Raw genomic sequence first — 243793 nt, 5'->3', positions numbered from 1 at the left:
TAGCATGAGGAGCACTGTCTTTTCCTGAGAAGAAAGTGCTCTGATTTAATCCCACAAATTCGTTTTCATATTACCAAGAGTGAGCACAGCGCACAGTCCAGGCAAGGTAAGCGCTAAATGTTATCGATACGCATGAGTGAGTGGGGCCCGTCCACCAGAACGCAGAGCTTATTTAATAATAATAATAATTAATAATAATAATAATAATAATAATAATAATAATAATAATAATAATAATAATAAATGTGATATATTGTTATTTGTTCTTATAATAAATTAAATTAATATAGGCTATTGAAATGAATTTGACGTCTATTTTATGCTCATTTTAACAGCAGACCTGGAGCCTTCAGAACTATTTATTATGTTCTTCAATATAGCCCTTCTCTGCTGCTTTTTATGTACATTTATAATTACGCACAACGGGTAAAAAGGTACGAGAACAAACCACTTAAACGCACAATTTACTCAACAAGTCCTGTTAGATAGCTGTAATTGCTTAGCTGAATATTCGCCATTCTCTCATTTCACTTGTCGATTCGCTGCCCTTGGGAAAGTCCTTTGAAGTAAACGTTTTAAAAAAGCGAAGAAGAAGAAAAGGGGGGAGCATTTCTGCAAAGTAATTAATTTGAACCGAGCGCGATTAGAAACACTCGAGACCTCCCTAACGTGAGACTATTTACGACAAATGCATGCGGCTAATGTCAAAAAATCTCCCTTTGCTTGTCGCCTCTGCTGTTAGTGATTGGGGAGTGACAGGCTGGGACTGACATGAGAGACACGTTAGATAAGGCAACTGTGAAAATAAAAAAGCCTAATCAAAATAAAATAAATAATAATGATGTCAATAATGCGGAAAAGTATGATAGTCTAACGAATAAAAATAAAGACTTTATGCAAATGTTTAATAAGCCATGCGTAAAATGTTTTTCCGTTATGAGCAGGCAGGCTGGCAGTTGCATTGAAGGCCTAAAATTAGAACAATGGGCCCAAACAATACAATACAATAAGGACACTTAAAGGATGGCCTTTCTTAACGTCACGGTAACAACAGCAAGATCATCGCGTTGTGCGTAAAAGAACTTTGACAGATAATGACGAGCCCAGAGCGCGGACAAGGAGCGCTTCAGCATCAACCTCCAACGGGGTGGGATTTGGAGAGGGAAAAGTCCCGACAGCTTGTCAGCCCTCACTGCGCATGCGTCAGTAGCACTTTCACTACCTGACACTGAATCGTGTATTTCACATGGGGCACGCCGGAGCGCTCATCCACTCGCGTAAACGACACTGTTGCTGCCAGTGCTCCGCGTCTGCGCCTGCTTGATGACAGTCCCGAGTGACAGCAAGGAAGGCAACGCGGCTTTTATTCTTCTCTTTTTTTCGATTTCTGTCATAAAACTATTGGACGTCACAATGAAGCTGAAAACATAAGTTCAGGACGCACGCGGAGACAAACGTTTGTTTTTTTTAGCAGATAAGCATCGCCGGGATGCAGAATTGAAGTCTTGAGAGTAAGTAAATAGATTTTCTTTGTTTTTTGTATGTGAATTTACATTTAGTCTTGTTGCTTTACGTGTATCTTTTTGACTTTTAACATCATCCGTGTTCTTTCTGGTTGTGTTTTATAGTTTGTCATCGCCATGTCAAAGCCAATGGATCACGTAAAACGTCCTATGAATGCCTTTATGGTGTGGTCCCGAGCCCAAAGAAGGAAAATGGCTCAAGAAAATCCCAAAATGCACAACTCTGAAATCAGCAAGCGGCTGGGAGCGGAGTGGAAACTTCTGACAGAGTCTGAGAAGAGGCCGTTTATAGACGAGGCTAAAAGACTTCGCGCCATGCATATGAAGGAGCACCCCGACTACAAGTACAGACCGAGGAGGAAGCCAAAGACACTCATGAAGAAAGACAAGTTTTCCTTCCCGGTGCCCTATAACCTCGGGGAGCACGAGGCGCTCAAGGTGAGCGGCCTTTCAGCTGGAGCTCTTTCGGACTCTGTCATTGGAAACCCAGATAAAGCCGCGGCCGCAGCTGCTGCCGCTGCAGCGCGTGTTTTCTTCAATCCGTCCATGTCCACGAACCCTTACTCCTTTTTCGATCTGGGATCCAAAATGACTGAACTTACGCCACCTTCTTTCCCGTACGCCTCCCCATTAGGGTACCCACCTGGAAGCGCTACAGCCGCTGCGTTCGCCGGGGCAGGTGGCGTGGGCGGAGGCACGCACACTCACACGCACTCGCACCCATCACCTGGGAACCCGGGCTACATGATCCCGTGTAACTGTACGGCGTGGCCCTCAGCGGGTCTCCAGCCGCCTTTAGCCTACATTCTGCTGCCTGGCATGGGCAAACCTCAACTTGAACCTTACCCTGCGTATGCAGCAGCGTTATGATAGGACACCTTCAATAATGTGAACTTACTACGAAGAAGAGAAAAGTTTTATTATGCATGCACAAACTTGTACATGTGATGAAGTTCTCGTGGTCTCACATATCACATGTGTTCTGTATATGATTATACCTTTATCTATAAGGTTATTAAGACACTCTCTGGACAATAAGAGCTCTTTTTATGTTTGGAAGCACTGGCTCAAAATGGAAGAGTTTTGAAAATGACTGTAAATGTGTACACAAGGAAACAATCGCCTCTTGATTTGCCACTCAAGGCTTGTGTTTTACATAGGGCCTGTTTCACTTCTCCGTTTTAGTGTATATACCTACTTTGAGTTTTACCCCCAAAAACCTGTTTATAGATGTCTGTAATATTTATTTGTTTTAGTGGAATTTATGGTGACGAAAGCTACACTGGATATGTCTTATTTGCACATGAGGGTGTAAGTTATTTCTCTCGTCCAACACACTGGCTTTATTACGATTATAGGCAACTTTTTACCCCCTCGCTCTTATTGCTCTTATCTTGTGCTACAGACAAAACAGCGTTTTAACTAACTCTTATGGACTTTGTATGTTTTGTGTTTTCTTTCAAACATCCCTTCTGTATTTCAATCTATTGCTACTTGTTGAGCGTAAAAAAGGACTCAAAATAAAAGCGGATGAAACGGAAAGCAATACACTTCTCGATGAGATGAACAAGATTGTTATCTATTTGTCCTTTTTTTCTTCTCCTCTCTCCCTTCTGGCTTCGGTCTAGTCCAGGTGAAGTGTAAGGTATCCTCTAAAGGCCGCTTTTGTCTGCGCTTTGAATGCCATTACTACGGTGTGTGTGCGTAAAAGTGAATCTAAATCAGGCCATTGTTATCCAGAGCCAAAGTCGTATTTATCACAATTTTAATCGTGAATGGGGAGGAAGATAACACCGTTAGCTTTTCTTTTTCCCACATGCAGAGACAAAAAACGTATTTGGAACGGGGAACAAGTGCGCCTTTCAAAACGAGCCGAGCGCGTAATATTGTAGAGGAAATGACAAGTGGAAAGAAAGTACAGGTGTGTGTGTGTGCGTGCGTGTGTGTGTATTTTAACTGTTGGTAGCTATTAGATCTATAACATGTAACCCGAGTGACTGAGACGGACTGAAAGAGGGAGAGACGCGGATTCATAGGGATCAGAGCGATTATGCAAAAACTAATTTGGACAGTCCAGGGATAATTACCTCCGTCACGCTTAATTAAACCCTTTCAGCGCTGTGTTCACCATAGTGACACCCCCGGCCTAGAACCTAACCTCCCCTCTCCTCACCGCCCCCACCCACCCTCCACTGCCATCCAGACATCCCAACTTCCAAGATCACTTTGCCTCTGAAAAAGAAAAAAAACTTTTTTTCTTGTGCGTAAAACCAATGCTTAAAATCCGTTATAAGCAGGTGCATCGTGGAGGAATTTACACTTGTAAAAACAGATTACAGCTTAATACATTTTGCCACTTAAAATTACTATGTAAGAATAGATGTCCTAAAAATATGTGCGTAATCTAAAAATAGCAAATTACGCGAAGCTACAGTGGGAATTTTCTCCTTTTTTAGAATCATTCTCGGGGGTGAAAAGGGGTTCCAAGAATTTGAAAGACTTTTTTCAACTATGGGAGCGTTTAGACGGTCGAGGAGGTTTTGTGTGGGAACAAAACGCGGGGTTGGGAGCTTTTTGTGCGAGTGTTGTTTGTTGAAGTGGAGCTCTGCAAAAGCGGCTGCCTTTCCCTCATTGTGATGAAAGCAATCAGTGGTATTTGGAAAACTGTTAGCATTGTGCACTTCTTCTGTGTCCATTGTGCGGGATTTCTTTTCACCAGGTTTTTTTTTTCAGCCGATCCAGCTGGCCGGAGTGAATAGCAGCGCAATGTGTACACGCTTTGTCCCTCCAAGCCCTTCAAGTAGCCCTCCGTGAATAGAGTGAGTTGACACTGCATGACAGTGAAACAACATAATAAAAAATACATGAGCGCGTGAATAGACGCAGGCGCATAAATAAATAAAATGGGTGGCCAAAACTGGATAAACCGAGTGACAAAACGGTGAAAGGGGGAACAAAAAGATATTTAACACGCTAGATTAGCATGAGAATGCAATCTACAAACCAGAACAATTGATGAATGGGTTTACCGGCCAAGAAAGAAATGGACTAAATGCCTTTTGAATAGATGGCCTATGTTTTTCCTGTCAAAGAGTGAGGCTGAATAGGGACAAGGTGGAGATGGGACACGGGAAGAAGCGGGAGAAAAGTTTGGTCCACTCCAAAGGTGCTTACAAGAAGGCAAGGTGCATGCGTCATTTAAAATCACAGTCAAAGCAGTACAGGCTATGATCACAATTTCAAATTCATAAAATCTTACAATCATTATAAACTGTCTTCGTCAGTCTCTTTTCTTGTACATTTATTCACAAAATGCCACATTTACCCTTAACCTTTCCTTAAATTTAAAACCGAGTGTGGAGTGAATGAATCACTGTAAAGCGCTTTGGGTCTCTTGAAAGGCGCTATATAAATCCAAGGATTAAAAACCACTATTGCAATACACTAGTTTATTACTTCTTTTATTTAACTATATCCATAGATACCTTTTGCACTTGCACCTAAATAGGTTTATTTTGTACATTTTAAGATAAAATAAAGGTGTAAACAGTGAGCACAAGAGTTGTGTCTTGTATGAATTTTTATGCCATCATTTACTATTTTAACGCAATAAGAACTTTCTAATATGACTAGTAATCACACATTTCCTTCAATAAATGTGTATTCATTTCCAAATTACACCAAGGCCTTGAAAGTCATTACAGCCTCTTTTATAAAGTATCTAATTAAAACAACACTTATTCCTTTGTTAAATAATCAAACAATTTGATGAGGGGAATAATATTAAGTTTGAAATCCTTGACAACTCTTGTCTGGCTGTATTCATCCACTCTGACATTTCCAAAGGTGAGAGATTTTGGGGCATGGCAGCCGGGTGATATTCTCTAAGCCCCCCTCCGATGCCCTGATACCATTATGTCTTAGTGTTAAACCCGTTATGTGCCTGTAAGACATTTGTCGGCGTGAGATTAGGCAAATGAACACACTACATATGTATCTGCAGTTCAAGCGTGTTTGACCTCAGAGCCATGTACAATAGTTCCCTCATCCTTAATTTGCTTAAGGCTGGCCTACGAGCAACCAGATTATCAGCTTGCCTCAATAGCAAAAGATGGTATTTTTACTGACATGAATAATACATCAATATAGTCTTTGAGGATATTTTTTTTCTATTTGTTTGCAGGAGAATTTACCTGGGATGGCTACACCTGGATCCAGTGTTGTAAACCTCAAAGAGCTATCACCGCTCACCTCTTCCATCTCATTTTGAACCAAATCAAAGTGTGCAAAAGTCTCTCCTCCAGCAATCTCTCCCATCTCAGGTTCAGGTCAGGAATGTTTATGAAGGCACACATATTACCTGTAATCTGTCCGAGTGGGAATCGCTGTATTTTTTGGACTTTTCTATGCTCCCAGGAGGGGGGTATAAAATGGGGGAGAAAAAATTATCTTGCATTGCACCTTTGCGGCAACAGCTGAAAACGTGGCAAATCAAAGGCGGAAAAAAGGGTAGGTGTGTCACTGTGCCCAGGGTCAGTCAGAGAGATGAGGAACTAAACAGGGACCCTCTGAAGTCCAACTTTGGATATTAGGAGTTAATGCTACAGACTGGGTTGAAGCAGGAAGCAGGCAGGTGGGATGTGAATTGAGAACAAAGTGAGATGCTCCATGTGTTTCTATAAAATGGCACAGTTCCCCTACTATATATATATATGTATTGCATAAACATTTCCTTAGAGATGTATGCAGTTACTTGTGATTTTGATAGTTCATTTAGGTTCAAGTTTAAATAACAAATAAGGATGCCTGGTTAGTATTGGTCACCCATTATATCTAGCCTTATAACTTGTAAGTAAATAGATAAAGTCTCCTTATATTTTGGCTTAACACACAGTGAGAGTCCATGCATACATAGCATATTAGAAAATTAACTTAAAAAAAAAACTAACTAACTTATACCAGACATATAATTAATGGCTGTGATATAATTATATTTGCCCTGTGAGGTCATATCAACTATGTACTCGAGATGGTCCACCGGCTACAGATAGGCTATAGAGAGATTATTTATTTAAAATTTTGTTATTATTTTATATTATGTTTGTTCTAGATTCAGTGTTTAAGCAAAACTATTATTAAACATTTATTTTAATAAGAAAAGGTTTAACATTACATATCTTGAAAGAAGAGAAAACATGCAGATATTGTTGAAATTTTTCAATAAATATTTAGTTTGCCCCATAAATTAATCCTAGTTTTTAATTTTGGCCCTCTGTGAATTTGAGTTTGACACCCTTGAACTAGACTAACAATTAGAAAATTCCCATGCATATTACATTACATTTACAATATAAAAACACATCATGTTAAATTATTGTACCTTATAACCTTACTTCAATCCTGTCCAGTCAGATACAGAAAGTTAATGAAGGCTTGTTTGAGTTTGTATACTAAATATTTACTTGTCATCTTGGCCTTAGTTGATAAAAAATAATTATTTATTAAATTAAATGTACAATTTTTGAATGACTAGACTCTATTTAAGAGTGTCTGCTTTGAAACAGTGTTGAGCTCAGTCTGACTCTAAAGCTCCCACTACTGTCTAAAACCACCCACTGCAACCTTTTTAAATTATAGGAATCAGTTCAAGTGGCATTTACTAGTCAAACATAATTTACAGAAGTGTAATTTAAGATGAATAAAACATCTATGGTGACAGAAGATTAGACTTTCTGTAAATAGTTTATGAAGCATTTAACCCAAAATCATGAAGCAGGATTACACTCAGGATACGTCAATAAATTGGAATAATGTCAGTGTGTGTAGCCCTTTAAAAATATTCTTTAACAACTGACATGACATTTTTTGTTCCTTTTCCAAATGACCGCTGGCAGAGATTGGCTGGTTCTCATATTAATTCCCAGGTTTTTCAAGGAGGGGAGAAAAATATATCTATCATAATGAAGTTGAAGAGCCGATGCCCTGAGGTACAGTCACAAAGAAGTCTATCTTACTATAACACAGGAGACACAGGCTACAGATAAGTACCTGTCAGCTTGGCACAGTCTACATGCTCTGCCTATCAATAAAAAGAGATTATTTTTCCCACTTATTACAACAAAGATCTGGAGGGCTCGGAGATTGCACCTTTAATGAGTAGGAATCATTTGCAGACATACTCGAACACACCCCTCCCCTCCCCTCTTCCTCTTCTCTCAATTTTTATAAGAACTTATTAAAATGAACTATTGCCAACATTAATTCTCCTGGATTATTTATTACATTTTAACAGGATTAGGGAGAGCAGAGCACGATTTGGGATTCACAGCCCGTTGTTGTCGATAGGGAGGGTTTTAAGCGCTGAAATTCTCGACTTGTTGAAAGTAACATAGGCAAAATAGATCATTGTCAAAATGGGATGTGACTCCGTAACTAATCTTTGGAATTATGTCAGGTGAATAGGAATTAGTTTTCTTCTGTCAGTGAGAAGTGTATATCATTATGCCAGCTATACATTTCATTATGTTTACACGCTTGAATATTAAAGGTGGTATTATGGACAAAATTGGGTTATGTACAGTATATCCGAATATGATGAGGTGTTCAATCTGAAATACAATGCCAGTGAAATGCAGTATATTTGGCATATGTTTTACACCATCCTGACTCAGCCCTCATCCATCCTTCTGACTGCTAGGTCTGTCACGATAATGCCTATATCGACTTATCGTTCCGTATATGAAAGATGGAACAATATTTTTTGGGGTCAGTATTTTTTGTGTTCACTTTTTCTTTGCACTAGAGGGAGATTTTTGGTTATTGTTTGGTAATATGATAAGATTTACGACGTAAAAGAATTGAATTAATGACTCATTACAGATGCAAACTTAGTACTAAAGTGTTTTATTTTGCTATTTATTTATTTAATTTAAAATTTAAAATTGTATATTCTACATTTAGAATCATTTTTATGGTTTAAATCTGCTCTTGGATTTTTGTGTCAGTGGCATAAATTAGTTGCAATATTATCATTTATCGCCTATATTTACTTCAGCAATATCACACTTCAAAATGTGCTGTTATAATTGCTCAGATGTAAGTACAAGAATGTTGTGAGATTTAAAACCAGACAGACATGTGGTCACTTTTTATTATGAATAATTCAGGGGAGAAATTTATCAAAAATATTTATGGTATTTAGGGCTGGGTGATATGGGGATAAAAATCAAAAGATGATTTCATTCTTGTGACTGTGATCTGCTTTAGTCATATCGTCATTGTGATAGTCAGTTCTCTATTTAATAATGAAGACACTTTTTCCCTCCCACTTCTCCTATTGGTTAGCCTCTATATGGCTCTGAGTGAGTGACAGCTTGATTTGACCAATCACAGTGAACTTTCAGACCAAGCAGACAGCTTAATGGCAATAGAAAATAGAACGTTTACATAAATCTAAAATCTAAAATTGAAATTGTGATTTGGCACCTAATTAATTAAACCTTTTTCTTTCTTTCTTTCTTTCTTTCTATTTTTTCTCATCCCAAATTAATTTTTAAATATGGCTTGGATTTGTATAAGGGTTTACTGTGTTTTGTAGTTTGGCTTTTGCAGTTCAATAGAAAAAATCATATAGTACTAATAAATAAATTTGACCATTGTGAGAAACTGCTACATTGACAGAAGTTTTGCGTGTATATTATTGTAAAAATGTATTACAAAGATTTTCTCCTTTTTTCCCTTCTTTTCTTATGCAAGTTACTCTCCTTTCACAATCCCAGGCTTCTATCCTACACTCTGTATCCATGCTACCGTATAATACACTGGAACAACCATTTACACGTATAGACAGGCACTGACATCCCAGCCATAATTCAACCAGATACCTTATCATATTCAGCAGAACATCTAACAATGGCTGTATAATCTGCCAACATGGCCGACTGGCGAATTGACTTCCCCTGATGAAGAGCCATGACTTCATACCTTAATTGTGGCGTATTGCGGAGAGGTCGTCAGAACAAATCTATTAGCAATGGTCCCACTGTACATCACACGCAGGGGGCCATTCACTTTCCACACAAGAGTCTTTAGCCTCGCCTCGTCATATTGTGTTGTGTGTGGCAAATTTTCTCGTCCTTTTGTCGAATAGCGAATAGGGGCTACATTCAAGGTAATAGCTTTTGAACGTTTGCATTTGTGAGCGCTTTGTTAGACGGCACGTGGAGAGAAAAGGTATCTCAGGGAAAAAATGGGAAAAGGGGAAAGCATAAAAAGCAAAACCAAAAGTCTGGCCTTCACTGCTGCCAACAAAATGCTGCAAGGCTAGGCATGGCTCAAGTACCTGCTCCCACACAGCCATCCGAGGGCTTCTCCAATATGCATTTTCAGTCCATTTTATACAGGAAAGCAGATTGAGTGGAGCAATACATGGAGTAAAATTGACTTCCATACTTTATGTACACAAAATGGGTCAAGTGGATTGTGATCTATGTCGTGTATTTATATGATAATGAACTGAGTATTAAATCTGTCTTGAATAGCGTCACATCTAAAGCATCATTCTATTACTGATAATGATGATTATTATAATATAGACCTAAAGGTGCACTGTGCAACTTTTCTAGTAGAGGGTCTGTCACTTACTTGTCTCCATGGGGATGTTATTGCTTTGTCTAGAATGTTGCATGGTATGACATTAAACACATCTATCTAGCATTTATTCATCATGGGTGTTTCTATTGCTCAAAAATACAATAATTCTCTCTGTGAATGGGGTTGCGTCTCCATGGATCTGACCTGTAATGTAGCCTATAGTTTTTTTTCTCGTAAAATAGATTAAATAGATTTACATCTCTACAGTGGAACATTCTAGACAAAGCAATAAAATCTCCATGGAGGCAAAAAAGTGATGGATGCTCCACCAGTAAAGTTGCACAATGCACCTTAAATATTTGGACATATTTTTATACGTTATACCTACTTTATATTTTGGACGTTAAGGGAGACTGATTTTTGGTCAGTGGTCTCCTACCTGCTTGCCTTCATGGAGATTGTAATCTGGAATGTTCCACAATATGGCATTAAACCTATCTAGCCCATCTATCTGTCATTCATTTCATTAGAGATGTTTAACGGCTAAAATAAATGTCCTGAAAATATATTTTGACTATGAGCAGGGTCACCTCTCACAGATCTTAACTTGGTCTGATGGTGTCTCGTACTCGTCTCATGCACATAGATGCATTTAATACAATACTGCGGAACATTCTAGAGAAAGTAATACCAATATCTCCATAGAAACGTGAGTAGTGGAGTAGCGAACCATTCAGCATGAAAGGTACTGTGACAAAGTTAAGGTAGTAGCCATATTTTAGGAAATAGGGTAGGCTTAACTTTTTTTTTTTTTTTTTAAATAAAGAATGAACAAATACTTAATTCATAGTAAACAAATTGCTAACTAAGAATGATTCAGCCTTAGTAACTACTACCACTACTACTACTACTACTACTATTACTACTGCTACTACTACTCTAACTCATAACCCTAACCCCTGATTTAAGTAAGCCTGTATCATTCTTAATAAACTTTTTGTTCATTATTAATCAGTTGTTCATGGTTTATTAAGGAGTAATTAAACTGTATTTGTATTAATAAATGTTGCCAAATGTGTAATATCAGGTAATTAATACAAAATATAGTAGACAGTTGATCCCATATGCAACAGTAATAGACACAGCAATTGTTATAACAGTATATGAATTCAAAAAATATACAAAAAGTATTAAAATGTTGTTAAAAGTGATGTAGGGAAAATGTTCTTAAATGAGGACAGAATAGTTGTGGACCTAGCAACAGGTGATGCATAATCCAGTGAGTAAACTACTGCAGCTTTATTTGCTCTAATTCTTGCTCGTTTCATTCACAGTTTGTTGTGTTTCTGCCTGTGTGTAGACATTTGGTCAGGATCGGTTTTGGGAAGTAGCGATATTTCTTCTATATTTTGGGATGGACTCCACTTCCCTCTCCTCCTCGGTTGCTAGTCTTATCGTCATGTCTGTACTGTGTTTTTGTTGTATGTGCTGATGTTGTGGAGGGGTTTCTTTTTCCTTTGTGTCCCAGATTCCAGATAGTTAGTTGTAAAAAAGATAGTTATGTTACAGATAGTAATCTCAAGACCCACCTGTTTGGAAATGTGGGATTGTTTTTCATCACTGGAAAGCACTTTGTGTTGCATTTTTTGTACAAATAGCACTCTATAAATAAAGTTTGATTGATTGATTTATCTCATGCATGTACAGAGAATACGTTTTCAGAATACTAATTTTGAGTGACTGTATTGTGGTACAGTTACTTTTTCATTCGGTAGTTTTCAGAATAGTTACTTTTCTAAAATCAAAGAATTACATGACAGTATTTGATGAAACAATTTAGGCTTCAAACTGCACCAAATTAGTGAGAGAAATATAAAACACTTTTGTGGTGGTGCTAGTGTGATTTTTCCTCCTCTGATCTGTAAAATAAATGCATAACAAATTGTGAAACAAACAAGTGTTTTTTAATCCTATATTATGTTTTTACACTATAATTTAAATACAACTTGATGTAAAAGTATTCAAAGTATTCAGCATACAGTACTCTGATTGGACCATGTATATGTATATGTGACAAAACACATTTTAATTCTGGTATTCAGTATTCTCTAACTAAATACACTTTCAAAGTATTCTTTCCATCACTGGTCGTAAGGTCAAAGAAATTAGAGGGTGAATTTGAAATCCCCTAAACTGACTATTTGTGTTACTGTTAACTATTTTTGACATCAACATTCATCAATTCATAAACCAATACCATGCCCCATTAAAAAGCACAAGTTGGCGCTACTTTTTATCAGAAAGAACTTCACATTTTCTCCAAACGTCCTTTACCAACAGACACAAATGAACATCTACAACGCTAGCCTGCTATTTCAATGTTAGCACAGACAGGTGTAAAAATATACATAGGCTTACAGGGAGCGCGAATAACAGATTTATGTATGTGGGGTGCTCCTGTCAGCTCGCTTTTCCTGTTGCGTCATTCACCTGCCTCGTGAGCTCCGTCGCCAAATCTGTCAGGGTGTCGTGTTTTTCCCAACCACGTGTGATTCCCAAATGAGTAAACAACGAAATTCTCCCTTAATTTGATGTACAATATACACTGACAGTTGTAAGACAGGAAATCCAGACTTAAATGTCTCGCTGTTTCTGTGCGTATAAATAAGTAAGTGTAATGTATAAAAGCTAATGATACCATGTCAGTACTCAACAAAGATTTTCTGTTGTGCTGAGAAAGTGTGATCCAGGGAAAAGTTGGGATATTGTAAATGCACCTTTACCAAAACACACGTGTTGTTGGTTGTGGGTGAAGTGCCTTGCCCAAGAACACAACAGTTCATGCAATGGCTTAGGCTCAAACTGTAGTAGATCTTCTTATTTAGGGTGTACAGCTTTTACTGAAAAATTATCCGATGTAAAAAGCTGCAAGTTGTTTGAAATTTGTTAAATCAACGTAAGAGTATACACAGCACTTCATGTATTGAAGAAGTGATATTTTTATTTCCGTGGTAACAATAAAATTAGGAATGAATATCAAATGTACTGTAATATGACTAGCATATATTATTTGTATACATCATGTTCTTGTTTTCCCTCAAACCAAGAGAAACTAAGAATAATGCAGATCTTTTTTAATATATTTTGGGCAAATCCAAACACACACGTTGTTGGTTGACAATACTGAAAAATGATTCAATATATGAAAAAAAAAGTTGCAAGTTGTTTAAGATGTGTTACTTGAGATACTTTTTTGTTATATTGCCTGTTTTATACTTAATTGTGAAAAAAAATATACTAAGGGTTTTCTGAGATGATCAAATCACTGCCATCTTTGTGTTGCATTACAACAGTGTCTTAGCTTTGTTTGAAAGCCACTGTAAATATAGTGGGATAATAATAACAAAAAAAACAATGAATAGATGTCAGAGCTCAATAGTGTCTTTCTTTTGTGGTGTAAGATTAGCAGCATGTTTTGACCTGGTCTGGCCTCTGTACCTGCACAGCCCATTCACTGCCAGGTGATAAAAGCCTATATTTGAATAGTGTGTGTAATGTTGCAGCCTGCAGCGTTTACACAGGTAACATAAGACTTGGACAGCAAACTGAGACAAAGCTCTCTGTGCTTCCAAAATTGCTGGACAGCTCCGGGGCTGACATTTAACACATAACATCCCCAAACAAAAACACATTAGCCGAGAAAAGCCAAGCGCTAGGCCTTTGAGCTAAAACTGGAAATTCAAGTTTTGGCAAAAGGCGACTGACCCAAATTTTCCTTGGCCCTCCTCGTGTCTGACATGCTTGTGCGAGCAGGGCCCCGGGGTGACGTATCCCTTACACGCAGATTGCCAGTGCATTTACATAGCATGCTTAATGAGAGATCAACACCAGCACAGAGCCGCGGATAGAAAGCTTTCTTGTCCAAATAATGAGCGAGCGATTGATCCATACTCAAACAAGCCGGTGTGCCGACTTAATACCAAAGGCAGATTATAGCTGCTGCCAAAAGTGCCCTGGCGTGCGACGTCTTTTTGCTTAGAGGGTCCCCCAAACTTGTCATCACATTAGCACATGGTCAAGGAGTACATCCCAGCCCTCTCATAATCTGCTTTCCTGCACAATTAGCCTTCTATAATAAGGCAGACGCCTGACAGCCGCCAGCCACACAGCCAATTCACTGGCTCTCTCAGGATGGAGCGTTTAGTGCCCTGACATGTATCCCGCTCTGGCTCCTCAGCTCCTGCTCCTATAGCACCAGGGAACACTGCTTCAGAAGAAGACAGCAGAAGAAAACAGCAGAAGAAGACAGCAGAAGAAGACAGCAGGCTGTTGGTCTATGGCAGCAGAGCTTCACCATGGTAAAGTCAGATAGACTGAGTCTGAACACAGACAGAGGACACCCAGGGCTCAAGACGTGTTTCAGCCCCAAAATCTGTGCAAATCTGATGCGAGAGCGGCTAGAATGGCAAGGGGATGGCAAGTTTTCTGAATAAAATAATAGATAATTTCATTGTGACAAAGGCGAGGAAACTATGGAAAAGAAGAAAAAAGGCAGAAGGCTGGAGAAGGCTGGGGTTTGAAAAGAATAAGAAGAATTGTGAGCTGCTTCTTGCGAGGCAAAAGAAAAAAAACACTGATGACACCCGGTTCCATTCTTCCGCTCTCCCCTTTTTCTGCTCTGCGCCTCGCAGCACGGCGGGCTAAGCTGGGAGCTGTAATGTCATTAAATTGCAAATGCTTTTTTTTCATTTCCGACACACACTGTTTACTTATCTGGCAAAAACATATGTTGGAAGGAATCCGTTAAATTCTGCCCATTGCCTTGGGTGAAAGTGCAATAGAAACGGGCCCACTGAGCTCCTTCTGTCGTCTCCTTTTAGCACTTTGCCTTATCTACAAGGCTGCTTAGCAGCAAACTGGCGAGTTCAATGAAAAATGAAGATACAGTGTGAGATTAGGGAAGAACAGTGAGGGGAGAAATGCTTGGAGAGAGGGTCATCCCATTGCAAATGATTTGACTCCTCTCCATCTGCATAAATGACTATTTTTAAGGCATCTCCAGCGTCTGTATATTTTTCTCACTCTGCCACACATTTAATTTCACGCCCCGTGTTCTGAATATGCTTAAATGCATATCTCTGATGCACCTTTAAGCCAGAGGAAAGAGGATGGGGGGAGGTGGGGAGGGCACGAAAGCAAAATTAAAGATAAAATGGTGTGATTTGCACTACAAGTCTATTACTTTATGGCATTTACATATAGTTTACCTCTGCAATTCCAAGATTTTTCCCTTGCACCTTCCTATCAGTATTTGGGCTTGTATAAATATGTATAAATCTTTGTTGAGAAAAAATAGAATTCTTAGCTGCACTGGAAAGTTTGAAGGGTGCACTTTCTTGCTTCAACTTCTGCTGCTCCCATGAGACTGTCAGCAGATCTGCACCAACAAAGGAGCAGGATTCAAGCACCCCCCTACCCCCTCTGCCCCCTCCCTTACCCCCTCTGCCCCCTCCCTCACCCCTCTCTGCCCCTCCCTTACTCCCTTCTATCCCTTCTTACCCATCCTCTGACGGGACAGGGTGCCCCTCCTTTACCCCTCCTCTGATGGGACGGGGGGCTCAGGGTCAGGGCCGTACAGGACAGACCTGAGATCAGCTCCCTCCTGCTCTTGATCCTTGTGTTCTTCTTCTTCTGCTCGGCGAACACTGATCACTGACAGATGCTGGGCTGTAGTTGTCCTGCTGCATACAGAAGTTTGAGTTGTCACGGAAACCCGCCCTTCGTGCTGGAGAAGACGCAGCCTGTGTGGATTGGCCTGGGAATGAAAAGAGCGCAGCTATTCAGAGCACGATTCCTCTCCTTCATTGTCTGCCTTTTTCAGATTTGAATGCGCTCACTCAAAGCACACGAGAAAACTGCTTCAGCTTCCTGCATTGTACGCGTCCTCCCTCTTTCTTTTCTATTTGCAATTAAATGCATTTCAAATGGAACAACTGTACAGAAAGCGTTGGTGATAAGGACGAATTCCATTGCCTTTCACCTCCTTTGTAGTGGCTTTGCAATTTCTGAGTGCTCTTATTATGAGGGCTGCACAATCCAAACATATCTCTGAATGGAAAATGCCATACAAACTTAAGTATTGCTTCATTGAAAATTAAATTGAAAGTGTTTGTAGTCTTGTGTTGCTTATGTATTCAGACAGGCGGATGTTTGCAGGTTTAGAGCTTTGACAGTGCTGTTGTTGGAGAATACTTTGCGTTGATCACAAACATAGAAAGAAATCAATCAATCAGAATTAGCGTCATCTGGTCATTTAGGTCCAACTCTCCACCATAAGCATTGTGTTTTGGCTTTGTGTGCACGGCGTCAACCGCAAAACCAATCTCATCCCACAGACATGAATTTTGTTGAAGGATTTGAACGCTGTAAATAACTCCAAACCCGCTCTTACGAGGTTTACCCCTGGAGCACTTTGTAACTTATCAGGGCCTGTGCCTTGTGCCTCCTCTAATGCCTGCATTATGCTCAAATGTAAATGGGTACGCTGCCAGAGAGGTGGGCGGGGATCACCCAAGAAAGAATCACTCACGGGGTCTAGGCTGTCTTCTGATTGGGGCATGGCAAAGTAAACAGTATACACTTTTGTTGTATGGGAACAGTTGGACATAAAGGAGTATTTTGTGGTTTTATATTTAAGACAATTGTCACATGTTTCATGAGCTATTGCATTACTTAATAGGTTACATGATATTTTGATTTTTATTATAAAAGGACTGCTCTATCCTAGTGCTTTTATACTCACAGTCATGAACCACTGGCCACTGTTTTAGGCTTATTTTAGGATAAAGTCCTGCTCTTATCTCCACTTACTGGCCTTTCACTATTAACCTTTCTGAAAGTTTTCTTTAAATCAGGGGTAAAGTAGGCAATAGAATATTATGTGATATAAAACCAAACATTGCTGTGACCCATTGACAGTGATTGTAATATTGTGATTTCTTTTTTGTTTTTTTTCTCAAACAGACTCATCTACTTTTTGAGTGAGAGAGTGATTGACAGGCAGATTTAACCAATCACAGTAAAGTCTCTAAAAAATAGAATTAAAAAAGTAAGCCAGTATAAAGCTGTATAATATGAAGTGTACATGAATCATGATTTCATAATAAACCATAGGCTCTCGTTCTGTCACCCCTCTTCTGAAGTAATATAAAAATAAATTAATGAAATATGTCCTTACAAAACAGGTTATATATAAATGGTAGCATTTTATTTTAGGGAACACTTATTAACATCTAACTAGCTGCTAACTAACATAATTGTAAATGTAAATTAGTATTTATTTAGCCTTTATTAATGTCTAATTCCCCATAAGCTTATTCTGCTATTAGTCAGATATTTACAAACACTTTCCTATTAATACACTCCTTATTACTGTTTATTAATATGATACTAGGCCATTTTTGCATATTTATGATTCTATTAAGCTTTTGGTAAAAAGGGTGTTGTTAAGGACTAGTAGCACAAGAAATGTCATTTTTACTTATTTGCGCCAAAAGCTTATTAGAATCGTAATTCATGGACAAAAATGGCCTAGTATCATATTAATAAGCAGTAATAAGAAATATATTAATAGGAAAGGGTTAGTAAATGTCTAATTAATAGCAGAATAAGCTTATGGGAATTTGGACATTAATAAAGGCTGACTAAATACTAATTAATGACAAATTAATCATTTACAACTATCCTAATTAGTGGGTAGTTAGATGTTAATAAGTGCACCTTAAAATGAAGTGTTACCATATAAATTACATCTAAACCTGGTGTATACATGCTCAAAAGTGGTGTGTTTGATGCAGACACATAGAGACACAGGCAATTACTCTTAAAGGACAATTACCTAGTTAAAGTTAAAATATTCTATAAATCTCAAACAATTATTAAGTCATGAGTAATTTTTTTTTAATGTTTGCCCTTCCTGGTTTCTTCTAATTGTTCATTAGTCTATCATTTATGCATGGGCTTAACACATTTGTTTACATAATTCAGAAAGCTATACAAAATATCAAAAGGCCATAGCTGGTGTTAAGAACTCTCATATATAGTAATGAGCAGGGCCGCCCCAGGCTCTGTTTTGTAGTTCTAATTTCCATCTCTAATGATACAAGAGTTTAATTACTAATTAGAACGACCTATTTAAATTGATGTAATGATGAACGGTCTCTCCCTTATATGGTGTGTACTTCACAGTGCTTCCGGATAGCATCTCTGGGTATTTGCTCACATGTTGACCTGTAATGCCAATTAATCTGTAACACATGAAACTGCACACTGCTCGTCCTTGGATTGCCTTTATAGTTTAATGAGTATATCAACAAAATCTCCCCCAATAGTTGACCTCAAGCATGTTTTCCAGCACAATTATTAATCGTATTTTCCAGTGAATAATTTGACGGTGTTGCCAGGAGAGGTAGCCTGTGTACAAACTAACTACGTGGCCTCTAGATATTCATTTAGCGATGGATAGGAGCCTTAAAGAGGATTAGAACTCTATGCAAGCCAGTCATTTCACAGGAGCGCATACCACCCAGTCTACACTATATTCTGTCACTCACTTCTTGGCATGCCTCAGATTTGAAATGGTGACAGTTAAAGTACAAAGATAGCCAATCCCAGACTATTTCATGGCGTATTTGGAGGGGCAAATGCAAACCCGGGTAAAGGCAGGACGACCGGGAACAGCAACACTGCCCTCTTGCTATGCTCCGCGGTACTGCATCGACCTATAGAGTTGTGTAGTAAAATGACAGTTTCATAGACGTGCCTGTAGTATTCTGAATGTCCAGGATAATATGTGTGAAATAAATAGCAGTTTTGATAAATAAATAGCAATTTTTCTGTTCTGTCTGAGAGTTTTTGGACCATAAGTTGTAGTATTGTCACAATATAAACATTTCAAAATTGACTTTATTACTACATGGCTCCATTTTTCATTTGTTGTTCATACAATAGACTTCAACTGCAAGGGAAGGTCCACCTTTGTTCTATAATAAAATTTTTCTTTAATTTCTGTAATTTTTATTCAGTAGCAATACTCCAATCCTTTAAAAATTTCAATAATTTTCAACAATTTTCCTTATGGATCTATAAAGTTTGTCTAAGTTTAAGTCTATCAGTTAGTATCTGGGTATTTTTATTTATTTTTATTTTATTTTTTGCCTCTTCTTAGAGTGCTATGCCAAAAGCTGATTTCAACCCAATACTCAGTTACAATAGCCTAACTCAGCAAAACATCTTTATTTGTTATAAGGAATCAGTCTCTTAAAAATATATAAAATTTTATATTATAAACTAATATTTTCATCTGCTTAATGCTATAAACAGTTCCACAAAATGATACTAATGTCAAAAGGAATATAGTGAAAAGACTTGTTTACAAACCATACATTAACTATTGTATTTACATTTTATCCATATTACTTATTTGAAGTTGACTATTGTTAAAAGAAAATTAAGACCTTCATCAAACCAATCTGATTTCTCACTCATACCCTGACAGCACCGCTATAGCTACACACATTCACTATAACAACACTCTCAATGAAATAGCATCATTTTATGGCAGGCGTGATTCATTCTTATATGATGTGAAGTGCTTTGGATGTTGCAGTAATCCTAAATGCTCAGTGTGTCTTATTGAGGGCCTTTTTAACCCAACCTATTCTCAAACAAGCAAAGGACGTATCTGAATACAGTCTATTTTCCTGTTTTGAGGCTATGGCACTCCTGGCTCTACTCACCAGTCTTCTCTAAAAGTACCTCAAGTGGTCTCTATTGAAATTTTTAAAAGGCTTCCTATTATTTCTCAGAATTGTATCGTCCCAAATGTATTTTGAAGTATGCCTCTAAAGCTTTGGGAGGAAATAGCTGTATGCTGTTGTATCTACATAGCAACAAATAGATTGCATTGGAACTGAATAATGACAAGATTGTATTGAAAGACTATTAGCAGAAGAATAGTGCTTCTGTGCCACTTCAAAGATGCATTATGGTCCATTATGTGGGAGCTGAGAGGAGCTCTGTAGTGAAAAGATGGAGTTTTGTGTTCAAGTAATATGTAAATGAACATATTCACAGTCTGCTCCATCTGGTCTGTCAAATCTAACAATATTGTCTTCAAAGGAATACCCCAATTAATATTAGGATTCTCAAACTGATCCTAAATTTGAGGTTATAGTGCACAGCTTAATGTTTACTTAAAATGTATTCCTATAATACTTGTTTTATATTCTACAGGTCTTATACTCTGCTCCTTTATGGCTCTCTGGCACCCTCCTGTGTTTCAGTGGGACACATACAAAACCAATGGATAGGTAGGATAATACTGCATGTTTTCTTAACAAGTATCAAGGATCGGTTAGTAAAGCTCAAATTATCCAACCAGTTCAAGTTCTGACCAAATCAGTAAAAATGAATATGTTAAAATGCCTTGTTACTGTACAATAAATCAATGAAAAACAGAATTATTATCATCAAAAATATTTAGAAATGATTATGTATTATTACTGTTTAAAGCGCCTCTGTTTCACCTTGTGATGCCATGTGGTGATACAGGAAGTGCTCCACTGTGTTTTTAAAACTCCATAAACTGCCACATGTGTGAATGAAATAATGCACAACTCCAAGTATATTTTTGAGGAGGTAACAACATTCTAACATGGCTAAAAGCTCACAAGAGTCAATTTTTGTGTAATGTAGGACCTTTATATAGGAGAAGTTATTCTGCATAGTTACTACAGGGCTACTGTATATTGAGAATTGAAGCAATATACAGTACTGTGTGGGCTATATTATAGAATTAAGTTGGATAGACTTTCTGTACTTTCTGACAGTACTTTCATTATTACTTTAAAGATAGACTATGTAACTTTTCTGGTGGAGGGCCTGCCATCTGCCTATCTCCATGGAAATGTTATTGCCACATTACAGATATTTTTTAGCAACAAAACACTTAATATAACACACACCATACTGTGGAACATTCCACAAACAGGCCCCTAAAGACAGGCTTAGCAAAATTAAATAGTGCTTCTTTGCGTAGCATCTTACGCAGGCCTATTTTAAAAAACAAACAAACAAAAAAACAAAAACAAATGATTAGATTAAAAAAAAGAATGATTAGATAAAATATTTTTGCTCATTTAGATTTAAAAATGATCATTGGCCCTTGGTCCTCGCCACTAACAACGTTAGAGGCGAGGACTACTGTTCTTCGTCGGTTTCTTTATTATTATTCTTTTTCCGACCAAACGATCGCATTTTTGACCCCCTGAATGTCGACGAAAAGTCCCCAAACCGGGGTTCAAATCGATTGGCCCAGCGAAAAATTTGATAAAATGGGCATCAAGACAATGACCAAAGTGACCCGACTCAACAGCGCCACCTAGAATTCGACCCCTATGGGAGTGGGGACAAGCAAACTTTGTCGCAGGGAAATGAAATTCGGAACAGTGATAGAGAACAATGAGACAAGCCAAAAGATGAATTGGAGCATGACCCTATGACGAACAGGAAGTCGGCCATATTGGATCAAACATTCGCCGCCGTTTTGACATGGGGGTCTACAAAAAGATTCAAGTCCCCGGGGTTTGGTCCAAATGAGCTCAAATTTGACATGTCACATCATACACAAGAAACGTCAACATTATCGGATTAGTACCAAATTCGGGGCATAAATTCTATGCATGATTACAAGCTAAAAAGTCTATTACGGACATGGTGTATTTTCCACCATTGGCCAGCAGGGGCGCAAAGACTCCCCCAAAAAATAGTTAAAAAATTATTACACCCACAGGCTTAGTCCGATTGTGCTGACATTTGAATCACTAATGCCTGATCACGGCCTAAACATAATACACTATAAAACATATGAAAAGTGAACTCTATAGCGCCCCCTACCATAGACATGAAACGTAAACATTATCGAATGTGTACCAAATTTGGGGATTAAATTCTGTGCATGAATACAAGCCAAAAAGTCCATTACGGACATGATGCATTTTCCACCACTGGCCAGCAGGGGCGCACAGACTCCCCCAACAAATAGTTAAGAAATGATTACAGACACAGGTTTAGTCCGATCGTGCTGAAATTTGAATCACTAATGCCTGATCACGGCCTAAACATAATACACTATGAAGTATATGAAAAGTGAACTCTATAGCGCCCCCTACCATAGACATGACATGTCAACATTATTGGATTTGTACCAAATTCAGGGAATAAGTTCTATGCATGACTATGAGCAAAAAAATAAATAACGGACATGGTGCATTTTCCACAGTTGGCCAGCAGGGGCGCAATGACTCCTAAAAATATTTAAAGGTGCATTATGTAATGTGTCTAATGGACGAGCTGTCGGCCTGGGCGGATGTCGGGAAGAGAGAGTGATGTGCCGGGGCGGTCGCGAGTCCCCGGAGGTCGCGTGGGGGGGCGGTGCGCGCCGGGGCGAGGGCCGCCATCGCCGCGCGCGGCTTTAATATTAAATTTGTTTTTAATGTTGCTTATCTCTGTGAAAACTATGTCCCATCTTTTCCAGGAAGCCAGTGTATTTTGCTGACATTGCCAGCTGAGGACATGCAGAACAGTAGCCAACTGCAGTTTTTATCCCTTGACAGCGTCATCACTGACACTGAAACAAATGTGCTTTTTGTTGATACATTTCCTGTTTCTTTTTAATATGAATTCTTTTTCCAGGAGCTAGCTTTTATAATCCTGTTGGGAGCACTGAAGCTTGGCGGCAATGCTGTGTAACTGCTCAAGAATATTACGTCCAGTCACTCCACACCTCCACACACCAATCAAAATACTTTCCTTCTATTTTGTTTATCTATTGTCTTTAAGGCAGGTTGTGCTTGGGGTAAAGAGGTGTAGATGCGATAAAAGCTTATGGACTGTTCAATTTTACAGATCAGCAAGACCATGTCCTCTGTCCGAAAGCTTTTGATAGCAGTAGTAGACTAGAAATGCTTTAGACAGAATTTGCCATTACACTCTTAATGACATAAAACCTGTGATAAAGTAGGTAGCATATACTATTTCAGTCACAGTACTCGCAATTATAGTAGTAGAAATAGCCATAAAAGTGGTAGTAGTGAGACATTTGTAGTAGTAGTTTATGTACGAGTATATGGGTTACTCATGGTGATGGGAAGAATACTTTGAAAGTGTATTTGGTTATAGAATACTGAATACCTTAAAATGTATTTTGTAACATATTCTGATACATAGTCCAATTAGAGTACTGTATTCTGAATACAGAGTATACTTTTACATCAAGTTAGATCTAGTCTAAAAACACAATGCAGGATTGAAAACAGCTTTGGCTGTTTTTTACACTTTTATCACTAATTGAAGAAGGAAACATTGAAATCTAATTTGTCAAGTACATCAATCAAGTACTACCAAATGAAAAAAGTAACAATACCACCAAATGAAAAAGTAACTGTATCAAAATACAATTACTCAAAATCTATATTCTGAATACATATTCTTGGTACATGTGTTCAGTTACTTCCCAAACCTTTTATATATTATGATAACCACACCTTAACACCCAGAACCCCTTAATTAAGTTAATAAGTCTGACTCATTCTTGCTAAACTTTTTGTTCATTTGGAATTAAGTCTTCATTCACTCAAACATTATTGTTCACTTAAAACAATCATCTGTTAGCATTATGTTTTCCTCTGAATGCTACACTTTTCCTTTTCATACAGGATATAAACCAGATTGAGGCGTGCATACCTGTGTGTTGACTCCAGTGCTCTTAAGTCAGCGGTCACATGTTGAACTCCAGGAATGTGAGGTCAGACCCACTGATCCACTGGTCCTGTAGCTTGGACCTCATGAGGAGTAAAACAAAGGATTCATAAACTAACAGAAGAGACGAGATTGTTTCTTCAGGGCAAAACCAAACAATCAGTCTCAAACAGCTCTCTCCAGAGGTTTATCACAAGAGCAGACGTCATGTAAAGGCCCTGTGCCGTTTGTGATTTATGGTTAAGATAGTTCAACAAAATAGTCATTCAGCTTCCAGTTAAGATTTCATTGTATTATTGATCTCTTTATTGACCTGTAGAGTCCTGCATGTGATGAAGAGTCAGTCAGTGCAGTGAGGTCACTGTCTTCGCTCACACTGCGACCAGTGTTAATAGTGTGTAATAGTGTGTGCTGATCATTAACACAAAGTGTTTAGCTTTGGGCCCTTCTGCGGTTCAGGATTAAAAGATTGTTTTCCCTTTGTGCTTAGCCTTATTTTTTTCACTTCTTAGTGCACATAATGTACAATTATATTGGCTATAGCTAATGTAGGGCACTGATCAGCATATGTGCTGGAAGCATATACAATGATCTTGTGCTAGTTTTATGTATTTTCATGTGTGATTGTCTGGTGGTCAGACTACAAGCAGTCCCAGTCTGGCATTTTTCAAAGAATGTAATTGTAAAGAAAAGAGCAGAGTTTATGTATGGCACATAATTAGTACTTTCTTAGTGACAGCATGGGCTTCCAGTTGTAGCAGTAATAAGTATCTAAAAGCGGAGCAGTAACAGTAACAGGTAGTAATATTAATAGAAGTAGCTACAATATCTAATTGTTCTAAATAAAACAGAATACAGCCACTTATGTCATAACACTCAAGAACTTTATTTTACTCTATTAAAATATAATAACATTGCAATAAGATTTGCAATCCAAGAAGTGTCTGGATTATAGATCTTCTAATTATGTTTTCACAGATGCAGTGACCGTAAGACTCATCTGGGGACACCTTTTTCATTAATCAAAGTTACCCACATATTTGTCTTATCGCCACACATTTGGCCATAATCTAACTATCATTCAAATATCTTTCCTAATCTAATATCACTTTGACACAGCTGTGAAACAAATAGTGTTTTGTACAGTGCTTGGTTTCCCTCTGGCTGTTCCTTGCTGCAGATTCTTACTGCAGCTCACATAGTCTTGCAGTCAGGTGATGATCACAAGACGACTGGTCTAATCCTCTTCACTACAAAAGCACACTCCAAATCACTTTCTTTCTTAATGTGCATAAAGCCCACTGGAACACAACATGATCCGCCTCTAATTTTCTGATTTCCAACTATTGCTGTAACTAATTTGAAAGATACACAAGGGAGAAAGCGTGGCAAACTGCTTTTACACCTCTCTCACAGGAACTAATTTAGTAAAAACAAGAAAATGATGAAGCTTCTGTGTGTTGGATTGTTCTGTTTGCTGGTGGGCACAGACCTCGCAGGTGCACAGTTTCCTCGTGCTTGCTGTACAGTGGACGGTATACAGACCAAGCAGTGCTGTCCTGCCTTGGGGTCAGATCCAGCGAACATCTGTGGAGCACTGGATGGGAGAGGGAGCTGCGTGGCCGTGCGAGTGGACACCAAACCCTGGGGGGGACCCTACAGCCTCAGGAATGTGGACGATCGGGAGAGATGGCCCACCAAGTTCTTCAACCAGACCTGCAGATGTAATGGTAAGAACAAAACAACAAAACATACCTGCATAACAACTAAATATATATAGCTCATGGAGTCAGATGATGTTTTGGAAGTCGCATAAAATATAATAAGGTTTGGGTTCATAATATTTAAAAAGTAGTTCAAAATATTCCTAAAAATGAAAAGAAAAGGAAAGAAACTGTAGGAACGTCATGTACCTGTAGCTGTTTGGATTCAGCTGTTTGGATTAAGTCAATCACAGTAACTTACAATTACAAGCTAAAATAGTTTTGGAGTTTTGATACTTTAAAATTAAACAGAATTATTTTCATTGGGATATTAAATTGATAAACTACTTCCAATTACATTTCTAGACATACTTTGTTCTAGTACTTCATTGAATCCCTGACTGCTAATAACTGATCATTGACACTGATAATTGTAATTGTAATGTTAGATTTTTTTTTACTACTTTGAACATGAAGAGTTAAAAGTACTTTTATTGTCATGGAGATTAGGTTTCATTTCATATACATTTACAATACTTTTCCACTTGAAATGCCACACACCAATGCATTTAGTCCCTGTTATGTTTGCTTTGTAGGTAACTTTGCTGGTTTCAACTGCGGTCAGTGTAAATTTGGCTGGACAGGGCCTAACTGTGACCAGAGGAAAGCTCCCGTGGTGAGGAGAGACATTCACACCTTGACCCCCGGTGAGCTCGTGGAGTTCTTGGACATCCTGGACCTGGCCAAGAGCACGGTGCACCCGGACTACATGATCGCCACACAGCACTGGTTAGGCCTGCTGGGACCCAACGGCACAGAGCCACAGTTCACCAACATCTCCATCTACGACTTCTTTGTGTGGCAGCATTACTACTCTGTACGGGACACACTGCTGGGTAAGGAAGGACTTAGACTTTTATAGAAAACTGTGGTTCTAGTTTATTGTCTTCTAAAATATGTACAGCTGAATTGTGTTTGTGTTTTGAGGACTGTGGTGCCACAAGCAATCCAAATTTGAATAATTTTCTTTAATACAGAATTTTGGTGTATAAATATCACTTATTGTCTTTACTCATCAAAAAACACTGATTACAGATGTAAAATGGTTAGTTCTATATATATTAACAATAACACTGCAAGCATAAAATTGTAATTTGATTTACCAAGTTTTTACTCAAAAAGGTTTTAGACAATGGAGGTGAAAATTTGACTATGGGGGACCACTATAGTCTCCTGTATTAATGGGAAACACTACAAACGGACTGTAAACGATTAAAAAACAGTAGTGTTATTTTGCTAGAAATACTCAGGTCCTCTTCAGTTATTTTTTGTAGTATGCCAGAAACATTTTAAACACCATACTCTTAAGGTTAATACTATTAAAAAACTTTGAAATAAAACAACTTTGGCATGAATTAATTCACTATCCATAAATGTATGTGTCTTTTTGTGGAGAAACATCAAACCGTTTTTCTCCATAGGTCCTGGTCGCCCATTCAAAGCCATTGACTTCTCCCACAAAGGACCAGCCTTCATCACATGGCACAGATACCACCTGCTCAGTCTGGAGAGAGATCTACAAGTAAGATATTCTCAGTTTTTCTCTCATTTTCACACACTTGTACAGTATTATAGTATGTTTGAAATATTTATGTTTGTTTGTACAGCGGTTGAGTGGTAATGAGAACTTTGCCATCCCGTACTGGAACTTCGCCACGGGCCGGAATGAGTGTGACGTGTGCAGAGACGATATGCTGGGAGCTCGGGACCCCGCCAACCCCTCCGTCATCAGCAGGCAGTCCCGCTTCTCTAGATGGGGTGTGGTCTGTAACAGGTAATGCGCAAATTTAGTCTGTGGTGAAAAGGAACTAGATCATCACTGGTTAATTGTCAAGTGTACATGTGTTTATATGTGGACTTGCAGTATTGAAGTATGACCCAAATACTCCAGTGCGTTTACTGTATAACTAGTTTTAACTAGACTGAGCAAAGTAGTGGCAAAAAACAACAACAATCAAGTTTGTAATAAACTTCACATTTTTACCAGCAGAATACTGGTAAAACTTAACTTTTACTCAACTTAACTTTCAATCCAGTACATTTTGCACTTTCACTCACTTTGGATAAATATTTTTCCTCCATATGAGTATTTCTCACATGTGTCACATCACACAGGTGCACCATATGACTTTTTACATAGTTTTTCCTGGACAATTCTAAAGTGTGGCATTTAACTTATCAACCTTACATACTTACTTACTTACTTAAATTACAGGGATTTTTATTGCTAAACTATATTGGAAAAATATATATTCCTATACCTGTAACTTAGCATTGTGGTCAGTTGCTTCTCTCCAGGAAGATGGAAAAGTTCACTGCACTGTCTGTGCAATATTACAGGCTCAAATAACATCTCTGACTGATGGTAGTCCCTCCATCAAAAATGTACATAGTGCACATTAAAAGGTGCACTGAGTAACTTTTTGGTTGGGGGTCCATCACCTGTTTGTTTCCATGGATATACCATTGCTCTTTCTGTAATGTTCCACTTATATTTATTTAATTACAGATGGTTTTATAGCTTAAAAATACCTAGAAAACCAGGCAAAGACTGTGAATATGGTTGCCTTTCCACAGATCTGTCTGGGTTTGGTCTCCATGAAGATAGAAAGGTTTAATAAAATACTGTGAAATATTCCAGACAAAGCAATAACATCTCCATGGAGAAAAATATTTGATGAACCCTCCACAAGAAAAGTTTACCTATAACTTGACCTATCTCTGGCCGACATTTGCTTAATAAAAATAAAATAAAGTAGAGTCTTCACAATTTTTTTTTCTCCAGTTTAGACGACTACAACCGCCTGGTGACTCTGTGTAATGGCACTAATGAAGGTTTCATTCAGAGAGGAGCCATGGAAAGCACTAACATGTCCCTGCCAACCATGAGTGATGTGCGCAGCTGCCTGGGCATCAGAGACTTTGACAGTCCCCCCTACTTCACCAACTCCTCCTTCAGTTTCAGGTACAACAAAAACACTTAACGCTAACTGTAGATTTGAAGTTGTCACAATTCTCACTCGATATTTCTCTTTGTATGTGGCAGAAATGCTCTTGAGGGATATGAAAGGCCAGATGGTGAACTGGATGAAACAGTTACCAACCTTCACAATCTTGTTCACTCTATGCTCAATGGCACAAGCGCTTTGTCCCATTCTGCCGCCAACGATCCTATTTTTGTGGTAAGAATCACACTTCACAGCTCATTCTGAAGTACTTGATGCATCCGAATACATCTGTCACATTCATTCAGTGGTGGAAAGAGTACTAAAAATGTGTACTGAAGTAAAAGTACAGTTACATGACTAAAATTGTACTCAGTTACAAGTATAAGTACTGCTGGCAAAATTAATCTGTACCACACTATTTTGGTTTATGTTATAATGTTTTCCACATCAAAAACATACCTGGTTGTGTTTTGGTTCATTCACACATGTTTCATGCACAAATTCTTTAAGAAAAAAAAACGCTCTTCCACCTTGTGATGTCATGTGGTCATACAGGAAGTGATACACTGTGCTTTTAAACTCCATACAACTTCACATGAATAATTTGGATAATTTCATCCCTGGAATTGCCAATCTCTATTGAACTAAAGGTAAAATGTTGTTGTTAACATGAAAAGTACCACTTCATGACATCACAAGGTGGAACAGAGCATTTTGATTTTGGAGATGTAGTAGATAGATTAATAATAAAGGATTACTGAAATGTGTGAATGAAACAAAACACAGCTCCAGGTATGAGTTGCATAATGACTAAAAGTTCACATGAGTCAGTTTTGTGTAATATTGGACCTTCAAATGAAAGTTAAACGTATGCATCAAAAAATGCTCAATGTACCATTTTGTACAAAATTTTAGGGGCATTTTAGATCACACCTTTGAATGAGATGAATTAAAATGGCCAATCAGAGCAGGTAGTGCTGTGCTGTAATATGTTTTTGTAGGTGTTTTAAAGAGCAAGAGAAGATTTGCATTAGACAATACTCATTAACTTCTGTGATTTGGAATGTAACTAATTAAATGCACATGTTACAATTATACTCAATTACCCAAGTACATGTTTAAAAATCTACACAGTTAGTAATGTGAGTATTAATAATTCTTTCATTTTACCTTCAGGTGCTTCATGCTTTCACCGATGCTATTTTTGATGAGTGGATGAGGAGGTTTGTCCCGTCCAATGCCACGTTCCCAGATGAGATGGCCCCTATTGGACACAACAGGGATTACAACATGGTGCCCTTCTTCCCTCCCATCACCAACGAGGAGATCTATGTGGCGTCTGAACAACTGGGGTACTCCTACGCCATTGCCCTGGGTAAGATGAGTTACATATGAAGACAGCATATTATCTTGAAAGTGCATTTTGTAAATTTTTGGGTGGAGGGTCCATCAAATGCTTTTCTCCATGGAGATGTTATTGCTTTGTGCGGAATGTTTCACAGTATGGCATTAACCCTTTCTATCTTCATGGTGATCAAACCAGACCAAGTTACCAAGATTGAAATGTCTGGAAAACGTATGAGGATGAACCAGATGGATTTCAAGTGAATGGGAAATTCTTTAACATACTTCATGAACAAAAAGAACTATGTGTTTTTGTACTTCCTGTTTTAGTGAGTACTGTACAATATGGTCAATTCTGTCTTTCACTGTGAGTTTATTAGCCACCTGAGCTCCACACATTATTTGTGCCATTTTAATACAGGCTGGTTTGATGAGGGTTTCTGCAACATTGTATGTTTTTTTGGTCTTTGCTATGAGGAGAGAGCACTCAAACAAACCAATACTGGCTTTGGTCACTTCCAGCCCAGGCAAAACTTTCCCTTACATTGTGCGGTCTATGAGATGATCTTGATTTTCCAAAGCTTCCATGAAACCAAACAATGAAAGACATATTCTTCTTTTTTATATATATTTTATATAATGTGGACACTTAACTCAGAAAATATAAATTGATATTTTATTTATTTTTGGCCTCTTTGTTGAGAGGTCTTGCGACCCCCTGTAAAATCTCCTGAGTTGGGAAAGACCGACCTAGAAAGAACATGCAAACTCCTCACAGAACTGAGGTTTTAGGCTCTAAGCTACCTCACAGTCATTATATCATTACTATCACTTTGTTATTACGGGCATCCTGGTAAAACGCAACAAGCACTTCCAACTGAAGTTGGCACCTCTAGGTGAAAGTTGTACTTAATGTGCAATGGTAAAATGAAACATTGTATTACATTTAAATGATTTGAATAATGTATATATATATATATTTTTTAAACTCCACCAAAACACTTTGGCAATTTGCAGATGCAGTGTGCTTATTTTGTGACAAAGTGACAACATGGAGCTAGTAGTTGAAGGATCTTCTCTGATTCCAACCATTCTTCTCCTTCCTGAGTCTCCAGATATTGCCCTGTTTAGGACTGCTGCACCAGTTCTCTCTTCTCCAGGTGGTGCTTATGGAAGGTCCTTTGCTCAAACAAGCCCCTGGTCCACTTCTCACTTCTCTGGGACCATGAGAATTATTTTCATATGTGGGCTGGACTCTCACTTTCTTGTTCTGCTGGCTCTGAATCTAGACCTGGATCACAAGATCTTTGAGCTCCACAGGTCTCTGTTGGACCGGTCTTTGTTTGGTCTTCAGCTGCTGGACAGGTCTTTGCTGAGGGTGAGACCTCCACAGTGACCCAGTCTGCCCTGGATTTGTCCTTTGAGGCTGAACCAGTCTCTGCTGTGAGTCCATCAGTTTGGGTTTGGTTCTTTGCTGCAGGACAGGTTGGTGCTTATATTGGCTCACCATCATGTCCTTTTGAAGCACTTTTCTGGTGCTTCTTGTTTCCTCATTTTGCCCTCTTACCAAGGTGTTTTTTAATATATCTGTAGTTGACTGGGGCTTGCATGACCCAGCTCTGTGTGTGTACTGGTGGTTTCTGCTCCATCTTGGGGCACATCAGTACATGCCGATAACTTCTGATGCTGCTCTTGTGTGTTTTGTGAACAAGTTGTAAACAAGTCTCTTTTGAGCTTCTCTATTAGGGGAATCAACGGGGGGACAAAAGGGTCTGTTGTCCCAGGCCCCAGGGTCTTAGGAGCCCAGAATTTTTGCCTCTTCCTATTCTTTTATATTAGAGGTGGACCATGTGAGGTGTTTTGCCCTGGGTCCCCAAATATCTGTGGATGGGCCTAGTCAATACTTTAAGGCCTTTTCACCATTCAAAGGATAGGATATATTGTTTTAAATCGTTACCTGCTATGGTAACAGTCAATTTTACATCATTCTGGAACACATGGATAAATACCCCTTTTTTCCTGCAAACAATTCAACCTGCTAACAAGCCAGACATTGCCTTCATGTTTGACTTTTATGTGCAAATAATAATATTGTAACATGTCTTCATATTGGTTTCTTAATTCACATGTTTTTAGTTTTTACTTCATACATGTTATTTCCTCCTCCTCCTCAGCAGTAGCGCTCCTGACTGTCCCTTGTGTTTGCAGAGGCGGACAGTGGTTCTCCCGTGGTGGTGCTGGGCTCCACTCTGGGGGGAGTGTTCATCGGGCTGCTGGTGCTGCTGCTTATCTTGGTTCTGTACATGCGTCAGCGCAGAAAGACGGGCTTTGAACCTCTGATAAAGGCCGACTTCACCAACAGGAAGTACACAGAGGAGGCCTAGAGTCACCCCCACCACACCAGGGCAGCTTGTGTCACACGACTTCACTGTAAAACAACGTCTGTGTTGATTATGTAAATGAATGAACGTCTAAAATGTATAGAGAATCATGTTTATCTGCTTGAAATATCCAGGCAAAATGTTCATATTTTTGTCAGATTTTATCTTACACTCAAACTGTGATTCTGGGTTATAACTTTAAATCAAATTATTATATTTTTAAATGATGTAAAACCATAATTTCACAATCATGTTCTTCACACATATGCACTGATTCTTTGTTAAGAATATAACACAATTCCTCAGCAGTATTTTCCTCATTTTATTGCAAAAATATTAGCATTAAAAGTTCAATGATACAAAACATAAAAAGGGCATCTTTTCAGATTACTATTCATAATAAAGAATCTTTTCAGTGACACTTGTGACATAAGATCTGTTCTGTCAATGGAAACAAAAAATGCTGGAGTTGAGCTGTGGATCATACAACGCATTAGAATAGAAAGAATCCAGTAGATCTTTTCAAAAAGTGAATATAACTTTGTATATCTGTTTTTCAAGCCTTGATTATTATTGAACGATCATAATTATAATAGTACTATTTTATGCTTTGTACCAGGCTGGATAAAAGAGAACATGTTAAAAGAATATGCAAAACACTGAAAAACAGACAGAATAATTGCTGTAATTACACAGTAAAATTTACACAGTACAATGTTTTTAACAAATTCTCAAATTATCTTAAATTCTGAACCATAATTTAAAAATTGTTTGAAATATTACTGGAAGTACTATATCAAAGTATTTCATTTTGAACAGAACTACAGAATCCATTGTACCTTTCCCTAATACTTTTCTAATTAGTTGATATCCTAGACTGATAGATGGACATTGTTTAGCTGGACAGTGCATGGTCACATGACTCTCTGCCCTCTGTGACTGGTCTCTCTCTCTCTCTCTCCCCCCGTCCCTCCCCCGTATCCCGCTCGCTGCTGTGAGGGTTTCATCGGAGCGTTCAGCCCTGACCACCGCACACACATTCTCATTTCACAGGTGACTGTAGTCCGCTCCGAGCCTGTCCACGGACATGACCATTCAGGCTGCACAGATACATTTAGGGACCCTTTCTTTGCATTTCCAGAAAGCACTGCATATTATTTTTTCTTTTCCATACTCTCTATTTTGTGTTACCTGTTGTACGTTGAGGAAATACATTGTTCTAAGCCAAATTTTGGAAGACAGCAGTGCAAGACATCTTCAGTAATAGTGATTCTGTATGGAATAAACATGCACTTTCACTGACAGTGGTTTTGGAATAACTGAATCATATTGATTAGTGTAATTTTGATACTACAACAGTATGGCAGAGTTAAATAATTCAGCATAAATATTTTGTAGTTCAATATGACCGGCATATGTGATAATTATTGGACTGTTACCATGAATTGTTTTGTATTACAGGTCACCTCAACGTTTTGTACTAAAAATAGCATTGGATGAGAATATATATATACTTTTGTAAATAATGAACTAGTGGCAAGGCAAGAGGAAATGAAGTTAAGACGTCAGCCATTAAGTGTTGCTTTGCTAAACAGTTTGAGAGGACAGACAGGAGCAAGGCAGATCCAGTAAGATTATATACTATTGAAATTTGACATGAATATGGAGTAACATTTCAGCATAAATGAAAAATTGGCACATGGTATAAGATAACCCTAAAAAAAATCACATGTTCCTGTATTTGTTATATAATTTCCCTATGATATTTTAAAATATATTAGAACATATTGTAAACTTTTTGTGCCTTCATTGGGTGCATCAAAACAAAACCCCTTTCTCAAGAACACACCACTTTTGCATTTAAAAAATCAAAGTGCGTAACATTTTCCACATGGACACCAACAATATGACCAGCCCTAAGTGCAAGACTTTCTCTTTAGTCTCTGTAGCAGCAGAGTCCTTCAGGTGGACATCAGCTCATATGATGAAGTGATGCCATAAAGTCCAAATTATGGCACAGCTCAATCTTTGGGAAATTGGGATCTCATTCCTCCTTTTTCAGAGCAGACAAGCCCAAGGCTCCACTGTCGCTCCAAAATGCCGCCTTATAAAACTGCAAAAAGAAGAAAGCTGTCCGCGTGAGGCCATATACTCCAGCATTATCTCCATTGTCGCTGAAGTGTCAGGGCCAACAGCACCAGGGCGGTTGTCATGGCGACAGGAGGCGTGTGGAGCGGGACAGAGGCACCCACGGGCTCGCTGCGGTCTGCCTCCACCACGGGCGCTTCAGACGCAGGGCTCTCTGACTCTGTGGGGCAGTCCTCTGTGCAGCCACTGCCCGAGCCTGAGCCACTGCCCTCGTCACCTGCACCAGAGAGAAAGAGGTCAAATAATCACATGTAGTGTCAGGCTGAATCTGAAACTATATCTACATCCTAAACTGACATTGACTCTCACAGTTTGGTATTAACAGCATCAGCCTCATGGTACCACATTTATTGTAATACTGTTGATGTCCTGACAAGCAGATACCCACACATGTATAATGCCTACATATTTATGCAACAAAAAGCACATACAGAACTTAGTTTGCAAATAAGAGAATGAAAAGAATATTAACTAGATATGGACTGTGCTGTGAGTGTTTACTTTACAAAGTTCAAACATTGCAAATTTAGTGCATTTACAGCATTACTTTTAACAAAGGAAAATGAAATTCAATAGTTTTGCATCAACAATGGATATGCCTGAAGCTGCAGCCAAACCTGCGGCAGAAAAAGCTTGTGGTGTGGAGCAGACTGAGGTCAGGCTTTGGAGGACTGGAATATTTTTGTGTAGAATTCCACTGACTAAATTATACTAAAGGTCTCACTATTTATACTTTTTAAAGGGTCCATATTACAGTATTTTCTGATCTATGTCATAATTTCCTCATCACAAACATACCCGGAGTTTTGTTGTGTTTCACTCAAGCATGTTTAACACACAAACCCTACATATTTACACTGAGTTCTTCTCTCAGACTGAAAACACACCACCTTGTGATGTCATTTAGTGGTAGTTTTCAAGTTTTTTCAGTAGAGATTGGCAGTTCGACATCTGAAATTATCCAAATTATTCTAGTGAAGACACACAGAGTTTGAAAACACAATAGAGCACTTCATGACCTCACAACATAAATGGCCCACAAATAACGCCATTTGGACAAACAGCGTGTCAAAAAAGTCCAATGTATATAAATATTAATAAACTATGTAGGTCTAGGTCTCTCTAATTTGACTCCAAAACTGCTCAGTGTTTATGCATTTAATGTGTCAATAAAATAAATATACTAATTTGCAATGTAATAAGTATAAAAAGCAGCGTTATTGAATTGTTATAGACTAAATATGAATGTCCAAAAGTCACCGCATGCTACTGAGATGTACTATCCTAGTCTTGTCTCATCACCCCCGCTTGTGTCTGCTCCTCAGCACTAAATGAGTACCTGATGACATTATTATCTGGAGCACTGCCTCTGTCTCCCCCAGTGCCTCTTGTGGGCTGCTACCGTTCATTACCTTAGCCTCAAGGTTAGACACCATTTCAAAGTAGACAGCTTATCAAGATGAGTGACAAATTGGTGCGTAGCGCGGCTGGAAGGAGGACTAAAAATAGGCCGGTCTTAATAAAACGCCTACATATATCACTTACCCGAGTCCTGGAAGTAGATGTCATTCCCATTGTAGGCGTTCTTCAGTTTATTCGTCATTACTCTCAAAGCCATGATCTGCTGCCTTATATTAGTGTCAGGACGCGTGATGTCCACCTCCACCTCTGGATTGCTCACCTGGTTGGTCAGTCCGTCTTTCTGTACCTCTGGGAAATACCTTCAAAGGAAACAAAATGGGATGTTATTTTGATGTTTTTGTTGTTGCTACTGTTTTGGTGTAATTCCCTTGTGAGTGAGAACAAACCAGGCCTGCTCAGTGTTTGACCTGATCATAACCGCTGTTTGGTATTTCTCAGGGGAAAGATTTCAGCTGAACACATTCCTGTTTGACAAAGAGGATATTCAACAGATAATGTCATGGAGGGCTCATTGTAACTCTGGGTCACTGGAGGTTTAATGATCATAAAATTCATTAATAAAAAATATCTGACAATAATTTAAAATAAATCTAGAAGTAGGGCTGTAAAAAGTATCCAGATATCAGTCATATCCAGACACAAGTTGATACGAAAACTACTACTAGTGTTAGTGTTACTTTGTTAATGTTACTTTGTTAGTGTTGATACTGAGTATGGACACTAACAAAATCACATACATTCAGTTGAACATTTCCTTATCAGTTTTAGAATTGCTTCCATCATCTGAACTTGTATAAAACAATATTGTGCAAAATAGTTATTTATTTATTTTATTATGTCTTTAAGATGTAAATCAGTCAACTTCTTCTAAAAGTTCCCACTTCACTGTGATTGGTTAAAACCAGCATTCAGAAACACAAGTGGCTAACTTGTTGGAGAAGTGTGGGGAAACATGTCAGAATCTGAGTCATAAACTCTATATAAATAGACAAAACTGACCTGCTAGCTGCTACGTTCCAAATAGGAAGTGAGCATGGAGGTGCTTCCGGCTCCATCGACACTGAGTTTACATTGAGAAAGTGTCACCCTCGCTGTGTGACTGCTGCAGTGAGCCTTGTCATTTTGGTCTTAAAATGTTTGTATTAACCTGCTCTGCATGAGAGTGTTTTTATTTTGCTATTTTGTACATTAATAAATTCCTATTCCTAAAATGGAGCTTGGCTCCAAGTTTACCTCTATATCTGCTAGCATCATGAGCTTCATTTGACTGGAGCAGAACGGTATGGTTGATGTCACACTCACTTAGTCCACTTCTTTATAGTCTATGGTTTGAGTAGATGGCTTTGTTACAGCCTCAGGCCTCCACTTCTGACTTGTTTTGTGTGTTTTAATTTCTTTTGCTGTCTGTCCTGATTCCTGCTGTAGGAGCCCTGGTCCGTGATTTGTGGAGTTCGTCTACGCCCACCTCACCTGCAGCCCCCGCCCCCATTTAAGGAGATTGTCAGCCCCTGTTCAGAGCTGCTGGTCTTTGTGGCCAGTCTGACATTTTGTGTTTGTCTGTATCTCTTTAGTCACTTGTTTTGTACTAGTACGTGTCTGACATTGTGTTGAGACACTTGGTTAGTTTAGTTCTGTTTTGTGCCTTTTTGTTTTGTCACTCGATTCTGTCTGTGGGTTTATTTGGTTTTAATTTGGGGCACTTGTGATTTAGTTTTGTTGTGTCTCCCTTAGTTTAATCACTCATTTTTGTATAAACCTCCATGACCTGTTTTTGGCACAAAACATGTTGTATGTTAATCCTGTTATTTTATTTCTTAGTTTAGGTTATTTTCTGTACATATTTTAGCCTGTTTTGTTAAGTTACCCTTTTACATTACTGTTAATTAAACATTACTTAATTTGTTTTTTTGTTACTTCCCTGACCCTAGCGAGCTGGGTCGAAACAGGCTTTATTAAATGGAAAAATAGTGAATCATGATTTGACTATATGAGCAAAATAGCAGATGGTCACAGAAATAAGATCACAATTAGATTTTTATCACCAGTCCCACAAAACAACTCTATTTGACATTTTGTTTTTCCATTTAGGTCAGCCAATAAGTACACAATAACAGTCTTAATAAACGAGCAAGCAAATGTCAACGCTCACAAATAAAGCTGCTGTTTTTGGAGAGACTGTAGCTCATCCATCTTATGTGTTAAAGGGTCGAATTCTTTACAAAAATACCTCTGCTTCTTTTTCCTTACTGCAGCTCCTTGCTCCATGCTAACAAAGATCCTGTCTTAGAATCCTTTAAATTAGTTTGAGATATAAAAAACTCACAAAGACAACAGCAAAAAATAGACAGCAATTTGAATAGGTTCTAACATCTGCACCCTTCTGGAAACATTAGCCCCATACATGTTCAAATTAAAGCATTTCCTGCCCCTGACTGAAGCCACCCACAATAAATACATTCTTTTGAGGCAGCAATTCTCCTCAGTAAATTGTCTCTTTTATGCTTTAAGAATAGCATTGAGTGTCTCCTTTTGATAGTATAGTAGAAATGAATAAAAATGGCATAAACCTATTAAGTGTAACCCCCGTATTGGCTGTGGGCACGTATAACAGTTGTGGAAATATTTCTTTAAAATAAGATCAGATCAGGCGTGTAAAACCATGCTGACTGCACATCTGAACATGAAGACTACATAAAACATGAGATTAATGGAGAGAGACGTGTTGTGTTGTGTAGGCCGTCTATGATTTAAAACAACGTGTCAGAAGAGTTTATGGACTGTAAAATGTGAATTATGTGAGTAATCATTCCGATCCTAAACTTTCAAGCAAGTCTGAAAAAAATGTTACTTCAAATTAGAACTTGTAACTTCTACACGTTTTGGAGCTTTGTAACTTTTTTCAAAACAGGTCTAAACCAGGACTAAACTAGGTCTAAACCAGGTCTAAACCAGGTCTAAACCAGAACTAAACCAGGACTAAACCAGGACTAAATCAGAACTGAACCAGTACTAAACCAGAACTAAACCAGGACTAAATCAGAACTGAACCAGGACTAAACCAGATCTAAACCAGGTCTAAACCAGCACTGAACCAGAGCTGAACCAGGACTGAACAAGGACTAAACCAGGTCTAAACCAGAACTAAACCACAGCTGAACCAGGACTGAACCAGGACTAAACCAGAGCTGAACCAGGACTGAACCAGGACTAAATCAGAACTGAACTAGTACTAAACCAGATCTAAACCAGGACTAAACCAGGTCTAAACCAGCACTGAACCAGAGCTGAACCAGGACTGAACAAGGAATAAACCAGGTCTAAACCGGGTCTAAACCAGAACTAAACCAGGTCTAAACCAGAACTAAAGCTAGGACTAAAGCCAGGACTAAAGCCAGGACTAAAACCAGAACTAAACCTGAAATAAACCAGAACTAAAACCAGGACGAAACTAGGTCTAAACCAGGTCTAAACCACATCTAAAACCAGGACAAAACAGGACTAAAACAGGATTTAACCAGGACTAAACCATGCTGCACGGACCATGCACCACGCCTCCTCTAGTACGCCGCCGGTCTGTAAAAAATATTGTCCCTGATCGCCCTGGACATAAAACCAGTTCGCGGTGCAAAAAAGGTTGGGGACCACTGCTTAAAACCATTTTTGTTTTGGTTATTTTACTTAATTTTTTGTTGTAAGCGTTTTTTGAAAGACAACTGAAACATATCACAGTAAAAGTTTCCTTCAGAACTGGAACCAGTGAAAAGTGAAATCCTTTAATCCTTGAATCAGACTGAAGGATTGCAGGGTTTTGGACAGAGTAACCTTTTGTCCTGGCCTTGTTTGACTCCGAGTGTTAGCTGATAGCTGTGAGCGTTTAGCTGTACCTGCCCTTGGAGTGTCCGTTCCAACAGTCTTCATCGGTGGAGTTGCCTTGTGTCACTCTGTCTCCGTCACACAGCATGTCGGGGAGACCAGACCAGAACTTCTTTGAGGTCTTCAGCTTCTCTTTTATGTCAGCCACCTGTGAAATAACAATAGGTTTAAACGCTTGAGAAATACGATATTAAAGATGCACTGTGTGACTTTTCTGGAGAGGGTCCGTAACCTGGAGTCTTACATTTTTCATAGTATGGCTTTAAACTAATCTGTCTTGCTTTTATTCAACTATAAGTGGTATTAATGCTCAAAAATGTCTTTAAAAACAATAATTCTCACAAATCTAACCAGTAATTTGGCTTAGAAGTCTCCTCGGAGATACATTCTCTTCACATTTCCACAGAGACAAGCAGGTGACGGACCCTCCCCCTGGAAAAGTTACACAGCGAAGTTTTACGCACGAATATCATCAATAATACAGATGCAAGGACAAAGTATGAAGATTCAAAAGTTTAAAAAGAAAAAAGAAAATATTAAAATACAACTCGATCAACTCCCTTTGGCAAAGAATCAATAATAAATCATTTTGGCAAACCTTGAAAAGAAATTTGAATGATCATAAAAAGGTAAAAATGTAAAATACAATTCAATTATGTTTTGTGCTAGTCATTTAGTAAAATATATAATAAAATATAATAATAAATTTATAGTAAAAGTAGACAACAGGGCTGAATGATTTGGGAAAAATATCTACTTTTGTGATTAGTTTTGCAATTTTTTTTTTATTAACAGGGTTCTGTTCAAAGTTCTAAACGTGTCCAAAAGAACTGAGAAAAAGACTAATTAAAGCTAATACAAGAATCACATTTCAGAACATGTTTGTACAGATTTTAACGACAGGGACAGCAGTTTTTATGCAGAATAAAACTGGATATTTTGTTGTTTGGGAAAGAATTTATGGCTTGCAAATTGGATCCATTGATATTGCGATTTCGATTCGACTGTGACTGCGATCTTGGAGCTCTAGTTGACCATTTACTTTCATGTAGGATTATTATTAACCAGTGTTGCACTACAGTTTACATTTCTGTTACTGTACCAATATCACTAGCTCCCAGACCTGATAGGAACCCGTCCACTTCCCTGTGTAGTGTATCATGGAAAACTATGCCCCCACCTGCCCCAGACCACATTTCAAAGCTGAATGTCGGACTTTAAGAGCCCTTTACATCTTGACCATGTGACACAGGCAGATATCGTTTCCGGACTTTGAGCCTGTTGAACTCCAATCTTTCATCAAACGCGCCTAAATTTTTGACATATTCCAGAGAGGCTGAGGGGAAAGGCCGATAGACATTATCTTGTACCGTGTGAGTAGCTGTTGGCTTATGTGAAATTGTGGTGAACCTGAGCAGAACATGAAAGGTGGTGTGGTGAGAGTGCGACGCTGCTGTAGGCCCTGACACTGCTTTTGATGTGTTAATCCTGTCACAGCGATGCCCAGGCGGAGGCAGCCGGGGCTCTGATACTGCCCCCGGGGTCAGCGAGGGAGACTTACCCATTCTCAAACTCATAACAGTGAGGATGGACTACCAGCTCACATTAACTTTACTCTGAGCACAAACACTGTCTACAGCAAGTCCACAGTCCATCATGAGGGAATACAGCTAGAGCAGAAATGATTTTCAGTAACCGACTGTTACACCAAACCTCCAAAAACTACAGAGCCTAGAAAAACATTTAATAAAATAAAACCAAATAAAATGAATAAATACACTTACACACACACATATACATACATACATAGAATTATTTTAAAATATTTTACATTAGATTTTTCTAGGTAAGTAAATCACTCCATGCAATCAAGTATTTTGTTGCTTTAGTCAGAACTCACAATGTTTTAACACAATCTTTTAACACATAGTCTAAACTTTATTATAGTATTAATCTATATCATTTGAAATTTAATAACCTAAGTCATGTTACAACATTCACAAATATCCAATGGACGTTTTAACTAGGCAACTCTTTACAGTGCAATTACCCAAATAGGCCACTAGATGCTGCTGTGCTCCCGAGTATATCCAGCTGATGGTGCAGGTGTTTATGGCGCTGTCACAACAATAGATCAAATTCAGTAATCACGTGACACACGGACACATCTGGGAGTTAGAAAAGTCTTTGCACGAGATTGTAACTCACAGAGAGACGTTATCGCTGACATAATTACACATAATACATACTATCACATCTGAACTCACATCCTCCTGACACTGAAGCTGTGGGATGAAGGTGAGTAACAAGAGCGCACAGAATCTACAATGTGTTAAGAATAATTATTACCTTTGCTGGCTTTTGGTTCATATGTCTCATTGTTATTCAGTGTGAAGTAATGCTAAATACATCTATTTAATTCAGCACAATATACAACGTGCTAATACAGCCTGTACAATACAGTGAATTACAATTACAACCATGATTATTGTTAGAATCAGTTGAACTGATTGTTAATATCAAATCTTGAGTATGTTCAATTAGCGCATACATGGTTCCTTGAGGTAAAAGTAGCTCACAGATTGTACTTTTCTACTTGTACAGTACTGTTGCATGTTTCATTTTGAGACCTCACTCTCTCTCTAAGCAAATATTTGTTTAAATGATCTGGATTTCAATTATAATCTCAATTATCGTTATTATTATGATTATGTTTTCCATAACTGAGCAGCCCTAGACATGCTTTTGTGTTTTCTCATTTGAAGCGTGTGTTGTGTGCAATTAAACTCTTCTTAAATATTTGAATGTTTACATTGATACTTCGCAGTGGCATCGCGCTGGGGGTGATCTACGTGCATCTCTATTGGTGGAATGTTTAGAAGTTACCATGGTGATGCAATACACACATTAGCAAACATGGACAAAAAAGGTTTAAGTTTGGGTGAAAATTTAAGAAAATTGATTTTAACAACTTTTCAGATTTTCAGGAGACTGTGATCAATATGACTGTTCATGGTCTTGTTTAGGAGTTAGATTTTCAACAAAAAGGAGAGAGAGACAAACTGAAAAACTAACTGACTAACAGATTGTGTTAAAGTAAAGATCAGATTAACGACGCTTCTAACACAGTAGTGCTTTCAGTTAGCTTTGTACCCCCAGGAAATGTTCATGACACCAGCTGCATCAATAAAGAAAAGATGGAGTGTCAAGACCGTCAATACAATGTTTCTAATAAAATACTGTGATATTTTCCCCACTAGATGGAGTTGCCAGGTTGTGCAACACATTTCAAAAACAGCATTTCCTCATATAATCATTTTACAACATGTTTTACAAGTCTAAATCCAGTCAGATCCACACTTCAAAAACCTGAAGAAAAAGATCAAACTACATACTGGAGACCTGATGGTTTTGGGTCTTGTTTGACTGGGAATAAATAAGAAAAATGACTTGGATTTATATTGTTTGACCAGCTTCTCACAGGCGCCATTGAGACATGTATTAATTCATTCTCCATGTTGGGTCACATACCAAACCACTCTGACCACCACTTCCTCACAGACAAAGTGGTGAAATGTCTTGCGCAGCGACAGTAAACACTGATGGGAAGGCATGTTACAGGTGTGGCTGTAATAGATAAAGTACACTGTTACTGTATGTTGTATGTTTTTCTTGATATTAGACAGCAAAAAAATACTTTGTGTAATATGAAGAAGCAGCAGACCAAGGTGCAGGCAAAGAAGTGGAAATGGCTGTGTTCTTTTTGCTGTGTCCCGGGCTGTATTTTTCCTCATTTGCCCTCAGCGCGTCTGCTTCCTGTCATGAACCATATATTACTTCATTGTACTCCCCTCCCTCTCTGCACCCCCTCCTCCTCCTCCATCGGCCCCCCCCTCGTGCCCCCCTACCGCACGACTCAGACCTGACTCTCTCTCTCTTTTTGCTCTTGCTTTCTCAAAGTGAAAGTGGAGATTTTGTGGCTGGCGCTGACCTGCGATCTGGGAGCTTGCCTCATGTTCTGGGGGCTTTGTGAATAAAACCTTTCTCTGCTGTGATATTTGGATGTCCCATTTTTACCTGTATATTCTCTACTTAAAATGTCTAGAGATGTGAAGTGAAATTCCAGTGTAATTGATTATTCTTCAGTGGCTTATAATTTTGGCTTTATAATATTGTTGTAAAAAGCCATCAGAAAGCATTATTAGTGTAATATAAAGTGAATTAATATGGCGCAGTTTGGTTTTTGAACCTCACATTATATAGCAATGGTCACATTTTTATATAGAGTATTTCCATCTTCAAGGCACTCAACGTGCTCTACCTCAAGGGACCACTCACACATTCACACACCAATGTACACAGACACTGGCGGTGAGGTGGGTTAAGTGTCTTCAGGAGCCTCAGAGGAACCTCAAAGTGCTGGAATTGCACTGCCAACCTGTGGGTTAGTGGACTTGATCGCTCTCCCAATGATGTTTGTGTCGAGAGTGGGATTTGAACCACTAACCTTTGGATCAGTGGACAAACACCCTCCCAACTGACACTAAATTGAAATTTTATTTTGACACTAAGGAATACACTCTGTCCTCAATACAGTTTCTGATAACTCACAGATAATTAAAAAAAAGACTTTATTCAAACAGTAGAATGTGATTTTCAACAGTGAATATGATTTTTTTATTATCAATACTTGATAATGTGTATCGAATATTATGTGGTATCTGATTTTCAATACTTCTGACAACCCTAATAGTGTCGGTCTGGCATACCAACTACCTGAGTACATTGCTGACTTGTCGACATAAGTTACAGAGTGATGACCTCCAGAGCTTTTTGTATAGAAACTCCATTTGACAAATGTTAGTGTCATGTTCATGTCAGAAAATAAAACAACTTTGACTAAGCAAAACTTCAAATAAAAAAAAAAAAAAATCTCATACTTACGTTAAGTATTTTACAATTAGAATTGCACTGATACTTAAATTAGCATTTAGAAAGGGGAGATATCATTTCTGTGCAAACAATAAAAATATCGTTCAGGTACAAGTGGATGTCCAGCTACTGAAGTTTGACCCATTTCTTCTCGTCATTTATGTTCTCACTTGCTTTTAACTCATACATGTCATTAAGATGTATCGCACTCACTAATGTTCACTTAGCATCATATCTTATTTTATCACACGGTGATGAACTGTTTTAGTGCTGACAAAATTGTTCTGAATGACTGATTATCACATGTCACTTCACTGACACCTTTCAGAGGCGTTAAAATGTGAGATTTTCATATTCAACAACATACAACAACATAACATACAACAACATAGACCATTTATTAAACGCATGTACTTTTCTGATAGAGGGTCCACCACCTGCTTGTCTCCATGGATGTTATAGCTTTGCCTTGTATATTCCAAAGTGGCCTTAAATTTATCTTTCCCCATAGAGACAAGCAGGTAACACTATCAGATCATAAGTCAGATTTAGTGGTTATGTGACCTTGCTCAACCGCAGCAACAAATAATATAGTGCACCTTTAATCTACTTAGATTCAACCACTAGTTTACAGTTATCTTCTCAAAACCATGCAAAGTTAGCCAACGAGCACACAGTGACTCAACCCAAACAAGGCCCCAGTATCTTGTCATTTCAGTAACAACAACACAATGGATTCAACCAACACATCATACCAACATTGTTTATCATCTGTAATTACAATCGATAAATCCTTACTTTGTTTGGCCTTTTTCAGAACACAAATGAATCCTTGACAATGTGGACATGATACGGCTCCCTCTGTTGACAGTCTGTATGGAGACACGGTGGTGGCTCTATTGACAGATATGCAGACTTGTTTACAGGAGACTATGAGACAATGCTGTTAGCAGAGTTAAGACTGTGTACATTGTTTATTTATTTGGCCTGTGTCTGGTCTGTGCCCGCTCTGCATTCTGATGTGGGTGCTCAGGACTGGCCGGTGAGCCTGGACGCCCTTGCCTCTCCCCAGATCAAACGCTGACGTGTCACTGGCTTTTGAAGTCACATTCACTCACAGGGAGTAGGCAACATGCATTCTTATCTTCTGATAGGCTGCAGCTCTTCACAATAATGGAGCTTTTTTACTTTTCTTTTCAGGGGAGCTTTGTAATGACACTGCAAACTTGCTTTTTGGCTTGGGGGGAGGTCTTGGAGGGTATACGTTTAAGTATAATTATAGGATCCATGTCAATATTAAGTTTGCTTCAAAGGTCCTATATTACGCAGAATTGACTCTTGTGAGCTTTAAGCCATGTTATAGTTTTGTTACCTCCTCAAAAAATACCTGAACTTCTGTTTTGTTTCATTCACACATGTTTGAGTAATCCTTTATTATTAGTCTGTCTACATCTCCAGTGCTCAAAATGCTTGTTGTTGCACCTTGTGACGTCATGACGTGGTAGTTTTCACGTTAACATCTTTTGTTCAGTAGAAAATGGCAATTCCAGATCTGAAATCATCTAAATCATTCTAGTGAAGGTGAATGGAGTATAAAAAAGCCCTAGGGTTTCAAAATGGCTGCCCATTCAAGTCAATGGGCTGAGCTCAATGACGAATGATTCCAGATTAGCCTGGCTAGATACTTCCGGTGGCTCTGGGCCGACTGAGCATGCACAGAAAGCACGGCGAAGGCATGCACGGAGCACGGTCTTGTTATCACGTGATCACTTTGACCAATCAGAGCAAGAAGAGCTAGAGCAGAGCAGAGCCGGAGCTAATGATTATAAAGCATTTTTTTTAAGACAACTGAAGGATTTTGAGCTGAGAAAAAGTTTATGATCTAAAAATATGTAAAAATTACCACAAAATCCAACATTTTTGAAAACTGTTGGTGCCCTGTCAGCCGAACACGAGCAGTTTGTGATTACATTGCACTCTATGAGAAAAATCCTCTCTCAGTCCATGGGATTTTTTCCACTGTAGTACCAGTGAGTGACCACTACATCAGCTAGAGGCAGCTACAAGCAGTAATACCCTATCCAGTTATTTTAATAGATCCATGAGCATATAAACTCAATGGAGCACTTCCTGTATTACCACATGACATCACAAGGAGGAACAGTGTTTTCTGTTTGTGTGTTAAACTTGTGTAAATGAAACAAAACACAGCTCCAGGAAAACAGTGTAAAACAGGCCCTTTGCGTTTACTTTTACTTTATAGTTAGCCTTGAAAACATTGACTGTTAGCCTTGACCATGATTTCATCTTGTAATCTTATGTTAGTTTTGTACAAGGTGGTATATAGTGTGAATTTGCAAACCTATACATTTTTAACTAAATTGAGCCTGAAAAATGACAGCATATTGTTTTCTACATTCTTCGACTATTTTAGAAGTCCTTTATGATAAAAAGAGAGAGAGATAGACATATATGCAGTCATCTTATACTTAATTACACCCAAAATGACAGTCTGCTCTTAAAAAATATTCAAGTCCAAACCTTGGTCTAAAAGTGCTCTTTTACTGACACTTAAGACTGGAACATCCAATTTACCCCTTAAAGAAACACAAACACGGCTCTCTCCAGCATTTTACACTCCACCCACACATTCTCACCACCTAATGTTACTACATTATAAAGTAATGCCATTTTCCTCCTAACACTCCGACTCCACTGGGTTACCAAATTAGCAATTAGCCTTCGTTTTTTCCCAGCAACTATCGGTGCCTGACACTGTGCACATATCCCTGCACTGCGAGCACGAGCTAAATTAGTCCATGTTCAATCTAATCATAGTCCATAGAGCGGGTCTTCCCACTTAACCACAAGGGCGCAGACAACTTCACCATCAACTTGTTTTCCCTGGCAACCGCTCCTCCAGTCTGTGTTAAAATAGTTTTTTTTCTTCATTTGATACGAACGCCGTATATATTCTCTGCTGCGTCTCAATTACAGAGGTCAGCGAGTTGACGGTCACCCTTCATACCAGACTGTCGTACTCCCCCCTCTTTCCCTTCTGCTGACCAGTGACCACGGCTCTGACAGGCAAAATACTTTCTCACAACGGAACGAGAATATCTGGGTAACACGGCCTCCATGTAGCTGGATGCCTGTTGGATTTACAAGATGTCTGAACTGGCCAAAACCCATAAACAGTTGCAAGGGTCAAATGTCAGGAAGCTACAGTTTGTGCACATCCCCAGGACTCCACGGTTATTCTAGTGATTAGCAGCTCGTAAATCCATTCTCATTGGTCATAAAACACAGATTCCCTCAACCAAGACCTACCATCTGGCTGTCAGACTGTTGCGGCGAATTGGAAATCTGTGGAGTAGAAATAATATTAGCAAATGAGTAAGTGACCTCTGGGGTAATGTTTTGTGTTTAGTGCTTTCTCCGCTTTGTTTGTCCTTGTGTCTGGGAAGCAAAGGTGACTTCCAGTTGCTACTACACCACAGGGTTATTTGGAATTGAACTTCTATGGGTAGTTTTATTTATTTATTTAAAATTTAACCTGAGTTTGTTTTATGTTGGGAATTTAAAGTGACCTGTTTGGATTCTCTGAACCACACCGATGCCAACACACGTAGTGCAGCACCAGTTGCTTATTGGTGAGGTTAAGGTGAGTTTATTTGCCATTTGTAGTTAAAAAGCACATTGCAAAAACATGTGCAAAAAGCTCAAAGTGCACCATGAGACATTAAAAACAACCACATGTGAAATAAACAAGCTACAAACATTAAGGAACCAAAATCTTTAAGTGCTACATCAACTTCAGAAGTTCAGAGTTTATCGTACAAGCTTTTAACAGCTCATGGGAGGAACAGGAATTAGCATAGCAAGAATTCATACATTTAAAAGTACACTGTGTAACTTTTCTGGTGGAGGGTTCTGAAGGAGATGTTGTTGCTTTGTCTCAAATGTTCCGGTATGACATTAAACGTATCCATCTTGCATGTTTTTTATTGACTTAAAACCTGGCATGTTTTACCATTAGTGTGCTCTTTTCTCCACAGATGTCACCTGCTGTCTCCGTAGAAATAAAAAAGAAAAAGAAAAACTGTAATGACATACTGTAGAAGAGGGATCTCCAACCTGTAGCTTGGGAGCTACCAGTGGCTCTCCAACCCATTCAGAGTAGCTTGCCAAGGGATTTCTGGATTCTATGTATTGTATTCTATGTATTCTATGTATGTATATGTATCATCTTCATGCCTATTTTTGTGCACTGACAAATGGATAATGGTTTATGTTTTATAAGCACCTGTTCCGTGTCTAAGGCATGCCGTGGCACTATACTCAGTTTCTTTGCGACTGCTGAAACAGGTAGCTCTCTGGCATTTTTGTAGCTCACTGGAGGAAAAACATTGGAGAACATTCCAGGCAACATCTCCATGGAGCGAAGCTGGGTACGGACCCTCCACCAAATGTTACACAGTGCACACGATGGCCAAAGAGTCGTGTATGATCTGAAGAGCTTGGTTTAAAAGTCTATATTTGCCAAGAACCTTGAAGACATGCAGGTCACAGTTCCCAGTTTTTGCGCAGCCTTCCGTCACTCTATATTTAAAGTTAACTTTCTTTCACTGTTAAATTTGCTTTTTAATAACAATACAAAAAAACTGCTCTCCTGCAAATAGAGTTCCCCTTGTGTGACTTCATGCAGAAAGCCCAGCTGTTTCTGTGGCACCAGAGCTGGGACCAGGGGAGCCAAAGGGAGACTGGTTTGAAGTGACGGTGCAGTGGTGGTTGCAGCTGCCAGGCCCAGAGCCATGTGTTCATGACAAATCCCATTTTTAGCCCTAGATTGTGTGGGACTTTGTTGAACGTTGAGCCCGGAGACGCCCTTCTTGTTTTGCCCATGCTCACAGCTGATTATGTCGCCGTGTAAAGCTGCCACGCTACACGACTGTCACATGATTTAACACGGAGGTCTCCATTAAGGCCCAACCACCGCAGGAACGCGCTCTATCACTGTTATGTGTGCAGCTGACAGCTCTGTCGGGGACAATCCTACTACGCTGCTTACACCAATGGGTACTTGACACAGACGTAACAACTATTGGCGTTTTCATTTTTTACTCAGCTGAGAATGTTATGATTTTCAGCTTGCGTTTTTTTTTCTGTGGAAAGCTCAAGGTGACGTCAAATTTGGATGACATTTTCAGGGATAGTCAGAAAAGATGAGGAATCTAAAGTGTCTGTGTGGAGTGTATACTAAAATTACAGCAATTGAGGGGAAATGTGTGCTATCTAGATTTTAATAAAGCCTGAATCAAACTATGAAACAAACTTTTTGCAATGGTTTTAATACGCAACATTGTTGGTTGGTGTTGATTACCCTTCTCGTTTGTGATCCAGGTCTAGGACTTAATTTTCCAAATCCTGATGTAGTCATAGTCTAGGCCCTGTTTAGTTCAGGTTAAGCTAAGGTAAACTTTACCCATAGGGAAATTTGTAGAGCAAACTGTCAGGAGCAGAGGCCGCCATGGTGCCACGCCTGGGGACCCATCTCCAGTTCTTGAGTTTGGCTTGGTCAGGATTACAGTAGGATTACAGGTGCCCAAAGGGAACCCACACAGACATGGGGGGAAACAAGTCCACACAGAAAGGCCTGGATGAACTGGGGATCAAACCCAGAACTGTCTGCACAACATCCTGCTAAGAAACCAGAGCTAAGAGAGTACTTTTCCTGTCAAAAATTATGTCTGAACCAAGTTTAGAACCAAGACAGTGGCTCTAGTAAAAGTAACAGCTCCCCAAATTTAAGCAACGGTGAGGTGACGCCTCACACATGAAATTACACTGTATAGCAGGTACAAAGTGATTTAATTTCCTGTCCTGTCACCTCTGCTGTTGACTCTAGGCTTCACTGACATCTTGTTCAATATTAAATGCAATCACTTTGTTGCGCGACGCCCCAGAGGCATAACTTTCTTCATTACAAACTTGCAGCAGTCTTTATGAGTGCTCAGAAATAATTCATCACACATTTAATTGAAAGTGACATTGAATGCTTGTGTATTGTTGAAACTTGCACATCCACACAAATAAATCTGTCCAAAAATAGAGCTATTGTTGCAGGAACAGCATAATTACTGACTTTCAGGAGCAATTTAAGAAGGTTTGATCAGTGTACACTCAAAACCACCGTCTTGGAGTCAATAATGGTTGAAGTCTCTGCCACATTTATTCAAGGCTTTTATAAATAGCTTGTGACACTGGCATGCTATTGGTGTTAATGCATGTGGCTACATATTCAGGGAACCATTTAGCATATTGCCTCTAACCACTCTCTGAGTCCCACGGTTACTACGCGTTTAGGCAATATGCTTTGTCAAAATGATCCCACGGTGAGGCCAAATGACACAATATGGATGAAACAGTGGTGAGTTTGCGAGCAGAGTTGGCCCACGGCAACCGCGACACAACTTTGAAACAAGAAATGATTAAAGCGCGCCTCTGCTCAGGAGAACAGAGCAATCATGGCCGACCAGCTCTCCCGGTGCCACGGGTCTCCTGGGACCAGCGGGGCCCACAGTGTAATGGGACCGATGTTCCTCATTAATATATTGACAGATATGAAAAGTAGCCCGCGCTGAATACGAGCAGCAGTGCCAAAGAAAGTCAAGGCTATGGATGAAAAACCTGGATGGTCTTCTATGGTCTGGGGGCATGCAATGTGGTTTGGGTATACATTTTATGAGTCCAGAGAAAATATAACATTTTGCTTATCCTCTTGCTAAAATTTTCAAAACAGTCATGAAAATGCAGCTATTTAAGGTAATTGCTAATATGCACAGTGCGATTGTCAAAAAGAGAAGATGATGCCAGAGCCAGGTGAGGTGAGGAGACTTTGGGAGTGTGTCATGTGTAATTTCAGCATTTGGATCTACAGTATATCAGAACTAGTAGTTCACTTGGTAATATTAAAAAAAATATGTTGTGTTTGAGTGTTTTTGTATTGTTATTGCAGTATCAAAATTGAACATGGAGTCTATTTCTTAGTATCAAAATCAAGTTTGCATATTAGTGACACAGTGATGGCAGATCAGAGATGTTGTATAAAAAGAGTGTGAAGAAATGTTTGATATTTCATGATAATGTTTGATAATCATTCAGTTGTGGATGTTTCATTGTATTTTAATCCATGTTTGAATCAAATACATTTAATCCAAGGTGTGTAAATGTAATTTTTGTATTTTATTGTTTTAATGCACAGCAATAATGTTCAATTTTCAATGTATTCATAAGGTGAAGGCTTTAATATAAGCCTCTTTTTGGTTTTTTGCCTCTTCCAGCACCTACTTTTTTGTCTAGTGTGTGTGTGTGTGTGTGTGTGTTTTTTTTAAATAAATAAATAAAGTATTGAAATTTTAGTATTTTGACAAGACCACAATAAACAGTAAAAAATAAGTAACACATCCAGCCAAGAGTTTGTCTTTATTCATGCCCTTACTAGTCCACCCCATGGATTATTTGTTTATTGTATATTTTAGGAGAACCATTATCATTTATCTCACAATGGGGGAATTTCAATGTTGCGATACAAAGCACCCGACCAGAAGCAGACCATTTTATTACTGTAGACTAGCTTCACAATGGAGTAATTTACTACCCATCAGCAGTTTACCAGTACCTCTTTGGTGACCGCGCTCCTTTTATTGTCCAGTGGGTGTGTGCCTGTAGAAAGTGTTTGACTCAGGCCTGTTTTACTGTGACTTTTTAACTTGCAGCTCATGTGATTTAATGAATATGTTTGGAGTGTGTGCATACGCCCACCTGTGGTCACTCAGCCCATTATTTGCTGTGTGCACTCAGAAAAACAACATAGCAACATTGCGCTCATGGAAAGGGCCTATGGCAGACCGTGCATAGATTTATCCAATTATATTTATGTAGGCACCAACAGAAGTGGAAATTACTGTGTAGGTCTTGCACAGCTTTCAATTTAGTTTATATTTGGTTTAGTCATTGCATTATAATAAGAACAGTCCACTTTGAAATCACTTAAGGTGCACTATGTAACTTTCTGTTTGGGGGTCTATCACCTGCTTGTTTCTATGGATATGTCATTGCTCTACCTGGAATGTTCCACAGTACGACATTAAACAGCTCTACCTTACATTTATTCAATTACAGGTGGTTTTATGGTTCAAAAATATCTAGAAAAACAGGCATTCTAGCTGAGAGCGAGATTGTCTATCCCACAGATCTGGTTTGGTCTCCATGAAGATAGAAATGCAGTTACATTTGAGTAAGATTATCTGATTGTGGACTCTGCATGGGTGCCCTTCTGTAAATGAATGTTAGGTGAATGCTAGTTAATCTGCCTGTGCGTTATTTACTGACTTCACTGTTTGATTTTCTAACTTTCCGTTGGTTAAACAATTTTGTTAAGCCCCATGAGGTGACTGATGTTGTGATTTTTAAGCTATACAAAAGTATGTCTGAAATGAAGTGATAAAAATGTGCAGTGGTCTTCAGTTATGTGGTTAATAGTCCAAGGCTAGCCCGATTTTCCTCCATGATAATGTAGTTTCACGCTGATAAACGAGACATCTGTGAGGATAAGGCATACAGATATTGGTTGGAGGAGTCTTGGACTAGTTGCTATGACAACATTTAAACATGAAAGTGTAATTGGGGTTCTTGACTTTTGGCTTCATTTGTTGCACTGTATGTTGCTCCATCCCCAGATTTCCCTTGTGTTGCCATGGGATACGCCTCTTGAAATAAGCATCAAATTATGACTAAAGTTAGAAGGAAACACAGCAGAAAAGAGTGTGCGTGATTGTTCTCCTAGACTTTTTTTTTTACAAACGCCAGAGAACCTATAGACGTTAAAGCTTGCCAAGTCTAACATTACTGCTTGGTTCACCTTTATTCACATTCATTAAGTGTGAATGCTCATTTCAGGAAAAGTCCCAAAATGCTACACAATTAATTTACTTTTTGTTTGTCAAGGGCCATGCACAAACAAATTAATCTCATAGGAGTGAGTACTGCGGCAGATGGAGACTAAGGAGCCAATTTCCATCTGCGGGCAGGTATAGGCATTATATACCTAATGACTGGATAAAGCCCAAAAGAATAGGGACAGGCCCAGTATAATTAAATAGTGATCGTGTGTGGCTCCAATACAGCGCTCCTGCCAGAGGGATTAGCCCACAGTAGCAGTGATGCTAAACTAACGGGGTAAAGCGCTGTGCCAGCTCTTGGGTAAGGCTCACAACAGAGATACAGCAATATTAGTTTGGAAGAAATGGTATTTACATAGGGGTCGACAATATTATAAAATGAATATGTATATCTTGTTGATATTTTATCTTAAAGGGACAGACAGAAATTTTGGACCTCATTTCCTAGTTAGCCAGAGTGTTGGAGACGTGTGGAGACACTTTTTAAAATATTTCATCCAGTCCTTGTATTTGCAGAGGTCACTGGTGCTAGGCTAGTGCATGTCAATAGCCATAGTTAACTTGCCACTAAAACCAGTCTTACCCACTCCACAAAACACCAGAAGCAAATCTGTTATTACACCAGACTGTCGATGTAAATGTCTGTGTCGATAGAATAATTTTAGAAGTAAAACCAACATTGTCTTTTAAGGATTTATGTCTGAGCAGTAGCAGCAAGTTGCATTTCTTGATAGAAAGCTTGGCAGCGGCGGACTGATATCACCTAGCACCTCCACTGCTGGTGAGAAAATAGTCCCTCAACATGTGACGATTCATGTGATGCAAGATAAGTTTTATTTAAAACATTATTCTATCATCACAGACATTTATATTGATAGTCTGGTGTAATAACAGATTTGCTTCAGGTGCTTTGTGGAGTGGGTAAGACTGTTTTTAGTGGCAGGATAACTATGGCCATTGACATGCACTAGCCTAGCACCAGTGACCTCTGCAAATACAAGGACTGGATGGAATATTTAAAAAAGTGTCTCCACACATCTCCAACACTCTGGGTAACAGAAATGAGGTCCTATGTCCAAAATTCCAGACTGTCCCTTTAAAGGTGCACTGTGTAACTTTTCTCTAGAGGGTCTGTAACCTGTTTGTCCCCATGGAGATGTTAATGCTTGGGTTTAAACTGTCCACAGTATGTCATTAAACTAATCTGTAATGCATTTATTTAACTACAGGTGTTATTTATTGCTCAAAAATATCTAAAAACATCACTGTGAGTGGGGTTGCCTCTCCACAAATCTAACCAGTAATTCGGTTTAAAAGTCAGAGATTGGAGATGGAGATTCTTAAATTTATGGCTATACTGTAGAACATTCTAGGCACATCTCCATGGATACAAGCAGGAGACGGACCCTCTACCCAACAAGTTACACAGTGCACCTTTAACATGCTTGAAAAGGCATGTAAATATTATTATGGTGCAAGTGTAGTAATGGACTGTAAAATTTACTTCTGCAGAAATATCAATTTATACTGATTATAATTTAGCTCTATTTTCAGCTTTATTTATTTTTAGACAATATTACACATTTTCTAATTTGGCTAATCTCCAAAACATCAATTACATTATTATATTTTTTGTTTTATCTTTGACCTCTATTTACAGTTTCTAGTTTCTACTTTGTATTGATCAGCAGGATACAGCTGTGAAACTGTTGTTGGTTGATAGAAACAAGCAAAAGGGAAACAAATTTGGTTTATTTACCATGTGAACTGTTAAACTTTTAATGATTCTTGTGGACATCATGACCTGGTGCACTTTTGAGACATTTTTAAATGCTGCCAAATACAGACTTGGAACATGTCAAAGTGGAATGGAATATCATATGAATACATTTTACATGTAGTTGTGTAGTACCTGAAGAAAAGGAGAGGAGGCATGAAATTAGCAAAAGCTCTCAAAACTACCGCTATGATCCAACCATATACTTGACCAACTGCACTGACAAAACAAGAAAAGAACTCGTAAATTGTAAATTTGTACATAAAAAGGCAAACTAAACTTACAGTTCACTCCTGAATTTCAAGCTTGCTCACTCCATGCTTTCTTCTTTCTGTTAAGAACCATAAAAAGCTTTCACAGTCCCAATGCAATCGTTAATTTTGCTGACTATAAGACAACATTTTAAGGCAAGAAACTGCAGGTAAATAGGAAAAAAATTAGAGAAACATTTCCTGCAGCTTAAATACATAAATGTAAGGAAAAAATGTGTTACAAGTTTTTCACCATGGAATGTTTTTCATATAAAAACTGCCAAAACTGACGACCATTTATAGGCCATTTAAAACAGAAACAAGAAAACATCCAGGTTTAAATAAAAATGGATTTCATTTAATATTTGAGTAAAGTACATCTGACTGAAAATTTCCCCCCCAAAATCATATTTTGTCTCATACAACTCTATGGCTGCAAGTGAATTAAATTCAATATCAAGAATTGTGTTGTGTCCTCCTGAAATCTTGTATGCTACCTGACGAAAAAAATAAAAATAAAAATGTTTTGTGTCTCCCCTTAACTTGATTAAAACCCAACACTGCTACAATTGTGGTGTTTTTATAAAAGTACAACAAAGTAGTTGTAATGTTGAAATGGTATTTAAACCACATCCCACTGTATGGAGCAGAGTGTGTGCATGTGTGTGTGAATGGTCCACTGCGTACTGTACATTTTAATTGCCCTGCTGGGGATGACTGTGTAGATTTGAATAGCGCTGGCTACTAAAAGCCTCTCCTCTCTCTCACCTCATTAACACTTGTTTAACTAAAGAACTGGTGCCTTGACATGGTGTCCACTTTGGAGAGCACTTACACTTTAATCCCACTGAACAACATTGTGGAACGAGCACATTTACTATTGTTGTTAGCAGCTTTCATACATCTGTGTCTATAAATTAAACAAACACAAAACAAAACAAGCACTCAGTTTGTCCTGAATTCGAAGGATATTCAAATATGAATGCAGTCAGCCACCACCAGCTTAGTTAAATTTAGTGCCATATTAAACAATGCCCTGAAGTATCTCGCCACATGGGCATTTTCGAGTTATTTTTATGTGGTTTGCGAAAAATATGCCTGAACCTTAAGGAATCTTTATAATTGTATGTTTCGGGATGAGTTGGCCAATACAAGTGTATAGAGAATGGCACTGTGGATAGGCTCACTTAGCTCCCATTAAGCTGTATCCAAAACAAAACAGTCCCAGCGGCTTGACATGTTCCTGGACGGTGCCCGGATAATGCCAGGGTCACAGTTTTTGGGAAAAGGGAGTGGTTGTGTGCTACTGACTTTGCAGGGAAACCACTGGGGGATGATTCAGACAGTGTTTCAGACGGATCCCTTCTAAGAATACAGAGAGATGTGAGCATGAATATTCAATTTGGATAAATGTTGTCCTGTCTGCTTGGGCTGGGTAAACTCTTCAAGCCAACATTAGACTAAAAACAATTGGGGCTTAAAGGTCCTATATTACTCAAAATGACTCTGAAGCTTTAAGTTATGTTATAATGTTACCTCCTCAAAAACATACCTGGAGTTGTGTTTTGTTTCATTCACACATGTTTGAGTAATCTTTTATTAGTCTGTATAAATCTCCAAAGCTCAAAATGCTCTTTTCCACCTTGTGATGTCATTTAGTGGTAGTTTTCAAGCTTCCTTTTACCTTTAGCTCAGTAGGGATTGGCAATTCCAAGGCTGATTCCAAATCCAAATATCTCTAGTGAAGGTGAATAGGGTGTAAAAACAGAGTGGAGCAAATCCTGTATGACAACATGACATCACAAGGTGGAACAGAGTGTTACCTGTTTGAAAGGAGAGCTCAGCCTAAATGCAGGCTTTGTGTGTTAAATGTTTGTGAATGAAACTAAACACAACTCTTGGTATGTTTTGGATGAGGAGATAACACTGTAACATAGATCAGAAAATAGCATGATATGGGACCTTTAAAAAGTCAGGGCAAATCGTCATTAAAACATAGTCACTGAAACTAATTTACTGAAACATAGCATGTGTTTCAGTATATTTGATAAAATTAAACAACAATTATACATACAAAAATATATCAACTTGTGTTGGTAGTTATAGAAGAAATGGGGATAAGGCAATATTGTATGTTTGTACCTTTATCCAGTATTAAGATCTATATTACATCATATTTTCGACCAGAACACAAATAAAGAAACTCTAACCTTGGTGAGACAAAGTGGCATTTGTAAGGAAGCAGCATTTGCAGCGTTAATTTAAAACATTGGTAGTATTCTACACAGTATTCTACTGCATTAAACATGAACAGACCCAGCACACACTGTGGCAACTTGACAAATGGAGCGACATCTCCTTTAAATGTAAATGTAGGTGAAATTAAAGCCAAACAGAGCCTGCGAACATTTCAACAGACAGAACAAATGTGTCTCTGTGAAATCCACAGAACATAATGGTGGCAAGCTGGCTGATTGGCTAGCCCTCTTGATTCACAGTGTAAAGGTTCCTGGTTCAAATCCCAGTGGTGTCAAATGAAGAGAATTAAGTTCTTCCACGAGGAATTGATTAAATAATTGCTTGGATTGTTTCATTTAATAAAGAAACACGTGTCTGGTCATTAATAAAATTATATGTCATAAGCACACAGCTTCCTTTTTGTTTGCGCTACATGTGTGGACCAGTACAAGATGAACTGAGTGTTTAGTTTCAAACAAAGGTTTTGAACTGGCTAACACGGCCTTTGTCTGGCTCTGAAGGTGTGTATCTTATAAAGTATTCTGAGTGCTTTTCACCAGGCTCAAGAGGCCCAATAAAACAACACTCAGTTCAACAGCAGCAAACTGGTTACAAATGTCAAATGAAAAGCAGCACCTCTTATCTATAATGTGCCAATGAGCCTGTCAGTCTGCGCCTCTTTGGACTTTCAAATCTCCATTTCTCACTGCTCCGAGGGTGTGTGCTCCGACAGAATGTCAGGCAATTAAACAGTCATGGCTCATTGAGCTGGGGGTGGGCCGCCCCTCCGAACTCCTCATTCAAAACACAAGAAATCTCACGGCGTGGGAACGCTCTGCTCACAAACTTAGGCAGTAAATTCAGACAACAAGTTCTTATCAAAGGACACTTAAAGCCATAGTCGACTTTCTCCTAGCTGAGCAGTGTCACTGTCACGGCCAATTATCTCTGTGAACGAACACAGTTAACGCAACAACAGAGACGTGGTCTCAAAGGAAGGCAGCGGTGCCCCACTGCAGCATAAACCTGCTTCATTCTTATGATTCACTAAGCAGCATGATACAAGTCTACAGCTACAACAGTCTGCACCAAGAAGGTGAACCGAACAAAGCCTTCAAGCCACATGTTGTTAAGAGTGAAAGTATTTTTTTTGAGTACTTTAAAAATGGACTAAAGCTTTCACACAGCTGTTTCCTCCATCAATAAAAGCTCTGTAATATCATCTTAAAAACTGGCACATAAACTCATAAACACACTGCAGTAGATATAATGTAAGAATAAGAATCAATATCTAAAAACATCTTTTAAACAAGGTCTCCCCAACAATGCCTATTAAATAGATTTTCTTTAAAAGCATTTGTACCTGTTCAAAAGTCATTCTTGCAGTTCAATGGGGCCGTTTGTCACGTCCAGCTGGATGCTATAATTGTGAGTCAGACTGAGCCTAAAGATAAAACAAGCGTTTTATTCCTCTCGCCAGGAGCCCGCCATAGCAGCACATTACTGAAATGTCACCACGTGCGCCTTCTGCAGCCTCTCTGATCAGTCCTGAAATCTCACAAAGGACTTTTTGTAGTCAGGTAGCTCCCTGGCAGTTATCATACGTCAGTAATATAAGTTGTTTGTTGAGACTGTGCAGGCAGACTAATTATCGTGTTATTCATGAAGCGTCTGGAGCCTTCACTGCTCCACAACACCAACACCAGCTGCATCCCTCAGCATCACAGACTGCTTCTACGCCACCTCTGACTGGACGGCTTCCTGCAGGACCTGACTCTATTAGCAATGGCAATGAGGCTCTATAACAGGATGTGTCAAGAATAGATGTGTTGAAGACGCCTTGTGTTGACTCTCCTGGGGACCTCGCGTAGCAGCCCAGAACATCGTGGCATGTGTTGAACAATCCCTGTGGTGTTAGCAGCTTCACTTTAGTGTCAAACATTTGATAAAGCCACTTATTTTACACTTAGGTCAGCATTAGAATCTGGAGATTTATCTTGTGAGACCTAATTATTTAAGACAATACAAATAAACTGATGGTGATCATAAGTAAAACAATAGGTAGGCCTGTCTCAATAATTACTATATCGACTTTAACATGAGAGCTGAAACAATATATTTTGGGGCTCAATATTTATTGTGTGTGCAATTTACTTGCAAAAGTGGAGAAATTTGGGGTATGTTTGTTGAAATATTTTATTTTATATATTATTGTTGCTTTCTTCCAGCTGTTTATTTCTTCCAGCTCATGCCTTTTGAATGACACTGTCTAAAGTAAAGCAGTTTCAGTATTGTCACTTATCGCATTATGTCTGTAGCTTTAAAAATTGCTATGCTTTCAAGCCGAACAGCAGGTCATGTGCTTAATACTTGTGTTGATGATAATACCAACGCAATCAATCAATATCACTCTACTCAAATTTATGTAGTAATTCAATTCTATCAAGACAGGTCACTAATACTACTAGAGAAGCCACATTCTTTAGTCGTTCTATTATAAATGGTTCAGATTAAACTCTAAATACTATTTTCGGCAAAGACACTGCCAAGTCCTGCAACTGGCAAAGTGAATTTACAATGACAAAAACTTTATTCACTATTTTTTCTCCGTACTTCGTAACCGTACCTCGCAATGGGAAATAATATTACATTCATAAAGCATGCCAACACCAATGTGAAAAAAAAAAAAAAAAGCAGCTAATTTCAGTTATCTTTGCCCCACCCCAGTCTATCCCGCCAGTGTAGGCAGATAAGAACACATTCACGTAACACACAATACATAAACAAGGAATTCAAAGCATAAAAAATGACGAGGAAGAAAATGTTGAACCTTACACTGTGTTGCATCTCATTCCAAACACTCCTCTGGTTTGCAGCAGAAAAGCAGAGAAACAAACTCAATTAATTCACAGTAGGTGGAAGCAGGAGCTGATGGACATGCATGACTACAGAGCACACACAGTACTGTTGTATAAGGGACATCAATAACCAGTGCAATATGAATGGGAAAGAGCGGAAATGCAATTAGTATTGAATAAAACAAATAACCCACGCTTTTATTTGTGCATTCTAAGAGCCAGATGGGGGAAAAAGAACTGCTTTTCAAATTGAGTTTTTACGCTGGATAAATAGCATATTATTAACCTGACAAAAAGCATTTAGAGAGTGAATCGAGCTTGTTTTCAAACTCCGTGGAGGAAATGACAGCTCAACTAAACAGTGAATACGTTTTGTTGCGAAGGAGTTACGGACAAGTTTGGATAAAGGCTGTGAAACGTACATATTAAAAGTGAATAATAAGAGGATATTAAGGACATTCAACTTAAAAAACCTATATTACTCTAAATTGCCTTTTCTAAGCTTTTATATTGGAATGTTGTTACCTCATCAAAAACACACCTGGAGTTGTGTTTTGTGGACTGTAAAATGTAAATTATGTGAGTATATTGACTGGTGAAGGTCCTAGGTCCTAAAGTTGTGTTTTTTTTTTTTTATTTTTTTTAAAGGTCCTATCACACAAGTTGAGTTTTGTTTCATTCACACATGTTTGAGTACTCGACATCACCAAAGCACAAAATGTTGTGTTCCACCTCGTGATGTCATGTCTACCTTTTACCTTTTGTTAAGTGGAGACTGGAAATTCCAAGACTGGATTTATCCAAATTATTCTAGTGAACATGTATGGGGTTTAAAAACACAGTGGGGCTCTTCCTGTATTACCACATGACATCACAGAGTGGGACAGAGTCTGTTTGAGAGAAGAACTCAGCCTAAATATGAAGGGTTAGTGTGTTAAACATGTGTGATTGAAACAAAACACAACTCTTGGCATGTTTTTGAGGAAAAAACATGATAACATAAATCAGAAAATAGCACAATATGGGTCCTTTAAGTATCAGTAATTCAAGAGTAATTGCTCCATGACAAATATTGTACCAAACAATATAAATCATTTTTTATCAGTGAAAAATATATCTCTGGTATGTGTCAGCATAGTAGAAGCAATGTTAAGGCTAAGACTATATTTTAAACCAATTTCAGAAAGTGCCAAAAACTTTTTTCAGTCTTATAATTTTCTAATAAAACTCTTCAACAGTAACTTAAGAGGGTTCACTGTGACAGGAGAGGGTCAGAGTGTGGAAAGCTAATCCATGCTGAGTACTGTCTCTCAGCTCAATGGAACTGCCAGCTTTGTGTTAACCTTTAGCCCACGGCGGCATTTTAACTCTCAAGGTTGTTGGAAATGGAAATCCATATATCAAGATCCAATCCCACTAACATGTGCTTAATCTGATGGAAAATAAAGACCCGCGTTACAGAAAACAATTGATAGCGCCACTCTTCGAAAACCATCCATCTCCACCTCCATGCCTTCTATTCTCTGTTGTTTGAAACGTACAAACAGGGATGAGAAGGGCAGAGGAGGTGTGGCTGCTCTCCCGCCACGGAGCTGTTGATTCGTTAACACAAGCACAAATCGATAGAGATGGGGGACCTGAATAGTTCACGGGTACAAAGAATTAATTTCCGGCTGTGGGGGGCTTACTGTGGCAAATCACTAGCTTTAATCAGCAGTGTCAAGTCAAGAAAGACAAACGATGTTTACGCCCAAAAATGCTGTGTCTCTGCGTACTTGAAAACCAGTGGTGGAAGAAGTACTCAATTTTGTTTCTTAAGTAAAAGTACAGATACAGGGGCAAACGTTTACTCATAATCTTGCTCATATGAAAAAATCTAAACTATTGAAATACCTGTTTAAAAATTTAGTTTAAGAGAAAATAATTTTGTAGAGAGAATTTTGCAATTAAAGCATGAAATGTAGTGAACGTTAGTGCAATCAAGCTGATTTTAAGTGATTCAACTGATGATGATGATTTTTGTAGCTGTTTTTGTGCTTTTGGTTTGTTCTTAGTTCTAAATTAACTCAAATTAAAGGTGTACTATGTAACGGTTTGTTTGGGGGTCCATCTCCTGCTTGTTTCTATGGATATACCATTGCTCTGTTTAGAATGTTCCACAGTATGACATTAAACAGCTCTACCTTACATTTATTCAATTACAGGTGGTTTTATAGCTCAAAAATACCTTGAAAAACAGGTATTCTGACTGTGAGCGGGGTTGCCTCTCCGTAGATATGACTTGTAACTTAGTCTGGTTTGATCTCCGTGAAAATAAAAAAGGTTTAATGCCATACTGTGAAACATTCCAGACAAAGCAATGACATCTCCATGGAGAAAAGCATCAGTTTTGATTTTGATTTTGGTTTTGATTTGATTTTCCATCCAGATCTAAAATTTTGTGGAGCTGAAAGTACAGATACCTGCTCTCAAATCTAGTAAAGTAAAAGTAAAAAGTATCCACTGTAAAATTGACTCAAGTAAAATACAGATACCTAAAAATTGTACTTGAGATGTTATTGTTTTGTCTGGAATGTTTCACTGTTTGGTATTAAACCTTTCTATCTTCAGAGACCAAACCAGACCAAGTTACAGGTCAGATCTGTGGACAGACAACCCCGCTCAGAGTCAGAGTGCCTGTTTCAGAGTGCCTGTTTTTCGAGATATCTGTAGTGGAATAGATGTAAAGTAGATCTGTTTAATGTCATACTGTGGAACATTCCAGGCAGAGCAATGACATAGCCATAGAAAGAATCAGGAGACAGACCCAACTAAAAAGTTACATAGTGCACCTTAAAAAACTGTACTTTTACTTTTGTACTTTGTTACCTTCCACCACAGATGAAAACAGTGGATTCCTCACCAGTCTGTCGAGGCTAGTGCCAGCTGCAGTGGTGGGGCGCTCCTCGGGGCTGTAGGGCTTGAAGCGGGCGGTAAACACGTCCGAAACACCACGTGCGGATCTGCTCATTCCTGCGGGTTTGGGCTGGCCACAACCTTGGAAAACCTGCAATTACATGGACACGGGTGAACCCATAGTCACCGTCTGAAATTACCCCCGGAGGCAGGAAAAAATAGGGCGAACATGTTTGCTTAAGGCCAAAAGACATTCACCCCGCGTTACCGTACATGACAGCGCGCTGCATCAATCTGAGGGGAGCTGTTCTGATAGATGCTTTGACAATGACTATTTATAATGACAGGGGGAAGATTTTTATGGGATTTGGGGGAAAGCACCACATATACTTAAGCCATAAACAAAAATGCATCTGTTGCATGGGAAAACCAACAGGGCATTTAACTGAACAGGAGCTGGCATCTAAAAGTGTGTAGGCAGTCGGATATCTTCACAACCACCTACATTTTTTTGACGTTCTGACTACAATTTTGTGGGCAAAGGAGAATGCAGTAAAGCACAGGAAACACATTAACTACTGTTAGTTGAACTAAGATTATCTGACCAAAGCCTAACGTATAATTCAAATTCAAACCTAAACTTGGACATAATTAGCATGTGTTGTTCGGTGCACACCTTACAGCGCACAGTGTGACTTAGTAGTTCCACTTTGACTAACTTTAGCTGTGATGTGAAGCTTCTAAGTCAATGCTATGTGGAATAAAGCTAATTGACGTACCCTGTAGGAAACCTGGGCGCTGTTATCCTGCATATTCATGATGGCCTCTGAAATCTTCACATCAATAGGCTCCATGACAGATTCAATGTTGAAAGGTCCCTCTAGCCTCTGCGCGACCAGCAGCATAGCATCTGTCAAAACAAAGGTAAAGGTTAGAGAGGAGAAGCAGAGAGGAGGGCGCCAGGATAACACTCCGTGGACAGCTCACAAATACAATACAATTGACTTTAACATTTAAACTGTTAAATCACTCTACAGATTACTAAGAGACACTTTTATGTGAACACTGAATCAGTTGTGTCCCCATCTGGCACAATTCACCATTCAAAACCATTTTGTTTCCTGAAAGTGTACTTTCTGAAAATAAAACTTGACTTTAAATCATGACTTCACAATATTTTATTTTACTTCAGTAATTGTAATGTTGTTAAAAGAGTATTTTCAGACTTGTATTGCAAAGTGGAAGAGTGTTCCCCTATAATCTAAAGGTCAAGGGATGGAATTTTGTTTGTTCAGCAGCATTCTAGCTGTGGTCGCAATAAAACTATGGTAAAATGGTATTTGCTACTCTATTATCAACTGTATTATCACTCCCACATAGATCATAAATGTCATTTTTGTTTTTGTTGTACACGTAAAAGTGATATTACTTGACTACTAATTAAGTCTAAGGTCAAGATATACTTAACTGATGCTTTATAAGGGATTTTTTTTTTTCTTTGCACTTGAACGATTCTTTGACCAGAGCTGCTGTGGCAAACTGTCAGACCAGTGAGATACACCCACATAGCGCTGGGAGACCCATCTCTAGATTTTAAACTAGGCTGGAGGATTGCCTATTGTGCATCTTTTGATAAGGAAGGACCTGAGTGCCTGGAGGAAAGCCACCCATGCACAGGAAGAAACATGCAAACTCCACACAGAAAGACTCATACTGCCCGGGAGACGAACTTGGAACCTTGCTGTGAAGAGTATGTGCAATGTGCCACCAAGCACACTAAGTATTATGCTGGATTTATACTGATTACATGTTGGGTTTGGTAATTACTTTGAGAGGGTTACTTGCAACGTGGTTTTAAATCTTGTGGGACCTGCCTGAGTCCTGAACCGCACCACACTTGCACAGTCAGTGTACACCTAGAGCTACACTGTTACAGCACTTCAAAACCGCAGTATCTAATATTTGGTCAGTTTCCCTCCAAAATCCACACCACAGTTCTCAGAAAACACAGCAACAGTCTGTTCTTGAACTCCTGCTCTTAAATGATCTCTGGACACCTGTTCTATACAGTGGATTTCCTGAGCTGTTCTTTTCCTCTGAAATAGGTCTCTAGTGTGAGCATGTACTGAGATAGACAGTGTGAAGTTGGTCTACAGGTCCATTAATACGATGTTTTTGCAGGAGGCCATATAGTCTATAGGATTCTGACTTTTGAGATTCTAAGTTCATCTAAGCCATGACAATATTTTAAAATTAAACAAAGATGAATTTTTAGTTTCACATGTTTTTAATGATTTATTCCAAAACATTTTTTTAAGTCTCAACTATAGCAAAAAACAAAAACAGAATAATTCATTAACTGAAATCCAAATCACTCCATTCCCAAAAGGTCATGTACTGCATTGTAGCTCTGTGATTTCCTGTTCTGTCATGGTCCGTGCAGCCTCCACCACACTCCTTATGAAGCATGAATCCATCTCGGGGCAAATTCAATTTTTATGTAGATCAGCTCAATCAAGTCAAGCAAATTAAGTTATGCCGTGTGCAACAAATAGTGCTGATGAGTCATTGATTTAATAGAACTTTTGAAAGCCAAGCAGTTATTTACATTCGCTGCGGGCTATCAATGCTGTAAGGTCAACGGCTCATTAAGATCACCGTATGGACACAAACTCCAAGGACCGGCTGCAACAAAAGACTTGACATGAATGCCTCTCGCCTTGGAAAATAAATACTCAAAATTAAACACTGAGATCTAACAAGCATCTACTCCCTTTGAAAACAAGAAAGAAAGAACCAGTCCAAGGGCTCTTCACATGAGAAGGGAACGAATCCAACCCGTATAATCTGAATGTGTCTGTATAGTGTGCGTCACTAGCCTGGACATCTGCACATCACACCAAGTTACATTATACATGAGTAGATCCAGATAGGGCTCTTAAGGATGTCTGAAGAGTTCGCATTCAGACCTCCCAGGACAAGACCTCACCAGTGGCCTGTAATAATAACCACTCTCCAATTACACGCTATTAGTATATAAGGTCATGCTGTCATCACTTATTTCATCTGGACAAAAATGGAAATGCGGTATAGACAGGAAGCTGGATAAGTGAATGAATTTGCTCAATGAAGTTGTTGGTTTATGTAAAACAGTAGAATTACAGGCTTCAATAATACACTGTGCATTACGTGAGACACTGAGGCGCTTTCCTGTCCTGCTATATTTCCAGTTCATAGAAAACATTTTGGATTCTGCTGATTTGAGTGGGTTGACCTGGAGGTGGATAAACCAACACTTTCCAAATATAGGCAAAGACGCCAGACTTGGAGAGCGTAAAATTGAGAGAAAAATGATATTGAACATAATATGGTGTTTGACTACGTTATTAATATATGTAATAGGATTAGATATATTGCCTCCCTTGAGAAATTTATTCATTGCATTTGACCAGTTCTCAAATACTACCATGGCAACCTCCGTGCATCGCCCAGGAAACCAGCTCCAGATCTTGAGACAGGCTTGGTCAGGACTACCTTCGCTGGAGGATTTTGCCTATTGTGCATGTTTGAGATTGATGGAGGAAAGTAAGTCTCTGGAGGAAACTCACCCATCGGGAGTGTATGCAACCTCTGCATAGCTAGACTTCTCAGGACTAACAATGATCTCATTATTTGAGCTACAGAAACCCCCCACATGAATCACCTACAGATTATCTTAAACTTGTCATTATTCTTGTTAAAAAAATATTCTCTGCTTGCCTTACTCACCAGAATTTCAAATCTGTGCTATTCACTTCATGTCAGTGGTTACAGGTTTATGCTTAATTGCTATCTTCCTATGAGGTAAGCATCAGGTAGAAAGACTAAAAAGTACATAATAAATGTTGGAAAAGAGGCTATGGTGTTTGCGGATTTGAGAGCAGTGCAAGACAGAGCTAAATGGAGGAAGATGACTTGGTTTTGGACCCCTGAAGGGAAGAGCCAAGAAAAAAGAATAGCTTTTTCATGTTGTTTCTTTTTGCTCAAGGCCAAAGGACAGTTTTGTTTATCTACTTAGACATTTTTTTCTAATCTTGATACTTCCATTATCAGCCCACTTTAAAAAACAGCTACAAAAAGAGGCGATCTATGAATCAAAAACACACCTAGAATATGTTATATAATACAGTTCAAAACAGAAATTAGGTGCTGGTGGTGTGAACGTAGACCTGTCCACTCCTCATTCTTCTGGGACCGGCCGATCACTAATGGCAAAAAGCATTACTGCGCGCTCCGGCTCCATTTCCTTTCCAATTATGTCAAAGCCTGGCCCTTTGAAGAGCCCTCTGTTTGTTTACACTGTGGATAGCGAGCTGCCTGTGATGCTCGCTGCGATTTCAATACACAAAGCCCTCCGCCAAATGTGTTTTTCTTCTTTTTTTTTTTTTCATTTTTACTTTTGCACTTCAATCTCAAACACTGACAATATGCAAGCCACTGTATACAGCATCAGAAATTCGGCACCTAATCAAACACAGAATTGAGATTTCGCTGTCACTTGCCTATTAGCGATCTCCCGTCACAATAAGTTTCTTTGTCTTTGGTAGTCATTTAAAATTCAGAAATGTCACTCAAAGCTATTATAATGTAAATACGCGGCGCCTCAGGTACGCTGCCTGCTTACCGACCCAATATGAATAAAAAAACAAACACGCTTGAAATTTAACTGTCAAGAGAACCAAACTGCAAATTTAGGTCAGGGGAGCCACATGGGAGAGCTACATATTCCATAATAAAAGAGCTAAAAAAAATGCTGCTAGCGTTTGTAATGACGGCAATCTTTCTCCACGGCTTATCAGATGCAAATGCACAAAACTGGCAACTTCATATAAATTTGAAAGCAGAAGATGGCGATGTAGGAGGAATGAGAATGGGCTGAGTGGAGCCGGTGCAGTGTTGAGTCCCCAAAGGGAAGGCGGGGTGCTGCGCTGCATGTAGAAAACTAGCTACCTACATGGAGAATTAATGAGTCTCATTTATGAGGGGGGCAGAGTCCGGTCCACTGTGGTGCGACTGCTGCTGCTCCTAGCCAAATGTTCCCCCAGCATCTCCTTTGCAAAGCACAGATAGGCCAGTGTCCAGCCAGTGGAAGGAAGTCTTGGTATTATCAGCCCATAGCCATGCAAACAGAATCAAGTATTTCGTGGTGAAGTGGGAAAGGAGTTGGTGCTTGTTGAAATTGTGGGTTATTTGGTTAGTGTTTGTTGATGCTAGACTGGGACTGTGAAAAGGATACAGACAGCCAGGGTGGAGGCCTTTACTAACAGGAAAATAACTTCCAAACAGAATTGCAGAATTTCTCCAGCGGGTAAAATGAAAGGTGCATTGTGTAACTTTTCTGGTGGGGAGTCCGTCACATGCTTTTCTTCATGGAGATGTTATGGCTTTGTCTGGAATGTTTTCACAGTATAGTCTTAAACCTTTCTATATTCATGGAGAACAAACCAGACCAATTTACAGGTAAGATCTGTGGAGAGAGAACCCCTTTCACAGTCAGATTTTTGAGCTATGAAACCACTTATAATTTGATAAATGCAAGGTAGATCTATATAATGTCATATTGTGGAACATTCTAAGCAGAGCAATGACATACCTATACAAACAAGAAGGCAACCGACCACCAATCAACAAGTTACACAGAACACCTTTAATATAAACCATGTTAAATAAAGATAATTTGTGATTAATTAAACTAAAACTCTTCTGATTGGAAAGAGAAGGATGTCTGTGGCCGTCTTTTTAAATGTTTAATGTTTCAACCTGCCTTAGGACCATGAAAGAAATAGAGCTCATGTGCTAACTCGTTTATGTTTATGTTAAAGCTGCTTGCTGATACTGTCCTATTTTAAATTAATAAATAAAAATATAATAAAAATCAGTAGTTCTGTTTGTCTGAGGAATAATAGAGGAATATAACAGAACATTACATATTAATAGAGATGTAGTAATAAACGAAATATCGTATCGGCAAAAGTCTCACAATAACATTGTGGGACATCACAGTATATTAAATTACAAGTCTCTTTGCTTAAATTAATAGTGGTGATGATTTTAATGTCTTTCATTGTGATTTTAATGTGATTTCTTATTTTGTAAAACTCTTTGAATTATTTGTGTATGAATTGTGTCATACAAATAAACTTGCCTTCCCTTGTTATGGTGCAGCAACAGCTAAAAACAGAGGGAACTACATAGACCATGATTCTTTGGTGTTGTTAGTGCAAACTGCATGAATAAATAATGTTATGAAGCACTTAATAATCTTAATATTTATCTTAATCTTCATATTATAACAGTACCAAAGATTTTTCAAGGATTTTTTCCATATTTTTAAATGGAAAATTGGCTTATTCACACTTTTGTTTGTCTCCACAAAATATCGTAATAAACATCGTGAGATGCATATCGTGACAATATCGTATCAAGGGATTTTGATATTGTTATATCCCTACATACTAATTATACAATTTAACAATCAATACATTTTAATCAATATTTTTATTATAGCAACAATGTAAAATGTTTTGCACAGTTCACAGCCTTGAACCATTGTTAAATGATGAGGTTCTTTACAAATATCTATTCGTCTCCACAGTGTAGTATGGAGATCATCATGACATTTCTCAGAGTTAGTTAGTGTTTTCACAGCATCTTTACTGCTGTAAAGTTCGTTCACCAAATCTGCAGAGACTGTTCCCACTGAGAGCTAATGCAATAACTGGGCACAACTACCAGAAATGCTTGAACAAAAACATGAAATAGGAAGCCAATGACTTCAGCTTCAAATTGAGTCTAATGGTCCTGTTTGTAGCATGAAATATGCTTATTTCCATTTCCAGTGTCTCACAAAACCAAAAATCCAAGTTGGGAATATTACGCGGGGCAGTGCCTCTTTATCGAGATTGATGTCCACTTAAATTCAGGCTATGTCAGCCAGCAGCAACCTCGGCCAGACAAGGACAAATAAGGAACGTGAACGGGCCCATCTACGGCTGTTTGCCTGTGAAGAGCTTCACAGGATGAAAAATGGCTTCAGTGTAATTGTGATTCTGTAAAGCATAGCTCATCTGTGGTTCAGTCAAGCAGCTAATGGCACCACAGCAAACAGCGCAGAAATGGAACGGCAAAAACAGACCCAAAAGAGGCATCCCCAGGTTCCACTTTGTCCTGATGAAAACAAGGTCTTAAAACTCACTGCAAATACACTTACAGATACCTTCCCATACAAACCTCTACGAGATGCAGAAAAATAAGAGACATTGCATTTAATGACATATCCAACCTCATACCATTTTGTCAATTATCTCAGTGCACCGAATGGGAAGATATTTCAATGTTCTTTCAGGTAGTCATTGCTGAGAAAAGAGGGTTTCTGCCAGATCTCCATTGTATGTTATACTTGTCTCCCAAACACTTGTGTAGTGTCTTTTTGAGAGCCTCCAGCGCCTTGTTGAGAGCTGTCAAATAACAGGTCATCTAACTGCAGCTGGAAATATCCACAGTGCAGCAGAATACAAAGGGCACATCACCACAAATGCACAGAGCAACAGAGGAAGCTTTCAGGCACACAACACTTGAAAAAGTTAGAAGCATATCATGTACAAGGACATCTTAAAAAAATAAATATTAAAGCAGTCATTCATAAAAATGCAATGAAAATACATCAGGGCAAAGCATTGTGTTGTATTTAAAGCCACAGTTTGTAACTTTTTAGGGTCCTATATTATGTGAAATTGAATCTTGTGAGCTTTAAGACATGGTAGAATGTTGTTACCTCCTCATACATTCCTGGAGATGTGTTTTGTTTCATTCACAAATGTTCCATTTTGTAATGTCATGTAGGGGTAGTTTTCAAGTTAACAGCTACCTTTTACATTTTGTTCAGTAGAGATTGTAAATTCCATGTCTCAGATTATCCAAATGATTCTAATTTAGATTTTGATAGATTTTATAACGTAAGATTTAAACACACATTTTTAAAACACAATGAAGCACCACATTTCCACTCATTTGGATAAATTCAGTCCTGGAATTGCCAATCTCTACTGAACAAAAGATAAAAGGTACCTGTTAAAAAGAAAACTACTGTTTCATCACAAGGTAGAAAGAAGCATTTTGAACTTTGGAGACATATAGGACATTACAATATAGGAGCTTTAACAAGTAGAAGGTCTATGGGACAATGACTTTCTAATCTAGGCATTGTAGTCTCTCTGCCCTGACTCTTCTATAAATAGTGAGTTATTGTGACACAGATTTGCGAAGAGATGTATCTGCCTGGTTGGTTTAGTTTGAACTTAGAGCTGCCACATGTTCCAGAGGAGCACCCCTAAAGACTGTGCAGTGGACACCAATGGTCTCTATATTCTGTATGGCTCAGAGCAAAGACAAGGACACGCCTGGCTGAACCCACATCACCAGAGACAATGCACATCTCTGTTTGCACCAAAACAGAGCGAGAATTCTGGAGGTTGTAATGGCAAAATGTATGATGGGTCTAAGCCTGTCACATTAATTATTATATCAACTTCTATATATGAAAGCTGTAACAATATATTTTGAGACTCAAAAGAATTGGGTAGATTTTTGTTATTTCTGTTGTAATATGTTAAGTTTTGAGCTGTAGAGGGTTGAATAAGTAACTTCTATGGCTAATTATTGCTTCATTCGGCTATTTATTTGTTGTAGCTCAGGCCTATCAGTATAAAGATTCTGTATACTTAAAAAAAAAGTATAAGTAGCATAAATTAGTTTCAGTATTATTGTTTATCGCAGTATATCTCTATAGCAATATATCATACTTCAAAATGTGTTATTGTGACATGCCTAGATGAGTTTCTATAATTATTTATAAGTTGTGATTCATTATCTGGTTTAGGGCTGTACAATTAATCAAAAATTTCAAGATCAATTAGTTCTTATACTTAATGATCATCTTTTTAATCGCAAGGTCCACAGCTAGTCCTCTGTCTGCGAACACAGAGTGCAGACTTTGGAAAAAGAACAATGAATAGTTTTAGTGTTAAATGGCTCTGATAAATAGTCAGTCTTGTTAATTTTTAGGAAATTAAAAGTGAGGGCCATTTGTATAACAAGACAAAATAAAATAATGTTTAAAATCAATACAAAGGAACCAAACGTTATTAATTTCTTTGCGATGTAAGTCAGCCTTAAAGGGCCCATATTACGCTATTTTCTGATCTATGTTAAAATGTGACCTGGAGTTGGGTTTTGTTTCATTCACACAAGTTTAACACACAAAACCTGCATATTTAGGCTGAGTTCTTCTCTCAAACAGAAGATACCCTGTTCCACCTTGAGATGTCATGCAGTAAAAAAGAAAGTGCTCCACTGTGCTTTCAAAGTCACTACTATCATTTGGATAATTTCAGCACTGGAATTGCCCATCTCTACTGAAAAAGGTAAAGGGTAGCTAACTTGAAACCTGCCACTACATGACATCACAAGGTGGAACAGAGCATTTTGAGTCTTAATAAGGATGAAGAATTACTCAGACATGTGAGAATGAAACAAAAGACAACTGTGGGTATGTTTTTGATGAGGTGACAATATTCTACCATGACTAAAAGCTCAATACTGCATAATATAGGACCTTTAATATTTACATTTGGCAACAAGTGTGAAAAGCAATAATTGACATTGTGATTATTGAGAGATAATATATAGTAGACTAACTGCTACTGGCTGCAGTAGCTTCTCCTAAATTGGCATATTAACTTGAAAATTTCACAAATTTCACCAAAATTGTTATTAACTAACAATTTTACAAAGCACCACATTCGCAATGGAGTCAAAGGTAAAATAATAAGAAACTATTTTGAAATACAAAAGACATTATAAAAGATGGCAGTGTGACCTACCATGTAATATCTTGATAATGAACTGTTTTTATGCTCATTTCTACCTTGCTCCAGACATTCTATTTCAGAGTGCGAAAATACTTAGATTGAAGCAAACAAAGTAACAAAAAAATCCTTGGTTGAAATAAAAATAGTATAATCTAAATTGAAAGTGCTTAGAAAGACGTCACCACTTCAAACTAAACTAAGCCTACATAAGAAAATGTCCATACACCTGCTTCTGCACTTAAGCAACGCACTTCCTTAACCTTTAGGCCACAGGTGGTGAAACAAGCTGCACAGATTAGACAGTAAAAACAGCCATTATAAAGCCATTTAACTCTGTGTGTGTCGAGGAATAGCTTTTAGAGGCTGGACTAAATCACCACTCTTCAAACCTATCTGTCTATGCAAACGTCTCACAGTATGGTAAAAAACAGGAGGTAATTTGAAAACCCAAGTTCATTTTCTTCACAATCCTGTCTCCTGTTGTTCGGCTGCTGTATTTCAAATGTTAAATGATGAAAATATGTTGTGGAATGACAAATGAGAAGCAGGGGCACTGGAGGGGCACTGGAGTATGGGTCATTAAGAAAGTCCTTACCATATAATTGAAATCTGTGACAGTGCCCTACTAGGTGATTCATTTAGCACAGAGGGAGTCAAATCAAAGACTATTCCGTGATAAAAACACATAGACTTTATGGGTAGAAGTTACTGTGTGGACATAATGGTCAAATATATCAATAATATTTAGGGGTGTCAAATTATCGCGTTAATTGTGATTAATTAATTACAGTCATATTTAGCGCGTTATGTTTTTTAATCGCGTTAATCTCATTTTTAATCTCTAACTTTAGTGTTTCTGTATGTGAGTTTCTTTATTATAAAACCTGTTTTTATATGTTGTTGGGACAACAACACACACACACACACACACAAAACACATTTATACATTTGCTGGAAACCCACACAAAACGCGCGCAGTAACAGCGTAAGTAAACGTCATGTTAACGTTGGCGGCGTCAGTCGCACAATGGACGAGGTGGAAGAGCCAGTAGAACAGAGGCAGCAGTGCACAGGTAAAAACACATTCGTGTCTTGGAAATTATTCTCCCGACGTGAAATATAAAAGAAAATAACAAATATAATATCGCCTACAACTTAAATGTCACTGGTGAAAACAACCTGCATAGGCTCATGATGTCTGCACTACTGTCCTATAGTGACCTGCCACATGAGGGGACACGCACACAAACACACACACAAACACAAACACACACAAACACACACCTTCATCATCGTCATTAACCTGAGAATGCGCGGACCACGTTTCCTTCCGTAGACACTGCGCGGACATCGCTGTCCTCCCGTGAGCCGCGTGTGGATCGTGTTTTCTCGCGTACGCTGCGTAAACCGAGCTTCCTCCTGTGCGCCTCTAAACCAGAACTAACACCAAGACTAAAACCAGGTCTAAACCAGGACTAAACCAGGACTAAACCAGGACTAAACCAGGACTAAAACCAGAACTAAAACCAGGTCTAAACCAGGTCTAAACCAGGACTAAACCAGGACTAAACCAGGACTAAACCAGAACTAAAACCAGAACTAAAACCAGGACTAACACCAGGACTAACACCAGGACTAAAACCAGGACTTAAAGGACTAAACTAGGACTAAAACCAGTGATCTCATATATAAAGCATTTCTCTATCAATAATATTTTTAATATGGTTAAGGAAAGACTGGACTTTTTATTGTCTTTAAGTAGACAAAAGTTATTATGTTCAGATTTTCTCGTCTTTGCTACTTTACAACAAACAGTTTCTTATTCATGGAGACTTGGGCTCAACAGCCAATTTGGAGAGATTTGTTAAACAATAAATGACTTTATAAAGTCACTTTTTTAAATCTATATTAGTCTTTTGATCTGCCACAATAATGTAATAATGAATTTAAATGAAAATACCTCAAATTGAAGCTTTTCTCAGCAATTTTTAGGTGAGATTAAAATGAGATTAATTAGATTAATTAATTACAGATCATAATTAATTAATCTCTCATTTTTTTTAATCGCATGACAGCACTAATAATATTATAACAAATAAACAAAGAATTCCTTTGTACTGAACATATAGTTTATTAAGAACGATTCAGGCTTAGTAACTCCTTAATCAATGTCCTAACTTCTAACCCTAACCTCTTAAATTAGTCACTAAGCCTGAATCATTCTTAAAGCAAATCTATTATGCAAAATTGACTTTTTGGAGATTTTAACAATGTTATAGTTGTTTTTCCTTCTCATTTCCCCTCTCAAAGCTGTATATGGAGTGACTCGTGCATGTTTGAACAATCTTTAGTCACTTATTTTCAAGACGTCATACCGCCAATCAATCCCTGCTCATCGCCACTGGCACACGCCCACTGCTCTGTACTTACTTGATTTTCTTCATCGATGATACGCGTAGGATTCGGCTGTGTTGTTTAGGCATTTTGTTACAAATAAAAAAATTCTGCTTCTCGCTAACGTGATGCAGCTATCCATTGGAGGTGGAGACAACTTCACAGCCCCTTGTTGTGATGACATTTGCAGTGATGTCTCTTCCGATTGTACACTGAACTTGCTTTTAGATGAATATTGAGATTTATTCATGTTCAAATTATAACATAATAATCCCTGGGTGTCGTAGATTAGAGCTATACAGCAGGCTCGAACACAATATGCCCTCTTTAAGAAACATTTTTATATGAATTACGTTTGTTTACTCTTCATTAAGGCCAATTAAGGTATAGTTATAAAGTGGCATAAAAATCTGTTCCTTTTCAACACAATAACTATGATATTTTAACATGCTCCTTGACAATACAAACAAACAAATAAATGTCATGAATGAAAAGTTATGTGAAAAAAAACGCATCCATAATGACAAAAACTTGAAAGAAATCAGTTAAATCACGGCTTTTTGTTCTATATCAAGTGTCAAATCAAATATAAACTGCATTAAGTTTTTAAGATGTCAGCATAGTGACTGAGATTGTGTCTTATATTACAGATGGTGTCATTAAAAACTTCAAATACAATCCTTTATTCCAACATTTTTTAAAATAACAGTCATTTTGAGAATAATTCGTTTTTGTGGCTGCTCGAGGCTAAATCAATACTGGTCATTATTCTCGGAGTGATGGCTGTTGGATGGAAGTTGTCTCATACACTATTACATTACATTAGTAGCTCAGAGACGTACGCATGTTAGTTTCCATTTGAACTCCCCAAGCTGCCCACTCATGAGCTGTGTGTCTGCTTTAGTCTTTGTCAAACTGTTGGAAAGTACTGCAAGCTATTTTAAACCTTCACATTTAATTCTATTGGGATACTTTATAAAGAAATGTGGTCACTGGAGCAGCTGTTTCTGTGAAGTCCCATAGTATCTTTATGTCAGGCATGTGATAAAAGGGGGATTTTTTTGTTAGTCTATCCATGGGTTTCAGAATGATAAAAAATAAGGAGCGTTGCCATAGTGATTAACTATGGAGCAGAGTTCAGACTTTGAAGGAAGAAATGTGTGTTTTTGATGTCATTGATTTAAAGTCTTTCTTATGTGCGTGAAATGAAGATTGAAATCCAAAAGTTGTTTTTTTTTCTTTTTTTTTAGATAAATCAAAATGAAACAATCATTATTATTGATACATGACAGATTTTCTGCTAGAATCCCATCTGACAAGGATGAACAGAAGGCAAATGCAGGTTTGATAAATGTGGGCCATTAAGTGTATTCAATCTTATTATCGCAGCAAAACCAACCAACCTGAAAGCTGTAATTGGAACAGGGCCATGATCTTAGTAGACTTCAGTAAGAACAATTTTAATTGTAGTTTTGGTATGAGTAGATATATTTTCACTGGCTTTTAACAGATCAGATGTGGATTTCTTGTTAAAAGTCCTATATTAGACAAAACTGGCCCTTGTGAGCTATAAGACATTAATAAAATGTTATGTTGTTACTTCCTCAAAAAAAGACAACTTGTTTTTAAGCCTGTCTACATCTCCAAAGCTCAAAATGCTCTATTACACCTTGTGATATCATGTAGTAGTAGTTTTCAAGTTAGAAGCTATATTTTACCTTTTTTCAGTAAAGACAAGGCAATTCCAGGGCTAATTATCCAAATAATTCTGCTGAAGGTGTATGGAGTTTTAAAACACAATGGAGCACTTCCTGTATTACCACATGACATCACAAGTTGGAACAGAGTGTTTTCTGTTTGAGAGAAGAACCCAGCCTAAATATATTGGGTTTGTGTAGGAATGTGCATGTGCGAATGAAACAAAACACAACCCCAGGTATGATTGTGATGAGGAAACACCATTATAACATAGATCAGAATGTACCATAATCTGGGCCATAATGTGAGTGACTTGTGCGTTGTTTTCTATATTTTTAATAATTGTATTGCGACTTTGATTGTGATTGCTTTGTCTGTTCAATGTTTGTGCACAGCACTGTAAAGTTTTTAAAGTGCTTTATAAATAGTTGGTCATGAAAATCAATCATGGATAAGAAACATCAAGTCTTTCACCTCAGTGATTTTTTTCTTAGCGGCAAATAACTGTTGAGTGGTAGCTGTCAATCAAAAAAAGGCAACTGTGTGGAAAACTGTGAATGGTTTCTTACATTTTCTGATATTATGCACTCACTGACTAACAGCACATTCCAGCCTCATTTATTTTTTCAGATTTGCAATCGGACCTGGAATAGCACTGCATTAAGTGAACAAACATACACCTATTAAAATGGATAAGGTGGATAGGGTCCTCCGAGGTCACTACTGACATTTAAAATGCATAATATAGACAGAACAGATTGACTGACAGGTAAAATTGGATTTATGGAATTTTACTTCCATCAAGAATGAACCGTTGTAAGGGGGTCAGTGGATATGCTGGTGCTGGTGATAAAACATAGGGCAAATATGAAAAAATAAGAAGGTGCCAATTACCAAGAAAAACAATGATCTCATTAGCAGAAATGCTGTGCAGTACGCCAAATTTACATGTACGAGAGTGAAGAGAAGTGTTTTTATGTGGAAAAAAACAACATGAAAAAGAAAGGACACCAGAGGTAGACAGAGAGGCCAATCTCCCTCATTTTACATTTAAAAGTACGTTAGGTGAAGTGTTAATCTGTCACCATGCAGGTTTTTTTTGCTTTGGATAAAATGCTCCACCGTATGACATAAAACATATCTATCCATATGGAGAAAGTTTTATGAGTTTAATTTTCTATTTAGTTTTCATACAAAAACAGTTTGGACACACTTTTTCATTTTTGGTTCTTTTTTTTTTTTTTTTTTTTTTTGCATTGTAGATTCTCACTAAGGCCTGAAGTATGACTGAACACAGATGTCACATAATAAACTCAAAATAACTTTTTTTTTTTTTTTTTTAATGGCCACCCTTTGCTTTGACCACTGCCTTGCAATCTAAGCAATTTTTGATGCTGACAAGTCACACCAGTGAAGTGAAAACCAGGAGACTTTATCATGAAGCTCAGTGAGAAAGGCCAAAGGTTTACACTGGATCAGATGGTCCAAACGTTTGACTGGTAGTGTATATCTTTGCTTTCAACTTGTGCTGTAGCAGATTTTTACAGTCTAAAAAAATATGAAAAACAAAAGTAGTTAATTTTAAACATTTTACAGTGGTTCAAAGTTATTCTTTACTTACCTTATGGATTCCGAACATCCTAATTATTCGCTGCAATTAATTGATAAGGGCTTTTCACAGCTCTTCGAGATAGTGTGGACTCTTGCTGTGACAGTGAAACTAACAACAACTAGCACAATAACACACAGTTCCTGAAATATCTTGACCTAAAAATATGCTTACACAATATATCTGTACTTGGGCCAAGACAAATTTGGCTACAGGCTCTTTAACTTGATTTTAAAATATTGTCTGATTTTTTAAAATCTGTTTTATATTTTTACATGTTTTTCTCGACATAGGTTTGTACAAGTGGATATAATTCAACGGTGAGACGCAAAGATAAATGAAGGTTCCATCTTAGGTGTCAACTTCCTGTCAACTAAAAAGAAATGATAACAATATGTTGGGTGTAAAATTGCACTGGACAATATTCATCTTGGTTGTGTGACTGTCATTCAAGCTACATGAGCGGAAAAAAATGACAGCCCAATATATAACATCAAACCTGGTGGAAAAAAATAAATAAAATCATACAGCATCAAAAAACATTCTTTATTGTGAGCGTTTCAGATGATTTAGAGTAAACATTGAACCTTATCCTTCAAAGAGGAGATTTATACAAAAAATAAACACTGAGCATCCCAGTAGATAGACAGGTGGAAAAAAATCTTACACTAATTAAAACCTAATCACGACCCTAATATCGTCATGTACCGTTTGTTTTTAATTGCAAGTGCCCAAAGACTAAGTAGCAACCAAATGATTGAAATTCTAGCGTGTAATTTGTTAGCGGTTAAATAAAACATAATGTGATGGGGTGTGGGTTGTAATTGAATGCAGTGAGCCCAGGCTGCGTGCACAAACAGGCCGAGGTCAGCAAAGATGGAGGCATCCAATGGGAGCGCGCGGATTACGAGGCAGCTACTTAGCATGGCCATTTAATCAACTGTATGATTTATTCAGAATGGGTTGAGTTTGTGTAGTGTTTAGCCAGATCGGGTTGTGACGTTTGATCTTTCTGAAACTAATCAGTGTTGGGAGTAACGCGGAACAAAAGTAACAAATGAATGTAATGGAATGATTTTTGCTGTTACGCAGTAATGTACGGCATTAAAGAAAAAAAAGGTATTATTTTACTCGGTATAAATGCCATGTAATGCACGCTACACTGCATTTTTAACTTGGATTAAAGTGGTGTTTTTTTTTTTCTTCATACAAATTCGCTAAAATCACCCCGAGATCAGCAGCAGTGAAATGTCCAACCAGATCAGAACAGATACATAACATCATTGTGAAACCATGTGTGAATCCTCGTGTGTGCGGTGTCAGTGTGACTCTGAGCTGCTCCGTCAGATCAGAACCACCAAACATCAGCAACGCTACAGCAACAGCCAATAAAACAGAGCGTCGGGGGCAGACGGTGCGACGGACCCAAAAGCGCAAGATACGAAAGTGAAAATAATTATTACTCACCCCCTGTAGTTGTGATACCACATCACCTTCCACTGGATGTGTGGTAATGTGTGAAGAGCTAACTGAGCGTCATGAGCTACATTTAGAATTCAAGCCAAACCCATATTTCCAGTTATTTAGGTGAGAGTAATTTAAGTTAAAGTAATGCAATAGTACTGTAATGCCTTAAATTTTACATACAGTAATATTGTAATGTAACGAATTACTTTGAAATGGCAGTAACAAGTAATAAATAACACATTACAGTTTTGAAGTAACTTGTCCAACACTGGAAGTAACAGGGTGATGATAGTTTACATACATGCGTACCATATGTGAGAGGATGAAACTGGGTGATTTGTTACTAATAATCTGGTTGTCATTGATGTTTGAAAGACTAAATAACCATCATAAAGTTATTTAAAGCGGACCTCTAATGTAAAATTTACTTTTCAGAATTTTTAAGCTTGTATAGTTGTTTACCCTCCCTATTTACTCACCCGGAGTTGTATTAGAAGCGATTCGCTCAGTTTTCAAGACGCCATTTTGCCGATCAACTCCCATTTAAATACATTTAAAAACACATCTGAATGGTTGCCCCCCCCCGACCCTGATGTCCCTGTTCTTTTGGTTGTTTTGTTGTGATTTGTTGATATGCCCCTTTGCTGCTGCACTAATATAACTAGTTCTGTATTCTAGTGTTCACATAGTGGGTGTAATGTTTACGTGGTGGTTGTCATAGGGTGGGTGATCTACACTATTATGCCCTTTTAAAATACTATGCTGTTTGTATGATGCTCTAAAGTAATTTTGTTGTTATTTTATATGACAATGACGATAAAGGAACTGAACTGAATTGAATTTTCTCATACACCCACTCCTAATGTGCAGTTACTTTGTTCTCCTTTTTTTTTTTGGCACGAATGAACAATGAAAAAAAATCTGTAACTCGCTAGTGTGACGTGCAGCTATCCAAAAACTTCACTGCTTCTTTATGGCATCAGCTCCCATTGAGCACCACTGTTTGTTAACACAGACGTCAGTGGCCTTGACTCTTTATTAAGTTGCTTTAGATGAATATTTGGATTTAAAATGTTCAAATCATAACATAATGATCCATGGGTGTCAAAGATTATAACTATATAGCAGAAACAAGCACAACGGAAAACTATGTAGACTCCAGATTTGATTTTGGCTTGACAAAATTCAGCCATCAGTAACTTTATTCACATGGAAAAATCTAAAAAATATTGTAAACTCTTGTGTTTTTGTTTGTTTAATTGGTTATTTCAATTAAAAGAAACCAGTTGGGTACATTTGCACACATACAAAAATTATGCTATGTCTTGTTCAAACATATTAATATGCAATTGGCTAAAATCTCAAGTATCATTCAGTCCAAGTACAACATTGATTAAAACTATTGAAGCCAGTGCTATCAGGTGATTAGTCAGTTTTATGCTTTGCCTTTCAAAACCCGGGGCTCTGGAATAAAGAATGACAGTACAAAAGAAGAAATGTGATAATCAAGTCAATAAATTGACAAAAGAGACACCCAAGGCAAATCAGTCCCGGTGAGCATGTTTCATTAGTTCCTTCCAGGACATTTTAAATCTGTTTTAGTGGAAAGTCACATAATATTGCAGCAGCTTTCTCCACAAACATCTGTCCACTCTCCTGCATCACTGGTAAATGAAGGTGAGGCCTTGATATTTTTTGTGATCTGAGCGCATTTTCTTTTTTTGGCGGGAGCTCTTTAATCAGAGGGTGTGACTTCCTGTGAGTGGAAGTACAGCGGGTGCTCTCTGAGAGGGACTTGTGGGGAAAATCGTTACTATCAAGGCCACAGACTCCAGCTTTAAAGGATTTCTCTCTCCATGCCTGAATCACTTTTTGTCACCAATATCTCACCGCCTCTGGTCAGTGGAGCAGTCACATGACCAAATGAATCCAGAGTAGAAAAGTCCTGAGAGCTATTTATAGATGATGACACTTGAGCGCGATGGTTTCCGTCTAGCACTCATTTACAGTTTGTATGCGATAAACACATTAGTGCAATAAGCCATGATTCATATCTGGATAATAGCCTCCACAGAGCCACACATTACACTAATCTTCCCCTGCAGAACATAAAAGAGCTCTTGTGACAATTTAACACAGCCAACAGAGTCAATACCTTTTCTGTGCTTAGACCTTAAGCTAATTGAAAATCTTTCTTCTCATAATGAGCGGGAAATGTCACATGCCCACAGATATAGAAATGGCATTTAATCTGCACCCAGGGACAATCCAATTGACAAGAGCAATGAAGACAGAGGAGAGGCTGAAGCCAGATTAATAGGGAAATGAGCACAGGAGCCCAATTTATGATAATCCACAATATACAAAGGCTATGGTACGATATGTTACAGAACAGTGCCGTCCCCTACCTCACAATATAACCACCACATTAGGCCATAAAAATAGACCGCAGTTTATTGTAACAACAACCAAAATATTGTGATATCGTATCATCAAAAGTCTCACAATAACATCATGGGTCATCACAATACTTAACTTGAAGTAATAGTTATGGTGCTGCAATTAAAAAAAGGTAAAAAGGCAGAGGGAACTACTTAGACCATGATGCTTTGGTCTGTTTTTGTGCTCACTACATGGAGAGATAACTGTTATAAGCACTATTATATCTTTGTTCTTTGGAGTATGATTAAAACCAAAGTCTTGTGAAGACATTTTAAAAGGAAAAATAAATATACCGAGAGATGCATAATGTGAAATTATCGTACCGAGAGATTTTGCTATCATTACGCACCCACAATTTATTTCTGTATGTAGAGTCTTCACCAGCAGAGCAAAATCCCTGTCTTTTCACTCCCAAATGTTTTCTAGCAAGTCAAAACAGCAAATCAAAATAAAATAAAAGTCAGAATGAAAAGTCAGATGTTTTATTGAGGGTACAAGTACTTTTGATCTTGAAAATGATACTCAAAGTTCTTCACAGTGGGGCTGTCGGCTCTTACTCTTAGTTATCGGTCAATGGAGTTTTAGGCAACCACAATTTGTATTAGCTCATTTATTTTATTTTGATTAAGGACTTATATTAAACAACAGCAAGAAAGGAAATGCATGAAGTGAACTATTTGAAGATTTGGTAGTGAAAGCTTTAATCTGCCTTTTTACATACAACTATAAATACACTGTCTTAGTACTTTACTGTAAATAGTTGTTTTTTTCATTTTTTTTTTGCATGAACTCCTGTGCAGTTGTAGTCTTGTAAATGGTCTAGGTCAGACACATGGTCAGGCACTTTTCTAGCCAACTAACAGCTCTACTTCTAGGATGGAGTTACTGTATCAGCTTAGACAAACAGTTTTGGATTTCTTAGCAGGGATTCTGTGACCCCAGTAGTTAGTGAGGACTCCGTGGAGAGACATTATAATATTACAAAGTGATGCATATTCAGATGTGACTCTAACTATTGAATAAACAGAGTGAACATTGTAACAGCAGGGCTCTTAATTGACTTTGTTGATTAAACGTTGAGCAAAGGATTTGACATGTGCTGTTTTGCTCCCCATTAACACAAAGCCTTGTAATGTAAAAGAACAACAGGGTTCGTTTTTACAGTTGACAATGTTGAGGGGCATTAACACGGTTGTAATTATCATTTAAACCTGATCAGATTAAGCTATTGCTAGACAGTTCACTAAATATTCATTCTCCATCATATCCTTCACTGACCTCTCCGAATGAAGCTTCTGTATTAGTGTGGGTGGGAATTTTTTGCAGAATTCTTCAAAGATCATTGCTCATCATTATGTGTATTTATGATAACGGTCTAACAAATAAGTCAACCATCTATGATATGGTTTCTAGCAGGTTAGCTTTGCCTCCATTTTGAGAATCTCCTGTGGAGTTGAGAAAAAGACTTTTAGGTGAATACTTTCAGCTGATAAAAGTTTCAGAATATTTTGAGTTATTGTGCAGAGAGAAACATGTTTTGCTGAAAAAGTATGTGAGGTGAATGGAGCGCTGTTTACTATTGTTTGACACCTGGGGTTAAGCTCCCAATTGCAAAATACAAGCGTGGAATATGAAAACAAGCAACAACTGTGTAAAGTGTTGAGTGTATGAGGAGTGGAGTATTCTGAGGTGACTGAAGTTCACTAATGCGTGTTTACATGGCCCAACTGTGCGCTTTTAAGGGAAAGTGCTTCTATGTACAACATGCTGACACCGGTCAGTCTTGCCCTTTCTCTTGCCGCAGTGCAGCTTGTATGCCCTCCAAGAGCCGGCCCTGCCGCCATGACGTCTCCACTTCAGACAAAAACCTAAAAATGTATGATTCACCAGCCAAACAGGCATGATTAATATGCAGTCTTTATGATTACATGGTTACAGTTGTTATTAGCATAACAAAACATACCAAAACACTGAAACAAGGAATATATTTCTTTGCTTTTCCTGTATTTGTAAAAAAAAAAAAAAATCAATCATTTGTTTTTTTTTCCACGTGCGAGTCCCTGTTTTTACCACAGAGACTCAACAGTGCAGCCCAAAGCCGTTTGCTGATTTTTACCCCCTTTAAGCTCTTTGTTTTGGTTCGCTGGTCCATTTGGTCCCATTGGTCTGAGCCGCCCAGCCCTGAGCCCACCCTCTTCCAGCAAAAAATACTTTTTATGACTTGCTGAAGGACAAAAAGGTCACTATATATTACTAATGCCAAAAAAGTTGTCCAACGGGGGCCCATTAGCGTTTGGTAATGTAATTTTATTAGGCTTTGGAAAATGACTGAAGCAGTTCTGTTTGAGTGCTCGGAGGTCAGTGGGGGTGGTGAAAAAGTGACAATTCAGGTAAATTTTTCAACTGTATAATAACGGTTTCTTGGCATTTGATTCACAAGTCTGGTAGTTAGCACAAAGTTTGCAGGTTTAACACCAAGTACTGTGTACGTGTCAACTTAAGCTTTTCCTAAAGTGATGGAGAAGAGACATGTTTGCCACACCTGCGAAGTAGCTCCAGTTATGATCAACACTATTCAGGAAGTTTAGGTAAAAATAGACTGAATCTGAGAGAATGAAGTGCAGGGCTGTTGCAGTACTCCACAGTAAGGATGCACAGATCTGATACTGGTATCCGATATTGGCGCCAGTACTAAAAAAATAGCTGGACTGGATATCAGCTTCCAAATATTAGCTCAGCTGATATCCTGGTTGAACATATAAATTGATGTAATAAAACTATTTACTGGTTGTATAGTCTGCCCAGAAAGTCTCATAATGTTTGAATTTTTATTTACACAAAACTGTTCTGTGGTTACTGGAGGGATAAATACAGCTCCAGCACATTTGGATCTGTTTTGCTTTATTTTATTTTTGTTTTAAAGGAAATAAATGCTTTTCTCAGTCTTTGCACTGGACTCACATTAGGTATCGACAGATACTTAATGCTATAGTATCAGAATTGGTGTTGGAACTGAAAAAGCATCTCTTCTCCACAGTTGTATCAGCATGTTGATACCTGAGCACAGGGAGTGAGAGCTGCCTCCAAGTAATAAAGCATAAAGTTCATTTTACAGCCAGATTATTTTCTGTCTCAAACTTTTCATATGGAATTATATTCATTACACCACTATTATCACCCCTCAATTATTTTTAAAAGGTCACCGAGAAGTAGGGCTGGGCAATATGGTCATAAAAATGCACTTTTGTTTAATGTCCCGTGCGATCAAATACAGATACTTTTCCCCATCCGCACCTCCTCTTGGTCAACTATCCGGATATTTTTAGTGTCTTCAAAACATAAAAAATAATTTTAAATCATAAAAATACTGTTGTCCCAAAGTTATTCCTCACTTACCTTATGAATTACGAACATCCTAATTATTCATCACAATGAGTTTTCACATTTCACACATTTCACAACTCTCAGACACCAGAACAGAGTTTTGCTGTTACCGTAAAGCTACCAATAACTAGAATGCCAACATGCACTTCCTGAATATCAGACAAAACAGTTTTGGATTTGATGCAGACAGCACGAAGAGGACTTATTCTGACCACAAGAGAAGTTTATTCAATATCTGTACAAACTGAACACATTTTACTCAAACTTTTCTGGTGGAGAGTCCATCAATGCATTTCTTCTTGGAGATGTTATTGCTTCATCTGGAATATTTCATAGTATAACATGAGTCCTTTCTATCTTCATGGAGACCAAACCAGACCAAGTTACAGGTCAGATCTGTGGAGGGACGACCTTGCTTACAGTCACTCTGAGCGGGGATGCCTGTTTTCCTGAGTATTTTTGAGCTATAAAATCACCTGTAATTTAATAAATGCACAGTAGAGATGTTTAAACATTCCAGGCAGAGCGACGTCATATATGTCATAAAAGTCATAAACAGATGACGAACCCTACTCCAGAAGAGTTACACAATATACTTTTAAATCTATGAATCATGATGAAGTCGATATCATGATCTGACTCCAAGAAATTATTATGATTATTATTTTGCATATTTCCCATGACTACCATGATATATAATCAGCAGCCAAGAAATGGAGCTTGTGTTATTACAGCAGCCTGGTCACGCTCTCTCTGTCTACACACATAAAAGACAACCATTTGTATTTAGCAGCAGGAGCTAAGCATGTAGAATCATAATAAAACATTTTTAAACATCTTTAAATCTCGCTTTCATTTGCACTCTTTTGTGTCAGCTCCCGACGCACTCTACACATGTGGCGCCCCCTGCAGCGTTCTTTTGCCCCATTACAAGTCTCCATTTAGCACAGCGGGAGAGCATCGTCCCATGAATAAACTCACGCTGAGAACCGCTCGGCACAAGAACGACAGATAAAACCTGCACTCATCCCCGAGCCCTGGAGAGTGTCAATGGGACTCATGTTGTCAAAATATGAGAAGAGAATCTGAGTCTAAACGCAGCTTTGAAATCCACTCGACACATGCAAGGTAAACATTTTGACCCTACTTCGTTTTCATTTGTCACAACAATCAGCGGCAAACAAAAAAGCAACATGCCAGCGGAGGAATGAACTTCAATGCGTCCTAAATGTCGGAAATGCAATGCTAAACAGACTGCAAATGTAAATGAGGGGAGATGTGAATGTATTTAGGTGCTGTCAGCTATTACCGTTGTCACCCACTCAACACCGACTCTCAGTCTGTCCTTTAAAACCTCTTGTGTCACTTGATATATGGTTGTTAATGCAGAATTTGTACACATTTTGAGTCATCTCAAAGGGCTTTTTACTTGCCTTCACATTTTCACAGCACAGATGAATGCACCAATAAAATTATTACACAGTGCATCTTTAAATTTAACACTAGATGATGCTTTGCCAACCAATTGTACTGCCCTGGATATATTTTAACTGAATTTATTTTTCTCAGCATTAAAATGTAAAACTCACCAACACTTCTACACAGGAGAGAAAGTGCTCATGCTGTATATATTGAAGACAGTTTAAGATATCTACAACTTTAAAGGTACAGTGTATAACTTGGACATGGAAATAGAAAGTGAAAACCATATTTCGGAACATTCTCCATGGAGACAGATGTTTTATGCCATAGTGTGGAATATTATAACTAAAGGAACAAGATTTCCACTGAAACAAGCAGGAGGCGGCCCTCATTGTGGCCAGATAAGAGTCAGTGGAGTTTGTGGAGTATGGACGCCTGTTTTAGTTTTGGTGCAATAAACAAAATGAAAACAAAACTTCTGGTGAGTCTAACTTCTTGTAAGTCTTACCAATGTACTGATTCCACTCTGGGTCGAGGTCGGCCTGATTGGCCAGGCAGCCCTTCATGACGTTGAGGCAGTAGTTCTTACAGGGCTTCACTGAGGGCATGCCCTGACAGAAGGGGCAGTACATGAGCCTGGTCAGAGCTCGGATACAGGACGCTGTGCTGCTCACCTGAAACATAACAGTAGCAGATATTAGCTTGGCCACAGGATGTATTGCTTTTTCAACACGTTTAATCTAATATAGAAGAGTATACATAAAGGATCTTTGCTCTTGTAGGCCTCTGACCCACTGATTCATGTTCATTTTCATAAGTCTATATAATTTGCGTAACCTTTTCACTAGCTGTGATATGTTTTCAGTGTATAGTACCTCGACTCAACTCCATCACTGAGCCAATGAATTCCCCAGACGCACCATAGCTCACGTATTTATATAGAGCTCAATAATCAAGATCTTGAACTGTGGTTCAGTGATGAGAAGGCATGGCCATGAAAATCCACAGCCTGCACTAACACTACTTGAATAAAGATCTCTCAAAAACAACTTCTCTGAGAATCCACAGATTCATAGTCGTCATAATAGAATGTCTCAATTCTCTACATAAATAACAAAACCAAAAACCCAGGGCGTGCACAAACACTGAATGAGTGGTTTCTTTGCTTGGAATAACATTGGAAGACACAAAAGTAACAGCAATGGTTGACCACAGTAAACAAAATTGCAATGTGAGGGAAATTTAACTTCACCTCTTCAAAGTTTTTGTGGTAATATTTGAAGCAACTCAGCAGACAACCTTCCATTTTTTTCAGTTACTAAGCAACAAAGTTTAGACAGGTTCAAAGTACTTTTTTAATCAAGTGAAGAAAATCTTGCAGGCCAAGAAACATAAAGTACTATTGATAATGTACTCACAAAGAAAGCAATAGCGGCACATAATACAAATGTCAAAGGTATAAACTTTTAGCAGTTTAGCAAACAGGCTCATATTGGCTTATGGACATTTTTGGTGGATCTCAGGAGGTTGACCAAGCAGAGCTATAAAGATGGGCAATAAAAGTTTCAAATTGAACTGTATAAAATGCACAGTTGGCTCATGGAGTGTTTACTGAGGTGATTTCTGGCAGAGTAAACCTTTGAAAGTGGAATTTAAGACAACCTGACCTTCTATAAGTTTGAAGCTTACCTTGATGATGTACGTTAGAGCAATACCAGCAGCTACTTTTTCATCTGAACAATAACAAAGTCTTGGAGGAGCACAAAGGGAGCCTACTGCGACATCAATATGCATAAATCTTGGGTTTGTGAAGAACGCTGTGAAAAAGCTCCTGCCAGCATTTTCAGACGGCATTATTAATAGATGAATATATTGGCAGACCAACAAGGCAGAAAACTAAGTGGAGTATCTATTAGCACCCAGCTGTAAATAGGCATATGGCGTTGTGGATTTATTCAGCCCATTCATGTGTGTTAAAAAATGTGGTCTTTTGAACAGTGCCAAACCCTAATCTGAGCTGATATGATTTTATGGGCTTTTAAATTGACCTTGGGGGTATTTGGAAGTCAAGACATTGAACAGGAAAAAAATGGGTAATAACTTGGGTTGTAGCAGCACTGGTCAGTTTTAAAGCGCCTATGACAGATTGGATTACTCAGTTTACTAAAACACAGTTAAAGGGACAGTTCTGAATTTTGGACGTAGGACCTCGTTTCATAATTATCCAGAGTGCTGGAGACGTGTAGAGACACTTTTTAAAAATATTCCATCCAGTTCTTGTATATGCACAGGTCGCTGGTGCTATGTCAATGGCCATAGTTAGCCTGTCTCTAAAAACAGTCTTACCCACTCCACAAAACATCCGAAACAAATCTATTATTACACCAGACTATTGATGTGAATGTCTGTGTCGATAGAATGTTTGAAATAAAACTAACCTTGCATTGTATGAATCGTCATATGTTGAGGGACTATTTTCTCATATATCAGTCCGCCGCTGCCAAGCTTTCTATCAGGAAGTACATCTCGCTACTGCTGCTCAGACATAAATCCTTCAAATGTAAGGTTGGTTTTACTTCTAAAATGATTCTATTGACAAAGACATTCATATCAACAGTTTGGCATAATATTAGATTTGCTTCGGGTGTTTTGTGGAGTGGGTAAGACTGTTTTTAGTGGCAGGATAACTATGGCCAATGACATGCACTAGCCTAGCACCAGTGACGTCTACAAATACAAGGACTGGATGGAATATTTAAAAAAGTGTCTCCACACGTCTCCAACACTCTGGTTCACTAGGAAATGAGGCCCTATGTCAAAAATTCCAAATTGTCTCTTTAAGTTCAATATATTTAAAATGTAAATTGATAACTGACTCCTAGAAACCATAATGTCCACTGGTCATAAACTCCCCTAATCTACACAAAAATTATTATTTGACAAATACAAATATAAGAAAATATGTTTAATTTGTTGAAAAGTTTTTTGAATAGAACTCTTTCAGTGTGATATGCAATATGGAACTCTCTATAATAAAACTCTACTTCCTGTAATAAAAAAAAAAAAAAAAATCAACCTTACTTCAAAAATTGCTTCTTGGTTGGTGTAAAACCTTTATTTGCAACAGGTAGAGAATTAGAGAATCATCAAAACCTGTCATGTGCACTTAAAGCTTTTTTGTTGAAGTAAAAGCATTAAAAGAGACATGTTATAATCATCAATCAAAGCACAAAAGTATTAATAATCTCAGGTAAAAGAAGTTATATATTTTGTTCTGAATGTTATGAGAATTTTCGAGAGGAGCCATCTTCCACATTTGAGAGACATGTGAGACAAATTGTGTTTGGACAGAGGATTTTCATGCTCTGTGGTCTGGTTCCAGCCCCTTCTGGATCCAAACAGAATGTAGAAGGGACTGGCTGGTCAGGCAAATTGTGATGTGTGAGCTACTGTGTCCAAATAATTTTTCTTGTTGATCAATGAAGTTTGCCTAAGTCTTTTTTTTGCACAACATATTCAGGTAGCACATACACTGTCAACTCTCACCCCATCACATCCGTTACACCACTGATACCTACACGCTCACACCTCATCCCTTATTTTTGGTAAATCTTATTCTTCGTTAACTCCTTATTTGTAAATTAAATCTTTTTGAAATTGTTAACTCCGGTGTTGTCTCCATCTTTGTTATGGCATTGAGCCAGTCATAGCAACAGATACAGGTGCCTAGAAAGGTGTTTTTAAAAAGGCATTTCAAGTTTCTTTTTTAGGTTAAGCTAGTTCATATTAAGTTGGAGGAATCTTTATAATTAATCCCAGAGAGTGTGTACTTGTTATCTGAGCTTCCCCAACATCACAATAAATAGATAAGTGTTAAATCATGGAGTGCTTGAAATGTAGCTTTTGTATTGTGTTTCCAAATCTGGGTTCTTGCTGACAGCACATAGTGAATAAATTAGATATCCGCATTAATAGTAGCTAACATGTACATGAATTAAAATACTCCATTTAATTTTTCACATTTTAATCTTTTCTTCTCGGAACATCTCCCGAGGCAGAAGCAATTCATGACCAGGTTGAAATACAAAATTGTAAAATGTAAAATGAATAACATGATGCCATACTGAATACACAACCACTGCATGGATCTAAAAGTGCAATTTGCCTGATCGATTTGACTTTTATTTCCTCACGGTGATGCTTAAAGACAATGACAACATACTGTGCCTTAATCCATTTTAAATCCCCACACATGCTGTTGCTTCTTTATCACACACGTATTATCCTAATGTGTCTAATTCCCCGCCATCTGATATTCAAATTGAACTTAATGTGCGCGATTATAAGATTGTCAGCGCAGATACAGGTGCGGAGATAAGCCTCTTCTTACTCAAAGCCTGCTGTTGTGATGTCTTACAAGCTGTGAAAAGGAATAAAAACCTCTCCATCGTCTGCTTTAATTCTCTATAGATCCTAATGGGGATCTGGGACCTGGGGCATCTCAGGGGCATCTCTACCTCGGGGTGTCCTGCTGCATTATGCTCACACTAGAGATAGGCTGATTTATACTGGTTGGCTGATTTCCATACCCATGTTACTCTATTTTCTGATCTACTGTATGTTAAAATGATGTTTCCTCATCACTAACATACCTGGAGTTGTGTTTTGTTTTATTCACGTATGTTTGACACACATACCCTGCACATTCTCTGTTCCAGCTTGTGATTTGGATTATCATGTGTTAATACAGAAAGTGCTGTGTTTTTAAACTCCCACCTTCACTAGAATCAATTGGATAATTTCATCTCTGAAAGTGCCGATCTCTACTGAACAAAAGGTAAAAGGCAGCTGTTAACTTGAAGACGACATTACCGTTACATGACATCACAAGGTGGAACAGAGCATTTTGAGCTTTGGAGATGCAGACTAGTGATGTAACATTAACCAAAATATTGTGGTATTGTATCGTCAAAAGTCTCACAATAATATCTTGGGCTGTCACAATATATCGAATTACAAGTTCCTTTGATTAAATGCATGGTTTTACAGTAGCAGCAGCTTATGAACACAGGGAACTACATATCCCATGATTCATTTCAGTGCAGACAACATGAAGATATATGTTTTTTACTTGAATTCTTGGGATTATGATGGAAATAATTCACACCGAAATCCTGTCAAGGTATTTTAAAAGCAGAAACGTGTCCTATCGACAATTACATTAGCCTCTCCAAAATATCGCAATAAATATCGTACCGTGAGATGAATATTGTGCTAATATCATATTGAGAGATTTGAATATCGTTACATTCCTATTGCAGACAGACTAATAATAGAGGATTGCGCAAACATGTGTGAATGAAACAAAACAGTATTCCAGGTATTTTTTGAGGAGCTAACAAAATTATAACATGGTTTAAAGCTCAAAAGAGTCAATTTTGTGTAATATAGGGCCTTTAAATCTCCAGCACTGGCCGATATTTTGCTTTGGTTAATCTGCTACCTAAAAAATACACACAAAGCACAAAACATGACTCCACAGATGTCTTAAAGGTTTGTGGTAAAAAAGGGGCTGTGGGTGAGTTCATATTAAATTGAAATGACATAATTTGGGGAAAATAATCAAAATTGGTGTTACATATCAGCCCAAAGCAGTTAGCAGAGCACTGTATTCTAAACAATTATTATGAAAAAAAAAACACATTGGTTGATCTCATGCTTACACCCACTCCCCTCTGAGATGAATTTACAGGTCCAGGGGGGGATCAAAGGCCTGCAGTCCCAGACACATGACCTGAATCTGGGGTCCTGCTGAAATGTCAAAGGGTTGCACTGGGACACGCTGGCTTGTAAGCAATGCACCGTGTAACTCAGTAAACACATACTAACAACACATCCTCTATGCCAGACTATAAATGACCCACCCTGCATGAGATAGGACGCAACAAGTTCAACAAGTACAAGATCACGAAGAGGACTGAAGTGGGTCGAAGTGAAAGTTGCATCACTTGATTAGGTCTAATTCTATATTTGAGCAGGTCTACATGCAGGAGGGAGCATTTCCAATTCTGTGTGTTTTGAGGCTACATGAAAGCTACTGATGCAAATTAATTAACTGACTGTGCGAGAACAATTAAGCCAGGAAAAAATGTCTAACTTATAAACCTGCTAACACTACTTTCCCTCTCTTGAGCAAGCATCCTTACTAGACCCTGCATGTAAGATGGTAAAGAAAGATGTTACTGTAATATTTAGCAAGTTTTACTGATCAGAGGTGGCGCGACCATTAGGCAAAAGTAGGCGGCTGCTTAGGGCCCCCAACCAATTGCCCTCAGTGCCACTAATGGCCGAGACCTCAGAGCAATTTGATTTTCTCTCAATATGACATTAAATGAGAGTAGTTTACTTTTAAACAATAATCATAAGAAAAATGATAATAATGTAATGGATGTAAACAAAAATTTTATTGTATTAGCAAAAAAATAAAACTACTTCCAGTTCTGGTTATCTTATAGGTGACTTAACTAATAAGACAAGTTTCCAATCCACCATAATTCAAATAAATAAATGTGCATGACTCAAGAACAATGGGGAAAAATAGACAATAAATATATATACATAAAACTAAACTAAAAACAAAAACAAAAAAAACCTGTGCATGAGGGCCCCAAACTCAAGTTCACCTAGAGCCCCCAAATTGCTAACTCCACCACTGGGTGAAATGTGTTTAAGGTTTTAAGGTGGAGGGTACACCACATGGAGAAGAATGTTTTCCTGGAATGTACGGCTTTGCAACTTATTAGAGGTGACCCTACACCTCACAGTAAGAAAAAAACACCTATAATTTAATTAAGTTAAGGGTGCACTGTATGACTTTTTAGGTAGAAGACACCTGCTTGTCTCTATGAAGATGTTATTGTTTCGTCTGAACTGTCCCGGTATGGCATTAGACATCCATCCATTCTGCATTTACTCAATAAAACTTGCATTCTTACTGTGAGTGGGCTCGCCTCTTCTCAGATCTGAAGTGTAACTTGGCCCTGTGGTGTCACCTGCTATCTCCCTGAAGATAAATAAGTGCACTGTGGAAAATTCCACGCAATATCTCCATGAAGAGAAGCAGGTGACGGACCTCCACCAGAAAAGTTACACAGCTTTAATGCAAGATCAATATGTATAATAGCATACTGTGGAATATTCCAGGCAATAACATATTTATGGAGACGAGCATATAGTGTAATCTGAAAAATTAAAAGGTGAATACAGAAATACTCCTGGTTTTATTTCTTTATATTATTTTAGACTTACTGTATGGCTGCTTTTATTGTGCTTTCATTTGCTTGTTGTTGTGTACAGTGCACTGGCTCCATAAATATTTATAATAGGGCAGATAATCCAATCTTACTGATAGCAATGTGGTAATAGCACAAAGGAGCTCTGGTGACTACAGGGATTTGAAGCTTATCGCCTCCACTAAAAGCATGGATAACCCGGAGCTACTGTCTCTTAAATACAAGCCTTTCTGCAGTCTACAAAACTTCATAGGCTCAAGTGCACTGTAAAATACTGCACCAAGATCGTATACTATCAAAGTCTATACATCTGAGCCAGTTCAATGTGATTAATGGCCTTTCTTGAGTGGGTGAACAAATATTAGGCGGTAGAGCAATAACCTGTGATGTAGAAAGTACTTTTTTATCCTAAGTCATCTATAATCATTTTAGCTCTATGCTGAGAAAAGACCTTGAGTTCATACACTTGCACCAAGAGACAGAAAAAAGCAGTGAGGAGATAAAATAGTAAAAATAAAACACTGAATAGACCTTGAGCAAGCTGAACATGATTAAGAAAACATCGTAAGAAATAGTTTGTTGATCTGCTTCTATCTTGGAAAACCAGTTCATGGAGGGTAGATTTGAAATGCTTGCTACTGAAATAATTTTTGGTATGAATATAAACATGAAAAGAACTAGTTTTGATCTTTACTTTAGTGTTTAGCTTACTATCATTACTGTATTTGTTTTTCCAGGATTTGGGATGTCAATTTATCTGGTTAATCATTATTTGTTATTATTCAGGTATGTGGGAAAGATGGACTGGCGTGGGTAGTGTTGTGTTTTAGTTTTAGTTTTTCCTCGAGTAAAGCAGAAAATAGAGAGCCACTGTCTGTGCGAATGTTCATGTATGTTATATGAATATGAAAGTAAAGACAAAAGGCAAAGCAAAGCAAAGTAATTTAAAGCTACAATCTGTGGTTTTCTGTTCAACCTGGTCCTGTTGTATTCTCATGTACCACCACAGATGCTATTTTACTGCAGTCTGATAGTGTGATAGCTTAGCCCTGACAGAAGACCAGAGACCACAGGTGAGCCAGGGGCCAGGCGAGGGGAGAGTGGGCAGGTTTCACATCTGTCATCTACTGGTTAAAAAAAAAAAAAATCTATCAAACTTACCGATAGTAGCTTTAGACGTCCTGTTTGACTCTTGTGAGCTTTAAGCCATGTTATGTTGTTACCTCATCAACCCAGAGTTATGTTTTGTTTCATTTACACATGTTCCTTTATTATTAGTGTGTAGGGGTGTGACGATATCCAAGTCTCACCATACAATATTGTCATGGTATGAACCTCACGGTACAATATTTATTGCGATATTGTGTGAAAGCTCACAATATGGTGGGGAGGCTCACGATTAGAGATGTAACAATGGCCAAATCTCTCTGTGCAATATTTTCACAATACACATCTCACGGTACAATATTTACTGCAGTATTTTGTGAAGGCTAACAAAACTGTTAAAATGCTAATTTTCCTCTTAAAATGCCTTGACAAGACTAAATTCAAAGAAATAAGACTTAAAAATGCTTACAACTGTTATTTCTTCTTGTAGTCTGCACTAAAATGGAGCAAAGGATCATGGTCTATACAGTTCCCTCTGTCTTTTTTTTTAACTATTGCTGCACCGTAACTCTTAATTTTAACAGAGACTTGTAATTCAATATATTGTGATGGTCCACGATATTAGTGTGAAAAATTTGACAATACGATATCACCATATTTCAGTTATTGTTACATCCCTATTAGTCTGTCTACATTTCCAAAGCTCAAAATGCTCTGTTCCACCTTGTGATGCAATCAAGTGGTAGTTTTCAAGTTAACAGTTCCTTTTACTTTTAGTTCAGTAGAGTTTGGCAATTCCAGGGCTGAAATTACCCAAATGATTCTAGTGAAGGTGTATGGAGTTTAAAAACACAGTGGAGCACTTCCTGTATTATTATCACAGAACACCACAAGGTGGAACAGCATGTTTTTTGTGTGTGTTTATATGTTTTTAACTATTCTAAATGTATAATTATATATAAACAGCAGAAGAAAACCATTAATTCTGTCTTTATAATAAGTTACATATTCAACCCTCTACAACTCAAATCGAATTGTAGTATGAAAAAAATATAAAAGGTCCCCCACGACTACAAAGAAAAAGTGCCTATGATATCTATCGACCCCTAAAAACTATAAAATAGTAATTACCGTGACAGGCCTAATAGCTGGATTTCAGTTGACATCACAGCTTTCTATAGGTCAATATTTATGAATACAGATAAATGAATACATTAATACTGAAAAATTATGTTGTAATTCAATGAGTTCTTGGGTTTAGTTAATATTTGAAAATACCAGGATTAACATTTGTGAATTCACCTTTTGGATATTTCATGGTAAAGATTAGAGCCCGACCGATATATCGGTTGGCCGATATTATCGGCCGATATGGGCAACTGGAGCCATATCGGCTATCAGCCGATATGCTTGCTGATAGGGGCCGATATTTCACGTGGGCATGTGATACGTCGTTAAAAATCTTAGACTCTCTACATTCTGTTCATTTAATCCAATTTACAGACAGATAAATGTCCTAATATGTGGCTCCACATCAGTATTTATCTGCGGAGTCATTTGTCTGTGTGTGAGTCCGTACTGTCTCTGAACACACCCCCAGAGTCACGTACTGTCCCTGAACACCCCCCCCGAGTCGCGTCACTCACGTGTGTTTGTTTACACCTGCAGACACAGATCCAAACACTGAGATTATATTATTTTTACGGACAATCGGTTTGAGTCTGGATTAAAAGGACATTTATTAGTGCAGATTTGTGATGTGGGAGGAGCCTGTATGAGTGGTGAGTGTTGGAAATATGTCGACTTTGAAGCTAGTTTTGGTCATTTGTTAGCGGTTAGCTGCTGTAGCTCCCGCACATAAACAGGCTGTTTTCTATTGGCCGATTGTAAATTGACTACATTGGCCGTATATTTGTTACTGGACCTGCATTGATATGTAAATGAGCTGTGAATAGACGTGTGAATGATGAAATTTGCGCATATAATTAATTACCGCGGCGCGCAGCATTTACGGCTAAAGGCTAATAGCGCTAGCTTCTTTACTAGTGATGGGTCGGTCGCGGACGAAATGGCTTTTAGAGCCGGCTCTTTGAAGCGAACGACGGGAGCCTGATCCTTATTGGGAGTCGTGCTTTCTCTTTCTCTCACTTTTTTTCTCTTTACGCTACATGCAGACTCGTGGTAGTTTGACAGCGGCAGCGGCGAAAAGTGAAACTTTGAGAAATTTGCGTGTACATAGGATAAAAAAAACATGCATATTTGGCTGTAGTTTAGCATAAAATAAATAAACCAGGACTAATCTTGGGCACGAGATACAGACCTAGTCCTGACTGGTTCAGTTTTGGTTTAGTCCTGTTTTACACGTGGTCTAGATCTGTTTTAGTCCTTTTTCAGTCCTGGTTTAGACCTGGTTCAGGCCTGATTCAGTCCTGAAGAGCCGCTTGGGAGCCAAAAGAACCAGCAGCTTTTAGTGAGTCAAGCCAAAAGAGCCGGTTCTCTAAAAAGAACTGGAAAACCCATCACTAGTGTCTAGAATGTGATGCAAAAATGCCATTAAGCCAACCTACTGTCTGTAAATATGATGTAAAGAGGCAGAATAACAATAAATGTTGCCTAATTAAACCCAATTTAAAATCCAACAAAGCCAAACCTAAGTTTTTTAAACAATTCAACATTTACAGTGAATTTTTACATCACTAAATATATCGGCGATTATATCGGCTATCGGCAGCGCCAACTTGCATTATATCGGTTTCATATCGGCCACAGCAAAATCTATATCGGTCGGGCTCTAGTAAAGATCAATGTAATCAACAGGAAAAACAGGCCCTTACCCCCTGTTTGGAAGTATGGAAGTATCACATTTTAGAATCTGAAAACTACCAATAGGTACTACTATAAAAAATGAAAGCCTAACAAGTGGTATTCCCTATATTTGGCAGTAGTGTTGTACAAATTACCTTGGCCACTCTCTGTGCCACCTCTCGCCCCACAGAGAGCCCCTGAACAAATGTGCGTGCGGCGATGAATGCGCGCGTAACCTGAGCCTTCAGCTTCCTGGGCACGTCTCCAAAGGGTTTGAGCTCGTCCGTGTACTTGCTGATACACTCCAGATAGTCCTCCGTGATGACATACTGTGAGTTGAGCAGAGTGAACATGCGCTCCAGCAGTCGGGACCAGAAGTCATTAAGCATCTCCTCCAGGTTTACATTCCCCCCGGTGTAATATCGCTTCAATTCAGCGAAAAGGTTCTCAAACACCTCTGAGTTCTGCATGTAAGGCTTGCCGTAGGTCTTGACAAACATCTCATTGAGGGAGCGCTCCGTGTTCTCCAGCAGCTCCAAGAAGAACTCTGTTGGGAGAAGAGGAGAATAAACAGTGAGAGAAATGAACTGCGCTATTTGCATTGTAGCTCACAATTCTAAGCATGATCCCAAATGTGATGATTAAAATGGGAATGCAGTGTGTTTGCTGCGATTGTGCAAAAGACAAACAAGATCTAGGTAGAAAAGAAAGTCAATTTGGCAGTACCAGATTTTAATATCTTGATTATTGTGTACACAGCAGATGGAAATGAACAATATATCTTTTTTTGGAACGCGATGAAATTATTGCGAGCAGTTTATGCAGTGAAGATGGTCTGGGTTTCAGCTTTGTGTTATACGCAACAGTTTGAGGACTTTTTACCTTTCAAAATATACAGATTTCAATTGTTAATCACTATGGCAATTGTCCTAATCTTCTATAATTTTGAAATGTATAGATTTATAGAATATATCAAACAGTATGTGATATATATACCCCTCATAATCCCAAATGAGAATGGAGAACATAAAGTACAGTAATGTTAAACAAAATATCCTATATTACGCAAAATGTATTTGTTTGAGTTTTAAGCCATGTTAGAATGTGGCTACCTCCTCAGAAACATACCTGGAGTTGAGTTTTGTTTCATTCATATATGTTTGAGTAATCCTTTATTATCTTTTACCTTTTGTTAAATAGAGAAATTCCATTACCACATGACATCACAAGGTGGAACAGAGTGTTTTTCATTTGAGAGAAGAACTCAGCGTTAATATACAGGGTATGCGTGTTAAACATGTGACAAAACACAACTCCAGGTATGTTTGTGACAAGGAAACAACATTATAACATAGATCAGAAAACAGCATCATCTGAGCCGTTTAACTCATTTATAAAAGTTTTCCTCCAGCTCCGAACGAGCTAATGATTATGATGACTGATGGTGTAAAAAGCATTCAACAAGTGACTGAAATTCTGCAACGTGAGGCATCCCTTTAAATAATTTCAGGATTTTGGCTCTAATATAACTCCTAGCTTTCCTTAAAGGCATCAAGCATTCAGTTTGTAATGCATTGTCTTTCACTGTGTGCATAATAAAGATTCATTATGACAGACTTTGTTTGCCAAGTTTCCAGCTGTTTTGCATATCCACTTTAGGCAAGTTTCATTTGCTTGGTGACCCCTGTGACTCACCATAAATTTGCAGAAGATAATACTGCATATCACACCATCTGCTATCCATAATGATAGCCCGATCTCTCAAGGACCAATATTAAAATTAAATAGCCTTTCAAAAAACCTGCACATCCAAGAATAAAGTGTAATAGTTCGGGACTATCTGTGGAGTTTCTGAAGGGTACCAAAGATTATGGGATGATTATGTGATAAGTCAGAGCCCACTAATTGAAAGAACAGTGACCACAGAGGCAAAGCCATACTCATAAGAGACTTGAAAAGTGGCAATAATTAAAAATAATGAGCTTTGAGGTTGTAACAGCATGTCAGCTATTAATACCTTGAACGTCATAGCTAGTGGCGAGGTCTCCAGTCCCTCGGGCACATATTGTTAACACTGCCCAAGACATTATAGACTTAATAGGCTGCATGCCCAGTTTTAGCTGCGTCAAGGGGAGCCATTTGCGCGAGGGTCACGTGATACGCCACCGCCTCGTCTCCGGTAAAAGATCCATCACAGCGTGCTCAGAGCTGTGCACATTAAAGCCACTTATGAGAATGGCACGCAACGAATGTAATGGATTCTAAGTGGTCATTAGCGCAGGTGAAATTACAGATGACAGAAAGGGAAACAAAATGGCAAATGTCTGATCTGGTACCTGACCGCCAACATCTATGAAGTTACACAGAAATACATTCAAGCTGAAAATACCAAGCACTACTACATATTCTTTAGGGGTAGAGCTGGAGCTTTGCAAAGTTGGGATGACACTTCTGCCACAACAGATGGAGAATGTTATGCTACATTTCAGAGGTGCTAAGTTTAACTCAAACTTGTTGTTGTGAGAAGGAACGGTAAACATGACAGCTTGACATATCAGATCCTTTGACTTCATTTTTGCGCTATTGGAATTCATAGTGGCAGTCTTATAGGAGTATATTTAGCTTCAGATGCAATATTACAAAAATTATGATTATTATATGTTCAGACAATATTTATGTTTCTATTTATTTATATGCTCAATTTTCAGAAGAACAGCTCGATGCTCCATCCTACTTACTGTATCTCAGACTGCAATGTTCCCTTGCCAAATAAATTAAACAGTGTCAGACTACGTGCTATTAGTATCATTTATCATTCATTAATTTTTTTTCTATCAATTGTTGGTGTGTAGAAGTAGAATGGATCATGATATCATCTTTGAAGTGAGTCCAATGTACTACAATGATTCCACTAATGCACTGACATCAACTTAAAAGTACTAAATCAATGAATAAATAAGCAGCCCACATTAGGGCCAAAACTATGAGGTAATTATGACTCACACACTGAATATTGCATTACTGTCAGACAATGAAGTACCATATATAGTGTAGTATACGTCAAATGGCGGTACTGGCAGTAGACAGGGCTCAGGAGAGAGGAGTCCCATTAGGTCACATTAAAGACACTTTTGTATGATTACATTTTTTTCTTCTTCTGATCATTTCAATAGCTTGCATTCATGTAACATCATTACCTGGCCAGACAGAACCACACGCTTTGAAATAATTTTACAAAGACGAGTGAATCTGGAGCTGTATCCTGTCTCCCTGATTTCAGAGGGAGTGACTGACAGGCAGATTAGCCAATCAGAGAGAGGCATCAAAAACAAACAGGCTGCTTACACACAAAAAAAAGGAGAAAAATCTACATAAAGGACTGAGAAACTGTGGATTTTTTACCCAATACTAAATTAACTAGAGTTTAAAATTGAGCTGTCAGAATTCGATGATGTAATTTGCTATTAAACTGTCAGAGTGCAGATTTTTTGATAAAGTTTAAAATCTTCTCTGTCAATATAAATAGACAAAAGTATAATTATTTTTGTTTACAATAGCCTCAGAAAGGGGTATCATTTTTCAACGCTAAAATCGGGATTGTTGTCAGTTGAAAAGACTTCATTTTTGGACCCAATTCCTAACAAATAATGATAAGTTTCTACATTTGGAGATTTCTTTCTTTGGACATTTCATTCAAAAACAGCAAATCTCCCCTAGAGCTGTCCATCATCTGAAATGTTGACTTAATCAAATTGTAAAACATGAATGCAATGTACATTAAGTCAAATAATGCATACATAAATAGCAGGTACATTTTTATTTTGATATGGCATTCATGCGATGTAATATAATTCATGTGTGACTAATTTTAACTTTAAATATTTGATACACTCTTGTATTTGTCATTTATCATTTCATGTTTATACATTTCTCAACATGACACTGATGTCAGCCTTTAATTGCAATGATAATTTGATGTGTTTAAATGACCATTTTTTTTTGTTTCCATTCGTTTTTCAATTTGACAATGATCTATTTTTTAAATCAATTCCAGTGTTTTTTATTTAATTGCTCACTGTTTCAATTAAAATAGAATTAATTAACAGCATAAGTGGAAAAGCAATCAGTTGTTAATGTATATGTATTTGACACTTATTAAAACATGGTTCATTAAATTAATTAAACAGAGAAAAGACCATGACTACTTATGAGTGCAGTAATTACTCCAACACCAGGCTCCAAGACACAGTGGAAGGGAATATTTAGTGAAATATTTGACAGTGGGAATAATTGAGGGAGCTGGTATAAATATTTAATAGAATTACTAATTAAGACGTCTGTCCGATTGAATGTCTATGAGGGCTTAAGAGCTAAAGTAATAATGCAGGAAGGAGCTATTCCACTAGGGCTGCAAGATTAATCGCTGTCAAATCGAAATTGAAATTTGCGTGGACGTAGCAAGCAAATCTCTAAGACTGTAATTTTTTTATTAAATGATCCCATATGACGCTGTTTTCTGATTTACGTAATAATTTCCTCCTTGCAAACGTACATGGAGTTGTGTTTTGATTCATTCACACATTTAACACAAATTCAGCATTAGAATAAGTTGGATAATTTCAGTCCTGGAAGTGCCAAAAGGTAAAAGGAGCTATTAATTAGAAAACTACTACTTGATGACATCACAAGGTGCAACAGCATTTTGAGCTTTGGAGGTGCAGAAAGACTGATAATAATGGGCTACTCAAACATGTGAATGAAACAAAACACAATTCCAGGCATAATACATGACCTTTAAGTGCCATGATTTCCTTCACAAACAGCAAAATCTGTATGTTTCATTCTGTATAAAAACTACAAACCCTGCAGTTTAGATCTGTATAAACATGTTTTGAAATTCATGAATGAGTCAGTTCATATTTCAGTCTTCTTCTGGATGCGTGTAAAATAAGAACTCTGAAGAGAATCCTATTATTAAAACATAAATCGCAAATTGAATCGCTTGTCAGTTTTCCCAAATCGTTCAGCCTTAAATTACATTAGTCTAACTTGCACAGACTTTAATGATAGATGGAAGTAGGTAGTAGCCCTCTTTGTGTGCTGAGGTTACCACACATGCTGGTGATAAAAAAACAAATGGTGTGTTTTTGAGGCTGTACAGCTGTACGTGCTCACAGAACAGGCACTGATGGATGCTCTGTAGGTGTCACACGTGTCAGTAGTCTCTCTCCTTCACATGTCTCAGAATGCCAAGCTCCTATTTTAAATCATTGAGCACACTGATGGGAAAAAGGCAGACTGCGTGCTTTACATTTAGAATGGGAGCTGTCTACTGTGTGAGTACATTCACTGTACTTGAAACACCTTCGGAGGATACCTGAATGAAGACAGTGGAATTCATTATTGATGCGACCAGAGACTTGACAAGCCCTTAGCACTGGATCTCCGCCAAGTTATTAGTACTACTTGCAATAGACTTATAGCATCTAGACAAAATCCATTTGTTGAACATTACACTTATATTGTAGATTTGTCAGAAGTGCGAATGCTCAGAGACAGACACAGAAACTAGTCGTGAAACCAGATGCTCATTTCAACAAGTAACGATACTAAAAAAGAATATCATTAACAGGACAGACCTGGACCTTTCCTGGAAGAGACTTGACCACAGAAATATTAACGGTACTACCATATTATGTGCTCAAAATAACAGTCTATTGCCTAAAAGAGGACATTTTAATTGAGACATTAATTAATCACTATGGTACCAAAATTGGTATTTCAAATTTGACATTTTAGAAATTTATAGTAAGAGTCATGCAATTGTGGAGGCAAGGTGTAATGGGAATGTGGGGCTGTTTTTAATGACTGTTAAGAAATTTGAGTTCGATTTTTGTATGAAAAGCACTTTATAAATAAAGTTTGATTTGATTTAAAGTTATCAGCTGAATATAAACCACTAATTCTAACGCAGACGTCGTTAAGGGACCCAACTACTGAAATTTGTATTACAACTTGAATATAATTCAATTGACAGATCAATATGCCGCCTGTTTGTTTTTTTACTGAACCGAACTGAGTAAAATCAAGGTATCACAAGGTATCAAGGTACTTCAAAAATGTCCACAGTGCTGAAAATGGTGAAATGCAGATTTGTTCAGTACTCTTAATAGAAAATTTTTAAGTAGAATATACTTTGTAAAGAGAGATTATATTTGAAACTCTATACAAGTGAAGGCATCTGGAGTGGTCTCAAACAGGGCTGGAGCATGGTTAGTGCAGACTGTGCTGTGAACCTGAGCTGACCTTAAACACCAGCCGAGGTGCGGAGATGTGACTGGAATGACATCAACAGCAAGGACCCAAATGGAAGTTGGCAAGGCAGAATTAATTACTGAGGTCCTGTGAACTGTGAACAGCTGTAACTTAGAAGGACGTGGAAACCTGGAGTGGCTCTTATTAAAAGTTCGCTACATGTTAAGACACAGCGAGTCTTTTTCGCAGAGTTTAATTATCTTTTGGATTGGATGATAAACCTGTTTGAGAAAATAGCAGAGGCCTTAAATTATGTTATTGTAGGCAACCAAAAAGAACGAGTCACGCCAGGACAATTGTAAACTTAAGTTGTACAAACAGGGCTGGGTCAGCTGATCGACATCAATGTTTATTAAAAAAAAACATCCAGTGAGATACACTGGGCATTTTTTTGTAAACAGTAGAGGATTTTCATTTCTAAAATTGTGTCTTTGTTCAAAAATGGCTCTGATATCTGATTGCACAGTGTGTGCAGTGTGTGGTACATGTGGTAACACACTGCCTGGCTCCAGCCTGTACACTCATAGCATTCATTGCAGAGGACCACTTCAAACTCTGTGTGTCCATCAGCAGCTCGCCTCATTGATTGTTCTAACAGGAAGTGTGTGTCCACAGAGGGCTGGGCCAATGGGGGAACATGACAGGCTCACATCTTATGTCTCCTTTTCCCACTATTGTTTTATATAAGCTTCACACCGGAAACAAATATGTTCAGGCGTCAACGCCCTGGACCCCAGAAGATGAAAAAGCTGAACTTTTGGCGTCAGACGTGCCACATCAACCAAACAGGGACGTCATTATAAGAAGAAGAAGAAAGAGAAAGACCCAGGAGCCACAAACACCATAACAAGAAATCTACGCCATGTCATCAGCAAAGTATAAATACATATACACCATAGCAGCCGAGCCGATCGCCTCCACTGGTGGGTTTTATGTAATAAATACACTAAAGCCACTCTGTCCACCAGGAAAGCAAGGCAGTCGCAGACCGCTGCGGGCGCCCTGGACGCGTGTCAAGTATTTTTCTCACGTTCGTCCACGGTGTCCAAGACGCACATCGGGGGTGTCTGAACTCAAATGCAAAGGCGTCTAACTAGAGGTGTCCAGCGCATTTTTTTATGCCGCGGTCTGAACACAGCTTAATACACACAGAGAAGTCACTTAGATGCACAACAAAACAATGATTAATTTATCATTTATTTAAGAACATTTCAAAATCACTTTTTAAGCACAGCACACTGGAGTGAACTGACGAGCTGCAACTGAAAATAGGATAGAAATCCTTGATGCATTTTTAAGGCCAGACACTGCTGGAGAGTAGGAAAAATCTTAAATTTAAAGATATCAATTTGAAACTTCTTCTGTAGTTTACTTCCATAAATGTAAAGAAAAAATTTATTACAAGTTTTCATCATGTAATGTTTTTGGTTAAAATTTGCATTTTATGTGTGAAAACTGCCAAAATGTACCATTCTTCTTCAGTTAGTCACATTAGATATTAGATTTTAGATTTCTTATTTAGTATTTGTGTAAACTGGCTCTGACTGAACATTTGCATTTCACAGTTAAAACTTGAATAAATCAGACTTGGCAAAATCCTTCAGTACATTTTCTCAAAATCTTGTTAAATACAGGATTGTAAAGGTTGGTGGAGGTAGGTGCTACTTTAAAAGGTGATCATTGTGTCCCTATGGGGGGATGATGCATTTTGAGATAACGGCCTTTGAAGTTACAATGGCCCATATAACATTATTGCTGCAATTTTGTTGTTTCCACATGGAAACTTGTATGCTAACTGACAAAAACACAAACAACTTTAGCTTTGCCTTTGTGGTCTCTCCTTAAATGTATTACTAAGATTATATTTCAAAGATCCATTGATACCTGTATGTTACAGTCTCCTAAAAGTCCCCAGTATGCTGATAAAACTCCTCCCTCCGCCCAGCCATACATTTATGCACTTGTACATCCACACTTGGCAGCTGGAAAGTGCTCTATAGCCTTTTATGGCTGGCCGCTCCTCTGGGTAAGTGCTTTGCTCAAGGGCAAAGTTGTGACAGCAGCTGGCAGATGTTCTCTAGTATTTTTTCTACTGTACATACATTAACAGTGCTCTTGACCAACACAATTTAAAAGTAACACCAACTCAGGTAAAGCTTCTGAAATGCTTTTGTAATTGTGTCTAGCCAGAAATTCCAGGTTAAGTGAAGAGTATATTTTTACAATGTTATGCAACCTAGAATTATAAACAATATTTGCAGAGTCTAACAGCGCTCAGGGCACAGTTAGCATTTCAGATCAATTGGACACGGTGCACCACTTGTTATTCTGTTTGTTTCCCCGCACCATGCTGTTCTGGGTCAGAGAAGGGCTAACTATTGATTAGCAATTAGGACAAAGAAGGGAAGAAACAGCCATTAACATTCATTTGTCTAATCTTTTCCAGCTTCCCTGTTGTATAAAAACAAACTTTACTGAAGGTTACACGAGCTACTTGATATGCGGCTGTGAGAAGCGACTGGGGCTGCTCAGGTGTTTGGTGTAAGATGATATTTGTGCATTTATTCGGCGTTGATCTTGGCTCTCTCAATGTGACACACAGGCTGCAGTGTCAGGCAGAGCGTGGGCTGGCCAACCACTGTCAGCTACAGTAGCACTCACAGCGAAGAGGAGAATACACATGCTCTGACTCGTGTAGGAGGCACTCAGAGAAAGGTGCTAAATAGACGCTAAAAAGCATCTAAATGAACTGGCCCTGTTTGATTGTTAGGGTTTCTAATGAGATGTTCCACGACAAGACTTTTGCAAATAGAAAAACAGAAATCACAAGTAAGGTGTCTCAAATTTTTGAGGAAGCAAATTTTTTTGATGATTTTTTAATTAAAAAATATAATAAGAAAAGCAAACTGCCTGACTGTGTATACTTGCTAAAAGCTAGCACATGATGAGGCCTTTGTAATTAGAACGTAAGAATGTAATTACTAATAGATCAGGTAAAATTACATTTAAAAAAATTACACAAAATTTTAAACATTTAAATTGCAATTAAATAAAAATTTTATTTAAATTGAATTTTAATTAAAAAAAAAATTAAATTAAATTAAAAAGTAAAGTTACACAAAAGTTATAAGCTTATTAATACAAAGAAGACACCGAATAAACATGGAGCTAAGATTTGAAGTGAAGCTGTGAGGTTTATAAATGATGCACTATTGTCCTGTAAACAAACTTTAAAGGTCCTATATTGTGCAAAATTGACTCTTGTGAGCTTTAAGCCATGTTAGAATGTTGTTACTTCCTCAAAGACATACCTCGAGCTGTGTTATGTTTGAGTAATTATTTATTATTAGTCTGCCTACATTTCCAAAGCTCAGAATGCTCTGTGCCACCTTGTGATGTCATGAAGCGGTAGTTTTCAAGTTATCAGCTACCTTTTACCTTTGTTCAGTAAAGAAGGACAAGTCCAGGGCTGAAACTGTCCAAATGATTCTTGTGACAGTGTAAGGAGTTTCCTGTATTGCTACATGACATCATACGGTGGAACAGAGTGTTTTCTGTTTAAGATCTTGGCCTAAATATGCAGGATTTTTTTTGTTAAACATGTGTGAATGAAACAATAAACAACTCCAGATATATTTGATGAGGAAACTACGTTACAACATGGATCAGAAAATAGTGTAATATGGGTTCTTGAAGGCTTGTGGATGGACATTTCTTCGCACAACAGCAGCACTAGATCTGTTGTTGCTGAGTGGATATTTGGTGTGGTTTCCATTTAAAAGCTTATATTGAGTGTCTCTTATTTCCAGAGAGGTGGTCAGCAGAGACCCTCCTCAGACTGTGAGTCTCCAGACAGTGCTGGGCTGCAGAGCCAAGCCCTGTGCATGACATCTGCTCCGCCGCTGATGAAATTATGGAAAATGGCAGTGAATCTCAGGAGGACTCCGGGTGCCTGGAGCCATGCATCTAAGTGCTGCTGGACAAACCCCCACTCCCCCTGCAGCTCCTGACATCCACTATCCTGACAGCCACCGATCAAAATAACACTTATTTATTTATGCACACTTCCTGGAATCACATCTGGCCATAAGAAGAGCACTTTCCTGGAAAAAAATCAGACAGACATCAGCCCTGCCTTTGTGACATTGAGTTTCTGGGCAAAGATCGTCTGAGCGTTGGATGCTGTAACTCAATAGCATTTGTTTCATATAATAGTTTCAAAAGAATGGGCTGAGGAAGACAAGGCATTGACTGCACCATATTAAATGGCCCTATTAGTCACCCAAACATTTGTTCAGATCTAGACACTGGAGTATATTTAGACAAATACAAATATCCAATCCTAGCACTGTACCGAACGCTTGTATTAAGTTATTCAGAGCGGGGACATATTTAATCAGACATGCATTTGAACAGCATTAAGCCTAAGAGTTGTTGTTGGCTTACTGCATTCAGAGTTATGGTGCCTATGTTTCAAGGCTTACTGCCATTAACAGTATATTAATGTTGATGTTGATCACAGTGAATAGTGTTTGGGTTAGCAATAGTAGTAGTGCACTGTGCATGTCCCCTACTCTGCTCTTTCCTATTGATTTATTGCTTAATGCATTTACAACCACAGAAAACCTGCCATCTACATAAAGAGTTGCAAGTCAAGAGAAGATAAAATACGACATACAGAAAAGTCAGTGTATTCTATCTACCAGTGTTTTTACTTTTACTGTAGCACTGCTCTTGCACTTTTGTAAATGTACTTATCAAATACCAGGTACTATTTGGACAGGTATACAGTACGTTTTACCTGTAGCACTGCACACAGTTGTAGATTTAACCACTGCTTCTTCCCACACAGCATAAAGTACGGAGCTGGAGGGATTATTATTTCTCATTTAAGGGTAACTAGGAGCCAGGATGGCCAGTGAAATGGAGAGGCAGAGCAGTCGCTTCGGTAATGAGTATACACTGGCTCCCACAGCAGAAGCTCGGTGCGGCGTGGTGGTCAAAGCAGTCACCAAGGGGCTAAGACAAGATCACACACTGCACAAGATCACCAAACAACCCTAACAATGCACTGTTTGGCTCTGAACTGCTGTTACAACTGTCAATCAACTGTGCAAGAAACCATGTTTGTCTAATCCAGCAACAGGGCCCTCCACTCCAAAGCATATTAATGAGATTTGTAACTCTGTCTCCTCTTGGGGATGGACAGCTACAGAACTACAAACAAGTGAGTCTTTTCAAATTAATTCATACAGTTTCTCCCATTTGATTTCCGTGGCATTTTACTTTAAAATGTTCAAAATTAAAACAAAAGAAAAGACAATTTAGTATGCTCGAAACGTTGAATGAAGAAAAGACTTACCGTCAAAGCGTTTGTGTCTGGAAACAAAGGTGCTCCTTAAATTGTGACTGATTTCATCCACTAAAGTCTCAAAGTCCTGTTTGCTCTGTTGGCCAAATTTGTCCTCCATTTCCACAGTGCAACATGTGTTCCCCTGCGGACACACCCGCAGATTTTCCCCTGCAAAACAAACAAAAAATACATACATGACTTTATTCACTGGTACAGTATTGTAGAACACAGTTTGTACACCAAGTAATACAAAGCGCTTTGCAGAACAAGAGGGTCAAAATCACAATACAAACAATTACAAACAAATAAAAACATAAATAATTGTAACAAAAATATTATTTTTGGCAGAAGACTGCAATCAAACATTTTGAGAGTATAGAGCAGAGTTACAGCTTGGTGCTAGGCCACAGAGGGAATATACCAGTCATTGACAAGAAAATTAATATAGTAAAAACAATAATGTGTAATGTGTGGGTATTTTATATTTATATTTATATTTATTTTTTTACAGCGATAATGAGCAGTCATATAAGGTGAAGTAGGCATTTCTCATCACTATAAATAATTATCTGAAATAAAAATGAACGGTAATAATTATGATTTTTGAGTTATTAACTGATGCCTGCTGAGCAGAGGAAGTCATTTGACTGGTGTTTCTCATTTAGCCTGACAATAAGAGATATTATTGACTAGGGCTTATGAAATTCAAATCAGGGGAGAGAATAGATAACACATTCATTTCAAATATTCTCTGTGCCCATTACATAATTGATGACATTGGGGAAATACCAAAGTGAATCAAAAGTTAATGGTCTACATCATTCCATTTTCCACAAGCAGTCACTTTAGAAGAGCATATGAAAGCACAGACTCAGTCCACAACAGCTTTTATTTCTTCATTTCACAGCCTAAACCCAATATGACCATGGGAGGTTGAGCACAACATTAAATGGAATGAGAATGCAATCCACAATGTACTGATCAGACAGTCACAGGGGCATCTGATGAAGGCAGCCCTGAGTGTCCAGAGAGTGATGGACATACAAGTCCAATGGAAATGACCTGACAGTGTGAGTGTGTGTGTGTGCGTGTGTATGTGTGGGTGTGTATGTGTGTGTGTTTGCTTGAACCAGCTGAGACCGACAGGAGCCCTGAGAGGAACCAGTGAGGAGTAACATGTGCAGGTGTCACTGACAACAGGAACACAGGCTCCTCTTTCTCCATTAGTGTTATTAAACATGTGTGTTATGGATGACTGAGTAACACTGAACAACTAGACAGCTGTTGTTTTATGTAGCTGCTTCTTATTGCTTTGTTTCTGTTCAGGTTGGGAGATATGGTCAAAAAATCTCAATTTTTTTGGCACATACTGAAGCAGGACTGCTCGTCTTTCAAACAGTGGAAGCTCTTCACGTTTTCATTCTTATCAGATACAATTATTTAAGAAATTGTAAACTGCCTTTAGTTAAATTTGTATAGATATCTCACTGTAATTGCACAATAACCCTGCTTTACAAAAAAGAAAGTCAGCAGTAAACTTGTTTCATAATAATCCTTGATTTCATGATTTTGCAATTTTTCTGGATTGGATTAATTGCCCAGCACTAGTTTCTGCCTCTAATTACATCTTTGTGCAACACAGATGTACTTTAACATGACTGTTCTTCAAAAGATGTTTTGATTTATTTTAACAATATGAAATTATTATGACTCAAACATCCTTCTACTGTGTTAATATTCATTTTGTTTGTTGGCTCCACTTACAGCTTTTAGAAACAAGAAATCACTCATATAAAAAGTGTACATTATTTATTACCTGAGGGTTATAGGCCATCTAAACCAGGGACTGCGTATGTCCTGGATGGGAGGAACATAACAATCAACAGCAACAAATACATGGCTAAAATCAATGCCGTAGACTCACAGAGGCCTTGACCTTTGACCCTCGATGTCATATTACAAAACAGTCCTTTTTAAGACTGAATTGATGTTTGCTACAAATGCAGCATTCACAGTTCTAGGCCTTGACCTTGAATGCCCAAAATGATTAGAGATTCTGCTTTTTAAGTTCTGACACAAATACTTGTCAGATGAATCAATTGGCAAAATAAAACATAATTGGAGCCCTGCTGGACACTGTCCCATTTTCTCTGCTCCTATTCTTATCAGGGGTCACTGTTATACAGGTGGGTGTCTCACACAAGGACAAAATGACAGTATGGGCTTCAGGCAACATTTGATTTGGTCCACAAGGCTGATTAATGACAGAAAATTAATAACTTATCCATGTCCACAAAGTTAAGCAGGTGACACCAACAGGTCAAGTTACAGGTCAGATCTATGGAGAGGCCCACTCACAGTAACAATGCATCCTTAAACAATAAAAAAATAAATAAAAAAAAATAAAAAAAAATAAATCTGATAGAATATTTGATATTTGGGCCATATTGTGGAACACTCCAGACAAAGCAATTATATTTCCATGGAGACAAGCAGGTGGCGGACCCTCCACGAAAAAAGTTACAGTTTTACAAGTCCTATATTACACAAACTTGACTCTTGTGAGTTTTAAGCCACGTTATAATGTTGTTACCTCATCAAAAACATACCTGGAGCTGTGTTTTGTTTCATTCACACACTCAAGTAATCGTTTATTAGTCTGTCCACATCTCCAAAGCCCAAAATGCTGTTCCACCTTGTGATGTAATGAAGCTGTAGTTTTGAAGTTAACAGCTACCTTTTACCTTTTTGTTTAGAAGAGACTGGCAATTCTAGGGCTGAAATTATCCAAATGATTCTAGTGAAGGTGTGTGAAGTTTAAAAACACACATAATACGGGCCCTTTAAATGAGAAAAAGAAAAAAAACTGTTTACTTCATTAATTCATTCATCTTTTCAATTATAAATATTTCTCCTGATGTGCATTGCCTATAGTGATTAGTCCTTTACAAAGACAGAAACAGCTGTAAACAGATGGAAGCTATAAAACCCACATGCAGCAGCAGACGAGAGGGAGCTGCTTTTAAATGAGAGTGCGCCGCGGTGGATTTGCAACACTTTGGTTTGTGCGTACGACAATTTTTGGCCACCGGGGTCTACAAATGGAGATGCAAGGTAGTATTTTGGCCTTGTAAACTTCAGCACCAGGAATTTATCACAAACATATCCACACTCCGCTAGCAGTATGGCTGTCTCCCTAAAAATACTACAGGCTAATTAACTTTCAGACTCTTTGGAATAGAAACATCTAATCTTATTCTTTCTTTATATAGCAAAACTGTTTCCATTGCTGCACAATACAGATATAAAATAATAGTAGTCCACTAGTCTGAATTAAGACAATAAAACTTCAAATAACAGCAAAAATACAAGGAGAATACAAGAATACAATAACAAAATGAAATAGATAGATAAATAGATAAAATCTCTAGGCCCATCACGATAATTACTATATCGATTTATCTGTTTGTAAAATCCCTCAGTGGTCCAGGTAGGATCCAAGGCAAAGGACAAATTCAATTCTGTCAACTGGACAAAAGTTTTTTAATCAAATACGTTTCGCAGCTCATCCAAGCTGCTTCTTCAGTTCAATACTTATCGTGAGCTTATTTTTCTTGGAATAGTGTGAAGGTTTCTGCTAGTTTTGTAATACATTAAGATCTGAGCTGTAGACAGACGAATAAGACACTTCTAGGACAAATTTTTTGTTAATTCTGCTATTTGTTGTAGCTTTTTGTAATGGTACTGTATTTTTGTTCTACTGGAATATTCCTGCTTTATTATTAATTGTATCAGTGGCGTAAAGTAGTTTCAATATTATCGTTTATCGTGATATTCTTCATGTATATGGTAGGGATGGGACCAGAGGCGGCGGTACCATTAGGCAAAAGTAGGCGGCTTCTTAGGGCCCCCAAACCCGGAGGAGCCCCCAACCAATTGCCCCTAAGTACCACTAATGGTCGAGTCCTCAGAGCAATTTCATTTGATTTCTCTCAATATAGCATTAAATGAGAGTAGTTTACTAATTATATTCATAAGTAATGGATGTAAACAAAAAAATATAATTGTACTAGCAAAAATGTGGTTATCTAGTAGGTGACCTAACTAATAAGACAAGTTTCCAATCCACCATAATTCAAATAAATAGAGATGTGCATGCATCAAGAATAATGGAGAAAAACAGACAATAAATATATTTAAGAAAAAAAAAAAAACAACTAATGGTGTACTATAGTAAGGGCCCCAAATTCAAGTTCGCCTAAGGCCCCCAAATTGCTAACTCCGCCACTGGATGGGATGAGCCACAATTTTCACGAGATGAGACACATGATCACAAGACTGGGTCCACAAGAATGAGACAAATCAAGATTTTGACATAGTTTACAATAAATAAATAGTTCAATCCATTTCACAATTCTGGTTTTACTATTTTTATTTATTTTATGTAAAACTTTAGCGGTCATTGTAGTATTGCTTTTTGGTACTACTGCTTCTCAAATTGCATAACTCACCAACTCTTAACTCTTTTTTTCTCCAAGCCAAATATAAATTCAGGGGAAAAAATCTCATGAGATCTTTTTGTCATGTGTGCACAGCAATTTCGTCTCGTGGGATCTTGAGGCATGAGATCTTGTCCCATCCCTAATATACGCCGTTTTGTCATTGTGACAGGTCGATATATCCTCCTGTTACTAACTGTTGACTAACTTCTTTTTCGACTGCTGCTCTGTAGTCTTCTCTAATACATGATTTAAGAACACCTCAAAGTCTTTATTAGATAATATAAGCCTGACTGGTGACCTAATGTTGACAGTTAGGTTGCAGCATTAGCATTTTAATTAGCAAGACATATTGCATGTAAGTGAATAGCGGAGAGCTTGTAACAAACTAAATTTCCAGTGTCTCTCACAGCTTATCCATAATTAGGCCTGTGATGATAATTACAAAATTGATTTTTCCAGTGGTGTAGTGGGGATTTTTTTAAGTGGGGGTACGCGATTCATGAAGTCATCCACCCCGACACACTCAACTTGACATGCTGAAATATACACAGGTGTCATATAGATTGTTCATTTATTTAAAAAAAACAAAAAACAAAACTCACTTTCAGTACAAACATAAAGGCTCCAGCCCAGTAAAAATCAGTAATATTAGAACCAGGAAAACTAAACGAGGACTGAACCAGGACTAAACCAGAACTAAAACAGCACTAAACCAAGAATGAAACAGGACTAAAACAGGACACGAAAACATGACAAAAACAGAACTAAACCAAGATTGAACCAGGACTAACACAGGAAACTAAAACAGGACAAAAATAGGACAAAAACAGGACTAAACCAGGACTAAAACAGGATTAAACCAAGACTAAACCAAGACTAAAACAGGTCTAAACCAGGTCTAAACCAGGACTAAACCAGGACCAATCTCGGACTTAAGAGTGAGAGAGAAAACCCCAAGCATGATCACGCGATGGCTGTGCTTAGTTCCGTCCGGCGTGGAGCTGTATTTTATATTTGTTTGTTTTTTTATATGTCACATAATGAGAAGTGGGTGGAAAGTGTACCCCCGAGTACCACACCCATTACACCCCTGGATTTATCTTTCAATATATGAAAGCACGGGACAATACATTTTGGGGCTCACTATTTATCGTGTGTGCATTTTCTTTGTCAAAGTGGGGAGATTTGGGGGTATATATTTAAAAATGGTTTACTCGGGTTACCTCGCATTATTCTTATTGTGTCAGGGGCACAAAGTAGTTTCAGTGTTAACAATTATCAAAGTATATCTCTGTATATCTTGCTTTGTGTTTTGTGACAGGTCTATCCATACTAAGGAGAATGTTATAAGAGGAATCAGGACAGTGAACATTTGACCGTGTTTAGTAGGAAGCATAGGAGATCCTTTACAGAGCAACATTATGATAATTTTCAAGGGTATTTTCAAGAGAATAAAATGTCAAAAGAAAGAGTGTTGTGAAGTATGCTCTCACACACTAAACAATGACTACTGGAATTTTAAAATGGGATAAGTTTTTTAAAATAATTTTCACATTTTTGCCTTTACACGTCTTTAGAACCATAATTGCTTTGCTTTTGTCAAACCAAGGCAACTTGAAAAATGAGTGCGTGATTTTTTTAAGAAAAGTAATTTAAGAAAACTGTATCAAAAGAGCCAAAAACATTTCTGTTAAAATGTATGATTAATAGGTTCTTTACAGCAAGAAATTAAAACGTGAAATAATTTAGCTAGGTGCAGTGTGCGACTTTTCTGGTGAAGAGCCGTCTACTTACTTGTCTCCATGGAGATGTTATTGCTTTCCCTGGAATGTTCCATGGTATGACTCTAGCCAGGCTGGTGCCACCTATTGCATCCGCTCAATTTTATTTCTCTTCAGTGACTAGGTCAGGAATCAGAATACACTAAACAGTTCGCAAAAACCCCAGAAGTGCGAGTTCGGGCACCAGCTAATCAGCAAAGAGCCATACATTCTGTGTTGGCAACGATTCCCAAGATCGAGGACTTAAAGCCGGAACAAAGGGAATGTTTGGTGAATTTTATCAAGGTGAAAGACATTATTGCCCTTCTTCCTACAGGATTTGGGAAAAGCTTAATATACCAGGTAGCCCTGTGCATTATATACGTCACGACCAAATAGCAGAAATTGTTTAAATGAAAAAAAGTACCCACCTACCATCGAGTGAATGAATTCAAATGCTGCGAGGTCAGATGGTTTCCACAAAGTGAAACCGGCTAATGAATCAGACTAGGACGACTCTCCACAGATCTGAATTTTAATATAGTATAGTGCTGTGATCTGCGATTTCCCTTGTGATAGGTTTTGTCTATACTATAACATTTCCATGGTGATAAGCAGGTGGCGGCCCTCCACTAGAAATATCACGCAGTGCACCTTTAAGAGTAAGCATAAGAATGACAAGCAGGTGAGACAACGGCACCCTTAGCAAACAATAATTTAGAGCTTCTATTTAATATTGCATGGAGTTCTGTAATACTAATCAGCAAGCATGTTACTGGCAAATCCCACTGGGTCCATCTTCAAGTGTGGCCTTTTCATCAGATATGTCAGGGAGAGCCATGGAGGAAAAAAAAAATCAATTTTGACACGACAGCCCTTCTGTGCACTCCGGGAGTCTCAACAGAGCAAAACATCACTTAAAAATAAGCCTGCCATTCATCAACATATGGGAAGGGGCTTTCAGGGGACTCACCACTCAGCAAAGAGCCACGACCTCCTGAGCCAAGGTTAAAATAGCACCACATCATCTATCTCCGGCACCCACATAGGCAGAGCCAGGCCTGTCACACTAACACATTTTGAATTGCGGTATATATCCATAGCTAAGTAAATATAGAGGATAAATGATAACACTGAAACCAAACTATAAAGCAGAATTATTACCCCAAAAGTATTTTAAATGAACAATACTGTTAAAGGGCTCATATGATGCTATTTTCTCATCTATATTATAATGTTGTTTTTCCATCAAAAACATACCTGGAGCTGTGTTTTGTTTCATTCACACCTGTTTAATCCTACATATTTAGGCTGAGTTCTTCTCTAAAACAGAAAACACTCTGTTCCACCTTGTGATGTCATGTGGTAGGAAGTGCTCCACTGTGGTTTTAAACCAGATACACCTCCTTCTACTATCATTTGGATAATTTCAGCCCTGGAATTTCCCATCTCCACTGAACTAAAGATAAAGCTAGCTATTAACTTGAAAACTACCGCTTCATGACATCACAAGGTCGACCAGAGCATTTTAACCTTTGGAGATGCAGACAGCCAAATAATGTAGGATTACCCAAACATGTGATAAAATGAAACAAAACACAACTCCAGGTATGTTTCTGAGGAGGCAATGGCATTTAATATGGCTTGAAGCTCACAATAATGTGTTATGTGTAATATAGGACCTTTAAATATAAATTGCAATACGTAAATGGGAGAATGCAACACTAGATTGTATAGTTTTAGTTCATAATTTAACCTTCTACATTTAAAATACTATCATATTGCAGAAAAACATTTTTAAAAATTCCCACTAGTGCAAAAAAAGTACTCAGGATAAATACTGACCACAGAAAGATTTCAGTGCAAAATCACACTACCACATAATCAGGTTCATATTATTATCAAATTAAAGTGTAATTTTTGTTTAGTACACAAATCAACACTGAAGTGATTTGTGAAGAAGGTCAGTAGATTGGTTGTGTAACACAGGAAAAGACCAATCAAGTCTGCTGTGCTTCCATTGTAGGGAGTATTATAAGTGTTGATGACTTAGGTCGGATAACAAAAAGAAAAACTGGAGGTGTCTTTGATTCTGTATTGCGCAGTTTGTTTATGTGGAAGACTCCACCCATCCAGCACATGAACTTTTTATAGCTCTCCCATCAGGCAGAAGACTGCGCCACCTACGGGCTAGGACCAGATTTCGAAACAGTTATTACCCTGATGCCATCAGGCAAATCAATTCTGTCAGAAAGCCCTGAGACTAATGCACCGTACTAGATAGCACTGATTTGGAACGCACTTTAGAGAATGTGGGCGGGTGGAGGCTGTTTTAAAGGGGATATTTTCAAAGACTGTATTAGACATACAATATTTTAAACTATTTATTCCTATTAATATTTGTGCTTCTGTTGACCTGGACCTGAGTGCAGTGTTTTGTTTCTGTGTATTTTTAATACTGAAATGACAAATAAATTCTGATTCTGATTATATCATAATGTCATGTCAGAATTGAGTCCTGTGTGTGGTAAATATTTAAATTGTACTTGTACCATTTCTCTTTATTGAATTCAGGCTACTTTTGTCACAACTGTTACACTATTCTGTACTATTAGTTTGTAGCATTTCTGAGCATGATAAAGCATGTACCATGAAGTATAGTAAAAGAAAAAAACTGAGAAATATGAGGTAGAATTTGAAGACTTTGAACTAATGGCCCACATTGTTCCATTGTTTGAATTGTACTGGACTCAGCAATTACACACACTATACTCCTTGGTCAGGGAATTGTAATAGTCATTGCAACAATCTTTTAGCATGGCGGGTTTGTTAATTAAAGGCATTGTGCTTAACATTTATCAAAAAATGATGAAGAAATCTAGTGAATTTTAAGGTGCACTGTGTAACTTTCAGGTGGATGGTCCGCTACCTGCTTGCCTTCATAGAAACTGCATGAAAGACCTCTTCAAATTTGACCTGTAACTGGGTTTGCTGGCATAACATGTTTGTCTCCGTGGAGATAGATAAGCTTAATGCCATACTGTGGAGCATTCCAGACAGTTACACAGTGCACCTTTAAAGTGCAATAGTCATACCTCAATTTTCTACGTATTAAACATCTCAATTCTTCACTACAGCTAATCTGTTTGCAACACAAAACCCACCGGTATTACTTCAAGGTCTGTGATTTTAAAAGCTAATTATTACATGCAGACAGTACAGAGGTGAGACCTGACTTTGACTTCAAGAGTTCTCTTTACAACATGGTGAGTTATGCAAATTGAATTTTACATGTAACAACAAAAACGCCTGTTGATTTGTTTATCCAATTGGCAAGATAATTAAAAAGAGGCTGTGGTCTCGTCTTCCAATCTTTTTTTTTAATTCATAAAACACAAACCAACATGTGTCTCCTCTTTGCTGAGCCCAGTGCTGTGGTTCTGTTTATTTGTTACTTTTGGGGCACCACTGTGTTTTGTGAAAGCCTGACCAAGCACAATGGAAGAGTGATTTCCTCTCATAGCCCGGAAAAAAGAGCTGGTTTCTAGTGAGTTCTAACTAAATATCCATCCTGGGTTCACCTCTGTGGACTAATCTCAATCCTCTATTTGTCCAAGGCCAACTGCAGGAAGCATAGCATCAGCGCTCGGACGGTTGAACAAGTCAAACACGAATACAGAGTAGCGCATTAACATTCAAATGACAGAGAAAAAACAAGTGGACTTATCTAATGTCACTAACAAACTCCCCCCCCAAAAAAAGGCTCTAGAAAAAAGTTGAAAAGTTGTGTTTTAATGAGAAACATTTATGCATGCACACTGTAATTTATTAGCACCTATACAAGCAGCAGTCGTAAGTTGCAATTACTCTGTGTCACTCAAACCAATGTAATCAAATTGAAGTGTCAGTCAAATCAGGCGTTATTATCAGTGCTAATGAAGCTCTACAGACACATTCAAATGCGACCTCCTTCCTCTGAAGATGTGCTCTCATTGTGCTTTTCAGACGCTCCATTTGAGTATATTAGCATAACGTTTCAGGCATTCATCTTTTATTATTAGTTTTAAAAAATATTTATTAAGAACTGGCACTAATACTTTTAGAATCTTCATCACCGCTCTCTGACTTGGCTGTCATTGGCGATTGTATTTAGTTCTATGGTGGAATGTTGCATCGGTTGCCATGGTGAATAGGGCGATCAGATGTCCCTGTTTACATGGGACAGTTCCAGTTTTGAGGCCTGTATCTCCTGTCCTAGCAGATTTATCCAAAACCATTGATTTGTCCTAGTTTTATACAATAAATAACCCACGCGTCCCTATTACCCACCAACAGTAAAGAAGGGAATATATTGTCATTTGTCAGAACAGAAGTCCCTCAGATTATGACTGACCCACAAAGAAAGTTGTGAATGGACAATGTTACACGCTCTTTTTATTTATACCAACCATCCCAAACCGGGTGTGTCCCAGTTTTTTGAAAATCTGGTCGCCCTAATGGTGGCACAATGCACATATGGGCAATACCGAGCAAAAAAAGCTTTTAGATCTGTCTGAAAACTCAAGAAAAATGCTAACCAAATTTAAACAATATATTTTCAGGAGTCTGTGATGATCAGTACGAGTTCATGTTCAGTTCAGTGTTTCTGCTCAGTGTTCCTGTTTAGGTGAGAGTGAAAACTGTTGGCTAATGTTAGACTTGTTTAAGAGCACAATTCATCTCGCCTGTTGCAGTTCCAACCGAGTCAGCTCTTACTAGTCAAATTGTGTTAAAATAAAGCTCAGGTCAGGGCTCCTCGATTATGGAAAAAATCATTATCTCGATTATTTTGGTCAATACTGAAATCACGATTATTCAAATAATCCTTGTCCTGTAGATGATTTTACATCAACCTGCTGAGGGACTGAAGATGGAAATTTGCCACACTGGCTATAATCTTTACATATTTACATTTTTTATGTTCATTAATATGTGTTGTCCCTTTACAAATAAATAAAATAAGAAAAATAAGAAATAAGATTTTTTTTGTTACACGATGCATTTATTCAGCATTTCTATCTCTCTCTCAAAAAAACAAAAACAAAAAACACTTTCTTACTGATAATTTACGCAAAACTTTCAAATTGAAAATAAATATAGGCTACAAATATGTACCTCGTTTTTGCACAGTTTTGCGATGTATAAAACATAAAATGAATGAAATATATTTTGAACATGAAATAAGGCATAGAAAAACATAAGTGTATCCAAAATAAACTATATATCTAGCTGTTCTACAATCTTTGTATTAAAAAAAATAAAATAAATAAACTTATTTATATAAAAATATCCCAAAATAAAGTCAAATAAAGTAAAATTAGATTATTTGAGTTTGGAGATCATTTGACACACAAACTGAAATCGTTATCAAAATTCAATTAATTGCACAGTCTTAGCTCAGATTAAGTCTCAAGTTAGACTTAAATAAGTAAATGAGCTTCAAACAGAGTAGTGCTTCAATTAGCTTCACACCCCCAGAGAATGTTGATGCCATCGGCTGCAAAGATGTTCAAAGAGCTGGGCTTCAGATCACCTCACAACATTCTATAGACCTATAATATTTAAGACAGATGGAGAACATCTCAAGGTCACTGGTCACTGATATAAATGATCAGGTTCAAGATTTATGAATTTACCTTTTGGATATTTCATGGCAAAGTACAATGTTACCAATAGGAAAAACAGTCTCTTGCCCTTCATCTGTGAGTATGACGTCATAGCATCGGAAAATCGCCAATGAAATAGCATTAATAAATGTATGGAATTACCAAACAAAAACAGTTGGCATATGTTGCTGTGTGCTTTCAGTCAATAGGACAGTCTGGGTGTTTCTGTTTGGGAGATGAAAGTGTCAGTTGCTGGAGCGAAGGTAGGCCAACTCTCACAAGTATTCATCAGTGTACACCTGGCTAAAGAGACACACCGAGGCATATGTGCTCCACCATCTGCTCTGTCCCAACGCAAACTTTCAAACCTCCCTCATCCTGAAAAACCAACCGTCTGTGTCAACTCATGTCCTCATGGGTTCAGGCACAGAACTATTGAGGACTAGAAAATGTCAATTTATTTAAAAGATTTTTGCAGAGCTAGATGTTTTTATGTATGACACTGAATAGGAAGGATGTAGTAGGCATTTCTTGTCCGATGACAACATATGATTGATGGATGGGTAATGGCTTATGCTGTATGATGTACAGTGTATATTTTGTTATATATTGTGTTGTGTTGACATCTCCTATGGCTCACTTTTGGATTAGCCAACCAGTCAGTGGACAGAAGGTAAATATGGGAGTGGCACACAGAGAGAACCATGACCTGACGAAGAACCACTGATCGAAACATTGTCATTCATTAAATGCAGTTTGGAAGTAAGTGTGCAGGATTTGTCTCACTTTCTCAGTTCAGGTTCAGCCCCAGTTTAATCCCAGTTTTGATGTGCTGTGCATTTGTGCAAAGATGAATGCTCTGTGTTCTTTGTGTAGTTTAGAGTCTGATTAAAGAAAAAGAAAAAGAAAGAAACATATCTTTACATATGTTTTGTATATTAAAATACAGGGCTGTTGTCTAATTTACAATGATAAAGTACCAAAAACATTTAAATGAGTAATTCATGAGATGAGAGAGCCTATACACCTTGTTATAAAATAATGTGAGAACATACATAGGGACAGAAGGATAAAACCCTAACCTTTGCCAACATGAAGGTCATACCATTGATCTTCACACTGACTGACCATTGCCTTTGTGTGTGCAGAGAGACTGTTCTCCCTCTGATTCCATGGATTCTCCCTGCGCACAGTGTCTCCCTCTCTCTCTCTCTTTGCTAAGCTGAAGAGGATACTTGAAGATGCCTCGAATCATCATCCAGCCTCATGCTCTACCCTTAGATGTGATCATTTCAAACAAGGAGAAACTGAATATGATAAGCTTTCAATGTCAGCCTTGCACAGAGTATCTCCATTGAAAAGCAAACTATAGTCTTGGTTGTGTGTTGTTTCCCACTCTACACAATCATCTCAAAGGCATTTTTTTATTATTATTTTCCTTGCAGCAAATACACATTCATAAAGAATTGTACATGGACAACTGAATGACAGTAGAAAAGGCTGCAAATAACCATCCTCTGGGACATATATACAACAAACTCTTAACTGCTGTGCATGTCTGTGCTGTACAAACGTAATGAGTTAGATTATAGGATAATTGCGTAGAAGGCAAGGAGCTGTTCTATAAAAAGGAGGTTAGCTGGAGGTTACTGTAACTCACATCCTCATCATGTACGGATGAGTTGATCCGGGATGCTGTCAGAAGTCCATCACGCGTTATGTACGAAGGTATGGAGAACACATTGGCTCCAGGTCACATGATCACTGACTGACAGACATATGGGGCCATACAAGGAAATAGCATTATCTGCAAGAAGATCTGAAAAGACCATCAGCTGCAAATGAAACATAAGGATCTATAAATCTGTGTGTTCCTGGCAGGCTTTTTCTTTACACTTTTAATAACTTCTCCAGGGGATCATGATCCTTTATGCGCTCGCCGAAGTTAGATCCAACATCAGTCAAAATTGAAAGACACTATTTCTATCAGACTTAAGGTCATGTCACAAGTCATAATCAAAGGCTGATGTTTTATATACGAGGAGGTGGGATTGGGAGGGTGGGGGTGTGGGGGAGTGGATCCAGAGCGTGCATGTGTGTCCTTGGGTGAACGAGGACAGGTTCAAGTAGAAAACGAATTCTCAGCAACATAAAACACAACGCAATAAAAGCAACACAGTACAATGGTGTGATGGTACTCTTCATCCTCAGGAGAGTCGCCGTGAAGGGAAAAAGGACAAGAAGAAAGATGTTGAAATGGTTTCTGACTCCAAAAGTATGCGTCAGTTTTTTGGAATATGTCACAATATGCCATGCTGTACGCTGGGTTGACTCAACATTCTGCTGTTTCATGTGGAAATATTTTTAAATTAACTAAAAAAAATATAAGCTTTGAGGTAAAGGACTTAAATGCACAACGGCCCTCATTCATTGCATGGAAAATCTGCAGATAAGTAAAAGTAATTTTGTGAGGGAATTCAAAGTTGGAATAGCATCTTTTCATAAGTAGTATACATTTGTCTGAATTAGAGATCATTTTTTTCATGGCCAATGCCAATTGTTTAGAATTCTGAGAAACTGATCTCATTGCTGATATTTATGTAGGGTAAATTTTTATTATTTATTTTAATAAGTTAACTAACTAAAAACTCATGCACAGCTCTTTTTTTACCTCAAACTTAAAAGAGTGTAATGGTCACATGGTCACATTTTTATTTATTTTTTTCCTCCTTCAAAGCACTCAAAGCACTTCACAACAAGGAACCACTCACCCGTTCAAACACACATTCATATCCCAGTATACACAGACACTTGTGGGAGATGGGGGTTAAGTGTCTTGCCCAAGGGCATATCAACAGCATTCACCTATGGATGAGCGGATAGAATTGCACCACCAACCTGTGGGTCAGTGGATCTGATCACACAACCAATGATGTTTAGGTCGAGAGTGGTATTCGACTGCCAACCTTTAGATGAGCACCACTACCACACTCTACCAACTGAGCTACTGTTGCCCCTAATCTAGTCATATTTTGTGCAGGTTTCTCTTTGCATTGAAGTGTTCAAATAAAGCTTTATGTATATATTTAAGCAGCATGTCAGCCATAACAAAATATCAGCTTGGGCTGGAGATTTAAGGCCGATAGTCTTTAAGCAAAAAAGTGCAAATATCGGCCCGATATATCGAACAACCAATATATCAGTCTCTCCCTAGTTTGAATATGTTTTATCTTGTATTTGATAACATATTAATTAATCTGTTTGAGAATAACTAAATAATAATATTGTACCTTGGTGCATACAACACCTGGTCTCCAGCTGGAAAATGAAATACATACAGAATGATGCAATTCAACATAAAATTATGTGGGAACATTCAGTATAGGACTTGTTACTTTAGCCAAAAGGCTCTCCCCATTTCAGCCCACTGTGCTGCACTTGTAAATGTGACTTAACTTCCAATGAATGTGTAAATGTAATATAGGTCATTACAGAGTATGCGGTATGGCTAAAAGGGGTGCTTACACTTGTGGTAGCCAATTCTAACTGTCCCCAAAACTTTAAAGATTAGATCTGCATATTCTGGGCTATTTGAACAAAAGATGACTGCAATATTCTTTCAGTTATGCGTTAATTTGAGAAAGATAAATGCACGAATAAAAATCACAATATGCTTGACCTCTGGGGGATAATAACAGTGGAATATTCATGTGAAAATAACCTTCTGCAAGGTGCTACAGTATAATTACTGCCAAGATTAATGTATGGATTTCTGTAACATGGCGGCCATCTCATTTAGCAGTGACAAGCACAAACATAATCAACATATGTAGCACTATGCCTGGCTTGAATATTTATTGAGTAGCATGTAATAAAAAGCCCTGTGGAGGTATGAGAGTACCCAAGTGGATATTGGATACACATGAGCAGCACGTCTAGCAGCCCAGAGAAAGGCAAGGAGACTGGGCCAGCACACTCTCTCTCCAACGTCAACTGGTGAAGTGGAGCGTGGTAGAGCAGTGCCCAAGGTAACAGCTGGTGGTTGTGTAGGGACCACCAGAGTCCAGAGACCTGCACTGATCACTGGCTTTCACTCGGTTTAGTTTAAAGACAAGAGACATCATACTGACTGCGGTTCTTTTCACAGGTCCTCTGGTGGAGCAAGATAAAACAGGCAAGCAAATAAAGGAAGTATATGCTGGTCAAAATGATTCAGAATCAGATACTAATCGATACTAAAAATCTAGCTACTAGCAGGTATCAATTAGGGCCTGACCGATATATCAGTTGGGCAGTATGGGTACTTGGAGATATATCAGCTATTGGCCTAAATCTTGCCGATATGGGCCGATATTTCACGTGGGCATGTTATATCTCGTTATAAAGTTTAGACTCTCTATATTATGTCAATTTAATCCAATTTACAGACAGATAAATGTCCTAATATGTGGCGCCGGATCAATATTTATCTGAGGAGTATTTTGTCTGTGTCTGTGATGCTGTACTGCCCCTGAATGCACCCCCAGAGTCACTTCACTCAAGTGCGCTTGTTTACACCTTTGCGCAGCCATAGTGCGCAACACTGAGGCACTGGCTTCAAATGCTCTTAATCCATGATACTGACTATAAGTAAAAGTGTTTGCTCTTACATTAGCCAACTGTAAAGTGACTGTACACAGATTACTGGACCTGCATTAATATGTAAATGAGCAGTGATTAGAGGTGTGAGTGGTCTGCATTTACACATATAATTAATTACTGTGGCACACATGCATTTACCGCTAAAGGCTGATAGTGGTAGTTTACTTACCTTCTTTACAGGATAGAATGTCATGCAAAAATGCCCTTAGGTGGACCTACTATCTTTAAATATGCCAGTAAAGAGGCAAAATAACAGTGAATGTAGCCCAAACAAACCCAATGTAGCCCAGACAAACCCAACTGAAAATCCAGTAGAGCCAGACCTAAGTTTTATAATCAACTTAAGATTTACAGTGAATTTTTACATCACTAAATATATCGGCTTTTATATTGGTGGCTTCAACTCCCATATTACCGGCATCATATCTGCCTCAAAAAAATCCATATCGGTCGAGCCCTAATATCGATACTAAAAAGTCACATTAACAGGACTGAAATTAACCTTTCCTGAAGAGCTTTAGAATAATCTTGAGCTGTATCACGACAAGTATAAGAGCACCTAGACTAGTATACACCCACTGATCACTACGGAAGATATCAGGACAACTGAGGAATTACACAGGTACAAGGTAATACAAAATAAAGTACTATGATTTAATGTTGAAAATGACAATATATAGTCTAAAGAAAGATGTTTTTATTATCATTGTGGTACTAAACAAAATCAAGTTTGACATTTTAGTATCATGACAACACTAGTGTCTGCAAGTACTAGGCCAGGTTAAAATCTGATACAGCAGTAGTTATCATCCACATTTATGAGCTTACTTTATTGGCTACTTGTTTGGTCTTGCTGGCTTCTTCAACAGTTCAAATCAATGACGGAGCAAAGTTGAAATTCACATCAGACTTACATTCCCAGTCAGCACAGAAAGTCTCTTTAGCAGTGCAATCTCAGAGTTATAAAACAACAGATGTATTATTAGGGATGGGACAAAATCAAGAGGCAAGATTGCTACAAGATTGTGCACACATGAGAAAAAATATCTTGTGAGGTTTCTTTACCAGGTTTTTACATTTAAATTGGATACAGAATTTTTATTAATTACTAGCAAGTTATATTTTTTGAGAAGCTGTAGTCCCAAATAGCAGTGCTATACTGACAGCAGACATTTTAAATAAGGTAAATCAAAATGATGAGGCCAAAATTGGGAACTGGATCGCACAATTTATTTAGTATAAATAATGTCAAAATCTGGATCTGCAATTTATTTTTCTATCTGTCTCTTCATTTAGCAGAACCCAGTTTTTGGTTGCAGCATTTGTCAGACTTCAGATTGATGAATCTCAGGAACAAGCAACATCCATGATCAGCAGCAACAAAAGCAACAGCAAAACAGGATTGGTTGTAAAATAAACATGTTCAAACTGATTTTGACCTGTTTGTTCCAACTACTAAAGAAAAGAAAAAGTAAAATATGATGTCAGAGGGTTCCTTAAAAGTGCATTGTGTAACTTTTCTGGTAGGGGGGTCTGCCGCCTGCTTTTTTCCATGGAGATGTGATTGCTTTGTCTGGAATGTTTCACAGTATGGCATTAAACCTTTCTATCCTGGAGACAAAGCCAGGCCAAGTTACACATTAGATTAGGTCACACACATAAGGTAGAGCTGTTTAAAGTCATACTGTGGAACATTACAAGTTTTCTTCTTCCCACTCCTTTTTGGGCCATTTTTGTTGTTGTTGTTGTTGTTGTTGTTGTTGTTATTATTTCTGCTGTGATTTCAATAATGTTCCATTGTAAAAAAAATGTAAATTTCTTATTTGCCCAAAAGAAATAAATAAATAAATCTAAATCTAAAATTACAAACAGACCAATGATATATCCATAGAAACAGGCAGATAACAGCTCCCCAACCATAAAATTACACAGTGCACCTTTAAATAGACTAGAGTTGTCAAAAGTATTGAAAATCAGATACTAATCAATACTAAAAGTAGTAATGAAACTAGAAACTCATTTGAGTAGATATCAATGCCCACATTGGTATTTATCAATAAGTCACATTTACAGAATAGAAATGATCCTTTCCTGTATCACGACAAGTGTAAGACCACATAGACTAGTATACGCCCATGGATCACTATGGAACATACAGTACAAGGATTGAGGGATTACATACATGTAACACCACATGGTAATGCAAAAGAAAGTACTATTTTTATGTAGAAAATCACATTTGATTCTCTAAATAAAGAGTGTTTTCTATTCCTTAGTATAAAAATGAAGTAAAAAAACACTAAAATAGACTCCAAACTCCAAATCCAAAGTACTCCAAACTTACAAAACTAAACTCAACCATTTTCCAAATCCTGTAAAAGCCTGAAATCTCTCCAGTTGCACATCACGTCGAGTCAAACGCCGTCAACAAGACAGTAGTGGCAGATTCACAGCTAAAGATAGATCCAAAGACAGCGCCACGGCATTCAAGGAGCTTTGTTTCATGATGGTTAGGTTTTGACAGGCAGATGAGGTGTCGGGGTAAAAAGGCACCCGCCCAGAGCCAAAAGCTGATCCTGCCTTGTGTCAATGAACAAACTCCGGAAGCCCACGCAACCTTTGTGATCCTGCATGTTTCACTGGCAAAAATGATGATAAAATGTGTCGGGTTTTCTGGCAACAGTGCAAACAATAGAAATCAAAGAGGATAACTGACATAAGGACTGAGATATAGGTCAAACATGGATGAGAATTATATCAGATATCAAAATATATTCAGAGTAGAGCTGGGAATCGCAGGGTCCCTCATGATTCAAAACTTGATACATGGCTCACAATACGATATTATCAAGATATGGCGATACATGTGATAATCGACATATTGCACATGATAGTGTAAAATATATCACTAGTTTTAAGAACCAAATACATTTTAACAACAGTATTCGTTAAACCTATGCAAAGTAAATAAGGAATAAACTAATTATAATTATTTAAACAGTGAATATGTCAAATGTATTGCTTAAATAGGTTTCCTTCCTCTGAACAAACATCGAAACTGTAGCACTGTCACAAAATAATACAGTAAAATATACCAAAAAATACTCTTGCTGATATACTGATACAGCAGCCTACGCTAACAATACTGCCTCTAGGGCTGTCGCGGTTTGGGAATTTCTCCTGCGATGCAGTATAGCGGGTCAACAGCGCGGTATGCGGCGATATCACAACAGTCGCAATTAGTCTTGGGTTAGTCTGGTTAAGTCTTGGTTCAGTCCGTGGCGTGTTTTTTCTGCTCAGTAAATAATGCCTGTGAAGTGATGACAGTTGAGTTACGTCTTTGAATTTGTGTTTGTACTGAAGAAAGCGTAACTGTTTCATTTCATAGCCTGATTGTAATTCTTGAAGTCGTAACTTTTCAATTCGTATCCTGATGGATGCTTCATGGGCACGGGTGAGTAACGGGTGGAATGTTAACGGGTGCGGGCGGGTGTGGGTTTAACACTGATATAACCTAATCACGGGTTGTGGTGCTGTACTGTGCGGGGGCAGGCCGATGCAGGTCTCAAAAATGGACCCGTGCAGGACTCTGGGTAGGGTCACGTTGGTCACATGCGGTGATCGCGGTGGGCCAACATGCACTGCAGTGGGCCTCTTACTACTGCGGTGATTCATTTTTGCAGTTATTGTGACAGCCCTAACTGCATCACCAAATTTTGTATCATGATATATCGGTATTTCAATATTTTAGCACACTCGTAAATCAAAGCATAGAAAAAAACACAGCTACAATACATACGATTCCATTTTCATAACAAACAATGATGTTCCATAAGAGATAATGATTAAAATACAATCAGAGCAGATGTGTATTTGCGTCAAGTTCACAGCTGAGAATGGAGCGACCCTGTTCCAGCAGCTGTGGGTTAGGATTTAATTGGACAGTTGTTGACATGATGTGATAGATCAAAATAACATCTATTCAATCTTGTGCTGACAAGGGAGCGCAATCCCGTCAGATTTCAAATGATTTTTAAACCATTAAGCAGCGATTGTCGAGCCGCCTCCTGAGAATTGCCTCACTTCTGGTAATTCACGGAAGATTTATATCAGCCAAGCAATGGAAAAAAAAACATTCATTCATTCTCTGTGGTTCGGTCGTCTCGGTTACGTCAGACGCTCATCAGGAAAATAATCAAAAGGAGCTAGCTAAATATGAACTCTGGCATAGAGAGCAGTTAGGGGGGGTCCAAAGTTAGTAACTGAATGAAACCGCGGTAGCTGTCACATCAATAATACAGTAATTGCTTGGAATATATGGAGAATAGACAGTCATTGCCTCTGTACGTTGATACGTGAATTAAATAAACTTCAAAAGAGACTTTAAAGAATACATAAGCCAACTGCATACATCTATCAATCAATCTTTATATAAAGCCCTTTACAACACACAAGGCGACCAAAGTGCTTCTCAATAAAAGCAACAAAAACATTTCAAAATCTGAAGTCCAGGCACTAAATGTTGACTGAAAAGATGCTCTATGTAACTTTTCTGATTAATGGTCCACCACATTATTGTTTTACCTGGAATGTTCCACGGTATGACATTAAACTTGTTCAATCTCCCTTGCATTTATTCAATTACAGCTGCGTTTATTGCTAAAAAAAAAAAAAAAATAAAGGCTACAGTTACATATCAGCTCCCTCCAAAGATCTGATATGTAACTCACTTATCTCAGTGGAGTTTAAAGGAACAGTCCTGAATTTTGGACATAGGACCTCATTTCCTAGTGAGCCAGAGTGTTGGAGATGTGTGGAGACACTTTAAAAAAAAAATTCCATGCAGTCCTTGTATTTGCAGAGGTCGCTGGTGCTAGGCTAGTGCATGTCAATGGCCATAGTTAGCCTGCCACTAAAAACAGTCTTACCCACTCCACAAAGCACCCGAAACAAATCTATTAACATGCTAAACTGTCAATGTGAATGTCTTGTGTTGATAGAATAATTTTAGAAATAAAACCAACCTTGCATTTGAAGGATTTATGTCTGAGCAGCAGCAGTGAGTTGTACTTCCTGATAGAAAGCTTGGTGGCGGACTGATATCACCTAGCAAAACTCCACTGCTGCTGAGAAAACAGTCCCTCAACATGCAACGATTCATGCGATGCAAGGTTAGTTTTATTTAAAATATTATTCTATCAGCACAGACATTTACATCGACAGTCTGGAGTAATAAAAGATTTACTTTGTAGAGTAGGTAAGACTATTTTTAGTGGCAGGCTAACTCTTGCCATGCACTAGCCTAGCACCAGTGACCTCTAGAAATACAAGGACTGGATGGAATATTTTAAAAAGTGTCTCCACACGTCTCCAACACTCTGGCTGTCTAGGAAATGAGGTCTTATGTCCAAAATTCCAGACAGTCTCTTTAATGTAAGTTAAACGCCATACTGTGGAGCTTTTCCAAATCAACAACAAATCAAGTCTTCATTGAGACAAGCAGGCGAGTACCTTCCATCAGAAGTTATAGTACACCTTTAAGTGGTCAGATAAATAATTTAATATGATTCATTTGGATTAGTAGAGAATGAACTTCCTAAAGAGAATCTGATGTTCCATGTACATAAATAATAACATCTTTACTATGCACCAGAACAGCACTTAAATGTGCAGACTGTATCAAAGTTTTATCCCCAGAGTGTTATTGAACAGCAGAAAGTAGGATTTAAACCCTGCTCAAGGCTAAACACAGAATAAACAGAGAGCTTAGGTCACGTACAGCAGTGGGCTTTAGAAATATTATCCACAAAGTTAGTGCTATAAAAAGAACTAGACCCTCAAGATCTTTCACAGCCAAAATGAAATCTGAGCACATACACATTTACATCAGGGGATCTCCTTTGTGCTGTAGCTTATATACTACATGACACACAATTAGCAAACTGCCCCTTAAAACGAATGGACACAACATAATAAACACACAGGATTTCCATTATTCAATCTCTAAGTTTACAGCTAAGGTCAAACTCTCTGTCAATATTATCTATGGAATACATTTAAAGGCAGCTATAGCAGCCTAAGGCAACAAATACTACTTTTTATTATATTTGAAAAGGTGTGGAAAAGTACCAAGAAGGCGCTTGCAGTGGGAGAAAATATATTTCATAACTAAGCATTGATTTTGTTGAACGCTGTAATGGTTGCTTGGCGTGACTCTTAAAATGCAGTAGGTCAAAGGTTTTAGAAATGCTTAAAACTGACCTTCAGGCTTAAAGAACATAGACACAATGTAATATTCTTTCAGTATAGAATAGAAACAATACAAGCTCTTATCTAACTTTGAGACATTCATTATTATATGTCTGCTAGATTTTATTCAACTAAATTGTACATGACTTTATTAACTCTACATTATGATTAAGTGTGAATAAAGTCAAATCATATATAAAACTTACCTTGTCCTAGTTTTATATCTGATTTATATGATATTTCTTGGATTTGTTGTTCTGTGGAGGACTGGCTGTTTAATTCTTCTCTTGTGAGGTGGCGGTGTCTTACAAAATCTGTCAGAACTTAAATGGCGAAACATATTCACGAATAATGGTCCTGCTGACAGAATAAAACATTTTCGGTGTCAAGTCTACAATGTCTGCTATGTGTGCATTGTGAAATAATAACAATGCTGAAAATATAATAATAAATGCATGAAATCCCTTGTATGCACTTTTAAAAACAACTAACAAGATCTGAGCACCTGTTGCGGCATCCCATTGTACACCCATGCTCTGTACGCGTCCGTGTGTGGGAGGACAGGCTCTTTTGTTTACATCTCAGCTACATGTAAAACTGTGAAATGCTCAACTATTCAAGACACAGCTGCTTCATTAAAACTCCTGTCTGAAAGCATACTCCTTTGAAACTCAAAGTTACAAGAAATACCATAACTAGCACTAAGTAGCATAGTGCTCCAGGTTACGTTAAAGGTGCATTGTGTAGTTTTTTCTCCATGGAAATGTTATTGCTTTGTCTATAATGTCTCACAGTATGGTATTAAACCTTTCTACCTTCATGGAGACCAAGACCATGTGACACGTCAGATCTGTGGAGGGGCAACCCCACTCACATTCAGAATGCCTATTATTTTTCTAGATATTTTTGAGCTATAAAATCATCTGCAATTGAATAAATGTAAAACAGAGCCATTTAATGTTATACTGTGGAACATTCCAGACAGAGCAATGACATACCCATAGAAATAAGCAGGTGATGGACCCCCAAATGAAAAATACACCTGTGATGGAAATTTTATATTGTGGAAAGATTTCTCTCAATCTGCCTTTGTGTAAATGAACGTGATTTCTACCTGAGACCAGATCAGTCATTAACTTGTGTCAAAGGCTCAGCAGACACAACTGTCCCCATTCAGGAAGCCCTTTGTTGTCTTAGCTGTCCTCAAATGTATGTTAATTTATCACAAGCCTATGAAACAAAAATCACTCTGCTTTGATATGTATGTGACTTGTTTTTCTGTATAAATACTCAGAGCTCAGATGCTCTGGGGGAGATGCTCTGGGAGGTGATGCTCTGGGGGCAAATGTGGTAGGGACTTACTGCTGGAGAGGAGAGGCTGTTGGTCTGTGACCAGGGCAGGCTTAGGCCCTGTCCATATCTGCTGTAACAAGAATAAACCTTTGTCTGTATTCCAAAAACTCACAGGGCTTTGCAAATGGATTAATTATTTATCAAGAGCTATATAATTTTTTTCACAACACACCTTTACATAGGGATTAATGCTCTCCCACTAAATGTTTATGAATCTACAAATTAACCCTGGATTACAAACATTTTATTTTATTTTTCACTTTGCGAAAATAGAGAAAAGTGTAAACTATTTTTTAATGACTGATCATTACCGAAATGTTTTCAAAGTTACATTTTATTGTGTTAAAATCATGGATGAACTGCTACTAAGCCACAAAATCTAAAATCACCTCCATCAATGGTAGTAGAAAATATTCCTTAGTTTTACATGAGAGCGCACAGCAAAGGGTAAATGAACTGTAGAATGGGGATATCAAAGAGAGCCACTTCATTTCATAGCTTTTGATTTTCAACACTATTATTTTGTGATTTAGCCATAAGTAAGCAGTAATGAATAGGGCTGTTTGTATCTTTCTGATTAGCCTGGGTTGATTCCTACAGTTGTACTGCAGGCTTCAGTGCTCCAGACAGTGGCAGGACAGGCAGAGTGGAGGCAGCTCTCAGAGGAACACCCGGTGAGAAGGCCCATCACGAGGCCATTTTGGCATTCATGAGCGTGATTGATGACACCGAGATGGAGGCAGCGTTTGAGAAATCCCCTCCGCGCCTCAGGAGAAAAATGATGATTGTTTGGAATCTTCCCTGATAGTTCCCCCCTCTGCCTCTCTCCAGGACGTTACATTACATTAGAAATACTGCCGCAGACTGTACAAGGGCAATGCGTATGAAATGCAGTAATGCTGTAATATGTCAATTATTAGATTTAAGATATGGTAAATGAGTCATGACTCACAAAACAGAGGCTTGATTTAAAGCATGCAAAAGACTAAGAAATATGATTGTTTTGGATATATTTAGAAGATTTAATGGCTAATAAATGCACATATTTATGCAGTATCTTATACAGATTTAGTTTATGTAGTAATTGTTTAATTGATAGTTACAATCACAACCAACACTGTGATAATCTGATGTTGGTATAAAAGTAATTATAGCCTTAGCTAATTCACAGTCACTAGGGGTTTTTTGAGTTACCAGGTGTCACTAAATGCAATGTTAAATTGATAAGCAAAAATAAAAAAAAAGGGGCATAATAAACAGGCCTACAGTGAATGCGCCAAAAAGACCAAGCAGAGCACAGCAATTGCTTCCGGCTCCCAACAGCTCCAATTGACTTTATAGTGAGAAATTGTCATCCTCTCTCTGTAACTGCTGCAGTGAGCCTCGTCATTTTGGTATTAAAAAGTTCAGATTAACCCACTCTACATGATCCTGATGTTTTGCTATTTGTCTGTGAATAAATTCCTATTTCTATTATGGAACTCGGCCCAAATTCTCTCCTATAACTGTTAGCCTCGTGAGCTTCAATACTATGGATGAATGAATACAGTCTATGGTCCACACACACACACATTTACATTTACATATGATCACATGATTGAAGTTTTCGATTCAAAAGTCACTGAACTTAACTTTTAAAAAAAAACAAAAAGTTCGACCCACCACAAAACCCATGTAAGCCCTATATATGAGTGGCAGAAAGGTCACTGTGCTCTGACAATACATCACAGCTATACTGGCGTGTGCCGCGGGGGCTAACAAAGTCACCCAGCGCTCTCCTCAGTCAAAGGCATTCCCATTTAGCCCCTTTACAAGACAGTTAGAAGCACACGCGGCTCACCTGAACAAGATAGCGTCTGGGTGCTCGTGAAGCCAGCCAAGAATCGCATAAAACATCATCGTTATTTCTGTCCCATCTCCATCGTCTGACTGAAGTAAACAGAGCTGGGACTTCACACGACATGTTAGAAGTTACATGTAGCCGTCTGCCGAGTGACTCACTTTCCCTCTTCAGTCAGGGGAGACACAGCACGCAATGTGAACTTCAGCTGGAGGAATAGGATTTAACAGACAAAGTTAATTGGTTTGGAGGTAAGAATGAAGGTGTCCAGGGGAGGTATTTTAACACACTTGACAGATTTGCTATTTGGTGTATGATTTAGACTGACAAGCCAAAAGGAAGCTGATGCATGCTGAAAGTAGAATAAAAGTGGATTTACAATAGATCTTTCAGCAATTTAATGGGTGACAGGGTGAGATTTTGACTAGAACTGCAACACAGCTATTTCCTAGAGAAGTCATAAGAAGTGAGATATGTTGTTAGTGAGTGTATTGTCATAGAATTAAATTAAAGGTGCACTGTGGGGGTTCATGACCTCCTCCTCTCCATGGACATGTTCTTGCTTTGTCCAGAATGCGCCACAGAATTGCATTTAACATACCTATCTCCATGGAAACAAAAAAGTGACACCACCAAGCCACCAATTTACATGCCAAATCTGTGGAGAGGTGATCCTGCTCATGATTTTATAAGCAATACAAACACCTTGAAATTTTGAAAAAAAAATGCAAAGTAGACAGTCTGGAATTTTGGACATAAGACCTCATTTCCTAGTGAGCTAGTGTGTTGGAGACGTGTGGAAACACTTTTTAAAAAAATATTCCATCCAGTCCCTTGTATTTGCAGAGGTCGCTGGTGCTAGGTTAGTGCATGTCAATGGCCATAGTTATCCTGCCACAAAAAACAGTCTTACCCACTCCAGAAAACACCCGAAACAAATCTATTATTACGCCAGACTGTCAATGTGAATGTCTGTGTCGATAGAATCATTTTAGAAGTAAAACCAACCTTGAATTTGAAGGATTATGTCTGAGCAGCAGCAGTGAGTTGTACTTCCTGACAGAAAGCTTGGCAGCAGCGGACCGATATCACCTAGCACATATCTTTCCAGCAAAGTAAAATTCCGCTGCTGCTGAGAAAATAGTCCCTCAACATGTGACGATTCATGCGATGCAAGGTTACTTTTATTTCAAACATTATTCTATTAACACAGACATTCACATCGACTGTCTGGTGTAGTAATAGATTTGCTTCAGGTGCTTTGTGGAGTGGGTAAGACTGTTTGTTGTGGCAGGAAAACTATGGCCATTGACATGCGCTAGTCTAGCACCAACGACCTCTGCAAATACAAGGACCCGATGGAATATTTAAAAAAGTCTCTCCACACGTCTCCAACACTCTGGTTAACAAGGAAATTAGGTCCTATGTCCAAAATTCAGGACTGTCCCTTTAATGCTACTGTGGAACATTTCAGGCAAAGCAATAACATCTCCATGGAAAAAAAAAAAAAAAAAAAAAATCAGATGACAGACATTCCACCAGAAAAATTACACAATGCACATTTGAATTACCTAAAAAGAGACAGAAATGTGTAGTGTAATCTTGAGAACGAAGGGTATAAAAGCAGACATTACTAAATAACTATTACTATAAAGTGAAACTAAAGACATGTTCTGCCAATTCATTAGTCTACCATAAAGGGACAGGGCAAGAGCTTTCAAAACTGTTACATATCTGCGTATCTGACCCAACTGAATTGCGATTTTTCTGACAGATATTGCGATTTCGATTTCAAATCAAATTTCAGTGCACATGAACATCTGCAAACACCACAGAAACTTACATCATACCACAGTCCTGCACTGATTTGATGCATCGTGTTGTCTGAGATTGCGACTTTCGGTCAAAAACGATAGATCATTCAGCCAAACATACCAAAAAATAGCAAATCTTCAGTGAACTCACATATTCACTAACTTCTCCTTTCAGTGTACATAATTATTAATGTAAATAAAATATTAGACATTTTAACTGACTAAAACACTACTGACCAGTGAATAAACTAAATGGCTAAATGACCTACAGTCCTAGTATAAAGAGATATTTCTACAGTTTTGTGTAAAATTTTCCACTGTCCATTCATGTACTGTGCTAGATCTGAACCTCAACCAAGATATTAACAGGTACATTTCAGCACATTCCTTATGTATTGTTAAAATATCATCTGAACAGTATTATTGATAGAATGCAAAGAAATATTGAGAGACTAATTTTTGTCAGTATCGCCCACCCATTATTCTCAGCATTAAGGTCTGGTCATTGCCAGAATCTATAAAAAAAACATTGGCTAAAGCTGTTAAAAAATATTCTAACACAGATACTATACTCAGCATTTCTGGTTAAGGTTCTGCCTCTGTCTCCATGGATATGCCATTGCTTTGCTTAGAATGTTCCACAGTAGGAAGCGTCAAAGCTGCGTTTTTTTGCAGCGCCCCTAAAGCCCAATTTTACAAGCGAAGTATAGTTCTATGTTGACTCAACACACACTGCCGCTGCCATTTTTGATTTATGGGTTTGCGTCAAGGTCTATGCGCTGTTAAGTAATTCACCACCACAATACTAAGTGGCAAAGATTTAAATCTGGCGTTCTTTTAAAGTTGAACAAACATGAACCATCTCCAACGTGATAGAAGCACAGAACAAGACTCAGCAACAGCAGCACATCCTCTGTCACAGAAAGAACACACATATTCCACTGAGTTGTGTCCTTTAGTCCGACAGAAGCTGACCGCATCAGGGCACAAGGAGCGAGCTATTTTTCTAGCGTTTATAGTTTATGCAAATTAGCCATATGTTTTTAAGTTTTGTTTCTGTAAAACGTGAACAAAAGTGTGCAAACGGTCAAGCATCAAATCGTTGATGCAAGACTCTGGTATGATGTAAGTTTCTGTGATGTTTGCAAATGTTCATGTGCACTAAAACTTGATTTGAAAAAAAAAAAAAAATCTATTCCACAGTATAGATTAAGCCTATATATCATGAGGAAGACGAGCTCCATTACATTTCAGGTCTGAAGAGACTTGGTCCTATTTACAGAAGGAATAATTGTATTTTTAAGCAATAGAAACACCCGTAATGAATAAATGGAGACAAGTAGTGAGCAGACCCTCCACAAGAAAAGTTAAGTCAATCACCATCAAGTGTCTACCTCCCCCAGAAAAAGAGGATAGACAGAAAATCAAAATCTTGCTCCCTTCTTGCTGTAAGCCAGATACCCATCGGCTATTGAGCAATGTATTTTGAGATTACAACTGGACATATGATCTGATCTCTGACACTGCCTTCATACACTCACCATGGAGAGACTGTTTACTCACAGATACCACATATTGCATCAATAATAAATAATGAACTGTAAAGATGTATGCTGTTGTGAACACTGAAAAACTTCCAGCACCCTTCTGAGGTCCACAGTAGCAGACAGCTCACGATCACAATCACGATCAGGGATGTAATGATATCCAAATCTCTCAGTACGATATTTTCACGATATGCATCTCATGGTTCGATCAACATTATGAATATGAGACTTTTTACTTTTAAAATGCAGCCTTTGGTTCTGTCATAAAATAACTAATATTTGAAAGTGCTTAAAAACACTTATTTCTTCATGTAATCTGCACTGAATTAAGCAAAGGATCATTGTGTATATGTAGTTCCCCTTGTTTTTGTTTTTTTAGCTATTGCTGCACGATAACTATTAATTTAAGCAGAAACTTGTAATTTAATATATTGTGATGTCCGACGATATTATTGTGAGACTTTTGACGATACGATCACGATATTTCCGTTATTATTACATTTTAAAAAAAAAAAAAAACTGAATATATATTTTGCTAAAGAGATAGTAATGAAACTCCTTTATGCCACTGACACAAAGCAGGATAATCTTAGCACATTTTGAAAAGAGTAGAGTATCATTAAAAAGCCTGAGCTGCAAAAAATAAGTGGCAGAATGAGTTGATAATTACCCATAGCAATTATTTATTCTATCCTCTACAGCTCAAATGTTATGGTATTACATAAATGTGACTAAAATCTCCCCACTACTGCAAAGAAATATACCCGCTATAAATACTGAGCCCCAACACACTGTATATCGCTCCAGCTTTCATATATTGAACAATTTTGTAATTATCATGACAGGCTTACTCCAGTGTGACCTGGTCTCTGGAGCTACTGTGCCAATGATGTTTGTAAACCCTGAGTTGTTACAGGATCTCTGCCAATATCACCCTCTCTATTGCTGTCATTCCACCTGACCTGAAGCTTTCTGTTTGACCACACACACAAACACAAACTGAGATCTGCGCTGTCGGTACAGTGATGCACTTGGGCTTGCACATTCATGGTAATTTCTGGTATTCAGAAGGGAAATCAGGTGGAAAGTCCCCCTGAATTGTACCCTTTATGAAACTAAGTTAGTTAATCTATGTACACATAAAAGAAAAAAAAAAGTTTTCATTATATATTGTATTAATTACACATGCAAGGTGCAATATATCTCAACACATTTGTTCATACATACAAACAAAACATGCAAAAATGATGTGGTCTCAAACACACACTGTAGCTTTCTAAGTTTCTTGTGCTGTGCTGCTTACAAATTATGTTCGTGGCAAACAGGTAAGGAAATACTTAATATTTCTTCCCAAATCAACAGTTACAGATGCTATAGGACATGGGAACAAGAAAAAAATATTTTAAATATGATTTCATAGTAAACTTCTGCAAGCAAATGAGGATTACACTGCTATTACATACTGGAAAAATGTGTGCTGCTTCAGGAAGATCGGTGAAATGACATAAACAAGGTCAGACAATCATCATTCACATTTCATTTTATTATGATATTGAATGCACATTTTCTAACATCTCTAATACATGAAAGTGCGTGACGTGGCCTACTAAAGGTCGGTGAAAACATCCTCCCTCTCCCGGGCACAGCAGTTACCCGTGTGCTGCCCAAGAGAAGGGGAGGGGGACGTTCCCACCAAGAGAATGGGCTGCTCAAGCTGAGACTTTCAAGCCAGGGGAAAACTTGAGCTTGTATTCTTCAGATGATGTCACAATGTTCTATAAGTCAATAATATTTAATACATATGGGGGCAGCTAAAATTTATATTGCTAAAATGCAGGTGTCTGTTCCAATCATAGATTGTATAAAGAAGTGGACTAAAACGAGTGTGACGTCACCCACAGTGTTCGGCTCCACTCATATGAAGCTTGTGATGCAAGTGGTTACAGGGGCGAATCTGGAGCCAAGAGTGATATTATGAAAAAGAATTATTTAATAGGCAAAGTAGAGGAAAAAACACCAGGATCACGTACAGCGGGTTAATACGAACATTTTTAGACCAAAATGACAAGGCTCCCTGCAGCAGTTGCAGAGAGAGGGGCCACAATATTCTAACGTAAGTCAATGGGAGCCAGGATCAGAAGGAGTCGGAAGAGCCGGCATATAAACTAGTGTGTAAGGTATGTCCATTTATATATGCAGTCGAGGATTTCAGTATAGTGAGTTCCAGGGTCTAGTCATTAATAGAAATGTTAAATATTAGTGAATTTACCTCTTAGATATTTCAATGGAAAGTTCAACATTATCAATAGGAAAATCTGTCTCTTGCCCCTTATCTGGGAGCATGACATCACCACATTTTAGAGTTTGAAAACCACCAATAAAACGAGCGACTGTCCCGGCTGAGTGCTTGTCTCGAGGGCGTTTAACAACTTCACATTAAAATCAAACATCAATCTGTCATCATCTGATCCAACCTCCCATTTATGAAGGAATTCAAGATCCAACAAATAGCAGCCATTTAACACCCATAGCCATTAAGCAGAGGTGGACTACTAAGATGAAGAATGACATTTCCAAATCATCAGTGAGCAGCTGTAAGGCAAGGCAGAACAATAAGCTCTACACAGACACTTGTGCGAACCACTCCCACAAGAACCAAATCATCTCAATGCTGGAATATTAGCTCCCTGCTAATGTCATCTCCATCAGCCACACATGTTCGGCTCCCACTAGGCCAATCTCAGCTCGTGGCAATATGCAGACCTCATGAGAGGGATATGCTTGGTAATCTATCAATAAAATCACAAATTCCCAGACACGACACAAAATTCAATCATAATTTTTCATCAGTTTAATTTCATTCAGCATTTTGGCCCAAGGGATTTTCAATAAAACCCTAGGGTTATGAAAAATAATTCTCAAATTAATACTTTCAAGTAAAAATGTGCTATATCATTCCCCAAAGCATGTTTTCATTTCAGTAGGTCTGTCTCGATAACTAATGTTGAAGTACGATACATTGCTGAAGTAAATATAGATAAATGATAATATTGAAACCAAAATATAAAACAAAATTATCCCCCAAAAAGTATTGTGTAATATTGGTTTAAAATATGAGCCGCAGTACATAAATAGCAGATTTACTTTAGTTTTAGTTCATAATTCAACCTTCTACAGCTCTAAAATGTTATTATATTGCAGAAAAAATAACCAAAAATCCCCAATAGTCCAAAGAAAAAAAGTACTCAAGCTAAATATTGACTCCCAAAAATTCAATCTTTCATGTTTAGAATAAGAAGTCGATGCAGTAATTATAGTGACAGACGTACATTTCACTCACTCATTTTAGGTGGCTTGAATACTCCTTTAACTATAGGCACCATTTTATTAGTATTCAGCTGAAGGACAAGACCATCGCAGTGTGAATCTGCTGAGGTGTTGATAATGGCTTGTGTCTCTGTCAGACCTATAAGGTTATGACTCATTCACGTCTCTGATCAAATAGACAGTTATTCAGAATGGCATCATGGGGGGATGAGAGAGAATTGAATTTTTTCCCTCATTTGGGAGATTAGTGATGATGTCAGGGATGCAGCTCCAAAGGGTTTAATCAGATGGTTATTCAAGCCGCCTCTGAACAGGTGCGCCTGTTATCAAATATGCAGCCTTTACGTGTGCCAGCTTCACCCTTTTATAGAGGAATCAGTGGCTCTGAAGAATAACAATGAGGTCCAGGGGAGAGACGGGGAGAGCACTTTGCATAGTTTGCATACTTTGCCTTGAATCTAAAAGTGAAATAACAAAGTAAAATGTTTCATATTGGTAAAGAGAGGCAGACTTTTTAACAAATATTCACTAGAATGTTGTTTTTAGTATCTGAATGATCAAGTCATTCAGTCTTCAGTCTGTGAAAAAAAATGTGTGATAAGAGTAAAGCAGCATACCAAACTTTACAACCATAATAGGTTCTGAGACCTTTATGCATTCTTTTCATTGTTCATTGGTAGTAATGTTTTTTCAGTGCAGTTTTCAGTTAATCTATGCCATGTTAAAAAGTTAAATGAAAGGAAAAATTTTCGAATTTCCATAACAGTGCCTGATGTTATTCACCAAACTAGTGAATAAGTGGTTTAAAAGGGCCATATTACACTATTTTCTGAGCTATGTTTTCTCCTCAAAAACATACCTGGAGTTGTGTTTTGTTTTACTCACACATGTTTAACACACAAACCCTGCATATTTAGACTGAGTTCTTCTTTCAGATAGAAAACACTCACCTTGTCCCACTTTGTGATGTCACGTGGTAATACAGGAAGTGCTCCACTGTGGTTTTAAAGTCCATACACCTTCACTAGAATCATCTGGATTACTGTATTTCAGTGCTGAAATTGAGAATTTCTATTGAACAAAAGATACCTGTTCACTTGAAAATGATAACTACATGACATTGCAAGGTGCATCTGAGCATTTAGAGTTTTGAAGATGTAGAAAGGCTAATAATAAAGGGCTACTCAAACATGTGTGAATGAAATAAAACACAACTCCATATTATGTTTTTGAGGACGTAGCAGCATTATAATGTGGCTTAAAGTGCACACAACTCAATTTTTAAATCTTTATAGCTGCCTCTTTTAAATCCACATCACAGTTCATATCAATACTGCATTCCAGACTTGCCTCAATATGACATTTTTAAATTCCCCTAAATCTTGAAAAATATAAACATTTAGTTAGATTTGTGGTCATACATTTCCCAACTCCAAACTGCTGCAAAGATGCCACACTCCACTCGAACACACCTTATCACCTCATTTTCCATTTTGTCTGGGCAGAAGTTAATCTGCAGAGCTGACCGTTCATTATCTCTGCTTGGTTAGCACAGTGAGGGACCTCTGCTGGACAAGGAGCATTTAGCTGCAGCTGTGGCTAAGAGACTTCCATTCACACATGCTATCGACGCTCACAGCTCACATAATGGGCTGTATGTTAGGCCTCCTGACAATACTCTGCTATCAGAGCTGGCTAATTACACTGGGGCTACCTCTTTATTGAACTAAAGCTAATTTATTGTGCTAGGGAGGTCCATTGTGTAAATTATGTTGTTTGTGTCTCATAGGTGCAGGAAGGTTACACATTGTAAGGAGAACTCTACTGCAAAGGCGGATAATGATAATGTACTTATATTAGACACACAATATAACATTTATAACTACTTCTTAGGGTAAATACAAAGTAAAGTCTGTGTATATGTTTGTCAATAGGTTGGATGAATCATAAAATTAAAATTCAAACTATGAATATATGAATAGTGATCAAATGTCATTTTTGCATAGTGTTGAGTGTGACTGACAGGAAGAATGGTTACAGTTATCCAGATACATATATGGTAATTATGTGGGTATTATAAAAGTTTGAAAATACCATATATATCATATTTAAACTTGTAAACTTACATGTTGAAAAAGTGACAGGTGGCAGAGTAGCTGATTTGATGGTGTTATTTCCTATATCATTATAACGCAGCTGAGGTTTCTAAACCTCTTTATGGAGCTGTTGTAAAAAGGCTTCTGCTCAGTGATTTGGCGTCCTTTTTTTACCCATAATGCCATATCTGCTTTATAACTTTTCCACCCAGAGCCATTATCCTTTATGACGCACGCGCTGCCAAGCGTCTACCCGAAATGCCCGTTATGGGCGAGCGTTTGGCAGGTGGACAGGGCGATTAAGCGCTCAGACAATGTCCTCTCTCCTTACCTGGGACCTCCTGAAGAGGGACGTATCCAAAGCTGAAGCCTCTGCTTGCACATGCCTCCCGCACCTCGCTGCAGTTACGTGCTTTCAAATCTGCCCTCGCTGCAACAGACAGCAAAAAAGTGCAAAAAATAGTCTCTAGTCGGACCATTGTTGACTTGTTCAGAGATCCGTATTGATTGCGCTTCTCTGTAGTGTCTCGCTTGCTGGTTACAAGTCCCTCCACAGATCAACTGCAAGGACTTGATAAAGCGGTTATTGGTTAAAACTTCACTAGTGGTGGTTTACCAAGACATGTCTTCAAGTCAATACGGTTCGTGTCCGGAGCCAAGATTAATTAATAAAAGAAGTCCAGAGGCACGGTACAAAAGCCGAGAGAGCGCGTGCAGGTGCCACATGAATCCGCGCAGCTCCTTTCACTCAACTTGGCGGCGGAGTAGACGAAGCCCTGCGCTGCTGCTGTGTTCCAGTCAAATGCAGTGTGCAGAGGGAGCGCTCCGTGTTCACATCTGATGCACCGCGAGGCGAAGGAGGGCGGAAAACATGGCGCGGACACACTGGAACGGGCTGTGCGCACCGCGGTAGACACTAGCCGAAAATTCAACGCCCACTGGTATTTTTAATGTTCAGAGCACACTTACATATATCTGTTATATTCATGAGGAAAATGCCGGAATAAAGTCAGAATAATCGCCTGGGTAGCATCATGTTTCTTTATCCACGTTCAGACTCCTTGGAGGTTCAAATGAAAAAGTCGTTCAACTCCAAATTGCGCGCGTTTTAGTGCAAATTCTTATTTGCACTTCAACTAAAGGAGCAATCTGTATGAATATATGGGCTGTAAAGTTATGATGGTAGGCTAATTGTATAGCATAAATAAAATGGCATATCTCTTTGTCAAGCTAACGTAACATAGTTTATCTTGATTCAAAAAGATGGAAAAATTGCTCCGAGTTCCATGTGTTGAACTTCCTTATGTCATATTTCTTTATACTGACCCCATCTGCTTCGCACCAGGATTCCTCTCTCATGTGGATTAGTCATTGGAAGCCACAGACCTATAAAGTACTCTATTAGCTCTAAATATTATCTGCAGGAAAAATGCATTTAATCGCCCATATCAAAGCTTAATACAGCATGATCAATATAATAGGCTAATTACAATAATCTATTCACCATTTTATCAACAAAATCTTGCTTATATAGGCCTATGTATTGACGTCATAAATGTAAATGATGGGTTCTATATTTTCCAGTTCATTCAATATCAAAGCACAAGCCTGAGCTGAGGGGAATCAAACATGATTAACTGAGACGATACAATGGATGTGATGAGGAGGGCCAGGAGGCAAGGCTTTCATGGCTTTATTGATTTTGGAAGACCGGGATCCTTCGGTAGATCAACACTGGATTAACACGGATGCCACTGCCGACAGAAGACATTCCTATTGGTATGAAGAACCACATTTTATAGGGCACTGCATTTCATGGTGTGACAGTGGAGGATTTCAACAACAAAATCCACAGGTGGAGGTTTAGGGGCGAAACAGGCAGCGGAAGAAATCCTTTTATTAGGGGACAATGTGGGATATGGAGTGTTACTATAGGCGTATATATATATATATATATATATTATATATATATATATATATATATATATATATATAGAGAGAGAGAGAGAGAGAGAGAGAGAGAGAGAGAGAGAGAGAGAGAGAGAGAGATACTATGCTGTGAGACCATAGTATTTGCCACTTGAGTATCAAAGAAGGAACTGGGCATAACTTTGATGAAAATATCAACAGAGTCATTCTGATCATTTCAATGCTCGATTGTCCTACACTAAAATCAAACTATACTTCGAAGGAACTATATTTTTTAGTCTATTATGAACTGCTTTAGGCCAACTCTTTAGTGCAAGTCAAAAAACCCTGTGTCCATTGTCTTTTGTTTATGTTGCAATATTATTATATATCACATATGGCATAATTTCCTTTGCCATTTTTCAAGGTTTTTGGGAAAATGCAAAAATAAACTGCCTCTGAAATACAATGACTGGATGGTTTGGGGTTTTTTTGGCTGTAAAAATCTTGGTCGAGGACGGAGCCAATCACACGGACAGATGCAGCAGGGTCTGAAGAGTAGAATGAAACTGAAGATTCATTTGGGTCAAAAATATTACTTGTGCAGTTTTCTATGAGGCTGGGGATATGTGAAATACCAACTCCAAGGTGTCCACATTCTAAGTTGGACAAATAAATCCAAAAAGGCCACATTGCTAGCATTTTTGTAGTTTTAGAATCTATTATTTTGTGGGTCAAGGGACAATTTTAAGTGGCATTTACAACTGTTTGGTTAAAGGTACACTATGTAACTTTTATAGTGGAGTGTTCACTAATTGCTTGTCTCATGGAGATGTTAGTACATTGTCTAGAATGTTTCATAGTATGGCTGTAAACATTTAGATACTATAGTATTTATATTTATGTGTTTATATTTCTGAAAAATACTTACTTTTCACTGTGGTTACAGTCTACTTTCTACAGATCTGACAGTAAAGCTTATGATTAATATTCTAGACATCTCCATGACGGCAATCAGGTGGCAGACCTTCAAGTAGAAAAGTCACATAGTGCACCTTGAATATTTTAAATTTTGGAATGTAACGAGCTATATTTATTTTAAGATTTAAACATAACTAAGAGTCTGGAGAATCTGTTTTCATATTAAAGAAGAACTGCCAAAATGACAGTAAAAAGAAATGTGCTAAAGCCATTTCCACCTCAGTCGTGTGATTGCAGCTCAGACAGATCCCACTATCTTTAATCAGCACCTTGGACAGAGGCGCTCACACTGTCTCATGTGCATGTGCTTCATTTCACTCAGGTGTTCTAAATATAGACTCAACAATGATAACAACATAACATGAGCTAATCGCTCTCCTCCAGGGCTCGTGTTATACTTGACATTATATTAATAAAACAATTAGTGCCATAAATCTGAAAAGAGCTCTAATCAAATAAAGGGCCTCCCAGAGGAAACTCCACAGCAGATGCAGAATCAGAATGTATAGGGCATTACTGTGTTAAGACTTTCACATTGTATTCTGTTTATGAGGCAAACAAGGCATCATTTATCTCCCAATGCTGCTTTTAATGAGTCATCCAGTTGGCAAAGATATTATACTCAAGGCAAGTGGATTGCAGTATAAAGGCGATCACAGAAAGCCCCCATTTCTGTTTAAATAATAATGTTTTGAGCATTGATTTTTCACAGGTAACCATGACTTTAACACATCTTCACAGATTTGTGAAAAGTAAAATTACCTCCAAAATATCAATTAATCTTTTGAAGACTGTCAGTGCTAATAGCTTTTTAAGCACCAGCTGAAGCATCACTTTGTAAGCAACTAATCACTCTATATTTATTCTCCTTATTCACTTGTGATTTCTGCCCCCTCTTTTTGATGAGATGATAACATTAAAGGGCCCATATTACATTATTTTCTGATCTATATTATAATGTTGTTTCCCCATCTAAAACATACTCAGACTTTTGTTTTCATTCACACACGTTTAACACACAAATCCGGCATATTTAGGCTGTGTTCTTCTCTCAAACAAAAAAACAGTCTGTTCCACCTTGTGATGTCACGTGGTGATAGGAAGTGCCCCACTGTGTTTGTGAACTCCATTCACCTTCATTGAAATCATTTGGTTAATGTTGGCCCAGGAATTGCCCATCTCTGCTTAACAGAAAGTAAACAGTAGCTGTTAAATATCACTCACAAAGTGGAATGGAGCATTTTGAGCTTTGGAGATGTAAACAGACTAATAATAAAAGGTTACTCAAACATGTATGAATGAAACAAAACACAACTCTGGGTATGTTTTTGGAGGAAGTAACAGTATTATAACACAGATAAAAACTCACAAGAATCCATTTTGTGTAATATGTGACCTTTAAAATGTATAATGGTCAAGGTAATTTTTATGATCTGAAAGTTTTAAGTTATGTTAGTGTGAATACTTTCTACTTTTTAAATCTGTTGCAGGAAATACACAGGATAAAAAAGTCAGACAAGTTACAAAGTGCCAGAAAATATGTTCTGTTTGAATGCAGCAGAAAAATGGCCTGTAATTTAGAGATAAAAGTGAGCTTATCCTCACATAGCAGAGTATCTATTCCAGGTACATACTGTCAAATTGCTATGATGATATTGCCCCATCATATTTATACCCTGCCTCATATAAGACCATCTGGATTGCATTAACAACATGGGCTTTTGGAGGAAGGACTTTGATGTTTTGTTTTCACTCTGAATGTCTTTGAAGCAAATGCATGCATTCAAAAATGTCAGCCGGGTAATATTAGTTCTGCTTTTTAGTGCTTTTGGTTTCATTATTGATTTTGGCATTTACAAGTTACCCCATACACTCTGATGTTACTAAGGGGACCTATTATGCGATTCTTAGATATTTTAAGCATACTATAATTATTTTTTCTTCTCATTTACCCACTCAAAGTTATATTTGTGATTCATGCATGTATGAGTAATATTTATTCTCTTGTATTGAAGGCATCATTTCTCCAATTTACCCGTTTTCACTGCCACCACCACCAATACTCGCCCACTGCTTCATTCTTCATTCTCCAATTTTACTTTCTTAAATAGTGATGCTTATGAGATTCCGCAGCATTGAGTAGAACTTTCAGCACAAATTAAAAAAAATAAAATCTGGTTCTCATTACCGTGATTTGCAGGTATTCGTCAGAGGGGCTGACAGCATACAGCACTTTTCTTTGTGATGACGTTTCCTGCGATGTACCTCAAATGAGTGGGTAGAAATAGACTCCCTGGGCTCTGTAATTTTCCAACATGGAAGTCCGCAAAGTTGTGTTCTTTTATTAATTTCACCTTCTTATTTCTATGTAAATGCCCTTGCTCTGCTTCAAATGTTCCACAGTATGACATTAAACAGATCTATCTTGCATTTATTCAGGTAAAGGTGGTTTTATAGCTCAAAAATACCTTGAAAAACAGGCATTCTGACGGTGACTTGGTCTGGTTTGGTCTCTATTAAGGTAGAAATGCCATTCTGTGAAACATTCCAGGCAAAGCAATGGAGAAAAGCACTTGACAGACCCTGGATAGACCCTCCACCAGTCACGTTAAATGCTAAATGTCACCATTTAGCATTTAAGTTTTGATTAACATTGCGATTTAAAATGTCCAAAATATAACATAATGATCCTCAGATGTCACAGATTATAACTATAAAGCAAACAAATGCATGATATATCTTTTTTGCTTTCTGGTTGCTTTCCTGTGAGCGCTGTCTGAACCTTAAATATATGTTCACCATAATCTCCACTGCCATAATAACTTCAGGAAAAGACATGGACAACAGTTTATAAATTGGTGAACTATTAAATGTGTTTACTAATTATGCATTTTGCCTATTGTGAAAAAGTGTATAAATAAAATCAGAATCATAACCTATTATCTTGAGCTTCAAACTGGCCCTCATTCAAATGCAAATAAATAAGCCTGTTTTTTATTTATTTATGTTTTCCTGATGTCTCAATAGTTTGATGCTGTTTATACTCTGCATAATTTGGCATAGATATATTGAAACACATCCTGGAGGAGTTTATCTGTTGTCAACCTTGAAGTTGAAGAAAAACATTCCTGCTTGACTACAGCTCAGCTCTGGGGAATAGGCAAAGACAATGGCTGAACTCCTAACCCACTCCCAGAGAAACGATCGCGATTCCTCTGATCAAGAAATGAGCTAAAATACAAATAGTCCCTGTTAAACCGCTAATCAGCACAATTAGGCTAAATGAGAAGTAGATATAGTACCCAGTTCTTCATTATACAAACAAGGGGGCTTGAATGGGCACTGTTAAGGTTGAATAGACACAGCCCGGCCCACCTGAGACCACTCTAACAGAGACTACGAGACACCTGGACTCAGTATAAGGTTCACGCACCAAAGACGACCTGAAAAGCAAGTCAGATTGCTGGAAGAAATAACAAGGAAGAGGTTAATACAAGAGAATAAAAACAGGAGGACTTGGGGACTGTGAGATGCTGATGTTAGGAGACATGTTATACACCTTGTGGGAAAATGTATCTCAGGTCTGTACCAAATAATACTGCTCATTTTGGAGTTATGTACGAATATTCCAACCAAAGAGAAAACTAACAGCAGGCTAAGATAAGGTTTAAGTGTCTTTTTAGGTTGAAAATGCCAAATGTGTGGAAAAGATTGGTGTACATGATTTGTCAATATTAAGTATGATTAAATATGATTAAGTAGGCAAAAATAAACTAATCCATGACCTTCAGAGTGATGAAAAATACAGGTTGTTACCATAGCAATAACAATTCAAAATATCTATCTTTAATGTGATATCTTTTCATTGTTTAAAAGTTCTCAGAATAACACAGCAATAACAGGAAGACGAAATCGAGTGCTATAGTTCTACAGCTATAAGACAACATATTTAACATTGTTAGATTAGTAAGCGTACTTCTTGTGTAATTTGGTATTTACCATTTCTTTTTAATTTTAACAGATTTTCTCCAATTGTGCTACACTAATATAATTCCATTAAGAGATTCCCTTTTCACAAGTACATACTACACTTAAATCTCATACATAAAAGCATGGATGAAGGACTCTGAAGGAAAGTGTCTAAGAATATCAAGGACACAGAGTGAGTGGGCTGCACAAAGCACAATGTAACGTTCCCCATAGCTGTGAAAGGTAATACCTGTCTGGGCTTATCCTGCGCTCTCCTCTGCCTCAGCGCTCACACCACAGATTACACTAGTCTGCAGTTTGGATTATATTCTACAAGAAGTGAGATACAATATACTCAGTAACTCAGTTTGCAGTGAGAGGCAGTGGATTTTATATTTTTTAGTGTAACTGGGTGTCATATATGAGAATATTTTTCACTAGAATTTATAAAATGGATTCAGCTATCCAGATACATTTGAAATATTGTGCAGCTTGTTGTAACTACATGTACTGTATTTTTCAGACTATAAATCACTCTGAAGTTGCACCAGCCAAAAATGCATAATGAAGAAGAAAAAACATACAGTATTTTTGTGGGAATTTTATTTTATAAAATCAGAGACCAGGAACTGACATTTCATCTTGAAAGGCCAGATATAGTAATAACAATAAAACAGAGAACAACAGACTGTTAACATCACATATGAACAGTTCTTTGGATAACTATAGCATAAAAAACAGAACATAACACGTTTACCAAACTCTCCATCTCCAAATCACTATATCCATTGAACTCTTCATCCTCGGTGTCACTTCTGAGCAACTCCGTGACCTCTGGAGTTAAATGGAGCGTTGCTTCCTCTTCTGCGTAGCTGTCGTCAGACTCAGCATCAGTTGCAGTTAGAATTATTCCGGTCTTTCTGAATCCCAACAGGATGGTTTTAGTTGTCTTTATGTTTGTTAAAATTTTTGTTGTTTAAATGGTGTTATCAACTGACAGATACAGACAGGACAGAGGCTCTTTCTGCAGGAGACATGCGCAGTAAAACCAAGTGACAGTGGTACAGGAGTAATAGTAGTAGCAGATACTGACACACAAACCTAGAGCGCCCTCTCATGGCTGTCAGTGTGACATTTTTTTATATATAAGTTGCACCGGAGTATAAGACACAGGACCACCCAAACCATGAAAAAAAGTGCTACTTATAGTCCGAAAAATACGGTAGTCATTTTTTAAGAGCAAGGGGGGGGGGGGGCTCATATTGTTTCCTCATCAAAAACATACCTGGAGTTGTGTTTTGTTTTATTTAAAAATGTTTTACACACAAACATGTAGAGTCACTTTTGCCTGATAGAAAACCTTTACTTTGAGAGAGTTTGCTTGTCCACAGCTCTGACCTGTAACTTGGCCTGCTTCTCTCCCTGTGAAAAAATAGTGTGTTTAATGCTATACGGTCAAATTCCAGGCAAAGACTTTTTTTTTTCATTATTAAACTGATTACACTTGTTGAATGAAGTACACATAATAGTTAGTAACGATTATCTATTATGTAACTTACAAACCCACCCCTTTTGTTATCTGACCTGAAGAGACACTAATGCAGTCGGTGTCCACACTCCGCAGCACGGACAGCTCCCAGTCCATGTCCAGGTGAGGTGATGAAAATGTCTGTATGCACCACTCAGAGTCAGACCTGTGAATGTGTCCAGAGAGCTTCACCGTGCAGGACCCTGAGGGGAGAGGAGACTTTACACTCCTCCAGTACCCAGTCCCTCTGCACCAACCGTCCAATGTGTTGGAAACAAACATGACTGCGAGGCATGTCCCGGGCTCTGCTTGAGAAGTGAATCATTATACGGTGAATAATATGAAGTAGTGCCTCTGTTTAAGTATACCACACAACTCTTCAGTCAGGAGCCAGTGTGGGAGGTGTTTGACAGTTCAGGTGCATCCATCAATAAACTGAAGACTGCTGGATTAGAACAGTTTGAAATGAGGAGATTGGAATGAAACAATCTGTTGAAATGCAGCAATATTAGCAACGTACAGTCTTACCAAAATCTGAATGACAGTTTTGAGCAGTTTTATTAACATGATTCCATACAGAACAAGACTCAATGTATTTATTTTTATTTTTTCAAAAGTTATCAACTGAACACCTTTGACTAAAAGGATCTTCAAGACCCCTCTTTATAAGTCAGATGTGTGTGTGTGTACAGGATAGTTTATTACTATTTATTTTAGTTTATTACTATTAAAGAAAAGTTTGTTTGTTGAGCGAATCCTTGTACCAAAGGCCATGACCAGAGAACAGACCAGGTTCGCATAAAGAAGGGAGGCTTCCCTCCAGTAGGAGCCTAAGTACAACAGGTTATATTTAACATACAATACATAATACATTAGAAAAAGGGACACAATATAAACCACGATGACATACCGAGCTAACTTCAATGAGGCATGCCATCACCCAAACACGCCCAGCGCTGAGCCATGGACGCTAAAAACACAACCCACGTTAGCCTCACACTGGAGCCAACAGAGCCAACAAGACTATTTCCCACTTCCACCCACGATGTCCGCACACTCTCCACAACCACTAGGCTTGGCGCCTTGTAGCAGTTAGTGCACCTAATCGTGGTCCACTCGAGGCCCAGCCATAGAACCATAATAAAATCTGGAGGATGAATCCAAGATGGCGTCATATTGTTTTCAATGGCCTGTGCTCAACGGTGCATTACGCCAAAAAGATCTTTACTCCCGAGTTACTTCCTGAATAATGGCCCTACACCACAAAATGTGTGACATCAGAAACTTACAGTTCTGACCAGTCAGAACTGTATTAGTTAGTTGTTAACCTAAAAACTACCACTACATGACATCACAAGGAGAAACATTTTGAGGTTTGGAGAAGTAGACTAATAATAAAGGGTTGCACAAACACAAAACTTTCGGTATGTTTTTGATGAGGTAACAACATATTAACATGGCTTAAAGCTCATAAGAGTCAATTTAAGTGTGATCTAGTCTGCAGGGGGAAAAAGTTGGTTTAACATGGACTACTAACTGGTTAGTTGCACATAACAATAATGTGCATGACAATGAGTGCACAGAGCTTCACACAAATGCGCCTCAATTGACTTGACAATTGATGATACTTAGTCTAATTAGCACCAAAGGGAAACACAAATGAAACACAACACTAATTTGCCTCATGCCTTGGAACAGTTAGTCCTAAATGTTGACAGTCTCCAGAGAAAGTCTGCTCCCTTTGCACTCACAGTCGGAGCAGAGTGCAGATCTGCCCATGGCCACATAAAGAGAAGTGGCCTGTCATTATAGCTGACCATTGCTCTGATTCATGAGCTGTCTGATGGCCTTGGCTGCACACTCCAGTCTGGCCCTTTTTATGGGTGTGGCATTTAAAGACCATACTTTGTTTTAACTTCTCAGACTAAGTTGCTAATAATTAAAAAGGTGTCACTGGGTTGCAGCAGATTTCTGAGTTATTATCCTCTGCTCTTAATTAAATCCAACACGGTGAAAATAGATAGGGCTGCTGTAGTTGTACTCTTCTCATTTTGAAGTATTAACCTGTATTTCCTAACCTTTCTTACTTATAGGGGAGGTTCAAGGCTTCCATTTTTCCTCCCTGCCAACTTAATTGAAGACTAGGCATATAGCACGTGGCTTGTTATTTTATATCTGTGTTTGGATCTTCACTGGATTTCTTCATTCCACTGATGTACGAAGAGACACGTTTAATATGCAGCGCACTCCTTCAAGCTCTGGCCCTTCCCTCCTCCCGGGGCATCTGAGGCACTATAATGAATCAGTGGCACATACGCTCACATGAAGCCTATAAGTCAGAATCAGGGCTGTGCGTGTGTGCGACAAGCAGAGAGAGAAAACATGGAGTCGCGATTGATGCTGCTGCTCGTTGTGAATGTCAGGGAAATTAACAGTTATGGAGACAGACAAATTGCAAAATGTCAATTTAATAAATGTCTAAAATGTCGTATGTGGATTATTGGGTCTTTACTCAAGTGGTGCGCAAATGTCGGGCCAGTGCACACAACAGGAAATCAATGACGCTCTGCTGTAATTCTAAATGTTCATCTACATTGGGTAAATCAGTTTTTCATTTTGTGTGTATTCTGCCTATAGGATTATTACACATTTTTCGTACCCTGAATATGAACTATTGAGCGGAGGGAGGAGGGACAGAGTGTCACTGAGCTGACATAATAGAATAATAGCACTCTTGTATACAGGTTTCAGTGAAGCTATTGAAGGGCCCATATTAGGCTATTCTACATGTATCTGTATTGGTGTAGTTCAGACAAAAAAGTTTGACCATAGTCTGAAAACTCAAGAAAGGCATTTTCAGAAGCCTGTGATCAATATGAACACTCATGGTCCTGTTCAAATGTGTGATTTTCCACAAAAAGGTGAGCGTGACTAACTGCAAAACTGTTGACTAACTGTTGCCTTGTTACTGTAATTTTATGTGTGAGAGGCTTGTTTAAGCCCACAAATCATCCCACCTGTTGTGGTTCCACCCAAATCTTTTTCCTGCTCAGATTGTTAAAATAAAGCTCAGATTAACAGCTTGTAAAAGAGTAGTGTTTTCAGCTAGCGTCACACCCCCAGGAAATGTTGATGACAGCTGCAAAGTATCAATAACAAGCATGGAGAAAGCAGGTGACAGACTCTCTGTCAGAAAAGTTACATAGTGTGTGGCCATACTTGCTTGTCAGTACCCAATCTCATCAGATCTTGGAGGCTAAGCAAGACCAGGCCTGATTACTGCTGAGACCACATGGAATACCAGGTTCCATAATGGGGCAACAGTGGCTCTAGTGCAAACTGTTGTGTCTTTACTTCACCTTGCCAGACCAGCCAGTCCCTTCTGCAATACACAGCAAATTCAGAAGTGTAAATCCAAACGTTAATTTGAACACTTTTACCATGTCATAGGGGTCGACACTAAAATGTGTTAAAACTACACTTTCTAAAGTCTAGAAAGCTCAGTACTGGTAAAGTGATGTAACCACACTCCTCATAGTTGAATTTGACACTGACTAAGATTTTTTTTTTTTTTACACTAGTGTCTAGTGAAAAACTAATAACTCTATACTGATATGTTTTAACACTTTATGAAGTAGAAATAGTGTAGAGTGTTCGTCATGTTACACTATTCAATGGTAACTCTTTCTTCACTAGATACTGTCAATACTGTGGTCATTCTAGTTCATAATCCCTTTTACAAATGTAAAGTAATGAAAACCACCATACAATTCCATTTCAACTTAACTTGTATTAAAATAATGCACATCATACAATCATACAAGACATTTCATAAGTTATAACTCATGTCTCCTTATATGTGCCCCGCTCCCGGTGCAGTCCAGTGAAATGGCTGCCTTCTGTAGCTCTCCCACTGAAAACGTTACAAAAAACCAACGCTGACATTGTGTAAGATTCAAAACACACACTTTGTAAGTGTTTGACGTCAACACTGTGGATCAACAACTTCTCATTTTACTGTTGAAATAACTCTTGACTATGTTGAAACATATCTGGATTTTCTTCACTTTACTCACAACAACAACACCGTGAATTTAACACTTTTGAATTTGCTGTGTAAAGGACAATAGAAGGTGAAAATCGTTCATCCAAACTTGAGACGATCCAACTACAGCTGCTCATGTGTTTTTCAAATGCAGAGGACATCTCCTCTTAAAAATTCTGATTCTGAGTTAGATGCTTTGATTGTTGATTCTGTAAAAACTGAGTTGCCTCTCAGTGCTTTACATGTAAGCAGCCATACTTGATTGGTTAATCCTCCTGTCACACAAACTAAAATCAGGGAGACAGGATACAGCTCCAGATCCACATGTCTTTGTAAAGTTTTGTCAAAGCGTGTGGTTTTGGTTGGTCAGGTAATACTTCACCCATATCGACACACTGACATTGCATGAAAGTGATGATGTGTAACTTACCACCTCTGAGTTTATGGAGTGAATGAATAAAAGAGTGTAAAGCGGCTTGCTCATCTTAAAAGCCACTCTATAACTCCAACGCATTATTACAGTGCACCTTTAAGAACCATCTCTTTAAATCCCACAGGGGCACTCAACAATCACAGGAGTCAACCTTTTGTGGGTCACCTTTTATATATATTTTTTTCATTTAGTGCGTGGGGACTGACATTCATCATGGAGGTGGTGTCATGGCCGCGGAACAACCCCGATCGATGAGACACAATTAGAAGCACACTATCTGCTCAATCTATTCTGGCTCAATTCTGGAGCGTCTGACTACTAGACAATGCACTAATACAAGGAGCGGTTGTTCAAGTGACACCGCTTCTGTGACTCTTTCATTGTTACAGCCTTACGCAATCAATTTTAATTTGTGGTCAATCTCTACCCGAAGTGAATGCACAGGGGTAGGCAGATGGGTAGTAAGGTTTTGGCAATGTTTTGGGGGCATGTAAAACACAACAGCTGGGGTAAACAAGCCAACATTTTCACCGTTTTTGGCTCTTTCATATTTTGTTTCTCCTCTGGCAACATCTAGTGCCAGGAATTTAATGATTTGGACCATTCAGACAGGTCTTGGGACATGTGCTACACGTGTTATAAGTGTACAGTGATGTTTGGTTACCTGTGGGATTTGGCCAGATTCACGTGACGGTCCACAACAGTAGTTAAAAAGTATTCTATGATTTGATGTGCTTGGAAAGTTATTTAGAATAACTGTGGTGGTAGGCGACATTTTGGAAAATAATTAAGTGTGAATTAAGTAGATTTCTACAACCACAAAGCCCTAAGCAAAACAACACACCATTTTGCAGTTGGTAAAAAGAAAGAAAAAAAAAGAAGTATTATATAATTTGGTCATGTATTCCCTTTTTGTCAACCATCTGATTAAGTGAAACTGTCAAGCTCCTGGGCAGAAACAGGAAGCTATAACAGTTAAGTTAATATTAGAGACTCACTTATAATACAGCCTGATGTGTCACAAATGTCGCCTTAAACACAGCCCTGCGCTCACCTCTCACAGATGCAAATCAAAACGACATCTGAAAAAAACGTCCTGTACTTCCCTGAAGCGGAGCAGTTCCAGAACAGGCTCATGTTCCTCTGCACGTGTGTAATAGTGGTGATAATTCAAAACTGTTTAATTATACTTTTGACATGCAATGATTTTAGATTTTATTGGGCAATCACTGCTTGCCTTGATTGGCTTGTCCACATGCCACTGTCCTTTATTATTAGTCTGTGTAGTGACTATTTGTCAACAAAAACTAACAAAAGTGGTGAGCAAACTTAGAACTAAACATAACTCAAATAATCACCTTTGGGCACCATGGGTTTGTGGTTTGCGCAAAGTGAAACAAAATCAATGTCCATATCCAGAGCTGCAAGATTTATTCCAGTTTGAACAGGCAAACAACAAGGGTACATGAGCAAAGCCTACTTGATGCCTCTTCTGCTGACTGGTAAAAACCATAAGCCCACCCAGGTGCACTCTGGTCCTGCCGTACCACCCTCTTTTATCCCGTAGGTGTCCCACGGATTAAACCAAAACAGAAAAGGTGCTAAGTAGGGGTGTAACAATAACCGAAATATCACAAGTTCCTTTGCATAAATGCATGGTTTTAAAGTAGCAACAGCTTATAAACATAGCGAACTACATATCCCATGATTCTTTTCAGCGCAGACAACATGAAGAGCTATGTTTTTGACTTGAATTCTTGGGATTATGACAGTAATAATTTACACCAAAATCATGTCAAGGTATTTTAAAAGCAAACAAGTGTCCCATCTACAGTTATATTAGCCTCTTCAAAATATCTCAATAAATATTGCACCTTGAGATGCATATCGTGATAATATCGTACCAACAGATTTGGATATTGTTACATCCTAGTGTCAAAGCAAATAAGGCAAATTAGACTAAACTAATTCTAATATAATATTAACACAGCAAAAATGTATTATACAAATTAAGAAAACTAAATCAGTAAAGTAAATGACAAACAAAAATAATACACTAATCTTAGAATAAACAAAATAAGCTCCTACAAGCTGTCTACATCTCCAGATCTCAAAATGCACTTTTCCACATTGTGATGACATGTAGTAGTAGTTTTCAAGTTAATACCTGCCTTTTACCTTTAGTTCAGTAGGGACTGGAAATTCCAGGTCTGAAATCATCCAAATGATTCTAATGAAGGTTTATGGAGTTGAAAAACACACTTAAATATGCAGGATTTGTGTGTTAAATATGTGTGAAAGAAACAAAACACTGCTCCAGGTATGTTTGTGATAAGGAAACAACATTATAACATAGATCAGCAAATAATATGGTCACTTTGAAATATTACTCAAGTACCAGTAAAAGGTGGGGTTATAGCAATACTACCACTTACTGTTCCATTGCCGCCGACTGAATGGATTAAAATATCAAAACACCCAGAATAGAAAAATAGACTTTTTTCTTTTTTTTAATCTAATTGAGCCAAACAGGGGACCATTTGCACATGCTTTACATAATTAAATCAAGCAGAATTTCCTCAAGAATTAACATTTCATATGATAATTGGCATCCAGTGTAGCCTGAAGGGAGACTGGCATGCTTGGCTCTTCAGGATGCTGCAGGCTAAGTGGCATATTCAGTCCTATGTTAAGCACTGTTCATTTAGTTTACTCCAGTAGGTCACATCCACACTGTGTATGAAGACATTTAGCACACCCCTTTATTTAAAATTACATTAGTTTTAATGAGAATCGGTTCATCATCCTAATACAACTGTCTGTGATTGCAGAAATGAATAAAATGGCTGATTGGAAAAGTATCACGGAAAGTTGGCTCATGGATTCAAAGGGTCAAATAAAAGTTTTACATATATTTTTAATTAGAATTGAATTGCAGTTTTAAAGGCCTCTTATTTGTGTCATGTTATGGCCATAGACTGTATAAAGAAGTGGACTAAGGGAGTGTGACGTCACCCATAGCTCCAGTCAAATGAAGCTCACGATGCAAGTGGCTATGGGGCGAATTTTAAGTCAAGTTCCATATTAGGAATAGGAATTTACTTATGGAAAGAAATACGAACATTAATACGAACATTCTAAGACCAAAATGCCAAGATTTACTGCTGCAGTTACACAGAGACTTTCAAATGTTCAAAATGAACCCCATGTTCAATTCCTGTTGGGGATGAGGCGGTAGTGGGTTGTTGTGGTTTTGGACTCAGCATTTGATGGACCCTCCATCAGAAAAGTTACACAATGCGTCTTTTAAGCAACATCTAAAACTGTGCCTGACTTCTACCGCATCTTCACTTTTCCATCTTGATCTTGGTTCACGTTACTTCAAAGCTCGAAGGATTCACTGGGGAGGCTATCATGAGATGGTAATACATGTTATACACTTCCCATATCAAATTCCCTTCCCAAGATGCCAATGTGTGGTGCATTCTCAAACATGACGGAAGGCCAAACAACATCTGATATAGGTCAAATTGTTGCTACCATCTCGTACAGACTACAAACACATCCAGAAGCACTGAACAGGTCCAAAGGGGGTTGTGAATTTTCCTCTGATTAAAGTGAAATTTCCATCAAGGAAGTGGCACGCTCTGAGGATTCGGCAGCGTCTCTGGTCTGGGCACCTTTGGGACCCAGGGTCTAATTTGCCTCGGACAGATAATAGTGCCTGATCTGACAGCCCATCCAATTCCCAGCTTCCCTCATCAAGAATATTCGATTTCAACCATCAGACTACTCCCTACAAAAATCAGATGATATGAATGAGTGAAGGCTACGTGTGGAGGTGGAAGGGAAACATTTCTTACACATTTGACAAGTTGGAGCTATTATGAACAGCTCATGACGTGTACAAAAAGAAACAAACACATTGATTAAAATGCACTGATTTATTTAATGCAGTCTGTACAAATAAAACAAATTTAAAGGTATGTTATGCAAAATTCACTCTTATGAGCTTTAAGCCATGTTATAATTCTTTATTATTAGTCTGTCTATGTCTCCAGAGCTCAAAATGCTCTGTTCCACCTTGTGATGTCATGTAGTGGTAATTAAAAGCTACCTTTTACCTTTAATTCAGTAGAGATTGGCAACTGCAGGACTGACATTAACCAAATGATTATAGAGAAGGTGTATGGATTTTAAAAAACACATGGAGCACTTCCTGTATTACTACAAGACATCACAAAGTGGAACACAAGGTGGAGTGGGTTCAGTGTGTTTTGTTTCAATCATATATCTTTAATACACTACCCCTGCATATTTAGCTTTCTGCAAATTTAGTTCTTCTCTCGAACAGAAAACCACCTGGAGAGGGCAAGCCACCTTTTTCCGGTCAAGAACCATGGCCTCGGATTTGGAGGAGCTGATCTTCATCCCAACCGCTTCATACTCGGCTGCAAACTCAAATCATTAAGATGATTTCAGCCCTGGAATTGACTGAACTTAGACTAAGACTTAGACAAACTTCATTGATCCACAAGGGAAATTACTTGGACAAAGTACCTCACACATCACAATATATTATAATAACAAAGAGCAAAAAATATGAATGGTAATAATCAATACATATATACAATACATAAGTTAAAATAAAATAGAAAAATATATATATATCTCAGCTATATACAAGAGGTTGTAACAAAAAAAACCACAAAAATAATATGATGATTGACAGGACATATAGGGTTATCTGTTACATAAGGGTGAGCTGTTGTACAGCTGTACGGAGTATGATATGTAGTCCTGAATCTCTCACTGTTTGAGCAAAGCAAGATAAAGATAAAAGCTATCAACTTGAAAATCTACCACTATATGACATCACAAGGTGGAACAGAGCATTTTGAGCTTTGACAATAGACAGACTTGTAATAAAGGATTACTCAAACATGAATGTATGGATGAAACAAAACACAACTCCAGATGTGTTTTTGATGAGGTAACAACATTATAACATGACTTAAAGCTCACAACAGTTCATTTTGCTTAATATACAGTAATACCTGTAACACAATTCAACACAGTTGCCAGTTCCTATTCAATTCTAAAACGTCTGCCTATGTTTTTATTTAACTGTGCGTTATTACATTGTGTTTGAAACTTCTGGTCCTCACGGGTTTTTGATGTATTTCTTCATTACTCTGTGGTTTAATATAGCATGGCGCCTTTCTGCGTACTGTTTTGATTGTAGGTCTTAAAGTAAATTCACTCGAAATCCTTTTTAATATCCTCTTTATTACGGGAAATTGGCAGTTGATCTTTCGGAGTGCTGCTAAATGAGCATGTCCTCCCTCCTAATATGCTCTGAGAATAAGGTTAGCTATGTCATCTTGTCTGTCATTTTACAGCTTCATGGTTTAAGACCCATTTTATTTGATGATAAGAAAACTGAAATATATTATATCTCTGCAGGTTAACGTACACTTCCAGAAAAACTTCAACATGATGAGATAATAAGAACAATACAGTTATTCAAGGTCAAAATTTCTTTCTATGTCCTAGTCACTTAAAAACATACCTTATGTTGTGTTTTGTTTTACTGATACACATTTAACACATAGGAGTGTAACGATATCCAAGTCTCACAATACTATATGAAGTAGGAACTTCACGGTACAATATTTATTGCGATATCGTGGGAAAGCTCACAATATGGTGGGGAGGCTCATGATTAAAGATGTAACAATATCCAAATCTCTCAGTATGAGATATACATCTCATGGTGCGATATTTATTGTGATATTTTGTGAAAACTGTTAATTTACTACTTTTTCCTCTTAAAATGCCTTGACAAGACTTAATCCAAAGAACTAAGACTTAAAAGTGCTTAGAACTGTTATTTTTTCTTGTAGTCTACACTGAAATAAAGCAAAAGATCATGGTCTATGTAGTTCCTTCTTTCTTTTTTGCTGCACCATAACTCTTAATTTAAGCAAAAAGACTTGTAATTCGATATATTGTGAGGATCCATGGTATTATTTTGAGAACTCTGACGATACGATGTTACGATATTTCTGTTATTGTTGCACCCCTACTTATTACTGTCATAATCCTAAGAATTCAAGTACAAAACATATTTCTTCATATTGTCTGCGCTGAAATTAATCATGGGATATGTAGTTCCCGATGTTTATTAGCTATTGGTACTATAAAACCGTGCATTTAAGCAAAGGATTTTGTGATTCGATATATTGTGACAGCTCACAGTATTATTGTGCAACTTTTAAAGATACAATATCACGATAATTTGGTTATTGTTACATCTCTATTTAACACACAAAACCTGCATATTTAAGATGACTTGTCTCTCAAATGGAAACACTCTGTTTGACCATGTGAAAATTAGCAGTTTGTATCCAGTTGTGTTTCCTATATGACATAACGTAAGAAAAAAAATGGGTTAACAAGGTGCAAATGAGTTTTGAATCCGATCTGTTCAATACTGTACATTGCATGCTTCACACTGTAACAAAACAAAATTATGCTTCTCCTTTGACGTGAGGCATTCTAATGGATTCGACGATTACTAGAATTTGCATAAGAAACATGTTGGAATGCAAGGCAGAGTTTCACTGAATCAGACCATTATGCAGGAAACAAGAAGGGTTTAGATACTTTGAATGCGATCCACCCACTAATTCATCAATACGTTCTAAGCCTGTTCTAATCCGAGGTCTCTCTCTTGTGGAAAATGCTCTTTGATTCTCTTCTTCTGTGGGATGATGTGACGCTATAGGAGAATTCTGTGTTCATTCAACAAAATATAATATACATCACACCATCCGAGTCGAGTGAGTAAGCACGATTTGAAAGTCTGGCCTCTTTGGGATTGCCTTGTCTCCAGTGAGATACAATCGCATATGTCTACCCAAAAATTGCAGTAGCTCTCAACTTTTCTGTCCTCACTGTCCTTAAAACATAAATCTCCATCTTCACTAAGTCCCTTCTGGATTACATTAAAAGACTTGATTTCTTATGTGTTGTGTGTCTTTGGCAGAGGTGGAAGAAGTATTAAATTTTGTTACTTAAAGGAGTACTGTGTAACTTCTAAGGTGGAGGGTCGGCTACTTGCTTGTCTCCATGGAGATGTAATTTCTTTGCCTTAAATGTTCCACAGTAGGGCATTAAACATTAGCCAGGCTGGCGACGACCAAATAGCAACGATTTGTTAAACGAAAAAAAGTACCCTTCTATCGTCAAGCAAACGAATTCTTACACTGTGAGGTCAGACAGTTTCCATGAAATGAAAACTGTCTGATGAATCCGGCTAATTAAACATATCCCCGCTCGCAGTTGTTCAATTGCAGGTGTTTTGTTGGTCAAAAATCCCTCAAAAACATGAATACTTACCATGTGCAGGCTTGCTTCTCCATTGATCTGACTCCATTGTCTCCATTGTAATACAAAGTTTATTTCCATACTGTGAAATAATCAAGGCAAAACAGCAATATCTCCATAGAGACAAGCAGGCGGTGAACCCTCCACTACAAAAGTTACACAATGCACCTTTAAGCAAAAGTAAAGATATCAGAGCAAAAAAATACTCAAGTACAGGTATCACATGAAAAAATCTACTTGAGTAAAAGTATTAAAGTACAAGTTTAAAAATGTTTTTAAAGATTAAAATGTAAAAGTATTTTATTTCGGGCAGATTTTGAGGTCTAATAAATATTAAAAAATAACCCTCAGCTCTTTCAGCAGGTCTCACAATACCCCACACAATATCACACAATAATAAAAAAAAGTACTTTTACTTTTCAATCTTGTTAAAAATTCTAGTGGAGTAGAAAGTGCAGATACCTGCTCTCAAATGTAGTAAAGTAAACATAAAACGTACATAAAATACAAACACCTAAAATCTCTACTTAAGTACAGTACTTTACAACTTTTACTTTATTACGTTCCTCCACTTGTCTATGCGTGCATTTCTTATCTCTGTACAAGTACATCTGCCTCACAGCCATTTGAATAACTTGTACAAGAAAGAGAGAGAGCCATAGCTGGGGGAAGAATTCGTTTATTTCTGGAAAACGGCACATCTTTAGCAGCAGTCGCAATGTGTGTCACGAAAAGACTTGGCCCTATCTGACATTGCCTGGAGAAATTCCTGGTGTCGAGTTGAATTCCCACACAGATACGGGGTCAAAGTGTCTACTCTCCCTACTCAGGATGCTGACAGATATTCGCCGGCAGCTTGAAAAGTTTTGTAGTGCGTTTTGGGGGAGAATTATGCTAATTTGAAAGTGAGTAATTAGACATAGTGATCTAATAGTAGCTCAGAGGGGCAAACCGCTGTGATGGATTTCCTCATTCATTTGTCATAGCAGAATGGTGTTCTCAAAGTAAGAAGTGCTTTATTCTATGTGTTTATGTGGGTTTGATGGGGCACACGCAGGCAACAATTTTGTGCTTGTCACCATAAAGAAAGTTGAGTAAAATATGACATAAGTAGGCCTGCATGCCATTTTGGAATGAAGTGATTTCTGGGTATAAATCAGTTGGTATAAATGAGGCAAGGCAAGTGTATTTGTCAACTGGACAAATGTTTTTTTTGAGTGACGAAGTTTCACAGTTCATCCAAGTGACTTCTTCAGTTGTGATACAAATTCAAAGTGCTTTACAGAAAAATCACAATACAAACAAACCAAAACATACATAATGATCATAAAATTTAGATTTAAAGAGAAGAGTGCATAATAAAAACATTTGTCATGAGCACAGCTAAACAGAACAATTCTGAGCCTGGATTTAAACATATAGTCAGAGTAAAGGTCTGTCTCACATGTTCAAAAAGACCTGGAATAACTCAAAACATAGTGCTTAAAATGAATCTCTTATAGTGTAATTGCCTGGGAATTCCTGGTGTACATAACTAAGCATTACTGCTTTTAGTAAGACTGTCAGCAAAGCAATGAAGTCCACAAAAAACTGGACAAGCATAGGAAGAAGAGCCCAATCCTTGGAGAGCAAGCACTCCCAGTGAGGAGGAACAAGGTCCAAACACTGGAGATGTTGTGAGAGAACCACTGGAGAGAACAGCTGGCTCTTAAGGTCAGGTGAGGGCTGCACCAATCAACTTAAAGGTGAGCATCACGCCACAAGTGGGAGACCAAGAGTGCACAGTGCAGTGTTATGCCAGACTCAGGTGCACAACAAAGACCAGAGACATCACGGAGAAAAGATATTCAAAAGTATATTTGATTTACAAAAGGGAGATTAGAAGTAATATTTGTGAAAGGTATGATTCCTCTCCTCGAATCTGCAGGAAATGGGTGAGGAAGTCCCGCCCACAGAGAAGACACTGCGAGGAGAGAGGATATAAACTCCTCACTAAGACCAATAAAGTCTGATTATTTGATCTGATGTCTACCTCCTGAAGCCTCCCTGATGTTTACTCCTTCATTTGGTGGTTTTCTTTGGGAGACTACTTATATGACACATTTGATTGCCAGCTGAAAAATGGAGGATTGAGAAGCGAGGAAAGAGAATTGAGAGGTGGCCCAGGGGAGAAGGAGAGAGGGCAGCAGAGGGGGCAACAGGACACATACCCCCCTAAGATCACATAGGCCTGAGCCGTAAAAGCATTCATTAAAAATATTTTAGAAAATTTGTACTTTTGTCTTTACATTGCCCATAGCGCTCATGGTGTCTATGGTTCTTCTAATGAGCTGTGCAGATCGACCATGGAGCTCCATCAGAATGCAGGATAACCATTTTAACACATAAATCTGCCTTTCGTCCTTTCTCATTTTCATCTACAGTGCTGAAAAATAAAAGCCCCAGTATACAGCTTTTATTTTGGTTTTAATTAGGATTTTACATCAAAGAATCAATTTAATTTTCCACAGAATTTATTGAAAGAAGGCGCTTGTTTGTTTCGGCTGGATCCATCAGCTGCCTCTGAAAACACTGAGTCGTGTTTGTTCTGGAAACACAGTCTGCTTCCTGTTTAGGTTTCCACAGTAATCCATTGGACTCTCACAGAAACCCAATCTGCTCCAAAAGTACAATTCAACCAAAGCTTACTCAAATGAGACACACTTTTAAAAGTTGGGTTTAATTAAACATTTTGAATTTATTGAGGAATTAACCAAAGCTCTCCACGTTTATTTTGTGTTATAAAATGTATGGTGGAAAATGATGTGGAAATTGGAAGACAGCAATGTAGGCGGTGTTTCATTATGGCCTAACCTGAACCCTTCTGAAATTTTAAATTATAATGTGTCAGATATTTTCTACTTCTTTTATGCCAAAACATACTTGGACTTTTTTTTCCCCCTTCTACATCTAGTTGTGTTATAAAGGTTATTGTAGAAAATGATGTGGAATTGAAGGAGAGCTCTTTAGGCAGTGTTTCATTATAATCTGTTCCAAGTCCATTTTATTTGAAGATATGAGTTTAAATAATTTACTCTGTGTTAAATCTTTCTACCTGTTTTCCTTTTATCGTACTTGGACTTGTGCTTGTGTATTGTAATATTCTCTTCCTCAGGGTGTTCACTTCCCCAAACCCACTATCTCTTCAGAAATGACTTATGAATCAAGAAGCCCTCTGCATCTGTAGTCTGTTTTCATAAGTCCCCATTGACAAGTCATCAGAGAGAAGTCCTTCACTCAAACTTGACTTGAAGTTAAGGTCATCTCTGCAGAAAAACATCATCTTTTTACAAAATGAGAATTGTCTGTTGATTTGCCTTTGTTCATGGCGTGATTGTGGCACACAGATGGAGCATTCAGGGTTGTTTGGTTCATACAACACCAAAGCAATTCACGCAGATGTTTAAACTCCAATAATCCAGTCGAAAAGTAAAATTAGGTAACTATGGCGATGGCTTTAACAATGCATTTGACAAGATCCAACTGTCATTTACCAGAGCCGACATCTGCACCCCTCAAACATTTCTCACTAAAAACGTCCCCTTAACGTTTTTAAACAGACAGCAGACGTGTTCAAGCCACAGGGAAGTCTGATTCTCCAAAGGCAAGAGTGAAAGGCAGCCGACAGTAAAGGTGACTGGAAAATAGGACAGATTGGTGTAGCTCTGAGCTTACATGGCTCTCGTCTGGACCATTATGTGTAATTGAGTTGCCAAATATAATACAGAAATTTCAGGATAATAGCCAGATGTTTAAAATAGACCTTGTTAAAACTAAAAGTGAAAATAGAGGCCTACATACCCAGCCAGCCACAAATAAATACTTTTGAAAGTAGCCTCTTATGTTGCCTCAAACACATAAATAATTACTGAATGCCAAGCGAGTTATAGGGGCATATTGATTTCTGAGTTTCCGTATGCTTGAATACGTTATGATTGGCACATGTTGCATAAGACATCAGTGTTTTGCAAAATACTGAAGGGACTGAACAAAATAATCAAGTTAGCTATGCTCAAAGTCCCTTTACAATTTTGTGTATTATTCATTCACTCCATACTCAGTGGTGTAGCCAAAGCTGCCCTGGGGTAGACTGACAGAAGTGAGGCTGTCAATGTGTGCAGTTGGCTCCTCTGACCACCACTAACACTCACTCAAACACAATATTCATACTAAGCTATGTGGGTGAAGTGTTTTGCCTAAAGACATGACAAGATTTTTGCCGCTGGCGCCCCACTGTGACACCAGGTATTCCCAGTGGTCTCCCATCCAAATACTTACCAAGCACAGCCTTGCTTCGATTCTGAGATGGGACAGATCAGACTTTGAGGAGGTTTGCCCATTCCAATAACTGTAAGACAAACAATATGTTAGAAATGCAGATTTAAAGGGACAGTCCGAAATTTTGTACATAGGACCTCATTTCCTAGTGAGCCAGAGTGTTGGAGACGTGTGGAGACACTTTTTTAAATATTCCATCCAGTCCTTGTATTTGCAGAGGTCGCTGGTGCTAGACTAGCACATGTCAATGGCCATAGTTAGTCTTACCCACTCCACAAAGCACAAATTTATTAACTATTGTTACGCCAGACTGTCGATGTAACAGAATGTCTGTGTTAACAGAATAATGTTTGAAATAAAACTAACATTGCATCGCATGAATAGTTGCATGATCAGGGACTATTTTTTCAGCATCAGCAGAAATTTACTTTGCCAGTATCATAGGTGTGAGGTGATATCAGTCCACCACTGCCAAGCTTTCTATCAGGAAGTACAACTTGCTGCTGCTCAGACATGAATTCTTCAAATGCAAAGTTGGTTTTACTTCTAAAATTATTCTATCGACACAGACATTCACATCAATGGTTTGGTGTAATAATAGATTTGTTTTGGGTGCTTTGTGGAGTGGGTAAGACTGTTTTTAGTGGCAGGCTAACTATGGCCACTGACATGCGCTAGCCTAGCACCAAAGACCTCTGCAAATACAAGAACTGAATGGAATATTTTAAAAAGTGTCTCCACACGTCTCCAACACTCTGGCTAACTAGGAAATGAGGTCCTATGTCCAAAATTCTGGACTGTCCCTTTAATACATTTGAGTAATTGAAAGTAAATATTTACAATGTGAGCATGTGGCATTAGTCTTGCCACTTGTGTTGGATGAGAGGTTTTCACAAGCAACAATGAGCACTTTATCCACTTATTAGGAATGTATTATAGTTCATCCAGCTCCAATTACGACGAGGGCCCTCCTTGACATCATAACAGATCAAGTGTGTGTACAGTATATTAAGCAGGTAGGAGACACTTCACAGTATTCTCTAATGTGGACGCACTTTGAATTCTGTCCATGCACCGCTTCACAGGTCCACATAGTCAGCAAGTGCTCCTGGCGGCTGGCACCAAAAAAAGATCATGATTAAGCTTCCTCGCAAAACTTTTCATCTGAACCTGCTCGGAAAATTAATTGTTTTTCATCGCTAATTTGGAAGCGCATTAGCATACATTGACAGGAGCGGAGTGCCCATCTGCATGCATAAGGGGCCATGTGGGTTCACTCCGAGGTTGGTCACGGCCAAGAGATGGAGCGCGCTTAGACTGGAGGAGGGCGGACGTAGGATGGGAGACATCATTTTGCAGTGGGTGGGGGTAGGGTAGGGGTGAGGTGGGTTGAAGGGTGCAGGGGTGAAGTGCAGTCTCAGCACAGCGGTTGACATGGGGGCCGTGGTGGGCAGGTCTGTTAGCAGAATGAAGCAATCCCCCAGGACACAACATCAACACAAGGTACCTCCTGAATATTCAGTTCAGAGCAACAAAAGCCCTCTAAACTAAAGGGAGTCGTACAAGGTGAGAACGAAATTGAAATGTAGACACAACAAAAAGCTCATCTGCATAGTTATTGAAAGCCTGAGGATGTGTGTTGATGTTTGATAATACTGAGTGACTTTTTTTAAAGGAATATACACACTTTTTCTATACTATGTTGCTTGTGTTTATTGCAAAAAAAAAAAAAAAAAAGAAAAAAAAAAAAGAAAACTATTTAAAAACAACATGCATCCATAGTCAGAGCAGGCTTGTATCTCCATAAACCTCTGACCTTGAGCTGAGGGAGGGCCTCCTCCTCTTTATTCTATGGAAATGTTTCTTTGGCTTTAATATTCCACAAACTTGTCTATCTCCATGGAGAACTTCCAAGTATTGCTTTAACTTTCAATTTTCAGTTCAACAGCACAGTTCAAAAGCCCATATTATGCCATTTTCTAATCTATGTTATAATGTTTTATTTTCATCAAAAACATACCTGAAGTTGTGTTTTGTTTCATTCATTCATGTTTAACACACAAACCCTGCATAGTTAGGCTGAGTTCTTCTCTAAAACAGAAAACATACATTCCACCTTCACCGAAATCATTTGTTTAAAGGGACAGTCCGGAATTTTAGACATAGGACCTTATTTCCTACTTAGCCAGAGTGTTGGAGACGTGTGGAGACACTTTTTAAAATATTCCATCCAGTCCTTGTATTTGCAGAGGTCGCAGGTGCTAGGCTACTGCATGTCAATGGCCATAGTTATCCTGCCACTAAACAATCTTACCCACTCCACAAAGTACCCGAAAGCAAATCTGTTATAACACCAGACTGTCAATGTGAATGTCTGTGTCAATAGAATCATTTTAGAAGTAAAAACAATCTTACATTTGAAGGATTTATGTCTGAGCAGCAGTGAGCTGTACTTCTTGATACAAAGGTTGGCAGCAGCGGACTGATATCACCTAGCACCTACCTTACAGACAAAGTAAAATTCCGTTGCTGCTGAGAAAATACTCCCTGATCATGCAACGATTCATGTGATGTAATGTTAGTTTTATTTCAGACATTATTCTATCAACACAGACATTCACATCGACAGTCTAACGTAATAGATTTGTTTTGGGTGCTTTGTGGAGTGGGTAAGACTGTTTTTAGTGGCAGGCTAACTACGGCCATTGACATGCGCTAGCCTAGCACCAGCGACCTCTGCAAATACAAGGACTGAATGGAATATTTAAAAAAATGTCTCCACACGTCTCCAACACTCTGGCTAACTAGGAAATGAGGTCCTATGTCCAAAATTCAGGTCTATCCCTTTAATTTCAGCCCTGAAATTGACAATCTCAATTGAACTCTATTGAAGGTAAAAGGTAGCTCTTAACTTGAAAACTACTACTACATGACATAAAGGATTATTCAAACATGTGTAAATGAAACAAAACACAACTTCAGGTATGTTTTTGATGAGATTATTATACACATATTAGCCATGTATTATTATAACATGGCTTAAAGCTCACAAGAGTCAAACATTGCATTGCATTATATAAGATCTACCCTCATGCTTTACTTGGGGTCACATAGACCCGAAGAAACATTTTTTTTCCTTCCTGCTCTCTTAGTGCGGGTCAATCAGACCCAAAAATTTATTTTCTCACCTGGCGAGAATTTATTTGAAAATAAACTTTTGGGTTTGATTGACCCGCCCCAAGAGAGCGGGAAGGGGGAAAAAATTCTTCGGGCCAATGTGACCCCGAGGGGAGCGTGAGGGTTTAACTACCTTTACCTCGCAATGGTACAGCTAAGAGTATGTATTTTACTGCGTGATTATGAGATACAGCTATAATTTCTACAAAGAGCTGAAGAAGGTTGTAAATAATAATACCTTTTAATTTTCACTAGAAAGATGAACTAAACAACAGCCTTATGAATTGATAAGGACTGAGGTGCACTTGAGGTCTTGACAAATAGATCTTGTTTCAGTGCAGTTCTTAAATATTTGCAGTAACACCCACAGCGGCCGTCTCCTCAAGGAATCAACGCATATCGATTTGTTTTCGACCTGTGTCTAATTTTGGTTGCAGTAGTGAGATCACGTTCAGTCCAAGCCTCGAATAAGCTGTTAATTTGGATGTTTTGCCCTGGTCTGTCTCTAATCCAAATGCAGTCACAGTCTGTATGGTGGGGTCAGTTTGGGATAATCTGAAAAAAGACCAACTGGGATTACTGTAAAAAGTAAATATTTTCAAGATGAAATTGAAAAACTGGAGGACACAGAGGTCAAACTGAATAACATTTCAAGTGGAGTGAGCAATGGGCACAATTAAGTTCAATAAATTCAAGCCTAGAGAATAGTCCTTTTGTGCAGTGACAATTGTGTTTTAATCAGGCTGACTGACTTCAACAACCATCCTCTGGAAACACAGCAGTGCAGATTCCCTGCGGTCGTATTACCTTCGAGAGCACAAAACTGAACCAGAAATCACATTTAGAATTAGTACATGCAGTATCATTATTAAATAAATTGTTATTAAAATAAACTGGAATGATCTGATAGTGTAAAAAAATATGTGCAAAACTGACCCTTGTGAGCTTTAAACCATGTTATGACATTGCCTCATTACCTCATCAAAAACATATGTGGAGTTCCTTTATTAGTCTGTCCTCATCTCCAAAGATCTACAAGCTCTGTTCCACCTTGTGATGTCATGAAGTGGTAGTTTTCATGTTAATAGCTACCTTTTACCTTTAGTTCAGTAGAGATTGCAAATTCTAGGATGAAATTATCCAAATGATTCTAGTGAAGGTGTATAACGTTTAAAAAGACAGCGGAGCACTTACCACATGACATCACAAAGTGGAAAGAAGTGATTTCTGTTTGAGAGAGGAACTCATCCTAAATATTCAGGGTTTGTGTCTTAATGTGTGAATGAAACAAAACACAACTCCGGGTATGTTTCTGACATTATAACATAGATCAGAAAATAGCGTAATATTGGCCCTTTAACAACTACAACATAAACAAGCATCTTTTATCATATTCCTGGTGCATTGGCATAGTATTGTCTAAACAGAGTAACATAATGTGAATCTTTATTGGTACAATTCACTCACAGTCTCTTTACCTGCTGCTTATTTGATCTGTCCATATGTTACACTGTAGATAATCCATAGTTATTGCCACTTATTGTACAAATACTATAACAACTGACGTCTCTTTAACTGCGATTTATTCTGGGCCATATGCTGCACTGTACATAACCACAGAGCCTCTCATTCTAAGTTCTGTAGCCTTATAGCTTTACTCTGCTGACAGTGTTATGTTTTTTGTCTTGTAAATTTTTATAAAACATAAAGCAGGTGAACCAACACTTCTGTTTGATGGAAAAAAGTTATAAAGCCAAGGGATTACAGAGCCTATGCTGATATAAAATTCATATGGGCTATTCTCACAATAGGCTAGACTTCACATTTTAAAATACTGGAGTCAGTGGGAAGAACTCAATTGATATAAAAATACATATAAAAAACAAAACCCAGCAAATGTTTCATATGAAAATGTGTACCAAAATGTACATTACCCAGATTGAGAACTATAGGCCAGTGTAGTGACCTTGATAAACACTTCTGATTTGATCAAGATAATTAATTTCTTAATTTTGCAGTAGTAATTATTTGTGTTTGCTTAAAGTTGGGAAGCAAAAACCTATTCACTATCACCATGAACGTGCAGGGAAATCTCTTCAGTCATTGCAGTAAGCTGTGTAGTAAATTTACTGTTCAGTCCATGTGAAAATGTAATGCAGTATAAAGTTCAAATAAGGCACTCTCAGAAGGAAAGGGAAATCTAACCACTGTAAAATGCAGGCTGCTTGTAAGTAGAAGCTGCACTCTCAAACAATCCACGCAATTGTGTAGATGGGCTACATAGATAATAGGCTACAAAAAAGCCTACCTCGTTACTTTGATTGGTGCTGACCTGCATGCTATAGGCAGCTTTGACAAAATACCCATCCACGTTGAAGTAAATCAAGTGCATTCTTCAATCGTAACAAATTAGATATTGAAGAGGCTAGAGACAGGACACCGGGTATGATGGAGCAATTGTCACGTCGGACTGAAAGAGTCTTTGAGGTCAAGTCCTTTTCTGTATGCGCCCCGTTTATCTTGATCGTCAGTAAAAAGGACTTGATAATGAAAATATGAACATTTGAGTGAGGCTGTTTCACCAGACATTTACCAGCCCACTATCTGAGAAACACATTCGTGGTCAGAACCTAGGGTAAAAGAAACAGCCTGTAATCTGCTGTACGTGTTACAATTTTAGTACTTTAGAACTTTTCTTTGAAATTTTCATTATCCATAATTTACAAAAATCTTTGCAAGGAAAGCTGGCTTGTGTGAAATTGTCGACGTTCAAACTGAACAGGTGGCACCCTCTGGTGGACGCTTGTCATCACTACAAAACAAGCACGATACTCGCTCCACAGGTGCACACACAGATCCGTTAACACATGCAAAATATTTTCAGTTATGCACGTTACACATTGACTAGAAATAGCAATAGTTTAGTTCTTACTGTTTGCACATTGAGTACATGTCTAATTTCAGTGGGCCGGGCAGAGGCAAATTCGTGAATAATCCTGCTATCGTTCTCTTAATCTCATTACCCTACAGCCTATATAAGAACCATACAAAATGAAGAGCTTCATTTACTGGACCACATATTTAATTAGTGAAAGAACACAGCAGTAAAACTTTGAACAACAAAAGACAAATTCACAATAATGAGTGCAATATTTGCCATAGACCACAGCAGAACAATGCCTGATCATTCACAGGCCGGGACAAGTGCAATACCACACATGCACAAAGCATTGCTACCTCTCCCAACCTGCAAATAATGGACACCACACACACATTAGAATCATTTCAGTTCCATGATCAGTTTTGCATGGATTTGCACAGCATTTTAGTTGAAAGCTGAAAGCAAACCAGCAAAACTGACCAGAGACCCATGAACGCAAAGTACCCCAGCCACTGTGTGAGGCGATAAAAGTCTAGAAGTACTTTAAGTGCTCATACTGCAGTAGAACAATTCAAACTACCTGCACTATAAGCACTTTAATACCACTGAAACCTTGTCTAAAGCTCAAGATTATGCCAGTAATGATGAAAATACAGGCCACTGTCAGTTTTGCATAGATTTGCACAACTGTCTTTCTTGCAGCGCAACTAGGCAAAACTAACAGTGATCCGTCTGATTTTAACAATAAATGCATGAACATAAAAAGAAGAGACTTCCAGTCCCTTATGCCAGAAGGAGCACTTAGGGCAGTAGGTGCTAGTCTACTTCACTATCTGCACTAGATGCACCTTAGCATAAGCGCTAGCAGAATTTTTAAAAATCTGAATAAGAGAATATGCACTGTCAAATACTAACTCAAACAATTGGATAAAGAATTTGTAGTTGAGAGTTCATCTTCTATATTTAAAATCTGTAGGGGAGTTGTTGAAAAGAGCAGACACCCAGGCGTTGTGTGCGCCCCAGTGAAGAGCAGCGTATTCAAGGCAGTGCTCCTACAATTTCTCTCATCACAATAGTGCTGAAAGTGCCTCCACTGCAGTAGATTATACAAGACTACCTGCACTGTAAGCACTTTGACACTACAGTGACTTTTAAATGTCAGAGGTAGGGGATTTTATTCACATCAAATTGCCTTCAAGTCCACAATGAAGAGGTCTCCAGGAGAGATGCTCCATAGAATTGGCCTGTAAGCACAAACAAGACACAATGATGTTATAAAGGAAAACCTAATCTTTTCAAAAGTAAAACACACACACATTGCTACATTTTACAAAGTCATCAGTCAACAGTGTGAAACATTCAATTCAGAATAGTTTAGTGTAGTAAACCAATTTAGATGACAAAATTCAAGCCTTCTAAAAGTTAGTTATATAACATTTATTTTATCTTTAAACAAACAAAGCAACAGAAACAAGTGTAGGCTACTTTAACAATAAGTTGACCCAAATTTGGCATACCCAACACATGTGACAATAGCTTATCAAATCAAATATAGGTTGGATTTTTTCCATCACACTAAACAAAACAATCTTACTACCTCTAAACTTTAAACAAAAACAAATGACCAATAGGCATCTGAAACAGAGCTGGACCCATTGGACCTGAGAGACACATAAGAGTAGTAGTCACATTGTCCACCCCTCCCCCATACGGCAACATGGCGCCTACAAGTCCGCAATTGACCGTTTTATAAACATGCTCACCAATATGGACTCTACAGTGTTAACTCGTTTGATACCAACTTCAGATCTACTGAAATCAAAATTTGATCAGGTGCATATGATGCGTACGCACAGACGCGCGCACGCACCGCGCGTAGTGCCACTGCAAAGTTAACTCCGAGTAGAGTCAAACACGACCAGCGAGTAGCGCACGAAGGAGTCACCAAAACACGGCACGATGAAGCATGCGCTAGCCACAAGCTAACGCGTGTGAACCGCGACAGCGCCAAACTTTTACCCCAGAGTACATTATAACCCAGATTAACCACCCATGTGTTTGGCAAAGCTCGTAGTGTACACTTTGAGATGTTTAGACACAAAAACAGAAACCATATAAAAGACCAATGTGTTAGCAGGCTAATATTGATAGGCTAACATCGCGTGTCGGCGCTTTCCTGTAGAACACAATGCAATTACAAGTACACGCAGACGAGCTGCCATCTATAAAGTAAATTAAACAACATATTCTTGAAGTTCATAAAGATCATGACAAATTTATTTAAGATATACTGTATACTGAGGAGCGTTAGCACATGCTAACGAGGCCTACACCAGCCCCATGTGCTGCCGCTTTGTTCTGTAGTACTTTTAAGAGGCACAGCAGCGCAGAAACACACGGGACACACTACTCCTTCTGTTTATATACTTAAAAAAACGCATGCGCGTCAACAGAACTTGACATTTTAATGTATGCATTAAATGCATATTTTCTAAGGCGAGAACCACTTCTCCAAGCTACAACTTGAGGTGCAGCAACACATGTTTTTCAAATCTCCCTCATTCTCCAGCGCTGGAGAAGAGGTTGCCATGCGCTCAGTACAACATCGCTTTCAGATGCGGAAACTGACGATTAAACGTGTTTTTTCTAACGTGATCGACAAATCTACTCATGTTGTCGCATACGATTCTCAGCATATGACTTTATTGACGCAACTCCAGAAAAGGCTAACAACAGGTCTCCTGCCAATAACATGCGCGTAACAAGACACTAGCTTAAAAATCCACCATCTTCACTCACTTGTTCAGACTTACCGTTTACTCACTGTTTTAGCATTATTTGACGAAGAGAGCAAAGAAAATACTTCTCAAAGTAAACCACGCCGGCGACTACAATCCCAAAAAACACAACCATGTGGTACTATTGCGATTTGTTTGGAGTTTGGGAAGCGTAGTAAGATTGCGAAAGTGGCGCGAGTAGACTCGGTTTAACCATGTGGTGAATGAAGGGCGGCTCCCAGCAGCAGCTCAACTCCTCTTCATTAGCATAAAGCAAGTACTTCCTCTCAAAGAAAGTGCCTCTCAGCTTTCAACATACACGTTATCTCCTTTTAACAAAACACAATTATGAAATCTTCATAGTATGACAGCATATTTCAGTTTCTTCAGACAACGTTTCTTAATCAGCTTAGGCTGTATCATCAAATTATCTTATTATTATCTTATTTTATCATCATTCGAGAAAAAACGGCAACTTAACATATTTTACATTAGAATGACTTTAAATATTACGTTTTGTTAAATGTCATACATTATCTTAAGTTGTGACATTTTTATTTGGGCTTCTCTGAATTTGAAATCTTTGCAAAAAATATAAATAAATAATTAAATATAAAAATTAAATCGGGTCAAAATATGTAGACTAATAGACTCATATCGTATGATATCCTAAGACATTTTATAAATTTGTTATAGAAAACAATACACAAAGTAAATAAAACCAAGTAAATCGCTAGCTTTTCTGTTCGCTAATTTTGAACCTTTGCGGCTACCGTAGGTCATATGTTGGTCAGTCATGGCGGATTCCAGGGTGCACGAAACTGTACTAAATTTGTCATCTGGCTTGTACTCACTTTGTGTGAACTGCTGAAGCGACGTGTTAGTACAACGTTTGCATACGGTATGTATTCATTTGTGTATCGTTTATAGCTTTATGCCAAAGGGGCGCATAAATGTTATTGTGGAGGTCAATAACCGAATACCGGTGTCATCGTAGCCATGTGCTTGAGGAACTGATGCTCAGCAAACAAAAGGTAATGTATGCTATAAAACTTTATTAGGGTGTAAGCTGCTCTAAAGATTGCATCAATGTAGATTCTACAGTCGTCCCATTATTCAAAATGTTAAATCGCTTTGCATTAAATGACACTCTGACCATTTCTGTCTTTTATTTCACTCTGCACAGATTGATGGCTACCTCTGTATTCTGTCAACGTATCCTGAAGCTACATCACCTCTCAAGATTCCAAAGAGGCTTGATCTGGGTACGTAGTCAGCACAGCACAGCAGAGCAGGATGTTGATGATCCGGGTGAGACCGATGAAGCATTACAGCCTGGGGAAGAAGGACCTCAACTTGCATACAAACTTTTCTATAAACCATCTTCATATTGCCACATCAGACACTTGCAAACCGCTCTGAGCCAAAGAGACAATGAAGAGGATGAACCATGTCTGCCTATTCTTACACCTTGTTTCTGGCAACAAGGTAACACATATAGTGTGAGTTCTTCCCGACATCTTTCCAGCACAAAAAACACTCTGCTTGACTTAGCGTTTAACAAAAGCCCTGAAACACAATCACAGGGACGTAGACAACCGATCCCACCAGATGTTAGATTTGACACACGTGCCTTCCTCAAATGCAGACCGGAATATTCATATGTGTCTCTGGATACTACCCAACGACCTTCGTCTACTCCATTTGACAAAGCATGGGCACTCTTAAAAAAAGTCTCTGTGCTAAAAGCTGCTATGAAACCATCTGATGTCTCCAGTATCCTTTGGGAGCTGAGCTGTGTGGACCCCGACAAGACTACGCTAGTGAGGAGTGACTTGCGTTTTGTCATGCTACTTAGATATTCAGTAGAAAACCTGCAGCTGTATTCTTTATCTCAACTATTGGAAGTGTTGCAGGCATTTGTGTGGCTGGAAATGCCCTCAGCTCACAGTGTACTAGACCTGTACGAATCAGAGCTGAGCTGTAGAGCTGATCAAATGACTCTACATCAGTTGCTGTTCACTGCAGATTTGTGGCGCTGCATTGGAAAGCAGGTACCCCAGTATTTGAAAAAAGTTTATGGATCTGTTCCTTTATATGTAGGCCAGATAGGGACTCCGGAGCTGGTACAACTCCTCTACATCCTGGGAGAAGGCAGGCATTGCCCTAAAGACTTGGTTCAACCTTTGGAACAGCTGTTGATGCGCCATTTACACGAGCTACAACCAGAAGAGGTGGGCACTGTATGCTTGGGTCTTTTTAAATCCCAAACTTCGTTATCAGAAGGAGCTGTGATGCGTATTGTGGACAAGGCGTACCTTTTTGTGGAGGACATGAGCGACTTTGGACTAGTGAATGTGATGAAGTATTTGCGGTTTAGCTATCTGTATCACAAGGAGTGGCTGGAGGCTATGGGGAAGGAGGTACCGAGGCGTGCGCACAGGATGGGCATACAGGGGCTCATGCACATGGCACTGGCCTGTTCTGCTCTGCATTATCGCAATGATAATATACTTACGGGAATAGCAGAAAGAGTTCCCTTGCTAGTACCACATTGTAGGAGTAAAGACTCAAGTAAGCTTTTGTGGGCATACGGGACATTAGGCTTTCTTCCTGTTAAAAGTCCAAATCTGTATCCTAGTCTCACAGAGGGACTAAGGCTACGTAAAGCTGAATTTTATCGCTACCCAGAACATCTCCTCACTGGACTTTTAGGGCTCGCCTTCGTCTCTTCTTTCCCTGAGGATTTAATATCATTAGCACTTAGCCCAGAGTTTGTTAACTTAGCACTCAAATCATCACAACTGGATCTAAAGAAAGATTTGTACACTTTAAATGGTGCTGTGGAGCTGGAGTTGCCACGACCGGACCATGGCTGAGCTCCGAACTAAAAGAAGAGGTGGCAGACATGCTTTGTAATTTCGCAGAGTCAGATATTTGCCAAAAACTAGAAGTTGTGCAAGCAGAGTTATGTTTAAAGGATTTGCTTGGAGGAGAGAAGTTTGTGTGTAAGAGGATGATACTGCCGCACACGCGCTCCATCGATCTAGAAGTGCATTTGGATTCAAAGGGACAGCCCATTCCAGTGACGTCACTATGCAATAACACACCAGAAAAAACATCTTCCAAAAGTGAAAATTTCTATAACTGGAACAAAACGAACATTGGCGTTAAAGTGACAGATGATCTCGTTGCTCAGTTATTAAATACCAAAAACAAAAATACTCCATTAAAAAAAGTTAAACCCACACAACTTCATAGGGTAGAGCCTGATGAGAGGGAAACATTTGATACTGGCTTGTTCCTGACCAATGAGTTAACAGACATGTTAACCAAAAGTTCAAAGCTTAAGGAAAATAAAGGGCCAATGAAACTTGCTATACAGGTATCCAATAGAAATCATTACTGCTACCATTCCGAGCAGCTGTTGGGACTCCATGCCATGAAGAGGAGGCACTTGAAGCTGGCAGGGTATAAGGTTGTGGAACTGCACTATCAGGAATGGTTTCCCCTGCTGAGGAAAAGCAGAACAGAGAAGCTAGCATACCTTCACTGCAAGGTTTTCAATCAATAAAAATAAAACTGACTTGGATTCATGATGCACTAGTATAAACTCTAGCAGTTCTAAAACAAAACAAAAAAGTTAACAAATGAATGTTATCTGTAAAATTCTATGCATTTTTTTGTTTACAATAAAGGAAATTATATGTATTTGTTGTAAATGAGTCTTAATGTAAAGACAGTAATTATACTAGCTAATTGCAAATAAATATTTCTATTGCTTCAGGAAAGATGAACACTACAACAGCAGGTTCATGTCACACTTAAAAGAGGTTCAGTATTTAAATTGACTTTTTTTTTTTTTTTTTATTTTTTTTTAATTCAAACACATATCAAACACAGGAATGATTCTAATTCTTTATTATTATTATACATATTTTTACCACCAAGGAAAATTGCACCTTTATCAAAATAATTAACCCTTTATATGGCATAATAAATTACATTATTACTGTTTACAAGTCCATATCATACACAAAAGTAATATGAAAATACAGTTTCAGTTTTTTCTTTCTTTCTTTTCTTTTTTTTATCTGAGCAGTCAAGCCCAACAAGACGTGACACGAGAGCTCATCTTTTTGTGTGGTAGGTTTTACTTGTACAATGGGCACATTCTCATAATGACCGCATCAGGGCAGACTTGCGTGGCAGAGACAGTGATAGACAATTCACTCTCAATCATTGACTAAGGTTCACTGATTTACTAATGTGCTTTTCCATGCTTGTTTGAACAGGGTGGGAGTGTGGGTGAGACTGCTATTGAACAGACAAAAACCTGTAACCTGTAACCTTTAGCTCTACGTCAGAAGCTCACCTCTATTGCACCATAAACTCTTCAGGTTGCTATAATGTCTCATCAAAATAAGTAAATAGATTAAACAGATTAAAATGAGCCCATGGGCAGACAAGGACTTGCTAAGGAAAGTGCAGATGTTACCTTGGGTATTATTTTGGGTATTTTTCTGAAACAACATAACTTTAATTATGTCATAACTGAACAAAACAAACCACAAAATACCATAAAAGTGAGTTTTCGATACAATTCATAAAATGTAATTTGTTTATTTGTGGATGCCACCCAGATATTGATGATCCCATTGTTTTAGAATGTCAACATGTCAACACTTACTTTCTGATCTCTGTTATAATGTTGTCTCTTCATCGAAAACATACCCAGAGTTGGCAATCAAATCAACCAAAACACAACACTGGGTGTGTTTATGATGATGCAACAGCATTCCTACATGACTTAAAGCTCACCAGAATCAATTTTGTGTAATATAGGACCTTTAAACATTAACATAACTATATTTGTTATTTAGTCCAAATTTTGCAGTAGGAAGCAACTAGCCTATACTGTGTTCAGATGCATGTCTTAAGAAATTATGCATGAGTCAAATACCAAACAGAGACAGGCCATAGCCCATTGACTTTGCTGTGGGATAATTTTGTACATTTTGGTGTCTGCTAAAGGCTGCACTTGAGGCTGTTATGTGTTGACTTCTCTGGAGGCCTCTCATCTTTTTCCTCCCTCCCTTCCTCTTTCCTTCTGTCCCTCCTTCCTTCCTTCTCTCTCTCATCCCTCCCTCCCCTCCTCTCTCTCTCTGTCCCTGTGCCCCCCCCTTCTTCCTTCCTCCCTCGCTGCGCCCAGGGGCTGAAAAGGTTTACACATATCACAGGCCATATCACATTTAATTGGATGCTCGAGGCTATTTGTCTGTCACTGGTGATTCAAGTTATGGCGTGATGTCTATAGGGTCACATTAAAACAGAATATTTCTTCTTGGATTTGTGTGGGAGGCTACAGCAGGCCTTGGCATAAACACTTCTTAACTGTTTTATTCATTGGCTTTTATGGAGAAATGAATTATGAGTCAGACAAAAAGTGCTGGTTTTGGAGAGGAGACAGGGTTATTTTTGACACTGATGTAAAGGCCGGGGGGATGTGGGGACGCCATACAGATTACAGGTGCGGCGGTTTCCCTTTAAAAACGTCTATTTTCTCTCAACATCCCCTTTCGCCGTGACCCAGAAAGGCTGTCAGTGCTTTCATCTGGTAAAAAAAAATAAAACATGGCGCCCAGTGAGGAAGCTTTGTCTGGAAGAAAGGTGAAATATCCACTTTTGAAGACAACCTTATATAACACCTGTTTCAAAACACTGATACTGGAGCCAAATGTTTGTGTCATTAGCATTCATTAAATTCCAAATTACAGTAGGCCTAATTATAAGAAAATGTTTGTAATTTACAGTCATTTAGATAACAAAGGCTACACTAATACAGACATGCTTACTACTGTTTACATCTAGTTTTAGGAAATGGAATAGTCTATAATCTTAAAGGTCCTATATTATACACAACTGACTTGTGAACTTTAAGCCATATTAGAATGTCGTTACCTCCTCAAAAATAGACCTGGAGTTGTTTTTTGTTTCATTTACACATGTTTGAGTGATCCTTTAGTATTAGTCTGTTTACATCCCCAAAGCTCAGTATGCTCTGTTCCACCTTGTGATGTCATGTAGTGGTAGTTTTCAAGTTAACAGCTACCTTTTGCCTTTAGTTGAGGAAAGACTGGCAATTCTAGGGCTGAAATGATCAAAAAAATATTCTAGAGAAGGTATCTTAATTTAAAAACACAGCTTTCTGCATTACCACATGATATCTTTCTTTTTGAGAAAATGATAGACCCTATGCTGGATTTGTGTGTTAAACGTGTGAAGGAAACAAAACAGAACTTCAGGTACGCTTGTGATGAGAAAACATTATAATTAAATCAGAAAATAACATAAAAAGGGCCACTTAAAGCATTTGACAGTAAATCCAGATTGAGCCTACAAACCAGTGTGAGTTTACACATGCCATAGCACATCTACATGATTTAATACAGTTTAATACAATAATTCATTTTAACTGTTTTTTGACTGAAGCGTTATTTATAGTAGATGATTCCATTGCTGCATATCTCAAAACGTGACACTGACAGTGGTTTAATGACACCATGAATCCATATACAATATAGAATTTATCTAAAATATTACCAGGCACTATTTAAAAGTAGACAATTTAGTCCAATGCATTTTAATTGAAAATAGTCATATTCACGTTTTGCCAGCAGATGTCAGTCTATACACTTGTTCAAACTTGCCATTTCTCACTGACCATGCATGGTAAATAGCTTTTAAGCATTATCTTAACGTATCCATTGAACAATTAAATGCCATGCAAGAATACAAAATGTCGTTTATTCAAGAGATAAAACACAACTGAGAAAAAACCTCCGCAACTAATTTGTCTCAGAAGCTGTTTAATATTATTTTCACTAAAAACAATTCATGAATTTGTGATTGCTCGTCTTTGAAAGTAAATAGTTTTTCTTTATGTCCGAAGATTTCAAAAGTATTAAAAGGAATTCGCATTTGGACACTTTCAAGTCAGCGCTAACCCCGCAGCTACTAATTTCACACTTGTGGGTGTGCAAGAAGCCCATGCGTTTGAAGTTCGAATGATTCACTTCTTCTCATTTAGAGCCATTTTCTTTGCATTGGACGCATCGGGTTACCAAGAAGATGCCTGTGTAAAGGAGAAAAAAAGGCATGCGTTTGATTCAGTCTCTGTCTGCACAATAACAAGGCAAACGTGGAGGAGAGAAAAGCTCAGTGTGTAGAGCTGCAATTTTAGACCATTCAGACCAAGTACTTATTGGCAGGGCTGTAGCACCAAATTCTGTGCCCTGGGTGCAAATCATTTTCTTGGGCCCACACTATATATTGTCTAATGGAAAATGCCCATTACAGAATTTGTGAAGGGCTCCTCCCGGCCCTGGGGAAGCAGTACCCTGTACCCCCAGTCCAATAACCCTGGTAATTGAGATCTAAAAGATTGGCACTCATAAACCAAGGCTAAACAAGAACAAAACACACACATATATACTCACATTTAAAAAACTAAACCAGGGCAAAAACTGTCCAGAACCAAGACTAACCCACATCTGAACTAGGATCTCAAAGCCAAGAGGACCATGTCCCAGACTAACCCAGACAAAGCTAAAAGGAGACTTCTAAAGCTAAACTAAAAGCTAAACTAGAAGTAGACTTCTTCAGAATAGACTTGTCTAGCTGTATTCTACTAATACAACCTGTAGCACACTGTGAGAATGACTGAACCAGAGCGTGGAGCTAAATCACAACATTGTTAGATTGTGTTGTGCATCAAACGCTTGTCAAGGTGCTGAACTCTGTTACAATGATGACAGATGTAAGCAACAGCACAAGTAAACAGTGGGTAATTAAAGGTCTTTGGCATTGCAGCCATGTTTGAACGCTTAATAGGAGAATGAATGCTCTCTCAGTAATCCCCATCTTATTTGCATTTCAATTCGTTTTGGCCTCAAAGTTAATCCAATGCACACCAAATGAAAGCTTATGTTTCTTTAAGGAACATGCTACTTACAGCCCTAATGCTTTCATTTGGCTTTTGTTGTGCTTGTCAAACTGTTTCACACAGACATTTTGAAGTGATGCTGTTGAATCTCTTGAGGTCTCACTTTCTGTCTATATAAAGTTTGATCCAGAGAGAGTTTTGAGTTTAGAGTACTGCTTCAACGTGGTTTAGACTTTATTTTGTCCTATTTTAGATCTTGATTTGTAGTTCTAGTTTAGACCAGCTCTCATGTTTTATATGAATCCAGGTATTATGTTAATTCAGACAAACAGCCATAATTCTTGTTTAGACCTAGTTGAGTCCTGTCCTGTATTTAATCCATTTTTAATCCATCAAAACCAATTTAGCCCTCATGTAGTCTATCTTTAGTTCTGAGTTTAGTCCCAGTTCTGCTGCGGTGTGTACCCAAGAGTGAACTTCCCTAAGCTTGGCGTCTTCTCCTGAAAACAGTACAGTTAGTGCAAGACATGTGACAGTGGCAGATGGGTTTGTCTGATATACGATGTGAGCTGGCCTGGAGAAACGCTCTTTTCCGGTTGACGACAGAGAATCGCCATGTGTCTGTGCCGATGGCTCACTATCTTTCGCACTTCTCCTTGGCCACTTGTCGCTTTGTAAACCCTTCAGTGGCGCTCAATACTGTGGCCCACGTTTAGCATTCAGGACACACTCGCGGGGCTAAAAGAGAACTGCTGCAGGGACTGATAGGGGAGAGTTTGCATTCAGCTCCGGTCTCGTCCATTGATAGACCTTTATTAACTTAACCAAGTCCTGGATTTGCCACTTGGTTCCTCATTTATCATGGGGTAAGCCTGCTTCACCTGGAAACACAAGGGATTTAACACGGGCTTGGATTATGATTGATGTACTTTGCGGAATTAGCCAGAAAAAGTAAAAGTGTCTGTGGAAAGGGACATTCAATATTTAATGTTGTGACATAACCCAAGAGCTACAGTGCGCTGCCAATTGTCAACAAATCTAGGCCGTGTGCCAGAGGGACCTTATGTAGCCTCACTCAGATCTTGTTTTCAGGGCTGTTTATTGTTTTTCTGATATGAAAAACAATCAGAAAAGAATAGCAACTGTCTCTCTTCATAATTTTAGTGATTTGAGGTAGTACATGTCTATTTGTGGCAGGGAGGTTACTGCTCTTGTCTGTATGATTGGACTTTATTATAATGTGGGTTCTTATAGGGACGCACCGACACTGTTCAACACTGTTATCGGATCAGCACTGATACTGAAAAATTTGCTGGACCCGATATCGGCTTCCAAATATTAGATGGATATACTAATCAGTGTAATTAGACTATTAGCTGGTCATTCTCAGCTCAGAAAGTCTCATAATGTTTGAATTTCTATTTATACAATGTTGTTCTCTCGTTACTTGAGACATAATTAACACATTTGGATCAGTTTTGTCTTATTATATTTTTGTGTAAAGGAAAATAATGCTGTTTTCAATCTCAATACATAAAGCTGTAGTATTGAGATCGTTATTGGAAACGAAAAAGCAGGATCATTGCATCCCTCAGTGGCGTGTGGTTAGGGCGATCAAGGCAAGCAGTGGTTGCCCAATACGATCTAAAATCATAAAAGTTTTGAATTATCTCCAAATATTCCCATTTTCCCTTCACTTCTATCTGTTTGAAACATGTTTGTTGTCATGATGTCCTTTACTACACTCTTCTGGTCACCAAGCAGACTGCAACAACCACAGTTCGATTGCTGCAGTCTGCTCAGTGGTCCGGTTCGTACGTCTCATTGACTTGTGTTGTTTTGCCCTTCTACAGAGGCCTGGAGGCACATGTTCAGAGCGTGGCTTTCTACATGCTCTCTTACAACTATGGAGGCCAGCCGGATGTTTTAGAGGTTTGTGCATGCGTACTGAGGACCACAGCCTGCTCAAACAGCACTGAATAAACCAATATCATCCATGGGAATCAGATATGTGGAGCGATTCCAAGTAAGTGCACATGTACAGCAGGAGACAACAACAGCAGTGCCAACTTTTAACACAAGTGCCTAAAAATAAATCGCTTTTAGCAACAAGTCATTGTTTGTGGTTTCACATTTGTAATAATTAAATGTTAGTCAGAAATACAGGCCGTCATTTAATCAAACAGTGAGCTAGTTTCAGGGCTAGTTTGTGTGAAATGGAGGATCTGGATGGAGCAGTGGAGTTAGAGCGACTGGGGCAGGGTGGAGCCCGCCTCATCTGTGTGTTTATGAATGAACGACAGTGTCAGTGGAATATCAACACTATTAAACACAAGTGAAGGAACATGTGTCTGTTCTGGACCTGCTCCGCTTCAAAGAAATACAGGACATTACTTCAGACATGGTTTTGATTTGCATTTGAGAAGGGAGTGTGAACGAGCTGTTCTAACGCAGGGCTGTGTTTAAGGAAACATTTGTGACACATCAGGCTGTATTGTAAGTGCATCTTTCTGACAGTGCACTGATGTTAGTCTCTTCATGAATGTACATTCTGTGTAGAGCTGTCATGTATCTCTCTGGTTTCTAGATGCATAATAATAATTACATAGACAACAACAGTAGTGAAGGCTGAGCTGAATAAACAAATGGCCCACAAAAAGGCCTGTTTGTACCAAGAGGGTGTCAAATACAGTCCAATATATACAAATAGAAACAAACTATGTAGGTCTAGGTCTCTAATTTGACTCTAAAATTGCTCAGTATATATGCATTTAATATGTCAGTAAAATAAATATTTGCAATGTAGTGTGTATAAAAAGTGGCATTATTAAATTGTAATCGAGTAAATATTAATGGACACCCCAAATTTTCTAACCTATCCTGGCATTGGCACTGGCATTCCCAGCTTTGATAGGCAAATTTCCACTCAAACAAATGCATCCCTCTTTCCCCCTCTGCAAAAAAAGTTGTCATTGAGTACAGATACAGAAGTACTACAGAACAACTATTTAGGTAAAGACCTTACAATGGATGTAAAAATCTGATATTGGTTAGAATGGTTATCTATTGTAAAACATCACAAAGATTTAAGGCATTAGAGTAGAATGATATATTTCTTCTGGGGTTGAAACTCAGATAGTAATCAATACTTTAATCATACTATCGAAAATACCAGTGTAGAACCACAGGGAATACTATTAATTTATTCAGAAATTTACATCCTATTGTCTGTTTTTATTTTCTTCATCACTGTGGTATCCAAATTTGTACTGAGTATTCCATTTTTTCCTTAGTATCAAAATCAAGTTTGAAATTTTCATATTTTAACAACAATAATTCCATAAAATAAAGGTTTAGTCATGAAGTCTAAATTTCAGAATGTTTTCAATTATCCACTTTGAGATCCTAACCTGCCAGGTGGTTTAATCCTTGAAGCGCAGAATACCTGGAATCCTTGAAGTTTCACAGATCCAGTTAGTAAGAAATACACATTAACAACGAAAAAGATTTACTCAATTAAAGCTTTTAATCCTCTGATCTGACTGCATGCTACTCTGCTGTGCTATTAATATCATCCTCCATGCAGAAGGCGTGGGTATCGCAGAAAAACAGAGGCACGTTTAAATGCTCATTACCGTTATGTGTTCTTTTTCCCTTTTGAGACGAGTTCAAGATGACAGTAGCAAATTAGTCCAGCTACATTACATAACTGCTGCTCCTCAGTCATAGTTATCTCGCCGATTATTTCAGCTCAGAGCACCGCTGATGTAAGATCGGCTCAGTGGGACAGCGTTGGGCCGGGACAGATAAGCACATCCACGAAGCTGAAAGTAAATCAAAGGGTCAAATTCTGTAAGCATGTTTCAGTGGAAGACATATTGGATACAGTTGGTATGAATTTATGCCCTATTTTTTAAAGTTGTACTATGTTTATTCAATTACAGGTAATTTTCTAGCTCAAAAATACCTAGAAAAACAAGTGTTCTTACAGTGAGCAAAATCCGTGTATCATTCGTTCATTAGTTTTTTCAAAATAAAACCAAAAATAAGAAAATGAAAAAACAGCTATTTTCTTCATTATTTGTCTCCAAAACCAAAATGAAAAAATGGATAACAGCCGTTTCATGTTTCCGTGACTTAAACTGCAATGCTGGACTTTTGCGTCCCAGGACTGAGACCAGGACTGAACCAGGACTGAACCAGGACCGAGACCAGGACTGAGACCAGGACTGAGACTGGGACCAGACCAGACCAAAACAAGATCAGGACTGAGACCAGGACTGAGACCAGGACTGAGACCAGGACTGAGATCAGGACTGAGATCAGGACCAGACCGGGATCAGACTGGGACCAGACCAGGACTGAGACCAGGACCAGACCGGAACAAGATCAGGCCTGAGACCGGGACTGAGACCAGGATCAGACCAGGGCTGAGACCAGGGCTGAGACCAGCACTGAGACCGGGACTGAGACTGGGACTGAAGACTGGGACTGAGACTGGGACTGAAACCTGGGACCAGACCGGGACTGAGACTGGTTTAGTCCTGGTTAAGTCCTGGTTTAGTCCTGGTTCAGTCTGGCATCTCAGTTTAAGTCACGTAAACAGGAAACGGCCGTTATCAATTTTTTCCATTATTCATTTCACACAAAATCAAGAACTGAAAATACAAATCGTTATCCATTTTTTCATTTTGGTTTTGGAGACAAATAATGAAGAAAATTGTTTTTTTTTTTTTTTTTTTTTCATTTTCTTATTTTTGGTTTTATTTTGAAAAACAACTGAATGAATGATGCACGGATTGAGCAGCGTTGCCACTTCACAGATCTGACCAGTAACTTGGTGTGGTTTGCTATGAAGATAAAAAGGTTTAATGCCATACTGTGAAACATTCCAGACAAGTGTATAACATCTCCATAGAGAAAAGCATTTGACGAACCCTCCATCAGAAAAGTTACACAATGCACCTTTAATGTGTAAAATATTGTTCACATCAAAATCAAAATCTCCTCTTTGACAGATCTGAGCACACTTTGTCTTGCCAGTGCCCCGCAGAGTTAGGACAGACCATGAATATGTATTTCCAGCAGAAAATTAATGATGGTGACGTTCATTAAAATAATATTTAAAATCCACGGGGGAACGTCTTTGACAATGTTAATTACAGATGAGTCACAAGACAGGCTTAACTTTTAACACAGAAAACCCTTTGACTATGTAGGTGGACTTGTCCTTGAGTTTCTCCCATAGCTGCAAAGAATACAAGAGCAATTCAAGAGCAGCAGGCGACTGTCATTCACAAAAAAAAGGTGTGAGTGTAAGTCATGAGTAATTTTGATGCAAGCTTTTCATGGTATGGGTAAGATTATTTGGTAACACATTATTTTAGGGTACACTTATTAACATCTAACTACCTGCTAATTAACATAGTTGTAAATTATTAATTTGTCATTAATTAGTATTTAGTCAGCCTTTATTAATGTCTAATTCCCCATAAGCTTATTCTGCTATTATTTAGACATTTATTGACACTTTCCTATTAATACACTTCTTATTATTGCTTATTAATATGATACTAGGCCATTTTTGTCCATGAATTATGATTCTAATAAGCTTTTGGTGCAAATAAGTGAAAACTACATTTCTTGTGCTACTAGTCCTTAACAACATCAGCTTATTAGAATCATAATTCATATACAAAAATTGCCTAGTATCATATTAATAAGCAGTAATAAGGACTGTATTAATAGGAAAGCGTAAATGTCTAACTAATAGCAGAATAAGCCTATGTGGAATTAGACATTAATAAGGACTGAATAAATAGTAATTAATGCCAAAATTAAATTACAGATTTTTCATATTAGCCACATATTATTTAGAGTTAGACAAACTTTATTGGTCCACAAGGGAAATTATTTGATCAAAATAGTGCGCACATCACAATATATTATAATAACAAAGAGTGACAATATAAATGGTGATAATGAATTCAAAATAAGTAAATCAGTTTTTGTTCATACATTACTTATTCTGTCTTTAAAGGGGCAGTTTGGAATTTTGGACATAGGGCCTCATTTCCTAGTGTTGGAGACACTTTTTTAAAAATATTCCATCCAGTCCTTGTATTTGCAGAGGTCGCTGGTGCTAAGATAGTGCATGTCAATGGCCATAGTTATCCTGCCACTAAAAACAGTCTTACCCACTCCACAAATCACCCAAAGCAAATCTGTTATTACGCCAGACTGTCAGTGTAAATGTTTGTGTTGATAGAATAATTTTAGAATCCAAAAACCAACCTTGCACTTGAAGGATTCATGTCTGAGCAGCAGCAGCAAGTTGTACTTCCTGATAGAAAATTTGGCATCAGCGGACTGATATATGAGAAAATAGTCCTTCAACATGCAGTGATACAAGGTTAGTTTTATTTCAAACATTATTCTGTTGACGCAGACATTCACATCGACAGTCTGGTGTAATAATAAATTTGCTTCGGGTGCTTTGTGGAGTGGGTAAGACTGTTTTTTAGTTTTTAGTGGGAGGCTAACTATGGCCCATTGACATGCACTAGCCTAGCACCAGTGACCTCTGCAAATACAAGGACTGGATGGAATATTTTAAAAAGGGTCTCCACACGTCTCCAACACTCTGGCTCACTAGGAAATGAGGTCCTATGTTTAAAATTCCGAGCTGTCCCTTTAACAGTTAAGTGTGAGTGAGTGTGTGTGCATGGTTGTGTTGATTTTATTGTTTTTTTTTTAATCTGTTTTATTTTTAATTTATGTAGCCTCCTGTCTGCTCTACTGTATCTGTATTTTTTGTTATAATGATTTTGAGGACCCGCTTGACAATGACATTGCAGATCATCTCAAATACATTTAAATTTAAGTAGGAAAAATAGCTTTACATACTTTCTCAGTATTTGTTTATGTTTATAGGACACATAAAAGTATTTTAATGGCCTATATTTAATCACATCCGGCGGTTCCTTGCTTGAAACTTGGACATTACATAACATAACTACACCAAGTGGTCTCCTCATTAATGCTCATTTTGCATGGTGTTTTTAAATGATTTCAAGGGGATATTTAAAACTATGTGCAGAGCAATTAATGTCAAATAGAGCAGAAAATACTGCAATGCACAGAACAAACCTTATCTATTAAAATGGACCGACATACTTTGAGCAGTCTATTATGAGATAATGCTATCAGCGTCCACTAGCCTATTTCAAAGGGGCCTGGCTTAAGTGCACACTGTGATTGTGTGTTAATAGAAGTTCACATGGAGCCTGTAATTAGACTGGAATTACCCTGTTCGACAAATATGAAGTGATGTGCTAACGCTTTCATAAAGATTAATTACATTATCAGGTATCAAGATGTACTAAGATGCTAATTACAGACAACAAATCTCCAATACACTACGGCGTTGCTCTAGACAACTACAATACCCCCCTGTATTTTCCACACAGAGCCATGTTGGAGGAGACAGCTGATCAAAGAGCGGGAGGAATTTTAAAATCATTCCAGTGTTCTGACTTCCTTGTGTATTAATAATGGATGCTTTTTACAGTGCATTCACATTGGTCTGACACTGCAAAACACAGTGCTCTGCTACGCATCGCTATTGAACATTTCCTCCCATGAGCAGAGGGAGAAGCTGAGTGGAGTCATGTAGTGCTTTAGCTGTTTGAAGAAAATTCATTCAAAGTATTTATACACAGTTTGGGCTTGACTTAAAGGTCCTATATTATGCACAATGACTCTTGAGAGCTTTTAGCCATGTAAGAATGTTGTTAGCGCATTATAAAGACCTTCTTTTTGTATGTTTGATTTTATGAACTATAACATCAACCTGCCCAGGGACTACAGGTGGAAATTAGCACTGGTGCTATAACCTGGTACAGTGCATCTCCCCTGTTAAGGTTAATGTATATTGTGCACTGTCCCTGTCTCATTAAATAAATACACTAAACTAAATCAAAAACAGACTTGGAGTTGTGTTTTGTTTCATTCACACATTTGAGTAATCCTGTATTTTTAGTCTGTATACATCTGCAAAACTCAAAATGCGGTTCCACCTTGTAAAAACACAAAACACAACTCCAAGTTTGTTTTTGATGAGGAAACAAGACTATAACAGACTAGAAAATAGCGTAATATGGGCCCTTTAATGTAGTCACAATTGTAATTTTTGATTTGTCTATAATAATGTGTTTGTGACTTTAGGTAGTTGTATGCCTAAATCCCCAATGTGTGCACAAAAATAAGATAGCCATAAAATTATCACTATAAACACACTGAACTGCTCAAAAAATGTACACAAAAAAGCATTTTACAGATGCACAAATCTGTTTTACACACAACACTAGTTTCACATTTACAGATCTATAGTTTAGCGTGCACAAATCTCCAGTTATCAAGTCTATGGTGGGCTATGCGTCACAGACACAGTTTCCTCTGAAATTAGAGATTGCTAGTTTAGTGAGACATGCTATTACTATATTACTATCCATCTATCTCTGCTCAAGCAGCGAGAGTCGCAGGACTACATTCATATCATACTCTAGACAAGTGTGCAACAACTCATGCAGCAAAACTTAAAACGTGGATGAAGAATTTACCACATTTACACAAAGCATTTATTACAATCTGAACTAAAATAAATGCATAACAAATAAATTCTAACCCCCTTGGCCTAGAAAACAGACTCCCATCTTTCCAACCCTTGTTAAAATGTAATATAAGCATTTTTCTCAGCAAAATTCTATGCAGAGAATGATTTATTAATAGTGTAAATTGTGCAGATGTGCTGTTTTCTTTTCCCATTCTTGACTCTTCTGCTGTAGCGTCAGTGCGGCTCTCTAAGGCTGACAGAGGTCCATCTTTAATGTATTGTCTGAGGAAAGCTCCACTGGCTGACCTCATTCTCTGCTCCTCACACGGCGTGGGACTCCTGATCAGAAAAGAACTCTTTAATAATTCCTGTCTTTGTGGCTTAATGCTTATCGCCCCATCCTGTCTCTGATTAGACTCGTGCCTTTCCTAATCCGGACAACTTAATTATACAGGAGATGTCAGACTTCCAAGGACGCCCCTCTCTGAGAACAGGAAAAGCCAAGTGTGAATATTTGATGGTGTCTCGTGTGACACACAAAGTCATCTCCCCTGGGCACAGCGGGGCCATACATGTAGTATGTCTGATGTGTCCATGCATGCGTGACTGTTTGTTTAAACATTCATAATGCCTGATCATAATTACACTACAGGCTGCTGGGGAAGTTTACCGTCCATAAACCCAAGGTGCTCTGCCACCTGCATCAGCAGCAGGTGTTGGTGCTCTATTGAGAGGCACTTAACTTGATTAATGAAGGTAATATGCTCCTGTCCTAATAATAAGACTATACACAGCGTTTCTATGGTAACTGGGCCTTCAGTGTCGAACTCTTTTCTGTTACTTTGATGTGTTAGCCAGTAGCTAGGTGTGCACTAACTGTGCTGTAACCAGTGGGAGACAGCGCCCATGGGAGAAGAAAACACTGAAATTGCAATCAACTCTTTGATTAAAGGGAAGGAAATGTGTTCTGAACACTGCAATTTGTCCTGCTTTGATTGCATCGATCAAACTGAAGTGAAAGTTCAGCCCATTAGTCTTTATGGACTGCTGAGGCAAAGGTTACAAAGCCATATGAGAGGATTGAATTTGGAAGAATAGAAAACACTAACACACTGGACTTAGTCATCTCTACTGCCTGTTGAAACCGCATGTTTATAAATAGTCTGTTTTATTTTTATTTTTTATACCAGCACACATTATGATTTTATGCATCTTGAGCATACCCTGCGCTGTGCTCACCTCTCATCATTTTGAGATTCCCACGAGCCTGTGCTCTTTTTGGACTTTTATATTTTTTTTATATACTGTTGGTGGATCCCCTCAAACTCAGGTACTGCAGGTTCAAAAATGCAGGATAGACCATGAATTATTAACCAACATTGTGAACTCTAAAATAGTATATCTGAATAATTAATCCTGCATCCTTATGAGTTTTGTGCTTTAAATCTATGTGGACATCATTTACAACATGTTAAGTGAATGCATTAATATTCAGAGTATACACTAGTTAGCAGATAATGTTGAAATAAAGTGCGTCACATGGGGGCACACTGCTCACTTGGCTGTAGCAGGTGACTATGGAGCGATAAGAAAATGCAAATGTATTTTTTCCACGCTGGTGATTGCTGAGTTTTCTGCTGAACGTGTCACCAGAGGAATCCTTATCCAGCCGTGTGAAGCGTGTGCCGGAGGGGGAGAGCTGACACTGGTTACACGAGCGCCACAGGTAAATAAACAAGCAACTATCCTAAAAATCATTGTACCCCTCCACACAGAGCTGTAGTGGGAATAGTACTGTAGAGGCACTGCATTATGACCACTGAATACAGATGATCTCAACATGGCACTTGTCAATGTGGTGAGTAAACTAGTAGCAAATAGAAAACACACACACAAAAAAACATGTAAGTGTGAGGATTACTGGGCCTGGTACTGTTTTGAATAATAAAAAATTCAAGGCAGGATTAAACTATCAGGAGAATGTGAAGTGGGCAAATCTTCTTCACTTGTGGGTAAGTACTTAGTAGATTATTTTCATATCCTGGGGCATGACAAAACTTATCTGGAAGAAAAAATATAATAATAAATCAAGAAACCTTAAAATTACACAAAACTTTTAAACCTTTTTTTTTTTATGGTAAAATTGTAATATTTGGGGATTTTGCCAAAATAACAAGCTCAGCTTGTGCGGTTCAAAGAAGCTAACTATACTAGCCAGCTAACTCTAAAATGCTGCATTTTACACCAATAAACTTTACACCAAGTATTAAAGACCTTCCAGAGGAACTATCCAGAGAATGGTCTATTTTCACCCACCTTAACCACAGAGCAAAGTGAGAGTTAGGCTTAAAAGAGGCTTTTCCTGTCTCTAGAGTTCCCCTGGCTCCCCCTGGAGGCTGCTGTGATGCTGCAGGACATAGAGGAGGAACACTTTTGTCCTGGAGGCTGTTACTCACCTTGCCCTGACAGTGGATCTGATGACCCTACCTGTTGAGACTTTTGTTTGAGCTTTTCTATTATAGTTTTATTTTACTGCTCCATGTGCTTAAATTGTCCCTCAGGGACAAATGAAGTGATATTGTTTGATTGCTGTAAAGATGGAGTTAAATTCCATACTGTACAAGATTCCAGGCTGTGCAAACATCTCATGGAGACTAGCAGGTGGCAGATCCAACCATCAGGAAAGTGGAACCTTTAAATTTGTATCAGATGTCAGTGGTGGAGGAGAGTTGAGTGGAAAGAGCTGATAGTGCAGCAGAAGATACAACTGTGCTCTGGGCCCATCGGGGATCCACTGTGTGGCCATGTGTGACACCGTTATAGTGCTACTCTCAGCAAAATGCCATTAGCCATGGTGCAAAATGAAGTATGAAAATGGCAGACTGGGCACATTTTAAAACAATTTTACACTGATTAGTACAATATAAATCCACAATGTAAAATATTGATACAAATGAAAGCATGTTGCAAAGAAATCAATATGAATGAGAATTGTTTGCTTGACTCAAGGCCGGAGGTTTATTTGTGGAAAGTGGATTAAATGAGATTTGAAGATGGCTGGGATATTAAGAACACTAATCAACATTTGCAAACTCCTGTCAGTGTAACCGTCTCACAGTGTTTCAGTCAATACATGTTTTGTAGGTATAGGCAAAGTGAATATCTGCTGTAGATATTACATTTTTTAAAATATTAAAGATCCTTTACCTGACTTTGAACCATACCATATTTCAGCCCACTTAGTCCCATCACTCTGATGTTGACAGTGAAATGTCTGGGATTGTCAAAGGCAGATGTTTCCACATAGTTCATACATTTCAAAAGAATATAAGCAATCTGAATCAGTCGTGTTGTTTTTGCAAATGGTATTGTCACATTTTCATGTAGCGCTTTTCCACCTTCAAGGTGCTCAAAGTGCTTTACCAGAAGGAACCACTCATCCATTCACACACCAATGTACACACACACTGGGGGAAGATAGGTTAAGTGTCTTGCCCAAGGACACAATGACAGCATTCATCGCAACTCAACCAATGATGTTTATGTTGAGAGTGGAATTCAAACTGCCAATCTTCACATCAGTGGAGTTACTGTTGCCCCAAATAACTACTTTTAGAAAATATTGGTAGAAGGAGCTTTGTGTGAAGGCATTTTTATTAAGTCAGAAACAAACAAAAAGAAGATACAGGCCCGCTAATAGTTACAATTTTCTTTTTATCTGACTACAGTGTATCAAGGTTAGCACACAGGACACCTGCAAAATGTACCCTTTGGAGTTTTTATTCATGTTATAATGTTAGTCCCTCTTCAAAACATACCTGGAATTATATTTACCTTCATTCATGCATGTTTTATTAATCCTGCTTACAAGGCCATCTGAGCCTCATAAATCACTCTGTTTCAGTTTTCCATGGATTATCACATCACAGGTAGAAACCCGGAGGTCTTCTGCGCAGTTTTTCAGACCATAAATCATCCCCTCATTTTGAAGATTTGAAGTTGTGAAATTTGCGTCCATTACAACTGTGTGCTGCTTATATTTAGCATTTGATCATGTCCTTATGGCTACATTTTTCCATGGTTTATTCCAGCTCTTTCCAGTAGATAGTGGGCTCACACCAACCCCATGTAGAGTAGCGCAGATGATGCAAAATAATGTGTATTTTCTAAATATAAGCATTATTTTATGTTTATGTTTAATTTATTTCTATAGGTACTTGAGCATAATGTATATATCCTGCACTTGCAACTTTTCAGGTGGAGATTCTGTCACCTGCTTGACTCTGTGGAGATGTTTTTGTTTTGTTTGGAAAGTTCCACTAGCCTGATTCATCAGACGGTTTCACTTCGTAGAAGCAGGGACTCCCAGACTTCCTTCACCCCAGGAAGTTTATTTAACAAATCACTGCTATTTGGTTGTGATGTATGTAATGTGCCACTGACTGTGCTAACTGGTATATTAAGCTTTTCCGAAATCCTATAGGAAGAAGGGCAATGACGTCTTTCCCTTGATAAAATTCACCAAACATTCTCTTTGTTCCGGCTTTAAATCCTCGATCTCAGAAATCGTTGCCAACACTGAATATATAGCTCTTCACTAATTGGCTGGTGCCCAGACTTGCACTTCCGGGGTTTTTGCGAACCATCTAGTGTATTCCGATTCCTGACCTAGTTGCTAGAGAGAAATTAAATTGAGTAGAGGCACTAGGTGGCACCAGCCTGGCTAAAGTTCCACAGTATGCATTAAAACTGAAAGAGATTTTCCATTTACAGGTTAGATCTGTGGAGATGCAAGCTTAATCTCAGTAAGAAAGCATGCTTTTAAGGTACTTGGGGCGGTTTCTACCACAGGTGGCAGTAGCTCAGTTGGTAGAGCATTCGCCCACTGATCTGAAGGTTGGCGGTTCGATTCCAGCTCTCAACATAAAACATCACAGGTTGAGCGGTCAAATCCACTGACCCACAGGTTGGCTGGTGTGATTCCAGCTCCCACAAATGAATTCTGTTGTTGTGTCCTTGGGCATGACACTTTGCCTACACTGGTGTGTGAATGGGTGAGTGGTTCCTTGTTGTAAAGCGCTTTGAGTGCCTTAAAGGTGGAGAAAGCGCTATAGAAAAATGTGACCATTTATTTCTTAGCAGTGAAACAGATGGCACTAAATAAACGCAAGATAGATTTGTTTAATCTAATATAATGTTAAAACTGCAGAACAGAGCCAGAGATGACACAAGATGTTAGCTGTCAACAAGATACAGGATTTTGAAGTAAATATTATTCAGGGGATACACTGCTCTTTGAAATGCGTGGATGGCTGTGTGTGGCCCTTCATTTAGATTTCTGGCTAGAATTCAGATCTGACTTATAAATCATAAGACAAGCCTAATGGTTTGGTGAAGTTACATGTTCATATAGTACCAGCCATTTTAATATAAAACCATAGTCCCATTATTACATTGCCAGCATCTTAGAACAGTTTGCTTTGTTCCCTTTTCTTGACCCAGAGCCAAATGCATTAGAAACATTGTGTTCAGCCATTGACAAGAAGACAAGTCCCCCCCTGCAGCTGCCAAGAATCCGCAGTAAAACTCAAAGGGTGATTTTTATACATTTTGAGCGTTTGCATTCTGAACTGCTCTGCCTTCGGCTCATCACCAAACCACCATTGACATCTCTTGTATACATCCATATGTCCCTGTCTTTCCCTACAGAGAAGACTTCAAGTGCTTTTTCAGATCTCGGGCTAAGTTTATTTTAACCTCATGTTTGTGCTTTCATCCAATACCTGGCTCAGATCCTGGCTCTTATATCCTTCACCTTCAGCGAATCGGGAGGTCCCAGGAGGCTCTCTCTCTCTTTCTCTCTCTATATGTATCTCTCTAACTCTGTGTGTGTGTGTGTGTGTCTTTCTCTCTCTATATGTCTCTCTCTCTTTCTCTCTTTTTTTTCCCAAGGGAAGAAGTAGCCATCTAGCCCGTGGTGCGGTATGCGTGTGTGAAGAGTTCCTGCAAAAGGTCAAAGGTCAGGCTTAGCAGGGAGTCATGCTGAGTTCATATCCACAAGCACTTGCAGACTTCTTGAAACTGACTCTGTGGTGTATATTGTGTTGTGAGGAGGACACTATAAAAAATATATATATATTAGCGTTACTCAGGTGTTGGTCTGCACAATATATTGCAATTTTCAAGTGGTGCAGTTATCAAAATGCAAAGGCTTCAATCATTTGTTTAGGTAAAGTCAACTTTGAAGTGTAGATCTACAACCATACATGTTAAAAGTCCTATATTACACAAAATTGACTCTGCTTGTGACCATGTTAGAATGTTCTTACCTCCTCAAAAACATACCTGCAATTGTATTTTGTTGCTAGCACATGATGAGGTCTTTGTCGATAATGTAATTACTAATAGATCAGGTAAAATTATATATAAAAATGGTAAGCTTATTAATACAAACAAGACACATGGAGCTAAGATTTCAAGTGAAGCTGTGAGGTTTATAAATGATGCACTATTGTCCTTTAAACAAACTTCAAAGGTCCTATATTGTGCAAAATTGACTCTTGTGAGCTTTAAGCCATGTTAGAATGTTGTTACCTCATTAAAAACATACCTGGAGTTGTGTTTTGTTTCATTCACACATGTTTGACTAATCCTTTATTATTAGTCTGCCTATGTCTCCAAAGCTCAAAATGCTCTGTTCCACCTTGTCATGTCATGAAGCGGTAAGTTTTCAAGTTAACAGTGACCTTTTACCTTTAGTTAATTAGAGATTGGCAATTGAGTTTAAAAACACAGTGGAGCACTTCCTGTTCAAGGTGGAACAGAGCGTTTTCTGTTTGAGAGAGCGACTAAATATGAAGGATAATGTGTTTAACATGTGTGAATGAAACAAAACTCAACTCCCGGTATGTTTTTGATGAGGAAACAACATTATAGCAGATCAGAAATACCGTAATATGGGCCGTTTAACGTTGCATATCTAAACGACGTAGTGTAAACTGAACCTGAACGCTAGAATCTAATTGCATCACATTTTCCTCAAATACAACAGTTCTCATGGGCATTAAATATGGTACAAAACAATATTGCCAGATTTATCATAATGGAGAAGAGTTTATGAAAGCTTTTGAAACTTTCTGACCCCAAAACCTTGCTAATTTCAGTTTTGAAGCAATGCAGAATTTAGATTTTCGCATAAACGTAAAAATAAAAAAATATATATATAAAAAATAAATTAAAAAAGTTACATTTTAAAAGATTGTCTGTGCATTCATGCTAAAAGGTTCAGCAACATAACCTGCAGATATTTTTGCTCAGAAAAAGGAAGCAATCACAGTAGACATAAACAATATAATTTGTAGCAATCAGCACCTAAGAGAGTGTATATGTGTTTAATGTCAGATCAGAGAGGAAAATGTTAGAAAATGACTCAACATGGCGGGTTTATATATAGAAGCTATTAGTGCCACAGGCTAAAGGCTACATGCTGAAGTCAATGAACTAGTACTAGTATAATCCTGAGGGGATATGGAAGCATGCTGTAATACACTGTACACTCAGATTCCAGTAGAGCGAAATCCTACCTGTATCATGGGCTCAAACTAAAGTACCAGACCATATTTCTGAGTTTTTACTCCTTCGCTATACAGGCCTCACCCACTAGAGGTTTTTCTTTATTTCATTCACTTTTTTAAAACTAAATATTTCACATTGCAACGTTAAGGATGCTCTATGGAACTTTTCTGCTGGAGGCAAACCTACTTGTCTCTGAGATGTTATTGATTTATCTGGCGTGTTCCACACTATGGCATTAAACATATCTTTCGTTTATCTTTAATTATACAGGAAGAGTCCAATGAGAGTACCAGACTCTTCTTTGTGTGCTCCCTGTTTAGACAGTACAAACAAAAAACAATAACACAACTGCATAGATCCATTTAAAACATTAAAAAGAGGTGCAGGGGTGACTGTAAATGTCATTCCCCACACTATTAAAATGCACCAGTGGCACCAATGATTTCACTTCTGCGTGTCCTTGAAATGTATTCCATTTCCAGGCAGCAAAATAACCAAAAGCTTTTTTCCCCATTTCAGTTCTAGTGCCGTTTTTAGACTTAAACAATCATGAGATCTTGTATTGGTTAAAAATTCAACAAATCAATTCCATTAAAGCAGACCTATTATGCAAAATCTTTTTTTTAGAGCTTTTACCCGTGTTATAGTTGTTTCCAGTCACCATTTCCACTCCTGAAGTTGTATTTGGAGTGATTTGTGCATGTTTGAGCAGTCTTTAATCGCTCATTGTCAAGATGCCATATTGGCAATCATCTCCCTTTTTCACCGCCACAGCATATGCACAGTGTTCTGTACTTACTTCATTCTATAAATTCTCGAAAGCTATCCATCGACTCTTTGTTATGATGACATTTATTTATACTGGGCACCCCTGGTTTCTTATAGAGAAGTAAAAAGTAATAATATGTTTTAGATCAATAATGCAATTTAAAATGTACAAATTATAATATAATGATCCATCGGTGTCATTGATTATAAATATATCAGACACAGGCACAATATGTCTTCTTTAAGGGTCTTGTCATTGGTCATATTGAAAAATGTGCTTTCAGACTGTCAGATGGCTTCTTTCTTTTTGTTGGAGAGAAGCAGAATCCAAAGCCTCCACCAGAAAAGTTGCAGAAAGTTACACAGCAATTTAATTTAATAACATTTTGTCCATTATGGTCAAATTTATTAGCGAAGTAATTATTTTATTAGGATCATAATGATGTTTGTGGAGCAGCAATAAAAAGGTCTGGAGTAAGTTGGAAGGAATTTTTGGTGTGACTAGTTCATTCATTCTGCATTTTCATATACAAACACACTTTTCATTAAGGAATCTTTGCACAGTAGAGTATATTTTTAGTTCATCGAGTATTTCTTTCATTGATTTCTCCTTATATTCACACAAACTTTACTGTCTTTATAAGTGCTTGGGGCTGTTTGACCTTGCAGCAAAAATCCCTAATGGGTAACATCTTTTTTTTTCCTCTTAGGTGTCTGTATGAAGAAGAGGACTCCTCACTCACGGACACGCTTATATCTGGGGGATCTTGTCAGTCAATTAGCGATCGGCTGTCAGTTATCCAGTCAACAGTGAACAAGCAGACTGCGCGCACGGCATCGCAATGAGCTTTATTATCATCAACAGTACTGTGGCAGCCCATCTTTCTCTTTTCAGGTTGTTAGCCCTTATTTAGTGGTACCTTATTTTAACATGCGACTTGAAAGAACTGCTTTTAACACTGTGGTTCTTAGTACACAGCAGCCTGCAACAAAATATACTTTATACTGTGTCGGTAATGAGCAAAGATATGAATGGTCAAATGTAGTTAATGCTGAGGCACTGGTTAGCCCCCTTTGAAGTGCGGCGTTTTGAAAATTAATCATATTCATGACCCATTTGCGGATTCACTTTATGGAAATGCTTGATGGCCTTGTTGGCCCGATGCACAGACACGGGATGAGAGGAGGCTGCCGACACAACAACTTTATAAATAATGAGGAGCTTGCAGAATATGAAGTGATGTGTAAATTCAACCTGGAAGAGTCAGGTTTCTTTACCCATATTAACACCTTGTAAACTTTTATATTATACTCTCTTTAAGGTGCACTTTACTCTCCCCATAGGGAAATTTGTCCACTGCTTCTTTCGGTGCTGCTGGAGCAGTGGGTGCCACAGCGCAGTGCCCAGGGACTGCCTATATTTACCTTCCTACCTTCTGCTGCTTGGTCAGTCCTGAATGGTGTCTCTCTTTTCTTCTGTGGAGGGATGTCAGTCTGCTCCCTCTGTCACACCTCAAGCCCACAATAAGATTTGTTTATTTCAATGTGATGCATGTGAAACAATGCTCACCCATCATTTACAACACAATGAAATATACAGTTTAGTCCTTCTACCACTGATTCTGCACAAATGTTTTTCAGTCCCTTTTTTCTTTTTCTTCTTAACCAGCCATTTATTTTGATACGGGCGGACCAAGTGTGTCCCTGATTGGCATATCGAACTGTCAATCATGTTCATCTGAACTGGCTGAAATACAATGGTGACTAGACTTACATCTACATAAAGTACTGGAGAAATGTGTATTCTGGTTCATAGGCAATTTTGATTTCACTATTTAACTGGCTTATTTACATAATTCGTCAATACATAATTCTTTGTTCCTCAAGTCCCCCACAGTTGAGGTAAACCCATGTAGAGTTCAAACATTGTTGTTTTTGTGTTTTTATTAACAAAAAGCAAAACAGAAAACTAGAGCTCTCATTATATCACTGCAAATAAAATAGGAATGATGACATTTGTTTGACAGGTAGAGCTCCTGCGGGTGGATGCCATGTTTCTGTGCGCCCCCACTGCACCATCTGTCTGCATCCATTGCAGATAGCTGTGTATCCCACAGGAAGCCCACAGTGAGACACACACAAACACAGAACACTGCTTTTTGGGAGAGTGCCATCACCACAGCTGTCATCAGTGCGCTTTACACTGGGGCTTTAGAAGTTTAAACATAAAAGTGACCTGCCACCAACTTCAGGAGCTTACTTACATCAGACTCCTGCACCCTGCGCTGTACTCCAAGCATGCACAACAACTTTCTATTTCTTAGTGTGTTTGGTTAAAAATAATAACATTAAGAACATTCCTCATTAAACTCCACTATGGGAATGACTCACATTAATAAACAATGTGAATACAGTATAACCAGGAGCTATTTACATATTATTCAAAAGCACAATGATGTGAGCAGACAGTAGGCCGCACTGTGTCAGGGCTGCACCTGACGCCAGGAGCAGCAGAGGTGCTGAAGAGAAGGAGGGTACACTGTCACCCCAAGCCTCCCTGAACTGCACAATCCTCTTCTTGTGTTGCATCATGGGGCTCACACTGACTGAGCTGCAGACAAAATACTGCAGAAGTCTGAAAATATTTAGAGATTACAATGACTACTGCACAGAGCCATCTGGTTTGTTTTCCACAGATTTTCCACCATTTCATCTAATTCATATCATTTTCCTCTTACCAGCTGTTGGGATTGTCAAAAACATGTTATGCAAGAATTTAGTATTTAAAAAAGCAAACATTACAACAGTTTGGTAAAGCAACTGTGTATATTTGCTTTGACCTTTTCATGCAGGTAAAATGCTCTCCATAGCTTTAGAGTGAGAGATACGATGGAGTGTATTAAGCCCCTGTTGTGATAAGCAGAGCATGACTAAGTTTCATTTGCAGGCGGCTGGTTAGTCGCCTTGTTCCGGCTGTCACTTTGGTTTTTGTGGATGGTCAGCGTCAGGAAAGAAGAGCAAATGTGCAGCAGTGCAGCAGTGTTCAGCTGCACGCCATAGAGCTCACTCCCATCACACCACAGCTCTATGTGCTCCTCTCACAGCCAACGGAAGGATCTGCTCACATGCACATGCCAGAATTTAGTGGTCAACAATATTTAATTTTAATTTTGATTTTGCAGGGACAGTGTGCATGAATTCCCATCTCTGTAAATGTACCAGAATTGGCTAAAAAGGCCCTTTTTCATCTGCAGTCCCTGGACAGATGGTAAATATGGTCACCCTAAAAACACATACAAAACAGTGCAGTTATCTGAGCATTTTTAAACTCATAATTTAAAGGTCCTATATTACACAAAATTGACTCTAGTGAGCTTTAAGCCTTGTTACAATGTTGTTACATCATCAGAAACAAAAGTGGGGTATTAATAGTGTTTTGTTTCATTCACACAGGTTTCAGTAAACCTTTTTAGTTTTTCTATCTCCAAAGCTCAAAATGCTTTGTTCTGATCTCATGAAGCGGTAGTTTTCAAGTTAACACCAAACTTTCCCTTTTTGTTCAGTATATACTGGCAATTACAGGGCTGAAGTCATCCAAATGATTCTAGTGAATGTGTGTGGAGTATAAAAACTCAGTCTAAATATGCAAGTTTTATGTGTCAAAAAAAAAAAAAAATTCCAAGTATTCTTTTGGTGAGGAAACAACATTATAACATCAGGTCAGAAAATAGCATTATACATCAGCAATATGAAACATGTGTTATCTTTTATGCATTTAAAAGAACAGTGAGCTTGCCCTTTCCAACTGTCAGATTGTGACTAACAGAGATTTTTTTAATGCCAGATTTGTGCATCTCTCCTGTGAATAAGAAAACAAAACCTTTTTTAGGTCACTGTTGTTCAAATCTGAATCACTCACAATATAACAGACAGTGCTGGTGAGCTATCTGAGCATATGACCTTAGATGAAACGTTTTACCAATATTTCCTATCATTGGATTCGTCTCTCGATATTTGTTGTCTCTGTGAGTTACAGGCTGACGGCTGCCACAGTCTGTGATGGCAGATAGTGGCACTTCAGGGCTCGCTGGAGAAGGACGCGCCCTTGATGTGCTGGAGAGCCATGAGGAAGTGGGCAGACGATAAAATGAACTGGATATCAGGCCTGAGCAGAGGTTAATGTGAGACCAGCGACTCCAGGCACTCTAAGCTCCACAGTATGCTACCCTGACCCTAACAACAACAGCCCAGAACTGCTGCAGCTCATTTACACAGGTAGGTAGCCAAAATCTGCTCTAGACTAAGACTGTTGCCTCTTCAAAATATAAACTCCATGGAAAATGTATTCAAATTAGTGATATGGTAAATGGTCTAGCATTTTTCCACCTTTACATCATCACTTCACGTCAACAAACCACACACCCATTCACACTCACATTCATACACAAGTGTTCGCAGACACTAGCGTCTTGCCCAAGAACACAGCAGCAGTATTCATCTGTGGGAGCTGGGATCACACCGCCAACCTGTGGATAAGTGCATCTAACCATTCAACCAGCGACGTTTATGTCGAGCGTGGGATTCGACCCGCCAACCTTTAAACCTCTGGACAAACATTCTACCAACTGAGCATCCCTAGTAATGGAATTTCAGCTCTTTTATGGGATCCAAATATTTTGTGTTCTTTTCCTTTCCTCTCTATTGATCTAACTATTATTTACATGACAGAAGCCAATGTGAGAGCTCATTTTAACAACAAACTAATCAGTGAGAGAAATGCCCCGGGCTGAAATTAGTTTAAAATGGTCCAAACTGAGAGTGGGAGTGTGTTTACCCTTTGAAATTATGCAATTCTAAATAAAAAGTTGCTCTACGAGAATAAAAATTTTAAAACGACTGTTATTACAATGACAAATATGTTTTGTTGTGCACAAAGCTCTCCTTCTGTGCTGATTCTTGTGTTGGTTCAGTGTTAATCAGTGTAAAAATGCGTACAAATGAGAAAAGATTAGATTAGAAAAAGATTTGGTTCTTTCAGAAAAATGATATCCGGTTCAAACCATCCATGTAAATAACGTTTAAAAGAGCAGATTTATTCACAAATTCACAATTCAAATGATTACTCAAGTACAAATGTCTTTTTATTAGTACAACATTTTTCCCTCATATATCTGAACAAAATGTGTACAGCCCAAGTACGTATGTTCACTGTATAAGCAGCTCGAGGTCAGAATAAGTCCTCTGTGTGCTGTTTGCATCTTATTATAGTTTTGTTGTTCGATAATCAGAAAGTGTGTATTAGCATTTTAGTTGTTGTTAGCTTTATCATCACTATGCAGTAAGAGTTGTGAAAAGTGCTCCTAAACTCATCATGGTCTAGAGAATCTAATGCATAAGCTAAGTGAGGACCTAGTTAGTACTTGAATGAGAGACCGCTGTAAATACCAGGTGCAGCAGTGGGGCAGCAGTGGCTCTAGGCTCTTGTTGTGTCCTTAGGCAAGACACTTCTCTCACCTTGCCAATTATGTGGGGTGAATGAATAATGCACCTATAAAGTGCTGTGAGTGCCTTTAGCGTCGCAATATGAATCCAGTGCATTATTACAACCTTTGAAATCTAAATCTACATTAATTTGAGGGCTCATATTATGCTATTTTCTGATCTGTGTTATAATGTTTCCTCATTAAAAACATACCTGGAGTTATGGTTTCATTCACATATGTTTGACACACAAACCCTGCATATTTAGGCTGAGTTCTTCTTTCAAACAGAAGACTCTCTACTCCACCTTGTGATGTCATGTGGTAATACATAAAGCGCTCCTCTGTGTTTTTCCACACACCTTCTCTGGAATCATTTGGATGATTGCACCCCTGGAATATATCTCCACTGAACAAAAGGTAAAAGATAGTGGTTGAATTGAAAACAACTGGCTCATGACATCACAAAGTGAAACAGAGCATTTTGAGCTTTGGAGATGTAGACAGACTGATAACAAAGATTACTCAAACACAATCCAGGTATGTTTCTGAGGAGGTAACAACATTTCACTGGAGTAAATTTTGTGTAATATAAGATTAACAATATTTAACAATAACTTTTATACATTCGATGTACAATGCAAGTTCGAAGACTCTGAAGCTAGAAATGTCTTGCTCAAGGACAAAGCAACTGGAAAGCAGAATTCAAAGAATAAATCAGAGTTTAGTTTGGGGGCCTGGTTTTAATGTGTTGTATGATTGACAGAAATTCTCATAGAAATGTATTACTGCTTGTTATTGTCACTTAGCAACCACGAAAGCTCCTTAGCACAGTATTCAGCACATTCACAACACAAACGCTATACAATATGTTGTTTTTCCAAAGCTTTTGTGGTGCCGGGAAGCGCCATTCTCATCTTTTGGTTCAAATGGGAGGATGAAGAGGGATTTCTCTGAGATTGGCACTCGTAAGCCTGGATAAGCCCTCATAAATATTAGTTTGTCTATGACAGTGCACATACAAATAAACTTTTAGCACATTGTGAATCCAAATCCACTCTACCCCGGCAACAACAAACAGATATCATGCAAAGACACGGCACAGGATTACACCAGATGTCAAGTTGTGCTGCTCTGGGTACAGTTCCCAGTAATTTCATAATATGGCAGAAATAGTAATCCACGAAACAAGCATTAGACATTATATTGCTGGGTTTCAGATGCAGTGCTGGAAGAAGTAGTTGATTTTGTTACTTAAGTAAAAGTACAGGTACTGGAGCAAAAGTTAAAAAAATTCACACAGATTTTCAGATCTAATAAAGCTTTGATGTATTATGTTTGCTCAAAGTGCAAATAATAAAAAAAATATGTTTGCTTTTCAGTCTTGTTCAAAAATGTAGTGGAGTAGAAAAAAGAGACAGCTGCTCTCATATGTAAAGAAGTAAAAGTAAAAAGTATCCACTTTGCCTAAATTGTTTACTTGAGTACAGTACTTTGCTACTTTGACTTTGTTATGTTTCACCAATGTTCAGAAGGCATCACAACATTCTATAGTCAATTATATTTAATACAGATGAGGGCAGGTGAAAGTGGCATGGTTAAAATAGACTTTTGTTGTAATACAGTTCGAGGTTTAGGTCATAGACTGTAGATATATATAATGGACATTGCTAACCTGCTAATAGCTGCCTTCCAAATAGGAAGTGAGCATGGGGGTGCTTCCAGTGCCATCAAGTCCAGGTCCAACTGACTTTACATTGAAAAATCATCACCTCTCTGTCTGTAACTGCTACAGTGAGCCTCGTCATTTTGGTCTTAAAATGTTCGTATTATCTCACTCTACATGATCCTGGTGCACTGGCTTTCTGTGCCGTGTTGATTTTAAAATCATGGTTTTAACTTACAGAGCTTTAAATGAACAGGCACCCCAGTAAGGTAACTTACTGTTCCCCTACACCTCAGGCTGCACCCTCTGGTCCTCTGGTCTCTGGTCAGGGTCTCTTGATGATCCCTAAGACCCGCTTTCAAACATGGGAGCCTGCTCCTAGACCTCTGTAAGGCAGACTCTATAGACTCTTTTAAAAAGCAGCTCAAGACACTGCTCTTTAGATAAGCTTTTAGTTGACTGTGTAATTCCTCTGTTCTTATATATGTTTTTTGTTGTTCATTGTACTGTAAAGCACTTTGTGATTTTTATCTGTGAAAGGTGCTATATGAAAAAAGGTTTACTTATTTAACTTATTTACTTACTTACTTTTTATTTTGCTATTTTGTCCGTAAATTTATTCCTATTCCTAATATGGAACTCATGGAACTCAACAACTACTATTACTGTTTTGTGAACTTTGACTGGAGCCAAACACTATGGGTGATGTCACACTTCTTTAGTCCACTTCTTTATATAGTTTATGACCTAGTCACTAATAAAATGATCAGGTTCGACATTTGTGAATTTACCTTTTGGATATTTCATGGTGTAAACAGTGTAATCAGTATGTAAAACTGTCTCCGGCCCCCGTCTGGGAATATGACATCACCTCATTCTAAAATCTGAAAACCACCAATACTTATTTTCTGTTTTGTATAAGTTAGAATAGAGCATAAATATTTCATTGTATTTGTTGGAAGATAATGTTGTCCTAGAGCTGTAGACACAAACTGAACAGACTGCAGCAGAAGTAAGTTTATTTAGGCTAGTTCAGGACACGGGGGAAGTTGAATGTGCCAGTAGACTTACTCTACTCTGACTATGGCTTTATTATATGAAAATATTTAAAGTAGGACTAAGGATGAAGTAACTGCAAAGTATCCACTGCAAAATTGCCCTCAGCATGACCTTTGGTATCACTATTTGAGAAGTATGTAAAATGAGTGAATTAACAAGAATATGAATGAGGCTGATTTAAAATTCTCCGTTCAACAGTCAGCATTTCCATACATTTAACCCATAGTAGAGTCTAGGGCTGCATTAATAAGTGGATAATTGTGCATAGTCAACTACTAAAATCATCATTTTAAAAATTGTTAATCATGATCTGGAGCATAAACACACTGTGAAACATGTCATTTGCAATACGGCAGGTACCATAGGGAAACATAGGGTTGTAGAAAGTATCAATGATCAGGTACTAATTGATACAAAAACTAGTACTCATTTGAGCAAGTATTGATTCTAAAAAGGCACATTCACAGGACAGAAATGAACCTTTCCTGACTAGCTTTTGAATGATGTTGAGCTGTATCAGAACAAGTATAAGACCATATAGACTAGTATACACCCACTATGGAGCTGGACAACTGAGGCAATACACAGATATAAGGCATCATTCCATATATTACATCCTTTTGTCTAAAGAAGATGTTTTCAACTATCATTGTGGTATCAGAATTGGTAACTGGAGTATTGTGTCTATTCCTTAATACTGAAATCAAATTTGAAATGTTAGATAGCATTACTGACTCAAAATGAGAAAAAAAAACATGTAGTATGTGATGCAATAAAAAAAATATCTTTAAATATTCTCAAGCAAGAATATTCCATTCCATAAATGGTTGAATTTTACTTAAAAAATCTCTAAGCTTCATTAGAAATAATCGTTTGAGCTGACCAGTTGAACACTAAAGTCATAATTGCAGCCTTATTTGAGACGAGCTACATTCATCTTATGTAGCTTATTCTTACACAGTACAGACATTCAAACTCATGATAAAAACAATAATTTTAAAGAGTCAGTTCTCTATAGGGATATTTTGGTTGATAATCTTGCATACTTAGAAGAAAGTTTTTTTATTCACCTATAACAGATATATCCAGCGTCAATATGAATATTTTCTTTAACCATCAGAAAATAAATTGTCATAAAGAAAGACTATATTGATTTTCATTTTGCAAGAAGTGACTGTCACCACTAACCACCACTGCTGTGCATCTATTCTGACTTCAGTGCTTTCCTTGTTTAGCGAGTTAGGAGAGCGTCTGAATCCTCGTGTTGGAATCCAGGGAGAGGAGAGGATAAAGGTAACTCAGCGGCGGTTGGCTCAGGTCCTGGAGGGAAGCATGAATACACTGTGAGTCAATAATTTATGCATTCACAGGCTCACACACACGTACAAAAACACACAGCTTTGGAGGTACCGCCACACAGAAACTCCCAGCGCTTCAGGGACAAAAACTCACAACTAGGAGCCACACATGCGTTGCCAGATACGAGAAACTGGGATAGCACTGAAGCTGGTATCTGGGCTGTATTGACTTGCCTGATGTAAGTGGATGGTAACAGTAGCTTTAGATGCTTTGGGGTTAAATGCTTACAGTCATACGCTGTCTCCAACATTGCCTGACACATCACTTCAAGCTTACATAATGCAGTTCTGCCCTAATTTCTACCCCCTCTCCCCACTCTAGCAAAAAACGAGGGGTCTTGGAGCTAGGCTAAGCAATGTGACACCATCAGACTGACAAATCCATGAGTCAAAGGTAATGTGAAATGGTTTGCAGTCCTATTATGAGTGACACGGAGCTGTGTTTGTCAGGAAAATTAAAAAACACAAGCAGGAAATTGAAATCGTAACCTTTAATCTCTCCGGTTGCCTTGTGTACGTTTGAAAAAGAGGCTAGAGTAATGTCATACCTGTCAAAAGTTGCAAATGAGTTGGCACCCTATGTCAGCATATACCCTTTTGCTTTCTTCCGTGTCAGGTAATTGGACGTTTCCATGGATACAGGCTGCTTCCCGAAAGCGGCTAAGAATACAGTCTGGTCCCCTGTTCTCATGCAGATGTAGCTTTTGTTCTTTTAGTGTAGTTAGATTAGGGTCAAATCGAAGCATTTTGTTTCTTACACATCTTTGAATGTTTAATTTATATTTTTGTTAAGACCATTTTTTGTATTTTAATTTGAGGAGAGAGGGACCCTTTTGGCATCAGTACCCTGCATGTTATGATTTGCCCCAGGCCTCCAGTGCAGTCGCTACATAGTGCAGCTGTTGGACCACTCGGGGCATGGCATCATCATTGCATTTCTACATGAGAGGACTAATTAGTCAGTGTCTGTCAGTATAAACAAGGCCGATTTATGTGTCATACAAGCCTCAAAACAGTCTCCAATTTGGATTATTCTTCTTAATCCTTGTAGGCACAGTATACAATATATTTTTAGCATGTTCGCCTGGAAATTCAACACATGCAAGATGCATTCGTAACCATGAACCTGGGTCAAGATACGGTAAATGTTCTTGTTTTTATTTAGCACTTTTCCACCTTTAAAGCAACAACAACAACAAGGAACCACTCAGCCATTCAGACCCCAGTGTACGCAGACACTGGTGCGAGGTGTCAGCATTCATCTGTGGGAGCTGGAATTGCACTACTCAACCAACCAATGATGTTTTTTTTTTTATCTTGAGAATGGGATTCGAACCACCAAGCTTCAGATCAGAGGACAAACACTCCAAAAACTGAGCTACTGCCACCCATATGCACTAAGCAGTATGGTTGCGCAATGTTTTGTATGTGTGGCTGCCCTAGTGATATTAAAGACTGAGTTAAATGCAGAATTTTCTCTACTGCCTGACAAGAGCTGTAGGTGCACAGGTGGAGGATTCAGCACCTACCTGTCTCTATGGTGATGGTTTTGCTTTGCCTGGAATGTTATTTGCTTTTGTTTGTGAACTTGGTTAATCTGCTTGTCTGTTATTGACCAATGACTGTCTCTCTGTTTAATTTTCTAACTTTCAGTTTGTTAAATCAACAGTTTTGTTGAGCTCTGCGAGGCAACTGCTGTTCGGCTGATTTTGGGCAACACAAAAATGAATTGAATTGAATGTTACATAGTTTGGCATTTAACTTATTAAACATAGTCTGAAGACTATGAATAAATGGAAGATAAGTTTAATTCCAGACTGTATGAACATTACAGGCAATGTAGTAACATCTCCATGGAGACACACGGTGAGACAAAAGTTACATAGTGCTTCTGGAGGTAAAGGTTCCCATAACAATGAAGTGTATTCATATCATACTATATTGTTTGATTTTACTTCCCTTAAAATCTTGTTTTGAGCAATGGACCAGCACATGAATAGCAAAACTATGCTAAATTAGTTTTATTTTATTCATTACATGGGTTTTATTATTTCACTTTTCCCAACTGTTTGTCCCTGCAGCAACATTTGATTTTAAATTATACATTTTAAAAAATATATTTCACGTTTGTGTTTACTGTATTTTTCGGACTAGAAGTTGCTCTGGAGTATAAATCGCAGGACCACCCAAACCATGAAAAAAGTGTGACTTATAGTCTGAAAAATAAAGTAATATGTCTATAGAATAATGTTTTTCACATATAATTGCCTCACATCCCAGTCCATCTATCCAGACTTGAGAAGTCTCAAACTAAGCCAGGTATCCCACTTGGATGTTTTGATTATAATAACATTGCCAACATTGCACCAGTGTTATATCATTTCAGGTTTTGATCTCACCGCAACTTTGTCAGTGTTTAATATTCAGTCCTCAGTAGACCTGACTTACTGTGCATCCCACTCTCACACACACACACACTCACACACACAAACAAACAAACATATACCAAATGAATGCAAATCTTTTATTCATCAGCTAACAACTAAAGAAGCAGCACACTGTAGTTATATTTACCTCCACAAATTCTCTGGTCGGACTGTGTTTTTGCAATAAGAGACACTTTTTTTGCTTTTTCAGAGCCTTTGCAAAAGTTTATGCTGATGGCGCCATGTTCTATTTACAAATCTGACATACGGAGTGACTGTTCAAATCAAAGCAAAAAATAAATAAATAAGTTAAAAAAAAGCAGAAGAAAGACATTGGAATCTGGCTGGGTGCTTGTTTTCTAAAATTGTACATGGAATTTTTTTGGACAGATTTTAGTGTGCGTGTCCTACTTAAACGTCCCACATGGCTTATGATTACAAAGAATAGGAAAAAATAATACCTCTTTTGTTTTGCATTTTGGGTAATATGAATATAAATGAGGTTCACACAAATTCAAATGGTTATTTCTAGACATTCTGCGTACACATGGTCGTAGCCTTCATATAAAAGCCTTATTTTGAATGCAATAATAAGACGACGATGTATGTTCCATTTCAAACATGATGAAATGCTACGCTTCGCTGCGCAAATGAGGATTTTCCATTGAGTTCAGTCAGGTCAGAAGAGGAAACTACTTCGTACATGAGGCAGGCACACTCAGACCTTAGCATCAGTAAGGAGCATGGCTGACTAGCGCAGCTGTATAATGCATGGTGACTTGCTGACAGCGTCCAGATACAATGTGGGCTCTAATTAGTTGAGCAAAGATGACAGGGGTTGACCAGAGTATACAGTGTGCACTCCTTTGCTTCTGAACTCTTGCATTTATCGACTTGGGTTATCGATCCACAGAACAAGTAAGTTGAGCGATTATGAAGGATGTCTCTCTTTCCAGTGCACATTGACAATCCTTGCGTGCAATTATTCTCAAAGCTGTCATATTTGCACGCAATCTATGAAGACTTCCAAGAACACACATTTCCACGACAATGCAAGGCAAAACAGAACTGTACAAAGAACGTAACAGATAAGCAATATGAATGATCAAAATACTACCTGTGAATATTGATGCGTTCTCACATATGGGACATGAATACTGCATGTTAATTCTCTTTAATATTAATTAATATGGAGACTGTGGCGTGTGCCTAAAGAAATGAGAGGTGGTCTTTTCAAACGGATTGTCTGTGTTTACTCTCTAATGTATGCATAGGGAAATCATTTGCATGTTTGCATTTGATAAAGCTACGCTACATGGCTATGAATTTCAAAACACCGACATCATAACTGACCTTTAAGTCACTACAGTGCGTTTTGAATGTAGAGAGACTACTTACGGATATATGTGGATTTTTTTTTGTGGATTAAATGCTAAATCACCACAAAACACAAGGTGAATTTATGTGCATGTGCCAGAGTTTAAAGTATTTGTGCCAATTTTCTTCAAGTGCTCCACATGAGTACAACCATTTTTAACTCTGAGGGCTACGTATTGCACGATTGATATAGTGCATAATCTTAATCCGTTTTAACTGAGCCTGGTCAACCATCACTATTTGGTTCTATTCTATACAATGACTTAATCTGCTCTCTGTGGATGGGAGTAGAGTTTCTCAGCCCTGGTCACAGTTGGATAGACAGAACCAATCAGAGAATGGGGCAGGACCAGTGGACATGGAATAAACTTCCTCACACTTTAATAGAATCAGAGGCAAGCAGCATACCACAAAGACTACTACATTTTAGATAAACAGCAGGGTGCTTAGCTTGTTTGTCAGTAAATCATCTCAGCGTGTGATGAAAAGGAAAGGGAATTAATTTAATTTAAATATAAAATTCACAAATAGTGTATCAAGCAAGAATAAAGCTGAGTAAAGTATATTAGAAAAAAAGCTGACAATTGACGATGCTGCAAAATTCCCGTTTGAACCCAGAACGGAATATGTGTGTTATAATTCATCAACACAGAGGAACAGATATATTTTCATATGTCTGCCCATGATCTCATTTGATTTGACCTAGTTTTGAATAGTGTTTGGATTTCACCAGTGAATCTCTTGGTAGCTACATTTTATTAATGCCAGGCCTGGGAACTTTATTTATTTTCATTTGATCATAAAATTATAATGTAGTTACCACATATTTCTATGTAATATAATATATGTTTAGATTTCTATATAATATAATATGTTTATTTTGTTATGTGTTCATAGAAAAATTAGAAACATTTTAAATACATTTTTGTGAATAATGTATCTGGAAATCCCTGTAAATACATCAAAAGTAAGGAGAAAAATACCATAGTGATGCATATATATTGTAGATCTGTCTCTCACCCACATGTAAAACCATGTTCCAAAAATATGACTTCTGTTACAACACTGCACTTGGCATCAGTTACCCCTCGATTGGATTTAGCTTCATTACAGATCAATTTGAGAGTGTACAACTGGGAGACATTGATATCTCTGCAACAAAAAAACAAAAAAAACATTGAATATTTTTGGACTGAGAACATTGCTGCACACCTCATTAACCCATCATCCTAAAACGCAGCTAATTTAGGCCTAAAAGCTTAGTCTCCCATTGTCGTCAGCAAAATAGCTCCAGGATGGATATTTTTTCTATGCGAGTGAATCATAGCAACCCTGAATCTCCACAAGCTTGTTCATAATCGTATTTACACATTTTAAACTGCTAAGTACCACGGGGACATAGTGTGAAGTGATACTTTAAAACAAGTAGTGTTCCTGCTGCTAAACCCTGCACAGCTGAGAAATGTGCAATAACAAAGATGACAATAAAAACTATTGTCTTTCAGTCTGTAAAATTCTTGACACATTGAATAGCGTCTGGTGGATTTCAAAACTGCGTAAAGGTAGTCCGCTTTTCCAGAACTTCCAAGTAATCTGGGTCAATATGGAGTTTTGCTTTTAACTCCCAGTACTCGCTCCGGTTAGGTTCAACGTAAACAGTACTTGGAGCTGTACAGTACAAAATAGTCTGTTGTATTCGTTCAGGTGGCACGTATTGTTGTCTACTAGTATTTTCAAAGTCTGCTGAAGAATACTGACTAGATGAGTGAGCCGCATGTCTACACGGTAAAGTATTGCTATAACGTTTGTCAGGATCAAGTGCATCCCTGTAGTAACATGGCTCTTCTCGATGAGGAGTGGTCGGCTTGTTCAGAGGTTCAGGAGTGGTGGCACTGTATTCAGAACTCAGCACGTTACTGGCAGCTTCCTCATCCGAATTACCCAAAAATGGTCCACTGATCTCGTCAAAGTCTCTGTACCCATCCACGGATTTGTTATCGGTTGGCGTTTGGGCTGTTGTCCGGCTTGGCAGTTCAGTCGGCGGTGGGATGTACTCATAAACGTGTCCAGCAGAGGTCCTCACTTTCGGAATGGCGCCCTTTTTGTACAGCCCGTATTCCATGTTGAGTGAACTGATGCAGGCATTCATGGATTCATTCTGCTCGTGCTGGTTCTTCTGTTTGCGCTTTTTCATGGCTACGAACAGGCCGGCTGCTACGAAAACCGACATTATAAATATGAGAAGGAGGGCGAGTATCATCACGGACAGCGGGATGGCGTTGTTGTCCATGTCCGAATCTAAAGACGTTTCTATGGTGATGGTGCTGCCTGGGAATGTCTCTTCGGATGGAGGGATCATGGAAGCTAACACCTCGGAGTTATTAGGGCAGAAATTGGAAGCTTTAATGTATCTCATATCCTCCCCCGCCAGCTTCTTAGGAGAGCCGCAGATGACGTTATTTACAACTGTACCTGTGCTAAGCTGCTCTAGCCATGACTTCAGCTCAAGGATGCTACAAGAGCAGTCCCACGGATTCTCAAACAGGTCCACTTGCACCAGCGCTGTGAGCTGATCCAGGACTCCGCTGACTGGCAGATATCGCAAATGGTTGTTGCGCAGATTAAGGCGAGCTAATGTGAGGCCATAAAATGCTCCAGCTGGTAAGGTTTTTAAAAGGTTATTATTGAGGAAAAGGAGCTGGAGTTTTGGCACGTGCTGAAATGCGTCTGCTGTGACTTCTTTTATAACATTGTACTCGAGATACAGGAACTGCAAGCTTTCTAAACCATATAACATGTCAGTGGTGAGGCGGTCTATCAAGTTCCCATTCAGGTAAAGTCTTCTAAGATTGGTTAAGTCTCCAAAAGCTCTTTCATGTATGCGTGCTATTCTGTTGTTACCAAGGTGAAGTAAGTCTAATCCAGTAGCCTCAATAAAGTCTGCTTGTTCCACCTCTGTGATATAGTTCCCAGTGAGGTACATCTTTTTGGGATTGTATGGTTTGGGCTCTAAGTCTGATATCTGCTCTATCTTTCGCTCCTGGCAGTTCACGTTTAGGCCCAGGTCTGATATTTGTAGGTTACATGTACAAGCTGTGGGACAGTCTAAAGGCACTGGTGATTTTGTCTGATATGAAACAATCTGGCCATAGTTTTGCGGCTTATTCGACTGGACACGAGCAGTTGGCCTTGTTTTTAATTTGCCTGACTGGCGCGGCCCCTTGGTGGGTCTTGATGATGAGCGCGCAATCCCAGATGATGTTAAGGAGGATGTGACTAGCGGCGGAGTAGTCCTATAGTATGCATCAGTGCTCAAATGAGGCAGGGGCGGCATCTCATATTCAGCAATGGCTCTCCTCGGGCACAACTCCTGTTTCGAGACCTCGTCAAGATCTCTTCCGTGGAGGCGAAACGGAAACTCGCAAACTACATCCCCGACTAAGGCTGTGTACGAAATGCTCTCCAGCCAAGTTTTGAGTGCGATAAGTTCACAAGAGCAGTTCCAAGGGTTTTCCTCCAGCTGCAGCTCCACCACACTGTTCATGTGCTCCAGTAGACCGGAGTAAGGAAGCACTTTCAGCTGATTGCCCCTTAAGTCCAAATGGGTCAGCGGAACATACTGGAAAATGTTGATGGGCAGGCTGGAGATGAGGTTGTCATTTAGGATTAGCACCTCCAGATGTCTGAGTCTGTTGAAGGTGTTCGGGGCCACTTGAGTGATGTAATTATAATCAATTTGCAGGTACTCCAGACTTTCCAGGCCGAAGAAAAGCTCTTCCCTCAAGGCGTCTATCTTGTTGTTGTTGAGATGCAATCGTCGTAATCCCTGAAGTCCGTTAAACGCTCCCGCCTCCACCTCCGAGATGTCGTTATTCCCCAGATGTAAAATTGTCATTCCTCTGTACTCCACAAACTCGTTGGCGGAGAGCTTACGGAGTTGGTTCCCGGTAAGTAGGAGGTGATAGAGGGGGTAAAAGGGAGGGCTTATGTCTGAGATGGTTGAGATTCCTCTGTTTTCACAGCTCACAGTCAGTATTCCCTCTTTCTCGTCACAGACACACATTTTTTGACATATCTCCCCATAAGTGTCAAACGTCTGAGCTGTGCACATTGATGCAGCACTTAAGAGAACATACCAAATCCAAAGAGGCATTTTCCAGCAGCAATGACGGCCAAGCTCACAGCACAGGATTCCACAAAGGTATCCACAGTGTCATCTAAGAATAAAAAACAAATAATAGTGTTAAAACTGGCAACTCTATGAACAAGATGAGGCTTTGTGTAGCGGCAAAAGCCAAAGCCTGGATGCTCGTCTCCCAGAGGTAACTTCTGGCTGCTGATTTTAAATACATAACAGGCTATAAAAAAGTAGATCCCCCGAGCTATGCAAATAACACACAAAAAGCAAGGTCAAAGCGCCAAAACAACAGAGTAAACGTGCGGTTAAGAGCAGCCATGTCACACTGGGAGGACTTTACATCCTGCGTCTCCCCTTGTCACATACAATAACCTACATCATTTCAACTCATGCAACATAACCACACACAGGCTACGTACCTCACGCACATTGATAAACACTGCTTATTCTCTCGAAATGGGAGCTTTTGAAGGCGTCACCGAGGATAAAAAGAAGCGCTGATCTACCATAACTGCCAAACGCTTCCCCTTTGAGCGCGCACTGCCGGGGGAGACACAGCGAAGCCTGGTAGCCTAACAAAGTTCCTCCCTCTTCTCTCCTCTCCTCTCCTCTCCTCTCTACTCGCGCTGTCTCTCTCCGCCTCTGTGTACGCGCGCACCCACACGCACACGCTGGTGTCGGTGGCGGTCGGGAGGATGTCAAATCACAAAAATCAGCTCATTGGACTGTCGCGCCAAGATAGGAAAGCCAAAAAGATGTTTGACCTACCTACGGAAAAAGCGCCCCATTTAAATAGAAAATCACATATCAATATTTCATCGCTGCTGACGCGTCTCCCCCGCTCTCCAATCGTTTGTTAATGTAATGATTAGGCGTAAAACCAGAGGAGAGTTTACGCACACGGTGTTTATAATATTCCGCTCCGTAACATCAGGTGAAAAGCGAAGGCGCGCGTTCCTAATGTAGCTGTAAACGGGGCTGAAAGTTCAAAGTGATGCGTATTCCACCTGACAGGAAGAAGAAGCTCTCCCCAGCGGACCGTGCGGCAGGTTCACACGCCAGATGCTCGTAAGGTGCTGCTGCTTACTTCTCTAATGTATAAAGTTTGTCCAATCAGGCTCCAGAAGTTTGTTATCTTCTGGAATATTCATAGTTGAGTGTGAATCGTGCTCAGGCAAAGTGGGTGTGACAGACAGAATCTTGAATCCGTTGTGAAGTGTATTATATCACACTTTACAGCAGACACATCCCATTTGAATCAAACCATAAGGAGCCGCTGTGCCACTACTTTGCACCAGATATACCCAAATACTTCAGATGTACCTTACTGTAATTGTGATTATGGCACATACAGTTACCTCTCATTGTTAACCGGGATCTATCGTGAAAGTTACAAAATTAAAACATGTTTTGCAAATAGGCAGTTTAACGTGTATTTCAGTGCGAACGCCAATGTACCTTAGGCTATAAAACAGTCAAGGCTGCAAAGAGCAACATTTCGGATAAAAAATAATAGTAACCACTAATGATGTTCAATAGGCCACATAACATTAAAATAAAACAGCCTAAATTAACTAAAAATAAACAAAAAAGTCCCTGTTTTATTAAAGGGCCTGATGTTAAAATGTTGTTGCCTCATCACAAACAAATCTGGAGTTATGTTTGGTTTCATTCACACATGTTTAACACACAAATCCTGCATATTTAAAAGCTGTGTTCTTCTCTCAGACAGTAAATTGTTCTGTTCCACTTTGTGATGTCAGCTATTAAGACAGGAAGTGCTCCACTTTGTCTTTAAAATCCATACACCTTCACTACGCTTATTTGGATAACTTCAGTCCTGGAATCGTCAATATCAGGTTGAAGAAAAAGTAAAAGGTAGCTTTTAACTTGAAAAATACCAGTTCATGACCTCACAAGGTGGAACAGCATTTTGAGCTATGGAGATGTAAACAGTTTTTGAAAAGGTAACAACATTATAACATAGCTTAAAGCTCACAAGAGTCAATGTTGTGTAATACAGGACCCTTAAGAACACAATATTTCAGGTATTTTTAGGGGTATAACAATAACAGAAATATCGTGATATCGTATCGTCAAAGTTCGCAAAATAATTTCGTGGACCATCACAATATATCGAATTACAAGTCTCTTTGCCTCAATTAAAAGTTATGGTGCAGCAATAGCTAAAAAAAAAAAAAAAAGACAAAGAGAACTACATAGACCATGATCCTTTGCTCCATTTCAGTGTAGACTACAAGAAGAAATAACAGTTCTTAGCACTTTTAAGTCTTAGTTCTTTGGATTAAGTCTTGTCAAGGCATTTTAAGAGGAAAATGTAGCATATTAACAATTTTGTTATATCGCAATAAATATCGTACCGTCAGATATATATCGTGAAAATATCGTACCGGGAGATTTGGATATTGTTACATTCCTAATCGTGAGCCTCCCCACCATATCATGAGTTTTCCCACGATATTGCAATAAATATCGTACCTTGAGGTTCATACCGTGACGATATCGTGTTGTGAGACTTGAATATTGTTACACTCCTTAATATTTCTGATTAGAAAATGGTTAAAATGTATAATTGTCTTAGCATTCTTGCTCTGTGTCCTTACTATATTTCTTATAGATACATCATTTTCAGCTCAGACTTCACCTGAGCTCACATGACCCACGCAGCTGACACGAGAGGTTACAGTAGCTGCCCAGTCATGGCACTCCTTTTCTTTCATGGTATTGAATGATAAATGGCAGTTTTCAGAGCTCACTTTATCTGGCCTGACAGCACCCATCACCCTCTCCATCTGTCTTGGAGGGGGTTTCCTGGGTCTGTGGCTCTCCTTCAGGTCTTTCCACAATTATATGGGAGATTTCCTGTCTGCCTTCATTGAATCGTTCGCACAGGTTGTCATTTATTATTTAGTATATAAAAGCCTAGAGGTAACTCAAAGGTAGCTTATAAATGGAGGTATTAAAGAGAGCTGACAGCATGGAGCAATAAAGAGAAGCTCATTTTGAAACTTTTTTTTTGTCTTGTCAGTGAAAGAGTCTGTAAGTATAGAGGAAATATTGCATTTGCAGTAGTAGTAGTTGCAGTAGTAGTGGTAGTAGTAGTAGTAGTAGTAGTAGTAGTAGTAGTAGCAGCAGTAGTAGTAGTAGTAGTAGTATGGTGGTGGTGGTGGTATAAGGTGTTGTTTTTTTCAACAACAAAAATGCCCAAAGCAGTTTCAGTTTTAGGACCAATAGTTATAGTTACAGTTATGGTGCTATTGCCAGTAAGTAAAAAATGTATGTATCTGTACTAAATTTTACAATAGGTACTTTTTACTTTTCCTTCACAGGATTTGAGAGAAGATGTCTGCACTTTCTATTCCACTACATCTTTTAACCGGACTGAAAAAGTACAAGTATTTTTTTTATTATAGTTTGGGATTTGTTGAAAATTCACATTCATAGTTTGAGCAAGCAGAATATACAATCTGTTAGGGAAAAAAATGTATCAATTTAATAGTTTATGTTAAAATAAATATGTGGAAAATTACTTTTTACTCTTTAAGTAAATTTTTTAAACGGGCTCTTTATATATAATAAAATACTTAGACTTAACTTGCTTTTTTCATGTGATAATTTTACTTTTACTTGATTATTTTCTGCTCTGATATCTGTACTTTTACTTAAAGGTGCACTTTTCTGGTGGAGGGTCCATCAAAAGCTTTTTTCCATGGAGATGTTATCGTTTTCTTTGGAATGTTTCACAGTACTAAACCTTTCTATCTTTATGGAAACCAAACCAGACCAATTTACAGGTCAGATCTGTGGAGAGGCGACCCCACTCACAGTCAGAATGCCTGTTTTTCTAGGTATTTTTGAGCTATAAAACCAGATGTAAGGTAGAGCTGTTTAATGTCATACTGTGGAACATTCCAGGCAGAGCAATGACATATCCATAGAAACAAGCAGCTGACGGACCCCCAACTAAAAAAAATTAAAAATACACAGTGCACCTTTAATTAAAATAAATAAACAGATAAATAAATAAATAAATAAAACTGAGTAGCCTACTTCTTCCCCCACTGGCTATTCAAGTAAAGATTTCCCATTCTAAATTGTATCATGCTTTGATCACATAAAAAGACATTTCCACCATTCATAACAAGCTTAAAAATCATCCATTGTTCTTGTCCCTACAGATGCTGGGAGCGGACAAACAATTGAAAAAAAGGTTTAAGGCGTTAAATGGATTTGTAAATGTTTAATGGGAGCAATCAACAGAGCTGGTTTATTTATAAATAGAAACATGTTTCTTCAGGGCATCCATACAATTGGACATTTGGAAAGAGTTGGATGTGCACCAATACAAGAAAAAGTGATTATACCACACTGATTGAAACGTGTTATTTTTATAACTTTATTACATAATTTGTTGAGCTAAGGATGTGTAATTCATTATTTTTTTCATTTGCGAGTGTGGCAATGTTTTCCCTACATTTCAAAAGGACAATGATTTGCAAAATATGAAAATATCTCCTCCAGAAACTACTGCTATACTACTACTACATACTACGACTATCTAAAACTGATACTCCTTTTACTGCTTCTTTCTAAAGCAAAAGAAATGTTTAAATTCAGTCATCTGGAGAAAAGTTTTGAGTTAAGATGTGTCGCAGCAAGGGGCTTCTTCAGTTTTGGTCAGATTGCCAACAGTCTTCACTCAGAAAACTTAAGTCCAGTTGACATAATTGAAATTTCTTTTGCTATGGATCCTACTTACACAGATTACTTCTTTCTAACGCAACAGTACTTTACCAAGTTGTATCATTAGTACGACTAATAGGGCCAGGAATCACATTCGTCTCTCATGACTCGATGATACTTGATACATGGCTCACAATATGATACTTTCACAATATGATGATAGACAATAAATGATAAATTGTATGATATTCTGTGGTGTGTTGCTGTTTTTTAAGAACCAAATACATTTTAAAAACTCTATGAAATACATCTGTTTTAATCATCACAACAGTCCACGTGTCAAGTTTATTGCAAAAACAAGTTTCCTTGCACTAAATAAGCAGCAATGTGGTCATAAAAAAAATTTCTTAAAGTTACCCAAAAATATTCTTGGCGATATATCGAAACAGCAGCCTACAATAACGATACTCAAAAAATAAATCTGGTATCACAGTATATCGATATTTTGATATTTTTGCACACTCCTCATGTCTAATATTACAATCACCAATAAAATAAAGTTATGGCTACCACTTGCCTCCAAGGTCAAAGTTAGTAAAGAAATTATAGTTTATTTGTTTTGTTTTTCGCAGCTCGTACCATCTGAGACCATGCCTTGGCTGGTCCAGATGACTGCTAATTACATTGTGACGTAGACGCCATAATTTCTGTGGACAGCATCTGAACCTTCTGTTGTCTCTGCGTGTGGACCAACACCTGCGAGCAGCCTCCACACTCACAGAAGCACTAAATGAAAAGTAATCCTGGTGGCGAGGTGCAGCTCTGCTTGGCTTATTAAAGTTAATTAGTAAATCAGTCATGCACAGTCTGACTCATTGTGTGTGGACTGTGGCCTTTTATTCACGAAAAAACAATGAGACCTAACATTTGGCGTAATGCTCCGAGGAGGAAGATGTACTCCAACTCTGTGCAAATGAATAAATATTTTTTCTGGAAAATTCTATCTATAGCGCTCTGATACTTTGCTGCTGATGTCGTCAGTATTCTCTGGGGGTGTGAAGATAACTGGAAGCACTACTCTGTCAGAAGCTCTGTTACTCAAGTTAATCTGATCTTTATTTGAACATAATCTGACCAGAAATAGCTGACTCGGTTGGAAGTACAACAGGTGAGATGATTTGTGCGCTCGAACAAGTCACTCACACGTAATATTACTGTCACAAGATAGCAGGCAGTTTGTCACTTACAGTCTCTCACATTCTTTGTTGAAAATCAAACACCTAAATGGGATGATGAACACTCCATTTTCTAATTTTTTCTTGAGTTTTCACATCATATTTAAAAAAAAAAAATGTTGGCAGTTTTGCTAATGTGTGCATTGTGTCACCATGGTAACTGTTGAACATTCCACCGTAGAGACACATGTAGGACACCGCCAGCATGACCACAGAATAGAAAAACAAGTAACTGCTACTACAACTATGCTACTATTACATTTAACTGAAACAATCTAATGCTACCATTGTAATGCTATACTGTATTACTTTATTAAAGGTCCTATATTGCACAAAATTGACTCTTTTGAGCTTTAAGCCATGTTAGAATGTTGTTAGCTCCTCTGAAACATACCTGGAGTTTTGTTTCATTCACAAATGCTTGCGAAATTATCATTAGTCTGTCTACATTTCCAGAGCTCAAAATGCTCTGTTACACCTTGTGATTTCAAGAACTGGTAGTTTTCAAGTTAACAGCTATCTTTTACCTTTCGTTCAGTTGAGACGGGCAATTCCATGGCTGAAAACATCCAAACTTGTCTGGTGGAGGTGTAAGGAGTTTAAAAACACAGTGGAGTGCTTCTTGTATTACCTCATGACATCCCAAGGTGGAGTGTTTTCTGCTTGAGAGAAGAACCTGTTTACACAAGAACACTTGCGGGTAAAAACGACAAAATATTCTATCGGAAATGACTTTCGTTTAGACGGTGACAGCGTTTTTGGGGCTTAAAAATGCAAAAATCTGAAACCACCCTCCAGAGTGGAAAAGTTGAATATGCTCTGCCATAGCGTTTCTGTCTACACTGACGCAAAACTCTGGTCAGATCTGCTCATGTTGCGTACGTGTTTACGTCACATACATCACCACTTAACGTCACCACCTAGCCGCCTGGCATGCATCCCCAATCGAATTCCACACACTTTTGCGTCACCGTATGCACGCAGATTTCCTCCCAAAAATGCTCATCTAAATGCAGAATAAAAAGTGAAGACGCCACGCCACTTTTGAGTCTTCTGTTCAGACCGTCATCACATAAACGTACCCTAAATGTGCAGGATTTGTGTGTTAAACGTGTGAATGAAACAAAACACAGCTCCAAGTCTGTTTGTGATGAGAAAACATTACAAAAGAGATCAAAAAATAGGTTAATATGGCCACTCTAATACTTTTTTTTGTCATACTATTACTTTTACAATTCCTTCTCCTACTATTCAGCACTCCCTTTCACTGGACTGTTTGTACAAAGCACCCTTGGTAATTTTATGTTTTAGCAAGCACATTTCCCACTCCTGTTATTGTCGACCCTGAACTCCCCACTTCCAGATTGAACTTATTTTGTTTGTTTACCTGAGTCGAGGCAGAGGTATTGGCTCTGTGCTGTGCCCTTCTGTGGCTGATGCAGTGGCACTCGTGTGGAAAGATGTGGAGTATCATTGTTTACTGCTGTGTCCGGGTGGGGCTGTATCCATCATCTTGTGCACTTGGCTCGGCTCACATGGGAGTGCATTGCATGAGGGACAATACCCATGGCCCATATTAAAGAGATGGGTTTCTTATGTGTTTTCTCTCACTCTGCCTCAGCCTGAGCACTCACACTTCACAGACTGGTCTGGACTACCCCCATTACATTACTATGCTTGCATAAATTAGCATTCATCGTGGTTCCAGGGTAATGAGCGGACTGAGCAGCTGGCTAAATGTTATTATGATAAAAATAGCCGCTACATAGATTAGTATGTTTTAATTGTTGAAGGAAGACGATTTGTACTGCAGACAATGCTGTGCCCATTTTAGGTTTCTTAAAAACATTACAATGAAATGTTTATCCGTACGCTGAGCTTGTGTACTAACCTTTCACAGCGAGACAAATTCCTGTGATATTTGTGAGTTCACAAACTCTCAAGAATCAATTTTGTGCAGCTCCCGCTGCTGTGTTTGGGCTCCTGCCACCAATTGGTCAGAGTGATTCACCAACACACAGCAGCAATGTGTTTTGTGCACGAGTCAAAGGTGAGGGCAATATATATCTTTTTTTTTTAATGTGCAGAGACATTTGTGCATTTGTGATAGGGACAGATCATCGAGATATAAATAAAGACATAGAGACCATCGCCATGGTAACCTATAGTAAAGAATGTCCAGTTCCAGCAGACATGTTGTGAGTGTGGAATTCTACTAAGGAACTCACACAAACTAACAGGGAGCTGCATTATCTAATGTCCATGATCTACCAAACTATTGTGTACATGAATGTTTTAGTTTAGGTAATAAATGATTCTTTAAGAAATAGACATAAAGAAAACTAAATATTTATTAATAGTTGTGTACATATGGTGTATTGCCACACAAACAAAAGACGCAAAAGATCTCAGAAGCTAAGCAGGGCTGAGCCACTTCACCCACGTTGCCTAGTATGAGTGTGGTGTGTGCGTGAGTGTTGGTGGTGTCAGTGGGGCTAGTAGCACAGATTGGTAACCTTGCTTCTGCCAGTCTGTCCCAAGGCAGCAGTAAGTGGCTTTGAGTGTCTGGAAAACCACTATAAAAGACTAATGCATTATTATTATTGATAATGTTAAGGTAATGCTAAGGTTAAGGCACTTTGTTGTCCTAGTGCAAAGTTTAATCCTCTGCATTTGACCCATTCATTGTCGCTGTGCCAACTTGTCAAGAGCAGTGGGCGACCGCAGTGTGATGCCTGGAGACTCGTCTCCAGATGTTGATCTGCTCAGGCAGGACCAGCTGGAAGACTTAAGTGATAGTGTTTGTTTATGCATGTTTATTTGCCTTCAGTGCAGACGCTGGCCAGTGCGAACCTCATCTGAAGCACACAAAGGCAAACCCTGTGAAACTAAGTTTACACAATATATGCAATCTATAATAATATCTACTTATGTGTCCATTGTCTGGTGTTAATGAAATGAAATCTTACTTAACAGAAGTACTTCTTGATTAACTACAATTCAATCCTAACACAAACACTTACGCAGCTATTTGCCATATTATAATTTACTTTCTGATGTTCAAAAAGCAGCGAGGGATTTCACAGGCGATGCATGATAGCAGCCTCATTTAGCTGCTCCTCTAAGTCTTCCATGACACTGAACATAATCTCGGCCAACTGGGAACATGAGAAGACACTCTCACTGCCTACGTGCTCATGGACAAATTCTGCATCGCAAATGAGCGAGAGACAATGATGGTGACTAACAATCATGTGCTCCAAGGTCAGGATGCTCAAATGGACCCGGGGTCACAGAGCAGCGGAGGATGAGAGTGGAGCTTGTGATGTATGTTGCTTGCAGATGGCACATATTGCTTTGTCATCTGTTTCCAGCTGGAGAGCACAGAGGCAGTGTCTGGAAAGAAGCTTGTTACTGTCTGATGACAAGTTTAGTGCTTTGTGTATGTGTATGTCTGTGTGTATTTGTGTATGTTTGTGAGTATGTGTATGTTTTTTATGTTATGGAATAGCTGTACTGATTTTAGACATGGAGGATTAAACTGAAGTAATGTAAATACAAGCTGTTATCTTTAAGGCCTAAGGAACATTGTACAGGTCAAGATACAGACCCACACAGACAGAATAATTCAAACTACATCAGTGGGATGTGGGATGTGTTTAAATAGGCAAAGTTCAACACCTTTTTTTGCTCACAGAAAGATAAAGGGATTACTTGCAATTCGAGCATTATACGTGGGATACCAAAGAACTTTAAAGATGCACTGTGTAACTTTACTGTTGTCTGGAATGTTTTACAGTATGACATTGAACAAAATTCTCTCAATAGATGCAAGCATGTGATGTCCCAAGTTTACTGGTCAGATCTGTGCAGAGGCAAGCCAGCTCACAGTAAGAATGCATGTTTCTCAAGGTATTTCTGAGCAATTAAGTCACCTATAACTGAATAAATGCAAAATAGCTATGTCTGATGTCATACTAACAAACCAATAACATCTCCATGGAGACCAGAAAAGTGACATAGCATGCTGTTAACACAACTCATTCAAGTTCAGATTTATATTTCGAGCCATATACTAAACTTACTACCATTTTTTTTTAGCCATTTGTCTTCCAGTTTGGAGTAACGTGCATGTTGATTTACTAAGGATGTAACAATAACCGAAATATCGTCAAAGTTCTCACAATAATATCATGGACCATCACAATCAAATCACACTGAATTACAAGTCTCGTTGCTTAAATTAAGAGTTATGGTACAGCAATAGCAAGAAGAAAAAAAAAAAAAAAAGACAGAGGGAACTACATAGACCATGATCCTTTGCTTGATCCTTTGATTGAAGAAATAACTGTTCTAAGCACTTTTAACTCTTAGTTCTTCGGATTAAGTCTTGTCAAGCAAAATATCACAGTAAATATCATACCATGAGATGTATATCCTGAAAATATCGTACAGAGAGATTTGGATTTTGTTCCATCCCTAATCGTGAGCCTCCCCACCATATCGTGAGCTTTCCCACGATATCGCAATAAATATTGTACCGTGAGGTTCATACCATGACGATATATCGTGAGACTTGGATATCATTACACCCCTATGATTTACCATAGGTTTTACATCAGATACTTTTCCTGCAGCTCTCCGTTCCTGGGACTGGCCCATAACCAACCAATGGATCATGACTCCTTTTGACTGGATTGTAAGTAAGCCTACTACTTTATTGTTTCTATCACAGCAGGGCACACTTTTGTCTCTCTGTCAAGGAGATATGGTTTTATTGTAATGGGTAATTTTCTGAAGTTTATACTGTTTGCATTGGGCTAGTTACACCAGTAATTGGACACTGTGCTATGGCCTGGAGTTTCCCCAAGCTCATGCAAAGCCTCTATCCAAAAAGAAAACTGAAGAGTGAAAATAGATCTAGCCACAGACAAAAGTGCTCTCACAACAGAGAAAATGTGGGTGTTGAGAGACCTTTCACTCGCAGCTCCTACATATTGCATCTTCAGAGCCGGTGTAACTGTCCATCCAACACTACATATTATATTCCAACACAGTCCCTGGCTCTATATAAAGACCGGGAAGTGCTGTCCTTTGTTCCCTAAGCCATGGCCAGAAGGGCAGTGAAGCGATGGCCACTGACAGCTCTGGGGGGGAGCGGAGCAAGCGTGGCGTGGAGGGCCGAGTCCGGGAGAGAGACACACACACGGGCCGCCTGACAGTACGCATCATGACACAATACATCATCTCCATAATCTTTGAAAGCACCGCGAGGAACTAGGAGATCCGGGATTTCCCTTGACGCGCAGCAATGACAAAAGATAGTGTGTGTAGGAGTGAACCGCAAATCTAGTGAACAGAATGTAGTGAGGATGTCTCTGAATACGGCATGAGCGCTGGGCCGCAGCACGACGCACGAGAACATGGCACAGAGACGCGCCGCTCCGGTATAGCTCATTGTGAACGCGCGTAGATGGAAGAAACATGACGTGCGTGTGATTAGCTCCACATTGACCCCTATATAAGTCGATGTCTATACATGCCCAGGGCGCAGAGGAGACATAGGCTAGAGCGCATCAAATAAAATGTCTTACTGCGGAGACTATGAGGCATGTGACAGTCTGCGGTGTTCCGAGAGCTTTAATAACCTTCACTCAGTAGGACGTAGCGTTATCCAAGAGCTGTTAGGGCTAATTTATACATTTCAATGATACGCTGACACGGGAACCCCCCAGCAATGTAATTAAATTGTCATCTGATGTCTGCAAACATTTATGGCCAAGACCTACCAGGAAGCCATTGCATATATAGCAGTCTATTCTATTCGCTTCCATGACTATTTTATCAGTAATATGGGCTATTTTTATTGCTACATTTACACTTTTTTTCCTATCTTTTCAAGCCAGAGAAATAGCTTTTTGACAGACCCGGGAAAAGTTGAACATTTTTCACTTGTGGGTCCCATGCGGTCTTGTCTTCAACAAGCAGCTGCCTGTTGTGCGCGTGTCCTTTTGTTTCTAAAAGCTCCTATGGTTCCATCTACTGGTCACTAAGCTTTAATACAAAAACAAAGATAAATCAGCAAGTGAGAGGACCATTAATTTGATAGCAGTTGTAATAGATTTGGATGAAGTAGCCTATTACATTTCATCAACCAGGGGTCAAGCTGAAGTAATGTCCTGGTTGATTTAACAAAGTGTGAATAAGACTGTCACTGCAAAATAAATTATAGGCTATAGGCTATGTAACATTTGCCAGAGCTAGGTGACATTACAGGAAATGATTTGTGCATTTGGTTATGTAATCTTATCCACGTGAGACACTTTTTCAGCAGTCCCGGAGCTGTAGAGGTAAATGTTGTGTTTCTTTTAGAATCATAACTTTGTTTGGTTTTCTCTATCTCTGTTCTACTTAAAAATTCACTTTCATGCGTGGAAAGGTTTGTGATCTTTTAAACTCTTTCAATTTATACCCAATAATCAAGTTCATTTTAAATTAGGGCTGGGCAACATGGGGATACAGAATCAAATAGTGATCTCATTCCTTTAAGGTTCACTGCGTACCTTTTTGTGGTTGAGGTCACACACAAAAACATTCTTATTATGAGGACAAGCAGGTTGCGGATAGCCTGATTCATCAGCCGGTTTCCACGAAGTGACCTCGAAGTCTGACCTCGCAGTATTAGGATTCATTCACTCAACAGTAGGTGGGTACCTTTTTCTATTTAACCAATCGCTGCTATTTGGTCATGACGTATGTAATGCACCAAATCCTGTAGGAAGAATTTCCCCTTGATAAAATTCACCAAATATTCTCTTTGTTCTGGCTTTAAATCCTTGATCTTGGGAATCGTTGCCAACACAGAATGTATGGCTTCATCTACATTCATCTCGACCACTTTGTTTACTGTTGTGCTGTACCACAAAAGGGACCCAGACAGGTGGTTCAGTTTGACATCATGGCTTCACAACTCTTTACTGATTGGCTGGTGCGTGTTCTATAACTTCTGGGGTTCTTGCAAACCGTCTGGTGTATTCCGATTCCTGACGTAGTCACTGGTGAGAAATGAAACTGAGCAGAGGCACTAGGTGGAGCCTGGCTAGGTTGCGGACCCTCCACAAGAAAAGTTAAACAATGCACCTTTAACAATCTGCTGTTTTGGTAAAATCATGATATTTTGATTCCCTGTCTTTTTTGTTTAATGCAGCTCTAAAGTCAAAACACTTCACACCACTCTCTCCTCCTATTGGTCAGCCTCCATGATGCTCTGAGTGACAGGGGAATTTAACCAATCACAAAGAAGTGTAAACTTTCAGAAACAGTAAATAGCTTTATTTACCTCTTGCAGGCTATACTGTGTAAGAGATACAAAGAAAACATGAATCATGATAGAATCGAAATCTACGCAAGTCTTGTAATTGTTTTTTTTATTTATTTTGGCATATTGTCCACCCCGCCAGTGTGGTTGTGTAATTGCAAATTCACATTATTTCTGCTTATTTTAATGTAGTAATGAATGAAACTGAGTACATTTCATTTGTATTCCATGTTCAGTAGTCCTGACATGTAGCCAAGTCACGCAGTTTTCAAGATCTCCTGTTGGTGTCACTGCAGACCTACGAATATCATGTTTGGAGTGCCTTCTCTCTTGCTCCCTTTGTTCTGCCTCTCCCTGTCACAAAGAGGGCATAGTGTTTAGGATGTGCAGCAACACAACTTATACAACAGCTCTGAATCGAAATGAGCTAATACACAGACATTTACTAAGCAGTTCTTAAGTGCAGGTGGACGACAAGTCTGAAAAACACCACTCATTATATGCAAATCATAACTCTGTGATTGGCAGTCTAGACACAGTTTTAGTTAGAAGATAATAACACTGTACATTATGGAGAGATCCTTCCCCACGTAGCGCCAAAGTGGAGAAATGTATTCAGCTCTTAATTCCGCCCAGCGCATTATTCTTGTATTCTGTCATACCTCGTCATCTCGAAATACAACATTATGACAAATGATAATGATGCCTCATATTCAAACAGAGGAAGGATCTACTTAAAATGAACTGTGAAAAAACAAAGCTCTGTGTCGCTAGTCTAAGAGAATACTCGATCAGGCATTATATTATAACCACTGACAGATGATGTGAATAATACTGATTGTTTATTCAGCATGGCACCTGCTAGTGGGTGGAATATATTGTGCGGTAAGTGAACATTTTGTCGTCAAAGTTGATGCGTTACAAGAAAGAACAATTGATAAAGTATAAGAATGTGATTGTCAAAATGTTGCTGGCTCCAAAAGCTCTCTGGTGGAGTGCCTTTTATAACGCGTCCAGTGGAGCAGTGGTTAGCCTGGCAACAGGTGATGCATATGGGGAGTCAGTGTGGTGTTATTCAACAGTCGGGCTATGTAAAATGCGGAAGAAGTTCATGGATCTGATACTTAAAAATACACATTATAGCATTTTTATTTTGGAAAGATTGCTATTTACTTGTATCATTCAGAGGAGATTCACCTATGAATATTCTTTTTTTTAAAATATTGAACACAAAATAAGTGATTACAAAGTGAAATTTACATATAAACATATAGATCTTGAATTTACCTTGGATCATAAATTATCTATCAATCTCTCTCTAAAGACATATGGAAGTGTAGTTGATGTTGATATTCTGTTGTTTTTAGTTCAGTGTTGTTTGCAACGGGCTATAGCTGTACTTTATAACTGTATAACACAAAAAATGTTCAACAATTATGATTTTTCGTGGAAGTCAAAAGATTTTCTCCATAGAGATGTTATTGCTTTGTCTGGAATATTTCACAGTATGGTATTAAAACATTCCATCTTCGTGTAGACCAAAACAGAGTAAGTCCAAGGTCAGATCTGTGGAGAGGTGACCCCACTCACTGTCAGAATGCCTGTATATCTAAGTATTTTTGAGCTATAAAACCAACTGAATAAATGTAAGAGAGAGCTGTTTAATGTCATACTGTGGAACATTCCAGATTGAGCAATGACATATCCATAGACACAAGCAGGTGACGGACCTTCAACCAAAAAGTTGCACAGTGCACCATTAAGTTACCATGCGGTTCCATCCTGGCGTTAATAAAGTTCAAGATTACTCTGCAGTTTTGTCATATTCAGATGATTTTTTTTTCAGTATTGATTCTTGTAAAATTGAGTATCTGATTTTCAACACTTTTAATATCCCTAAAAAGTGGTCAAAATGTTATGGCTGATTGCTGCATTTACTGTCTTCCCAATCACACCCCCTGCTTCAGATTGGGCAGATAAAAATCCTGACACGCTCGGACTTGGGGGTCAATAGCACCATGGCCAGATACCAAGAGAGCATCTAAAGCCACTTAATTAAACACAACATGTCCGCTAAGAGACTGGCAAAGTAAAGACATATTCTGTTTTTGTTTCCCTGCCAGAGCAAATGAATAAACAAACACGAGAAAATAAGTAGTGTACAATCTCAGGAGGACAGTGAAAAACCACAACGCTAATCTGATGCAGGAGGATCTCAGTGGGTTTATCTTCTGACCGGGATGACTCAAGAGCTGAGGTAATTACCTTGGTCAGAGAGGTTGTGCTGGAACATAATGGAAAAGGAACTGCGTGGGGAGTCTGCCTTACAGTGAATTGAAAGCCAGCAGTAACATGGCAGTGTGTAAAAAACGCAGGATATTATAAGGCTATTATGGAGACATGCGTGTGTGGCACTTGTAGGAGTGTAGAAATTATTCAATGTATAATGATGTAGTCAAGGGATAGTAAACAACATATTTCAGGTCAGGATGAACGGGAGGGGGCAGATAATAAAGGTAGGAAGTATAGACTGTATAAAGACGTGGACTAAGGGAGTGTGGCGTCACCCATCGCGTTCGTCTCTGGTCAAATGAAGCTCATGATGCAAATGGTTATAGAAGCGAATTTACAGCCAGTTCCATCTTAAGAACAGGAATTTATTTATGGAGAAAATAGTGAAATAAAAACACCACGATCATGTAGAGCGAGTTAATATGAATATTTTAAGACCAAAATGATGAGGCTCACTGCAGCAGTTACAGAGAGAGGGAGTGACAATTTTTCAATGTAAAATCAACTAGAGTCAGAGTCGATGGAGCTGGAAACGCTGCCGTGCTCACTTCCTATTTGGCATACGGTTTGTCGTCAGCAAAAGAGACATATTGGGTCTGACAGTGCTTTGTATAATCAGTTCTATACATCAATATAAACTTGGCAAAATGATCTTGTGTGCTGTCTGTGTCAGATTAGAAAACATTTTATTGTTTCAGGAAGAGTGTGTAAGCATGCTAGTTGTTGTTAGCTCTATTTGTCTTCTGCAAAACTCCACTGGTTTCTGAGAGTTGCGAAAAGCGCTTATAAACTCAGCCTCGGAATCCACAACTTTACACCACTGCAAAATATTTAAAGTGAACTAGTTCTGTTTTTGCACATTTTTAAGGCAGAAAAATCAGGTACAGCGCCTGTCAAACGGGTGAAATTTACATGGTTAAATCTGCTGAACTGCACAAACTTGCTGTAACCCAATGTGCCATTTCAGCCAATGCTTCAATCTGACATAATACAAACTAAGCATCATGTAGATAAACGGATTTGATTGGTCGCTACGGAAATTACAAAACATAAATAGATTTGAACGGCTAAAGAAACAGATGGAGATCCTCATATTGAACTCATGTCTGGTTAGCCCCTGTTAACCCCTTGTTGCTCTTGTCAAAAAAGCATTGTTTTTGTTATTAATAATCATTTTGTTAATAAAGTTGTGGATATTTTCAGCAAAGGATGTGGAGAAGTCAGTAAAGAAGGTAAACAGGTAGAATGTGATCCAAAAAGAAGTGATTTATCCTGTATTTTTGTCCTTCCTTGAGATTATGTTTTACCCAGACAGTTCTTAGCATAGACTGTATATATAATTGAATATTCCAAATAGGTGAATTGAGCATAGGCGCGATTCGGCTTCATCGAATCTGGCTCTAATTGACTTTACATTGAAAAATTATCACCCCTCTCTCTGTAACCGCTGCAGTGAGCCTCATCGTTTTGGTTTTAAAATGTTCATATGAACCCCTCTACATGATCTTGGGGTTTTTATTTCACTATTTTTTCCGTGAATACATTTCCTATTCCTAATCAGGCCTGTTGACAGAAATTTGGGCGCACAGGGAAAGAAGACTCACATGGGGCCCCTTCTAATATTATTTAATAGGCAGAGGTTTCAATTCTGGGGCCCTAAAACCACATGGCCCCCTCCTGTTGATGCCCCTGCTTCTAATACAGAGCTTGACTTCAAATTTACCGTGTAACTTGTAGCCTCGGTGAGCCTAATTTGACTGGAGCTGAACATTACCGGTGATATCACGCTCCTTTAGTCCATTTCTTTATACAGTCTTTGGTTCTTAGTGAAAGGATTTAACACTGATTTATTATTTTTATTCAGGTTGGTTGTCAAAAACGATTTGCACATGAAGTCCAGCCTCAAGATGTTAGTCAGAAAGAAAAAAATAACAAACAAAATAAATAAAAGTTATAGTGAATTCATGATCACAAATGTCTGAAAGCAGAATGGCGTTGTTTGGTAGCTATTATTGTGACCTACATGCGTGCCACTTTGTTTGGGCGTGTCTCGAAATTGTTTTCAAATTGAAGTGCACGCTGCTTTGATTGTCAAGTGCTGAAGTGTTTTAGGCACAAGTTCTCCCGGTGGGAACAGGTTGTAAGAGAATTCCCCACCGAGATGGGACAAACACTGCATTGTTTAAAAAAAGGAATAAATAAATAAATAAATATAAAAGGTGTGTTGTGTGGCAAAGGCGGGGGTACTTGAGCTTTATTTAGCAGTAGGTTTTTAATTCACGCAGGGATTGGGTGCAACTCTGATTGTTCACTATGCAAAAAAAAAAAAAAAAAAAAAAAAAAGAGAGCTCTGTGATGTTGCCACGGTAACACACATTGTGCCTTTAATGACAGCCTCGTCTCACATCTTTTAGGGTGATCATTTGCAGCCAACTTCCAGCACTCCAAACAATAGGGGTTGCATATGTTGATTTATCATTTACTTGTTGATGTATGTTAATAAGCTCCCGGGGAGTGATCTGTATGCACGTGTGAGCGTCAGGCTGTGGCGCAGTGTGTCTAAGACTAACATGTTAGCTTCATGGCTCAACATGTGTGCTCTTCACATGTGCTCTTCTGTCCCCATTCAGAACCACTGCACATCACCACAGACAAACGTGCTCACCAATCATCCAAATCACGAAAAATTCACTCCATTTTGATGCTAAATTAAAGACTCGACGCTCACCACACACATACATCCACACACATACACACACATACATTTACTGTATTTATTTATTTATTTACTACCAATACGTGCTTGAGTTTGTATATTGTTTTGATACTATTTTTGTCTATCTGTTAGTATCTGGATATCTGTCTTTTAAGTCAACCCTTCCCCGTAGTTCACTGTTTGTTGCCTCAGTGGTGTACAGCTGGGACCTGCACTGGAATTCTATCAGGAATCAACAGTTTTAATTCAAGGTTGTGGCTGCTAGAGGGATTATAATGAAATATGTATTAACACTATTACATGAATCCTGAGTCATATTTTCAGAGGGTAAAGTCTTTTTTTTTTTTTTTTACATAAATCCACCCCTGTGCAGGGTGCTTACCAAGCTATGAAAATTAGTTTAATTAGAACAGACAAAATATTCCTTTTTTTTTTTTTTTTTTTACTTTGTTTTCCCATGACAATATTTATATTTTTAATATTTAAAGATCCTACATTATACTGACTCTTGTGAGCTACACAAGAGTCAGTATAATGTTGTTACCTCCTCAGAAACATACCTGAACTTGTGTTTTGTTTCATTCACACACGTACATGTTTGAGTAACTATTTATTATTAGTGTGTTTGATCTCCAGTCCTCAAAATGCTCTGTTGCACCTTGTGATGTCATGAAGCGGTAGTTTCTTCAAGTTAACAACTACATTTTATCCTTTGTTTAGTAGAAATTGGCAATTCCAAGGTGAAATTGTCAAAATGATTCTAGTGAAACCAGACGGAATTTAAAAACACAGTTGAACACTTCCCGTATCACTGCGTGACATCACAAGGTGGAACAGAGTGTTTTCTGTTTGACAGAACGCAGTGTAAATATGCAGGGTTTGTGTGTTAAACATGACTGAAACAAAACACAACTTCAGGTATGTCTGTGATGAGGAAACAACATTGTAATATTTATCAGAAAGTAGCAAAATTCTAAAATAAATCCGTAAAAGTAAAATCTGTTCTTGGCTTTCCCCTGAACAAGACGATTTCATTTTATATGACTGCTGTACATGACTAGCACTGCACTGCATAGTATGTGAGTGAATCTAGTTAAAGATATAAATTGAGAAAGCAGCAGTAAAATTTCACAAGCAGTGGGGTTTTGGGAAAGTGGCAGTTGTTAGCTTACTACTGCTATAACAAGATACAGCCCTTACCATGAAAGTGCCACAGGGGTTTTTACTGTACATATTGTAGATTTGTAAGCCACATGCCTTTCTCTATGTAATATGACCCCATTGGTAACTCCCGCAATATTGAATCATGTTATTATTGTAATCGTTTGTTGCTTTGTTCATTTCAAGTCATAGTTTGCTTCCTTCTCATCAATGTAATTGTAATTTTTGATTACCTTGTGCAGCATCTGTTCACAATCTCCCAAATTTCCATCTTGTCCTTCTGAGAGCTTTGTAATTTCCCTGTAACTAGTACTGCTGATGTTTTCAATCAATGGAAGAGCAGTCGTGCAGTTTGGGGCCGTGCTTGACCATGGAGATTGGTGTGGGTTATTTATAAATACAGTTCTGAAATTATTTGTCCATCATTGATTTTGGCGCTTGTAATTTCACCTTTAGACATATTCACTTATTGCTTTGCTGGAAATAGAAAATATGTAATAGTGATTCAATTGAAGTGTATTCATTAAGACAGAACAAGAGTTTCATCAACAGGCTTTCTAAGTGTATGGGTTGATAATGAGTTGGGTTGGAAAGAGAATACTGCACATGTCTAATCAATGTCTAAATCAATTTGTAAGAGTAGGTAAGGCATCTGATGCATTTTAAATGTTTACTAACACTGTACTGCAGTTGGATTATTCCCTATTTAACACTGTGTAATACTGTGTGGGAAAGTGCCTTCACTACTTATCTAGGAAATTTTTATGAGTGGTGTCTTGAAACACCCTTTTGACTTCTCACTCCTATGCACATGTTGTTAATTTTTTGTATTCTAATTGTTTGATTATTATACTTGTTGCAATAAATTGTACTTTTAACAAGTGTTGAATAAACAAATAAAATAAAGCCATGTTACAATGCTGTAGCCTGATCTATCAGTCAGTTTCACTTTGTGGAAACTGTCTGACCTCACAGCATTAGAATTCGTTCACTCGATGGTAGGCAGGTACTTTTTAATTTAACCAGTTGCTGCTATTTGGTTGTGGCGTATGTAATGTGCCACTAACAGGGCTAACTGGTATATTAAGCTTTTCCCAAACCCCGTAGGAAGAAGGGCAATAACGTATTTCCCCTTGATAAAATTCACCAAACATTCTCTTTGTTTCAGTTTTAAATCCTTGATCTTGGGAATTGTTGCCAACACAGAATGTATGGATCTTTGCTGATTGGCTGGTGCCTGAACTTGCACTTCTGGAGTTCTTGCAAACCATCTTCTGTATTCTAATTCCTGACCAAGTCACTGGAGAGAAATTAAATTGAGCGGAGGCACTAGGTGGCGCCAGCCTGGCTAACAATGTTGTTACCTCATCAAAGACATAGCTGGAGTTGTGTTTTGTTATTGTTGTTGTTGTTTTGTTTCATTCACACATGTTTGAGTGACTCTAACCTCTTTATTATTACATCTCCAAAAATCCAACATTCCACCTTGTGATGTCATGAAGCAGTAGTTTTCAAGTAATTTAACAGCTACTCTTTACCTTTAGTTGAGTAGAGATGGGCAATTCCAGAGCTGAAATGATCTAAATGATTCTAGTGAAGGCATATGGAATTTAAAAACACAGTGGAGCACTTCCTGTAATACCACATGACATCACAAGATTCATTGGAGTATTTTCTACGTGAGAGAAGAACTCAATCTCACTAGGATTTGTGTGTTAAACATGTGTGGATGAAACAAATCATAACTCCAGGTATGTTTGTGATGAGGAAACAACATTATCACATAGAACACATAATAACTAATATGGGCCCTTTGAAGAGGAGGAGGGGGTGTAAAAATGTTTATCTATATTCTTATAGGCAGCAGGTTTTGATCATGTGCCCTTGAGGTCTAAGCCACTAACCCCCTAGTTTGTGGACAAATCCTTACCCAGTAACACACTTGAACAAACTGACTACATCTATCCAAACACTTTAATGCATTATTGCTTTATCTGAAATGTTTCACAGTATGGCATTAAACCAAACCAGACCAAATTACTAGTCAGATCTGTGGAGTGGCAATCCCGCTCAAATTCAGAATGCCTGTTTTTCTAGAAATTTCAGTTACCACCTGTAATTAAAAGTAAGGTAGAGCAGTTTAATGCCATACTGTGGAACATTCCAGGCAAAGCACTGACATATCCACAGAAATAAGAAGGTGACAGACCCCCAATCGAAAACTTACACAATGCACCTTTAATGAAAGCACTCGTCCATATGCTGTCGTTTAATCCTGTGTGTCTGAAATTGTGATTTTGATTATTTTGCTTCCTCATAAATAACCTCTGAAAGAAAATTCATGAAAAATAAATATCATGGGCAAAGTCATGCTGATTACAAGTTTGTATTTTTACCATTGTTTGATTAGTTGGCTGATACAAACCTGTGTAACGAACTGGAATATCTTACCCAGTAACAGCAGCATATTTTATTTATTTATTGTTTCTTTCGAGTCAGCCCCTCGGCCTAGTTTTGGCCTTGGTCCACTTTGGCCAACGTTGTGGCACACACAAACAATGCTGTTGAAAATATTGAATTTTCCCTCAAGGATAAATAAAGTTTGCTGAATTGAATTGTCTGAAGATATGATTTACCATCCATGTCTACAATGCTGAATAAATAGCTCTCATAAGGGCATAGTTTGGTTTTATTTTGTGTAATCAAAAATTAAATTAAAATTTAAAAAAAGATTGCATGACCTTGAATCACAATTACATGAGCTATTAAATTTTGACCAGAAAAACTGTGCATATGATGAGAACAAATAAAACAGACTTTAATTTCCTGTATTCTTGTATTTAATAACTGTTGTCAG

The 243793-nt window shown here is 38.3% G+C and overlaps 5 protein-coding genes and 1 long non-coding RNA gene across 6 annotated transcripts; 4 read left to right on the top strand and 2 right to left on the bottom strand.

Annotated features, from left to right (window-relative positions):
• The first annotated feature begins 1261 nt into the window (after positions 1-1261).
• sox21b (SRY-box transcription factor 21b) lies at positions 1262-3030 on the top strand. Its single transcript, XM_020939169.2, has 2 exons — positions 1262-1511; positions 1629-3030. The coding sequence occupies exon 2, from the start codon at positions 1641-1643 to the stop codon at positions 2391-2393; it is 753 nt and encodes a 250-aa protein (XP_020794828.1). The 5' UTR covers positions 1262-1511; positions 1629-1640; the 3' UTR covers positions 2394-3030.
• Positions 3031-25374: 22344 nt separating this feature from the next.
• On the top strand, positions 25375-32372 carry dct (dopachrome tautomerase). The gene is made up of 8 exons (XM_020939119.1): positions 25375-25663; positions 26233-26532; positions 27118-27218; positions 27304-27470; positions 28482-28661; positions 28743-28878; positions 29821-30019; positions 32197-32372. The coding sequence occupies exons 1-8, from the start codon at positions 25375-25377 to the stop codon at positions 32370-32372; spliced, it is 1548 nt and encodes a 515-aa protein (XP_020794778.1).
• A 921-nt stretch (positions 32373-33293) lies between these two features.
• Positions 33294-146482, bottom strand: gpc6b (glypican 6b). Its single transcript, XM_020939120.2, has 9 exons — positions 146028-146482; positions 110932-111090; positions 99410-99801; positions 88559-88724; positions 64506-64636; positions 63734-63877; positions 39824-39960; positions 36063-36238; positions 33294-34734 (listed from the first exon to the last, which is right to left on the bottom strand). Exons 1-9 carry the CDS (start codon positions 146173-146175, stop codon positions 34529-34531), a joined length of 1659 nt encoding a protein of 552 aa, XP_020794779.1. The 5' UTR covers positions 146176-146482; the 3' UTR covers positions 33294-34528.
• Positions 146483-179865: 33383 nt separating this feature from the next.
• LOC110173140 (FAST kinase domain-containing protein 5, mitochondrial) lies at positions 179866-182815 on the top strand. The gene is given in 3 exon segments (XM_020939121.2): positions 179866-180005; positions 180291-181963; positions 181966-182815. Coding segments are annotated over 2 exon segments (2382 nt in total). The 5' UTR covers positions 179866-180005; positions 180291-180294; the 3' UTR covers positions 182679-182815.
• A 4844-nt stretch (positions 182816-187659) lies between these two features.
• LOC129409011 (uncharacterized) lies at positions 187660-189161 on the top strand. Its single transcript, XR_008632236.1, has 2 exons — positions 187660-187915; positions 188903-189161. It is a non-coding gene; the product is annotated as an uncharacterized LOC129409011 (long non-coding RNA).
• A 29757-nt stretch (positions 189162-218918) lies between these two features.
• slitrk5b (SLIT and NTRK-like family, member 5b) lies at positions 218919-221525 on the bottom strand. The gene has a single exon (XM_020939215.2). It carries the CDS (start codon positions 221523-221525, stop codon positions 218919-218921), a length of 2607 nt encoding a protein of 868 aa, XP_020794874.2.
• Between the last annotated feature and the right edge of the window lie 22268 nt (positions 221526-243793).

Source organism: Boleophthalmus pectinirostris, unplaced genomic scaffold (genome assembly GCF_026225935.1).
Source record: "Boleophthalmus pectinirostris isolate CB_2022bp ecotype Guang Dong unplaced genomic scaffold, ASM2622593v1 HiC_scaffold_1, whole genome shotgun sequence".
Lineage (NCBI taxonomy): Eukaryota > Metazoa > Chordata > Actinopteri > Gobiiformes > Gobiidae > Boleophthalmus > Boleophthalmus pectinirostris.
This window is presented reverse-complemented; position numbering and strand designations above follow the sequence as displayed.

Coding starts and splice junctions, on each gene's coding strand:
- dct (XM_020939119.1), top strand. CDS start 25,375: ATGATGAAGCTTCTGTGTGTTGGATTGTTCTGTTTGCTGGTGGGCACA. Junction 26,533..27,117: donor TGTACGGGACACACTGCTGG/GTAAGGAAGGAC, acceptor TTTTCTCCATAG/GTCCTGGTCGCCCATTCAAA. Junction 27,471..28,481: donor TGGGGTGTGGTCTGTAACAG/GTAATGCGCAAA, acceptor TTTTTTCTCCAG/TTTAGACGACTACAACCGCC.
- sox21b (XM_020939169.2), top strand. CDS start 1,641: ATGTCAAAGCCAATGGATCACGTAAAACGTCCTATGAATGCCTTTATG.
- slitrk5b (XM_020939215.2), bottom strand. CDS start 221,525: ATGCCTCTTTGGATTTGGTATGTTCTCTTAAGTGCTGCATCAATGTGC.
- gpc6b (XM_020939120.2), bottom strand. CDS start 146,175: ATGGTCCGACTAGAGACTATTTTTTGCACTTTTTTGCTGTCTGTTGCA. Junction 63,878..64,505: donor GCGCCCAGGTTTCCTACAGG/GTACGTCAATTA, acceptor ATGTAATTGCAG/GTTTTCCAAGGTTGTGGCCA. Junction 36,239..39,823: donor AACGGACACTCCAAGGGCAG/GTACAGCTAAAC, acceptor TTTCCTTTGAAG/GTATTTCCCAGAGGTACAGA.